The 288,358-nt window shown below is 42.4% G+C and overlaps 3 protein-coding genes and 1 long non-coding RNA gene across 5 annotated transcripts; 1 reads left to right on the top strand and 3 right to left on the bottom strand.

The window, feature by feature from the left end:
- Nucleotides 1–588: 588 nt before the first annotated feature.
- On the bottom strand, nt 589–21,233 carry LOC145345504 (uncharacterized). Its single transcript, XR_013887076.1, has 3 exons — nt 21,121–21,233; nt 2,382–3,038; nt 589–738 (listed from the first exon to the last, which is right to left on the bottom strand). It is a non-coding gene; the product is annotated as an uncharacterized LOC145345504 (long non-coding RNA).
- Nucleotides 21,234–25,535: 4,302 nt separating this feature from the next.
- scara3 (scavenger receptor class A, member 3) lies at nt 25,536–75,755 on the bottom strand. Of its 2 annotated transcripts, none has more exons than XM_080192626.1 (7): nt 75,619–75,755; nt 75,315–75,412; nt 53,687–53,743; nt 47,242–47,391; nt 45,370–45,468; nt 38,198–39,244; nt 25,536–32,934 (listed from the first exon to the last, which is right to left on the bottom strand). In XM_080192626.1, the coding sequence occupies exons 2-7, from the start codon at nt 75,319–75,321 to the stop codon at nt 32,522–32,524; spliced, it is 1,773 nt and encodes a 590-aa protein (XP_080048752.1). In that variant the 5' UTR covers nt 75,322–75,412; nt 75,619–75,755; the 3' UTR covers nt 25,536–32,521. The 2 variants fall into 2 exon arrangements, with proteins under 2 accessions (XP_080048752.1, XP_080048753.1); XM_080192627.1 differs by having other exon boundaries at nt 75,615–75,755.
- Nucleotides 75,756–76,425: 670 nt separating this feature from the next.
- clu (clusterin) lies at nt 76,426–124,749 on the top strand. The gene is made up of 9 exons (XM_080192628.1): nt 76,426–76,639; nt 94,099–94,218; nt 96,117–96,265; nt 102,050–102,214; nt 107,438–107,825; nt 110,315–110,443; nt 114,536–114,756; nt 121,823–122,037; nt 124,552–124,749. The coding sequence occupies exons 2-9, from the start codon at nt 94,131–94,133 to the stop codon at nt 124,559–124,561; spliced, it is 1,365 nt and encodes a 454-aa protein (XP_080048754.1). The 5' UTR covers nt 76,426–76,639; nt 94,099–94,130; the 3' UTR covers nt 124,562–124,749.
- A 14,208-nt stretch (nt 124,750–138,957) lies between these two features.
- On the bottom strand, nt 138,958–163,519 carry slc35f6 (solute carrier family 35 member F6). Its single transcript, XM_080192630.1, has 6 exons — nt 163,365–163,519; nt 148,311–148,383; nt 146,979–147,150; nt 145,542–145,757; nt 144,538–144,648; nt 138,958–140,206 (listed from the first exon to the last, which is right to left on the bottom strand). Exons 1-6 carry the CDS (start codon nt 163,439–163,441, stop codon nt 139,734–139,736), a joined length of 1,122 nt encoding a protein of 373 aa, XP_080048756.1. The 5' UTR covers nt 163,442–163,519; the 3' UTR covers nt 138,958–139,733.
- Nucleotides 163,520–288,358: the final 124,839 nt, after the last annotated feature.

The raw sequence follows: 288,358 nt of genomic DNA on the forward strand, positions 1-288,358 counted from the left end.
AGAAGTGGAAAATTCATTTCTAGAGGTTTTGCAAAATTCAGAATGTACATTTGACCCAATTTACATTGGCAAAATTGGTGTTTTCCAGGCTAGAATCAGACACACCCATTTGCTTTGGTTCAAAGCTGAACTCACAGCAAGAATGATTGAGAGTAGTTTCAGAATATTTATTATAGTTAAGCTTCAATAGTTACACCTGGAGCACATTGCTTCGCCTTGTATTTTATTTTAATCTATATTTATGTCTCTTTTAGAAAATTGGACTAACAGTCAGCCCCTTTTAGGAAGTAGGAATTATTTTAAAAATTGCCATTTTTCAGAAGACTTCATCTAACCAAGATTTCTGAAGTCAAAAGTGCCTTTCATTCTGTTCTTATTATCCCCAAATATTTGTATTTTGGGTTAATATTTCAGACAGTATCAAGAGCTTTTCATAGCTTTTCTATAGACATTTGAGATAATGACAAAGATGCTCTGCATAGCAATGTGCAGTATCTCACAAGTAACAGTGTCTGATATTTTATTTAATTAAGGATATTTTTGCCGATTAGCCATATTTTACAGGTCTTGGTGTGATCTTACCTACTTTGGACATCATCAAGTTTCTTTTGATCTGTGAGTAGATGTCTGCTTTTTGTTTCAGTATAGGATGGACTTGTGGATCCTGGGAGACATTGCAAGCCCTGTGATGTGTGATACATTTACCAACAGAGACTGATGATTTCCAGGAAGCCAGGTCTGTAATAGAAAATATGTTTGTACTTAAGGGATAATTCTCCAACTCTTCCCAAAGTGGATAGAAAATTGTGCACAGAAAATGGCTGTATTTCCAATATACAGTGCCAGCAGGAGAGGATCCCTGGCAGCAGCACCCAATAGAAAAATTACCCTTTGACGAAAATATTTCCTTCTAATTGTTTATGCTGGACACTTACCAATAAATTGTTGATGTAAGTTTTGATAGCAAAGTGGATGAATATGTTGTGTAACATTGAACTACACAAGAAATTTTGAGCTGAAGTAATGAAAGTGGTAGAATTTGCCGCACCACCCATAAGCTATGGGGAGCTAAGATTGATGTGGAGATGCCAGCGTTGGACTGGGGTAAAACAGAAAGAAATCCCACAATATCAGTTTAAAGTCCAACAAGTTTATTTATAGCAAACGCCCCTAGCTTTCGGAACAGGCTGTCCCTTCATCAGGTGGCCACCTGACGAAGGGACAGCCTGTTCCGAAAGCTAGGGGTGCTTGGGGTGAGTTTCCTCCGGATTCTCCAGTTTCCTTCCACAATCCAAAGATATGCAGGTTAGGTGGATTGGCTTTGCTAATTTGCCCCTTAGTGTCCCAAGATGTGTAGGTTAAGGGGATAAATACATGGGGTTATGGGAAAGGACCGGGGTGGGATCCTCTGTCAGAGTCGATGCAGATTCAATGAGCCAGAAGGCCTCCTTCAGCACTGTAGGGATTCAGTGAAAGCGTGCCACTTCCCTCGATATCCCTACTCCAGCAGATCCATCAGTGGCCACTGCTCCCGGTGATGCTGCTGTGCTGGAGAGCTGCTGGCTATCTGATTGGTTGGAAGCTCTCAGAGGCAGAGTTGCCTCCCAGATAGGAGAAGCCACAACCTGGTGGCCTATTGGTTGTAAAAATCAGGCCATGGCTCCAGCTATGTAGAGGCAGGCTCATCCCGGACTTTCTTGTCTGGGACGTGGGCCACCACCTCCTTAAAAAATTCCAGACATCTTGCTAAATAAAACATCATCAAAAAATGAAGAGAAAAGTCAGGAAGCCTTTTTTTACAAAGAGTGTTGAAGTGATCTATCAGAAACAATGATGGAATATGTAGTCAAAGGGACGAGAACAGGGCAAGATAATAGAATTAAGTGGATAACATTTTCAGGGAGCTGGAACAAGGATGATAGATCACTAAGTTTATTCGTGTGCTGTTGCATCCGATGGTCCGGAAATTACTGAGGGTCCTGCTCTGCTGATATATATCCAAATCATTAACTTGCATGACAATAGAGAATCTTTGGTTATTAATAAGCTTGAATTGATGCCCAGGGCTTTATAATTTTTTTTCAAATTTACCTTTATTAATCAGTTTTGAACGAAAGGGTAATAGTTTGAAATGGCTTCACAGACTAAATATTTCTCGTAACTTTGAAGGTAATTCTCAGCTAAAAGGAATTCCTCTTCTCAGCAATCAAACAGTCTAAAAATTATTTTATCCTTTAGAGCCAATGTCCAGCAAATTGTCATCTTACAGTGTAACCAGAATGAGAACAGTGCAACTTGGTAAATGCATTAAAAATGTTAATCATTTCCATCAGCCTAGCTGTAAGCAACTTAACCATATCTCTACCCATTATTTACTTTACCTTTGAGGTTTGATTTTCTTTTGAGTTTTTCATCTTCACCCTCTGACAAACCGTCCTCCACCCTTGGAATGACCCAAGGTCCAGCAGAGTCTTCCTTTTCCACTGGGCATGAACATGAAGTTAGCATGAGGCAGAGGTGACTATGGCTGGTGAGCTTTCTATTCCTAGGCCTCAAGCCTAAGACATCCTTAGAAATAGACAGTTCATCTTGAGAATCTCCATTATCATTCAAAAGAACACTCATACTTAATCTTTGAGTATTCATGATGTGAAATACATTCCAAAATGTATCATTTAAAAGGCACAAAACTTCCTTCTATCTGGTAGGTTTGAAAGTGCTAGTGAAGTGTTTTTTTGTCAGCGCTGACCTTTAACCTTCCTTGGGTCGTTATGCTTCAAAATAATTTTCTTCACAAATTTCTTGTTAAAGAACATGTTATGAATGCAGATATCAGCCCGAAGAACTTATGCAATGCACACTAATCTTGCTTTACAACAAAGTAAACTTTTGATCTGTCCTTGGAACATGTAACATATCCAATATAAATTCTTCTGTTACACGGCATTTGTACTTCCCAGGTTACAGCAAAAGACGTTCTGTTCAGCAGTTAAACCTCCTCCATCAGTAAGCTAAAGCTGCTGATACATTTCCAGAATCTGCAAAAACAAATCAATTGTGATATTCAGTTGTTTTATTGTTAAATACTACACTCACAAATTGCTTTACTTGACAACAGCAAGAACCTCACCCCAACAGTTGATGAAGGAACTGAGAAAGTGACAGGAATTATCAATGTTTTCCAAACTAAGTTTGCAAAGTTCCCTATTAAGACATATGTGTGACCTCCACGTGATTGCATAGTTCTCTGTGTCATCCGTAATGCTTGACCTGCCTCCAATCCTATTGAAAATCTAGATATATAGGAATGAAATGGTTGTCTGTCTGTTTGCTTCTAGCAACCTCCCTCAAGGTCTTTATGACAATCTTACCTATTGCTGATAGCATGATATCTTGGGCCAAGCATCATGTCATAGGGGAGTTGACATCTAACCACCCCGCCAGGAAGCTTTGGTCTCCTAGCAGGGGCTCCTGCTGCTCTGCCTCCATTTGTTGATACTATGGGTAGAATTTTATGAGAATGATTCTAATGTCCAGCTGGTGTGAAAATGGGAGAGCTCCTGATCCATTTTTTGGGTGAGTTTTCACTTCCAATTTTATGGACTTAGACACTGAAAGTATGGGCTAGACCATTTCTAACTGCTGTGGGCAGTCGGCTGGGCTTCATTTGCCGGCCATCCTGAAGAGGGAGCTACTGAGCATATGCAGATCCCTGTGCCTGCACACGCTCAAAAACAACTGCAGATGGAACTATTGTGCATGTGCAGACCTCTGACTCTGCACATGCACAATTCCAACAGCAGGGGTCTGACTGAGAGGGAGAGAGCTCTCAGGCCCCTGCTGTTGCAGGCAGCCTCACAAACTCTCCACTCCCAGCATCGCATCAATGCATGGCCAATTGTGAGCCCTACATCACCTCAAAATATCACTCCTACTGCCCCACCGCTGCCCCCTGCCGACCAGACTGGTCACACTGCTTCACCCCCACTAATTGCAATGCAGAGCAGTAGTGGCCACCCCCTCCCTCTATTCAATCACCTGTAGAGTGCGCAGCGGCCCCCTCCCTCCTCAATCAGGCTGCCCCTTCAGGCCCTGTCCCCTTCAGGTTCCATCCCTTCAGGCCTCAACCCTATAAGCCCTGCCCCTATCAGAACCACCCCCATGGGCCCCACCCCGACAGGCCCTGATCCCCCATGGGCCCTGTCCCCAGTACTGCTCAGCAAGAAGTGTCAAGGTACATGGTGGGCAATACCGAAGTGACCACCAGCAGTGACACGACACCAGGGTGGCACTGCCAGGCTGGCACTCCCCAAGGAGCATCCCCCTTGCCCTCGACTTCCCCAGGGGGCCTTAATGGCCTCCAGTTCCACTGGCGAGGCCAGCATGATTGTTCCCCATTCATGGGAGCAGATGTTTTCCTCACATCTGCTGACGAGGATTTAAAGGCAATTGAGCCCGGACGATTGAGCACCAGGCTTGCTAAAGACATGCAAATCAATACTAAAATACATTAACATAATTTGATGGGAATGAGCGAGAGCGTGGCCTTGCCGGAAATCCGGCTCCTGTAACATCGCGAGAGCTGACAAATCAGGCGTGATCCTGATTTCTCAGATCTCACGCGATTTTACCAGCTCACTCATCAATGGGTGGGATGAGCCGATAAAATTCCTTCCTATAACTCAGATAACCAACGTTAACCAGCTATGCAAAGAAAGAATGCGACAACTGTCATAAATCCCCAATTTCCATATTTCACTTGCTTTTGCCTCATATTTTGTTTGTTAAAGAGACATGGGAGACAAGCAGGAGGATGGATTTGAGACAGGGAGAGATCAGCCATGATCTGACTGAATGGCGGAGCAGGCTCAAAGGACTGAATTGCTGACTTCTGCTCCTAATTCCTAAGTTCTTATGCTCCTATGCTTCAGGTAAGTTATGTTCCAACACGCTGCACATTATTACTTGGGAAGGGAAAGCGACGGGTGCATGCAAAAGGTTTGACAGAAAGCGATACGCAGCAATTAGAGAAAGAGAAGTTGAAGAGGCTATACTGAGAAGGCAAGACATTGACAGAGATCAGTAAAATCCAAGAAGAACCAATTCTGCAATTAAAAGGCCAAGACTCTTGAAGAAAGATATCATCTATGATCCTCAACATAATTATAAGCCAAGAATATGATACTGGCACTAGATCAGAGATATGTGAATAATGTAGTGTAAAAAATGGTAAATATGCCACCTTCAATGTGTTGTGCAAATGATAAAGTAAGCCACAGCTGACCCACTCCCCATAGATGCTTCCTATGAGGTAGGTTCTTCCTATGAGAACAACAACAAAATCAAAACACTTCTAGAAAAACATCAGAAATCATTACAGCCTGACACGAGTGCCAGGAAGTCTCTTTATTTTGGCTCAAGAAGGATAAACTTCTAATGTGGTCCACATTTGTTTCAACAAACATTGAAAAGGCAGGCAGTGAGACTGAAATGTGAGGAGTGATACTACAGATGCTGCCTTGACACTGATAATGAAACATCCAGTGCACTAATAAATTGAAAAACAGCTGTTGATGTAGATTTTGATCTTGTGCATGCCGCTAAGGATGTAGAGAATGATTAATCAGAATCATATAGTCAAAACTGGAAATCTAATTAAACTAGAGTCAAATTAAATAACGCAAATGAAGATGTATTCTTTGTCATAGAGGTTTACAGCCTGAAACAGGCCCTTCGGCCTATGCTGTCCTTTTTTTTAAAACACGTAGCTAATCCCAATTGCCCGCATTTGGCCCATATCCCTCTTACCCATCTTATCCATGGAACTGTCTAAAAGCTTTTAAAAAGACAAAATTGTATCCACCTCTGCTACTACCTCTGGCAGCTTGTTCCAGACATTCATCACCCTCTGCGTGAAAAAATTGCCCCTTTGGACACTTTTTATTTCTCCTCTCTCACCTTAAACCTATGCCCTCTAATTTTAGACTCCTCTACCTTTGGGGAAAGATATTAGCTATCTAGATGATCTGTGCCCCTCATTATTTTATAGACCTCTATAAGATCACCCCTCATCCTTCTACACTCCAGAAAGAAAAGTCCCAGTCTATCCAACCTCTCCTTATAACTCAAACCATCAAGTCTGGGTAACATCCTGGTAAATCTTTTCTGCACTCTTTCTAGTTTAATAACATCCTTTCCATAAGGCTATACACAGCATTCCAAGTGTGACCTTACCAATGTCTTGTACAACTTTAACAAGACGTCCCAACTCGTGTATTCAATGTTCTGACTGATGAAACTAAGCATGCCGAAAGCCTTCTTCACCACTCTGTCCACCCATGACTCCACTTTCAAAGAGCTATGAACATATACCCCTAGATCTCTTTGTTTTGTAACTCTCCCTAACACCCTACCATTAGCTATCAAAGAAATACTTTTTGTCAAATTGTGTTTTTGAGTATAATAATTCTGTATGAATTTAGGTGGTTTTATATTTGTGGGACTAAAATTGTTAATTCAAATAATTATGTGAAAGAAGATAATTAGGTGAATTAAGAACAAGAATGTAAGAACTTGGAGCAGGAGTAGGCAATTCAGCCCCTTGAGCTTGCTCTGCCATTCAATACAATTGTAGGTGATCTCATCTCAGCCTCAACTCCACTTTCCTGCCCACGCTTGATAGGCCTTCGACCCATTACTAATTAAAAATCTGTCTATCTCTTCCTTCAATTTACTCAATGTCCCGACATCCACCACACTCTGGGATAATGAATTCCACAGATTCACAACCTTTTATTTTCTCCTCTCTTTTTAAATTCTGCTGCTCCTTATCCTGAAACTATGTGCTCATGTTATAGATTGCCCTGCAAGAGGAAGTATTCACTCTGCATCTTCTTTGTCAATCCCCTTTATCATCTTATAGACTTCAATTAGATCCCTTTGCATTCTTCTAAATTTTAAGAGACAAAGGCTGAAACTGCTCAATCTCTTTCTTCATAAGACAAACCCTGCATCTCTGGAATCAGAGATTCACCACTGGTGAACCTTCTCCGAACTGTCTCTAATTTTGCAGACCTTGCAAAAATAAGGTGACGTGGCAGGGTGGCATAGTGGTTAGCAATGCTGTCTCACAGCACCAGGGACTCAGGTTCTTACCGCTTCGAGTCACTGTTTGTATGGAGTTTGCACATTTTCCCCGTGTCTGCTTGGGTTTCCTCCAGGTGCTCTGGTTTCCTCCCACAATCCAAAGATGTGCGGGTTAGCTTGATTGATCAATGCTAAATTAACCTCAGTGTCTGGGGGATTAGCAGGGTAAGTATGAAGGCCTATGGAAATAGGGCCTGGGTGAAACTGTGGTTGGTGCAGACTTCACAGATCAAATGGCCTCCTTCTGCTCTGTAGGGATTCTATGATTCTCTGTGGAGTTCTAACAGTCTCTTGGCCGAGGCTCCCATCATCCCCCTAATTATTAAAGAACATATAGCCAAACTCAATCCTAACCTCTGTTGATTTCCCAGAGTATCCACTTTCCAGTAGGAATCATTGGACACCAACAACCAGGAAAATTGGGAAATTATTATTAATGTTTATTAACCTAACCCTGCTGCTACCCTAATTAAGGTCATGGAACGCTATAAAAACTTAGGTTCATTCTGGTCTTTATTAAGCCATGTTACATTAGACATTGTATTTTTGAACTAAGCCATTGGAAGAGCCTGCCTCAAGATATACAGTGACTATAAACTTCACTTAATGTTTTTCAAAGTACTGGAACTGTCTTGATTTACATTCTATCAATTGCTATTAAATTTACTGTTGCCAATAGGTTGAATGTGTGTCAGCACAAGACATCCAAGTAAGCTTGAGTTACTTTGACGGGTTTTGTACCAGAATTAATCAGAACTTGTTGTTCAAGGGTACAGTGTAAAGGTTCAAAATTAAGTTGTCCTATGAAGTTCTACATGCACCAACCTCTCTGTGGATCATCTTGTTGTGGAGAGGTTTGTGCACTCTGGTAATCACTTGAGCGGTGCCCTTGGGAAATCCTTGTTCCCAGTACAGCTACTCCTGGTGACAAGATTAGGCCATGATGTCAGAAAAAATGGAGTCTGAATAATGTTCATTTGGCAGATCAGGTGAAGGAAGACTGTGCACCTCACTGGCTGGGAAGGTGGAAGAAGGCTGAAGTAGCAAGGCAGTCCATGTCATTGTGGTCTGGCATGTCATCAAAATCTGACCACCAACCTGACAATGACAGCTCCCCAATGTCCCCACATTAAGCAAAATCTCAGAAAGGTTCCTACCAGGATCCATTTGCCAAGTCCTGTGATGATGGAGAATTGGTAACGGGAACAAGGCTTGAGCCTAGGAATCCCTAGTCAAGAACATACATGCAAGCAGCAAGTGCATGAAGGTCATTGGACTCCCATGTTGGAACAGAGGTGTATTTGGACAGCACTATCTGTAACTGCACAGTCATCTACAGGATATCTTCTGCTTACCCCAAGTATGGAGAGCGTGTGAAAGGTTGCCCTAAAAATGAATCGTTCCACGTTTAACGCAAAAATACCTGTCTGGTTTAATTCTCACAAACTGTATAGTCTAATAAATACTGAATTAACAATAAAGCACCCTTTTAAAAATTAAAAATCACTGCTATAACCAAAAGGGAAGTGGGAAATGAGGAAAGCCAGTCTATACTCCATCAATTAGGTGTAATATTCTTCTATTAAATATTTAATGCCAGATTTGACTGTGAATACATGTCTGGAGGGGAATTACTGGGAAAAACGGAGCAGGAAAAGCCAAAGTCAATGGTATCCTTTTGCTAACAACGTGTATCCAACATGGCCTCAATAGGCAGCACAGTGGCACACAACGCCAGTGACCTGCATTCGATTCCTGGCTTGGGTCACTTCCTTGAGGAGTTTGCAAATTCTCTCTATGTCTATGTGGGTTTCCTCCGGATGCTCCGCTTCCTCCCCACAGTCCAAAGATGTGCGGATTAGGTGGATTGGCCGTGCTAAATTGCCCCTTAGTGTCAGGGAGACTAGCTAATGAAAATGCATGGAGTTATGGGGATAGGCCCTAGGTGGGATTACGATTGGTGTAGACTCGACGGGCCAAATGGCCTCCTTCTGCGTTGCAGGATGCTATGATAATAACAAACACCTTCCTCTGCCAGAAGGAGAAATACAAAACCACATAGAGGGATCCTAGGTTGAAGGGAGGGAGGAACCCAGGAAAATTACAGTCATTATCTTTGAATATTTTTAAGAGCTGGAAAGATTCTTGGTAAGCAATGGGGGATAAGTAGTAGGGATAGGTGGGATGCAGATTCAAGGTTACATCAGTCATGAGCAGACTCAAAGGCTGAATGACCTACTCCTGCTCCTTGTTCATATGTTCATATTCTGAGTGCTCAAGGAAGACACCCAAAGACAAGAAGCCTAAAATAAAGGACATGTGGTGGAAAGAAACAGTCCAACAATATGCAGGCCATAATGGTATACTAAGTCTCTTTGAAATCACCAGGGCCATCTTTTAGCCAAAGTCAAATGGACAAAATCCCCTTCACACACAGGATTAAATTTGTCTTCTTAAGGATGGCAATACCATCCATCTAACTTGGAAAAAAACTCCTCAACTGTGAATCCGCAGTGACAACTGATCTCTCCAGGCTTTTCCCCAATACTCTGTTGAACCTGTTGATAAATCATCATCGATGGGAAAGTTGCAACAAGCAATAAAATGGATGGTATTCTAGCTGAGGTCCTCAAAACTGATGTGGATGTGCCGGCGTTGGACTGGGGTAAACACAGTAAAAAGTCTGACAACACCAGGTTTAAGTCCAACCGATTTATTTGATAGTAAACTCACTAGCTTTCGGGTTAGCCCCTTTGTCAGGTGAATGGAGAGTTCTGGCCTCAGACAGAGCATATAAAGCACAGACAGTTTACAGATTACTGATTAGAATGCGAATCTTTACACCTAACCTGCTGTTCAAGTGGCTGACAATGATCCACTCACATTGTCAGCCACTTTAAGACTTGAACAGCAGGTTAGGTGTAAGGATTCACATTCTAATCAGTAATCTGTAAACTGTCTGTGCTTTATATGCTCTGTCTGAGGCCAGAACTCTCCATTCACCTGACGAAGGGACTAACCCGAAAGCTAGTGAGTTTACTATCAAATAAATCGGTTGGACTTAAACCTGGTGTTGTCAGACTTTTTACTGTCCTCAAAACTAGCAGACCTTTGCTCAGATCTATGGATTTGGCAGGGTAAAGAATTCTCCCCAAGTTTAGGAATGTAACAATTATATCTATCCTGAAGAAGGGAGATCAATCATTCTGTGGAAATTTCCCTTTTGTCCAGAGAAGGTAAAATCTTGACACACATTCTCCTGAATCACCTACTTCCTGTGGCTGGAAGTTAGAGCCTCATTCAAAGAACATTACCTCCAACAATGCAGCACATTCTCAATATTGAAATGAAGGCCTGAGCATCATTTTAACCTACACTTTTCTGATTCAAAGAGGACGATGCTATCAACTGAGTTGACAACTGAAATCAAAGATATAGTATAGAAATATCCTTTGCCAACCAGTGTTTTCCAATCCCCTATGAGAAACATCTGTTTCATTGATAATATTTTCCACTAATTTTGATCAACTATTCCTAGCTGCAAAATTAATTGGAAAGTTCTCACGCCAGGATAAAAATTTATGTGGGTCCTTCTTCAAGCCATGAATCAATGCACCACTGGCAACACTACAGTTCTTTTGTTTCATCATGGTTCAATCTTTCCTCTTATTGGAAAAGAAAATGGCCTTCTGCAATTAATTTTGTTTCATAGAATCATAGAAATCCTATAGTGCAGAATGTGGCCATTTAGCCCATCGAGCCTGCGCCGACAACAATCCCACCCAGGCTCTATCCATGTTACCTCCCTCTGTATTTACCCTGATACTAAGGGTCAACTTAGCATGGCCAATCAACCTAGCCTGCACATCGTTGGACTGTGGGAGGAAACCAGAGCACCCAGAGGAAACCCATGTAGACACAAGGAGAATGTGCAAACTCCACACAGTCACCCGAGGCCAGAATTGAACCTGGGTTCCTGATGCTATAAGGCAGCAGTGCTAACCACTGTGCTACTGTGCCGCTCCCTCTTAAAGATTCTGCATCAATACAAGTTACTGTTATGAGGTTACTAAATTAATTGATTGGATATTACTACGCATTCATGAGAATTGTGCACTTTGATTCATTAGCCTTTTGTTACCATGTCTAGAACAAAGAACAGTACAGCAGAGGAACAGGCCTTTTGATCCATCAAGCCTGCGTTGGCACATGACATCTTTCTAAACTAAAGACCATTTGCCTCTGCGTGGTCCATATGCCCCTATGGCCAGCCTATTCATGTATATGTCAAGATGCTTCTTAAATGTTACTATTGTACCTCCTTCTACCACCTCTTCCGACAACACACTCCAGACAATTACCAACCTCTGTGTAAAAGACCTACCTCTCACATCTCCTTTCACCTTAAACCTATGTCCCCTAGTAATTGACATTTCTACCCTGGGAAAAAAACTCCAGTTATCACTCGATGAGGGAGTCAGTTTTTGACGGGTGCTGCACTCATTTATCTGTCCTATCACAAGTGAACCTAGTAAGTGTAACAGTCAGCTGGTGCTTAAGATGAAGCTGGAATTTTCCACATTCAAAATTGAGTTAATTCTCAAAGTATTAAGTCCATAATAATTATAAATTTTAGAAAACATTTACTTTCAATCCTAGGAACCAGTAACAAGCAGCTCCTTGGTTGATAAACATAATTCCAAAGTAAATACCAGAACAGTCATTCTTTCTGGTGCAATAAACGCCATGGACTGCCAGCGTGGAAATTCAAAGAGAGTATCTGTTCATGAGGTTACATAATCTCATTACAGTTCTGCCTGGCTGTTCCAACTTGATCTTATATAAGTCACCTGAGAATTAGGTGGTTTTACAGATGTTCAGTTGATGCAGTTTTTTTGACACCGCTGAACACTGATAATTTTAAATTAAAGCATTGCATTTAAGAACTAATGGGTATTAAATTCTAACTTGGGACAAACAGCTGTTTCACTATTTTCAGCAAAGCTAGCTCATATTTGCTTATGAAATGTTAGGAAGGGGATGGGCCTCCTATGCTAGCCAAAGTTCCGGAAATGAAATAAAAAATATTTGATGAAGGATCACCCGGACTCGAAACATTGGCTCTATTCTCTCTCCACAGATGCTCTCAGATCTGCTGAGGTTTTCCAGCATTTGCTGCTTTTGTTTCAGATTCAAGAATCTTCTATTTAAAAAAAAATTGATATCAAATTTTTTTTCCCGTTTTCTAAACTTTCCACAGTTACTTTTGTCCATGGAAAAGTGAAATAAAGAACTTGTATTCATATAACACCTTACAACATTTCTCTGCATTGTCTTATAGTGAGGAAAGCTATTGGCAGCCAGGTTGCAACATATTGCTTAGTGTCATTCCATGAAATACTCAAGTCAGAAATCAGTGCAAGTGTCAAATCCTGTTAAACTTCATGGGGAAATGGTAACTTTTATTTTTGATGTTATTGTGGAATAAACATTACTGATTCACTCGCCTATTATACATCCCCCATTTTAATTTCCAGTGATGTTATCTGAGAAGTGATGTTTAATGAGTGACCGAATTAACATTGCTCTATGAGCAAGTCAAAAATACGCCTAATCAGCGTCAGTTGCCGCCTCTTTAATGGATAGCCTTCGTATCCAAGTAGACAGCAATTCAATTATGCTGGTGTCATAGAGTCATAGAGGTTTACAGCATGGAAACAGGCTCTTTGGCCCAACTTGCCCATGCTGCCCTTTTTCTTAAACTCCTAAGCTAATCCCAATTGCCCATATTTGGCCCATATCCCTCCATACCCATCGTACCCAAGTAACTATCTAAATGCTTTTTAAAAGACAAAATTGTACCCGCCTCTATTACTACCTCTGGCAGCTTGTTCCAGACACTATTACCCTCTGCTCGAAAAAATTGCCCCTCTGGACACTTTTGTATCTCTCTCCTCTCACCTTAAACTTATGCCCTCTAGTTTTAGACTCCCCTATTTTGGGAAAAGATATTGACTATCTAGCTGATCTGTGTCCCTCATTATTTTATAGACCTCTATAAGATCACCCCTCAGCCTCCTATGCTTCAGAGAAAAAAGTCCCAGTCTATCCAGCCTCTCTTTATAACTCAATCCATCAAGTCCCGGTAGCATCCAAGTAAATCTTTCCTGCATTCTTTCTATGATAGGGTGACCAGAATTGCACACAGTATTCAAAGTGCGGCCTTACCAATTCTTGTACAACCTCAACAAGATGTCCCTACACCTGTATTCAGTGTTCTGACCGATGAAACCAAGCATGCCAAATGCCTTCTTCACAACTCTGTCCACTTGTGATTCCACTTTCAAGGAGCTATGAACATGTACCCTGGGATCTCTTTGTTCTGTAACTCTCCCCAACGCCCTACCATTAATTGAGTAAGTCCTGCCCTGGTTCAATGGTGGGGCAAAAAGTTATGGAAACTGCAAGTGTCTGAGGATATAAGTGTCAAGGCCACTCCCAGGGTGCTGAACAAGCACGTGCAGAGTCCGCAGGTGGTTGTAAACAATGTACAGATTAATGAAATTTTACAAATTAATTGACAAATACCCCTGGTTCGCTCATGGGCTGCTTTGTGGCTTTATGCATGAAGCCAATTGTCCCTTGCTCTTCAAGGAATCCCATGATGGCCCTTACTCTCTTGGCCTGGCTGTCCCCATCAATGCTGAACTTGTTCAAATTGTCCACTCTCCTGAACATTGCATCAGTGAGAAGCCTGATGCAATGATGGGATGCTGATTGTGGTATGTTGGAGAGATCTGCTGATTCTTACATGGATCACAAGGCAAAACCACAGGTATCAGATGGCCACCCACACAGTTTGACCTTACTTATCCTACATGAATGTTGCAGATAGATATAGCTGCTTCCCTAGAATGACACAGCTTCCTAAGACAATGGTGCTTTGACCATGTGCCCCGCTTGCCTTCATACTCTTGCAGTTCGATGCGATGACATCGGGCACTAGAAACAATGTCACAATGCCCACTGTTATGGAGGAGTGATATGGTTTGCCACTTGAATGGCAAACATAAAATTCTGTTTTATGTTTATTGTATGCTATGAAAGCAATACCTGACAATGCATCGTAATTATAATATAATTACAATAAATGATGAATATAAAATGAGGCTTCAGATCATTCTCATGAAAAAAAATTTCCCCAGTATTCCAGATGTACTGAAATTGTATGCCTGAGCCATGAAATCTGCCTCCGTAGCGCCCATACACTCAGTGCTACTAAAATGGTATCCACGTGCTCTTACTTTCAAAAAGGCATGTTCTGGTTATTAGCTTGATGATGATATTAGTGAAGAGTTAGGACAGTGCAGGAAGTGTACAGAATATGAAACCATGATGCCAATCAGTATCTAACATTGATTTGGCATCAGTCTTGCCATTTTCCATTTTGCTACTCCTGCTAATGCCCTCTCTTAAATACGTACAATCTTTAAACATTCAGTAGCAGGAAAGATATCTTCAGCACCAATGTCAGTTAAAGAGATTGTCAACAATTTTCAGGTTAATTGCTAGTTAATCTTTCCTGGTTCTGTTTGGTATGTGGAAGTGCTGGGCAGTGAGATTGTTAAACTTAGCGAAGTCTGCAGGGAACGGTGCTGCATGCAGTGAAGGCCTTAGTTGTGACTGCAGTGATTCTATCAAACCACTTTCACCCAGTTATGATTTCCCCTTCGGTTGCAGCCTGAGCAGAGACGGAGCAGAAGCAACAAAGAAGACAAGCTGCTCTCAGAAGGTGGAGGAGCGGAGAAAGCTCTAAGTGAGAATTCTTATCTGCCTAAGGTCTTCCCAAATGTCCAGTTAAGCTTTATGAAGATAGCGCTCACAGAATTCTGCTATCTCTTGCAACCAGACTGGCGTCATAGAATCATAGAATCCCTACAATGAAGAAGGAGGCCATTTGGCCCATCGAATCTGCACTGACAACAATCCCACCTACACCCTATCCCTATAACTCCACATATTCACCCCGTTAATCCCTCTAACCACACATCCCAGGACACTAAGGGGCAATTTAGCATGACCAATGCACTTAATCCACACAGCGTTGGCCTGTGGGAGGAAACCGGAGCTCCGGAGGAAACCCACACAGATGGGGGAAGAATGTGCAAATTCCACACAGACAGTGACCCAAGCCGGGAATTGAAACCAGGTCCCTGGTGCTGTGACGCACCAGTGCTAACCACTGTGCCATCCTTAGAACAAAATGTGGATGGCATTGCCAATGGCTGTGAAAGTGACTGTGGTCCTCTGTTGTGCTGTGCTCCTTCCACTCTGGGCTAGGTGCCAGATCTAACATATCCCAATTTATTGTCCATTGATGCAGGGAGAAGACAGATGTTGTTTATGTCAAGAAAGGAGATTTCAATGTGCTCTCTCTGAAAAGAACAGTAGGCACTGTGGGCATGTGGCTTTGCCAAGGTAACAGGCTACCTCATGGCGTGGGGTGATATCAGCTGCTCTGGCATTGCAAGTGTCACATCTCAATGCTGGGACGTACTGCAACAGGTAAAGATTACCACTCATCGAATGTGCATCTGGTGCACAACCACGTTCAACCCTTCATGCTGCTGAATATTCCTTATCCTGTCAGCTGTCATGATACATTCATTAAGCACCAGTCCACTGTTGACTCCGACTTTCAGTGATAAGAGCATTGGTGTAGTTGCAGAGATGGGAACACAGATGCTGTCATCCTGAGAGAAGACTGCAGATTCCTGTTGCACAGAACCATGGCCATTCCCCTGTGATGACACAACAGCAATCCTAGTCATTTGCTGGGGTAAGGATTGTTGAAGTGCTATGAGATCCTTTTCATTCCTTTGAGCTCTGGTACCTGCAACAATGATTGCAACAGTGTAAGGATGTATGGCACCTGGCTGAGATTTCATAAACTCAGCCTGAACTCCCAGTGCAGTACTCTGACACTCCGTGTAAATATAATGCCCTCCCCAAAAGCACATTTGGAGATGTGGAGGGCATTTAATTGGATGGGAGGATGGTGAGTTCAAACCCCATTGCCATCCCATCTCTGCCAAAATTAAGTATGGGGCAGAAAGGGTCATGAACGGCCTTCCCAAGCTACCACTAATTGAGGTCCTTAAATGGGCAATTATGCCCAGCAACAAAGAAGAAACGTAAACAATCATTCTCAGGAAGGGGAATTTCCGTCTCTATTTGTTTTGTTGCCAAACTCTGTAGTTCTCTTGGTGATTGTATCCAAGATACACGTTGTGTCCCTTCCCTCCCTGATACTCTGCCTTGAACAATCTCTGACTCAACCATTGTGAGTTACATTACACTAGATTCATTTCACAGTCTAAAGCCCTCAGGTAATGAAACTACAAAGGATAGATGAAAATGGTCCCAACAGTTGGCCAAGGATGATAGGAAGGAATGTTAAAGTGTGCTCAAAAATGTTACTGGAGTTCATTATGCTGACATTTGTAAAGATATTAATAAAATATCCTAGCTTTGGAAAGCTAGACAAAAATGCCAAAATCAAATCGGTGCAAGTCAAGATGAAAATGAACACATAATAATTTTTTGCACAATCATTTACCACTAAAGCTACCTTGATCAAAATTTCAAAGAGCAAAGTTCTTTCTCCGAGCATCATATATATTTTCTGTTCATTATGTTCAAGCGTTATTAATCAAAGAAAAGATGCTGATATATTTCCTAGTGAAGTGATAAAATAAAGTGAGTGCTGAGCCCTTTAAAGATATTTTAAAAATTCCCTTTAAAGCATGTAGAGCAACAATATGTGTTTTTGGTATCAGTGGGTTAAACATACTAACTACAATTTGTTTTAATTTTTCTTGGGATGTAATTAGTGATGACAAGGCCAGCATTTATCTTCCATCTCGTGTTGTCCTCAAGAAGGTAGCATTGAGCTGTCCTCCTGAACCACCACAATCCTTATGATGTAAGTACATTTAAAGTTCTATTAGGAAGGAAATTCCAGGATTTTAGTCCAGTGACAGTGAAGAAACAGTAATATAGTTCCAAGTCAGGAGGGTGAGTGACTTGCAGGGAAGTTGCAGGTGGGTGTTATTCCCATGCACCTGCTGTCCATGTCCTTTCTGGTGGTAGAAGTCAAGGAACATGTTATTGAAGGAAGCTCGACAAGTTCCTGCAGACCATTTTGCATATGGTAGACATTATTGCTATTGTGCATCAGTGGGTCAATGGTGGAGGGGACAAATGTTTCTAGAGCTCCTTGACACCACACTCGGTCAAATATTCCCTTGGTGTCAAGGGCATTCACCCTCACTTCACTTCTTGCATTGAACTCTTTGGCCTATATTTGGATCAAGATTGTAATGAGGTCTAGAACTGAGTGGTCTTGGCGGAACCCAAATTGAGCATCAGTGGTCTCCCCGTCCCAATGCCAGGTCTCTCGAACAGGCACAGTGTGACTTTGAAGGGGAAGCCCCCTGCAAGGTGAAAAGCAGCCCTCCAGGTTTATTTGTCATGCAACTGCCTATGACTGAATGGCAGCAGTAGTGGCACAAGGCCAATAATAAGGTCCACTCACAGGGATCAATTGCCAGGGGAGGGGAGAAGGTCAAATATGTGCCTTACTGCCATTGATTCAATTGAGGTCAAGGCTCACCCATCGTCCTTCTGGTGGATATTAAATACCCTCTCTGTTTCCAAACACTCCACCACAGATGGCAGAAGTTTTCACCTTTTCACTCTGTCTTTTTCTCCACCGATATTGCCTGAGCTGCTGAGTACCTTCAGCATTTTCTGTTTTTGTTTCAGATTTCCAGCATTAGCGGTATTCTGCTTTTGTAATTTGATGCTCTGTTTAGGTTTAATAACCTACTAATATCTACATTAACCACAACTTTCTACATTATAAAAATGTAGCTTTGCTCTCCTCAAGAATAAAATAAATTCTGATTCACAGCCTACCCTCATAATCTAGCATTCTGAATGAAAGCCTTAAAAATTTGACAGAATAATGGTGAAATATTTATCCCAATGAAATGTATAGCAGTTTCACAAGCTGTGCGTGGGTAAAAAATAATGTCTCAGAAGCAAAATTGTTGCACTTTTGTTGTGCTTTGAATAATGCATAGAGTTAACTACTTTGTGAATTTGCAAAGATCTTGCAACACCATAACAATTCAAATCTTTAAAGTGGCAATCTATTCCCTTTGAAATAAAGGCCAACATTCCATTTATCTTTCCAATTACCTGCTGAACTTGCCAGCTATGCTAGCTTTTGATTTATACAATGGGAACCTTCAAATCCCTCTGTGCTGCAGTTTTCTACAATCTTTCTCCACTGAAATAATTTCAGCTGCTTTATTCTTTCCATCAAAGCATAACTTCACACTGTCCTATGTTATATTCCACCTGTCCCAAATGCACGCTATGGCCAGAATTTTACCGTACCGTCCGCCATGGGAATCAGAGCGGGCAAGGGGTGGACCATGGAAAGGTCTATTGACCTTGGGCGGGATTTTACAGTTTCAGGATGAGCCAGGACATAAACTCCTGCCCCATGAATTTTACTTTAGGAAAGATATGGAGAGAATACAAAAAAATTCCATCCATTCTGGATCTGAATGGAATTAATAGCTGGACCTTTCCATTGAGTTCCAGTGTATTTCAGCTCTTGCAGAAATTTCAGGCTTCACAATGATCTGATTGCTGACTTTTGCCTCTGCCGACTCACAAATACCGTTCCCAATTTTATGACTGCAGGTACTTTTTAGTCATCATAAATGTAATATTAACTTGGACCAAGTGGCTCTTTCTCACTGTTCGGTGAAGATAAAAGGAGGAACATTTCTTGAAATGCCTTCCTGGCAGTTAGGTTGTGATCACTCTCACTGGTGGCACCAGTACCTATACTGCAGGAATTTGTGGAAACATAAGAAGACAAGCAGTTTGAAAGTGAATGAGACCAATGCGTTTTGATTTGCCAATTCTGCTCTTTCTTCAGGAGTCCGGGCTGCCTCCCTGTATCATTTGTCCAGCTGTCAGGTGCATATTAGATAGGGAAAGCTTTCTATTGTAGTTGGTTGTGAAACTTGCTGAGCATCATCACAGGCAAGGGAATTTTTTTTAAAGTTCCTGCAAATACTCAAAATAGGAAACAAGACCAAAACTGCTGTAAACACAAAGCAGGTCTATCAGCATTCGAGAAGAGGAAAGGACAGGTTACCATTCTGAGTGGAGAAACCTTGTCAGGACGTAAATGTAAACTTCTCATGGTTTCTGCAATTTCACAACCTTTCTTTTATGACTGATATACTTGTGATTGAGGATCTTTGCTGGAATGCTATAAAAATGCAATTGATTTTAATGCCAGCAACATGCTTGGCTACCCAACTGATAGTAGTTGAATCCAGTGTTGAAAACAATGCAAAGTTGTAAAGTGTTCCACAACATCAAAAAGACCGTAGTAGTGCTACGCTGTTACTATGAAGACGAAGGAACATGATGGTCATTCAATTTCACTTTGGTGGTGGGGGGGAATCGTCTATACATACTAATTCAGGAGAGAATTAATAGTCACATGGGCATACTAAAGGACATTTTGGTTTGTATATATCAGGTTGGACATTTCACTCACCTGCCATTGTACCCACCAGTACCATACCCATTTATCACCTTACCACCCTACCTAGTCACTCATTCCTCTAGGCACCCAATCATACATCCATTAAAATTCATATGATTTACTATAAGGAAATTTGTGCCTTAAAAAGAAATGTGTGTTGTCATTTCTTTCCCCCTCATGCTACAGTGCTGTGATGGAGCTCTCCAGTGAGCATTGTGCTCTACACTTCTGGAGAGGTTGGGCTTGTAAGATCCGGGGATCCAGGGTAGGCAATAGCATAGTGCTATTGTCAGTGAACTAATAATCCAGAGAGCTGTGTAATGCTTTGGGGATCCAGATTTGAATTTCACCACGGCTGATGGTGAAATTTGAATTCATAAAAAAATCAGTAAAATAATGACCATGACAACATTAATTCTGTTGTTAAAAGCCTATCTGGTTCACTAATGTCATTTAGAGAAGGAAACCTGCTGTCCTTACCTGGTCTGACCTACGTGCGACTCCACATCCACAGCAGTGTGGTAGACATTTTGGAAATGGATCATTCACTTCAAGGGCAATTCGGGATGGATAATAAATGCTGTCCTAGCCAATAAAGCTCACATCCCATGGATGGATTGAAAAAAACCGACAAGGAACACAGAGCAGCATCCAATCTGACAATGACTGATGCTTTGGGGAATGTGGATAGAAATCACAGTCCCCATCTACTTCTAAGCACGGTATATATCACTTATCTACGATGTTAATATTAAAATTAGGTAGATTAATTTGAAAGTATGTTTTCAGTTCTTTACTGCATTATTAAGGACCACCACAAACATCTAATATAATTTTTGCTTCTGCTAGCAATCCTAACCATAGCAACTGTATTCATGCCAGCCCAAAACATTTGAATCAGTGTGATTTTGTCTGCAGAATATTTTATGTAAATTTATTTTCACTTACTGAAGAGTATCTAACAGGAAAGTATCAAACAAAGGTTAAGAGTGTCGAAAATTTCAACAATTTCTGCTTCTTGTTTTTCAGTAATATATTTTCAGCAATATATCTGAAGATACATGTTCATAATAAACTATGGTTAATGGACCTGTCGTTAAAAATGATGCTAATTCTTCTAGTTAAAAATCGCTGCTTTTCATTTCATATGTAGTTGTGGCATTCAATGAATCACCAAAACTGAGTTGGGTTTAAATCAGAATGACCACATTGACTGTGTAGGGAAATAAACGGTTTGCCAAAAAATCCAATAGCAATAAACTGATAGCTTAGATTTTCAGTCTTCATTCACAAAGTTAGAAAGTGCTGTAAAAAGGCAGTTCTTTTCTACTTACATTGTCCATCTTGAATTAATTGTTTTATCCAAAGTCAAATTGGCAGACTTATTAAACTGAAAATTTGAAAAAGCATCAAACACAGTTTGAACTCAAACCTTCTCCACTTGCAGCTTCGCCAAGCAAGACTGTAACGCACAGGGTAGATGATTAACAACCACTGTCATGGCGTTCCAGTGGTTTATTCATTAAGTTTCACAGCCGCTGCAAAGCTGTAACAGGCTACAGTGTGATTTATTGGCACAGTGATTAAACATTTATTTTCTCAAAGAGGCAGACTGAAAGGAACACCATTTAGTAAGTTAGCAGTTGTCTTCTGAGGGCATTGCTGGAGAGCAAAAAGAAATATGGAGCATGGTGCCATGGAAACGATTTGTTTACTGTTGCAGGTTTTGATAAAAATGAGAGTATCAACAACAGCAAAGTGAATTTGTCAATGACTGCTTTCTATTATATTACATCAAGATTTATTGCCTCTATAATCATTTCCAAGAAGAAATACACCAAATAATTTTTTGAAGTTATTACTTCTAGAAAGTATGTATTTTAATAAATATTGACAAGTTAGACTATTCAGGACAGTCTAACCTTTTCAGTTTATATCATTCTTTAGTAAATTGGAGTGCCTCCTGTATTGAAGCTATGACTTGCCGAAATCGGAACAGTAGCTTAATGGTAAAATCACTGGGCTAGGGATTCAGAGGACCAGAGTGGGGTCATAGGTTCAAATCACACCACCAGTGTAAAAGCAAAACACGGCGGATGTGGGAAATCTGAAATAAAAACAGATAGTGCTTGAAACACTCGGTACATGTAGTGAGAGTTAATGGGCTGTATTTATAATTAATAACATCTGGAAATAAGTCTCAGTGATAGTGATCATTGTCAACTGTTGTAAAAACCCATCCGGCTCACTAATTATCAAAATCTGCCATCCTTACCCGGCCTGGCATACATGTGACTCAAGCACTGTGGTTAACCCTCAACTGCCCTCTGAAATGACCTAGCAAGCCATTCAGTTCAAGGGAAATCAAAGATGGGCAACAAATGCTGGCCTTGCCAGTGACGCCCACATTCCATGAAAGAATAAAAAGAAACAATGATAGGATATTACTCAACCTGTGTTAACTTAAATAAAACTGTTCCCTACAGCTATAAATTATGTCCTGTGTCATGACAGTGGCAACACTGTTGAGTTGGATGTGCTGTAGCTCTAAAAACTGACCACATTTCATTATGCCAAATTATTTTGTATAATCGTGCCACAGCAGTGCTTTAATGTATGGCATATTGTTAAAACACGGGGTCAAGAGGAAGTTTATCTCACAAACATTTGGTAATGTTCCTCATCACAAAACTGCTACAAGAAAAAACATGACTTCAGCAACATCAGATAACAGAACATTTCCAGTGCAAGACTGAAGGCCATACTGTAAACATTCAGAAAGAAATGTTATGCTATTGAATATCAACAGGAAATGATTTGATTCTTTCTTGTAGGAGATGGCATTCAATGCCTGCCACTTGTAAATGCTACCAGTCACTTATAAGTTAAAGCCTCAATGTTCGCTGGTGCAAAAGCAAAATACTGTGAATGTTGGAAATCTGAAATAAAGATGGATAATGCTTGAAAAACTCAGCAAATGCAGAGAGAAATTAATGGGCTGTATTTAATATTTCCAATGCATGTCACAGCCACTGGCTGCAAAACCAGTGGAAAACCCTTAACCACTTTGGTGGGAATAAGCCCTATCGAACTAAATGCCTGCTAGGCACTTAATTGGCCAACCAACCAGGAGTGATGACAATGGTGCTCCAGGGACTGTTATAGGGATCCCTGAACTCAGGAGCAAGATGGAGAACGTGAGGGGGAAGTTGTGAGGGGCAAGAGGGTCATTTGTGAGGGTAGGAAGTTTCCTATCCCTAACTAAGCCAAGACAGTGGTGGTGGGCCTTTCTCCTGAACTGCTGCAGCCCCTGAGGTGTTGGTGTTATTGCAATATGTTGGACACAGAATTCCACGATAATCCAGCAATTATGGAGGGACACACACACAAGTCAGGATGGTATATGATTTGGAGATTGTGGTGTTCCTATGATATTTCTGCTCTTTTTTATGTGGTAGGGAAGAGAGCTGCTATTGTCAAGTTACAACAGGTCATCTTAATGACTGCACATACCACAACCACAGTTCAACAGAAATGAAGCGGAATGATCTTGAATCCATTGGCAGGGGTACTAAGTAAGTGGATTGCTCTGATCTCTCAAGTGTTGTTTTGCTTGCATGCTGCCAAAGAAAAGAGAATATTCTAGCATGCTTCTAACTTAGGTCCTTTAATTAATGAAGAGGCTGCAGGGAGAAGTGAGACACTCATTGCAAAGGAGTCTGTTCTGTTAGCCAGACTTTGGGTATAGAAATCATAGGAAGTTTACAGCACCAAAAAAGGCCACTTGGCTCATCATGTCTGCGCCAGCCAAAAAATAAGCCACCCAGACTCATTCTACTTTCCAGCATTTGTTCCAGGTAACGCAACCTGAGGTACAAACCTTTTAATCGAATTGAGGGTCTCTGTCTCTACTACTCTTTCAGGCAGTGTGTTTCAAAACTCAACAATCTTCTGGGTGAAAATACTTTTCCTCATTCCCCCTTTAATCTACCAATCACTTTAAAGTTATGCCCACCAATCAGTGATCTCTCTGCGAAGGTAAATAGACCCTGCTCATTCACTCTACCCAGGCCTCATTTAGCCAATGTGGAAATCTGGCTTGGACTGCATGTTTATTACAAGGATTTTAAATGAGGATTTACACAGTGGATTATGTCAGGAAAACCTTACTTTGGAAATATGACAGGGAGAATTTCATTGACGAAGGTAGTGAATATCTGAATGAAGAAATTTCTTCTCATCTCAGTCCTAAATTCCATATTCTGAAACTGTGACCCCCTTGTTCTAGACCCTCCAGCCAGGAGGAATATCATCCCTTCATCCATATGTGCAGCACTGTCAGAATTTTATATGGTTCAATGAGATTGCTTCTCATTTTTCTAACACCAGTCAATACAGGCCCAGTCCACCCAATTTCTTCTCAGATAGTGATCCTGCCATCCCAGGAATCAGCGAGGATTGCAGCAAAATTTCTTCTCAATGGTCGTGTGTCCAATTTTGCCTCTGACTAAGAGTTTGGCATGTCCTTCACATATTTTAGATCTCAGTGACAGCATAACTGTGCACACTTGGCCTAAATTTTAAGCGGGGACATAAATAGGTTGGCCGAAATTCTCCGGCTGTTCACACTGGCAGGGGCTTCCCGCTGGTGTGGGGTGATGTCAATGGGGATTCCCACTGACAGTGGCAGGAACAGAGAATTCCGTCACAAGCAAACAATGTGCCACCTCCCACCGGCGAGAAATATGTGGCTGGGAGGCTGAAGAATTTCGCCATTGTGTGGAGCAGGAACAAGAAGCAAACATGTCCATGACAGAGTGGGCCATTTTAACTCTCTGTTCCCAATCCAACCCTGGAGCAGAGTCTGAAGATGGCAAAAACAACATGGAGATTGGTGAGAGAGGAGGATGATTGGGCAGTTGGGGTTGCCATGATGATGAAGCAATGAACACTTTTGAAAAGCCACAAGAGGTACAGAAGCTGTGTCATTTTTTTCAAGAAGGCTACAAGTCAGGACGAGTAGTGGGAAAGTAGGAATAGGAAGACAGAATAATAGTAAATGATCAGAGTCAGAGCTGAAGAAGGAAAGGAGAGAGCATATTTTAGCGTGAAGCTTCGGTAAGCTTAGATGGTACAGAAGAGAATGAAGATTTTAAAAGAGAGGCAAGAAATAGAGCTAAAAGAATAAATTAACGCTAAATTCAGAGCTTTTTTCTGACACTACATCTTTTCTTCACCATAATTTTACTGAAGTTAACAAAATATTTTAATTTTTAATTATTAGTGCCACAGGTAACACTGCAGTTAAATTACTGTGAAAATCCCCTCGTCATCACAATCTGACATCTGTTTGGGTACACTGAGGAAGAATTTAGCATGACCAATGCACCTAGCCAGCATGTCTTTCGGACTGTGGGAGGAAACTGGAGCACCTTGAGGAAACCCAGGCAGACATGTGGAGATGTCCACACAGTCATCCAAGCCAGAATTGAACTTGGGTCCCTGGCACTGTGAAGCAGTGGTGCTAACTACTGCGCTACCATGTAAAACCTTTAAAATTATTTTCAGTAATTTCCTTTAAATTGAACCAGATAAAGTTTAAAGATTTCTTTTGGGTTTAGTATAATGTAATATTCCTACTTGATATTACTTAGCACCAGGGGAAAGCTTTCCTCTGATTTATTATCCTCTAGTTTGATGAAACACTGGACAATTATATAGAATTGTATATCATATTTATTAAGCCAGGACCTCAAATGCTGGACTATAATTAAAAGTTACAATGCTTACACATAAATTGGATGACTTTTATGATAGCATGCAAACCAGCTGCAGTTTTAACATAAGTAACAAAAAAATTCAGGAAACCAGTTCATTTTCCCCATTTATAAGAGAACAATACTTCTTTGAAGATATTATGATATGTGCATATTAAAATAGTTTAAACCTTACAACTGTTTTTACTGTACTACAGATTTTACTGAAAGAAGTAAAACGTACTTAGTACAGATGCTGCATAAAGTCTTTAAAAGTTGTTTTTGGTAGAGATCATTTCAATACAGAATACAATACATTAAGAGTATTTTAATGCAAACAAATGACTGACACCACGAGCAAACAATAATGCATTTTACGTTTGACATGAAATGTACCTTTGTGGTGAAACAACTAGTTCTGAGCTTACAATTTCACATGTATCCTACAGTTGCAATTCTAACCTTAATTCAAATGTAATTTTCAGATTATTGCACAATTGTGAAAAATGAGCATTACAGAAATTGGGCTGGATTTTCAGCAAGTCAGGATGACTTGAAGCCCTCTAAAAACGGTGGCTGAGACCCGATTCAATCATTCTTGACCCCATTCCCAGTGTTTCCAGTTTTTGGAAGTGTCTTTTAAGGATGTGGGCTGTTTCACGTCAAAAGCCTTCACACCCGACCCGGCCAGCTTCATTGCAAGCATAGGCATGTCCTAATTCTCAGCAAGTTTAATAGAGTCAGCCAGCTTTTCAATGAGTAGTGATATACAGCAGCTCTAGTGTTCCATACCATAGTCTGTATTAGGGGGCCTTTTAAAACGGAAGTTCAAAATGTCCTCCTCATGGCTCCCATGTCATGATATGTCTCCCAAAAAATCCCTATGGCCCCTCATACCATGCTGTTATACTTCCAGGCCCATTGACCCACTCTACACTGTACAGGACCAAAGAATCAGCAATAAGTTATATAGAAAATGCTTAAAAATTCACATGTATAACTTTCCACTATGTGAAAAACCCTTTTATTACAGGGCAATAAAAAGTGTCAATCAAAGAACAAAGAATAAAGAAAATTACAGCACAGGAACAGGCCCTTCGGCTCTTCAAGCCTGCACTGACCATGCTGCCCAATTTAACTAAAACCCCTTATCCTTCCAGGGACCATATCCCTCTATTCCCATCTTATTCATGTATTTGTCAAGACCCCTTTGAAAGTCATGAGTGTATCCACTTCCACTACCTCTCCCGGCAACGAGTTCCATGCATCCACTACCCTCTGCAAAAAATCTACCTCGTACATCTCCTTTAAACCTTGCCCCTCGCACCTTAAACCTATGCGCCCTCGTGATTTTCTCTTCCACCCTGGGAAAAAGCTTCTGACTATCCACTCTCTCCACGCCCCTGATAATCTTGTAGATTTCTATCAGATTGCCCCTCAACCACCGTTGTTCCACTGAGAACAAATTAGGTTTCTCTAACCTTTCCTCAGGGCTAATACCCACCATACCAGGCAACATCCTGATAAATCTTTTCTGTAACCTCTTCAAAGCTCCACATCTTTCTGGTAGTGTGATGACCAGAATTGAACACCATATTCAAAGTGCAATTTCACTAAGGTTCTCTTAACTCAGTGCCCTGCCGATGAAGGCAAGCATGATGTATGCCTTCTTGACTATCTTCTCCATCTGCATTGCCACTTTCAGTGACCTGTATACCTGTATACCCAGATCCCTTTGCCTATCAATACTCTTAAGGGTTCTGCCATTTACTGTATATTTCCTATCTGAATTAGACCTTCCAAAAAGCATTACCACACATTTGTCTGAATGAAACTCCATCTGCCATCTCTCCACCCAAGTCTCCAACTGATCTATATCCTGCTTATCCTCTGATGGTCCTCATCACTATCCGCAAATCCACCAACCTTTGTGTCATCCACAAACTTACCAATCAAACCAGTTACATTTTCCTCCAAATCATTTATATATATTACAAACAGCAAAAGTCCCAGCACTGATCCCCGAGGAACACCACTTGTCACAGCCCTCCATTCAGAACCGTACCCTTCCACTGCTATCTTGTTTTCTATGACTGGGCCAGTTTTGTATCCACCTTACCAGTTCACCTCTGATCCCATGCAACTTCATCCAAGCACTTTAAAGTTTCTATAGTAAGAATAAAAGCACTTGAAACATCTTCATTGTATGTAAATAAACACTATGAAAGTAACACAAAGAGCAGAGAGCCAGAACCATCAATAAAGCAATGTTTTCTCTGCAGGTTGATGTTTCAGGATACTAATAGGTGTCTGGTTTCTCAGCCAAGAATACATAATGAGACTTGGTTGAGATTTGCTGAAAGACCTGAGACCTGGGAAAAAGTAAAAAGTTTTAACATGCTGGAAAGCTATGAATGAATTACTGTTATTTTAAATGTTTAATTACACATCTTATTGTCATCGTGGGGCTCACTAGTTCTATATAGTCTCAAGTATGTCAAAGGCATATACATCCCACAGCTTGGGATGAAGACAAAAGGGCAATGGATGGATGGAGTGCCATCACTTGGTTTGGGAGGAGGTCAATGGGAGGATGGAGAGGCATAGCGTGGCTACCAGGAGCATGATGAGCCATTAAGGTTGTTTAGGAAGCATACCTTGTCATTTGGGGGCAGCATGGTGGCACAGTGGTTAGCACTGCTACCTCACAGTGCCAGGAACCCAGGTTCGATTCCTGGCTTGGGTCATTGTCTGTTTGGAGTTTCACCCTGTGTCTGTATGGGTTTCCTCGGGGTGCTCTAGTTTCCTCCCACAGTCCAAAGATGTGCTGGTTAGGTGTACTGGTCATGCTAAATTTCCCCTTAGTGTCACGGGGACTAGCTAGGGTAAATGCATAGGGTTATGGGGATAGAGCCTGGGTGGGATTGTGGTTGGTGCAGACTCAATGGGCTGAATGGCCTCCTTCTGCACTGTAGGATTCTATGATCCTATGAGATGGCATGATCGGGTCATAGAAAATGAGTGGGGAGAGGGTGTGAGGATCAGAGGGTCTTTCTGTGTTTATCATAACTAGGCCAAAATCCCACAGCAATGCCTTCTAAACAGTCTGCCTCAGCACCCATAAGCCCATGTGACTACACACACATACACACACACACACACACACACACACACACACACACACGGAATTTTCCCATCTCCCGCTGTCTACATTGGGGAAGAAAGTTCAGGGCATTTACTTTGTTCTTTTCAAAAGCAAAATTACAATTTAATAAGGCATGCAAAGTATGGATAACATTTCACCTATTCTTTAATCCTTACTAATTCTGAAATAGATCAATAATAACCCCTGAAATATTGTGAGTGTGAACTAAAGAGATTTAAATGTAATATCTCCAAATTTGCAGATGATACAAAGCTAGGTGGGAGGGTGGGTTATGAGAAGAATAGAATAATGCTTCAGTGTGATTTTGACAAGCTGAGCAAATAGATAAATGTAGGATAATGTGAATAAAACTGACATTTTCCAGTTTGGTAGCAAAAACAGGAAGACAGATTATTATCTGAATGGTTACAGATTGAAAGAGACCATGATGTCCTTCTACGCCAGTCACTGAAAGTAAGTAAAGAAGTCTAATGGTATGTTTGGCCTTCATAGCGAGAGGATTTGAATAAGGAGCAGGGATGTCTTGCTGCAATTATACAAGACCTTGGTGAGACCACACCTGGAATATTGTGTGCACTTTTGGTATCCTTATCTGAGGAGGGATGTTCTTGCTCTTTCAGGGAGTGCAGCAAACCTGGAGGTGGATAAATACTCAATAGATCAAGGAATAGAGAGCAATGGGGAAGTGGCACAGAAAAGAGGCTGAGGCTGGCAAAGATTAGTCTTGATCATGTTGAATGGTGGGGCAAGCTTGAAGGGCCTGTTGGCCTCCTGCTTCATAGAAATCATAGAAACCCTACAGTACAGGAAGAGGCCATTTGGCCCATTGAGTCTGCACCGACCACAATCCCACTGAGGCCCTACCCCCAAATCCCTACATATTTTACCCACTAATCCCTCTAACCTACACATTTCAGGTTACTAAGGGGCAATTTTAGCATGGCCAATCATTCTAAACAGCACATATTTGGACTGTGGGAGGAAACCAGAGCACCCAGAGGAAATCCACACAGACACGAGCAGAATGTGCAAACTCCACAAAGACAGTGACCCAAGCCAGGAATCGAACCCAGATCCCTGGAGCTGTGAAGTAGCAGTGCTAACCACTGTTCCACCCATTTGCTTCTATTTCTTGTGTTTACCAGACTGATTGCTTGGATGGTGGGACAGGCATATGAGGAGAGATTGAGTTGGTTAGGATTATATTCGCTGGAGTTTAGAAGAATGAGTGGGGTGGGTGGGAGTGGGGGTTCTCATAGACTGAGATCAGGAGAAATTTCTTCACCCAAAGAGTGGTGAGCTTATGGAATTTGCTACAACAGATAGAAGTTAAAGCCAAAACATTGAGTGTTTTCAAGGAGTTAGATATAGTTCTTGGGGCTAAAAGGGATCAAAATATATCCACCTTCCCATATTATTTTGAGAACAAGTTGCTGAGTTGGAAGATCAGCCGTGATTATAATGAACGGTGGAGCAGGCTCAAGGAGCCAGATGGCCTATTACTACGCCTATTTTCGATGTTTCTAAGTATCTACTGTTGTTTGCTGCAGGGATGCTGTCTGGGGTTTTCACCATTGTGATCATGGCACTAGAATGACTTCTACAGATTCAAGATAAAAGAAAGTTTGTTGACCCTTTGGGATGTGTAAATTCTGATAAGCCTGCTCAGTTGGGCATTCTAATGAGAGTATGTCTGTGAAGTAAATAGCACCTTACATAGCTGTTGAGTTCTGCCCACTCGGACCCATTTCAGGATGGACAGACCACTCAGCAGCAAACTGTGACAAAGCTGTGAAGAACACCAGCAGGTTTCATTGACTTTGGCCGATATTCACAAAGCTTTCCGTAATTAATGACTGGATTCTTTTTCAGCAGAAACTTCAGAACAACCCATTCACCCAAAAAGTGTAGAAGAGCTCACCTTAATAAATTTGCAAACACTTTGTAAGCGAGAAGAAGGATAACGAGTCAAAAATAGCTGAAAAGTGGTTAAAAAGTAAAAGTTACAGACGTTTTGGCAAGAAGCAAGCTATTTGTGGTTTTACCTCAAAGTTTAAAATCTTGCACAATGGTCAATGTTTATAGTTGAATAAACCAGCGAATAATGACCTTTAAATTATGCAACCTTGACCACATTGACAAAGATGTATTATTCCATAGATATGCAGATAAGCTTGATTGTCCATGCTAAATTGCCCCATAGTGTCAGGGGGAGTAGAAGGGTAAATACATGGGGTTAAGAGGATAGGGCCTGGGTGGGATTGTGGTCAGTGCAGACTTGATGAGCTGAATGGCCTTCTTCCGCACTGTAGGAATTCTATGATTCTATGATTAGGGAATTAGTTCATTGGTAAAGTTTCTCGAAACAGCAATGTGGTTACAACATGTCACAAGACCATAAGACATAGGAGCAGAATTAAGCCACTCGGCCCATCAAGTCTGCTCCACCATTCAATCATGGCTGATATTTTTCTCATCCCTGCCTTTTCCTCATAACCCCTGATCCCTTTATTAATCAAGAACCTATCTATTTCTGTTTTAAACACACTCAATGACCTGGCTTCCACAGCCTTCTGCGGCAGTGTTCCACAGATTCACCGCTCTCTGGCTGAAGAAATTCCTCCTCATCTCTGTTTTAAAGGATCATCGCTTTAGCCTGAGATTGTGCCCTCTGGTTCTAGTTTTCCTGCTAGTAGGAACATCCTCTTCATGTCCACTCTATCCAGGTCTCGCAATATCCTGTAAGTTTCAAGATTTTCATGACTCCTTGCATATCTCCATTGTTGCTGCAGCCTTATACACATTGGTTCATTTTTCTTTAATGTCCTTGAGATACCTATGTCTGACCCAAAATTGGGTCTCGACCATATTAATTTGGGTGAAGAGCGGTACCTTTATCTTTCCACAGGGAATTCATTGTTTGAAGAAACCAATGCTTGGCAATTAACCTCTCTGCTGTGAACCACTACAGGTCTGCAGTGCAGACAATCAGAATATATGGAGTTCGGAAGCTTTCCTCCTGGTATCGAAGTTCAAATTTTTTTTTAAAGTTTTGTTTAAAGCTTGCCTTTCACTGTCAGTGAACCAGCATCCAGTTAAGAATCCTGAGTGGAACAGGTCCAGTTTTTATGCCCTTTAAATGGCAAATTCAGCAACGGGGATTGGTGGGAGGTGGGGGGGGGGATCTGAAACAGACATTAAGCCCTTCATTTTTATTGTACCTGTTTTAGGTTGCCCGCTCTATGGATGCCTGAAAAATCCCAATATCAGGTCAAAAACATCTTTCAGGCACCCTCTGTGTGCCGGGAGTCAAAATTGAAATTGACCCTCATAGCACCCATTTTACGACACCCTCCTTCTGAAGGCAGTGACTCATGTAGGGTGGAACTGGATGGATCTCACACCTCTCAGAAAGCTCAGTTGTATTGATTTTCTTCATGTCATATCTCATATTTGAATAATTAGAACAAGATAGTTAAAACTATACACTGGGATGAGGAGACAGTTTGATGTGATCCTGATCTAGGTCAAAATGAAGAAACAGTTAGCGCTTTACTGGTGATCACTTTGTGGGCCAATTTTCATCAATGCGTACTTAAACTTGGCGGCAACTCATCACATGTGACCATGGAATCGACATTATATCAGTCTCACTTAATTTGTTTCATGATTCCCTCAGAAAATTAAACACAAATTGCTTGTGATTAAACACAAAAAAGGCTGATTTTCTTTGTGATACAGGATGAGGAATAATTATGTAATAAACAAACGGGAAGTTTTAAGCAGCTGAAAAGAAAACTAAAGTGCTTGCTTTCATGGACCTGGTGGTCCTCGAGATCCTGGGGGCCCTGATTTTCCTCTCTCTCCCTTTGGTCCTCGTGGGCCTGGAATTCCAGGATCTCCTTTCATTCCTGATTGTCCTTTGGGCCCAGGTGGTCCTGGATTTCCTTGTGGTCCTTGTGATCCTCTATCTCCTTTAGAGCCAGCTTCGCCTCGCAAACCAGGCCTCCCTGCATTACCTTTGTTTCCTTTAGGACCAGGCCCCCCACCTGGACCTTTTGAACCTCTTTCTCCACGAACTCCAGGAGATCCACTCAAACCTTGTGCGCCAGGTTTTCCTACAAGTCCTGGTTCACCTGTGTCACCTTTTGGTCCAACAGGTCCAGCAAGTCCTTTTATCCCTGCCTCTCCTTTGTTTCCTTTTGGTCCTGGCGGACCTGGTAAACCTATGGTAAAAGATTATGAATCAATTTTGGTAAATTAGATCACAAAGGTTAATAATTTTGATGAAGATGACTTCTTGCATATCTCCATTGTTGCTGGAGCTTTATGCAGATCAGTTCAAATTTAGGTCAGAATGTACAGTACTACATTGAATTGTAACATTATGCTGCTCTGTTGTTCATGCTTTAGTATGTCAATAATAGTAACACTCTGACAGATATCTGGTCTTGTAAAACGACCATCTATTCCAAAACTCGGTTGCTCAGCTAGACTTGGAAAATAACGATAGTGATTAATTAAGGCCTTGGAATAATGAATGCAGTTTTGGTCTCCCTATTTAAGGAAGGATGTCCTTTCTACAGAAGGAGTGCAGCAAAGGTTTAACAGGCTGATTCCTGGGATGACAGGACTGTAGTATGAGAAGAGACTAAACCGGAATATAATTCATTGGAGTTTAGAAGAGTGAGACGGTATCTTATAGAAAGTTATGAAATTCTAACAAAATTAGACAGGGTGGATTCAGAAAGAATATTCCAGAGGGTGGGGGTGGAGGCGGTCCAGAACCAGGGGTCATAATTGGATGATAAGGGGTAAACCATTTAGGACTGGGGTGAGGAAAAATTTCTTCACCTAGACAGTGGTGAATCTGTAGAATTTACTACCACAGAAAGTAGTTGAAGTCAAAATGTATTGTGATTTTGAGAAGGAATTAGATGTAGCTTTTGGGCTAAGGTCAAGAGATGGGGGGGGGAAGCGGGATCAGGTTATTGAACCTGGTGATCAGCCATGATCATAATAAATGGAGGAGAAGGCTTGAAGGGCCGAATTGCCTACTCCTGCTTCTATTTTCCATTTTTGTTTCTTTGTATGAGCTGCCACGTCAGAAGTTATTGTGGAAAATAAAAGTTCATGATGTAAGGGTAACATATTTGCATGGATTGGAGATTGGCTAGCTAACAGGAAACGCATCCTGATTGACAGGATGTGACAAGTGGTGTGCCACAAAGATCAGTGCTGCAGCCTCAACTGTTTACAATTTATGTAAATGATTTGGATGAAGAGACTGAAGGTTGTGGTGCCAAAGTTGCTGATGGCGCAAAGATAGGTAGGAAAGTAAATTGTGAAAAGGATGTAAGGAGGCTACAAAGGGACAGATAGATTAAGTGAGTGGGCAAAAATTTACCAAATGGGTTATAATGTGGGAAAATGTGAAATTGTCCATTTTGGCCGAAGGAATAAAAAGGAACCATATTATCTAAATGGTGAGAGGCTGCAGAGCTCTGAGGTTCAGAGGGATATGGGTGTCCTAGTGCATGAATCACAAAAGGCATATATACAGATACAACAAGTAATTAGGAAAGCTAATAGAATGTCATCATTTTATTGTGAGGGGAATTGATTCCAAAAGTTAGAGTTACGGTTATGTTTCAGTTGTACAGGGCATTGGTGAGACCACATCTGAAGCATTGTGTACTGTACTGGCCTCCTTATTTAAGGAAGTATATTAATGCTTTAGAAACAGTTCAGAGAAGGTTCTCAGGAAAGATTGGAGAGGTCAGGTTTGTATCCAGTAGCATTTAGAAGGGTAAGAAGCAACTTGATTGAAACCTTCATGATCCTGAGGGGCATTGAATTAGTGGGTGTGGTCAGGATGTTTCTTCTTGTCAGAGAATCTTGGTCGAGGGGTCACTGTTTAAGAATAAGGGACCATTCATTTAAGACAGAGATGTGGAAAACTTCTTTCACTCAGAGAATTATGAGTGTCTCGATCACTTTTCCTCTGAAGGCAATGAAGGCAGAATCTATTTTTAAGGCAGAATTAGATAGATTTTTGATTAACAAGGAGTGAAAGGTTATCAGGGGTAGGAAGTAATGTGGGGTTGAAGTTATAGATCAACCATGATCTTATTGAATGGCAAAGCATGCTTGAGGGTCATGCTCCTGCTCCTAATTCATATTGTTGTCTGTTCACGCCTTGCCAAAATCCCTCCCAACCCACCATCGGCATCATCATCAACCCCTGTGAGTGCTCAAGATGCTTGCATGTGTGATCTTACTCTGATGCTGATTATATCAGCTCAGCAATGCCTGTTTCTCTGCATTTACACGACTGTGGCAAATACAAGAGTTTTGCTGCTGATGTGGTTGGATAACAGTCTAAACCATTCTAACAATACTGGATTCAGCTCAACAACACTGAAAATGGTAGCTATTTAATCTGCTACTTACTTCCAACTAAAGAGCCATTATTTGACTTTGTTTCAAAGCGTGATATAGATTATGGTTCCCTTCTGAAACTTTGGAAATCAAGTTTAGAGTGGCCTTGTGCTTAGATAGTATCTTGGACTCTTATCAGACAACTTGTTTACAAATAGGAATCTGTTATTTGCATCTTAGAAATTTCTGCTGACACTACTTCATATTTCCTTCACTTGCTTTGTTTGTTCTTCATTTACAGACTTCCAACAGATTGATTGAAAAGAAAAGATGAATGTTATAATCAATCTAGGTATTCAATAGGGAGTTACCCGAAAGCGGAGGACATGCAGAGTTAATGAGCAGAAGGTGGAGGAATGGTACTAGGTTAATTGCTCATTGGGAGAGCTGGTGCTTAAAAATGGTCTCCCTCTCAGCTGTAATCATTCTATAATTCAGTGAATTCTAAATACATGCTGTCAATATTGCAGAAGCATTTTGTCCAACCTACGTAAATGGATGCACATGTTAAGAGGATGGCCTTGGAAGTCTGTATTTGGGAAGTTAATATTCAAACAATTTCTTGCTTATGTAAGCTATTATTTTCATAGTTATGATAAGTGAGAAACTGAATTACATTGGAATCACCTTATATGCACCACGTAGGGATGGAGATAAGAAAGCTGATGTAAACACATTTGATAAAGGCAGAAATGACAATCCATTAATGAATGAGATACAAATCAGCACTTTATGAGTATGTTCTTTCCTGTACTATACATTTCCACAGCAACTCATTACATTATGGATAGTAAATGTTAAAGACAGATACACAGTAGAGAAGTGAATATAAATAGGAGTGCTGTCAGTTGAAGCAAGCGCTGGAGAAATCAGGTTGGTAAAGACTTGTTTTAGCACTGCAATCAAATTAAACTTAATGTCGTCAAACAGTATTGCAATACCTGCTAAACATGAACTTTAAACTTGGCATTTAAAGTTAAGGAGTGCATGAGTAATATTTCAGAAATACTCCAGTGATACATTTGATTATTTATAAACCAAAATGGGGAAAGGGGAGATATGGGCAAACTACCTCTTGTACGGGGACCAAGCTCACATCTCTCTTTCATTCTCTTCTTCCTCGTCCAAACAGTGCAAAAATAAGATACAACAACAAACATTTATATAGCACTATTAATCTAATGAGATATCAAATGACACTTCACATGGGTGCCTTAAATGAGAGAGAGAGAAACAGGGGTGTAGACAGGCGGAACAGTTTCAGAAAGGAAGTCCAAAGCTTTGAGCCTAAGCAACTGCTAATGGCTGTCCGATTAAAATCTGGGATGTACGAGAGGCCAAACTATCTAGAATTTTTATTACCAAAAAATTTTGGGGCAAAAAAAGGGCAGCTTTCTTCCAAAAATTCAAATACAAAAGATTCACAAGCCCAACAGTCAAGTCTACTTTCACATAGGCTGGAATTTTCCAGTCTTTCGAGCTGGCGCCATCTTCTAGTCTCAACAAAGGCAAAACCTGCACACATTTCCTGGTGGTGAGGGTATATACAACAGGAAACCTTACTGATGGTGACAGGATCAGAAAATCCCACCACTGGTCCATTGTGGGCTGCCCCCGTGAAGCACATGACAGGCTGCGTGGAAAACACTGCCCATAATTTCTGAATCTGCATTGATTCATACTAAAAGTTGTATTTCAGACAGATCTTTGGTCTCTCTGGGAATCAAAAAATAAGTGTAGAAGGGAGGCAAGTTGGAAAATTTGGAATCCTTGGAAGTGAATAAGTCACCAGGCTCAAATGGATTGTTCTCTAGGATGTTGAAAGAGGCCAAGAGGAAATAACAGATGCTCTTACGACTGTTTTCCAATCTTCACTAGTCACAGCGGATGTGCCGAAGGACTGGAGGAATGGAAATATGGTTCCGTTGTTTAAAAATGGTACAAAGGAAATGCCAAGTAATTACAGGCCAGTTAGTCTACTTCAGTGTTGGACAAATTGTTAGAATCAATCCTGAGAGATCAGATAAACTGTCATTTAGAAAGCCATGGACTAGTCAGGGAAAGTCAACTTTGTTAAGGGAAGGTCATGCCTTACAAATTTGATTGAATTCTTTGAGGAGATGACAAGGAGGACCAATGAGGGTAATGCAGCAGATGCTATCTACATAAATTTTAGTAAGGCATTTGACAAGATCATACATGGAAGACTGGTCAAAAAAGTAAAAGCCCATGGGATAAAGGTGGCAAATTGGATCCAAAGTTGGCTTAGTAACAGGAAACAAAGGCTTGTAAATGGAAAGCTGTTTCAAGTGGTGTTCCGCAGGGTCTGTGTTGGGACCCCTACTGTTTGTTTTCTATATTAACAATTTGGATTTGAACATGGGGGTATGATTAGGAAATTTACAGTCATCACAAAAACTGGCCATGCAATGGATTGTATAGAGGATAGCTGTAAACGCCAAAATGATACTGATGGGTTGGTAAAGTGGGTAGGAAAGTAGCAGACGGAGTTCAACTCTGATAAGTGTGAGGTAATGCATTTAAGGAGGTCAAACTGTAAAAGGGAATACACAATAAATGGGAATATATTGAGTGGGGTAGATGAAGTGACAGATCCTGTTGTGCAAGTGCACAGGTCCCTAACGGTAGCAGTATAGGTAGATAAGGTTGCGTATAACTTTCTGAGATTCATGCATGAGGACATCTAAATCCCTCTGCACCAAAGCTGTTGACTGGATAGCACATTTCATGAGAGAAAATCAGGAACTCATTCCTGAAAAATGATTTCCTTCTTGTTATCAGAGCCTATAATATTAGAGTGAAGCTATCACATAACTTGTATGAGAGCATTTAAGGTCTGTCTTCAAAGCTATCACAATCACTGCAAAATTGAGCAGATATCTAATGAGTGCAACTGCCACTCTATTTCCTGACCCTTTCACCCATTCTACAATGGCAACACCAGCTGCAGCAATTACAAAATATAATCCAGTGATCACAATGCATTATTCTGATGGTTCAAAAATAAGGGAAATAAAAGTCACTCACCTCTTACAATTGTGACATTTTTGATTGCTTCTCCATGTTGTGCATCAACAATTTTCATTTCTTCCATTACAAGAGCAAGTTTGCTTATTTCCCCATTTAGTGTTGCACTTAAGAGATTATACCGCTGCCTTAACGTATCAGTAGTGCTCTGAATAATGATCAGAGAATTATTGAGATGGTAAATTTCTTCTGAATGTGCTCCAAGCCCGCTTGAACAAGATGTCCTCACGTCGCTGATATATTTGATCATACTGTGCACATGGTTATTTGTGGCATTAATGTTGGCCAGTATGGTGTTAATTTCAGTTTCATGAGAAACCATTCGCCCCATGATAGTTTCGAACCTTTCAGCTGTCCTATTTTCATAATATTTTGCGTGATAAAGGAAGTCCTGGATATTTTCCTCATGGTCATCAAGGAAGGAGGATATATTCTCAAACTGCTCATGCACCACAAGTAGTTGCAAGCTTAAGTCGTGCATGACCTCAGCGTTCTGAGAGACTCTCTGGAGGGCAGTGGTCAGAGTATTCTGAATACTTTTCACCACGTCATTCATCTTGCTCACTGAAGCCTTTAAAACCCCAAATACTTTTGTGGAGTTCTGCCAATCAGTCACTATCTTCTGTAATATTAAGGTTTCCTCATCAGCTTTTCTTTGAATTTCTTCAAGCCACAAAGTGTTCTGACTGGTGGTGAAGTTTACATGTTGGACACTAATCCTGATCTTGTACTGGTCCTGGGTCAGTCTCCTCATAAACTCATCGAGTTCTTTTACAAGCACTTGCAAGCCATTTACTTGCACGGAAACACTTTCCACTGTTTGATTGATCTGTTCAATGGCTGTTGAATAATGGGTGATCTCCTTGTTGATTCTTCTGTTGTCAGATGAAAGAGTTAGGTGATTTTGGACAGTCTCATCCAGAACAGGCTCTTGTGCCAGAAGTAGCTGTTGAATCTGTTCAAACTCTTTCTGCAAGTCAATGATCTCTTGCGTAAATTGGGAAACCTCGTGGCAAGAAGAACAATTTTTGCTGATGGATTTTTGATCTGTGGGAGTGGAAGGGATGAGAATTTTAAAAGTTGTTAGTTTTCACTTATGTTTCCTACATTAAATTTGGCACTCTGGTTACCTACTTCTTGCAATACCTACAATTCATATGATTACTTGCGTCCTTATAGAAGAGTGAAAGTGAAGTCAAAGTCTTCTAAGTGCATAAAGGACTCTTATGATAAAATCAATTTAAGATTTAAAAAATGGCACTTCCGAGGTCTTGAAAATTGGTGGTAAGTACAAAAATAAAGATCAAGAGGAATAGTCAGAAATGCCAAAGCTAAACTAGCACCACATGCAGAGCTGGAATGAAAACCTAATCAGTTTTCTGTTCCCAAATATTGTATACCTATTCACATTTGAAGAGATATCACTGATGCACTTGCTTCATAAGAGTCTCATAGGGTTGGCTATCTATGAGTCAGGAACATCCTTGGAATTGCTCTGCTACTATGTGTAAGTGTGGCAGCAGCCTTTTTTATGTGTATAGAAAGTGGTTTCCACCAACCTTCTGGCAGTTACAGCAGCACAGCAATGGCTTTGAGCAACATTCCTGGTGATGATTATCTATAATTCAATTCTTCCATACTTGCTATCGGGTCTCCTTCCAATGAAGTGAAACTTTAAAAAATAAACCCCCCTTCCTTAGATCGGAGCTTTTAGTGAGATATGGTTCTAAAGGCATGAGCTATGCTGTGTTCTTTCTTCATGACCGGACAAGTCTGACAGTCATGATGTGGGTATGCCGGCATTGGACTGGCATAAACACAGTAAAAAGTCTGACAACACCAGGTTTTAGTCCAACCGATTTATTTGATAATATACTCGCAAGCTTTCGGGTTAGCCCCTTCGTCAGGTGAATGGAGAGTTCTGGCCTCAGACAGAGCATATAAAGCACAGACAGCTCTGTCTGAGGCCAGAACTCTCCATTCACCTGACGAAGGGGCTAACCCAAAAGCTTGCGAGTATATTATCAAATAAATAGGTTGGACTAAAACCTGGTGTTGTCAGACTTTTTACCAAGTCTGACAGCCCATTTGATAATGGAGAAGACACCTGCACTCACCAACATCCATACAGATAGTCACAGATGTCACTGAACTGTAGAAAGAGAGACAAAGTGCTCGACACTTTTTTCCACATTTGACCAGTGTTCCAATACCACCCCCAGCCCCGTCTCTTGTTGATTTAACTGACGCAGCACAGAAACAAGTATGTTTGAGATATATACCAAAAGGTATCAAAATCAATTAATGTAGTTGCTTTCTTGCAAAATGAAAGCTCACAGTGGGGGATATAGATTACTGTAAATCAGAAACAACTCATTAGGCCTCATTTTACCATCGCATTGTGTCATTTTCAGGCCTGAAAACTTGGTAAAGTTGGGTATGAAGTGAGCAGCATGGTCCGTGCTTGCCTCCACGCTGGTTCCCCGTTTACCGAGGTCCAAAAATGGCTGCGCTCGGGACCGCGCTTGGAATGGGTGCGACAGCAATTTAAATGTATTTGCATGCATTTAAATTGACTTAATGGGCTGCATGCCCAAACTTACCAGCACTTCCCCCTTTACCATTGCATTCGCTCATCCAGAATCAGCATGAAACCGACATGCTCCATTTAATCTGATTTGGGGGCTCCATCAGTAAGGATTAGTGGGGAGGTAAGTGCCTATTGTCTGCTGGCTCTCTGCTTGATATCAGTGGGGATGGGGGGGGGGGCACTGCCACTTTGCCTGTGATTAGGGGGGGAGACGGAGGGTCTGCTGCTATTCCACCTGAGATCAGTGCGGGGGAAGGGAGGTCTGCTGCCACTTTGCCTGTGATCGGTGGTGGGGAAGGGTGGGGGGGGGGGGTTCCACAGCCACTCTGCCTGTGATCAGTGGTGGTGGGGGGGAGCCATAATTGGTCTGGGTGGTGCGGCTCGGCGGGGTAGAATAAGGGGGTCAGTAATGTTGTGGGGATGCGGCATTGTCTGTGGGGGGCAGGGGGAGGCATTATCCGGGCTAGGAGGGATGTGGCAGGGGAGCATTATTCTATCATTTTTTTCTGTGCGTGCACAGTTTGAGGCTCCAATCGGAGCTGCAGTCTTTCAGGCGCGTTAAGTCCCACCCACAAGCTTATGCAATGCGATTCGGAATCGCTGATATTTTTGCAGGCACAGAGCATATGTGAGCACCTGAGAACGGGTCTAAAAGTCGAATCTGAAACACTCCCAGTTTCAAGTCCGCCCAGCACTTAGAATCAAAATGGTAAAATAGGGCCCATTGTTTCATTTTACTAATTAGTTAAAGTGTACATGTGCGGACGGTTTCTTTCATCCCCAAGTGCAATAATTTGGAGAAGGTGGTGAGCCAGTCCAAAAGGCATTGACATTCATCGAAAAATATGCTGTGCACAGTCACCATTGCTTGAACTGGTACTCCCATAGGACAGGATCTCCTTTCCCATAGTGAAAATCATCTCATTCTTGTTCAAAGCATCAGCCCTTGCCCTAAGACTAACCACAAAAATGCTTTGCATTTATAAAATATTTTCCAAGACAGCCAGTTAACCAATGCACTTAGCAGCCAATGATGTATTTCTGAAGTGCAGTTGCTATAATAGTATCAGAAACACAGCAACCAATTTGTGGACAGCGAGCTCCCACAAAAAAACAAAGTGATAATGACCAGGTAATTTGTTTCAGTGAATCTGATTGCAGGGAAATATTGGCCAGGAATAACTTCTCTCGTCTTCTTCAAAAGGGTTGTCACTGGTGTACGGGCATTGTAATGTGCACATCAGAGGAAGGGTAACATTTGAAGGAAGGTGAGTGATTGCCATCCTGAGAGTAGGCACCTACTACCAAATATTGACTCACGGGCTTCCACTGTCACTTAACTCTCACTTGAGCATTGATTGTCTGTGAGTGAGACTTCTATCTGCCCTTGAAAGGAAGTCCCACCCATGAGAGTTCTTTGGCAACAGCTCTTCAATCCAACTAAGCAATTCGCTGCATTGGTCAGAAGTGGTAGAGAAGCGCTGTGCCTGGGGCTAGGTGCCATGGCCTTTGAAAAGGTAAGTCCCAGCAGTTTTGGGGGCAGGACGGTAGGGCAAACCTGGGGATGTTGGTTGGGGTGGGGGAGGGAGGAAGAGGGAGATAATTGCGGCTTTGGGGGTTAGGCTAGGGAGGGAGTGGGTCTCAGAGCTACAATTTCCCAGGTGGGAGGATGCCCCAACTCTGAGGGGGCCTTCAGAGTAAGATGCCCCATTCTTTCCAGGTTGGATGGAGGAAAGTGTACAAATATCACTTTTCCACCCTTACCCACATCTGCTCCTGCCAGCTTAAAAATTGAGGTTGGGTAAGGTGAGGTCCTTCAAGGCCTTTAATAGGTAATGGGTCAGTTTCCTGCCCAAGGCTCTGCCCACCCAAGCGTGTTGTTGCTTCTGGATTTGGGCAGGTAGGTTCCATTCAATTTTACTCTCCCTCCCCTCAGCTCAGAACCTACTTTGGGGAGGGAACATAAAATTTTGCCCCAAATGTGAGATCCACTATTTTTTTTCATTGGGCATTAAGTACTTACCTAGGTATAGTCCATAGAGAAAGATTAAAAGCAGGACTGATTGGAGCTTTCCAGATTTGCTGGCCATTTAAGTAAATTATGTTGACAATGGTGTGCAAGTGAATCTGAGTATTAAAACTCAGCTGCTCTTCTTGGCTCAACTAAACGTGTATTCAGGAAGATTGATGGGTGTTAGAACTGTAAACATGCATATACTGATGTGAGACAACTAAGTTGGTTTCATTCCTCTTCTTAAGAGTGAACTGAAGAACATTTTCATTTGCCTATGAACTTGGTAGCAGTGGTTTTATAACCTGGCAGCAGTACTTGCAGCAGTTTGTATGCCGAACCTTTTGACAGAGGTTCTGTGGATTGCATTTTTAAAAGAAAGAGATTTATGATTGATGTGAGCTGTATCATTTCAGATGGTATTTGCAAATGGCTTACTTCTTTTATGTACAAAGTTACAGTCCTGAGAAATGTCCTTGGATATTTCTACTCTGTGACAATCACTTTAGCATAATTCTCTTTCATTAGAAAAAAGTAAAATCAGTCAATAAAAGCATAAAAATTCTGCAAATGCTGAAAATCTGAAATAAAAACAGAAAATAAAACAGCCCATTGAATCATAGAATCTACATTGCAGAAGGAGCTCATCGAGCTTGCATCTACAACAATCCCACCAAGGTCCTGTCCTATACCTGTAATCTCCCTAACACTAAGGGGCAATTTATCATGGCCAATCAACCTAACCCTTGTCCCAAAGGACATGGTGGGTATGCACTTCTAGTGGCCAAAAAGGTGCCCGCCACTGGAAGGCAACCTCTACAACTCCCCATCACCCTGGGTCTCTGTTTCCTGCCAAGTTGTGTGCTCTCTTCCTGTGCAAGTAGAGAAAACTGAGAAGTGTGAGAGGTTATAATTGCTTGCATGGAGACGAGGGAGGCACAATGGAGGAGGGTGACTGTGGGGTGTGAGAGAGCAATCAGCTGAGAGTGAGTGTGGGTGTTGACTGCTCAGAAAGGGATGTGCGGTTTAAAGTTTAGAAGTTTATATTTTATTAGTCACAAGTAGGCTTACATTCACATTGCAATGAAGTTACTGTGAAAATCCCCTAGTCACCACATTCCAGCGCCTGTTCGGGTACACTGAAGGAGAATTTAGCATGGCCAACGCACCTAACTCCCGGAAACCAGAGCACCCGGAGGAAACCCACACAGACACGGGGAGAATGTGCAAATTCCACACAGACAGTGACCCAAGCTGGGAATCGAACGTGGGTTCTTGATGCTGTGAGCCCACAGTGCTAGCCACTGTACCATGTACCTGGAGAGAAAATGATTTGTACTGCTGCAAAGGATGTTTACACGAGCCTTGCTGGGCAGGAGAATACTGGGAAAATCATAGTGTTATACTATTCCCCTATCACGACTTCCTGAGGTTCCAGGCTCTCTTACTGCACTGTGTCTGTTGAAAGGGGCACATTTCTGCTGGTGACTTCCTCAGCCAAACAGCTTCCTTCTGCACTGTAGGAATTCTATGCTTCTATGAGAAATCTGGCCGTACCAGGGTCTCCTCGCCGTTCCTGTTATTGCAATCTGAAAAATCCAAATGCATTGAGCATTTCTCACGCATGCCAGGGTCCCTTTAAATAAAAATCCTTCCAATCACAGAATGGATATCCTACCCTCCCTCTCTAACTGGCCTACAAGCCTGAAGTTGGATGACCATTACTTTGCCCTAGTGCACGACCACTGCCAGGTGTACCATTCAGAGAGTTGGGTTCCAATTCCAACATTGAAGCTGCCACGCCAGCAAGGATTAAAGTAAAATGGTTCTGCCCAATATTTCAGGTGGATGACTGAATGGTGGATACACTATTTAGAAGTGTAATAAGTTTCAAACAAGCAGAAAGGGATAGGGAGGAAAGGAGGAAAGACCAGTTGGAAAGGTTTGTGATTGGGTGGAAGACAGGAGAAATTAAATGGCAAAAGCTTTGATGGTGCAAAGCAAAAATAACTGAGTATAGTTGCTACTTCCTGGTATTTCAGTTCTCCCTCACAATTCAGTTGGCATTTTGATTGCAGATAATCATTTCTTGAAAATCACCAATCCTAGTTAAGCTTAAGAGTTAATATGTGAAGGTGTAGCAGCCATCAGGTTGCTCTCAGCCTCCTGGCTCCAACTTTTCTTCTTGTTATCTTAGTCTGGCACAATGGTAATTCTAATATGACTACAGGTCCTCTTTATCCCGTTGTATCTGCAGCTGTGATTTCTGGCAGATTTGTTGTTCCATATCCCTCTGGGCTTTCATTGCTGATCTGTCAGACAGTGAAACATTCACCAACCTGACATTCAGCAATTTTTCTTGTTTTCCAGTAAGAGAAGGGATGAGAATGTTAGCAGGAAGTATAGTTCTTCCAGCATCTGCTCAATAGGTGAAATCATGCTTGGAATTATTTAATTAACTCAACAGTTTTGTCTTTGTTTTCCTTTGGGACATGTCCAGTGACAACTCCTATGGTGACATGCTGGAAATCAGGAGCAATCCTGCTACACAATAAAAACAGCATTACTCACCGAGTTCTTTAATGTTCATCTGAACCGAGCTAATCTTTGTCTCATAAAACGAATGGGCCACATTGATATCTTCAGCTATGGAGTCAACCTTTCTGAATACTGCAATAATGCAAGATTTAATTTCCAGTCAATCAATCAAACACAAAATGAAAAACTCAATATTTCTTTGGTTAATACTGCTTTGTGGGCAATTTTGTTTACAGCTGAATCATGTTAGATCAAACAAGAAGATATTCCAGTCCTCTTCTCTGTAGATGAAGGAGCCATGGCCATACCATTTGATTAGGTTCAAAATAACATGACGTTATCTGCAGAAAATGGTCTCACTTTCCCCAGGCTGGACAAGGGAAATGATCAGAGAATTGTACAGTGTAACAACCAGAATGTGGTTCCTCTTTTTGGCTTTCATATGGTTCAATAAGTTTTAAACAGATTCGCACATCTCTAGAATAGCTAACTATTTAAAATGGAAGTAAGTAACTACCCAAGGACTAAGACATATTTCAAAATTTAAAATGTTACTTAATGGAATATTGATGTTGTATTGTTACACACCTGGTTAATTAGCCAAATGAATGTTAATTTCTTTATAATTCCTCATGGGATACAAACATCACTGGCTAGGCCCGCATTTATTTTTCATCCTTAATTGCCCTTGATGGTGGTGGTGGTGACTTGTCTTTTTGAAGGCCTGGGCCAGGGTTTTATGGTCCCTGCCCACCTAACAAGTAATTACGGGCCCGCCAAAGTAAACAGCAATTTAAATGGCCTGCCTTATCTTCTGAGGGAAGACATGTCATAACAGGGCTGTAGGATTCTGGTCCTGCAGCCTATATGCTATAGATACATGCATAATACTGTTAGGAATTTTGATCCAGGAACAGTGAAGGAATGATGATATAGTTCCAAGCCAGGTTGGTGTGTGACTTGATGGGGAATAAACAGAATATTTGGCTTTCATTTGTCACTGTGAATGGTGTGACTGCAAATTCCACACTTCAGAATCTCAATTTCATACATGTTTTTTCTCAAAACTTCTCACATCGACTTAGAAGCAGCCAAATGCAAGTGTGATGGAAGTTGTACTCTTGGTTCAAGCCATAATGGTTACAGATCAAGCTCAGGTTGCCAGTGTAAAGTTTGTTTTTAGCAAATTTAACCTTTCTGGTAAAAATGCTTCATGCTTTAAACGGGAGTTAGAATTATAATTTTCCACTCTGACTTCTCAGTCCACCATTTCCTGCATGAATCTGGACTGCGGATGATATACGAAAACAAAAGAATATAATGTACAAGAAAAATTGTGGAACTTGTGTCGACCATTTATTAAACCACAATTGGGCTATTGTTTGCAGTTCTGGTTTCCACATTATAAACAGACTGGCAGAAATGGAGAAGGTACAAAAAGGAGTTATTGGAATAGTACCAAGACTAAGATATTATATCTAGCAAAAAAGTTACACATATCTAGAAAGGAGGAACAGAGGGATAATCTGATAGAATTTTGAAAGAGTTCGATAAGTTAGAGAGAACAGGTTTCCACTTGTGGGTAAGGTCGTAACAATAAGCTGTAAATAAAAGGCAGTCATTAATAAATCCAATACAGAATATGTTTTTTTTACCCAGAGAATAGTTGGAATATGAAATTTGCTGCCACAGGAAGTAATTGAGGTAAACAGCATAGACACATTCAAGGGGAAGCTATAAACACACGAAACAAAAATAGGATATATTGATGAAATGAAATGGAGAGGGGTAGGGGGCTTTTCTGGAGCATTAATACTGGTATGAACCTCTCGACTGAATGTCCAGCTTCTATGATGTAAATATTTTGTTAACTTCATATCTGATTATATAACAGAACCATCTTACCTACAGATGCCAGCACAGCAACAGCAATGATGAGACAACTAAAGAATATATACAGCACTTTCACAGCCAGACTCAATGACCATGCAGTTTGGCATCTACAACAGCCAGGCCTTGAAGTCCTCTCTGCTTCATTTGAAAACAAAATTATGTCTGCAAGTTAAAGGAAAAAGATTTCTAAGTGTTACTAAAATTCCATAATTGCATTTCTTGTAAGTGTTTCATAAAATTTTGTTTAAAATAGTAATTATGCTTGTCTACTGATTAAAACATGAATAAACAATTATACTTTTATTGTAATTTGAAGAATTTTTACTTGAAACGTGGCTTTCCAAATCCTTGTTTTATTGGGGAAGAGGTGCAGAAGCCAAAAATTTCCCGGGAATTGATCACCTACATCCTAGGTTCTAAAGGGATTCACTGGTTGCAATTTTCCAAAATTACCTGGATTCGACAATAGTTTCAGTAAGTTGGAAGTTAGTAAATATAACCATGTATTCAAGAAGGGAGGGAGGGAAAACAGTTAACGACAGACTGATGGCAGTCACTGGGAACCTGCTGCCTTCTCCCCTGATGAAAATGGCAGACGGCATTTTGGCTAAGCCAGAGATCCTTTCGATCTTAACAAAAATTCACAGGTTAAGTGAATGGCAACAAGGTGACAGATGAAGTATAAAATGGGGATGTGTGAGGTTATTCACTTCTGGTAGTGAGAATAGAAAACAGATTTTTTTTGAAGTCATGAAACTTTTATATGTTGATTTTCAGACATTCTAATTTCAATTGACATTCCTAAAGATTTGCACGTATGTGTATTAGAATGCAGGTCCGGCAGTTAATTAGGAATAAAAATGGTATGTTGGCCTTTATTGCAAACTGATTGGAGTACAATAATAAGAAAGTCTTGTTACAATTGTACAGGGCTTTGACAAGACCACATCTGCAAAACTATGCGCAATTTTTGACTCCATACCTAAGGTTATACTTGCATTGGAAGCTGTACAGGAAAAGTTCTCTAGATTGGTTTCAGGAATGAGAGGGTTGTCCAATAATGAGAGACTGAATCGATTGGGATTATGTTTTCGTGTTTAGAAAAATGCAAGGTGATCTCATTGAACATACAAGATTCTGAAGGGGCTTGAAAAGTTAGCCATTGAGAGGTTATTTCCCCTGACTGGGGAATCTAGAACATAAGGGCACAACTTCAGTATAAGGAGTTACAAGCACTTATGACTGAGATGAGAAGAAATTTCATCCTTACGGAGAGTTGTGAATCTTTGGAATTGCCCATCCCAAAGGATCGTGGTTCAAGACTGAGACCGGTAGATTTTTGATCTTTATGGGAACAAAGGGATAAGAGAAGAGGACATAAAAGTAGAATTGAGGTAGATCAGCCAGGAACATATTGAATTATGGAGCAGGTTCAAGGGGCCAAATGGTTCATTTCTAATCCTATTTCTTATGTTATTGCGGCGGAAATGTGCATTGAGTTAATGTTCTCTATTGCACTGACATAAAATAGTTTGAATTTAATAATTGTTAGTATATATTGATGTTGGTAGTTCAACTGGCCATTTTGTCTCCATCCATATACATACCTTTGTCAGCATGACCTTATCATTCAAGCCGTACTCCCCCTGCAGCGAGGTCAGAGAATCTGACAGCCAATCAAATCTCTGTTCATTGCAGCAGGATGATAAATTCCGCTGGCATGAATGGTTTGTTAAAACTTGTCCAATACTGCAAATAATGTTGAAATGCCATGAACCATCTATCTAAATACAATAGCGAGACCATGGAAAGAATATTGATGCTTATATTATGCACCAACTATTCTTTCTGGAAGTGTGGTGTGCACAGATTTCCAGAAGGCATTTGAAAAGCAGCCACATAATGTGTTACTGCACAAAATACAAGCTCATGGTATAGAAGGTAACAACTTAGCATGGATAGAGGATTAGTTAGCTAACAGGAAACTGAGAGTATGAATGAATAATTTTCTGGTTGGCAAGGTGTACTGAGTGAAGTGCTACAGGGATCATTGCTGGGGCCTCAACTATATTAATGACTTGGATTGAATGCATGCTTACTAAATTTGCTGATGACATAATGATAGGTAGAAAAGATGATAAGGTAGATGATAAGTTGTGAAGAGAACATAAGGACTCTGCAAAGGGATGTGTATAGGTTAATCGAATATGCTAAATTTTGGCAGATTTATTATTATGAGGGAAAATGAATTTGTTAAAGTCATTGAATATTTTTAAGGCTGCATTAGATAGATTCTTGATTGACAAGGATCTCAAAGAGTGTAGGAGTTAGGAATGAATGTGAAAGTGGGACAATGTTCAGATCAGCCATGATCTTACTGAATGGTAGAGCAGATCTGAGGGGCTGAATGACCTATGCCTACTGCTCATTCATAATTGATATTACAACTGCAATGTCTTTTACCTTGCTGTGCTGGGTTTTAACACTGGCGGCACGACGGCACAGTGGTTAGCACTGCTGCCTCACAGCCCCAGGGACCTGGGTTCAATTCTGGCCTCAGGTCACTGTTTGTGTGGAGTTTGCACTTTCTCCTCATGTCTGCGTGAGTTTCCTCCAGTTTCTTCCCACAATCCAAAGATGTGCGGGTTAGGTTGAATGCCCATGCTAAATTGACCCTGGCGTCAGGGGGATTAGCAGGATGAATGTGTGGGGTTACGGGAATAGGGCTTGGATGGGATTGTGGTTGGTACAGACTCGATGGGCCAAATGGCCTCCTTCTGCACTGTAGGGATTCTATGATTGGCTTCAAGACACTAATGTCAGATGTACCAGACATAGATTTCAAGCCTTCACGCTGCTTCTAATGCTACAAACTCAATCACAGAACCGGCAGCCCCAGAGCTCCAGGAGCCCTGCTACAAGTGGTAAGCACTGCTGAGGCAGACTGTTGATTGCAAGAGCACTTTAACCTGGAGGTATCCTTACCGGCCTGTGGAGAAGGGTTGCAATGAAGGTTGCAAAAGCTAGTAGAGACATCAGGAAGTTGGGGAAACTTCTCCAAAGAATCAGATGCAGCCATAATTACAGCCTTGCATTCTTGCACTGTATTGTTGATGCATGGAGCCTTTGGCTCCAAAGACACCCTGACCTGCTGTTGAAAGATCATCTCTAATGAACTGCTGGTGGGAATGTTAGAGTGACAGTGTAAAATTGGCCCTAATTGGGCCTTAACCACTGGAATTAGCTGGCTGCCTTTCAAGGAGGGAGATGGCACGATTCTATGCATCCATTAAGGGAGGGATTTGTAATTAAAGGCACTGTGATAGGGGTTATAAAGTTTCATCAACAAATAAATTTTTGAGGTTACATCAACTGTAGAAATGGATGGCAACAGATTTGAGCTTTCTAGGAAGACGCAGACACCTGAATAAATGAAGTGTTAAAAGAATGGGTCTGAGTGAGCAGATATGGGGGAGGGATTATCGCCCTGCTCCATCAGCCCCCGCCACCCCCCATACCGTCTTCAGTGAGGGTGACTTCCCCTGTGAGTCAGAGGACTTCAAAGGGGTCTTCTGACACCTGCAACTTCTGAGAGAGAAAAACAGGAATCCCTTCTGCACAGTGGAGTGATGTTGTGATTTGGAAGTCTTCTCACCGTTCAAGGAACGTGGCAATTAAATTGGCTAGTCTATTTCAAAGTTTTCACAATACACAGACAAGAATGAAAATTTTGATCAGATAGTTGCCTGAAATCACCATGCCAAGACTGATCTTCAGGGTTCCCATGGCCAGATGGAGCAGTCCAGCCAAGAGACCCCCATCCTGGGGGAGAGTCCCGAGGACAACGCCTTGCCCCAAATCTGAGCCCCCAATCCCCAGGTCCCTTGCGAACCTCCACCTCTCTGCATCCTGGCAGCAACAGAGAGACACCTGCACAGAACACTTATCTCCTTGATCCCCTGCAGAGTACATGTGCCAGATCAGAGTGTCACTGCCACAGTGCCAATGCCAGGGTACCGGGGGTGGTGCCAGGCAGGACCTGGGGAGGAGGGTGGTCTGAAGATCCCTTAATGAAGTCTTTGTCTGGTGCTGGGGGTGGGGGGTGCACAAGTCAGCCTCACGTCAGTGTGATGTGGTGGGAAGTAGGGGGGTGGCCCATTCTCCTGGTGGTGGGGATGAGGGTCTCCCTCTGTGCTGTGGGGTTTGGGGTCGGTCAGCAGGGAGGGGGTGGGGTCACCTTTTCTGTTGTTGGGGGAAAAGGGGCCTACTTCCAAACATTGAGATCAGGCCACTTTTAAAAATTGTACTTCGGTCTGAGTAACCCCGGGCTAGCTGTTGTGTTTCCCACCATGCATAAATTTGCATCGACCAGGCGGGTGAATCCCACCTAACAAGCCATGTTAACACCATTGGGAAATACTCCGGTTTTCTCACTGGCCTGGGCACTTTGAGCCAATGTGGCTGAATTGTGGCTTATTTAGAAAAGAAAATACTCCGCTTAAAGCTTCTTCTGCTTTGAGGATAGTGCTACAAATTATTTTTGTCAGATGAAAACACGGCTAGATTAGAAAGAACAGCTGTTTTTAATCATGTTCAATTGAACCCAGGCATTGAAGTATTCCTGAATATGGTAATTACTTTTTTGCATAAAGCAGCTTAACTTTGTACAGCTGATGTTAACTTGCAGAATAACACAACCTTGCAATAAAGGTCAATTTTGTTTTTAATGCAACAACCATAGTTTAAATGTTTTCTATGAGGCAGATGTGTCTGGAAAATAAATTTTTGTAGCTTGGCAAGAACGATGACTTTGACCCATTTCAGGTGCTGGTGTTTTGTAGACACATGTTATCTCAGCCAGTTTACTGTTGTTGTTGGAACTAGGAACAGACTACTGTAAATTATGTCTTCCATGGTCTCACAGGTCAATAAAAGCTCTTTGAAAACTGTTCTAAAAAACACCAGCTTGCATCACAATTTCATCAATATAAGGGCTATTTCTTGCTTACCATTTCCCAGTGACGGACATTATTTTCAATGTGAATTGACAGATGGGGCTGGATTTTGCTGCAGATTCTGGGATTCGGACATTGGGACCAAATGGGAGTCCTGAACCCACGTGTCCAGGCAGCAAGACCAGGGGTGCAACCTTCTGGGAGGCTGCCTCAGCATCTCCTGTCCAATTAAGGACAGAGGATGGGTTTCTCTATAGTTCCAAAGGGAGTGGATTTTTAAAATTACTTTATTAACATCGAACCAACATGTATTGCCCATCCCTAATTGCCCATGAATTGAGTGACTTGCTGGGCCATTTCAGAGAAAATTTCTATGGATCTGGATCACATGTAGGCCAAACCGTGAAAGGCCAACAGAAGGAACAATTGATTTATGATCATCTTTAGTCTTTTAATTTCAAATTTGAATTGAATTTCAATTTTACTATCTGCCATGGTGTGATTCAAACCCGAGTCCCCAGAACATTGTCCTGGGTATCTCGAGTGCTAGTCCAAGGGCAATATGACTATGCTACTGCCTCCCGCTACTGCTAAGGCAGATCATGTACCAGGTTGTCTCAACATGGCGGCAGTTTTACTGAACAGCAGAGATGACCAGAGCCACTGGGGCCATGAGGATGGAGTGGAAACCCCTCCACAGGACTGGATGCTGCCCTGTTTGCAGTCTTTCATCACTGTGGTCCCAGATCCACAGCAATATCGTTGCCCTGCAACTACCTTCTGAAGTGCTCTAACAAGCCACAGAGTTGTAGGTGGGTCAGCATCAACTGCTCAAGCAGATTTAGAGACAGGCAATAAATTCAAATCTTTCCAGCAATCCTTATATCCCAAGAATGAATATGAAAAGAACTGCCTTAAATTACAGTTAATGTAAGAAAGGAGGCGTTAGACTAGCCATTGTTAAATCTACAGCTAGTTTGAGGGGTGCGTGTGGTGGCACGTCTAAACTTACATTGTTGGTTTGCTGCCTGACAGATTCAGTGGGATTTTTGCTGAGAGGGGATATAGGTTTTAGGAATGGTGTGAAGGAAGATAATTAATTATAGAGGGATCTGGTACCTGTAAAACCCTGCTCCAGAGCAGCAATGCTCCATATGTTTCTTCTTCTTTGGGCGTTGGGTCGTCCTCTCAGAGAGGTAGAGACTGTTGCAATTTCAACATCTCATCAGGCAGTCGCCAGTCACCTCACTGGCATCTATATAGGTGATAACTGCCTGTGACATGTATCTAAATTATTATTTCTCTGTGGTTTGGTACAGGGTCAATGGCGGGACATAATAACAGATGGAAGTGAAGCCTAGCTCTTTAAACTGGTAAAGTGAAATTCAGAGGCCAGTGATTTAATTCAATCATACTACTTAAAGAAAACTTAAAATATGGGTGATATAGTATACTTCTACGAAATAAACAAAAAATGATATAAAAAACAACTTATTACAAACCACTTTGTTCACATCTGAAGGAATGCATCTCCTCTTCTTCTCCAGAGAAGTTGTCGTCTAAAATGCAAACATATCTATTTAATTACAGATTTAAAACAAAACATTGCAGACATTGGCAATCTGAAATAAGACAGCAAATTCTGGAAATACTCAGCAGATCTGTCAGTGGAGACAGAAACAGAGCTCACCCAATCTCGCCCATATCAGCCCCGCTGCCAGCAAGAAAAGAGAATTTGGCATTCAGCCAAAGTTCCAGTCACCACAGCGGCACTGGAAAATCCCAGCACTGGGCAAGGTCAGCGAACTTTCATCAGAACTCTTGAGTTTTTTTATTTCTGTTTTCATTTCAGCTTTCTGACATCCACAGGATTTTGCATTTATAATTAGCATGTAACAGGTTTAAAGCAAGTACTACAACAGGGAAAGGTGGGACAGGGTGAACAAAAGGGAAGGTCTGTGGTGGGGGAAAGACAGGAGACATTAAATGACAAGAGGGATAATGGTGCAAGGCAAAAAGGGAGTGGTAATGGGACCAAGTAAAAAAAAACAAAAGATGTGACCCGGTGGCACAGTGCTCCACAGCACCAGAGACCCAGGTTCAATTGCAGCCTTGCATTACTGTATGTGCGGAGTCTGCACGTTCTCCCTGTGTCTGCTTGGATTTCCTCCGAGTGCTCTGGTTTCCTCCCACAGTCCAAAGATGTGAGGGTTAGGTTGATTGGCCATGATAAATTGCCTCTTAGTGTCAGGGGGACTGGCAGGATAAATACATGGGGTTGCAGGGATAAGGCCTGTGTGGGATTGTGGTCAGTGCAGGCTCGATGGGCCGAATGCTATGATAGGGGATGCGACGGGATACTATGATTCTTCTGTGACTCTAGACAAGCTGTAATTGGGAAAAGCAAAATCATTGCCAGCATCAGAGAGCCACAAATAAAACACACAATAAAACAGGCCAGGTGCAATAATCTGAAATTGTCAATTAGGCCATTTAAATGTAACTGAGTTGCCAATAAAAGAGCAAATTACTGTAGTTTCTGTAATTCTGAAATATAAACAGGAAATGCTAGAAAAACTCAGCAAGTTTGGTAGTATCTCTGGAGAGAGAAACAGAGTTAATGGGCGGGATTCTCCGGCCGCATTCCAAGATTGAAATTCCTGTCCCAGCTCGACAGACCTTTAAAATGGTCCATCGAAGTTTCTGTCTCGCTCGCCGCGATTCTCGTGGTGGGCAAGCCGGAAGAATTCCGGCCAATGTTTCAGGTCTGTGGCCTTTTATCAGAACTGGGAAATGTTAGAAATATAATAGATTTTGAGCAAATGAAATGGGTGGGATGGAAAGAAGAACCAAAAGGAAGATCTGTTATAGGCTGAAGGACAGGAGGCATTAAATAATTAAGAATTTCATCGTGTGAAACCAGAGTGAGTGGGAATGGGACAAGAAAAAACATGGCTCGAGAAGGTGCTTATAGGAGAGTAGTCACTGTCTGAACACTAAGTAGATGAAATAAAAGATAAATGACGGGAAAAAAAACACAGCTAAGAAGCATGAAACAGAATGGAGATTATGATGTAAAATTGTTCAGTTCAGGAAGCTGCAGAGTGCCAAGCCAAAAGATGAGGTGCTGTTCCTGGATCTTGCATTAAGCTTCATTGGAAAGCTGTGGCAGGCCGAGGACAGAAAGGTCAGAATGAGAGGCAAGATGGAAAACTCATAGAACAGACAACTAAAAGACTGGGGTTATGCTTATAGATTGCATGATGATCATCTGCAAAGTAGTCACCCATTCTGTGTTTGGTCCCTCCATCGTTCAGGAGATCACACTGTGAGCAGCAAATACAATGGGCAGAATTTTACTGGCACGTCCACCCGGGGTTTGTATGATTCTACCCAAGGCCAATGGAGAATGTCATTCTGCGAGTCTCGCCCACCCCCGGAATCGGGGAGGGCGTGCCGGTGAAATTGTGGCCAGTATTTCAAACTGAAGAAGTACAAATAAATCACAATTTTACCTGGAAGAAGTGTTGTGGCCTTGGGCTGTAAAAAGGAAGAAGTAAAAGGGAGGAATTACATTTCCTGTGCTTGCATGGAAACGTGTCATGAAAAGAGAGAGGCCGTGACAGCGGAGCGGACCATTATGTCATGGAGGAAACTGTCTCTTAGGAATGTTGAAAGGTGAAGGGAGGGGAAGACTTTTTAAAAGTATGTGTTTAAAAATACTAGGCCAGTATTTATTGCCCATCCCTAAATGCCCTTCAGAAGGGAGTAGTGATCTGCCTCTTGAACCACTGCAGTCCATGTGGTGTAGTTACACAGTGCTGTTAGGGGGGAGTTCCAAGATTTTGAGCAAGCAACAGTGAAGGAATGGTGACATCATTCCAAAATCAGGATGGTGAATGTTCAGAGGGGAACTTGCAGGTGGGGTGGTGTTCCCATGCATCTGCTGCCTTTATCCTTTTTTGATGGTAGCAGGTTTTGGAAGAGTTTGCGGAATCTTGGTGAATTGCTGCAGTGCAATGACTAAATGTACACACTGCTGCCACTGTGCATTGGTGGTGAAGGGAGTGAATTTTTGTGGATGGGGTGCCAATCAAGCAGACTGTTTTGTGCTGCATAGTGTCAAGCTTCTTGGGTGTTGTTGGAACTGCATTAATCCAGGCAAGTGAAGAGCATTCCATCACACTCCTGACTTGTGTCTTGTTTATGGTGGACAGGCTTTGGGGAGTGAAGAGATGAATTATGTGCCACAGGATTCATAGGGAGGGATTTTCTGGCCTCGCTTACTCTAAGGCCAAAAACTTCAGCCTGCAGTCAATGGTCCTTTGCATGGCCCGTGTCCTGCCTGCTAAGATTCCTGCGATGGGCGGGACGGGGAAATTCCATCCCTAGTCTCTGACCTGTTCTTATAGCTATAGTGGCACGTAGCTAGACCTGTTCAGTTTCTGGTCAGTGGTAATCCCCAGGTTTAAATGGTGGGGGATTCAGTGATGGTAATCTCATTGAGTGTCAAGATATGTTTGGTGGTGGCATCACATCGGACGTGGCAGAAATGTTGAGTATAATCCACTGATGTGGATTATGGTGGAGTAAAGGAGAGGCACTAGGGCCATTATATAATGCTTCTGGGAGAGTGGGAAAGGAATGAGAGCAGGAGTGCTTGAAATAGAATGGGTCATGGTTAAGGGCTCAATAGGCCACAGATATGGGAGAATTTTCGACTGAGAAAATGGGAAATCCTAGCAGAAGTGCTAAAATGGAAGGTGTCATCATATGAACAAGAAACTTTGCGAATGAAATAGAGTCCTTAAAGGAAGTGGGCGTGAGGAAATGTGGTTCAGATAGTTGTGGGAGTCAGTGAGCTTATAGTCGAATGTGGTTGATAGCCTCTTGCCAGAAGTGGAGTCAATGAAATCAAATAAGGGCAGGGAAGGAAAGAGCCTAAGCTGAACAATGTGCAGGTTAGAGAAGGGTGAAAATCTAAAGCAAAGTGAATGAAATTTTCCAATTCAGAGCAAGTATAGAAAATGTGCCAATATAACCTTTGAGATACTGGAGAAAGAGGTGAGGGAAGAGACCTGAGTAGGACTGGAACAAAGAATTTTCCACATTCCTTACAAAAGGCAGGCATAGTGAGGGCCCATACAGATTGCAGAGTAACACCCTTTAGTTGGAGGAAGTAAATAGAGCTGAAGGAGAAGTTTGTTCAATGTGAGAACATGTTCAGCCAAGGGGAGGAGGGTGCTGGTGAATGGAGAGTGGTTGGGCTTCTGGTGGGAACATAAGTCTGACCTTAAAATAATTAACTCTGCTCTGAGTGTTAAATTGTTGCCAGTCATCCACATCATGACTGTGCACCCACCAATGTTTAGCTTGGGGCGCGTGCATCGCATGGCGCCCCATAAAATCCAACTCCTAGTATCTAGGTGCAGAATACAACTGTCTACCATTGGAGTAGCTGAGCCCAGTGGCCAGGGCCTTTCGGTTGCTTTCTTAAAACAGCAATTTGATCATCTCCAGCCTGATCTCTCCTCTAGCATGTTTCTATAGAAGAAAAGGGATGTACTTACACATAAGGACAGCCACATGTCCTTTTGTGATTATCAAAATCATAGTAGGGTTGGGATGTATCAAAATTGAAGACTTGCTGATAAAAAAACAGGAAATTAGGATGGAGGGGCCTGGAACCCCGACTTCTAATCTAAATGACTGTTCCTTGCTTGCACTTATTGTTGGAGCAGACAGTTCAATCTGCCTCATGCAACAGACAGAATTGGACCACATTAATATACATGGAGGTATTGGAGTAGAAATTCCTGTGCTAAACCATACACTAACTTTTCACACTTTAATTTCCGCCTCCCTGCTTGAGTCTGTAATGCAGCATAATAATGAAGATTCTGTATTCAATGCTTCAAACTGATGACATCCTTTCCCGCAGCCAATGAGAGAGCCAATGAATCGGAACAGCTGACACAGAGTTCCGCGATGCAGCAACTGAAGAGGAAAGAGTTAAATTGGACTCCTCCGGAAAGCCGCTGCCCTCGACTCAACATCTATGTCCAAGCCATCAGGAGATGCGTTAATGTCAAATTCATCAGCTGCACTTACAAGGCAGCCCTGAACGTCACCCAAGCACAACACAACACCACCCGCGCTCTCAAGACCAACTACAACATTGTCATCAAACCAGCAAACAAAGGAGGGACGACTGTCATAATGAACAGAACAGATTACTGCAAAGAAATGTACCAACAACTGAACAACAAGGAACATTACAAATAGTTACCTGCCGATCCGACCAAAGAACACACCTGTCAGCTCAACAGACTGATGAAGGACCTTCAGAGCACCCTCCGTGCTCTCATCTCACGTACTCCCCACATTGGAGATCTCTACTGCCTCCTGAAGATACACAATGCCAACACACCTGGCCATCCCATCGTATCAGGCAATGGGACCCTACCAAGAACCTCTCCAGCTATGTTGAGGGCCTCCTGAAACCCAGTGTACAAAGAACCCCCAGCTTTTGTCATGACACTATGGACTTCCAACAGAAATTCAGCACACATGGAGCAGTTGAACCAGGAGCACTCCACGTCACAATGGATGTTTCGGCACTCTACACCAACATTCCCCATGATGACAGCATTGCTGCAACTGTGTCATTATTCAAAATCGACAACTGCCAATCTCCAGGTACAATTTTACAACTCATCCGCTTCATTCTCGATCATAACGACTTCACCTTCAACAACCAGTTCTTCATCTAGACACATGGAACAGCCATGGGGACCAAATTTGCACCTCAATATGCCAATATCTTCATGCACAGGTTCGAACAAGATCTCCTCAGTGCACAGGACCTTCAATCGATACTATACACTAGATACATCAATGACATTTTCTTCCTTTGGACTCATGGCGAACAATCACTGAAACAACAATATGATGATGTCAACAAGTTCCATTCTACCATCAGACTCACCATCGGCTACTTTCCGGAATCGGTTGCATTCTTGGATGCACGCGTCTCCATCCAGGATGGTGATCTCAGCACCTCACTGTAACGCAAGCCCACGGATAACCTCACGATGCTCCACTTCTCCAGCTTCCACCCTAAACACATTAAAGAAGCCATCCCCTACGGACAAGCTCTCCATATACATAGAATCTGATCAGATGAGGAGGATCACAACAGATATTTCCAGGTGGAATTTAACCCGGACAAATGTAAGGTGATGTGATTTGGAAGGTCTATTGCAGAAGGAAAGTATACAGTAAATGGTAGAGGCTTTAGGAATATTAGCATACAGAGGGATTTCTAGGTTTATAGATCTACAGTTTCCTGACGACAGCAACTCAGGTGGACAAGGTGGTCAAGAAGGCATATGGCATGCTGCCTTCATCAGTCAGTGCATTAAATATAGGAAATGGAAAATCATGTTGCAGTTCTATAAGTTGCATTTGGAGTATTCTGGTCGCCACACTACTCGAAGGATGTTGATGCATTGGAAAGGCTGCAGAAGAGATTTACCAGGATGTTGCCTGCTGTGGAGGATATGGATTATGAAGAAAGGTTGAACAAACTTGGACTGATTTCATTGGAACATTGGAGAATGAGGGGGGATCTGATAAACGTTTATAAGATTATGACAGGCTTGGATAGCGTGGATAGTAAGGCTTTTTCCCAGGGTCAAAGGGTCAATTGCTCAGGAGTATAGGTTGAAAGTGAGAGGGGGGAAGTTTAAAAGAGATGAGGCAAGTTTTTTCACACAGAGTAATGAATGCCTGAAATGTGCTGCTGGAGGAGGTGATGGAAGCAGAATCTATAACAACATTTAAGAGGCATCTGGATAGATACATAAATAGGCAGGGAATAGAGGGATATGGGCCACATAGAAGAAAGAAAATATTAGATTAGAGAGGATCTGTGTGGGCACAGACTTGGTGGGCCGAAGGGCCTGTTCCTGTGCTGAACTGTTCTTTGTTATTTCACAATATATAAGAACTGCAGCACTTTCCCTGAAAACATTTAGGGGGCAGGCCAGTTCGAGAATGTTTGACTGTAAAGTTTCCTCATTTTTAAATCAATTAGCACCTAACTGTGGTTACTAACAAGGCCAAGGATAAGGCCTTTACACTGATATGTTGTTCACTGGTTTAATCAACAAACTTATTCCTGATCCCCACAGACATTGGACGCTACGTTACTGACGTCCTGACCCCACACCCTATACCCCGCCACTCCAGGCCCACTTGTACTTGGCCCCCATCATTCCATGGCCACCACTGGTTGTCTGACACGATCCCCTCTCCTTCTCCCTCCCCTGGCCCCAATGATCATAGTGACACAAATTCACCTCCCCTCCACCCCATCAGCACACCAGCAAGTGCTTATTTGCCTTCCCCCTCAATGCTAAGAAGCAAACTGTATGGAACTTGCTGGAACACTCTGCCAAACTGCCTGCAACTGGTCTGCTCTAAAGAGGGACGGCTCCATTAAAAACTCAAGAACGGACAGGCAAGGCAGGCAGTGCAGGAAGCAACGGCACTGAGAAAAGTAACTCCCAGGTGTTCTGAATGTGACCTGGTCGGGTTGCTAGAGGCTGTGGAGGCAAGATGGGATGCTGTCTTTCTCCCTCAGCAGGGCATCGTCCCAGGAGAACTGACGGAGGAACAGCCTAGGAAGCAGTGGCCTCATCTGTGAGTGACGTGGCACTGGCCAGGAGAACCGGCCAGCAGAGCACAAGAAAATAAATGACCTCATCCGGGCAGCAAGGGTGAGTATCTTCCCACAAATCACCCCCAGATCCTCCCATCCCCAGCACCCTGCATTCTTCCAGCCCCTGATGCCCAAGCACCTCCCTCCTCCCCGACCACCCCATGGGTATCACAGCACTTGCCCTCTGAGGACCACCCCCTGGTACCCTGCAGGAGTCAGATTTTTCATGGCTCCTTCTGTCTCGATGTGGGTATGCCGGCGTTGGACTGGCGTAAACACAGTAAAAAGTCTGACAACTTGTCAGACTTTTTACTGTCCTTCTGTCTCCACAGGAGAAGAATGCCCATAACCACTGGAAGAGGGTGAAGACAAGGGGTGGGGAGCCTAACCTCCGAATCCTCACCCCCTTTGAAGAGCAGGCACTGAGCTTGCAGGAGAAGAGGACATCTGGACCATCAGTGACAGCATGGTCGGGCTGGAGTTCAGAAGCACCTGTCAATCCTCCACTCAATGGAGAAATGTCAAGTAAGTTGCCTGCATCCCAGATTCCTCCCCCGCCCTTGCACTTAACCTTGTCTCCTGTGTTACAGAAAGGGACTCTGACGCGCCCGGTCCATCCGGCATTTCAGCCCCCACTGCTGCTGCCACCCATCCTGCTCCTGACAGCTCGGAAGACTCCTTGGAGGAAGCGGATGAAGGCACCTCCGAGGGTGGCACCAGTTTCCAACCTGCAAATCATCATCATCCCAGAGGCTCTTATATCAGTGGGTCAAGTTAATGGCGCATATCCGGGTCACAATCTGATGCGCATGACGTATCTGCTGATGTACATTGGATGGAGGATGGAACATCTGAGGCCTTTGGCGAGTGGGGGCCTGCTGGAGTCCAGAACCTCTGGGCCTCTGAGATCACTTCTCCTTCAGCTGCTGGAGATGCAGCAACTGAGTCAGGGAATGCAGGAGGGGCTAACAGCAACATAAGACCGATTGTGAGGCTGTTGGGAAGAGTCCCAAAGATTTCAGTAGACCACCTATTGCCTGCCTTGCGTGCTTCTCAGGCCAACACTGCAAGGGTGGCATCTGCAGTGGAAAGCCTGGAGCAGGGGATCCTCACCATGAGTAGCAGGCTCCAATTGATGGCCGATTCACAGTAGGCCACAGCTGAGGAACGGAACAGGATTCTCAAGATACTGCGGCCTGTGGCTGAGAGGCTCGAGACCTTGCAGGAGACCCAGCGGGACAGCGCTGAAACACAGCGGACTATGGCAACAGCCTTTGAGAATGTGGCCCAATCACAGAGGGCCATGGCTATGGAACTGCAGAGCATGGCCCAGTTTCAGAGGACACTTGCTGCTGCCATTAACAGGTGGCCCCCAACTCAGAGCGCCATCGCAGAGGGTTCGACCACCATGCCCAAAGCGCAGGTGGTCCTCCTGGACTGGCAGGGTCAGGTGGTCCCAGAGCTTCTGGAGTTCACTGCAGAAGCACCACTGTCCCAATAAGTGACCCAAGGGCTCACAGGAACTTCAAGGGAGGAGGAAGGGCTCAAGACCTCACTACGCAAGAGACAGCAGCTGTGACGACACCTTCTGACTCCCCCTTTCTGACACTGGGGCATCTTGGGGCAGTGGGAATGAAGAGGGTGTCATGGAAACATCCCAGACACCTGGAAGCCAGCCAGGGCCCTCAAGGTCCTGGGCCTCCAGAGGACGTTCGCCAAGAGCATCACAGGCCACGGAGTGCGGTAGACAGCACCTCCACCTCCGATGTACATCCTAGGGAGACAGAGAGACATCATGGTAGGCCATGTAAAGTTAGGAAGTTGTAGCGCTACTAAGAGAAGGGCAGCACTAGGCAGACAGAATAGTTATGCACTTTAAAGTCTCATGTTCACATGTTTGCATGTTATTACTTATTGTTAAGACACTTTTATTGGCATCAATAAATGTCACTAATTTGTCTCAGATTTGTCCCCAACAGGAACATCGTTACTCCGGAGGGAACCTGTATGTTGATGTCAATTGGGAAAGCCCCCCAATGCTCTGTCGCTGAGAAAATGAAAGCACTCGAAGGAATCACTGGCTATGATGGGCTTCTTTCATTGGCAGCAGCTTACATCACCTGCCACTGCATCCCCCCAACCCACTGGAGGTTCCCTCCCCTCCCCCACCCCACATCCCCCTGCATGGCAGTTTAGTGATCCCTTACCTACTACCTAGACGTGGACTCAGGTGTCAGTGTGCACAGGGAGCTCAGGTAGGAGTCAGGCTAGTTTGCGCCAGGGCATCATCACAATTGCGCACAGCCAGTCGTCATCACCCTTCTGCCTCCCTCATAAACTCACTAATACAGCGTACCCAGGCCCCCCACTCTGGTGTTACAATGTTACAGAAGATTATTGGATTTTGTGGAGTGGAGGGGGGGGGAGGAATGGAACCAACGTGGGCAACACAGGCTCCAGGTAGCCAAACATGATCAGGGCCTCCCTTGCTGCCCTCGCATGCCTGATCCTCGCTGCCGCCAGCCCTCCAACGCCTTTCCTCCTGGCTGCCTCCTCTCCAGTGACATCTGGCTAGTCAGTCTCCACATCCTCCTCCTCAAGAAGGTCTCCTTGCTGCTGCGCCAGGTTGTGAAGGGCACACCATACCACCACAACGCGGAATGGTATCAATGGCTATATTGGAGGGCCCTTCCAAAGCGGTCCAGGCACCTGAACTGCATTTTGAGAAGCCTTATGCACTGCTCCACTACTGAGCGGTGGCAACGTGGGCCTCATTATAATCGGGTCCCTCCCTCAGTCTCAGACCTCCACACAGGCGTCATCAGCCAAGTCTGAAGCAGGTACCCCATGTGCCCCACAAGCTATTGCTGCACCAGGGCTCCTGCTTAAAGACCTCCAGGACATCCAATCCCCTCAAGGTGAAGCTGTCATGTATGTTGCCGGGGTGTCTGGCGCAGACGAGTCTAATGTTCAGCTGATGGTCACACATCAAATGCACGTTTATTTAATTGAATGATTTTCTGGAAGGTGGAAGTGGCAGGTGAGGAACTGCTCAGGCAACTGATCAGTTGCTCAGACTATTGGAATGTGATCAGCACCATGGAAACAAAGGTTGGGTCTGGTCTCCTGACATCCACCCATTGTTCTCCTTTTATGATGTATGATGGAAATGGTTACCTCTGAAGTGCAGGCACATGAAGTGGATGCCTGGCAAATACATCATTGTAACTACATTTTCTGGCCATTTATCCGCTATTTATCTTAATCTGAATCATGTAGTTTGGCCAGAACCCTAAAAGAAATCTCCACCCTCCCCACTTTGTACAATGCAATTTTACTGCCAGCAACAATCAAATATAGTGAAGAAAAGCACTGGAAGGGATTACTCAGCAAGGCTAACATGAGTCAGGATTTTATAGAAATTATAGAAAAAAATGCATAAATGGGAAGAAGTACAGATTGGCTCCAATTGTTATGCTGAACTAGGCCTCATGATGTTAAGGGCAGTGACAGGAGATTGACATTTGCCTGCCAAATTCCCACATAAGGTTCAAGTTAAAACATGGTTATTGCAAAACGTAGTGCATGGACAATAGAGCTTTAATTATGTATGTATCAACAACCAGAGAGACACTGGAAAAATCACTTAAAATTGGTCCTGAAAGGATGATTGCTTGAATGAATCAGCTATTGAGATCAGCTCAATGCTTCACAATTTGAAATTTCCTTATGTAAGCTTTTCATCCATCATCTTGTAAAAACACTTCTTTGTTAAACGTAAACAAGTCTACCAGTAAAAATGTCAGGGTTTACTTGTTATGCTGTTCCAAGATGAACCCCTAGCTGGCACTAGGTTTATGCCAGCTGAATGAGGCCCTTAAGTGGTCACTTCAGAGCCTCAATTAGTAAGGGCCATAAAGGCCTTTCTGCCAAGGACTTAATTGGGTTGGAGATGGGAAGGTGTTGAGGTTCTCATTTGTCACTCTCCTGCCCAATTGAATGCTCTTAAGGGAGGGCACAAGATTCTGCCTAAGAGGTGTGATGCCATGTAATTGTCTCTCATGTTTATGTAGAATTGAAGCTTTGAATCTGTTCCTCTGCCATGAGGAGGTGCCAGGATCTCACTTGCACCTGCCTATACTGAAATGATTAAGATAAGGATGAGCCTGAGACACCATACATATAGATCCACATCATTACAGGGTGCAGCTTACAGCTCCACATGACTGCAGGGTACAGCTTATAGATCCATAATCACTATAGGGTGCAGCTTATAGATCCACATCACTACTGGGTGCAGCTTATAGATCCACATCAGTATGAGGTGCAGCTTATACATTCACATCACTATGAGGTGAAGCTTATAGATCCACATCAGTAAGAGGTGCAGCTTATCACAGCTCTCCCAAGAGTGACACTTGCACAGTCAAAGATTTTGCCCTGGACTAAAAGTTAGCGAGTAATATTCCGCTAGGCTGCAGACTAGATTGGAATTGTCAATTACTTTAAGTAAAATTGGAAATACAGTATGACTATAACTTTCACAAAGTTAGAAAACATCAAGGTTAAGGGTGTAATTTTTGAACAGCACTGACAAACCTCACCGACCACCAGCACATCTGGGAAAGTGGCAGGCTCCTTGCCATTAGTACATACTTGGAAAATTCAGATCATGCATTTTTCTCATTTTCCTATTATCCACATAAAATGATCACTCTATACAATTCTCAGCATTTACAGCTGCCACATTGCTGTTAAAATAGTGCACTGGCTAGTTAAACATTGCACGTACATTTCAATCAAAATATCTAAGAACAAGAAACAAAGAGCAGTATAGCACAGGAACAGGCCCTGCAGCCCACAAGTCTGTGCTAACACAGATGCCTTTCCAATCTAATATTTTCTTGCCTTTACATGGTCCATAATCCCTCTATTCCCTGCCATTCATGTATCTATCCAGATGCCTCTTGAACGTTATTATAGAATCTGCTTCCGCCAACTCCTCCAGCAGCACGTTCCAGGCATTCACCACCCTCTGTGTAAAAAACTTGCTCCTCACATCTCTTTTAAACTTTCCCCTATCACTTTCAACTTATGTCCCCAAATAATTGACCCTTCGACCCTGGATAGAGTGGATAGTCAGAGTCCTGGGAAAAAGACTCTGATTATCCACTCTATCCAAGCTTGTCATAATCTTATAAACCTCTATTAGGTCCTCCCTCATCCTCCGACGCTCCAATGACAGCAATCCAAGTTTGTTCAACCATTCTTCATAGGCCATATCCTCCAAGCCAGGCAACATCCTGGTAAATCTCCTCTGCATCCTTCCAATGCATTAATATCCTTCCAGTAATGTGGTGACCAGAATTGTACACAATACTCCAAATGGTGTTTTGAGACTTCTTACTGTGTCCATCCCAGTCCAATGCCAAGATCTCCACATCATGGCTACCATCTCCACTGCAAACCGCTAGCTCAAAGTGGAGAGAATCTCCAACAAGATCACACATATCAACACAGACATCAAGTTTCTGTAAAGATGCAAGAAAATTTTGTCTTTACCTATATACGCTGTGTTTGTGAACTAACCTATACTCACCTTATGAAGGAGCAGCATGCTGAAAGCTCGTGATTACAAATAAACCTGCTGGACTTTAACCTGGTGTTGTGAGACTTCTTACTGTACCCAACCCAGTCCAACGCTGGTATCTTCTATGCCCAAGCCAGTTTTGTATCAATCTTACCAGCTCACCTTGGATCCCATACAGAACATAGAACATAGGACCCTATAGTGCAGAAACAGGCCCTTCGGCCCACTGAGTCTGCATTGACCACAATCCCACCCAGGCCCTATCCCCATATCCCTACGCATTTACCCACTAATCCCTCTAACCTACACATCCCAGGACACTAAGGGGCAATTTTAGCATGGCCAATCAACCTAACCCGCACATCTTTGGACTGTGAGACGAAACCGGAGTACCCGGAGGAAACCCACACAGACACGAGGAGAATGTGCAAACTCCACACAGACAGTGACCCGAGCCGGGAATCAAACTCAGATCCCTGGAGCTGTGAAGCAGCAGCGCTAACCACTGTGGTAGCGTGCCGAATTCACCTTCTGCATCAGCTACCATGAGGAATCTTACTGAAGGCTTTACTAAAGCCCATGTATACAACATCCACTGCCCTACCCTGGTCAATTTTTCTTGTCACTTCCTCAAAGAGCTCAATCAAGTTTGTGAGACGCAACTTCCCCCTCACAAAACCATTGCTAAGAAGCCTACTCTCTTCCAAATGTGAGTACATCCTGTCCCTAAGAGTCTTCTCCAATAATTTCCCCATCACTGATGTAAGGCTCACAGGCCTGTAATTTCCTGGACTGTCCCTTCTGCCCTTCTTAAATAGAGGGACAATTTTAGCTATTCTTCAATCCTTTGGTGCCTCATTCATGACTAAAGAAAATTCAAAGATTTTGGTCAAGGCCTCAGTAATTTCTTCCCTTGCTTCTCTCAGTATTCTTGGACAGACCATATCTGGCCTTGGAGACTTGATGTGGGTATGCCGGCGTTGGACTGGCGTAAACACAGTAAAAAGTCTGACAACACCAGGTTTTAGTCCAACCTATTTATTTGATAATATTCTCACTAGCTTTCGAGGGGACAGCCTCTTCGTCAGGTGAATGGAGAGTCCATTCACCTGACGAAGAGGCTGTCCCCTCGAAAGCTAGTGAGAATATTATCAAATAAATAGGTTGGACTAAAACCTGGTGTTGTCAGACTTTTTACTTGGAGACTTGTCCACTTTAATGTTTTTCAAAATCTCCAATACCTCCTTCCTTTTTATTTCAACATGTCCTAGAATATCAACGTCTCCTTTTGACATTCACCATGCACCACATCCTTCTTTGTGCATACTGATGCAAAGTACTTGTTAAGGACCTCACCCACCTCATCTGGCTCCAAACACAAATTCTCTCCACTGTCATTGAGTGGATCTACCCTTTTCTTAGCTATCCTCTTTTTCCTTATATACCCATAAAAAGCCTTGGGATTCTCCTTAATCATGCCTGCACTCTTTTTTGCACTCTTAAATTTCCATTTAAGTTCTTTCCTGCTATCTTTGCATTCCTCAAGAGCCTTATCCATTTTCAACTTCCCAAAATTTACGTATGCCTACTTTTTCTTTTTCACTAAGCTCACAATCTCTCCTGTCATCCAGGGTTCCCGAATCTTGCCATCAATGTGTTGTAGAATTGTAAAATGATTCACAGTCACGATATAAACAACATTAATTTGAAATCTGGATTGCATTTCCAACTCCAAGAAAAGTCCCCTCTGAACCAGATATCTGGTGCTCATACCAGCTGTGCTTTAAAATGATTGCTAAGTGGAACTTGCTCCAATTTTTTCCTCCTTACTTCATTCCTGTCCTTTCCCCTACTGAAGGCAGTATTCATGTTAAAACATGGAGGGATAATCTTTTGTTCCCAAGCTTCCAGCTTGGACCTATGCTTGCAGGAATGTGATTAAGAAAACTGAAGTTGTTGCTACTTTCCCAACTTTGATTCATGCTCCCTTTGAGTGCATGTTCCCTGCTGCGAACATGAGAAAAGGGTGGGGTAGGATATTCAGCTGCACCAAGGTTGAGAGTGATAAATGGGTGGGAGCAGAGAACAAAGAAAAATTACAGCACAGGAACAGGCCCTTCAGCCCTCCAAGCCCGCATCAACTTTGCTGCCTGACCTCCTACCTTCCAGGGACCATATCCCTCTATTCCCATCCTATTCATCCCTCTATTCCCATCCTATTCATCCCTCTATTCCAATCCTATTCATGTACTTGTCAAGATGCCCCTTGAAAGCTACTACTGTATCCGCTTCCACTAACTTCCCGGCAGCGAGTTCGGGGTACCCACCACCCTCTGTGCAAAAAATCTGCCTCGTACATTTTCTTTAAACCTTGCCCCTTGCACCTTAAACCTATGCCACCTAGTAATTGACTCTTCCACAATGGGAAAAAGCTTCTGACTATCCACTCTGTCCATGCCTCTCGTAATCTTGTCGACTTCTATGAGGTCTCCCCTCAACCTCTGTCATTCCAGGGAGAACAAACTAAGTTTCTCCAATCTCTCCACATAGCTAATGATCTCCATACCAGGCAACATCCTGGTAAATCATTTCTGTGCCCTCTCCAAAGCCTTCAAATCTTTCTGGTAGTGTGGCAACCAGAATTGAACACTATATTCCAAGTGCGGCCGAACTAAGGTTCTATAAAGCTGCAACATAACTTGCCAATTTTTAAACTGAATGCTACTGCCGATGAAGGCAAGCATGCCGTATGCCTTCTTGACTACCTTCTCCACCTGCGTTGCCACTTTCAGCGACCTGTGTACCTGTACATTCAGATCCCTTTGCCTACCAATACTCTTAAGGGTTCTGCCATTTACTGTATATTTCCTATCTGTATTAAACCTTCCAAAATGCATTACCTCACATTTGTCCGGATTAAACTCCATCTGCCATCTCTCTGCCCAGGTCTCCAACTGATCTACATCCTGCTGTATCCTCTGATGGTCCTCTCGCTATCTGCAAATCCACCAATCTTTGTGTCAACCACAAACTTACGAATCATTTATATATATTACAAACAGCAAAGGTCCCAGCACTGATCCCTGAGGAACGTCACTTGTCACAGCCCTCCATTCAGAAATGGACCCTTCCACTGCTATCCTCTGTTTTCTATGACCAAGTCAGTTTTGTATCCACCTTGCCAGCTCACCTCTGATTCCATGCAACTTCATCTTCTGCACCAGTCTGTTATGAGGAACCTTGTTGTGGGTATGGCGGCGTTGGACTGGCGTAAACACAGTAAAAAGTCTGACAACACCAGGTTTTAGTCCAACCTATTTATTTGATAATATACTCACAAGCTTTCGGGGTTAGCCCCTTCGTCAGGTGAATGGAGAGTTCAGACTCTCCATTCACCTGACGAAGGGGCTAACCCCGAAAGCTTGTGAGTATATTATCAAATAAATAGGTTGGACTAAAACCTGGTGTTGTCAGACTTTTTAATGAGGAACCTTGTCAAAGGCTTTACTGAAGTCCATGTAGACAACATCCACTACCCTACCCTCATCAATTATCTTCATCACTTCCTCGAAAAACTCAATCAAGTTAGTGAGACACGACCTCCCCTTCACAGAACCATGTTGCCTCTCACTGATACGTCCACTTAATTCCAAGTGGGAATAAATCCTGTCTCAAAGAATCCTCTCCAATAATTTCCGTACCACTGATGTAAGGCTCACCAGCTTGTAATTACCTGGATCATTCTTGCTACCCTTCTTAAATAAAGGAAGAACATTGGTTATTCTCCAATCCTCTGGGACCTCTCCGGGCAGTGGGACATTGTGCAATAACCTCTCTGGCTATGTCGAGGCATCTTGAAACCAATTGTACAAATAATCTCCAGCTTTTGTCGTGACACTATGAACTTCCTACAGAAACTCAGCACACATGGAGCAGTTGAACCAGGAGCACTCCTCGTCACAATGGACGTCTTGGCACTCTACACCAGCATCCCCCCAATGATGGCATTGCTGCAACTGTCTCAGTCCTCTACGCTGACAACTGTCAATCTCCAGATGCAATTTTACAACTCATCTGCTTCATCCTGGACCACAATGTCTTCACCTTCAACAACCAGTTCTTCATCCAGACACACGGAACAGCCATGGGGACCAAATTCGCACTCAAAATGCCAACATCTTCATGTATAGGTTTGAACAAGACCTCTTCACTGCACAGGACTAAAGCTATACACTAGATACATCGATGACATTTTCTTCCTTTGGGCTCATGGCGAACAATCACTGAAACAACTATATGATGACATTGACAAGTTCCATCCCACCATCAGACTCACCATGGACTACTCTCCGGAATCGGTTGCATTCTTGGACACACGCATCCCCGTCAAGGATGGTCACCTCAGCACTTCACTGTACCACAAGCCCATGGATAACCTCACGAAGCTCCACCCCTCCAGCTTCCACCCCAAACATCTCATGTGAGAACATCATCCACCAGGTACACAGTACATACACTTGCAACTCGGCCAACATTGTCTACCTGATATTCTGCAGGAAAGGATGTCCTAAGGCATGGTACATTGGAGGGACCATGCAGACGCTACGACAATGGATGAATGAACACTGTTCGACAATCACTTCCTCTTCCTGTTGGGGAACACTTCAGCAGTCACGGGCATTCGGCCTCTGATCTTTGGGTAAGCGTTCTCTGAGGCGGCCTACATGACACATGATAACGCAGGATCACTGAGCAGAGACTGATAGCCAAGTTCTGCATACATGAGGAAGGCCTCAACCAGGATCTTGGGTTCATGTCACGCTATCTCCTATGGACAAGCCCTCTGTACACACAGGATCTACTCAGATGAGGAGGGTCGCAACAGACGCTAAAGATGCCCTCATAAGAACAAGATATGGCGATCAACTCATTGATCGACAGTTCCGACACATTACAGCAGAAAAATGCACCAACCTCCTAGAAGACAAACACAGGACATAGTGGACAGAGCACCCTTTGTCGTCCAGTACTTCCCCAGAACAGAGAAGCTACGACATCTTCTCCAGAGCCTTCAGATTGTCACTGATGAAGACGAACATCTTGCCAAGGCCATTGCCACACATCCACTTCTTGCCTTCAAACAGCTACGTAACCTCAAACACACCATTGTCCGCAGCAAACTATCCAGTCTTCAGGAGAACAGTGACCACGACACCACATAACCCTGCCACAGAAACCTCTGCAAGACATGCCGGATCATTGACACGGATGTCATCATCTCACATGAGAACATCATCCATCGGGTACACGGTACATACACTTGCAACTCGGCCAACATTGTCTACCTGATACACTGCAGGAAAGGATGTCCTGAGGCATGGCACATGCAGACGCTACGACAACAGATGAATGAACACAGCTCAACAATCACCAGGCAAGACTATTCCCTTCCTGTTGGCGAACACTTCAGCAGTCACGGGCATTCGGCCTCTGATCTTCAGGAAGGCATTCTCCAAGGCGGCCTTCATGACACACGATAATGCAGAATTGCTGAGCAAAGACTGATAGCCAAGTTCCGCTCACATGAGTACGGCCTCAGTAGGGATCTTGGGCTCATGTCACACTATCTGTTATCCCCACAACTTGCCTGGGCTTGCAAAATCTCACTAACTGTCCTGGCTGGAGACAATACACATCTCTTTAAACTGTGCTTAACCCTCTCTCCATTCACATTGTTTGCACTTTTAAGACTTGATTGCCTGTGGAAACTCACATTCCAACCATTATTTTGTAAATTCAGTTTGTGTCTTTAGATGCTCTGTTTGTGAACAGAATTTCCACTCACCTGATGAAGGAGCAGCGCTTTGAAAGTTTGTGGCTTGTGCTACCAAACAAACCTGTTGGACTTTAACCTAGTGTTATGAGACTTCTTACTGTGTTGACCTCCCCTGTAGCCAGTGAAGATACAAAGATTTCTCTCAAGGCCCCAGCAATTTCCTCCCTTGCCTCTCTCAGTATTCTGGGGTATATCCCTTCAGGCCCTGGGTACTTGTCTAACTTAATGTTTCTTAAGATCCACAATACCTCCTCTTTTTTGATCTCAACATGACTCAAACCATCTACACACCCATTCCCAGACTCATCATCCAACAAGTCCTTCTCTTTGGTGAATACTGATACAAAGTACTCATTTAATACCTCGCCTATTTTCTCTGGCTCCACGTATCACTCCCTTGCCCTTGAGTGGACCAACCCTCTCCCTGGCTACCCTCTTGCTCCTTATATATGTATAAAAAGCCTTGGGATTTTCCTTAATCCTGCTGGCCAATGGTTTTTTGTGAACAATTTTAGCCCTCTTACTCCTTGCTTAAGTTTCTTTCTACATTCCTTGTAACCCACACTTGCTTTGTGTGTTCTCAGCCTCCTATCTTTGATAAGTGCTTACTTTTTCTCTTTGACTAGTCTCACAGTATCTCTCGTTAAACAAGGTTCCCAAAACTTGCCATACTTATCCTTCATCCTTATAGGAATACGCTGTAATAGAATGAGCCCAAAAATATCAACAACAATCAGCCTGCTGACCATTTCCTGGCATCAAACATTGTCTGTGATAGGTTCGAGGCCACCAGGTCTGCTTTTCTCTACGAGTTTTTTTAATTCATTCTTTCCGATGAGGGCTTCCCTGGCAAGGCTGGCATTTATTGCCCAACTTGAACTGTACTTGAAAACATGGTAGTGAGCTGCCTCCTTGATCCGCTGCAGTCAATGTGGTGTGAGTACACTCTCAGTGCTGTTAGACAGGGAGTTTCAGGAGTTTGATGCAGTGATAGTGAAGGAACTGTGAGCAATATATTTCAAAATCAGCATGGTGAGTGACCTGGAAGAGAACTTGCAAGTGGATGTGTTCCCATGCATCTGCTGTCCTTGTCCTTTTAGATGGTAGAGGTTGTGGGTTGGAAAGTGCTGTCGAAGTAACATTTGTGGGCAGCAAGGAGTCTTGTTTGGAGCCCTGTTAATTGTTGGTAATAGAGACCAACTGGGATTTTGCAATCAGCCTCCTGTTTCCTGATACAACTTGGGTGGTTCAATTGACATGAGGGGTGGGGGTGGGGGGAGTGGTGTTACATGCAATGAGGAGGAACCTGGTGGGCCAGAGCCCTAGGTAAGTACAGGCCATCTCTGACTGCGCGAGTGTGGGTGAAAAGAAGACTACTTCCCTATGGAGGAATTTCCACCACACCCCCTCCCACACAGCCCTGCCCCCAACCTTACCACTACTGTGGTGGTACAGCACGGCTGCTTTTTCTATTCTGAATTAAATTTTGCAAAAAGTTGTTGAGTGGGCATCTTCACATTGAAGTATCCTCTTATTTACTTATCCTTTACAGCAGCTGACAGCTCCTCCAAAGCTGGAGGGCCTCTGTTTGCCTCTCCAGCTTCATAAGCCTGTCTGCCACCCTTAATTGGACAGCGAGCCTGTTTTCATACCAATTAATGGCCATCACAGTTAAAATTCCAACAAGCAACTGTCTTACTAGATTCAGGACTCAGAAATAGCCCCAGCTCCAATTTCTCTGCCTCAAAGCAGAAGTTCAGATGGAGAATACAGAATTATGCTAATACTGTCAGATTTATGTTTCCCATTGTAGTATATTGCAAAATCTGGGTGTTTTGTTACATTGCATTCACTGCTGTCCTCTTTGTTGGGGAGGTGCAATAACAGTTATTTGAATGATGGCTACCTGCAGTTGACCAAATGTTAGTCTTACTCATGCCATACACAACATACAAAAATGTAGACAGAGTATTGGTAAAGGCTATTTGACCAAAGGAGCATCACAACCAAGGTCATTTCTGTCCTCACCAATATCACAGACACGCTGTTTCTGGCAGGGGCCCTGTGATTGCTTGAGCTCCTGATTTCAACCATCCTAATGCAGGCAACACTTGAAGCTTTAATTGTTCTTCACAATCCAATTGTAAGTCAAAGACTCTACAATGGTTTGTTATCTCAATTGCCCCATCAGCTTTGTAACCTCTCATGAAGCTGGGCTTATCTTTTTGGAACACAGAAGCAAGAATAATAATTCAGCCCCTCAAGGTGTGATTTTACTCCCTGCTTCTAGTTTATGTAATCTCTCCCCATGATTGTAATTCTTGAAGCCCTAGTAACACTAGGGTGAACCTTTGCTGCACTCTTTCCAAAACTAATATATCTTTTCTAAGGTGGATTGCCCATAACCGTTCTATCCCTCTTGTTATTAAATGCTAACATTCCATGAATCTTTTAGATTATTTATGAAAGGAGTGTTTCTTTGTTGTTAAAATGAGATGTTTATTTGATTAACACAATGATCCTTGAGGAAAATGTTCTCTCCTCAATGCTATGCACAAATATATAAGCACAATGTTTTTCTACACATACAAACTGACCAAAAATTACTACATGCCAACAAATATGTTTCGCAATATCCATGGGCTAAAGTAGAAATTGTTCCTCAAAATTATTAAAAAGTTCCTACAGCTCCAATGATGACAGAATATGTATCAAGCAAGTTTATACCAATAATAACTTTCTCAAGATCGCAAATGCTGGATTAGTCATTGTAAAACTGCTGTGCTTTACTTGCTAAAGACCGCACACATAGACACACTACATATACATATATATTTACAGACATACATATTTTATGATAAGCTGCTCACATTAAACAAACTTATCAAGAGGGTATCAGAAATGGAAAAGGGGGCAACAAAACAAAGCTAAACGAATAGATTTGCTAATAAAATGAAACGGAGATAGGAAGGTACTAACCTTTCATGTTCTGCAATTATATTCTATCTGAAGTAAACGCCTGCTGCATCTCTGCATCAAAAAAAACTTCCTTGGAAAGTTAAGCAGACAAGAACTTCCTGTAACACAGTAAAGGTTTAGGATAACATTGCAATGAGCATACAGGCACACACAGATGCAGACATTTCAATCTGTTGCTTAAAAAAAACTGACTTTAGTCTGTTACTATAGATTTAAACGTGCATCTTTTATTTGTATATATTTTAAAAGCTTAAAGCCGATTTTGAGTTTTTTTTGAAAGCGCGGCATGATTACAGTTACCTACTTGTTTTCAGCTAAGTTTCCTTCATGAAAACATGTCTGGGAAACGCAGACTGCAACTAAAAACTTCTCCTAATCTTCCTTGTTCTGGAGCCTGAATAAACATCCTCACAGAGAGAGAGAGAAAAAAAGGCAGGACTTCTTTTTGCCGGGGCGACATGTTTCACGTTTGGAGAACCGTGACCTTGGCTCATTTTACTCAAAACATTTTCAGAGACACAGCGACCATGTTGTCAGTCTGCAAGGTAACCAGTTTTGGGCCATGCTAATTGTTACCAAATGTCTTGGAAATGAGAGAAAAGTTCACTTCACATTACAAACTGTGCTGATGGGAGCTCTAAAGTATGAAGACGTTAGCAGTACTGTTTGCCTTTAACCTCATTGGAAAGAAAAGTATAAGATTAAACAAAAGTGGGACATAAAAGAGCACCACACTGACAGAAACATGTGTGAAAACATTTCCAAATCATGAAATTACAAAATCCATAGCCAAAAAATAAACAAAAAAAACAACAAATCACTTTGAATTATTACTTTCCCAATGAATGAATTGAATATAACGCTTCTCAATATTCCCAGCAAGAAAATGATTTTGGCCAGGATGTGCAATTGCAGCAACGATTGAATCTCAGTTCCCTGATGTTTTCGAGTCACGTAAACACACTAACTCGCCAAAAGTGACAGCTAGAAACTGACAGCCCTGCTTGTTCGTGGATGGTTCTCCCACCCGCCTCGGTCGCAGCAGCGGCTTGTAGCCGGTGTCGTGTTGCCCACTGCTGGATCCGTGCAGCATTTGCACCGGTCGCTCGGATTCCAGTCATTCGTGGGTTGCTTTTTAAAAAAAAACACTTCGGGAGAAGACAGTCCTTGCAGAATTTTCCAGAACGTCCCAGAAAGCTATTCAACATTGCGTATTGGTGACTCAACAGAAATGTAAATGTAACCTTGAGTGCCAGGATAAAAAGGGTCCAGGACTGCTGCGCGAAGCGGAGATCAGCAAGGGCAGGGACAGACTTCTCTGCAAGGTATGGGTACCAGAGAGGGTTTGTTTATACAATTACTAATGGTTTGGGAGGGGGGCCGCTCCTGGTGCTTTGTCTGAAAGGGGAAATAGCTTACTTTAAACAGCAGTCGGTGTTTTGTGATGGTTAAATAATACGATTTGAAGACACTTTGATGTGAAATATTGAATGTAAGGTATGAACGATCAAGAATGTAGATTTAGTCGGTGGTAACACAGAATTATCACCGGCAGCATATGAAAGCGAAATTGTAAATTGCAGCAATTGACCTTTAAAAAAAAGCGATTATTGGCCCATGCTGAAACATATTGTGGATGATAAATGTGCTGATTTTAATCGCTTTTAACATATTATTTGAACAATTTAATGCAAACGACCGCCCCTCCCCCGTCCCCTTCAGAAGTCTTGTCACAGAGCGAGAGCCGCATTAAACGTTTTCTAACCTAAAGTTTAGAGTGTAATAGTGCGTTGACAAATCTGACATGAGGTTTGTGCTTCAAAGTAGTTTGAAAGTTATTGTGGGCTCTCCGTCCTTATTATTTCAGATAAAACTGTAACAGACAAAGTGAAAGACTGTAAACAAAATTGTAAATGATGTGCCGGTTAAGTTGATTGGCCACCCTAAATTGAATCAGCAGTGTCAGTGGGATTAACAGGATAAATATATGGGGTTGTGGGGGTAGGGCCCGGATGGGATTGTGGTCGGTGCAGTCTCGATGGGCCGAATGGCCTCTCCTTGCACTGTAGGGATTCTGATACTGTAATTAGCCAGGGAGAGTTTTGCTTTTGTGGTCGAAAAGAATTTCTCACCAGTGTTGTTAATTAATGTTTACTATTGAGGACATCATTGTGCAGTCCATGCATCTTGTGTTTGGGAAGTCCTGTCGGTGGGTATAGGCCTTAGGCACATATGTTTTTTTAACATGGCAGGAACATTGTTGTTGTCCTCCAAAAGCTAATTACAACTTGTAGATTTATCATTTTGATTCTAGAATATGATCAAAACCTGTTTACCAAATGACTCAGGCAAACCACACAATCTGCCCTCCCAAAACTACTTGTTAGATACAACTTTGAAGATTTATCAGGACCAGGATAGCTGAACTGATTTATATAAAGGTGTAATAAGCATGCTGCCAGATCAGAGAGGTGGAAGGAAGAGTGGTCAAAGACAGTTAAGATCTCGTGGGACAGTTCCATAGTTTAAGCTTTTTAAACTGCTGAACATCTGCATCAGATGGCGCACATGTTGAATGTGGAGAAGTTTCGAGCAGAGGCGAGCATTGTAGCTTTTTCTTTTCCACTCTTACCATGGAGAAAACATTGTGAAAAGGCACAAGTGTAGTTTGATGGTGTTAGGGGGAGAGGGGGTGATGTGGTAAGTGAGGAAGGGGGAGAGCTGTGTGAGGGGTGGTTGTCGCTCTTTGATCCTCTATTAACCAAGAAGCAACAACCCTCCCCAGCCTCCCCCATCCTTCATCATTGCCAATACTTGGGAAGAGGAGGAAAACAAAAAGAAAATTATAGCGTTAAATAAATAAACAGGGTGTTCTTAGGTTTTTAAGCTGTTTCTTAAAATATGGTTATTTTTGCAATATGACAAAAACATGTTAATAGCACCACGTCTCTTTCTAGAGGCTGGAATTCTTTGCATGCTATCATTCTAGATGGTCAAGGTTATTGCTTTAGATGTTGGCTGACAGCCAAGCTGCAGTTATTTGCACCCAGCCTACTGCAGTCTGACTGCATCTCACAGGGAGGGCTTTGGTAAGATGGACTCGTTTTCATGTTTGCCGCTGCAACTGATCAGAAGCAAGGTGGGACACTGGTGTAATATAAAAGCAAATTACTGCTGGTACTGGATTCTGAGGCGAACACAGAAAATGCTGGAAAATCTCAGCAGGTCTGACAGCATCTGTGGAGAGAGAACAGAGCTAATGTTTCAAGCCTAGATGGTTCTTCGTCAGAGCTGGTGTAGCTGTATAGTTTGATAGTTTTTTAAATTAAAAATCCTCTGTTTTAACTTTCATAGAATCCCTACAGTGCAGAAGGAGGCCAATGGGCCCATCAAATCTGGACTGACAAAATCCCACCCTAGTCCTGCCATGTAACCCTATGTATTTACCCTGCTAGGGAACAACTTAACATGGCCAATCAACCTAACCCACACATCTTTGGAGTGTGGGAGGAAACTGGAGCACCCGGAGGAAACCCATGCAGACACATGGAGAATGTGCAAACTCCACACCGACAGTCACCTAAGACCAGAATTGAACCCTGGCCCTCGGTGATTTGACGCAGCAGTGCTAACCACTGTGCCACCATGCCACCCTGCAACTTTAATTCTAAAATTTATAAATTATGATTTTTTTTAACTAAAACAATTGCCTATTACCTGTGATGGTACTAAGCACAAACTGGGATCACCCTAGGTGTTTGGATACCTGTCAATAAGGGCAACGACTTTCTCCATGCTAAAATTGACATTTAAAATATCTGCACATTATTCAGGCATTAGAGGACTAAAATGAAAATATAAACAAAAAATGTTGGAAATTCTCAGGAGTTATGGCAGCATCTGTGGAGAGAGATACAGAATTAGCCGCCAGAATTCTACCGCTTCGCCCATCACAGAATTGGAGTGGGCAAGGGGCAGACAAGGGAAATGTCCATTCACCTCAGGTGGAAATTTCCAGTCTCACTCAAGTCAGGCTGTAAAATCCCAACCAGCATTTCAGGTTTGTCACTTTTCATCAAAGCAGAATTTAGTTTTAAATTTGAAGCCCGTGTTAGCGTTATTTAAGTATTTCAAGCATTTTCTGTTTTTATTTCAGATTAGTGTCCATAGTATTTTGCTTGTGTAAAATATTAGTAATCCTGACATATAACTGTTTTTAGGTGTAAATGATTCTATTTCAAAAGCAAAGATTGTACAATACAATGGATCTGTTATAGGTAGCTAACTGGGAAGCAACTCTTGTTGTATTTCATGCATCTTACATTGAATCATCAAAATCAGCTACATCTGGAATGCAGTGAAGATTTGCTCTCTGAAATAGGACTTACAGCTGTGTTGATTAAGTCTGTGGCTCCAATTGGTGACCAAGGTTAATTATATTGCACATTGGGGTGGGGGTTAGAGTGTGGATTCCGTATGTCTCTTCCACAGAGACATATACTTCATTTCAGCCAGATCATACAAGAGAGCTGCGAAGTGAAAGGAAAATGTTATATAGTGTCTTCCACAATGTCAACACATTACCAAGTACTTTACAGTCAATTATTTTTTCAAGTGTAATTACTGTTGTGTTGTTGGAACTGTGATAATGACCTTGCACACGAGGTCTCACACACAGTAATGTGATAATCACCCGATCATTGTTTCTTTTGGTTGGGGAATTATCACTGACCTGGACACGAAAGAGAAATCCTCTGTACTTCAAAAAGTTCCATGGGTTCATTTACAAGCACCCATAGCTGGTGCTCAGTTTAACATTTCATCTGAAAGGTAGCACCTCAAATGGTGTAGCACATAGTCAGAACAACACAAGAATATCAGCTTACAATATATGCACAGATTTCTGTTTTGGGCCTTGAATCCACAACCTTCAGTTTTAGGGTAAGTAAGTGTTAGCAATGAGCCACATATGACACAATGTAGGTTCATTGTTTCATTCATTTAAGGGACAGAATACAGATGTGTGTCACAAGAACAACTCCAGCCAATAAATTGCAGTTACATTGCAAGAGTTTCATGAAAAAGGCTGATAGTGTGGGGAGATGGTGGTACCAGTAGTGTTGGGGCCAGGATAATGCTCTGGGAGCAATGGGTTCAAATTTCACCATGGCAGCTGTTGGAATTTAAATTCAATCAAGCTAAAAGTTTGGTCTTAGTGCTGGTGACCATAAAACATCATTAATTGTTGCAAAAATCCATCTAGTTCACTAATATACTTAAGGGAAGAAAAAAATCTGCCCTCCTTACCTGTCACTCCAGACCAGTAACAATGTGGTTGACTCTTAACTACCCTCTGTTATGATCCCAGCTGATGTTACTACTGGACAAGTCAGATCCCAGTATGTGACCTGGCTTGATAGATCCTAATTTTTATTTTTTGCTTAGAAATGTGGAGAGCAGTTACAGACCCCACTTGGAGTACTGTGCACAGTTCTGGTCGCCTCACTACAGGAAGGACGTGGAAGCTATCGAGAGGGTGCAGAGGAGATTTACAAGGATGTTGCCTGGATTGGGAGGCATGCCTTATGAAGATAGGTTGAGGGAGCTCAGTCTCTTCTCCCTGGAGAGACGATGGTTGAGAGACGACCTGATAGAGGTTTATAAAATGTTGAGAGGAATAGATAGGGTGGATTCTCGGAGGCTATTTCGCAGGGCTGAAATGGTCGCTATGAGAGGACACAGGTTTAAGGTGCTGGGAAGCAAGTAAAAGGAGATGTTAGGCGTAAGTTTTTCACTCAGAGGGTGGTGAATGAGTGGAAACAGCTGCCGTCGGTGGTGGTAGAGGCGAACTAGCTGGGGTCTTTTAAAAGACTTCTGGATGAGTATATGGGATCTAATGGGATTGGGAGTTACAGATAGTTCTATGGCTTGGTAGGTATAGATGTGATCGGCGCAACTTGTGGGCCGAAGGGCCTGTTTGTGCTGTAGTGTTCTATGTTCTATGTCCTATGAACAGAATCACTGGAGTGTGCTGATGGACTTTTAATAAAAGACTAAACATCTATTAAACAATGACGTATATCACGTTATTCCTTCACCCCAACTGTACACTTGCAAATCTATAGAGATTTGTAAGATAACACAAGTTACAAACTCTATCTTATACTGTAATTTTCACAGTAGGTACAATCCATGTAAATAGGTGAGCTGTGGTTGGACTTGCAGCACTCAGAAACCAAGTGACAGATGCTATCCCAAGCAACTCCTATGTATATCTCTTCAACTCCCTCAGAAGCTTATCACACCATGAGTCAACTGGTCACACAAAATTCTGTCTTTCTACTGAGGATTACCAATCTCAGTGCATGAAAAGCTCCGGTTAGAATCTTCTCCCGACTGACGCTTTCTGTCAGCATCTTCCACAAGGATCCACCTCCAGGGCTTCGATTTCACCTCCATTGTTCCTTTTCCTTGGATTGCCATGTGCATTCAAGCTTTGCCTTCCACACAGACTCAGAAACTCAGCCATACAAACCCAGTCCATGCCCCTCATATATTGCTGCTTCACTGATTCATAGTAAGAAGTCACCCATCTTTGGCTGTCTCATTAGATCTTCAAATTTCTCGCAAGTCACTTTTCCTCAATTTTGCTCCCCACAACTTTCTCTCTTTATCTTGGAACCTTTTACTCTGCTTCTATAGGACCTTGTTCAGACTCTTGGCTTTGTTCCTTGACTTAAGGCATTCTTTTTGTTCTATTCCCTGGTTTCTGGGACTTCCTTCTGTTTATTTGAAAAGTCTGCTTCCTGTAGTTTCCCCTCATGTGTCCAGTTCCTGCTGGCACATGCTTCTAACTGGACTAAAAATGCTTTCTCTTTCTCCACGTAGTGTGGGCCAGCCAGTTTTTTTCTACTTTTTCAAAATTTCCCTAAGCTACTGACCCCTTTTGACGACTAACACAGCTCCCCACTTCAAGAGTCATAAAACTTCATTAAAATGTAGGTACGCAAACAAACCCACAGCTTCAGAGAACTCTAAACCAAAACTTTCTCGACTCACAAATGCAGAAATATAAACTAAACTTAAACTTCAAACTGAAACTTAGGAATTAAAACCCGCAAGTGCAACTTCCTTAACTATTTGTATTTCCTGAACACCTCTGAAATGGTACAGCAAGCCACTCAGTTCACAGACAATTAAGGATGACTAGTACCGCCCATCTCCCAGAAAAATATTTAAAATCTTCTGAGAAATATAACTTCTTTCCCTCATGGGGTGCTCAAATAATTTTAAAATGTGCAATTAAAGATGTACATAAATTACTGCTGTGTGTTTCCAATGCACATTTAACTCTCTAGACATATACAGCTTTGAAACATTATTATCTGGTGCTTTATTTGATACGTGCATGCATGATACTGACGCCAGTTGCAAATTTAAAACTAAATTTTGTGTTCCTCAACATTGATGTTATTCATAACAAGGATCAGACAAAGTAGATTAACTTAAAAATCACTAAAGGCCAGATTGTAATGACTTCCATGGAATCCTTCTGTTAAACCTGGTATTAAAGTTAAAGATAAAGTTTATTTATTAGTCACAAATAAGGCTTACAGTAACTCTGCAGTGAAGTTACTGTGAAATTCCCTTAGTCTCTATAGTCCGGCACTTGGTTGGTCAATGCAATGAATTGGTATTAGATGGCAAATGTGTATAACACATTTTTTCTGTTAATATAGTCATAAATACATTGAGAATAGAATAAGATTCACATTAAAATAAATTTGGCAGCTTGGCTATTAATGATGGCAAGAATAATTTTCTGCACTAATATAAAATATAATTAACTTCTGCTAGTGAAATAATTCATTGCATTTTGCAGCAAGACAGGCATTCCTATATCAGCTTAAAACTAGCTCTAGGCAAAGATCTATTGGATTAAGCACCAGAAATTTAAAGCAATGCCAAGTAAACCACAGAATGATAGGGGAAGCTTCCTTTCACCTGACAGGCTGTTGTGGCTGTATCCCTTTGCATTTGTCAGAGATTAAGAGATAGCAAAAGATGTATTGGCACTTTGGCTCCAGCACAATATTATCAAAAATCCAGATGGCAAAAGAATAGTTAACTGTTGACTTATAAAAATGATTGAATGTCAGGCGTCAGAATGGAATATAGTTTCCTGAGGTAAATGATAGCAGGGACTGAACCACAGAAATGAAGTTATATGGATCATAAAACTTGGAAATAGAAGAGACAACTCACATGGCTTTGATACTGCAACTTGTTGGCTGTACAGCGAAGCCAGGACTGTAGCTTTGAGATGATTTTTTATGATTTTTTTTTAGGTTATTTTTAAACACAACACTGGTATCATCACATTTCCAGGAACAATTTCAGGAAGTGGCTTTAGCAATGTCACAGTGCAGAAGAGGCCCTTTGGCCCATCGAGTCTGCATTGATGCATGAGATGCCCTGACCTGCCCACCTAATCCCACTTGCCAGTACTTGGCCTATGGCCTTGAGTGTAGTGGCGTGCCAAGTACTCATTCAGATACTTTTTAAAGGACGTGAGGCATCCCGCATTCACCAAGTTCCCAGGTAGTGCATTCCGGACCATCACCACTCTCTGGGTAAAAAGGTTTTTCTCAATTTTAACTTGTGTTTCCTCTTAACTGACCCTTCAACTAAGGGGATTGGCTGTTCCCTATTCACCCTGTCCACGCACCTCATAATCTTGAACATCCGAAACAGATTGCCTCTCAGTCTTCTCTGCTCCAGGGAAAACAACCCAAGACTATCTAACCTCTCTTCAAAAACTTAAATGTTCCATCCCAGGCAACATCCTGTTGAATCTCCTCTGACCCATTCCAGTGCGATCACATCCCTCCTATAATGTGGTGACCAGAACTGCACACAGTACTCCAGCTGTGGCCTAATCAAAGTTCTATACAACTCCAACATGACTTCTGTTTTTGTAATCTGTACCCCGAATGATAAAGGTGAATGTGCCATATGCCATCCATGCCATACATCAGCCGTCTTAGCTTTCATATTCTGAGGTTAGTATTCTTACCAGTAACATGAGTGTTGTAGGTCGTTTGAATAAAATTCATTATTTTTCTTTCTCTCCTTCTAGGGCAATTTACATTTCATGTTTTTGTAAGAAATTTGCAATCCAAATCTATAAAGTGACTCCAGGCATTGGAAGATGCGTGTGGGTCGCAGGCTGATTTGAAGTCATGCCATTTTAGTAATTGAGTCACTCAACACAGCTGGCTTGTAGCATCACGGGAGATCAGAGGATCCCCAGCTGGCAGGAAAATTGACATCTTCAAAAGAAAAATGTATTTTAGATTCCATTTTAACCCCACAAGAACTTAAATTTTGAATTAATAAAGATAATTCTCCTTAGATTCTGTTGCCTCTTTAAATAATCAACTAACTCTCATAGAACATAGAACATAACAGTGCAGTACAGGCCCTTCGGCCCTCGATGTTGCGCTGACCAGTGTAACCAATCTAATGACCCACTAACCTAAACTATTCCAATGTTATCCATATGCCTATCCAATGACCATTTGAATGCCCTTAAAGTTGGCGAGTCCACACTGCTGCAGGCAGGGCATTCCACGCCCTTACTACCCTCTGAGTAAAGAACCAACCTCTGACATCTGTCCTATAATTATCACCCCTCAATTTAAAGCTATGTCCCCTCGTGTTAGCCATCACCATCCGAGGAAAAAGGCTCTCACTGTTCATCTTATCTAATCCTCTGATCATCTTGTATGCCTCAATTAGGTCACCTCTTAACCTTCTTTCTAACGAAAACAACCTCAAGTCCCTCAGCCTTTCCTCATGAAGAAACAAAGCTGAGGGAGACCATTCATTCTGCCCAGCTCACCTGCCCATACAGATCTAGGGTTCCCTGAACTGCAGGTTTTAATTGTGACTTGAATAGTTCAGAGTTTTTATTATGAGATTCCCAAAGGGTTTCCTGTACTGGAAATTTGAACATTTTTTGTGAATATTTTTCAGCTGATAAACAAAAAGCACTGCAGGCCTGTCCCAAATAATTTGACTGTACAATAATCACTACCGAAGTTCCATTCAGCGCAAAATAAGGTTGGACAGCCTTATGCTGTATTTAAGACACAGCATCATTTATCATGCACAAGCCTTTCCCTTTCACCGCCCTATCCTGGAACAGAAATCTACTTTCATTAAATGTGTAAGCAGAATTCATTTATTTGATAGTTGAGATTGTAACAGAGACCGTTCAGAATTGGATCACTCATGTGCATTGTACCCTTTCAACCCCAGATAGATGCAAAGTGGGCAAATGGCTCTTTGTTCGTCTCACCTTGGCTTGCCCCCTACTTCACTGGCACCTTCTCTTTTGAGCAACTCATCTTATTCAATCTCACTCTCTTCTCCTTTGAAATCTTCATTATCTACCACCTACCATGGCATGTTCTCATCCTTGGCCACTTCAGCCTCCATCTCAGCTCACCTTGCCCCTACTCTTTCTGGGTTCTCTCCACTTCTGTCCTCCAAACTTCACATAAATTCACTGCCAGCCCCTCAATCAGAAACGAGTCACTTTGCATGATTTCTCTATTGCCATAGTTGATCATTATCTTGTATCCCTCACCACTCAATACCCCTTAATTCCGCCAAATCCATTGCCTTTTTTTCACCTCTTGGGGAAAAATATTCATCCTTCAGACACTTTCAAACACCTCACAATCTAGCCTTTGATCCTTTGTTTCCCATGATGCTTCTTCTGTTGTCGATTTACTCCATAACAGTCTCACCTCCACTTTTGTTCCCCTTTGCACCCAGCGAAGCCTTTGTTCTTCCAGCACCCTAATGGTGCTGGCCACCATCTTTGCTCCATTCAGTCTAACATTGGCCAATATCAATTTATATAGTGCACAATTGGTTTAGTCATTCATTACCAAATCTAGCATGAACACTTCATGCAATATTGGATGCTGCTGAACCTAGCTAGGTCTGCTCACTACTCCAGGATCATCCTGGAATGCAAATATTTTAAAGGGGATGGAAGAACAAAGAGATCTGGGAAGTTCTGCAGTCTTTCACGGTGTTAGGACAAGCTGATAAAGCTGTTTTAAAAAGTTGAAAGTCTCAAGTACAAAAACAAGGGCCGGAAATTTACTACTGTTCACGCTGGCAGGAGTTTCCCATCCCACTGCAGTGAACAAAGATTGGGCTGGGCACTAAATTCTCCAACCTCACTGGGAGCATAGTGCGAATGCTGGGTAAGATCATGCCCAAGGAAGTTATAGTAATATTGATAAAGCATTGATTTGACCTCAACTGGAGTATCATGGCCATATCTGGGCAACACACTTTAGGATAGATATTTAGATCCTGGAAAGGGGGAAGAGCGAATTTACTGGAAGGATACAGGGTTGAGAACTTCAGTTAAGTGGAAAGTCTAGAGAAGCTGGAGTTGTTTTACTTGGAGCAGAAAATATTAAGGGAGGTTTAATAGTGGTGTTTGAAAAGATGATTTTTGACTTAGTTAATAGGGCATACTGTTTCCACTGGCAGGGAGGCCAGTAACCAGAAGATACAAATTACAGGTGATTCGCAAAGGACCAGAGGGGAGACCCCTTCTTGTGTAATGCATTGCCTGAGGGGGTATTGGAAGCAGATTCATTAGTAACTTTCTTAAAGGAATATATGTGAAAAGTAAACATTTGCAGAGCTATGGAGAAATGGCAAGGAAGTGGGACTAATAGGCTCACTCTACAAAAGAAATGACACAGGCAGAATGGACTGAATGGTCCCTTCTCCACTTTTAGCCATCTCTTTACATCCTTCTCCAACTCCTTCTACTCTGAGCTTCAACAAAAAGCATAGGAGTGCAGTGTCTTTTATCTCCGACAATCAGACAGTCTTTCAGCTGCCGCAGCCATAACTTTCCCTTTCCCATGCTTCCCAAGTCAAGATTCCTCCCTGTCCTAGTTCTAAGCTCACATCTTTTTCTAGTTTCCTTCCTATCTTCCCAACAAGCCCTCTGTAATCTCATCTCATCCATCAAATGCACCTCTTGCTCTCTTAATGCTATTCCCATCAAATGGTGGCCAACGTCTATCACTGGCACCATATCACCTTGTAAACTCTTCCCTATCCTCAAAAACTATCCATCTCTCTTTCAAATCTGGCATCATCAACCTCTTCCTCAAAAATCCCACTCTTTTCCCTTCAGTCATTGTGCAATAGTTGGCAATGTCCAATCTCCATTTTCTCTTCAAAGTACTTGACTATATTGTCACATTCCATGTAAAAGATGCCCATTTCTCCTGCATGTAGATGTTTGAATGTCTTCAGTTACATTTCTGTCCCTGAAACAGTCCTGAAATAGCTCTAATCAAAGTAATAAATGATATTCTGCATGACTATCATGCATAATCACTGCTTATTCTTCTCAACCACCCTAATTTTCCCAATATTCTTCCACTATTTCTCCTCCATTGTCCAGCTGAGTGGATCCGCTCACTTTGTTCCACTGTTACATATCCAGTTGTAACCAGAAAATATCATAAAATTGTTTATTTTCTCATTCTCATATATCCCTGAACTCAAAAGAATTCAACATTCTCTCTCTCCTATTTCATACCTACATACTACTCCTCAGCAATATAACCCAAAGACATGGTATTAGGTTCCACGTGTACAATGATGACAACTAGCTCTACCTCACCACTATCTCGCTTGACTTCTCCACTGTCTCCCTTTAACATCGAGAGAGAGGAGGTACTAGCAGGTTTAGCAGCCTTAAAGATAGATAAATCCGGAGGCCTGAATGAGATGTATCCCCAAGCTGTTAAGGGAGGAGATATTAGGGACTCTGGCAGTAATTTTTCAAATCCTCTCGGGACAGAATTCATCCACACCTTAACTTACGTGGATTAATCAGGGATAGTCAGCATAGATTTGTTAAGGGAAGGTCATGTTCAACAAATTTAATTGAATTTTTTGAGGAAATAACCAGGAATGGTGAGAAGAGTAATGTACTTGATATGGTCTATATGGATTTTAGCAATGTTTTTGAAGAGGTTCCTCATGACAGATTGGTCAAGAAAGTAAGGGTCTATGGGATCAAAGGCAAATTAGCACATTGGATCCAAGATTGACTGGGAGACAGGAAACAGAGCATGTTGGTAGAGGGTTAGAGGGACTGGAAGTTTGTTTCTAGTGGGGTTCTGCAGGGCTCAGTGCTGGGCCCTTGATTTTTGTGTGTACCTTAATGATTTTGACTTAAATGTAAGGGGCATGATCAAGATGATTGCACATGACATGAAAATTGCTAGGATGATAAATAGTGAGGAAGATTGTCATGCTGTGGAACAATGGACTTGTCAAGTAAGCAGAGCAGTGGCAAATAGAATTCAAACCATAGAAGTATGAGGTAATACACTTGGGGAAGGCTAACAAGGAAAAGGATTAGGGCAGGTAGATGAGGTGATTAAGAAGGCATATTAGATACTTGGCTTTATTAATCAAGACATAAAATACAAGAGCAGGGAGGTTGTGCTGGAACTGTATAAAATGCTGATTAGGCTACAGCTGGAGTACTGTGTGCAATTCTGGCCACCATATTTTGGGAAGGATGTGATTGCATTGGAGAGGGTGCAGAGGGAATTCGTCAGGATGCTGCCTGGGCTGGAAGCTCTGAGCCACAAGGAAAGATTGGATAGGCAGGGCTGCTTTCCTCAGAGCAGCAAAGCTTGAGAGGAATCTGATACAGGTGTATGAGGGGCACAGTTAGGGTGGATAGGAGGGTACTTTTTCCATTAGTAAAAGGGTCAATAGCCAGGGGGCATAGATTTAAAGTAAGAGAGAGAAGGTTAAAAGAGGAGCTGCAGAGAAACATTTTCACCCAGAGGGTTATGGGACTCTGGAACCTACTGTCTGAAAGGTGGGGGGGAGGGAGGGGGGGCGGTGGTGGTTGAGTCAGAAACTCTGGTAACATTTAAGAAGTATTTAGATATTTGCTTGTATTGTCATAACCTCCAGGGCTGTGGGTCAAGTGCTGGAAAATGAGATTAGTGCAGTCAGACCTTTGACTGGTGTGGACATGATAGGTCAAATGGTTTGTTTTCTTATTTTATTTTCTCATTGATTCACAGATATTTACAGCACAGAAGGAGGCTATGCGGTCCAGGCAGTCCACATTGGTGTTTATAATCCACATAAACCATAGTCTTAATTCCATGTATTGACACTGTTCTCTATTCCTTTTGAGCGTTTTATCATTTTAACGCATTTAACTCCACTGGGCTATTAAACATAAAATGACAAAACATACAATGCTTCATTGGACCTGTTTCAATGTATGCAGAGCTCTACAGAAACTGTTAAACTATGTTTGGGTTTGTTCCACTATACAGAGCATTAGTTTTCTTGATTCTGTTACATATATGAATAACATGGGTACTTTTTGTCCTTATCTGTTCAGCACATTCAGTTTGCCTGTTTGCAAAAATAGAACTGTCCATTTTATTCGTAAACAGGAGGAAAAACAGGGAATTTTCAAAATGATTTGCAGACCTGTCACTGGAATGTATTAAATATTTACAAATTGTTGTAACTGGCCTTGAGAGTCCTGGCACAGTTGCTCAAGGGAAGTTCTAGAAAGAAACTGGTGAACACATGTTGGTTATAGTTCTCCCATTTTTATCTGTCAGAATGTTTTGAAACTATGTGAACATACTGCAGAGTCCATTATAATTCACGCAACTCCCAGTCCACTACAGTTAGAAAAGCCTTTCTTTATGTTGTCTGTTGATGAGATCATTTGTAGACAAAGAGTCAACTTCCACATACCCAGATCTACCTCTGGACCATCTCTCACTCCCTCTATCCGTGCATCTCTGACAGGACATAACGGCCCTGATTTTTACCAGCACAGCTGCCAGAGGCTCATAAGATCGTGCCAGAGGCCAATGTTCTGCGAGCCTCTCCAGCCCCGATTTTGGGGTGACTGCCGTTAAAATCAGGAACAACATTGGTGGAGTTGTGGACAGTGCGGAAGGATGTTGCAGGTTACAGAGGGACATAGATAAGCTGCAGAGCTGGGCTGAGAGGTGCCAAATGGAGTTTAATGCAGGAAAGTGTGAGGTGATTCACTTTGGAAGGAGTAACAGGAATACAGAGTACTGGGCTAATGATAAGTTACTTGGTAAGGTGGATGAGCAGAGAGATCTCGGTATCCATGTGCATGGATCCTTAAAATTTGGCACCCAGGTTGATAGGGTTGTTAAAAAGGTGTATGGTGTGTTAGTTTTTATTGGCAGAGGGTTTGAGTTTCAGAGCCATGAGGTCATGTTGCAGCTGCACTTGGAATATTGCATACAGGAAGGATGTGGAAGCATTGGAAAGAGTGCGGAGGAGATTTACTAGAATGTTGCCTGATATGGTGGGCAGGTCTTATGAGGAAAGGCTGAGGGACTTGAGACTGTTTTCGTTAGAGAGAAGAAGGTTAAGAAGTGACTTAATAGAAGCATATTAGATAGGGTGGACAGTGTGAGCCTTTTTCCGTGGATGGAGATGGTTAGTACGAGGGGACATAGCTTTAAATTGGAGGGTGATAGATATAGGACAGATGTCAAAGGTAGGTTCTTTACTCAGAGTAGTAATGACATGGAATGCCCTGCCTGCAACAGTAGTGGACTTGCCAACATTAAGGTCATTTTAAATGGTCATTGGGTAAATAAATGGATGATATTGGAATAGTGTAGGTGAGATGGGGTTTAGATTGGGTTTCACAAGTCTGCGCAACATCGAGGGCCAAAGGGCCTGTATTGTGCTGTAATGTTCTATGTTTTATTTCTTTTGAACCTTAACCTCATCAATGCTTTTGCAACCAACAGACTCAACTACTTGGATAGTTTCCTCACTGGCCACCACTATATCACCTCATAAACTAGTTCGTCCTCACCCACGCCTGCCTGTGCTCTCACCCACGCAAGTCCCGTTCACTCTTGACCCCTGTGCTTGCTGACCAGGTCACCCAAAGTCTTGATTTTCCAATTCTCAGCCTTGTGTTCAAACTGCTCTGTAGCCTTCCATCTCTACTTCTCTGGGAGTTCCTCCAGCCCCACAACCCTCTGAGACTTTTGCAAGCCTCCAATTGTGTCTTGTTCTGAATCCTTCACTTCTTTCACTCAATGTTTGGCGATCGCACCTGCTATCTAGGACCTTAACCTCACCACCTTTTAAACCCCTCCTTTAAACCTGCCTCTGTAACCAAGCTTATAGTCATCCATCCTAATATCGTGTTTGGCTTGGTGTCAGTTTTTTGACTAATTATGGTGCTGTGAAACATCTTAGAATGCAGTGTTATATAAATGGAAATTTCTGTTAATGACTCAAAATGCTACTGGCACTGTGTGAAGCAGGACCAGGGCTTTCACTTCCTTTCCCACAGAATAGAAACAGGAGAACATCCTGCCAAATGCAACTGCACTTGCATTTCCCAAGGAGAGTAGGTCATTGATATGGTCCTCTCACCATCAGGTTGCTGCTCTTGTCCTGCCAGCCTATGTGCTTTTAGCTTCTCAGGTTCCCTAGCTGCATCTTCCAGGGTGCGTGTAGCTGCATCACTGGTGCTTGTGAATATATGCACACGATCCTGCGACTGACCCTGTTGTGGTACTTTTCTAGGTTAAAAATGACAAAGAAAAGAACATTAGAGTCCCTCATAGTGATGTTTATATGTGTAATATTTTGTGTCATTATGTGTATGCCTAAAGCACACAGTGAGTGAGCAGGAAGCAAGACAGGAGAGCAGGATGAGCATGAGAGCAAGATAAGCTTGGAAGAGGCCATGCCACTTCCTGTTATTGTGTGGAAATGTCAATGGCTCGCAACTTCAGAGCTCTCCTCCAGTTCAGGTCTGCTCAATCATATTATGCACAATCTTGCATAATAATTCGAGGAGTAGTCTTGTCATGTTATGATTCAAGAGTCAATATACCATAATAGATACATACTTGCTCTGTGTGTATAATTGCCAAAAGGCTCTAGATTGAATCTTCCATGCCTGCAACTTGTTTTCCCTTACTATAAGTGTCAAGTAAACTGTGGCATTGAAGTAAGTCGTCGCACTTCCTATCTTTGGTCACCCTGAGTACACCCTGCTGAAATGGTTAGCAAAGTCTGTGACCAGCTGGATCCATGGTAGCAGACAACCCGTCTCCTGATGCAGAACTTGAAACATGCATTGGGAAAGCAGCTCCCATCCTTGGCCAACTCATGAAACATGCATAGAATTACATCAAGCTGACTCCTAAGAGTAAAATGCTGATTTATCAGGCTTGTGTTCTCAGTACCCTGCGTGGCTGTGAAGCATTGATGACTTGCAGCTGTCAAGAAAGGAAGCTGTTTTTGGTGCATTCTGGGCATCTTTAGAAAGGACAAAATTATAAATGTGGCTGTCTCCTCGAAGGGAAATCTCCAAAGTATGTTGACACTCATCAAGTAAAGGCGACTTTGCTGGCTTGGGCACATTAACAGGACAGACAATGGACAAGGATTTCTGTGTGGCGAGATAGCCATAGCTAGACGACTAGTAAGATACCTGAAGCCCATCTTAAAGGATGCTTGACATGAAGAACCTAAACAGCAAATGACAGAAGGAAATGGCATCATCACCTATGGACTGGCATGTGCCTTCATGATGATTAGTGGCCAGAGCAGTTTGGCAACAGTCACCAATACTGAAAAGAGGAATCCATAACAAGCACTTCATATGCAGCAGTTGTGGCAGAGCCTGCCTCTCATGGATTTGTCTCTTTGCCTATCTGCAAAAGTGCACCATGTGAAGAAACCTCATCCTTAATGGATTTGACTTGCTGCAAATCCATCACCTTATGAAGATGGAAGAATACCAGTGATGTGTGCACAATTGGGCATTCCCTGTTTCATCTATCTCTGTGTTATTAAGTCTTGTCAGTAGTATAGCAATGTTGTAGAATATTTTGGAGACACCATAGACAGGGCTGATGAGAAAACCTTTCCCGACATTGCTGAGGAAGCAGAGCCAAGTGAACAGTTGTTCATTTCTCCTCATTCTTCACTCTTAGTTTGCTGACTGTCCAAATGTAAGCTTGGAATAAAGGCTTATAAATGACTCAGACTGAGAACTGGATTTCTGTTAGCATTTACATTTGCAAAACAGGATCAGAGCTCAGAAATCAATCAAGCTGCAAATCAAAATATCAAAATATTAACAAAACTCAAGGCTCATGTTCCAGGATGTGATCACATCCTGGAACAAAGAATCAAAATCACAAAGCAGATCATTAACTCTGCCAAGTTACTAGACATTGAATAGGTGGAGCACTATTGAGCAAATGCCCACGCTTTCCTCACCAGGGAAGAATACAGAATAAACAAAAGGTACCAGATTTCCAGCCTACCACCAGAACAAGCTCTGACAGATTCCTTCCATCCCTAGGGCATAGAATTGACTGTTTTCAATTCATAACGTGCAATTATTAAACTGCCTGTAGACTCGAATACAAATGTGAATCAGCTTCTTGTCTGCTCTGCCATCACTCAGGTGTTAAGATTTAATAACGCAAAATGGTTGTTTGTGTACATACTTGTCAGTATTTTAAGTGACAAGCCACTGACGTATGCAAAATTATATCTATTGTGCTGTCTTGGAAACAAGTTCAATTTGGTCTCATCATGTTTCCTGAACTTTCCATTGTAATGCAGTCATTATTTGTGTCTCTTCCAGATTGAGAATTTTCAAGCCCCATTGAGAGAGAAATGAAAAACATTATGTTCGCTGTGTGGCTCATTCTCGCGCTTGCCGTGAGTGAAAGCTTGCAACAGGTTCCACCAGAGAAACTGAGAAGTGAGTGACATTCCAAATTGCTGAAGGATCTCTAAAGTAAAATACTTCTATTCATTACTTCAGTGTTTACTAGTGTAATAAAATGTTATTGCCTCCAGTTATGGATCCGTTGGTGCTGCAATAGCAAGTTTCCATTAGCAGATGCTGTATAACCCAACCTTCAGTTTTTTAGTCTTCAGTTACAATTAAGATAAAATTTTAAAATTGGTAGTTGAGTCAGCAGCAGAATGATATTGTCAATCATGCATTTAATATGTAGAAAAGGTAAAGAATTTTTAGAGTTTTATTCCTTGAAGATATAGGACAAGTTTGTGGCTATGGTGAATTCTTTCAACAGAACACTTACAGAGCACATCAAAGTGTATATTGTAAGAGTGTGTATTGTGAGAGCAAGGTAAGGATTTCAATTTCCAAGTATTGTCAACATCTCCTTGTATTATTAACAAAATACTTCTGAATAGTTCTATTTGTGGGTATATGGTTTTCTTTCTTCTCCTTATTGTGAGTAGCCAGTGTGCATTCAGCAGCCAAGGTTTTCTGCACTCGCTTCTCCATTTAGTGAGCAGAACTGAGGTAGGTGGGGGACACAAAATTGGACAGACTCACACTGCTGTTCCTGCTCATTTTCACATCAAGTGAATTTCCTGCCAAAAGTAACCGGTAATGTACAATATGTCCTTTCATACATTGGCGGACATATCAGCACTAACCAACTGACGGGAATACATCACCTGATGAATTTGTGAAAGAAAATGTGTGTTTTAATCAGGATAACAGTCAGATGCTAGATATTAAAACAGTCAATGTTTAACCAAAATAGTGGCATAATCCTGTAACTTTATAAATCACGTAGAAATATTGTGCACAGTTCTGATTGTCACGGTATACAGAGGGTGCTGTTGAAGGGATAGACCCTGAAGAGAGGATCCAGCGTAATTGCAGGGATGGAGGGCTTGGAGAAACTCCTTCTGGAGAAGAGAGGGGTCATGTGATCACTGATTCTAAAGGGATTAGGTAATGTAAACCATGACTAGTTATTTCACCGCAACCAGAACAGGTGAAGCAAAGAATCTTTACTTGTCAAATCTGCAGAAACATCAGTGAGTAAGTGGTAAATGTAAGGAACTAGCACCCTCAGGAGACAGTTGGGTGTTGATATATTCAAATTGATAGATCCTTTTCAGAAATTAATATTTTAGAATGGAGTAAGCAAGTAAATTGAGATCTGATATATGTGAAGCATATTATACAAGAACTAGTGACTGTGGACATACTGGGATTTTCTCAGTCACACGTTGGTGTCTGTTGTGACTAATATAAATCAATTGTTATAATCAGTCTATCATGATTCCATTATCATTGCATCAGGCAATAATCAGACTAGTAGAAGATGATAGTAGATTATTTGTTCACCTAGTAATTCCTCATATTTACTACAAAATCTGAGTTTAACTGGTGTCTCTGAGTAAAGATTACACAGCTAAACAGACCAGGAAGGAAGGTCCTAGTTTTGAGCTGGATTTATTTAAGAATTATTTATTGTGGTGTTGTTATAATTTAACTCCAGACTAGTCAGCCAAATAAATGTTTCTACTCTTTAACTGTTAACCAGAAATGTTCATCGATGGATAATTTGTGATGTCAGGATTGGTATAATAGTAATAGCTTTCCTGTTGAACAGTTGACTGGCACAGACTAAACAGGTCCATGCATCAAGCATAGCCATTTAGAAGTAGGCACTCGTGAGAATTGATATATATGGTAGTGACTCATTATATTTCAAGAAGGAAGGGTAAGAGAGAAAAATGAGTACACTGGGGAGGGGGAAGCAAGGCAGCTTGTTGCAATAAGGGGAGACCTATATAATTTTGAGCTAATGCTGAATTGTATTTTTACAGAGATGTCAATGGATGGACAGAAATATATAAATAAACAAATCGAAAATGCTATCAATGGAGCAAAGCTGATGAAATCTATTGCTGATAAAAGTGATCAACAACACCAGGACTATCTACGGCTTTTGGAACAAACCAGCAAGCAAAAGGAGGTATTGCGCAATGTTCTCCTGGTTTCTGTGGTTGTATTACTTTTACAATGGCTCCAATTTTAACTCAACCTCCCCCATGGGAATGGGTGAGTTTGGGTTGGACTCCTGTTGTACACGCCATCAAATTCAATGGAATGTAAAACCAGGCAGGTTAGGATAAGATCAAGGTTCAAGTTCAGTCTAATCTCAGTGAAAAATGTTGTACATATGCACAAATATGAACATGGATCATTGAATGTAAGCGTGAAAGCATTTCTGTGAATTATAAACATGAAGTTCCTGTTTGTCCATTCTCATGGCAACAGAAGAAACCTTGGAAATATGGCATTATTATCATATCCTCTTTTTTTCCAGGGATTTCAGTAGCCCTGCTGTCCACCAACTCCAGCTTCTTGTGCAATCCAATATATTTAAGCTGGCCATACCAGACATTCCTTCACCTGCCAAGATGCAAAACTGTGGAGTTCCTCCCTAATGTTCTCCAACTCTTTACCTCTCTTTTCCCTTTTAGACATTCCTTGGAATTTCTTTTTTTACCAAGCATTTTGTAACCTGAACTAAAATTGTTTAAGCAGCTCAGTGTCACATTTTGTGTAATAACATTTTCGTGAAGCAAGTGGAACATCCTACAATGTGAAAAGCCCTACAAAAATGCAAGTTGTTGTTTCCATGGCTTGTCAGTCAAACTTACGGTGGATAGGTTGATGAATTCCTGTGAGAAATCACCCCCTTTGGGTTTTGAGAACAGGGATATTGTGATAGAAACAGGAAATGTTGGAAATACTCAGTAGGGCTGGCACCATCAGTGGGGAAAGACTGAAATGTTGTGGCGGTTCTCACAAAAGCGCTGAATTGGTGGGGAAAACTGTTCTAGTTCATTTTTTTTTCAATGCATCTTCACACTTGAATCTCTGCACTCTGTGCACTGCAGAGATCACAATCGTGAATCTCATTAAAAATCCCAGGGGTTGTGGGGGAGGTGGGGGGGGGATGCTATTTGTGCCAGCGTTTGACAGTTCTGGAACTCTGCACATGTGCAGTGGTCCCGATCTGTCAAACTCCCCGTTTGCTGGCCAGCCCGGGACCCCCACAGTGCTGCCCCTCCACTCCTCCCCCCTCACTGCCCAATCACAGGCCCCACAATTCCTGGGCCAGCCCTGACCTCTCCCCTCCCCCTCCCCGCCACCCCCCTGTGGCCTGCCCCAGTCGCTGGCCTCCCTCCAGCCCACACCAATTCCCATGCAGAGTGGCAATGGGCTCCTACCCCCACCAATCACCCCTAGGCCCTGATCCCTTGGCACTGTCTGGAGCCCTGTGAGCAGTGCCAAAGTGTCCCCTGGGTGTGGGCACTTTGCCTCTTGGGCAGTGCCAGGTACACAGGCTGGCACTGCCAGGGTGCCCATGACCAGGGGGGCACAACTCCACCCTCCTCCCTGACCCCCTAGTAGGCCCCAATTGCTCCCCCTACATTTCGGCAGGGTCTCCTGCTAGTCCCCCAGCTGTGGGGAGCTACTCTAAACCCCTGGCGGGGTGGGAGATTCTATCAGGACCAGCAAGTTCCTGATAATGACATGCAAAACATGTTTAAACTACATTTTAAAAAATTCAGATGACTTACCTGTCTTCCCACCGGTTTCCAGCGTAGTCTGGACTCTGACTGTTCACCAGCTCTGGGAGATGTGTTCCTGGTGTGTGCGCAAATCCCAGAAAATGCCCGAAACAGCAATTCTCCCAGAAAAATTGCGGGTTGCGATGAGAGAATCGAGCACATTATTTCTGTTTCTCCACATGTGTAACCTGCCAGACCTGCTGAGCATTTCCAGAGGTTTCTTTAATTTCAGGTTTCCAGCATGAGTAGTTTTATTTTGCCTTTTTGCAAATAAGTAAATGCACTCAACCCTATCCAGTCTTTTGCTGCTGATTTCACTATCCATTTGTTTCTTAACATCTGAAATGGTGCACTCTTCAGGGTTCAGATTGAGAGACCACGCAATGGCTGAATGATTCTAAACCAGGCGCTCAAAACTGTGGGTCGCAACCCCCTCTTGGGTCATGGGTCGTGAGCTATGAGGCAACAATGGAGGCGAGGGAATGGATCTTGAGATTTGACAGTCCTGGGATTAGCTGCCCTTTGAATGTACGCAGTTTTTCAAATGGGCTCATAAAATAATCAAACAGACTCTGAGACCTGATCAGTGACAACAACAGAGCCTGCAAAATGGTAGATGATTTTGATATTTTTTGTTCCTGTATCTCTGCTGTTTTAACCACCAAGCAGCTCAACAGCTCTCTCCACCACACCCTACAATTTTTGTTCTAGGTTTGAAACAAGTGTGAAGCACAAAAATAGGTCACAACAGAAAAGATTTGGAAAGCACTGTTCTAAACCTTTCAGTGAAATAAAGATCACCTTAACCTAACCTTTCTAATGGAAGTTATTTTATAACTAGCATTAACTCATTTATTTAAGTAATGTTACAGTAACAAGTCTCACAACACCAGGTTAAAGTCCAACAGGTTTATTTGGTAGCACAAGCTTTCAGAGCACTCCTCCTTCATCAGGTGAGTGAAGAATTGGGTTCACAAACAGGGCATATATAAACACAGACTCAAATACAAGATAATGGCTGGAATGCAAAACTTAATAGGTAATCAAGATTTTACAGGTGCAGACTTCTGACTGTGCCTTCTCCAGTCCAATACCAGCATCTCCATATTTAAGAATTATTATATTAACATTACTTAAATCTATATTCTTGTTTCTTCCAGTTCCTTAAAAAATACGGCAGATGACAAATTTATGTTCAGCAGTAGTGTGAATTGGGTTTATAGTGAATTGATAACTTACTTTATATCCAGATTCAATGGAAAAGAAGTTTGGGTAGCATGTAAAATGAGTTGTTGATTCATGATCACCTGTTTTACACTAGCAGCTGTTACCATGGAGCCCAATAGCTTTTTAAATGAGATGAATGACCATGAGACGTAGAAGCAGAAGTCGGCCATTCAGCTTATGGAATCTGCTCCATCATTCAGTGGGATCATGACAGAATCTGATATGATAATCCTCAACTCCACTTCTGCCTTATCCCATAACTCTTTATTCCCTTATTGATCAAAAATCTGGTTTTCTTAGCAAGCTATAAAAATAACAGAATAAAACGTTATGTTTTAAGACTTTTACTGTGACAATTAAAATTAACCTAGATCCAACATTACTAAACTGAACTGTAACACCAAACTAAAGAAAAGGAGCTTTCAGGTTAACTGACTAATGCAATCAAGATACAGCTTACAACCCTCTTCACTATGTACCTCACTTCTGGCATTACAGAAACAAGCCCAAAATTACTCCTGGTTCTCCAATATGTTTCTTCCTGGCATGCTAGATAGAAACTTTTAGTGTCCTTTGAAAGTCATTCCACTCAGCATGAGCCTTCCAGATCCATGCTTCACCAATAAGGCTCACCGGGGCGATACCATGCTCCTTAAATCTCCAAGGTCCCATCTGGTTCTGTCCATTTCCTTTTCGAACAGAAAACCAACTGTGATAAGCATCCTTTTTGGCTGTTAACAAAAAATAGTCCTTCTCCACTTCTCACAACAGTGGCTGCTTTGATGAATCATAGAATCCCTAGAGTGCAGAAGGAGGCCATTTGGTCAATTGAGTCTGTGCTGATCACAATCCCACCCAGGCCCTATTCTTGTAAGCCCACATAGTTGCCCTACTAATCCCCCTGACACCACGGTCAATTTAGCGTGGCCAATCAACCTAACCCGCACATCTTTGGACCATGGAAGGAAACCAGAGCACCTGAAGGAAACCCACACAGCACATAAGAAATAGGAGCAGGAGTAGGCCATCTAGCCCTTCGAGCCTGCCCCGCCATTCAGTAAGATCATGGCTGATCTGTCGTGGCTCAGTTCCACATTCCCGCCCTCTCCCCATAACCCTTAATCCCCTTGCCTATCAAAAACCTATCAACCCGCCTCTTAAAAATATTTAGCGAGGCAGCCTCCACCACTTCAACGGGCAGAGAATTCCAGAGATCCACCACCCTTTGAGTGAAGAAGTTCCTCCTCAACTCCATTCTAAACTGCCCCCCCTTTATCTTGAGGCTATGCCCTCTAGTCCTAGACGTGGGGTGAACGTGCAAGCTCCACACAGACAGTGACTTAACAGTGTCTGCTTTCTCTCTGTCTCTAGAGAGTCTTTTTTTTTTACTTACAATGTAAGAGTATCCTCAAGTTGAGATGCTTCTAGAATTCTCAATTTTACCTTAATTTAAAGGCAGCATTTTAGAATATTACCATCTTGTAAAGTTCAGCATTCGGAACAGGGCAAAGGCTCATTTCATCCTCAGAGTTGCTTTCTGTCTTCTGAAATCTAATCAACAATGATCATCTCTTTGCTGAAGAGCTAAGATGGAGCCATTAAATCAATGACCATTCTTGGCCTCACAAACTGCATGTCCTCTGTTATTAAAGTGACCCTAGGCAGCTGAAATTCCTCCTTCATATGAAGTATTTCTACTCAGTGATTTTAAGGGGGTAATTTATATTTTGGACATGTCCAGTGAGGCACATAATGGCAGCTGATCCAAAGCTCATGATTTTCCATCCATACTTTTATGTTGTTTCCATATTAGAAACAGCACCTTTAGCTCATTATTTCATCCCTGCAGTGGATAAGGGAAAAATCTTTTGTCTGACCAGCAGTCCCTTTCTTACCTTCACATTTCCATCATCCTGTTTGGCTGGGGAGGCAATGGCCTAATGGTATTATTGCCAGACTATCAAACCAGAAACTCAGCTAATGCTTTGGGGACCCGAGTTCAAATCCTGCCACGGCAGATGGTGAAATTTGAATTCAATAAAAAATATCTGGAATTAAGGATCTACTGATGACTATGAACCCATTGTCGATTGTCAGAAAAACCCATCTGGTTCACTAATGCCCTTTAGGAAGGAAATCTGCTGTCCTTACCTACATGCGACTCCCGAGCCACAGCAATGTGGTTGACTCTCAACTGCTCTCCAAGGACAACTAGGGATGAGCAATAAATGCTGGCCAGCCAGTGACGCACATGTCCCATGAATGATTTAAAAAAAAACCTCTGGATTATCAATTTTTCCTATTTATCAATATCATTAGAGTGAAAGCAAAATACTGCAGATGCTGGAAATCTGAAATAAAAAAAGAAAACATTGGAAAAGCTGTGCAAGACTGGCAACGTCTGTGGAGGAAGAAACAAAGTTAATTGTTCGAGACTGTGTGACTTCTTCAGAGCTCTGAAAGAAAGGAAATATCATCTCAACCTATTTCCTTGGGAAAATGAAAACACAGTATAGTAGCCTATAAATGAGTACAGTCCTACTTTGAAAAGGCAGTAAAATGAATCAAGTGGCAATTGAAACACTGGTACATTGATAGTAAATGGATAGTTACCTTAGGCTGGGGCTAATGCACATTGTGTGTTGAAAGGAAGAAATTTAATCTGCAGCTAATTTGTGTAATGTGAAGTGAAAGAACTTGATCCTTACACTGAAGTCAAATGTACAAAATCACCTGCTACTAACATCCCTCACATGGACAAAAGCGTGAAACTAAATTGGTACAACAATGAGTGCTGGAAATCTGAAGTAAAGACAGAAAATGCTCCAAGTGCTCAGCAGGGCAGGCAGCATCTGTAGAAAATAATGAGAGAATTATACTTGGACTTAATCTTATATGCACTGTGCAATGTCAAAACTGCTAAATGATTGTTTTCAAATGTTAACCAGGAAGCTCTGGTAGCTGCTAAAGATGCTCAGAAAAAGATGACTGATGCTGAGCAATGTCAGTCAAAGGAGGCCCTTTGGGAAGAGTGCAAGCCATGCTTGAAGCAAACGTGCACACGATTCTACTCAAGAGTTTGCAGAAGAGGTTTTGGTGTGGTTGAAAAAGACGTAAGTACTGTAATACTCTAAGAGATCTGTAAGATTATTGTTGCTTATCAAATGTTTATTGATAACATTCTTGTTAAATGGCTTGGGACATTTTGCTCGGTAAGAGGTACTTTAAGGTGCAAGTTGTTGTTTGGAAGAAACCAAATTTAATCAGAGTTGTGAGTCTCTGATTTTTTTTTAATTGACTTTTTCTACTGCAGACTGCCTGTCTACATAAAATCTACTTAGATACTGAGGGTAACAGCGTATACCAATAACAATGCATCCATATCTGAAAAGGACTCATGAACTGGGTCTCTTTTCTTGCAAAAAAATAAGGCTGATGGGTGATCTTTAAAATTATTAGAAGTTTTGAAAGCATGGTTTTAAAGAGAATGTTTCCGGTTGTGGGGAAGGGCATAACTAGAGGTCATCAATATAAGACAATCAACAAGAAATCCAACAGGGCATTTGGAAGAAACTTTTTTTTATCAAAAGAGGTAAGAATGTGGAACTCACTACCACAGGGAGTGGCTGAAGCAAATAGATTAGGTGCACTTCAGGGGAAGCTGGACAAACATATAATGGAGATGGAATGGAGGGTTACAAAGGTAGATTTAGATGAGGAATGATGGGAGGATGTTCAATTATGGAGCATAAGTGAACTGATTAGGTGCCACAGCCTGTTTCTGTGCCCTAGGTTCTACACAATCCTATGTAATGCAACAAAGTTTAGAAAATGCTCAACTAAATAAAATTGATTAAAGATTAAAAATGCCAAGCACGAAACAAATATTGCTTGGTGATGCACAGTAATGAATGAATTAACCCACCTCTGGCAGAATCAGACAGATGAAGTGTCAAATTGTAAATTGAGAAAGTAGAATTCACATTATTTTTAGAATTTATTTGTATTTTCTGTCCTGGGCTGTTGGCATTCTCAACATGGGCAAGACAAGTGTTGACACAAGCAGCAGGAAATTGAAGTTTGTGGTAGGCTGCTTTGGTTTGCAGCAATGTTGCTGGCCCACTGAGAACAGGACATTTTTACTGTTGATGGGAGATCACCAGCCAAAAGCCCTCAACATCCTGTTAAATCAATAATAAAAAGACCTACTCTAAAGTTCCCAAGTAAATACCAAGGGCTGCATTTTCCCTGCAACATGATGGCTTGGGAGCCCTTTAAAAATGGCATCCAGGACTCAGTTCTGGCATCACTGACCCCATTCTCAAGGTTCCCAATTTTCAGGAGTTACTTTTAAGGGTGTGGCTTGTTTTGGTCAATAGCCCCTAACCCTGCTCTTCCAACCCGGCTGTCCCTAGTCCCCCGTAATTTTCATGGATTCAAGTGAGCTTTTCAATAAGTCATGATTCACGGCCTCTGAGGTGTCATGGACTATACACTGTATGAGGAGACCTTTCACAAGATAAGTGCAAAGGATCCTCCTCATGCTGCACCCACCACCCCCTCAAACCCCTATGCCTCTTGGGACCAGACATCAACATGGTAAAATCCTTTATAATGAGGAAGTTATAATTTTGTAATTTGAAAACCCACTTCCAATTCCAATCCCAAATCAGTTCCAAAGATGTAATAAGTGTGCTGAAAAGGACCAGCACATCTACTCAATGTCAGGAATACCCTCTTTAATTTAAACAGATGGCTTCACCAGTCTTGTAGAGAACAGGCCATAGGAATAATGGCCAATCTTGCTGACCTCAGACTTCAAACGAAAATGCACAGTTCCTTACTTTTCTCACTAAATCCTGCCCAACTCACTCCCAATTGCCAAAGACCAATATTTCACACTAATGTCTTGAAGTTATGTATGCTCCAACAAATTGCAAAGGTCTTCCAATATGTTGGTGAGTACGCTGGTGCTGTGGTTGGTGAGTACACCAGTACAGAGGTCATGAATTGATAACCAACCACGGCAAACTGCAAGATCGAATTGTTGTTAAATTGTGTATGGCCATGACAAACCTAACAACAGGCTATTGTTAAAAATCCAATTGCTTCACTAATGTGTTTCAGAGAAGGAAATTTCACCCACTATCCAGTCTGAGCTGTTTGTGACTCCAGTCCAACATTTGACTTCTGTTACCTTCTGTGATAGCATAGCGTTAGATTTCACTTACCCAACTCTGCCTTTCTTCATCACTGCCTCTCTTGACTCCTCCAAAATTGATAAAATACCAGACTGCATATCTGTAAATTATCAGATTACTTATCTGACTTCTAGTACTGGATGAGCAGAAATTTGCTCCAATTAAATATTGGGAAAGCATTTACCATTGTTTTGATCCCTGCTCCATTCCCTGATGATCAACTGTTATCCCTTTCACTAGCAGCAGTCTGAAATTAAACCAAGCTGTTTGCAATCTTGATGTCACATTTGATCCTAAGTTGAGCTTCCGACCTCGATCACTACAACTAAGCTATCATTACTTTCACCTCTCTTACATCATTCCTGTCTCTGCTCACATTCTGCTGCAATCCTCATTCATGTCTTTGTTATTTCTAAACTTGACTATTCCTGCTGGGTCTCCCACATTCTACCCTTTGGAAATTTGAGGTCATCCAAAACTCTGCTATCCTTATCTTAACTCGCAGCAAGCTCTGAGCCCCACCAGCCTACACTAGATCTTGGTCAAGAAACATCACAATCCCTCTCTGGCCTTGCCCCTATCTCTGTATTCTCCTTGAGCCCCACAGTCCTCCAAGATATCTGCTCCCCTCTAATTCTGGCCTCTTGTGCATTCCCACATATAATTTCTTCATTGGTGGCCATGTCTTCAGTTGCCTAGGCCTCAAGTTCTGGAATTCCCTCCCTTTGTCTCTTCACCTTCCAACCTTGCTCTCTCCTTCATGTGTCTGTGTCATATTTTGCCCTTGTGAATTGGACGTTGAGTCAAGATGGTTGAAAAGAATTACCCCTGTCAGGTGACCAATGTTTCAGGGATCGGCAAAGAAAATGCTTCAAAGACATTCAGAAACCACCTTTTGAAACATGTATTGGCATTAAGGGCTAGGAGAAATTTGCTACCAATTGTTCAACGTAATGGAAACTCATCCATAAAGGTTTGAGACAAATGCCTTAATGTTGAGGCAGAGCAGTGGCAGGGAAGGAAAGAAAAGGAAACAAATCCTGCACTTCAGATCCCATTGCCTCATGGGACATCCTGCCTCATGTGCCCAGAACCTGCCTATTCAGTCTATGAATATATGGCAGAACCTTGTGACCCTGAGTGGACGACATTCTGAAAACGAGGGACTGCTGTGAAGCATCTCAAGGTGCCTCATTGTGTTAATGGTGCGATATAAATAGAAATGTTTTGCTGTTGTTATAATTGAGAAGCTACTCAGGTATAAACAGTCACAGTAAAGTAAAAGATAAAAGGGGCGATCTTACCAAAAAATCTAAGTGCCGAATGAGCATGACAAAGAATGAGCTGGCCAATTTGTAAGGAACGCACTGTAGATTAGCCAAGGAACAACATGACAAAGTCACACTCACCGAATCATACTTATCAGACATCATAGTCTGGGGCATGTCCTGATCCATCAGCGCTAAAGACCCACCAGAGTCTGGAGAAAAGATAATACATATTCAGGTGAAAATGTCCTCGGAACTTCTCACCCGTTTTTCCAGCAAGGTAAAGGGAGGCTTCAATGGCTTCCGGTCTCACCGGCAAGGTCCCTGTTGGTGGGAACCATCTATCATCCTTGCTGGTGAGGATCTCGACCAGTGAAGTGGGAAAGGTAAGTGAGTCAGAAAGGTAAGTGCTACAGCTGTATAGGGCATTGGTGAGGCCGCAGCTGGAGTACTGTGTGCAGTTTTGGTCGCCGCACTTACGCAAGGATATTTTGGCCTTGGAGGGAGTGCAGAGGAGGTTTACTAGGCTGATACCGGAGTTGAGGGGGTTGAGCTATGAGGAGAGGCTGAATAAACTAGGCTTGTACTCGTTAGCGTTTAGAAGAATGAGGGGAGATCTCATTGAGACGTATAAGATGATGAATGGGATGGATAGGATAGAGGTGGAGAGACTCTTCCCACTCAGAAAGGACAGTAGGACTAGGGGGCACAGCCTCAAGATAAAGGGGGGGGGGCGGTTTAGAACGGAGTTGAGGAGGAACTTCTTCACTCAAAGGGTGGTGAATCGCTGGAATTCTCTGCCCGTTGAAGTGGTGGAGGCTGCCTCGCTAAATATATTTAAGACGCAGGTTGATGGGTTTTTGATAGAGGGGATTAAGGGTTATGGGGAGAGGGCGGGAATGTGGAACTGAGCCACGACAGATCAGCCATGATCTTATTGAATGGCGGAGCAGGCTCGAAGGGCTAGATGGCCTACTCCTGCTCCTATTTCTTATGTTCTTATGAGTCCGGACTATTGTTTCCCAGGCTATTTAAATCAGCTTCGTGCCTGGGAAGGGCACAAGGCTGATTTCAGCGGCAGAACACAGCCGGCAATATCCCGAGAGGCGAGAAATTGGGCGCGAACCACCATGCTGCTCGACCAGCGCAGCAAGGCGGATAAATCCCACCCTTAACTTTTGGGATATGTCTTTGTCCCTGCTCCTCTTATTCCCCACAGTTTATGCCCACCTGCCTTCCTTCACATGTGAGCCTAACTATAGGATTTCAGCAAGCAAATTTGACTGAAGAGAATGTGACAGCCATCCCTGATCCTGGCCTCATCTAATATTCACTTACACAAACACAACAGTGATCAGTAGCAAGAACTGTGGCTAATTTTCTTTCTTATTACTAAATATAGTTTCTGGTCAAAATGATTCAGTCCCAAACAACTCTTTCTGTTGAACTATCAGGACCTTGTTTGTCTGTATCTAGTTAAGACTGATGCAATTGCAAGGTCTGTGAGTATGATAACAATGTGAGTAAATTATACAATATGTATCTTCTGTAAATAAGAATTTTCTGACATTCAGAATCATTTATTTTCAGAAGAACATAAATTAGTAGAATCTCATCCATAAATAATGACAACAATTGTTACTACACATGTGCACAATTGTTTTGGTTGTAAGACATCCATGGGCTTGCTGAAAACAGGTAACAGTGCCAAAATCACTGAATATAATTCTCATGTTTTCATTTAGCAAGCCAGCTTATTTGAAATAAGAGGCAGGTTGTGAATCAATACTAAAGTTTTGCTGTAAATCTTTCATAACGTTTTTCACCATCGAACCTTGGAATCTAAACCACCTATTTTTTTCAACAGGTAGAAAGGTTCTTTAATGATACTCCACTGTTTTCTGTATGGCTCAATGGGAATAAGTTCAACTCACTGCTTGAAAAGAACACAGAGCAGGGTGCACAGTTCGAATCTGTTGAACGACAGTATGAAGACATCGATGAAATGTTCAAAGAAAGTATGAAAGCCTTTGATGGAACAGATAGACTGATTGATCGTCCCTTCGGCAACTTTGGAATTTTCCCGAAGCCATTTTCTTTGTTTCCAGATTCATCCTTTTCCCCTTTTAAACCTTCCATGTTCGACAGTCATGGGATGCTTTCCTCTTTCTTCACGATGACTCAGCGGATGTTTGAGAGACTCCACAAACTTATGCATGATGCTGAAATAGATAGGGGAATGCATCATGAGATAGGTAAGATCTCGAGGGGCTAGATGGCCTACTTCTGCTCCTATTTCTTATGTTCTTATGTAGGTAAGAAGGTATAAGGGTGTGGGTGTGGGAATGACCTGTTAAGCACTCAGTTTCAGTTTCAGAATGATACCTTGCAACTCCCTCCAGCAAATACTTAGCTACCTGTCAACTTAATTAAATCTGACCTTTCCACGGAGTTAGAAAATAAGACTGTGCCTAATCCATGCAGTCATTGACATGTCCTTAACCTGTTGAGTAGGGCTGAATTTCCTGGATTTGTCTGAGCTTGTTAAATATCAGAAAATGGTCCTCTTGGAGTATCTGCATGTAAAGGAACCCTTAAATGGTTATTCTGTTTTCTACAGAACCCTGAGTGAGCCTCAGAAGTGGGAACTCCTAGTGTAAGGAATCTCCAACTCTTTCCATCTTCTGTTTTGTAAGGGTCAGGCAGAAGTTTCGCCCCATTTCAAATTGATCAAAAATTACCTACATTGAAATGTTAATGTACTGTAATAAGGAATTTTGCTGAGGTGTCATCAAAATTCAGAGGTGAATGTGACCAACTAGAGCTTGGTGCGTCGCTAAAGTACAAAAGCACATGAAAGATCAGTCAGACCATCTTTACATTTGATGACTTGGTCCTCTTATGCTGCAGGTAAGTTTTAGTTCTTTCATGGGATGTGCTAGCCAGGCCAGCATTTATTCTCCATCCCTAATTGTCCTTGAGAAGGTGTTGTTGACTGCTTTCTTGAACTCCTGCAGTACATGTGCTATAGGTACACTCAGAGCACTGTTGGTAAGGGAGTTCTCGGATTTTGACCCAGTGACAGTGAAGGAACAACAATAATTTTCCAAGTCAGTGTGGTGTGCGACTTGGAGGAGGACTTTAAGGTGGTGGTATTCTCATCTATCTGCTGCCCTTGTCATTCTGGGCAGTAGAAGTTGTGGATTTGAAAGCTATTATTGAACGAGACTAGGTAAGTTTCAGCAGTGCATCTTGTATATGGTACACATTGCTGCCACGTTGTGTGAGTGGTGGAGAGAATGAATGTTTAAGATGGCGGATGAGTTGGTCGATCAAGCAGGCTGCTTTGTCCTGGATGGCATAGAGCTTCTTGACTGTGGTTGCAGCTGTACTCATCCAGGAAGGCGGCGAGTACTCCATCACACTCCTGACTTGTGCCTTGTGGGTGGTGGACGGGCTTTGAGGAGTCAGGAGATGAGTTACTTACTGCAGAATTCCCAGGCTCTGCCCCCCCCCCCCCCCCCCCCCAGGTTGTTGATGGGGGGTGGGGGGTATTCAGTGATGGTGATGCCATTGAATGTCATGGGAAGATGATTAGATTCTCTGTTGTTGGAGATGGTCATTTGCCTGGCACTTGTGTGACACGAATGTTACTTGCCATTTATCAGTCCATCCACCACCTTAAAGATTCACTCCCTCCACCACTGATTGTACAGTGGCAGCAGTGGATACCATCTACAAGATGCACTGCAGCAACTCACTAAGGATCCTTCAACAGCACCTTCCAAACTTATGACCTCTCCCAATTAGATAGACATGAGCAGCAGGGGCCTGAGAATACCACCACCTGCAAGTTCCACTCCTGGATGTACAGCATCCTGATTTGGAACTATTTTCCATTCCTTCACTGCTTCAATTCCCTGTCACTCCCTTCCTAACCACACTGTGGTATATCTACAATGCATGGATTGCAGTGATTCAAGAAGGCAATAGTTGGGAATAGGTCTAGCCAGTAACACCAATATCCCATGAACAAATCTTTTAAAAAAGAAGGGAACATACTCCTTAGAAAATAAACATCTAAAAAATGTAATGCAGGTAATTGAGAAAAGCAAACAAAATACTGGGTTAATTTCTACAGGAATGGAATAAATTTGTGTGGAATCTTAACTAGATGACACTTTTTGTAGTCCTATGAAGAGTTGGGAACCATATAATAAAAAAGATTTTGAGGCACTGGAGAAGGTGAAAAAGAGATTAAAATTATACCGGAACTGAGAGTTGATTGTACCTTTCGGGACAGACTGAAATAGGCTGTTTTCTCTGGAAAGAAATTTGAAGAGTGACCTGACAGAGGTCTTCAAGGTTTGTAAAGGACTGATAGGGTAGGCATAGAAAAGATGTTTCCACTTGCATGTGCCACCATAACTAGGCACCATAGATGTAAATCCAAAAGGGAATTCAAAAGAAGTGTTTTTTCACCCAGAAAGTTGTTTGAATGTTGAATTTCCTACCACGAGGAGTAGTTATGTCGAATTCAAAGGAAAGTTAGATAAGCACATGAGGAGGAAGGATGTGTTGATGGGGTTAGGTAAAGGATAGCAGGAAAACATCAGCATCGACCTCTTGGGCTGAATGACATGTTTCTGTGCTGTATACACATTTAATAACTCAGATGATTTGAACTTATTCCCATGCAACTCTCTTTTGTTTTTTATTAAAGGTTTGATTCCATTTTTAACAGGTGGACAAAACATGACAAATTCAACAGACGGACAGGATCAACTCATCTGCCGAGAAATACGTCGGAATTCCTCCGGGTGCATGAAACTTTCAGACAAGTGTGAGAAATGCAAGGAGCTTATGTCCTTGGGTAAATTGAAGCATTCCAGTGATTAGATTGTGAAAGAAGATTAGAAAAGAAACTAAGAAAAGTCAATTTTTCTACAAAAAAGACCTGTATTTATTTGTGGAAGTTGACGAGACAATTTATTTCTTTTGTCACCTTTAAAAAATTTTCAAGAATTTAAAAACATTTTTCTGTGAGCTACAAACACTGCTTTGTATTAGTCAGTGAGCAATTTAAATTCACATTGAACCACAAGTAAAGTCCTTCTGGGCTTCAGACAATGCATTTTGGGAGGAATGCAAGGAAATACACAATGAATGGTAGGATGCTAAGAAGTAAAAACCAAAGGGACCTTGGGTGCATGTCCAAAGGTGTCTGAAGGCAGTAGGACAGGTAGACACGGTGGTTAAGAAGAAATTTGGGATTCTTGCCATGAGTGGCCTTGGCATATATAAGAGCAGGGAGGTTATAATAGAGCAGTATAAAATGCTCATTAGGCCACAGTTTGAGTAGCGTGTGCAGTTGTGGTTATCATACTATAGGAAAGATGTGATTGCACTAAAAAGGGTGTAGTGGAGATTCACCAGGATGTTTGTTTGCATAGTGCATCTTCACACCCAAATTGTCTCTTACCCTTTGGAAAATAGTAGTGGAAGGATTTCTGAGCTGATTATCAGCCCAATGAACTATGTTCATTTCTCTTGCCATGGCCAACGAGTCCTTGTGTTGGTCCAGAACCCGAGGCTTCTGGCCCAGCAGTAGGGGCGCTACCATGGCGCCACAGGGTCCATCCACCAGGATGTTGCCTGGGATGAAGTGTTTAAGCTATGAAGAGAGGCTGGTTGGTTTGAGGATGTTTTCCTTCGAGTAAAGAAGGCTGAGGGAGAACCTGATTGAGGGGTAGTTAGGAAGAAACATTTCCCCTTCGTAAAGGGGTCAGTAACCAGAGGGCATCGATTTAAGGTAAGAGACAGAAAACTTAGACAGGATTTGCGCAAAAACCTTTTCACCAAGATCTTGGTGGGAGGCTGGAATTCATTCCTGAAATGGTTATAGAGGTTGGAACCCTCACAACCTTTAAGAAGCATTTAGTTGAGCACTTGAAGCACCATAGCATAAACAGCTACAGACCAGGTGCTGGGAAATGGGATTAGAATAGATAAGTGCATGATGGCTGGCACAGACACAGTGGGCTGAAGGACCTCTTTCTGAGCTGTAAAACTCTATGGCCGGAATTTTACTGCCCCTCCGCCACGGGAATTGGAATGGATGAGGGGCGGACAGTGGGAAGGTCAGTTGACTTCGGGCAGTATTTTATGGTTTTGGGATGAGAGACACCATAAAATCCTGCCTTATGACTCTGACTATTTCAATTCTGAAAATCTGTGGCATTCGCTCATAACTCTGGTGAGAGACTAAGGGAATCCCTGTGACACTTAACAACCATGGTCTATTGGATCTAGCCTCGATGAAAATATTTACAGCGTGCTTAATTTATATTTTGGTACATCTTTGCTGCCAATTATTTTCCAAGGAAGTTATAAAGTAACAACATTCAGCTGTTAGCCAGCAGTCAAAGCCTACTAGGACACACTGAAATGCTCCTTCCTGTTTCACACAGGTGATTAAGCAAACATATGTTTCTTTAGGCATTATCTTTGGCTTAGTGACACATTCCTGACTCAGAGTCATGAATACAAACCCCATTCTGGAGACTTTAGTGTGTTAGCCAGGCTGATACATGATCGCAGTATAGAATTTTTCAATGAGATGTTAAGTGAAGGTCTCACTGCTCTTTCAGGTCAGTGTAAAAGACCCCATGGCACTTTTTGAAGACAGCCAAGGGCATTTTCTTCATAGAATCATAGAACCCCTACTGTGCAGAAGAAGGCCTTTTGGCTCATTGAGTTTGCACCAACTCTCTGACAGAGCATCTCACTCAGGCCCTATTCTTGTAACACCATATAATTACCTTGCGAATCCCCCTAACCTACACACCTTGGGATACTAAGGGGCAATTTAGCATGGCCAATCCACCTAACCTGCACACCTTTGGTCTGTGGGAGGAGACCGGAGGACCCGGAGAGAACCCACACAGACATGAGGAGAACGTGCAACATTACACAATCACCCAGGTGCTTACACACAATTGAACCCGAGTCCCTGGTGCTATGAGGCAACAGCACTAACCAGTGTGCCATGCCAAGGCATGTGCGTTTATTGGCCACTATTTACCCGTCATAACTTTCAATATCTTGTAAACAAATTATTTAGTCATTATTTATTGCTATATCAATGCAAGTCCTTTCCTTTCTCATTAAAATGTATGTTGTAATACCTTAAATTAAATTCTTGTGCAATAATGAGGAATTGCCAGGGTGGTGGCCTTTGCTGCACAAAATAGGTGGAGATGCAAGGAAAAAAAATTGCTCTGACCAAAATTGTATGTCTGCTAAATTATTACCAGCTCTCCTTGTCTATTTATGTCCATGTAATAGCTGCTGATTGCATTTCATCCAATTAAGCACATCCATACATTTTAAGTAGTGGGAGGAAAGAAATTCACTTTAGAATTGAAGATCCTTGATAAATATCAAAATCATAAAAATAACAAAAAGCTATATTTCAAATCTTTCATGTATCTGAGTCAGAAGCCTGAATGCGATGTGATGTGGAGTGATAATTACATAGAACATCATGGACCTTTTCTTTCTCAGCCCAGGAGTCCATGCCTTACAACAAATCTCTAAACTCTGCTCTCAGGAGGAATTATTTCTAGAGCAGTAGCTGCGAACCACAAAGCATTAGTATCCTACAGCCAGCCATTTATTATTTTGATATTTATTTATGGACCTGTTTTGTGGTAATACAATAGGAAAAAAAATTGGATGACGCCTGATGTTAAATGCCACAATTTTCCTGCACTATATTGTTTTAGATGAAAGTGCAGGGAAATGAGATTGAACTGCATGAGCATAACCTGCAGTTTCTGTGAGGCATGAGTATGATTATGTCAGGCTGTTCCCTGACTCGTCTGTGGGACAGCTCTCCCAATTTTGGCACAAGGCCCCAGATGTTAGTAAGGAGGATTTTGCTGATCCTGGTGCCTAGGTCAATAAGCATACCAGGAATTGTACCACCATTTGGGCCTTCCACGCAGTGGGCGATTTGCCACCATATCATCAAGGCATTTTCCGGGATTCCTTGTCTCTTACGTTACGGATTGTGATGGTGTCCTAGAGATGTCATCTTTGAGAGTTTAGTATCACAGAACTGCGACTAACCTACCTGCTCAGATGCATGTAAATAGTTTAATGATATAGTTCGAAGAAGAGCAGGGGAGCTCAGCCAATAGCCCATCCAGCATTTATCCATCAACTCGTATGAATTAGCTGCACCATCTTCTCATTGCAATTTGTGAGAATTCATTGTGTCCATTTGCACCCTGGAACCTGGATATTTACATATATCAAAATTTTTAAACTATTATCCTTGCATATATATGGATGAACTTGGAAGTAATGTGTTAGAACATAAATAAAGAAAACTTAAACGTTTAAAGTATAAAGAAGCTGTTGAAGTGAATAGCATTATTGTATTTAATGTAGATAAGTATGAGATAGAGAAGAGGATAAAGAGTTCTGCTGTCAGAGTTAGGTGTTGCAATGGTTAAGAAAAAAGCAAGTTAGATCAAAATGAATGCATTGAAACTAGAAAAAGCAATGTAAATGGGTAGAAAATAAGTTATTATAAAAGAAAATTCTGGCCTGAACTGTGATTTTCCTTGCTTTAACTGAACAAATCACTTTTTTAAAACTGCAGGAGCAATTCTGACCCATCCTATTGTAAAACAGTGTAATCGGAAAGTAGGCAAATATTTAGCAATTTCTTTGAAAGATAATTCAAGCCATAGAATCACGAGATTTGGAACAACAAAAGTTGCTTATTATAGAGGGGGGCCTTATCGTCAGACATTTACCCAGACAGTTTCCAAAGTGGATATTAACATAGTAGAATTGTGAACAGTCACCCATCTATTAATAATAAGCCACATGACGTTATTTTAATGATTAGGAATTTTCTATGACTCATTTGTTTTTCTTCTCTTCATTTCAGAGTGTTTTGATGTGAATCACAAACCTTTACGAAAGGCGTTTGAAGAGGCTTTGTCAATGGCAGAGCATTTTACAAAGAAATACGATAATCTAATGAAAGAGTTTCAGCATAAGATGGAAAACAGCACCAGGGAGTTAGAGACGCTGAACAAACAGTTTGGATGGGTGTCTAAATTGGCAAATTACACACAGAGCCCCGATGGATCGTTTCACGTTAAAGCTGTGAGTTTGTAGGGCAGATACATATAACAGGGATATTCAACCTTTCAAAACTCAAAGACCAAAAAAAAGTTGTATTATCGACAAAGAACAAAATGCTTGAAACATCAGTATAATTTTTCTGATCCCTAAAAGCAAAAACAAAACAGGGGCTGAGGAATCAAATAGTGTGACTAAGAGCCAAAAAAGAAAACTTCTGTCCAAGGCCCAGTCAGCTTCATCTGCTTCATTAATGACTTATCCTCCATTATAAGGTCAAAGATGGGATGTCAACTGATGATTGCACAGTGTCTAGTACCGTTTATAATTTATCAGATAATGAAGTCTTCTTTATTTGCATGTAGCAAGACCTGGACAAAATTAAGGCTTGGGCTGATAAGTGGGAAGTAACATTCAGGCTATACATGTACTAACAGTGACCAACTCCAACAAGAGGAAGTCTAACCACCTCCCCCAGTTTTCAACAACATTACCATTGTTGAATGTCGCCTTATCAATATTCTGAAGGAATGATCATTGAGTGAAAACTTAAGTGAACCAACCACAAATATTATGATTACAAGAGCAGGTATTCCAGATGTTCTATAAAAAAACCACTTGGTGTGTGACAGACAAGGCACAAGACAGGTATTCGACAGAATACTCTTCAACTTGGCATGAATGAGTGCAATTCTAAATATATTTGAACATGAGAAATAGGAACATGACTAGGCCATTTTGCCTATCAAGTCTGCTCCACTATTCAATAAGATCATGGATGATCATCTACTTTAATACCACCTTCCCACACTATTCCCATTTATCTCAGCTACTTGTTTTAGAGGTATCCGAAATTCACTCCAACCACCACCAGTGCTTAATGGCAGTAGTATGTACCATCTGCGTTGCAGCATGCCACCAAGGCTGTTTTGACAATGTCCCCCAAACTTGTGAATTTAAAAAAGGATAGCAAATGTTTGAGAATGCCACCACCCTTAAGTTGTCATTCAAGTCACACATCATGCTTGCTTAGCCCAACACCACTTCCTCAGAGCTAAGTAGGCATTTTGGAAAATTGGGGGAGAAATGACGCTGTTATTCTGCCATCTGCAGATACTATTTGCAGAATTTTGAAGACTTTTCATTGTTGCAAGAAATAATGTAGTGTGTGGGAGCTTCATTGTAATCTGCAACAGCCCACCCTCTCAGAAATCACTTGATACAAGTCTACACTTTCACAATGGCACAGATTATAACTCTAATGACAATAGGAAAAGTTTAGATAGCAGCCATTAATTAAGAGGTAAATGGTCTTTCCCTCATTCATTTCATCACATCCAGGAGGGTCTGAACGTTGAAATGGAATATTAATTATAACTTCGTTGTAATGCCCTGATTCTCCACTTGAAAACTCTTTGCAGAGACACAGGGAGCAAACATTACAACTACCTATCAGTCAACTCACTGTGCCAAATACTCTCCTAATTTTTCACTCCACCAGTCTGTTGTTCTTGCTTTTTAACAACTGCAATCATACTTCCCTAGCCTTCACCAGTGTGTTATGTCTGTGTTACATGAGAGTTGTAATACTGAACATGAATAGATATTTAATTAAGGTATTTAAACAAATTGCTAGGCACAAAAGCCATTAATTTTGGCTTCACTTACCTGCCCATGTTCTATATCCTTTAATTCCATTATATAGCAAAATTGATAAATCTTAATTTAGATGTTTTCAGTTGACCTAGTGGCAACACCCTTTTGGAGTAAATGTTCCAGAATTTCAGTACTGTTTGAGTGAAGAAGTGTTTACTTCACTTAGATCTAATATTGAGGTTATGTTCCCTTGTTCTGCACTCCCTCTATTAGAGAGTAGTTAGAAGTCACAAAAGGTTGGTATACTGGCGCCGCAGGTAATTAAGAAGACAAATAGAACTTTGGCCTTCATTGCTAGAAGGATGGAGTTTAAAAACAGGGAGGTTATGTTGCAGTTGTTTGAGGTGCTGGTGAGGCCATACCTGGAGTACTGTGTCAAAGGCCTTTGACAAGGTGCTGCATAGGAGACTGTTAAATAAGTTAAGAGTTCATGGTATTAAGGTCCTGGTATGGATAGCGGATTGGCTGACTGGCGGAAGGCAGTGAGTGGGGATAAAGGCGTCTTTTTCAGGATGGCAGCTGGTGTGCCTCAGGGGTCAGTGCTGTGACCACAACTTTTCACAATATACATTAACGATTTGGAAGAAGGAACTGAAGGTACTGTTGCTAAGTTGGCAGATGATACAAAGATATGCAGAGGGACAGATAGTATTGAGGAAGCGGGGGGCTGCAGAGGACTTGGATAGGTTAGGAGGTGGGGAAAGAAGTGGCAGATGGAATACAATTTGGAAAAGTTGAGGTAATGCACTTTGGAAGGAGAAATGGAGGCATAGACTGTTTTCTAAATGGGAAAATGCTTAGGAAATCAGAAAGGGATTTGGGAGTCCTTGTTCAAGACTCTCTTAAGGTTAATGTGCAGGTTCAGTTGGCAGTAGGAAGGCAAATGCAATATTAGCATTCACGTCGAGAGGGCTAGAATACAAGAGCAGGGATGTACTTCTGAGGCTGTGTAAGGCTCTGGTCAGACCCCATTTTCAGTATTGTGAGCAGTTTTGGGCCTCATACCTACAAAAGGATGTGCTGGCCTTCGAAAGGGTCCAGAGGAGGTTCACAAGAATGATCCCTGGAATGAAGAGCTTGTTGTGTGAGGAATGGCTGAGGAGTCTGGGTCTGTACTCATTGGAGTTTGGAAGGATGAGGGGAGGATCTTATTTAAATTTACAGGATACAGTGATGCCTGGATAGAGTGGAAGTGGAGAGGATGTTTCCACTAGTAGGAAAAACGAGAGCCAGAAGGTACAACTTCAGACTAAAGGGGTGATCCTTTAAAACAAGGATGAGAGAAATTTCTTTGGCCAGCGAGTGGTGAATCTGTGGAACGCTTTGCTGCAGAGGGCTGTGGAGGCCAGGTCATTGAGTGTCTTTAAGGCAGAGATAGATCCTTGATTAGTAAGGGGATCAGGGGTTATGGGGAAAAGGCAGGAGAATGGGGATGAGAAAAATATCAGCCATGATTGAATGGTGGAGCAGACTCGATGGGCTGAGTGGCCTAATTCTGCTCCTGTGTCTTATTGTTATATGGTCTTATGGTGTACAGTTTTGGCCTGCTTACTTGAGAAAGGAAATACCCATGCTGAGACCTTAGACAACATAGACCACTTTCCATATCTTGGGAGCCAACTGTCACATGGGCAGACAGTGAGATTTAACAATGCCTTCAGTGAACCCATGTAGCCTTTGGTTACTTGAGAGAAAGAGTGTTTGAAGACGTGTACCTCAGACCTGGAGCAAAGCTCATGGTTTACAGTGCACCAGTAATATTCACCCTTCTAATTGGCTCAGAGATGTGGATTATTTACAGTAGGCACCTCAAAACCCTGGAGAAGTACCACCAGCACTGCCCCTGCAAGATCATGTGCACCAATGTTTGTGTTCTTGCTGAGGCCAACATTCCCAGCATTGAAGTCCTGACCATGTTTATAAAATCATAGAAATCTACAGTGCAGAAGGAGGCCATTTGGCCCATCGAGTCTGCACCCACCACAATCCCACCCAGGCCCCATCCTCATAACCCCATGCATTTACCCTAGCTAATCCCCCTGACACTAAGGGACAATTTAGCATGGCCAATCCACCTAACCCACACATCTTTGGACTGTGGGAGGAAACTGGAGCACCCAGAGGAAACCCACGCAGACACGGAAAGAACGCGCAAACTCTACACAGACAGTGACCCAGGCTGTAAATTGAACCTGGGTCTGGGCACTGATCAGCACCACTAGGCAGGTCACGTTGCCCGCATTCCTGATACAAGACTCGCAAAACAAGCACTGTATTCAGGGCTTTGATATAGCAGGCGAGCCCCAGGCAGGCAGAAGACATGCATCAATGACACCCTCAAAGCTTCCTTGAAAAAGTGTAGCATCCCTACTGACACCTGGAAATTCCCTGGTCCAAGACCATCTGAAATAGAGAAAAATCTCTGGGAAGGAGCTGAACACCTTGACTTTCATTGCCAAGAACCAGCTGAAGTCACATGTCGAATTGACGGGAACGTGTGGCAACCCAGGCAGCCTACCCCAGCTGCTCCTCTAACCACTGTCTGCCCCATTTCTGACAAAGACTAGGTTGCACATTGAGTCCTCAATCCCTGAGAACTCATGTTTAGTATGGAAGCAAGTCATCCTTGACTCCGAGGGATTGCCCAAGAAGAAGAGAAGCTACTCTTGTCCTAGGTAGTAGAGGTCACAGGTTCGGAAGGTACTGCCTCAGATGAGATGTTGCAGGGTGTCTTGTATATGGTACACATTGCTGCCACTGTGCATCAGTGGAGGGAGTGAAGGTTGAAGGTGGTGGATAGGGTGCTAGTCAAATGGGCTGCTTTGTCTTAGATGGTGTTGTTGAGTGTTGAGTACTATTGGAGCTGCACTTATCCAGGCAAATGGAGAATATTCCATTGTACTCCTGACTTGTGCCTCATAGATAAAGGATAGGCTTTGAGGAGTCAGGAGGTGAGTTATTGACCACAGAAAAGAACCTTGAGCTTTTCAGGACCTTTGTTTTTATTGACGTTTTTATTAAAATATATTCTGAGGTTTGTTTTCAAAGGAAAGAAAGCATTTAACAAAGTTTTGAAATTGGGACAGATAAACAGATTAATAACAACTTTGTGATTTTAATTTCACTAATCTCAGTTTTTTTTCTGAATTCTGCTGGAGGCATTGACGAACATAGGAGTTACTTTCCACATCACAGGCAGTTGTAGCCCTCTGCTACTTCATTCAAGTGATCATTCTGTGAAAATTCAGTTAAAGCCCACTTTATGAAGGGTGGCATCACAGGCAAAGGTCACCCACAAATGTATATTAACCAGCAGAGATCACTGAACAGCAAACAGCAGTGCCAGTCTTGGTTGACTTTGCACGTCCTAACTCCAGGTGTACAGAGATTTGATTTATGATTGTCACGTATATTAGCACACAGTGAAATATATTGTCTTGTACGCGCTATACAGACAGAACATATCATTCATAGAGAAGGAAAGGCAAGAGTGTAGGATGTAGTGTTACAGTCATAGCTGGGGTGTAGAAAAAGATCAACTTAATGCAAGGTAGGTCCATTCAAAAGTCTGACAGCAGCAGTTCTTGAGTCGGTTGGTCTGTGACCTCAGACTTTTGTATCTTTTTCCTGATAGAAGAAGGCGGAAGAGAGACTGTCCGGGATGCGTGGAGTCCTTAATTATGCTGGCTGCTTTGCTGAGGCAGCAGGAAGTGTAGACAGATTCAGTGGATGGGAGGCTGGTTTGCGTGATGGATTGGGCTACATTCATAACCTCTCTTAGTTTCTTGTGGTCTTGGGCAGAGCAGGAGCTACACCAAGCTGTGATGCATTCAGAAAGAATGCTTTCTATGTTGCATTTGTAAAGGTTGGTGGGAGTCGTAGTTGACATGCCAAATTTCCTTAGTCTTCTGAGAAAGTAGAGGCGTTGGTGGACTTTAACTATAGTGCTGGCATGGGGGGTTGTTAGGATAGGTTGTTGGTGATCTGGACACCTAAAAACTTGAAGCCCTCGATCCTTTCTACTTCATTCCCATTGATGTAGACAGGAGCATGTTCTCCTCAATGCTTCTTGAAGTCGATGACAATCTCCTTCGTTTTGTTGACATTGAGGGAGAGATGATTCTCGCCACACCAGTTCATCAATTCTCTATTTCATTCCTGTACTTGTCTCGTCATTGATTGAAGTCCGACCCACTATGGTGGTGTCGTCAACTAACTTGAAAATCGAGTGGGAGTGAAATTAGGCCACACATTCATAGGTGTATAAGGAGCATAGTAAAGAGCTGAGAACACAGCCTTGGGGGGCTCCAGTGTTGAGGGTGATGGTGGAGGAGATGTTGATGCCTATCCTTACTGATTGTGGTCTGTTTGTTAGGAAGTTCAGGATCCAGTCACAGAGGGAGGAGCAAAGATCAAATGCTCTGATAGAAATCATTTCATTTAGAATTTCGTTATCATACCAGATGGTGCATTAGTTCATTGATTCATTGGAGTAGGTGGTCACTGATTTTAAAACAATCCCTTTTGTGTTTTATGTCAATGTTTGTGCCATGCATTACAACCCAGTCTAGTCACAAAGGAAATTCCTGTATGTTAACATGGTTTGCAGGCTGAGAATTGATTTGCATCTCAATAAAATTCATGCACAATAATGTTGAAGAACCAAATGATCTAGAATTATTTGCTAATGAGCATGGATGCAACAAATTGTCCTTACCTCCTTTCTTGCCTATATTATCCATGTTTATTGCTGCATTCATTTATTCTTAACTCCAAGTTAAAGCCTTCATTTGGATGAAGGCTGCCACTTTGGAAAAAGAGAAGTGGCTGATGAGTTCTGGGGCAGGATTTTACCTCAGTGTTGGGAAAGAGGTCATGACTGTTACTGGCTCCCGAACCCACAGCCAAGGGGAAAGCAGTCACTTATTGTATTTTTTACACAACAGCATGCCCTTAATTGGCTGCCCTGTTAAAAATGGTAAGCAGGCAATTGGAGCCTGAGAGATCACCGGGTTGCAATAGATAACAACTGTTTTAAATCTTGCAGGCAAAAACTGCCACTGTACAAGGCCACATCCATGCAGGGAGAACCTTGTCAAGCCCTGCCCTGCTGGAATCCACCTCCAGGCACCTAAATTGGTCCTTGCTTTCTGTGGGAACCTAGAGGTCCCCCCCAATCTCACTTTGGCACCCCCCCCACCCCGAGACATTTTAATTCCTTCATACTGAACTAAGGAAATGTATGTAAGATATGTGTAAAGCAATAAGCAGAAATCAATGGAAGAATTAAGTAAGATGAAAAATTATACTAATTAAGATGGGCTGAACTAGCCTTTCCTGGTTGTGATTGTTTCAGGCAGAAGACTGCATTTCTGTTCTGTTGGCTCAAAAACAACTGAATTGACTTATATCATTTATCCCCACATCTCTCCAGATAATGTCCAGATCTGCAAACGACGGCCCATCCAAAGACTCGGCTACAACAGTTACAGTCCAGATCTTTGATTCGCCTCCCTTGACCTTCATGGTTCCAGGACAGAAAAACTGGGAGGATGCTGAGTTCTCAGAAATGCTGGCACAGCAAGCACTGAAGCACTACAATGAGAACAGAATGTTGCAAGGCCTGCCAGACCGTAAGCCGGAAACCATGTGAGTATCACTTATGTATATTGGGGGAAAGATATTTTAATGGAGGAGTGCTTCAGTATCGCTGCACCTTACATTGCATCTCTCTGTTGTCCACTGACAGACTATGACTCAAACCCCTGGTTTCATTCCTGGAAGTTTTTGTTAAAAATCTCAGCCATGCCACTGTAAGCTGATGCAAAGGGCAGGTTGGGAAAATCAATCATGCTTCAGTCACACACTGAAAGTTCTTGGTTGCAGATTTGGTGAAAACCCAGTAGAAGTTCATGCTGGCCAGCAGAAGTAAAATGCAAAAAAAAAACTTTCTACCTTTTTATTCACCTGGAAAACTAATAGAACACTATCTCTCATATTGCCCTGCTTGGGAATGGGAGCTGACCTGACAGTCCTGCAACTGACCTGCACTAAATGTATTTTTTAACTTAAATTTTTTGTTCCATTGTTAAAGTTGTAAAGCTGGAGCTCAGAGTGAACCAGGCAGACCTAAGTCCACTCCTTGCATGCTCTAAAAATCAAATTCAAATTTAATGCACAGTGGCACACTGATTAGCATTGCTACCTCACAGCTCCAGGGACCAGGTTCAATTTCGACTTTGGATGACTGTGTGGAGTTTGCACTTTCTGCTCGTGTCCTTGAGTTTCCTCCCACACAAAGATGCACAGGTTAGGTGGATTGACCATGCTAAATTGCCCCATAGTGTCCAAAAATGTGTAGGTTAAGCAGATTAGCCATGGCAAATGTGTGGGGTTATAGGAATAGTGCAGTGGAGATGGCTTGGGTAAAATGCTGTGTTGGTGCAGACCTGATGGGCTGAATTGTCTCTTTTGCACTGCAGGGATTGTATGAATCCAATTCATGGTTCCCACAAGAGAGACAATCATGATCCAATCTGATAAGATAAGACATTGCACCCCATCTAGCACTTAATCTGATGATTGATCTTAGCCAAAAGGCCAAGTAAATTGCTTAATGTAATCATTAGGTAGATTGTGGAGTAATGTTCCACTCACTGTCTGCAAACACGAAGACAATGTGATTCTTCTCCTACATCTGGTTTTTCATGAACTAGATCATCATGGATACCTGGTGAGAGAGTTACTGATTCAAAACAAACCAGTAAAAGTTACGTATTTCAGTCTACACTAATACATAATTTATAACTGTTTGCTAAGGCCTGTTGTTTCATCAGCTTTGTTGCAGACAACTTTCATTGGCGGACTGGTCCTCAGAGCGACCAGCAGATACAATTTTTTAAAATAAGTTTCATGTCTACTGACTAACCAAAGTCCTCCGCAACTCAATCTCCAACCGAATGCATAAATGCAACTGTATAGCTGAAACTTAAATCTCCACACATGAATGAAATGTGTGACCAGCTCGCCTGTTCAAGACGAGCAGAAACCATTTATTTCAATACATGGTTTGGAGTCTGATGCTGGCTATTGGATTTCCAATGGCATTTTCATTACCAATTGGCTAAACCAATTCTGAGGGTGGGGCCTCATGATTAGGCTTCATTGTAACAAAGATGAATTGCTCAGACATCTTTTTGATCTTTCAGAGTGTGCACTACTGCATATATGCTCTCACCATTGGTAATCATAGATGCTGAGCAAACTATCCTGCAATTCTTAAAGGTGCAGGAGGTTCAAAAGGGGATAATTTCACATTTAAAAATGACTTTTATGGGATCAGAAGGTGTGTTAATGATTCCTCTGACCACTTAAGATTGATCCTGTGATGTCTGACTTCCATTCTCATTGCCCTGGATGCCACCTGCCCCCTTCCTTTTTGTCACTGCCTTCACCTATTCAGAGGGACTGATGGATTTTGATCCATCCCCAACCATAAAGATGCTCATAACGTTTGAGCAATTTACCTCTGCTATTATGAAACCAAATCAAGAGACCCAACCCTCAGAATATCAAATGGGGAACAAGCTTTGCCCTGCCCAATCCCAACTGATTAGTTCAATCATCCAAAACGTATGAGCCTTTTTTTTCATTGATGGCTCCAATTTTATTTTTTTCTTCAACTATATCCTCATCCTTTCTGAAAGCAACTTTGTTTTACAGCACATACTGCTAAGCTGCTAACATAATTACGTGACCCAAATCAGAATTTGCAATTAATGCATTGTAATCCCTCCAAACACAAGTACATATCTTCCAGAAATACATTGCCACAGGCATGCACACTTTCCAGAAGCCCAGTGGCCATTGTAATTGAGTGCTACTCAGTGTCGACGATAATGCTTAACTATTACTTGAACTGCTGTGACGTTCATCTGTACATCTTTGTTATATATCTTTACAAAAGCCTTACCCTTTGTGTGGTGTGTTCAGCTGGTGATTAAAACGTGACTATGTTATTTTCTCTTCTGAAATTGGCAGAACATTTAGTTCTGTTGGATGTGACTACTTAAAGTTTACTGGAAGTTTGAATATTTATTTTCATATGTTTACATATTAACATTACTGAAGATTTGTCAATTATTTTTCATTATTCTATTACAGAGAAGCATAAAGGGGGAAAGTTCTCGCTTTACCTGCTTTGAAGACTACTTCCATAAACCTTACTTGTCAAAGCAAATAGGTTTACAGCACAAAGCTACTGAAAATCTCTCTGCACTAACGTGTTGCTGGCAGACTACACTATGCTAAAACTCCTAAACATGAACTACTAAATAAATGCTATTGTGTGCAAAACAAAAACCGAAAAGATTTGTGGCTTTCATTGACTTTCAATCATAGCTCCTTTCACTCAGGGCTCAAAGATACGTATAGATGTTGCTAACTTCACACATTCTTAGCACATTTCAGCCGTGCTGATCTGTAGAGAAAGAAATGCATCACTGAGATGTGCCATAGTTTCTTTAGAAATATTCTGCAGGGGTACCCATAAAGGATGGAAGGGAAGGGGTAGGATTGCAACACCAACTCTTTCATAACTGTTTGTTTGGGGGAGTAGACTACTTTTCATTTTATTGACCTAACTAAATTAGGGGGGAAAAAAGCGAATGAGGAAAAGGTAGGGGAGGTAGCTCAGAGAAAGAGGTTTCTTCTATAACCTAGGGAGATGCTACTGATGCTCAAGTGCCTAGTTTCTGTTCCTTGGATCCAAAAATTGCTAAATCTGAAAATTAGATTTTTTATTAATTCTAATATTTTTATCCCTTAAAGATGTAATAAGTTATCATCCAAATAAATTGTAGTAGTTTTGCCAAATTATTCTATTTCTCCTGTACACGTGCCCCGTAGGAGTGAAACCAAGCAATGATAGTCCCATCTACAAGGACAACAGAGGTGAGGTGTAGGTGGAAGATGGTGTGGTCAGTCAGGTCAAAGATAGCAGAATAGTGCTACTGGTGACTTTGAACAAGTTGCAGTTCCATGGCAGGAGTGAAAACTGGGGCGATCTGTGAGATTCAAACATGTAGTTGTAGGTAAGATGGGCATAAATTCTGAGAGGAGACAACACCTTCAAGGACTTTGAAGAGGAAGGGTGGGTTGGAGATGGGGCAGCAATTTGCAAAGACCAGAACGGTTCAAGGATGGAGTGAGGTGAGGTACAGTACCCAAGGAGAAGAAACTGCTTACAATATAATCTAGCATTAGGAGCAGTGAATAAAATTGAATGAGAATGGAGTCAAGCGAGCAGGGGCTGGCTGTCACGGATACTCACATAACCTATGATGATTATGGATTTGTTAGATAACCCAGTATTTGACTTCAATCAGAACAGACCAGGTGCTTCATTGGAGCTGTGGTTCCTTTCCAGTATGATGACACAAAAAATATAAAAATCCTGGAGTTACATTTGTACATCAATCTGTATATTCTGGGGCAGCACAGTGGTTAGCATTGCTGCCTCACAGTGCCAGGGACTCAGGTTCGATTCCCAGCTTGGGTCACTGTCTGTGTGGAGTTTGCATATTCTACCCATGTCTGTGTAGGTTTTCTCTGGGTTCTCCAGTTTCCTTCCACAGTCTGAAAGATGTGCTGGTTAGGTGTATTGACCCAAACAGGCACCAAAGTGTAGCAACCAGGGGAATTTCACAGTAACTTCATTGCAGTGTTAATGTGAGCCTTACTTGTGAGTAATAAATAAACTTTATTTGCTCAAACCAAGACAGAGAATCACAATTAATCAACATCATTTAGCACCATATTTATTTCAAAGTGTTGGATCCTGTATCATAAATCATTAAATAGTGCATCAGTTGGGGGAAAAAAGCAGATTTATAAATGGAACAAAACATAGTAAAAGCTGGGGATTTGTAAGACATAAAAATCACAAACAGGAACAGATTTTTTCTTTGCTCAATTTCACAATGGTGGCAGCTCAGCTATCCTGTAGCCCAAACGACTAATTTGAAATGGGCCTCTTTAATGCAGGACAGCCACATTAGCATTGAATATGTAACATGATCTCGTCAGAACAGTCCTGCGGGGTGCAACAAGCAGCCACTTGGAATCAACTGGATTCTTGCATGATGCACATGTTTAACTAACTAATCAGATACCTACAATCGTAAAGTCAATGGGTACTTATCAAGTCACCTGATAAATTGTGTGATGTAATGGTGGTCTGCAATATCCAAATGTTAAGTATCAACAATTCTGGAATCACTGAAGTTAGCAGAAGGGAAATGTTTTGGAAATTCTGTAAGTTTGTCATTTTCATTTGACCGCTTTGAAAATAAGCTAAAAGATACAACAGACACAATCCTTGGAAAAAATGAAATAAGCACTTTAAAATTGAAAACCGCAAAACTATAAAATTCAGGTAATTAAAAGGTGAGCTTCCTTCAAGTCAGCCTATTTTAGTAATTAGAATTTGCACATTAATTTCACTTGCGGTTGCTTTGAGCTGTTTAGCTAGATTATTGAAATGACCCAGAAAGGCTGATTTTCACAGTCAAGAAGCTATAGGACAAAGCAGTACTCACAGGGAAAATCAGCTGGGGAGTCATTGGCCTGTGGATTTTCCACTCTGTACAGGATACAGACCCTGAATTTCCCAGCTACATCATTCTTATACTTAGCAACTTACTTCAAAATTAATGCTGATCTTGAATTGACACCTTTCCAATTGCAGACTGGAAACATGTTTTCCAGTGATTGTTGGAGGAAAGTCTAGAAATTGACAGATGTAAACTAAACATCCTGGGGGGATACTTTCACCCCCACTGTAAATAACACAATTAGAAAAATCATAAAAGAAAAGCTGCCTTCCCATCGTGAAGCTCACCTCAATTTTTCTACTCCGGTACAGCTCAATATGCTTGCAGTAAAATGATCCACCCACCCACCTAAACTTGTTTTTTTTAAAAACACCTGTTCTTGGGAGAAGTTTGCAAACTTAGTTAAATCAAAAGCTAAAAAGTGAAATTAGTCTTTAAGGTGACTGAGGAATCTTCTTTTGCGACTTGTTGTCAAAGCCATTGCGTGTTGCATACTCCTTGGGTAAAATAATTTCTGCGTCCTACACCATAAACCATATTAAACAGTCTGACCATAGGTTTCCTAGCTAATGCAAGATGTGTTTATTTTTACTTCATTTGTGGGATGTGGCTGTTTTAATGCCCATTCCTACTTGCCCTTCAAATAGTGGTGATGAGCTGTCTTCATGAGCCACCTTGTGGTGAAGGTCTGTTGGGTAGGGAGCCTTGTACTGTAGAACTGGCCACACTTCTAGATATGAGGTTACAGATTGCGGCTGAGTAGAATTCTGTTGTTGCCAATAGCACACAGCATCTCATAGATGTCCATTTTTGAACTGCTAGATCTGTTCTAAATTTATCCCTTTGAGCACAGTGATAGTGCCATACAATACAATGATGGTATCCTCAGTGTGAAGATGGGACTTTATCACTGCCCATACTGCAATGAACAAATGCATCTGCATCAGGCACATAGTGAGGATGGGATCCAGTAGATTCTTCCCTCTTCTTGGTTTAGTCACTATCTACCACAGATCCAGTTTGACTTATATAGAAAATAGGAGCTGGAACAGGCCATTTGGTCCCTCGAGCCCACTCCATCATTTAATACAATTGTGCTGATCCTCCATCTCAAAACCATACTCATGCGCTCTCCCCATACCCCTTGACACCTTTTAGAGTCTAGAAACCTATTTTCTTCTTGATTATTAATTGACTTGGCATCCACAGCCTCATGTTGTAGAGAACTCCATAAGTTCACCACACAATGAGTGAAGAGATTTCACCACCCTTTCTCCTCCCCTCCCCTCCCCTCAGTCCTAAATTACCAATCCTGAGACTCTGACCCTTTGCATCCCACCCTGTTCTGGACAACACACTCCCCTCAGCCAGAGGAAGCAACATCTAGTCTGTTCAGCCCTGTCAGAATGTTATACATTTCAATTAGATAGAGTCACAGAGGTTTACAGCATGAAAACAGGCCCTTCGGTCTATGCCACCTTTTTTTTTAAACCCTAAGCTGGTCCCAATTGCCTGCATTTGGCTCATATCCCTCTATACCCAACTTACCCATGTAACTGTCTAAACCCTTTTTAAAAGACTAAATTGTGCCCGTCTCTACCATCACCTCTGGCAGCTTGTTCCACACACTCACTATCCTCTGAAAAAATTGCCCCTCTGGACCCTTTTGTATCTCTTTTGTAAACCTATGCCCTCTAGCTTTAGGCTCCCCTAACTCTGGGAAAAGATATCTAGCTGATCTATGCCCCTCATTATTTATAGATCTCTATAAGATCACCCCTCAGCCTCCTATGCTGCAGAGAAAAAAGTCCCAGTCTATCCAGCCTCTCCCTTTAACTCAAACCATCAAGTCTGGGTAGCATCCGAGTAAATCTCTTCTGCACACTTTCTAGTTTAGTAATATCCTTTCTATAATAGGGTGACCAAAACTGTACACAGTATTTCAAGCCTTACCAATGTCTTGTACAACTTCAACAAGACTTCCCAACTCCTGTATTCAATGTTCTGACCAATGAAATCAAGTACGTGAATACCTTCTTCATCGCTATGTGCACCTGTGACTCCACTTTCAAAGAGCTATAAACATGTACCCTTGGATCTCTTTGTTCTGTAACTCTCCCCCAGTGTCCTACCATTAACTGAGTAAGTCTGGCCCAGGTTCAATCTATCAAAATAGATACCTCACACTTGTCTAAATTAAACTCCATCTGCCATTCATCAGCCCACTTGTCCAATTGATCAAGATCCCATTGCAATCGGAGATAACCTTCTTCACTGTCCACTCTGCCACCAATCTTAATGTCATCTGAATGAGATTCTCTCACATTCTTCCAAATTGCAGCACATTCTCAGTAGACCTGATCTCTCCTCACATGAAAATCCTGTCTATGTCCTTATAAAATGTCCTTCAAGACTTGCCATCAGTAGTGCTACAATCCACTCTTTGTAACGTATATTGACATTCCCCACCAGGCTACATTTTCTGCTATTGCTAACCTTCTTCCAAGCAGTGTTCCATGTGGAGAAGACCTGATTCATCAACTGAGGGCAGAGCTGGAGGCAAGGGTTAGTCAGTGGAAGATTTCCTTGCCTAGGCTTACCCTGATGCTGTGAAATTTCATCAGTTAGAATATGGGGTCTGTTGGGTAATGTTGACCACGAAGTGGAGATGCCGGTGTTGGACTGGGGTAAAAACAGAAAGAAATCTCACAACATCAGCTTAAAAGTCCAAAAAGTTTATTTGTAGCAAACACCACAAGCTTTCAAAACAGGCTATCCCTTTGTCAGGTAGGTGGGAGTTCTGATCACAAACAGGGCACTAAGACACAAACTCAATTCACATGAATAATGATTGGAATGAGAGTCACTGGCACAGGATGAGGATATGGGCAGCACTCCTGCTCCTGACAGCTCTTTCCCATAGCTAAAGCTCAGCCGTTTAAATGACCTCTAATTGTAATTCACAGATGATTAAGGAGTGAACATTTTCCCTGCTGCGTGAGAGACAGAGCTCACATTTTACTCTACAGACTAAAAAGCCAAAATTTGTGTAAAACCAGCAGACTTTATCAAATGCAAAATCTTTCAATAGCTGGGCACTAAGCCCTGAATTCTGTACCAACTGCAATTATTTTGCTTCAGTCCAGCTTCTAGACTAAACCTTACCAGCTCCATGCTCCATAGGACTTTAACATTTAGGACTGAAAGGATCAGTCCTTCTTTGTACATACATTGTTTTTGTTTCAAATTGTGAATACACCTGTGGGTTAAATTATGATGTGAAGATGCCAGCATTGGACTGGGGTAAACACAGTAAGAAGTCTCTCAACACCAGGTTAAAGTTCAACAGGTTTATTTGGTAGCAAAAGCCACGAGCTTTGGGAGCGCTGCTCCTTCATCAGGTAAGTGGGAGTTCCGTTCACAAACAGGGCATATACAGACACAAACTCAATTCACAAAATAATGGTTGGAATGCGAGTCTCCACAGGCAATCAAGTCTTAAAGATACAGACAAATGTGAGTGGAGAAAGGGTTAAGCATAGGTTAGAGATATGTATTGTCTCCAGCCGGGACAGTTAGCGAGATTTTGCAAGCCCAGGCAAGTTGTGGGGGGTTACAGATAATGTGACATTAACCCAAGATCCTGGTTGAGGCAGTCCTCATGTGAGCAGAACTTGACTATCAGTTTCTACTCAGCGACTGCATTGTTGTGTGTTATGAAGGCCATCTTGGAGAACACTTACTCGAAAACCAGAGGCCGAATGCCTGTGACTGCTGAAGTGTTCCCCAACTGGAAGGGAACAGTCTTGCCTGGTGATTGTCAAGCGATGTTCATTCATCCATTGTTGTAGCGTCTGCATGGTCTCTCCAATGTACCTTGCCTCGGGGCATCCTTTCCTGCAGCGTATCAGGTAGACAATGTTGGCTGAGTTGCAAGAGTATGTGCTGTGTACCTGATGGATGGTGTTCTCACGTGAGGTGATGGCATCCGTGTCGATGATCTGGCACGTCTTACAGAGGTTGCTGTAGCAGGGTTGTGTAGTGTTGTGGTCACTGTTCTCCTGAAGGCTGGAGGTAGTTTGCTGTGAACAAACAATCTGTTTGAGGTTGCACAGTTGTTTGAAGGCAAGTAGTGGGGGTGTGGGATGGCCTTGGTGAGATGTTCATCTTTATTGATGATGCTGAAGGCTCTGGAGAAGATGTCGTAGCTTCTCTGCTCCAGGGAAGTACTGAATGACGTATCAGGCAATGGGACTCTATGCGAGAATCTCTCCAGCTACGTTGAGGGCATCCTGAAACCCATCGTACAAAAAACCCCCAGCTTCTGTCATGACACGACAGACTTCTTACAGAAACTCAGCACCCATGGAGTAGTTGAACCTGGAATACTCCTCATCACAATGGATGTCTCGGCACTCTGTATAGCTACGGACAAGCCCTCCACGTACACGGGATCTGCTCAGATGAGAAGGATCATAACAGACACCTACAGATGCTGAAATACACCCTCGTAAGAACAGGATATGATGCTCGACTCATTGATTGACAGTTCTGAAGCGCCACAGTGAAAAACTGTACAGCTCTCCTCAGAAGACAAACATGGGACACAGTGGACAGAGTACCAGACGAAATCAAAGTTCAACCTGAGGGCTCAATTTCTGCCCCACCACCAAAATGGACCCCATCAGTCTCGCAGCAGGCACAGAGGAATTCATCAGGCGAATGAGGCTTCGGGAGTTTTTCCACAAACACCAAGAGGCCAACAGCAAACCTAATGAGGCAGCCAATGAACTGGAACAACCAACAGAGAGATCCATGGTGCAGCAACTGAAAAGGAAAGAGTCAAATTGGAATCTTCTGGAAGGACACTGCCCTCAACAGAGAAGCTATGACATCCTCCCTGGCATCTTCAACATATCATCAATGAAGACAAACATTGCGCAAAGGCCATCCCCACACCCTCACTACTTGCCTTCAAACAACCGTGCAATCTCAAACAGACCATTGTACACAGTAAACTACCCAGCCTTCAGGAGAATAGTGACCACGACACCACATAACCCTGCCATAGCAATCCCTGTGATACGTGTGGGACTATCGACATGGATGCCTTCATCTCACATGAGGACACCATCCACCAGATACACAGTACATACTCTTGTGACTCGAACAACGTTGTCTACCTGACAGGCTGCAGGAAAGGATATCTCAAGGCATGATACATTGGGGAGACCATGCAAATGTGACAACAACAAACGAATGGACAGTCACCAGGCAGGAGCGTTCCCTTCCTGTTGGGGAACACTTCGGCGGTTATGGGCATTCAGCCTCTGATTTTTTGGTAAGCGTTCTCCAAGGCAGTCTTCAAGACACATGACAATGCAGAATCACTGAGCAGAAACTGATAGCCAAGTTCCGCACACGAGGACTGTCTCAACCGGGATCTTGGGCCTGTGTCACACTATCTGCAATCCCCATGACTTGCCTGAGCTTGCAAAATCTCACTCACTGTCCTGGCTTGAGACAATTCACACCTCTTTAACTGTGCTTAACCTTCTCTTGCATTGTCTGCAACTGTAAATTCTTGATTACCTGTTAACCAAGGTTCCAATCATTATCGTGTAATTGAGTTTGTGTCTATATGTGCCATTTGTGAAACCTGAAGAAGGAGCAGCGCTCCAAAAACTCATGCTCTCAAATAAACCTGTTGGACACTAACCTGGTGTTGAGACTACTTACTGTACCTACCCCAGTCCAATGTCAGCAAATCCACATCATATCAAAGCAGTTGGTGCAACTGAATGGCTGGTTTTCTAGGTCATTTCACAGGACAATTAAGAGTCAAAGCACATATGGTCCACAATCACATATAGGCCAGACCAGGTCAGAACTTTCCTTCCCTAAAGAGCATTAATGAAAAAGGTAGGTTTTTTTTTTCAAACAACAATCCAGCAATTATTTGATCACTGTTACCAAAGTAGCTTTTCATTCCAGGCTTATTTAATTGATTGAATTGAAATTCCCCAGCTGCCAAGATGGGATTTGAACTTGTATTTCCTGGTCATTAGTCTAGGTCTCTTGATTATTCATCCCATAACTACTCTGTTCCTGTTCTCAATATTGCTGCATTCAGTCCCAAATGAATACAATATTGTGAATTTGCTACCAATGCAACACTCAGAAGAATTCAGAGCTGTGAACTCATCTTGGTTAAGTGGAGGGTATGTTGGGTGGGTTAGGTTGCCCTCCTGTGAGATGACCCCTTTTGAAGATTTCTGGACTGCCCCCCTTCTTGAGGCTTGGCTCCCCTGGGGATGTAGTATCCTGTTGTCTGGGAGACCTCAGCAGCTCTGGGTGCTTCAGTTCAGCATTTCTTCAGTTGGAGATTACGCTGTTGGAGGAGTAGATTGTCCTCTTCAAGTAGTCTTATACGGAGACTTCCAGTCTGTCCCGTTTTGAGGTTTAAGCTCCCTAAGCAACAGTATCCTGTTTCTTGAGGTTGTGTTGTTCTGTTCTGTTCCTGGTATCCTTCTTGTGAAAATATGCACTTGCCACTCAAGTGGATAGAGCTATAAAGAAGGCTTATAGTATGTTAGTGATTATTAACAGGGTGTTTGAGTTTAAGAGTCATGGGGTTGTGCTGCAACTATACAGGACATTGAGACCATATTTGGAATATTGTGTGCAGTTCTGGTCATCTCACTATAAGGATGTGGAAGCATTGGTGAGAGTGCAGAGAAGATTTACCAGGATGCTGCCTGGTTTGGAGGGCAGGTCTTATGAGGAAAGGCTGAGGGAGCTAGGACTTTTCTCTTTAGAATGGAGGAGGATGACTTAATAGAAGTTAAAATGATGATGAGGGGGCTAGATGGTGTGGACATGCAGAGACTATTTCCTCAGGTGGATGTAGCTGTTACTAGGGGGCATAACTATAAGGTTCACAGTGGGAGATAAGAGAAAACTCACACACAAAAAGAGAACATGAAACTCCACATCGTGACTCAAGCTGTTATGAGGCAGCAGTGCTAATGCCAGTGTTTTTAATTATAATTAGCCCCAGCAGGTTTCTCTTATCTTGTTGGGAAGGAGAGTTTTAGCTCAGATATTGATTGATATCTTGATTCTTAGCAGTAGAATGCCCTTGGTGGAAAATGAGTTTGAGTTTAAGTGATGAGGAGCTTGATGAGAGAGTGTTTTGTTGCAAGCCTAGTCTTGGGTACAAGGCTTTAACTTACTGGTTCCTGTTGGAGTGTACATTACCATGCCTTGTACCAATGGTGGTAGCTGGATTTCCACCCCTGCGTCATTCATTGCATCCCAGTACTTCCTGAGCAGAGATAGGGCCTGTGTGGTTGCATATTAATCCAAAGGCCATGAGCTCATGGTTTTATCCTGAGACTTCCCCCCCACTCTCTGGTACCTTTGCTTCATCTATACAAGATGCCACCTATCATTGCAATATTTCATCATTTGAACCATTTATACTAATACTTGGTCTCTTGTTTGCAGAATACTAGATTTTGGGATAGAGAGAAAACACTTTAATATTAAAAATCAGACTGGCTTCAACTAGGCCAAACATAGCAGTTACCTGAAGCAGTACTACAACATTTTACCTCAAAGTCCAACATCCAGGAAGGGTAGGGAGAACACCCCAATTTGGGCTTCCCCTACACCTTGCACCCCCCCCACCCCACTCGAGGGGAAAAAGTGTAAAATGTTATTTTCCCTAACCATATCCAGCAATCTGAAAGATTGAGAGCAGGTGGGATAAGGTTCTTAATTGGGTGGGCAGGGTCACTTATGAAATTCCATCTATGAGAGTTCCTGGAGGAACCCCATTCAGTCAAGTTTGAGCTCCTATCTACTCCACAATTCGCCTTGGTAGGGGTAAAAAAGTAAAGTTCTGCTCCATTTTACACTTCCTGTTTGGTTTGCAACTCCCACTAACTAGTGGGAGCATCTAACCATCTTATTTTTGAATACAATCAGGTTTCTTTTCTAAATGCCAAGGAATACAGACCCAATATTGTCTCAGCCAACCTTCATCCTGGGCATTAGCCTCCTTTGGTGTTAAGGTAGCATTTGAGGTCAGGGGGGCCAAAATGATAGAATTTCTGGAAGCATCGTGAATGTGTTCATTGCAATAAAAACCTCCCTTTTTAAAGCTAACCCATTTGCAATAAAGACCAAAATGCCATTTTTCTTAACTACTTGCTTGACCTGCTTGCTAGCTTTGAGATTCATACACTGGAACATCTAGATTCCTCTGTACATCTCAACTGCAGTCTCTTTCCATTATCTAATGATCTACCTGGATTCCTCCTACCAAAATGCATGACCTCACACTTCCCCATGTGGCTTTTGTCCAGTCATAGTCTATATCCCACTGCAGAATCAAAAGTTCCCTCATCACAACATGCCCTTCCATCCATCTGTGGATCAATGGCAAATTTGGAAACCTTTCATGAATGTAAATAGTAAACAATTTTAGGCTGAGAACTGATCCTTGTGGCATTCCATTTGTTACATCTTTAAAAAAAACTTATTCCAACTCTACTACATCCACTGGTTCCCCTCTATCTACTCTGTTCCATCCTCAAAAATGGAAGCAAATTTGTCAAACATGATTTACCTTTCATAAAAATCTTGAATAGCCTGGATTTTCAGCTTTCATAAAATGATTAGCTATTTCCTCTTGACATCTTGCCAAGTCAATACTAGACATTACCTGGTTCCCTGCCTTTTTGAACAAGGGAGTCACTGGCCAGTATCCTTCCAGAATTTAGCAAGTTACAAAAATTTCAACCAATATCTTTGTAGCCATTTCCATTAAGTGGCTAGCTTGCAGTTCACCTGGTCCTGGCAACTTGTAATTTTAAAAAAAAGGGGCTAAAGGCAGACAAGTAAGAGTGTTTAAGAAATTAAGTTCCATCATGTTGTTTGAAAAATCAGTCTGATATCTTCCAAAGACTAGTGTAGTTTAATTAGATGTTTAATTCCCCAGCCTCATTCAGTTGAGGTTCCATAGTTACTTCAGCTGCTGGTTTTAATATACAAAAACTTTATACTGCATACAAGTACTCAAAATTAATTTTCTCCCATCTTATAGCTCTTCAATCTTTTGCTGCTGGATCCTAGAGACTATCCCATGCCACTTATACATTATCTTTGACCTCCTTTAAAGGATAGATTTTGCTTCTGGTGGTATCCCTGTGATTGGCATAAACTCCTGCTGTTTGAATATTGCACCTGCTCAGACTGACCTGCATCTTTCTTTCTTGGCTCACCTTAGACAATACTTCCCTCATTATTATAACTGCCATTAAGTTGAAGACACACTGGTTATGGTCTTACATTCACTCAAACCATCTGGAATATTACAGTCACTACCACCCTAAGGGATCCTGTGGTTAAGGATCCCCTAATCTTTCACAGGGCAGTACAGCACAAGGCCCTTCAGCCCACAAGTTGCACCAATCACATCTATACCTACCAAGCCATAGAACTATTTAACTCCCAATCCCATTAGATCCCATATACTCATCCAGAAGTCTTTTAAAAGACCTCAGCGAGCTTGCCTCTACCACCACTGACAGCAGCTGATTCCACTCACTCACCATCCTGGAGATGAAAAACTTTCCCCTAACATCCTCTGTACTTGCTTCGCAGCACATTAAACCTGTGTCCTCTTGTAGTCACCATTTCAGCCCTGGGAAAGAGCATCTGAGAATCCACCCTATCTATACCTCTCAACATTTTATAATGTTGATCAGGTCACCTCTCAACCTTCATCTCTCTAGGGAGGAGACCAACTCCCTCAACCTATCTTCATAAGGTATGCCTCCCAATCCAGGCAACATTCTTGTAAATCTCCTCTGCACCCTCAATAGCTTCCACATCCTTCCTGTAGTGAGGTGACCAGAACTGCACACAGTACTCCAAGTGGGGTCTAACAAGGGTCCTATAAAGTTGCAGCATTACTTCCTGACTCCTAAACTCAATCCCTCAATGAAGGCCAGTACACCATACGCCTTCTTGACCACATCCTCCACCTGCGAGGCTGATTTAAGAGTCCTATGGACCTGTACCCCATGGGTTTTTCATGACAAAACCCAATCTAAGAATAACCTGCTGCCAAGTCCGAAGCAAGGCAACCCATGATGTGCTCCACAAATTCTCTGCTACCCTTGCTCATTTGGTTTGTTCAATCAATATGCAGGTTAAAATCTCATGATAATTGCAGTTCCCTTCAAATTGGTCCTTGATATTTCCCCATTCAAGCTGTTTTCTTGATAGACCCCCAAAATGTGACCTATAGACTGCTCCCACTCTTGCCTTTCTCCCCTTGCTAGTCACAATTTCAACTCACTGATTCTACATCATCACTATCTACTGCCTTTATCATGGCTCAATTGCTCTGAAACTTTCCTCAATTAACAATGCTCAACAGCCTTTCCCCTTTAGCCTGTTCTTTTGGAGCACTGCTCAAGCAGCCAGGTTTTTGTAATAACTAATACATACTTGTATGTTGCAATCTGCTATCAACTCATCTATATTGTTGCAAATGCTTTGTGCAAAGAACATTTAGCAATTGCTACCTGTTGTATATTTTTAATGCCCCCCCCCCCCCGCCCCCACTATTCTGTCCCACTGCTTCTTTATACCAGAGGTTTTAAAAACTTTTTCATTACTTTATACAACAGGCATGACAATGGTCTTATTTTTGTGTGCAATTAAACATACCCAGTTTTAAAAAGTGGAGGAAAGACAATATATATTGTCTAGTTTGGCTTCCAACATGGTTTTAGGGGCTTTAGTAAAAGTCAGGCAATACTGCTGCAATGAAAGTGTTGAATAAATTGACAAATGCAGAAAGTCTTGACCAACTACCAAAAGTAACCAAGTCTTGCAAACAAATTAGGCTGTGCTTAGCCACAACTTGCATTTGTCCCTGCATAGTGCAAAGTCATGTGCAAAAAAAACCCAGCAACTGGAGAAACTGCTGCTCACTTAAAAAGCTACAAAACCCAGTGTGGTGGGAAGTTTCCTCCTTAATCTGGCTTCAGGATATGAACACAGTAAAAAGTCTGACAACACCAGGTTTTAGTCCAACCTATTTATTTGATAATATACTCAAGCTTTTGGGGTTAGCCCCTTCGTCAGGTGAATGGAGAGTTCTGGCCTCAGACAGAGCATATAAAGCACAGACAGTTTAGAGAACTAAACTGTCTGTGCTTTATATGCTCTGAGGCCAGAACTCTCCATTCACCTGATGAAGGGGCTAACCCCAAAAGCTTGTGAGTATGTTATCAAATAAATAGGTTGGACTAAAACCTGGTGTTGTCAGACTTTTTACTGTGTTTACGCCAGCATACCCACTTCAGGATATGAAGCAGAGTAAGCCAGCCTCCTTACAACTAGAATGTTGAAGTTCAATCTTTAGCAAATTCCCAGGTCCATTGATCCTAGAAGCAAACAAGTGGAAAACATTGGTAATGTGGTGCTAAATTGACCTAGCTGAAAGGAGGCAGGGAACTAAAATGTCAAGCTGCTGTATCCTCAGACAGTATACAAATCAATTCCTGGGGAAAAAAAATCTCATTCTAGTGGGCACATTAAAACAAACCTTTCACTTAAATCATATAATTATGTACTTTGCCACCAGAAGGTGCAGACACAATTTTACAGTAGATTGGAGGAAGTGGACTGGGAATGAATTGGGAACCAGAGTACAGCCACTTCAAACCTCGGTAAAATAAAAAAGGATTTGTTAAATTTCTGCTGAAGGTGCAAGATACATGGCATCTTCAATGAAAAATCCAGCTGGTTTTAAAACTGACAATTGATCAATTGTATGTTCAGGGCACAGATATTACAATACCACAATGAGATCATACTGCAGTCACACATTTGCCTATAGTGTTAACAAGAAAGACACAGTCATGCCACATGGTTTGTATAGAAGCAATGAATTTAATATATACATAATTTTATAACTTAAAAATAATTTCCTTGGAATGTACAAAGATTGCCTTGAGTGTTGGCAGTTTTACACCAAATTGGTTCATGCAATTCAAGGGTGCTCAAAAGCAGAATTTATCCATAAAATTACCCCCACTTTACAGGATACTGTGTTTAGGAGGTCCGTGCAAGAGTTTACATATGGCAAAAAGAATCATTGGCATCTAGTTTCTACTTTTTAGATTCCTGAATGATGGTTGCAACTGCAGAAGCCCAGTGTGACTGTTTAGATACGTGATTGAAAGGGGACAGGTAGGCACCACCAGTTTACTTACTTATTACTTTAGCAGTCTGTGTAGTACTGGGGGCTTCAGAAAAACTGGGAAATGTATGAGCGCCAGCTGCAAATAAGAATTTTGGGGTTTCCAAGAGCACAGGGGAATGATAACAGAAAACACTAATCATTTCCCTTCCATTCCCAATCTTTAGGTCTCCTGCTAAAGCCAGTTATGGTAGCTGCAAGTCACTCTGGCCTTATATGCCCCCTCATCACAGTACAAGTAGCATTATGCAAAACTGTAAGCCAGAAGGACTGACCGGCACAGCACTCATCCATGGCACCAGTAGGAAGGTAACAGTCCAGAAGCAGCACCATTAAATTACAAACACCAAGTGGATTCATCAATTGGCAAAAAAATCTAAAAAAAGTGAAACTAAATTATTTCCATTAAAAAAGAAACCTTCCTAAATCAGTGAGGCATTTATTCATTATGGGCTAACATTTATGGAGTCTTTGTTTTCAGTCAATAATCGTTCCCTTTCAAAATTTTCCTCCATTCGCTCCTTGCACCAGGGAAGCTTTGCTAGCAATGGTTTATGAAACCCATTGTAGAGTGCAGCACCTAACAGCAGGATGAAAAAACCAAGGATTTGGAGACCATGGAACTGTTCCCAACCCACCGAGAGGCTCACTATCCAGATGATGATGGTCCGCAGACTGTCCAGAACCATCCTTGTAGTTGCACTGATTTCCTTTGTAACACTAATACCAGCAAAGTTGAAGAATGCAATACTCAAGATGTTCCCCAAGAGGGCTAGAAAGATTAATGGCTTTATCCCTATTTGACAGAAGGCATCAAGTGCATCTTCAAGGACACCTCTAGGATTGCCACCAAACTGGCCTACAGGGATATAGTACATTGGAATCAACAGCAAAGTTAGGATGATGAATCCAAACATTCCTAAAGAGAAAACAAGTGACAAATTAGAAAAATAAGATTTTCATTGAGCAGATTTTAAGTATTACAGATCAAATATAGGAACAGTTTACAAGGTACATGGTAGACAAGAGGACTTCTCTGCCAAACAGACATTGCTCAAGACTGATATACACACTATAAATTTTGCTCATTCCCCAGACCATTTTTGCTACTATCAATCCAACAGCACTATCATGTGCTGTTTGCCAAAATCCTGAAGTGGAAAATCGTCAGTTCCATAACACTTAGCAGTAGAATACCATTTTGACCAAATATCTGCCCCTTAAAATGGGTAAACATGGTAGCCAATATACAGCAGCAAGATGAATTATTAGCCAAGTGCATTTGAAGAAAACACGAGTTCACTATCAACTGTCTAGTGGATGAACCCACCTGCATTCCTAGAAGAACTAAAATTGGTATTTGTTATTGAAAAGTCAGAAGTCCTGAAAGAGGATAAAACAAGGCTCAAAAGCAGACTTGCAGATAAGGAGGGTGGTGGAGAGTCAGTGATGTTACAAACAGCAGCACTGATGAATTTTTATATGAACAGAATGTGTGTTGGTCCCTAGGCCAACATTTGTTGTCCTTCCCTAATTGAGCTACCTCCTTGAAACAGTTCAGTCAATGTAGTATAGATTCACATATTGTGAAGGAACAGGGATTATAATTCCAAGTCAGTGTGGTGGCCTACTTTTGCACCAAGTCCTATGGTGGTACCATGCATCTGCCTTTGTCCTTCTTGGTGGTTGCATTCATAACCTTGGAAAGGTGTTATTGAAGGAGGCTTGATGAGTTGCAGTACATCTTGTAGATGGCACACTGTGCATCAATGCCAAAGGAAGTGGATGTTTCAAGATGGATGGGGGTGCTAGTCAAACAGGCTACTTTGTCCTGGATAGTGTTGTTGGAGCCACATCATCCATCAAACTCCTGACCTGTGCCTTGTAGGCCAGCCTTAAAAGGAAGCCAGGAAGGGGTTATTCACCTCAGCTGTGTTGTAGCCAATATTTATGTGGCTGGTCTAGTTCAGTTTGCACTTTAACCTAGGGAAGTGGATCAAATGCAAGAGCCAAGAATCTGCAACTTATCAAACCCTGTAAGTAAACTGTTTCAGACACATTAGGACATTAGGTGTGTTGCAGCAGCATGTGACTGTTTCTGGACAACTACATCTGCAACTTAAGGTGGTGGGAGTCAGTTGCAAACATTGTGTTGCATCAGTGAGGGGGAAGCACCATTTCAGGAAGCACACACAGCCCTTAGGTTTAGTAGATATAGTTGGTGAGGGCCAGGAGGGTGCACCTGCAAAGTCAGACTTTGGAGGAGCCTCAGCCCTCATCTTTATCCTAGAGGTACTGATTAGCTACCTCTGGATGAGAATCCTGGATTGAAAAGTATCTGAGCCAATTTCGCCAGGCTTGAGTGCTAATTCAGAAATTAGGGACAGAGTGGTTCAAAGATTAGCGTAGGGATTTTGATTCATGCAGCACAAGCTGTTCTGTTCATAGACTCCACTGGGCTGGGATAAACATTTTGGAAATTGCACAACATTGGGAATGTTGAGAGCGCTTCATGTTTGTGGTTGGGCTGGGAGGTGCAGTGTTGAGGTGAGACAAGTTGAAGACAATACAGCAGTGTAGTGGTGATGTAGGTAAAGGTGAGCACGGTGAAAGTGAAAAATTAAAGCCAATCTGAATGCACAAAACATTTGTAGCAAGACAGAAGAGTAGATCAAATTAATTTATATCAGCCAGTAAGATGACAAGTTTGGGAATTCACTTCAGGGTAAAGATGGCTTAGAAGATCAGGCAGTGGTAGTATGGATGGAAATTTGGAACAAGACAGCTGAACATCCTTGGCTCCTTAATGTTGCCTTTGGCCTATTTGATTTGTCTTTCTGGTATTACATTGCCTAAAGGCAGTCTTGAACATGTTTTCAAATCAGCTTTCTAGAACATTGAAACCAAATAGGGGTAAAGATATTTAGAGATAGTATTGTGTAGTGGGGAAAGAGCCAACTAGTAGCCTCTTAGCAAAAGATCTTCTCCAGTGATACACAAAACAAATTCGAGATCAATACTTTAACTCAGTAAAAACCTCAAATGTAAGCAAAGCCAATTTCATTAGGTAGAGGGGAAAACTTGGCAAGGTTGGGACAGCACAGTAGTTAGCACTGCTGCTTCAGTACCAGAGACCCAGGTGCTGCTGCCTGTGTGGAGTTCATATGTTCTCCCCATGTCTGCATGGGTTTCTTTCCACATTCTGAAAGATGCATTGACCTAAACAAGTACTAGAATGTGGCTACTAGGGGAATTTCACAACTTCATTGCAGTGTTAATGTAAACCTTGTGACAAATAAACTTTGATTTACATTGGTAATGAGATAAAAAGTCCTACAGTCAATAAGCTGTGGGAAACTCAAAAATAATTCAATGTTCAAAAACAAACTGATTCTTCTGTGATTCAAAAGGAAGTTGAAGATTAGAATAAAAAGGGGTTATGCAAGAGGAATATAGTAAACCACTGAATTAGAGTTTTTAAACTAAAGTGTGACCACAGAGTTGGTGAAGTGTGTGTTATAAGTAAGGCTTACATTAACACTGCAATGAAGTTACCTATGAAATTCCCCTAGTTGCCAGTTTGGTGCCTGTTTGAGTCAATGTACCTAACAAGCACATCTTTCAGATTGTGGGAGGAAACCAGAGCATTGAGGAAATCCACAGACACAGAACATGCAAACACTACAGACAGTGACCCAAGCTAGGAATTGAACCCAAGTCCCTGGAGCTGTGAGGCAGCAGTGCTAACTATTGTACCATCCCAGGATAAAAGGGAGTAAACGAGCCAGGAATAAAAAAAGTATGCATACACAATGCAATGATTATATTGCATGGTCACCTTCTGCCACTATTGTTAATTAGTAGGGATAGAAATGGCAGCAAAATGCAGTAAATATCCAAATTTTAAGTTCAGATTCAACATGAGGATTATTCTCAAAAAAATTGCATAAAAACTGGAGTGAAGGAGTTTCAAAATGCAGAATGCACAAGCATAAATCCTGTTAAAATTAGTGAGTGGGGCCTATTCCACGTCAGAGGCCAGCAGCATTTTGCTGAGTGCCAGCCTCTCACCATAGCCTGATTGCTGGTCCCACAAATATGCCCAAGCCACCCCAATCTGACAACTAGCCTTGATCACTTGCCTCCCTGTCACTCAGCCCACCTGCTGAATGGCATTAGGATCCCCCCCCCCCAACCCCCTAGTGGGCCCCCTGAGAATTGGCATGACCCCTCTGGCAGTGCCAGGGATCCAGACTGGCAAGAGGAAAGCAGCTTGCAGTCCTGGGCCCACTACTGCTATTCAAATAGCATTTAAGTGAGTAGCTGCATACATTATGTAGCCCCATGCCGATTTCTGGTGCCGAGCTGACGGTGCCAGAAGTGCATGGAAGCTGTGGTGTCCTGCAGGAAGCCTGTGAAATGGCCTCCACTTGTCTCTGGCCTGCTGTGCTACAAAAGTGGTGCAGCAGGATGAGAATCCACCACCACCGCCGCCCCCCCCCCCCACACATGATTCGACTGTGGCCACGTTCTAACAAATAAAACATCAGCTTTACAAGCTAAAAACCCACCAGGTACAACAGCAGGTACTGTGGAGATGGCAGTGCTTGATGCCAATGCTAGGTCAATGAATTGCAATTATCCCCATAACTAAACTTCACTCACCAACTGTGGTGCACAAATGAATTTAAAAGGAAGCTGCCTTTACTGAAATGCAAATGCCTCTGGTGCAATCTCAATTTTCTTCTTAAAATAAACTTAAAGGAAGATCCAGACAGAAATTCCTCAATCCCACACCTGTGGGTTTCTCACTAGTGAGAAGTGATGATAATGGGAATTCCCATAGACAGCAGTGGAACCAGAGAATCTTGCTGCTAGTAAACAATGTGCCACCTCCTGCCAGCACAAAAACATGTGGCTGGGAGGATGGAGAACTTCATTCTTGGATTTACTTTAGTGAAAGGAACAATGTATCGATCCCTGAATAATAGCTATGATTGACAGTTTGGTCTGGAGACCATAAATAAGCAATAAAACAAACATCTGATCTACAATTATTGCACTCCTAACATATTCCCAGCCATTTATCATACAAATCCCAAATAAAGCCAGATGGTTTTCTCCTCCTCCTCCTCTCCCCCTACCCCCCCATTACAAATATGCCAAAGTGTTCACAAACATGGACATTCTCCCTTTCAGACTATGATTTGAGAACATTTTAGGGTTTTCATGACCAGCACAAACACATACCTTCTGTACCCACAGCTTGAAGTGGATGTACATCATGCTTGTAAACAAACTTTTCTTCTAGCACCATCTGAATAGCCACAATGATTTGTGCAATGATGATTAGGAGATCTCCTAGGATTAAAAGGAGGGTTTTTTTTGTTTAAATAAACAAAAAGGAACTAAAACGCATAATTGTTGCTGCAAAATTCCAATCTGGAGTGAAGATTTGTGTTTTGAGCCAAAAATGGAGACACAGACTGGGATCTTCTAGCTGTTCACATCTAACTGCCACTGAAAGCGAGGATGGGGAAACTGTTCACTGCAGGCTGAGAGAATCCCACTGGTGTGAATGGCCAGAATATTCAACCTGTTGCCCAAAGCAGAATTGGTAAATTAAGTGGTCCAGTTCAATGATTAAAAGGTTGGTGCTTTGAACAAGCAATATTTGAAACTGTTGGAGATTGGGAGTGATAATGGATTGTTTCCATTCAGTAGCAAATTTCAACAAGGCCAGACCAGTCTGAAGTTCAACAAATTGACTTAAATTTTGGGCACAGACCATCTTGCAGTCACTTCCTGAGCCCCCCACCCCCAAACTTTTTAAGAGCACTAAGTGAACTGTATGATACTCAATAAGGGGGTTCACTCCAGTCAAACTTATGGACCAAGACAGATAATCTAGAACAATGCTTACAAAATAAACAGATTATAATCAACAATATGCAATTCCGGGGAAGAAACAACTGTGCAGTTCAGTTGACACAGTTAAGGCAGTGTTAGATTAAACTTTTACTAGAATACAAGTAGCCTACAATCACATCAGATCCACAAATGTGCTTTCTGGCAATGGAGGCAGCTTGTAATTGGCCACCAGCAGGATCTTCTGGTCCCACAGACAGCCACACAATGTTTTGCATGGTTCACCCATCCAAGGATCCCAAACCTTCAGCAGGACCAGAAGATATTACCAGGGTGAAGGATCAGAAAATCCTGCCCCCACCAAAAGGTGCACTAAACCCAATTACCTGTTATAACCTGGGATAGCTTGTGCCCTTCATTGTTATTTCCACTGAGAAAGTCAGCCAGTCCCACTACTACAAGGCCACAGATGGTGAGAAAAATCCCAACCCACTGGCTTGTCATCAAACGACGGCCTAAGAAGGCAACGGAGAGCAAGCCGGTGAAGATGATAACAGCTCCACGTAGCATCTGGAAGCTGGATGCACTTGTCAAGTTTAAAGCTGTAAGATAAAACAAAATCATGTACAGAAACATGCATTGCGATGTATGGGCCTGACTGATCCAGGCTAGATTTATCAAAAAGATGCACTGACAGACCTATAAAACGCCCGCACTATTCCCAATAAGTCAGCATCCAAAATAAAAAATGAATACAACATTGAATGAACCTCCTTAGAACACAAGCATCTCAAAAAAAGACAGCCTGTCTATCCACAGAGCAGGGTGGATGGATATTTTCCCATTATACTAAGCAACCAATGATTGACTTATGAAATGCAAATTATTAACTTGCTCTTACTGATTGTCCACTAAGAAGATTTTTTTTGGTCATAGGAGCAGAGTAGCATGGATTCAGAAGCAACATGCTCAGTTAACCCAAACCACTATCTGCATATTGCCTTCAGTTACCATCCAGTGTCATGGCATATGGATTGATTAGATGATCATTGGTGACCTCCCCCTGCTGGCTGCAAAAACAACTGGCAAGTTGATACTAGGCAACCTGAATGCAGAAAACATTTTTAAAATGACATTCTAGAAATTAGTGTGCCAAAGTTCAACAGAACTAATTCCCTGATTGACCCCTGAGATTAAATTTTTCCTGATGATCAAAAAAGTGAATTCGAAAGCTTGTAATACCAAATACTCAAGTATTTCATATTGTTGTCGATCTTCAATCCCTTGTCATTTTATTACAATGCCAATTCTGAAAATTGATAGCTATTTTGGATGCACGTCTTGAAATGTAAACATTTGCTTCACAGTTTAATTCTTACTGTTTTGTTTCCCTGGTGATTCATTGGACATATGTGCTGTTAGTCTGTCATATGGATCAATTCTTGATCTGTGTATTTAGTCAAGCTAAATTGGAGCAGCAGACAATAGCTAATAACAGTAAACAAACTGCTATTTAAAAAACAAATTGTACAAATGCTGGAAGTGGTTGGCCAATATGACAAGTCAGGTGTAATGGCTCAAAAACAGCACACTTGCTGCAAGTGATCCACAACAATGCACAGTAACATTTATTTCAATTGAGTGATTCCAAATCACAAAAGGCAGCATGATTTAAGATTACAGAAAAATCAAATGCTGCTGACCAGATTTTGGTTCATGTTCTCAATTATTAAGAGGCATGGACAACAGTACTGCCAAAAAAATCCACACACATTTTGGCTTATATTGGTTCCTATCAAATACAAGCAATCAGCAATTCTTACCAATGTACATAATGCTGGTGGCTGTCATGTCACACAGTGCAGGTGGTAGGAAAAGGAATGAGTTGAACTTTCTCACAGGAGCCATCTGGGGTTCTGTTCTTTGTCGATCGTAACATAAAATGATGTAGAACACAGCTAAACAGGAGACTTCCCCAAGGAACATGCCCGCAGCCTGCAAGAGACAGAACACAGCCCAGTGAGAAAGCATTAGATGGTCTATATTTTTCTCAGCTCAGCAAAACTGGCTTTCATGCTTCTTCCATTTATTTCAGATCTCCTTCAGTTGCAAGAATGGAAGCTAGAGGTACTAAAAATCTGGCACAACCCTGCCTTGTGCCTAGTTGACAATAGGAAGACAATCTGATCCATCATTAGCCCAAACTCAAGCACCGAATCAAAACCAATTTTTAATCCATTTGTGGGATATGGGCATTGATGGCTGGCCACTTTTCTGTTGCCCATACCTTGTTGCCAAGGGCAGTTGAGTCAACCACATTGCTATGGCTCTGGAGTCATATGTAGGCTAGATTTCTTCCCCTAAAGGAAGGTGAGCCAGATGTTGTTTGGGGGGGGGGGGGGGGGGGGGGTGGCGGGCAGGAATAAAATACAAGTGACAATGAACTCAACTTCCACCATCTGCTGTGGTGGGATCTGAACCCAAGTCCTCAGAACATTAGCTGTGTTTCTGGATTAACAGTCTTGTGATAATACCATTAGGCAACTGCCTCCCCTAGGAGGGTACAGTGGGAGTGCTGCACTGTTACAAGTTACGGAAAGAAGGCAGCTGATGTTCAGCCTCTCTGCAAGGCTGAACTATCCCTGCCCCAACTCTTCTTTTGAAGTGTTCCAACATCAACTAGAAGATACTTTTCCCAAGCTGTTTACAGATTGGGCACGAATAAGGCAGCAACTGAAAGCTTGGTTAAAAGTGACAGAGGAAGACAGTGATGCTTTTTAAGAGCAACAGGCGATGGGCTTAGGTAGGGAGGGAAGGACTATCAGGCCAAGAGAGAGGGCAAGAAAAGCTGTTTGTAGGATAGTGGGGACAGAAAGCCACTTAAGACAACATGGTTTTAAAGATTTTCAGCTGTGCCCACCCCAAAATTGGAAAATCCTGCCCAAAGTCAATGGATCTTTGCATGGTATATGCCCTGCCCACTATAATTTCCATGGTGGGCAGGATGGGAAAATTCCACATTATTCCTACTGAAATAATTTGTTCTCCTTGCCCAACTACCATTTATTGTTTTTGCAGATTCAGAGTTGGATAGTGAGTGTCTTCTGAGATAGTTTAGTACAGCATTGCTGGTCATTATTTAAATGTATACTTACCTGAAGGAAAGGATGATTGAATAAGTGTTTCTGTGATCCATTGCAACCTTCAGCACTGAATCCATCTGCCCACCTGTGAAAATTAAAGAAAACTGTTCACAGCTATCAATTTTAAAAATGCAATTGTGCACACCAGCAAGGGAGCTAGGCAACTTTCATCATCATCATCCAGGTTACTGGAGATGTAGGAGGTTCAGCTAGAGAACCCAAATTAGAACAATATTCACAAGAGTTCATCTAGTCAGCTGATAACAGAAGCAGAAAAACAGGTTATTCTTCCTGAGAAATGGAAAGCATGGCAGTTTTACAAAATTCTTTCTGGTTGCATCACAGCTTGCTATGGCTCCTGTTCTGCCTAAGGCTGCGAGAAACTATAGAAGGTCGTGAATTTAGTCCAATCCATCACACAAACCAGCCTCCAATCCAGTGGCTGCCTACACTTCCTGCTGCCTTGGCAAAGCATAATTAAGGACCCCATGCACCCCAGGCACACACTTCCACCAGGAAAAGAAAGTGAAAAAACCTTAAGTCACGTACCAACCGATTCAAGAACAGCTGGGTAGCCTTGTTACCAAGCTTGATGCACAACTTCAGGAGGACTGACAAGGCAACAGAATATACAATGCATGGTCAGGCCCCAGGGAATACAAAGCATCAGTTCTGATGGAGCTGTACAAGACACTGGTTAGGCTATAACTAGAGTAGTGTGTGTAGTTCTGGTTACTATACTGTAGGAAGTGGTTGTGCAGAGATTTACCAGGATTTTACCTAGGCTAGAGCATTTCAGCTATGAAAAGAGACTGGATAGGCTGGGGTTGTTTTCCTAAGAGCAGACAGGGTCCAGAGGGAACTTTATTGAAGTGGATAAAATTATGAAGGTAGGAGGAATCTTTCCCTTTAGCAGAGTGGAAAATAGCCAGGTGACAGATCGAAGGCAGGTTTATAGGAAGAGACGAGGAAAATCTTTTCACCTGGAGGGTGGTAGGAATCTAGAACTTGCTGCCTGAAAGTGTGGTAGAGGCATGAACCATCAGCATTTAAAATGCATTTGAAATGTCATGGTTCATATGGGCAAAGTGCTGGCAAATGGGATTAGAAGAGATAGGTGCTTGATGGCTGATGCGAACATGGGCTGTAAGACCTCCTTGCTGTAAAACTACAACTCACAGTTGACTGTTGGTGGGAAGCAAAGAAACATCTTCCAACTAAGTATGGAATTCAGGAGCAGGAATTCTAGCTCCTGATTTCTCAACAAGAGATGAGACTGTCCTGAAACACAGTTGGAACCTTGAAGAAAAGTTATGCATCTCAATAAGCATGCCATTTCTATACAAGCTAAAACCTTCAACACAAATGAGGATTTATACTTGGGAAAATAGAGTTTGCTTATCCTGGTCTTGCTAATGTTATGCAGCAAGTTTACTGTACAAGTGTTGCCAGAATAGTGCAGTTTACTGACAGTCACTTGGTAAAGCAGAACTGAGTATTACTTAAAAGGACCATCTTACATTAAGATTGATGCAAGAATGCAAAATTTCAAAGTTAGCAACAATTTACACTCCACAAGAAAAGGGAGCAATTGGTTGGCATTGCCTTGGAGACCAAAATCAGTAATTCTTCCCCAGGCTTTTAATGCAAAAAAGGCCTGGTTATGTTTTTTGCCTGTGTGGCAGACATCTCTGGGTATGTGTAGCTTGCAAATACAGGTGAGCCACAATGCAAGCCCAAAGCATCTTGAACTGGTTGTTGTAATTCTTAAAAGCACTTGGAATGTTTTTTGCAAGTTTGGCTTTGGATATTGGGAACAGCCAAAGGGATGTGCTGGTTGATACTGTGAGCAATAGGTAAAGATGCTGTTAACACATCTGTACAGCATAGAGAAATAGCTTAAAGTTAAATAGATTGGATATAGTCAGGCACATTGATAACCCACTTTATGGAAACAACTGAGTTTAGTCACAAACATAGGACATAAGGTTCGATGCTGCTAACACAGCAATAATTAGGGATAATAAAAAGACTGCCAGTAGAGATAACATCATAGATGTGATGTGCAGTGAAGCATACACTACATCCTGCAGGAATGTAAGAGGCCCACGTTATAAAAAGCAAATGGTCTGCAAGATGTGTTGTTTCTACAACTAAGCATAAAAGGGGAAAAGGTCACTGAGATGGTTGGGACAGCAGTGATTAAGTTGGCAAAGGATTGATTACTGCCAATCTGAACTGGACATGTAACAGTGTTGCATAAGATGGATGAGTTTGCTAATGCACTCGTGATAACAGGAGACATTGTTAGATGGGGAATAGAGAGGATGACACCGAGCCAATAGGGGAATGACAACACAGATGGGACAGGGACCACCAATTAGGGGAGAACAACATATTGCAAAGCCATTACAATGCTTGTAAAGTATAAAATGTACTGCAAATCTATGCAAGGTGTGCCTATTTCGCTAGACACCCGGTCTTGCAAGAACGTCAAATAAAATCTTGCTCCTTCAGAACTTGACTAAATTGTTTAATTGTGAGCTGTGTTTCTTAGAATACAATAGTCCCAACAGGTGGCAGATTATATCTCTGGCATGGCAGTGACACTACATACTAGTGGTGAAAAACAGCTAGCTTTACTTGTTGCTCAAATGTGATAACTTGTAGTAGGTAGATAATAGGAGAGAATCACAAAAAAAGGGTCTTTAAAAAGATGAATTTGAGTTCAGGTTGGAGTGCATTAAGGTGGGTAAGAAAATTCTTGCACATAGCTGCAAATTTGTAATCAAAATGATGCAAGGGGGTCATTTCTTTGGCCATGTGCTTCTTGTGGAAAAAATAAATAAATTAGCAGGAGTTGGGATTAGAAGGAATCTCATGGCAACATCTTTTGGGTATACACGAGTGTCTATAAGTTCAAACAAATTCAGAAAGTGGCAGTGCATCCAGTTGCCATGGTGTTTCTGCGAGTGGCACATCACTGAACAGACTCACGTTTCAACAAGAGATTATTCTTTAATTAAAATAACCAATTCAAGATCAGTTAGGCAATGTAGCTCAATGGCCAGCAAACTACATATATTCATATGCAGGGACATGTCCAAATGCTATCTGAATTAAAAACCTGGAGAACAGTAGTTTCCTAGCGTCTTCATGGCAACACCTTGAAGGGTGTTGTGTTCATCAGGATGGATGCAAGAATACATGAAAAGCTTCATCACAGACCTCTTTTCAGGGATACTTCTCTGAAATTGAAAAGGAATGTTCTTATTCCCACCCCAGAAATAATATTTAAGTGCCTTAATTGGATGCCTTTTCTTGGCTTTATTGTCACATGTATATAGAGAAAAGTATCCTTTCTTGCATACTATACAGACAAAAACATACTGGTCATAAAGGAAATGAGAGTGCAGAATGTAGTGTTATAGTCATAGCCAAGGCACAGAGAAAGATCAACTTTATGCAAGTTAATTAAGCCATTCACAGCAGGGAAGCTGCACAACCTCAGGACTATTCTCTACCCTCCCCCCTCTCCAAACAAAACAGACAAGTTGCACTTTTGTCAGTTTATAGACACAAGCGCAACTCCAAAAGTAGGGGAGGGGGAAAACAGCTACTTTGCTACTAGCAGGGTAAAGCAGATAACTGTTCATTTCTCCAGTCAGTGGAAATCTCCAGAATTATAAAGTTACAAAGCACATGACAAATGAAAACATTGAGCTAGAATTTCTAAGCACACGAAAAGGGAAGAATACTGCAAGGAAAAAAATAGTAGCCATTTGAACAAACCACAATTGCTCTGCTATGGAAACAGCAAGGGACAATTGTTAAACAAGAATTTTAATGAGATGTTAAGTACGGTAGCAATACACTGGTACCTTGTGGGGAAAAGCCCCACCAAGTTTACACAAATGAATTCTTATGTATTTTGCCATGAGCCAAGGATTTGAATTTGGGTGTCTAGTCCTGTGGTTTAAACTGGCTTTTCTAGTTAAAAAGCACAAAATATTTTACTAGCTACTAACCAAACAACAAAATGCATGCATCCTACACACTGCAGTCATAAAACAAGACTAGCAACTATCATCGTTCACTCTACAAATCACTTTGTCAGCAATTCTGCAGGTAAAGGAATAACATGATGCTCCATAAAACCTCATGCTTACTTGACTGTTTTGATTTAGATGTGCCTGAACATTTTAGATGCATCAGCAAGTCATATTTCTTTGAGTTTCACGATTTAGTGGTTCAAAAAGGGACTGGTGTGGGATTGTAACAAAGATATTTTTTTCTATTCAAATGCATCCAACTACCATATTAAACCTAACCCAAGAGTCAATCCAAAGAGCTAAGGGTAACAACGTCCTACTCCATTCATCAGCTACTAGAATCCACATGCCACTAGACTATTGGAGAATTGAATATCCTAGATTAAGATTTAGCCTTCAAAAAGCAACAAGTTTCTCGACTTCAAATAACGAGATGCTATTTACTTTCTCCAAAATGACTTGTGCATAACCCACAACACTTGAATCAAGTTAGGTTTAAAGGATTTCGGAGTAAAGAAGTGTGAAAGCAGCTATTTCAAAGCTTCAGTTCAAGACATATCATTGGTGTGAATTGGAGAAACAAAAATCAGGGTTGTACAAGATGCCAGATAGAGGAATGCAATGCCAAGGCTGGAGGTGAATCAGAATCCCTACAGTGCAGGTGGCTGCCATTTGAATCTGCACTGAATCCCACCCAGACCCTATCCCCTTAACCATACACATAACCCTGCTAATCCCCCAACACCAAGGGCAATTTAGCATAGCCAATCCACTTAACCTGCACAACTTGGGAGTTTGTAAGACCCTCTCCTCCCCACACCACTGTTGCGATGAGAGGATCAGCCCTCAAAACTACAAGAGGGCAATAGACAAGATATCTTCAAGTGCACTACAGCAGATAAAGATTAAACCATTTGCTTAAATGGAACTACATTTAGTGAATGTCCCATCCTCCACCACCCATGAGAAATTGAATACAAATCCCAATCATCTTGCATTAAAAATATTTGTTGATCATTTACTATGCTTAGATGCACAAGACACATTTTGGGCCAGGACCTTGGACCTCACTACACTGCAGTTTTGCCTATGTTTTGTAGCACATGGAAGTCCCAGGCCTACCCTACACATCCCATTCCTGATGGGAAATCATTTTCCTCTATTGTGAATTCCCATGAGGCATAACTATATCATGACCAGCTCCAAGTTTCGCATCTCAGGATTATAGTGCAGAGACAATTGATGCTACAATTTCTGGGTAATTTTTGTTTTTAAAAACACTACTAACATGAAAAAGGTAGCATGCATGGCCTAAATGGCTGCAAGCCCATTTCATCTGGGCTTCAAGTGTCCAAAGCACAAGCAAATCCAGATTTACATTTCCTTGTACATTTATCCCTCTAGTGTCTGGAACCCACTTGGGTGTGCTTCAACTCAAGGGGACTCACCAAGACAGAATACTGTTTCAGCTCCAGAAGAGTAAACTGCTACATCCAAGTCTGGCAAAGGCTCTTACTAGTCCTATTTTAAGGAAATTCTAGCTCATTCATGACAGATGAGTCAAATGCTTGCCAAGCAGCTGAGTTGCTTGTTTCAATTGTCATGAACACTAATTCAGTCTATTGTGTATTCTGCAGAGACAGGTCACTGGTGGTCATCATGGACAATAAAAGCAGAAAGCATGAAAAATAAAACCAAGATGCAGCCAACTGTTAGTTCAGCTATTCATAGTTCCACACATGCCCCTTGCCAAGGTGCAGTGTTACTTTTAACACTGTGGGAAGTCAAGACTAATTCATTACATTGTATTAGACTATGGATTTTTAATCCCAGCTTTTGCAGAAGCAATTCAATAGTTGTTTACTTTTCAGAAATTTTTTTGGTTACAGCTATAGAATTGCCATGTTATTTCTTCCCCACCCCCAAACAGATGTTGAAAATGCTCACTCCATTTCATTCCCACTGAATTCAGAGTGAAGCAAAGAATACTACAGCAAGGAACAGGCGCTCCAAGCCTGCACCGATCATGATGCCTGCCTAAACTAAAATTGTAGTCCATATCCTTCCATTCCCATCCTATTCATGTATAGGTCCAGTTGCCCCTTAAATGCTGTTATCATATCTACTCCTACCACCTCCCCAGGCAACATGTTCCTGACATTCACCACCCTCTGTAGAGAAGCAGATCTGCAATTACTGACTCAAGTTCTCTAAAAATCAAGTACAAGTGTCATCAGTGGCTTCTCTAAAAACATCAAGTACAAGTGTCATCAGTTTGAAGTGGAATTGGTTAATGTAGAAAACACAACTTTGGGGAAGTAAAAAAGTAAAGTCGTCCACTAAAAAAAAAGCATGAAAAGTTCCTACAAACCAGAGATGTCAAATACCAATATTTGTGGCTGCAGTAATCTATTTACTGTCAAGCACCCAGTGGATGTTGCATCTTAAGTTTAATAGCATTAAGATTCAAAAACAAAATCAGCTCCTACAGCAGAATTAATTTTAATTAGGGATATCAGAATAGCAATTGGGGCACAGATAACCAATTGGTATCCAGTAGGAGTCTTGCACTCTAAATACCCATTTGGTGGGAAACATTTTCTACAGCCACGTAGTGTGATGAGACTTGATTATTTAAAACTCTTGTTTGGAGAATAATGATCCTCCTCCTCGTACCATTCTCCAAGAGGTGTTGGTGACCCACGAATTGGATCAGTCCTGAATCATGGTAAATATTGCAGTGGCTGTTGCCTTCTGAAAGATGTAGCGCACTCCCACACAAGCACTCATAGCATTTGAAATCTGGTCATTATATTGCACTCAAATGGTTTAACATTAGTACAAGAAAGACAATATTTCTCTGCTAGCAGAAACATGTTTGAAACTGTGCTGAACTGTTAAAATAGCAATTGATTTGCATTCACCACAACTGTTACAGTGAAGAGGTAGGTCATTTGGCCCAACATATCTGCACTGGCTCCCCAAATGAGCATGTGTGTCTAGGGACAACTGAAAAAATAACTGCAGCCAGAGCCCCCACAACTTCCACTGACTTCCTTCATTCTTGGATGCATCCCATCTGTTGCACTTCCTCTCTATATAGTGAGAGTTTTTGCCTCTTCCGCTATAGCCTGGGCAGAACCTCGCACCTGTCTTTACCAAGGTGCTGAGGATTCATGTAATGCCACAATGTCCCTTTTTACTATATATTCAAAAGAACATTGATAGAGAAGTCTATTTTTAAACTTGCTGCAGGGTTCAACAATTCTAGTATTAAAAGCATGCAAGCGAGTTGACAACAGAATACAAATCAAAAGAATGCACAAGACATGGGCTTATCATGATTAAAGTACACCAAAATGCAATGGTGGATCAGAAATTACTTACAGATAACATGGTGGACATTTGAGATTCCAGAAGCAATTTCTATTACTAGGTTTTATTGCATGTATAAAAAGCAAAACCTGACCTACAGCCACATAAGGCAATGTTAGGATAGATGGTCAAAGCTGTGTCAAATAGCGAGATCAAGGAGTAGAGGGAATTTCAGAATATAGCCTTACACCTTCCTAAAAAGGCACTGCCAATGGTGGCAAAATACCCAAGGCCTAAATTTGTGCAGATGAGAGTTGTGGGATTGAGAAACAAGAAAGGAGGTTGCAAGGCCATCCATGAAGGATTAATCAATGACAAAGGATTTGATAAGTATAATGTGACAGGACTGTTAGATTGATGATTCAAGGCAACAAAAAACGTTTCAGCAGGTGAGCCAAGGGGCAGAGTCAGAGTCAGGTCATGTTACTGAGATGGAAAAAGGCAAGTCTTTATGACAGCTGGTATGGGTTGAAACCTCAAGTCAAATAACAGCCAAGGTCACAAACACCCTGCCTCAAGCCAGTTATCAGAGCAAGGGATGGAGTTGGTGAGTAGGGAGTTTTTTTAACAACAGGGCCTGGCTCTCCCCTACCTTCCTCAATTATAGAAAATTGAGGTGTCATTTTCAGATTATATTGTTAGGGGGCCATATGTAGATAAGTCAGGTAGCCTCCCTCAGGTCAGAGGGTGGACTTAGGCAAGTGCAGTTCCACCCAGCTGAATGGCAGCAGAGAGACATTGGAAAGGGATGGTGTAGTCAACCCAATTGACATGGGCAGCCCATTCAATCCTTGGAGCTGGCTCCACCATTTAATATGGCCATGGCTAGACACTTCAATGCTTTTCACACCCACTATCCCCATAACCCCTTTATCTTGCTTCAAACATACAGAATGCCTGAGCTTCCACAGCTCTCTGGGGTACAGAATTAGAAAGATTCATAACCCTTGGTGTAAAGGCTGCTTATAAAGTTACAAGCCAAGAGGAACCATGCCAGTGCCTTGCTGCTTGCCAAAGCTATTTAGGTGAACGGAAACAGTCTAATCCTGGAAGAGTGAATGAAGTTAATGACAACCATGCAGGGTGAGAAATGAAGATCTGGAATTCAAAAAATGAAACCAGAATGCTAACTAAATGCATCTACCTGTTTACAAAGGAAGTTTTTGATTAAAACAGATGGTATTCAATGAAGTTGCCTCAAGGATTCAATCAAAGTTCTCTTCTATTCATGAGGGGGTAGCAGTCAAAGTAAATTTTCCACATGTTTTAGACAAGGTTATGAAAGACAGTAAATGCAAGCTCTCTTTCAGAGCAAGTACTGGAGAAAAAGGGAAATAGATTGTTAATAAATCTGAATTGGCTGGGGAAATAGGTGCAAGATTAGCAAAAATGCAGACAAAGCTGCAGATTATGAATATAGAAATAAGGGCAGGGCAGAATGTATAAATGAAGGATTAGTGGTAGGGAAGGAGGGACAATCCACAAGTGGCTAAAGAATCAGACATGATGGCTGGTATTTTACCAGTCCAGGAATCAGAGTAGGTGAGGGGCAGAACATGGAAAGATCTGTTGATCTTGGTGGGATTTTACAGTTTTGGGATGAGCAAAGCCATAAAACCCCACTGCTCTTGGGGTTTGAATCAGGAGTTTTAATTAGAATTGTCCCATTTTAACAAAGAAATTGTGATACAGGAAATAGGTGAAAAAGGTGCTGAGAAGGAATCAATGAGCTGCCAGAATAGACCAGATATGTTGGGTTTGTTCTCTGGGAGGTCAGATCCCAGGCGTTTTACATTACAAATGCATTTTATGCTTGGAGGTGGAGGAGATGAATCAATGGCTATCTGAAAAAGTTAAATGACAATATTAAATATTTGTTAATAACACAAGATCTGATGCCTATGTCAGAAGATATGATTTAGCAGCAAGTATTCTCACTTCTTAACACTTGGGCATGAAGTCAAATGATGGTGATCATTTGTAGTCCCATAGATTGGTGTAAAAACACAGTGCAATGCCAAATGTCAGGATACAGCATTCTCTGGAACAAATCTAAAACACCTGATTTGAGTATGCTTAACAAAGAAAACATTAATTTTGGACTAAAATTCCTACAGATCATTCTATTATAAAACATGTAGAACTCAGATCAGCTCTAGACACCTGATTTGCATTTGCAAGATTTGAATGTGCAGCAGCTATTATGGATTGGTTAAAGCACATACATCAATTGCAAATTTATACTACTGCTTTCAAAAATGGTTTTATAACTAGTTCTCAGATGAAAGGTGATAGTGTAATCAACTTGGAACAGTGGTTATTTCCAGTTGCTGGCAGGGTCAGGACAGATGTAGGCACAATGTGAAAGTCAAATTGCAGAAGTGCTGGATCCTGCCACCTTCAGAGCATAACAAGGCAGTGTGCAAGAAACAGGGAAGCCACTGGCCTCCAATTAACAGTTCACCAAACTCCTTGGTAAGCCCATTAGCAGGTCAGGGAGAGACAGAATGCAACTTCTCAAAGCTGAAGACACCAAATGTGCACAGCTGTCAAGTTCAAAGTGAACAGAAGATTAAAAACCAAGGGATCATCTTGTTCCATATGGTGCTCTATTTGGTCATTTGCACTTGGTGACATTCTCTCTCTCCCCCAAGGTACTGTCCCATCATAGCTGCCAGCTTCTCTTCCTGCTTAGGCTCTGGACGCATCTCCCACCTCATGGCACAACTAATTGGGTCAGAGGCCATTTTACAATTAGTGCCAAGTGACAGCTGTGGCATAGGGCCAGGACCCAGAGGTTTTCAGCAGTCAGGTTCCCTGCCCAGATTATAAAATTCAGCTATTAACCCTTTCTTCCTCAGGCTGCCAGGTCTACCTCTCCTCTCCACCAGAATCTTCAGTATTTTGTTACTCAAGCCACCTTACCCAAACTTAAAGGAGAAGAACTCAGGTGGTGTTAGAATTCAAAATATATAAAAACTAGCACAAGAGCATTTTATCCAAATGCTCATTGCATTCAAAATCAGGTAAAGTGAGTTGACAGCACACATCATGAGTGATTAGGATTTAGTGGCGTTAGAGACATGGTTGCAGGATGGTCATGACTGGAATTAAATATCCAGCAGGTATCAGATTATTTCGAAAGACAAAGGAAGGCAAGGGAGCTGATATTTAAGAATCATCTCAGAGTGGTAGTGAGAGATGATATAGGTTCTATGGAGGAAAAAGTGTTGAATCCATTTGGGTGGAAATTAGAAATAGCAGGCAGCCAAATAAGTCAGTGGGGTGAGCAATAAACAAGGAAATAACTGATGCATGTAACAGTGGTATGACAATTGTCTTGGGGGACTTCAATCTGTCAATTGATTGGTTAAGGCAGCCTTGAGAAGGAGTTCATAAAATGCATCCGTGAACAGTAATGGAACCTACGAGGGAGCAAGCTATCCCAGATCTGGTCCTGTGTAATGAAACACGATTAGAGTTGGGGATCCTTTCAGATTACAGTATGGTTGAATTTAATACAGATGGAGCAAGAAGGTAAAATCCAATACCACTGACTTGTGCTTAAAAGTAGACTACAAAGGTCTGAGGGAAGAGTTGACTAAGGTAGACTGGAAGCAAAAAACTTAAGCAGGGCAATTGAGGAACAGAAGAGGACTTTCAAAGCCATCTTTCAGTGCTTAGCAAAAGGTATATCCCAGTGATAAGGGCAGGCTGATCAGCCATGGATATCTATGGAGGGTATCAAGTTGATAAGAAAATGCATACAAAGTGGCAAAAATTAATGGGAAACTAGAGGATTGGGAAAGCTTTAAAGGTCAGAAAAGAGCTACAAAGATAAATTAGCTCAATGTAAAAACAGATATCAGAAGTTTCTACAAATATACAACATGGTTAAGGTAAACATTGGTTCTAGAGGATAGGGGGATTTAATAATAGGAAGTGAGGAAATGGCTGAGGCACTGAACAGGTGCTGTGTGTTGGTCTTCAGTGAAAGACTGACACGCCAAAAATTGACAAGGTGGTTAGGGTTAGGTGAGAACCTAGAAACAATCACTAAAGGAGTAGTGTTAGGTGAGCTAGTGGGCTAAATGGAATGCATCTCAGAGATACCAAGAGTTAGTGGGGGAAAAGTAGCAAATGTACTTGTGGTCATATACCAAAAATCTGGTGAACTCTGGGGTTATTTAAAACACTGACATCCCATTTGCTGTTTTCCAAAAAGGAATAGACAAAAGCTGGGCAACTACAGACTGATTAGCTTAACATCTGTAGTGGGGAAAATGCTTGAATCTATCGAGGAAGAAATAGAGACATCTGGATGGATAGAAATCATCCCACTGGGAAGACAGAATGGGTTCATGAAAGGCAGGTCATGTTTAACATAGGAGAACTTTGTAATTTGAGAAAAAAGTGGACCTGTATGTGGATTTCCAGAAAGCAAAGTACCGCACAAAAAAGACTGCTATGCAAGATAAAGGTGCACGGCATTACAGATAATTATTAAGGATTGGTTAACTAAACTGAAAGATGTGGGGATAAATGGGTGTTTATCCAATTGGTGATCAGTGACTAAGTGTGCTTCAGGGATCACTGTTGGGACTGTATTGGTTTATAATTTACATTGAGGATTTGGAGTTGTGGACCAAGTGTATGTGCCAAAGTTCAATGGTGACAAAGATGAATGGGAGAGCAAGGTGTGCAGAGGGATGAGATGTCAGTGAGTGGGCAATTTCAGTCAATTGAAATTTCTGCTTCTATAACCTTTTTAAAGCGAGGGCCCAAAACTGTATACATCACGCAACTTCAAAGCCCTCTACAGCTGATTTTTCTATTCAATTCCCAATACAACAAACAGCAACATTTCATTTCCTTCCTTAAATCACTTACCAGGACATCCAGATTTAAAATCTGGCTTTTCTACTCTTCCAGCCAAAGTTCACATTTTCCCCCCACATTCTATTCACCCGTTCTGCAAGGGTTTTAGATATGTCCTCTTGGTAATGTACTTGCCAACCTTTATCTCAAGTTTAGCTATTGTACATTTGATCCCTTCATGTCATTCCTTTGGATAAATAGTTAAGGCACAAGAACCAATCCATGTTTTACTCCATTAGTGCCTGTTCGGGTACATGGAAGGAGCATTTGGCACGGCCAATGCTCCTAACCAGCGTACCTTTTGTACCGTGGGAGAGAATCCAAGCAGACACAGGACGAGAACGTGCAAACTCCACAGTCACCCAAGCCAAGAATCAAATCTAGGTTCCTGGCACCGTCAGGCAGCAATGCTAACATTGTGCCACCCACCCTATCAGGGTCAAGTCAGGCAGCTACAAGCCCCCAAATGTTTTTGAAATGAATAGAAAGACTGAACTTCTAACTGCAAAGATGTATTCAGCCTCCACTAATACAAAGACAGAAAACAGACAAGGAAGATAACACCTGTGGTTCTAGGAACAATAAAGGAGTTAGCAGCAACCCTGGAATCTACCAGATTTGTGTAAAAGTTACAAGGCAACAGTGGAAGAATCTATGGGCTTGGTTGACCAATGAGTTCCTAATTCTGCTAAAAGGTAGAATGCTATTGGTTGAAATGTATTAATGTAATGGACCATCCAGTTTGGACAACAGGTGGGGTAGGAAGATCAAATCTTCAGATACATATATCCATTATGTCCATGTGATTAGAATTAGGTTAGAATCCTCTGACCATCTCTCCCATTTACGTCAGTCAAATAAAGAATGTCTTCCACAAATTCTTATTAGCTAGGTTCAGCTGCATACAAGACTCTCCAATGGGATGCCCTGAGGAATTCCCCTTACAGGTTGCTTGACAAGGACAGTCATGGGAGGTGCTAAGCTTGCAGGAAAGAAATACTGTTTGTTTCATTTTGAAGTTGCTGCTTGGATTGCAAGAAAGCAGCAGCACTACTCTCACTTCAGGATGGTAATTAAGTCCCTACAAGTACACCTGTATTTTACTAAACCAAATTAAAAAGACAGGGCAAGTCTCTTGTAGACACTATTATTCAAAATGGATCTGTGATAGGTTAGCAGTTAATTGGATCATGTTTATATATTGTTCAATTGTTAAAAATTAAGCTAAACTGTTTCACTATAACAAGTTTGCTACAACACTTCCTAGTATCAGTAGAATTGTGTAATATCTTATCCTTAAATGCCAAAAGTCAAAAAAAACTTTCCCATTCAATAAAACCACATTGACTCTGCCCATTTCCAACATCCTTAAGTTCCAATATTTCCTCCATGCCAGATGTTAAAAATCAGTGTTCTACTTCCTTAATCCCTTCTCTTTTGAGGAGCTGTTACATTGTAATTTCAATCCACTTGGACCTTCCAAAAGGTTACAACTAATGCATCCACCATCTTGGCATTGTCTCAAAAATGGATAGTTAACAATCAAGAAGATAGCCGACTGGTTAGTGGCATCAAAACTAGGGATCAATTGATTGGAAATGGCTAAATTAGACTTGCTAAAGGCCATTACCCTGTACCAGCAACAGCTGACTCCCCAGGCACAAGCTCTAGAAGATGCAAACTAACTATTTGGATTGACAGTCACAGACCAAAGGTGTTCTGATACAATGTTGCAAATTATAGAACGTGCAGGGGGCCATTCAGCTCAAGTTAACACCAACTCATACCCAGGTTTATGCTGTAACCCCACATTTACTCTGCCAATCCTCCTAATCTACATATTTTAGGAGAACCTAGGACAGAAAAAGTGGTCTAGGAGTCTCAGTCAAGCCAATACAAAACAAAAACATTAATATAAAAGTTGAATGAGAGACACCTGCACTACTACCTACACTTCAAATATTTCCACCACAACCATCAGGACAGGGGCAAACTTTCATTTTAGACATCCAGAAATGTTGCAGAGAGCCCATGTACCATATTATGGTATGGTCATCGTAACTAAAGCACAAATAAGCTGGAAACTGCATTGATTTAATTGCTATGCTTTTGCAATGCACAGCTGAAATTTCCTCATTCTTCAACCCAGAAGGAAACAATCTTTCCAAAAAGTCAATACATAAAAAAAATGGCATTTATCATCAGTAACATTCACATGGCAAACACTTAAAGATGAACCACCATATCTTGAGCACTGGGTCTCGTAGCACATGACATAATAACAGGAGTATTATGTTGCAGTTTACAGCTGACCCCCATGCTTCCTGTTGGTGTAGAGTACAATTGCAGTGCTGCCTACTGGGATTTGCAGTCCTTCAGCATGACCCGCATATGGAGATTTAGGATAGAATTTGTCGGATCCGGGGTACTGCACTTAAAAAGAAAATCACCAGCTTTATTTAACGCTCAACTCAACGTAGCCCATCTCACCAACGTCTGAAACTCATTTCCACTGCTATCGAGCCTTGAATAGGATCGCACACCAGCGAGATTAGAACTACTGCACTTGGGCGGATTACAAAAAAAAATTAGAAAATCTACAAGCAATCCCCGGGTGCGAATTATAAATCCTGGACAAGGAGGGATAATCTGTTTAAGGAAAGAGAGAGAGAGAGAGACATATCCCAACTGCAAGGCTGAAAGCTCCCAGCGCAGCACCGGCTGCTGTGTGTATGTATGAAACAAAGTGTTTGTTACTTACTTGGCCGACAGTGTGTTAATAGACCCTGTCACCAGCATTAGCGCCGCCAGGCAAAACTGATACTTCGTCCACGCCATGTCCAATTCCCAACACCGCGCCTCTGTGTTTGCGGCTTTTTACAGGGAAACAGCCCTTCCCTTGTGATACAGGAACAAGAAATCACATGCTTCAGTCAGCTGAGAGCTTGACACCAGTTTGTGAGCTGTGCACTTTTTGACCACCAGGGCAGATTTTAATTCCAGTGGGAGTCACTTATTTGGGGGCGGGGCGGCGTCCAGAATCATTTTTAAACCACTTAAAACATATCTGCACGAGTACATAGGTGCGGCAGGCCGTCTAATTTTAATAATTGATCTCACTCTTAACATTATTTTGACTGTGTATATATTTGAGAGGAAATAAGTTTCCCAGATCAAAGGCAGAGTGCGACTAACTGGTCAGCTTATGCGAAAAGTTAGCACAAGCATGGTGGGCCGACTGGCTTCCTGTTCTGCATCAATCTATGGTTTCGATTCGAATGTTAACAACTGCTGAGACAATGAAATGAATTGCATTGTATGTTCTAAATTCTTAAGTAGGGGACAATCTTGGAACTTTGATGTTGTGGCCATTTCAGAGACATGGATAGAGCAGGGACAGGAATGGTTGTTGCAGGTTCTGGGGTTCAAATGCTTCAGTCGGAGTAGAGAAGGAGGTAGAAGGGGGGGAGGGGTAGCATTATTAGTCAAGGATTGTATCACGGTGTCAGAGAGGAAGTTTGATGAGGACTTGTCTGTAGAGGTAGTATGGGCTGAGATTAGAAATAGGAGAGGTCACACTGTTGGGAGTCTTTTATAGACCTCCTAAAAGTTCTAGAGAGGTTGAGGAAAGGATTGCGGAGATGATCCTGGATAGGAGTGAAAGTAATAGGGTAATTGTTATGGGGGACTTTAACTTTACTAATATTGATTGGAATAGCTATAGCTCTAGCTCATTAGAGGGGTCAGTTTTTGCACAAAGCGTGCAGGAAGGTTTTTTGACTCAGTATGTAGATAGGCCAACTAGAGGTGAGGCTATATTGGATTTGGTGCTGGGAAATGAGCCAGACCAGGTGTTAGAATTGGAAATTGGTGTGCATTTTGGTGATAGTGACCACAATTCGGTTACGTTCACCTTAGTGATGGAAAGGGATAGGCATGAACCTCGGGTCAGTAGTTTTAGCTGGGGGAGGGTAATTATGAGGCTATTAGGAGAGAATTAGGAAGCATAGGTTGGACTAGGAGACTACAGGGTCTGGGAACGTCCGAAATGTGGAGTTTTTTCAAGGAGCAGCTACTGCGAGTCCTTGATATGTATGTCCCTGTCAGGCAAGGGGGAAATGGTCGAGCTAGGGAACCGTGGTGCACCAAAAAAGTTGATTCGCTGGTTAAAAGGAAAAAGGAGGCTTATGACAGGATGAGACTTGAGGGCTCAGGTAGTGCACTAGAAAGCTTTAGATTGGCTAGGAGGGAGTTAAAGAGTGAGTTAAGAAGGGCTAAAAGAGGACCTGAGAAGACTTTGGCTGATAGGATTAAGGAGAATCCTAAGGCGTTCTATAGATATGTTAAGAACAGAAGATTGGTTAGGCAAGATTAGGGCCAGTTAGAGACAGCAGTAGGAGGTTATGTCTGGAGCCGGAAGAGATTGGAGAGGCGTTGAACCAATATTTCTCTTCGGTATTCACGCAGGGGGACATAAATGTAGCTGTGGAGAACACTGGGTTGCAGGGTTGTAAACTGGACAGTATTACAGTTGATAGGGAGGATGTGCTAGATATTCTTGAGGGTTTGAAAATAGATAAGTCCCCTGGGCCGGACGGGATTTACCCTAGGATTCTCTGGGAGGCAAGAGAGGCGATTGCAGAGCCTCTGGCTCTGATCTTCAGGTCGTCGTTGGCCACAGGTATAGTGCCAGAAGATTGGAGGATAGTGAATATTGTCCCATTGTTTAAGAAGGGGAACAGAGACTTCCCCGGGAATTATAGACCGGTGAGTCTTACTTCTGTTGTGGGCAAGGTTTTAGAAAAAAATTATTAGGGATAGGATATATAGTTATTTAGAGAGTAATGAATTGATTGGAGATAGTCAGCATGGTTTTGTGGAGGGTAGGTCGTGCCTTACTAACCTTATTGAGTTTTTTGAGAAAGTGACCAAAGAGGTGGATGGGGGTAAGGCAGTTGACGTGGTATATATGGACTTTAGTAAGGCGTTTGATAAGGTTCACCATGGATGGCTTCTGCAGAAAATGCAGATGTATGGGATTGAGGGTGATTTAGGTAATTGGATCAGGAATTGGCTAGCAGATAGGAGACAGAGGGTGGTGGTTGATGGTAAATATTCGTCATGGAGTTCAGTTACTAGCGGTGTGCCTCAGGGATCTGTTTTGGGGCCACTGCTGTTTGTAATTTTTATAAATGATCTGGATGAGGGTATAGTTGGGTGGATTAGTAAATTTGCTGATGACACCAAAGTCGGAGGTGCGGTAGATAGTGAGGAAGGGTGTCATAGTTTACAGAGAGACTTGGACAAGTTGCAGAGCTGGGCCGAGAGGTGGCGGATGGAGTTTAATGCGGAAAAGTGTGAGGTAATTCGCTTTGGCAGGAATAACAGATGTGTAGAGTATAGGGCTAATGGTAGGACTCTGAATAGTGTGGATGAACAGAGGGATCTAGGTGTATGTGTACATTGATCCCTGAAAGTTGAGAATCAAGTAGATAAGGTTGTTAGGAAGGCATACGGTGTCTTGGCGTTTATTGGCAGGGGGATTGAATTTAGGAGCCGCAGCATCATGTTGCAACTGTACAAAACTCTGGTGCGTCCGCACTTGGAGTATTGTGTGCAGTTCTGGTCCCCACATTATAGGAAGGATATGGAGGCTTTGGAGAGGGTGCAGAGGAGGTTTATGAGGATGTTGCCTGGTATGGAGGGGAGGTCCTATGAGGAGAGACTGAGGGATTTGAGGTTGTTTTCGTTAGAAAGAAGGTGGCTAAGGGTGGACCTTATTGAAACATATAAGATGATTAGAGGTTTAGATAGGGTGGACAGTGATAGCCTTTTTCCTTGGATGGAGAAAGCTAGCACGAGGGGGCATAGCTTTAAATTAAGGGGTGGCAGTTATAGGACGGATGTCAGAGGTAGGTTCTTTACCCAGAGGGTGGTGAGGGATTGGAATGCCCTGCCTGCTGCAGTTGTAAATGCGCCTAGTTTGGGGGCGTTTAAGAGATCCGTGGATAGGTTTATGGATGGAAAGGGATTGGTTTAGGTTAGAAGGTCATTGCTTTTTAATTGGTCGGCGCAACATCGTGGGCCGAAGGGCCTGTTCTGCACTGTAATGTTCTATGTTCTAATCTGATAAAATCGGATCTGAAATTACTCATAGCGCCTCAGACTGTACAGATAGAAAGCTTCGATACATAATGTTCAAAGCAGATCAGGACAACCCACAATTTAAACCAAATTTTAACCTTTACATTGATGAGCAGTAATTATATTGTCGCAGTTACATTATTTCACCAATGAATGATTAAACACAAGGCTTTCATTCAATCTGTGGCTCTTAAAAAATACTTGGATTCTGGAAGCCAGAGAGAAGTTACAATTCCCAAACCACTTGGACACCATTGTTCACATTTGCATTTTTCTTTCCATTTTCCAATTCTAACAAGTGCATTTCATTTGTATTAGCATTTCACTATAACAAAGACAATGGAATGCTTTGTGTGCTATGACTGAAACACGAGGTAGTCTTTAAAGCCATTTCCCACAGTGAGTTTTGAGGTGGCGAGAGCATTTAACCAGCATGGATGGGACAGACGGGGACACTGCCACCTTCCTGCCTCCACTTGGGTTATGTCTCTGCTGGCCCGCCATGTAGTGACGCTCTTAATTGGGCAATTAATCCCAGTTTAAGGGGCTCATTCCACCACTACTGATTGTACATTGTCATGCACAACAAACCAACCTGAGCAGGTTGTTTGTGGTCTCCTTTGGTGGGGACAGTGGAGGCTGGTTTAAAAGCACTCAGTGCTTGATATCAGGACCCAACATTGGGAAGGAGAGCCCCACTCAGAGGCAAGCCCTTGCCCTTTCTACCAATCCTCCAAAACCCATCCCCCACCTCACGAACCCTCTCCCACCATCACCTACCTCTGGCCTGGCTCGCTCTGCAATCCTGGGCCTCCAGTGAATGTAGTTCCCACAGTAGCCATCAGCTCCCCAGCATTGTTGAGAAAAAATAGCTCCTGGTCTCTGCCATTGTCTGTCCAGAGTTTTTGGGTTTGGAGGGTTTTATCAAAGGAGCCATGGTGAGCTGCTGCAGAGAAATCTTGTAGCTGCTAGACACTGCATTCATGGTCAGTGGATAATGGAGAAAATGAATATTTAAAGTGATGTATCGGGTGCCAATAACCTGCTTTGTTCTGAATGGTGCCGAGGGTCTTGAGTGTTAGTGGAGCTACTCTCCTCCTGGCAAATGGGGCGGGGGGGGGGTATTCTGTCATATACCAACTTATGCCTTGTTGATTATCATCAGACTTTGAGGAGTCAGGAGTTGAATCACTCACCAAAGAATCTGCCCTACTTATCTGACTGGTCTAGTTAACTTTTAGATCAATAAAGATGCCCAGGATGTTGATGGTGGGGAACTCAGTTACGGTAATGCCATTGATTGCTAAAGAAAGAAGATTAGACTCTCTCTTAATGGAAATAATTGTTACCTGACACCTGCAAAGTCTGAATGTTGTCACCTATTGTTGCATGCAGGCATGATTGTTTTAGGATCTGAGTCATTGCAAGTGAAACTGGTTGGGCCTACCCTGAAGAACTCCGGTCTTGGGGCTGAGATGATTGGCCTCCAACAATCACAACCATCTTCTGTTGCACTTGGTATGACTACAACCATGAAAAAGTCAACCCTCCCCCATTCCCATCTGTTTTATGAGTGTTCCTTGGTGCCACATTTGGCCAAATATTGCCTTTTATCAAGAATTCAGCTGTTATGTCCATGTTTGGACCAAGGCTGTAATGAGGTTTGGAGCCAAATGGTCCTGACAGAATTCAAACTGAGCATCAATGAACAGTTTGTTGCTGAGTAAATATCACTTGATACCATCTTCGACAACACCTTCCATCACCAATTGATCAACAATTGGTTGGATTGGCCTTGCCTTTTGTATGCAGGATACAAAGAACAAAAACAGCCCGGGAAACAGGCCCTTTGGCCCAATGAGCCCGCACTGCCATTTTAACATTACCAGTCCCCCCTCCACCCATGACCCTTATCTATGATTATGGCATTCCACATTGAGGGAAACTAATTTAGGGACAATTTATTACCTCCAATCAGCCTAACAACACATCTTTGGGGTGTGGGAGGAAACCGGAGCACCCGGAGAAAACCCATGCAAGCACTGGGAGAATGCACACATTCCCACAGACACCGGCCCAAATCCATGTGTCTGCACAGCAACAGTGATAGTCACTGAGCTGTTGTGTTGCCCAGTTTCTGGTCCAGTTTACGCGCACACTAATGACATGAAGCACTAGGCTACTCTTGAACATCTGAGAGCAGCCCCAGTACGACCCATTGCGTGTATACCCCTCATTGGACAACAAGGCGGACTGACTTAAAACCTGTGAATTAAAAGAGAAAAACATTAGTATCATTCCACATCCTTATACATTACCAGGGACGTCCCAATGCTAATGAACCTTATTTAAAACGATCTCCTATATCCTCCCATCTCCAACCCAGTCATGTGCCTGTCTAAGTAACTCTTAAACAAGTCCAGCATGCCTGCCTCCACCACCTTGCTTGGCAGAGCATTCTATACCCCCACTACCCTCTGTACCTCCCTCTAATATCCGTGTTATACCTCTCCCCCCTCACCCTTAGCTCATGGCCCCTCGTACTGTGTGTCTCTAACATAGGAAATAGCTTACCATCTGGATAATTTTTTTCATGGAATGTGGATTTTACTGGCAAGGCCAGTGATTGGTTACACATCCCCAATTGCCCCTGAATTCAGTGGTTTGTTTATTAGGAAATTTCAAAGAGCAGTTAAGAGTTTACTGTTTTACTATGGACCTGGAGTCCTGAAAGGACAATAGTAAACCAATGGGTTTTTATGATAATCAGTGATGGCCTAACTTTATATTCCAAGTTTATTAATTGAATTTAAGCAGCTGCTGTGGTAGGATTTGAACCCATGTCCGCAAAACAACAGCGTCACCATTTTGCCACAATCTCCCCAAACCATGCTGTAGCTGTACTGGAACAGCTTGGCTCAGGGTAGACAATTCTGTAGCATTACAACTGGGATGTTGCTGGAGTCTATTGTCTTTGCTGTATTCAATGTTTTCAGCCATGTACTGACAGTATAGCGTGAATCATATTGTTTTTTGCACTCACATACTGGGTCCCCCATTACTGAGGATTGGGATATCCTTGCAGCCCCCTCCTCCTTTTTTCATTGTCCATCACTATTCATGACTGGGTGTGGCAAGACTGAAGAGCTTTAACCTGGTCTGTTGGTTGTGGGATCACTTAGCACTATCTATACTATTCTTCTTCTGCTGTTTAGCACGCGGATAATCATGTATTTCACCTACAACACAGGACTACATGTATGCTAAACAGCAGAAGAAGCATGCTGTACACAGTTGGCATGCTCTTTTAGACTGCTCATTGAACCACATTGAAACCCCACTGGATGAGGAGTGGAGGGATAGGTGCATGAGGTTGCAGATTGTGGTGGAATACAATTCTGCTGCTGTCAGCAGCCCATGGCATTTCAAGGATCCTCAATTTTGTGTTTGATTTGTTCTGAATCTATCCCATTTGGCACAGTGATTGTGCCACACAGCATGACAGATTGAATATAGTACTTTCTATTCACAAAAAAACAATGCAGTGCTCATCCTTGCTCTCAAGGACAGATAAATTTAAGACAGGGAAATTGTTGAGAATGAGTTCAGGAATTTTTTTTTCCCTTGTGTTCGAGTCCTCACTGCCTGCTCACTGCCTGATTTGGGCAGCTTGGTCAGTATTGGTGCTACTGAGCTATTCTCAGGATTGGGCATCTAATTTTATTCGAATTTGTCTTTGTCCATCGGAAAATAGTAATACAAAAAAAATTTTTGAAGCGTGATGCAGCAGAGAAATAAGTTTGTGCTTGTAGCAAGAGTTCATTTTCCCAAAACAGTACTGCAAAGTTTATTGAATTTGTTCTCAATATGCTGCAAGTTGTGTTTAAATGCACCAAGTAAAATCAGATCAAAGAATCTCAGAGGAATTGTCCAGGTATGTATCATCTTTTTCTGATATGAACTAACTTAAGATGCTACTCAGCCATTTCTGCAATGATGGAAAATGACTTCTGGAACTCTTCTTTTTGCAAGCTGGAAATGAAGAAATTTGCCAGAGCAGGCCACACTCTATTTAACAATACTATTAGCCAGAAAATAAATCTGAAAATCAGCATTCAGTCGGAGGAATTAGTGGCACAGCCTCACTGGGTCAGGCTGCTGACTCCAGTTTACAGCTCCTGAATTTCCCAGAGCTATGTCCAGGCCCAGCAGGCCCAGAATTCCCATTCCAATGAGGCAGAAGAGAATTTCCCATCTTTAAGCTTCATTCTGCATTGGATCTGCTCACTGGGCATACTGAACCTGGCTCCATGGGCTGCCCCAGTATCCTCAACTGATGGAGGTGTAGGAGCAAGCCGAAGACCAGAAGGGGAAATTTTCATTTAAATTTTACTCTGCTTCATCCCAGGAGAAATTATACTCTCTTGAACTTGCTAGAAGACCATGGTGCCAGCGGTCTGGTGTGCTGTTGCAAGCTGGGATTTCCTGTACACCAATTATGCACATAGCTCAGTCAAAAGGCCTGAGCCTTAAGTTCCCCAAGTTCATGAAAGTGGACTAGAAGAGAAAAATTATGGGCAGGTGACTTCTCTTGGGTGTGATGTCCTTCAGATACATTGAGTTAGAATCCTGGAATAAATAGAGTTCGAATCCCACAGAAGGCCATTCAGCCCATTGAGTCTGCATCAACCACAATGCCACCCAGGCCCTATTCCCGTAACTCCACATATTTACCTTGCTAATTCCCTGACACTAGGATCAATTTAGTATGGCCAATCAACCTAACTTACATACCTTTAGACTGTGGGAGGAAACCCGAGTACCTGGATGAAACCTACACAGACACGGGGAGAATTTGCAAACTCCACAGACAGTGACCTAAGGCTGGAATTTAACCTGGAACTCTGGCGCTGTGAGGAGGCAGAGCTAACCACTGTGCCATCATGCTGCCCCTGCATTGGTCAACAACGCTTGTCATACAAAGAGGAAAACCTACTCGACATTCTTTACTTGACCACTGTGATATCTTGGTAAGTCAAAAAGACTTGTACATACGAGTTCTATTACCGAATGGAACTGGTTTATTCATAAACATATACAAGAGGATACCATGACACTCCTTCCTCCTTAGTGAAAACATCACATAATGTTCAAATTCTCTACAACTTCTATACATTTCTTGTTTTTCTTTTTTTTTACAAATCAAATTAATCATCTCTTTTCTATTTCAAAGAGGCTGCCATCTTGCTTGACCCAAACCTTTGAAACTTGGGGATGGACTGTGACCAATCTGGGTCTGAGTCTGAGTAGAGGTTTTGTCCAACAAAGACTGATTTTTCTTTTGATCTTCAGTTGAAGTGTCCACTTTATTAGACGTGTCTGTCTGACTCTGATTCAGATCTGAGCTGGTTTCAGACAAAAGCCTTGTGTGGAGTACCTATTGGTAATCTACTCATATCCCATTCATCAAACTCATTTGATTTTCCCCAACTTCCTTCTACTTTGCGTACCTCTGAAGGTAAAACATGATCCATATGTACAAACACGAACGTTCCCACCACCAAACATCTCGACCAAGTATATGTGAGGACCACATCATTAAATGACTCTCCCTGATAACAACTTCAGCCACTTATAAGATGAGCTTTCAGCTGAAGTTCAAACTTCTTGCACTCAGTCTACCTCTGTCATGACTCTTTTTCTGCCTGGATTGTTTCTCTTTAACTGACTGTGTTAAATATGGCTTAACAATGGAAACCTTATTCTCGGTTGTCATCTAAGAAACAATTCAGCTGGTGTTTTGCCAATAGCAATGTGAGGTATGTTGCAAATAAACAAAAATCAGAAACGGTATCAGGCTGAGGGGAGACCTGATGGATGTCGGCAAAATTATGGGAGACATAGATAGGGTGGATAGTCAAAAATTTTTTCCCAGAGTGGAAGTATCAATTACAAGGGGGCACAGGTCCTAGGTGAGGGGGAACTTTTAAGGGAGATGTGCAGGGCAAGTTTTTCATGTAGAGAGTTGTGGGTGCCTGGAACGTGCTGCCAGAAGAAGTGGTGGAAGCAGGCACATTTGCAATATTTAAGAAGCATCTGAATGGTACATGAATAGGGTGGGAATAGTGGGATAGGGACCGAGCAAGGGCAGAAGGTTTTTTGTTACTTCAGTTAGGGCATCATGATCGGCACAGGCTTGGAGAGCCAAAGGCCCTGTTCCAATGCTATACTTTTCTTTGCTCTTTATTCTTTGTTTTACATCAGAACATAAGAACATAAGAAATAGGAGCAGGAGTAGGCCATCTAGCCCTTCGAGCCTGCCCCACCATTCAATAAGATCATGGCTGATCTGTCGCGGCTCAGTTCCACATTCCCGCCCTCTCCCCATAACCCTTAATCCCCTCTGTTATCAAAAACCCATCAACCCGCGTCTTAAAAATATTTAGCGAGGCAGCCTCCACCACTTCAACAGGCAGAGAATTCCAGAGATTCACCACCCTTTGAGTGAAGAAGTTCCTCCTCAACTCTGTTCTAAACCACCCCCCCTTTATCTTGAGGCTGTGCCCCCTAGTCCTACTGTCTTTTTTGAGCGGGAAGAGTCTCTCCACCTCTATCCTATCCATCCCATTCATCATCTTATATGTCTCAATGAGATCTCCCCTCATTCTTCTAAACTCTAACGAGTACAAGCCTAGTTTATTCAGCCTCTCCTCATAGCTCAACCCCCTCAACTCCGGTATCAGCCTAGTAAGCCTCCTCTGCACTCCCTCCAAGGCCAAAATATCTTTGCGCAGGTGCGGCGCCCAAAACTGCACACAGTACTCCAGCTGCGGCCTCACCAATGCCCTATACAGCTGCAGCAAGACCTCCCTACTTTTATATTCAATCCCCCTCGCTATGAAGGCCAGCATCCCATTCGCCTTCCTGACCACCTGCTGCACCTGCAAGCTGGGTTTTTGCGACTCATGCACAAGGACCCCGAGGTCCCTCTGCACCATCGCCTGCTGCAGTTTTTCGCCCCGTAAGTAATAGTCCTTCCTACCATTATTCCTACCAAAGTGGACCACCTCACACTTGCCAACATTAAATTCCATTTGCCATTTCCTGGCCCATTCGCCCAGCCTATCTAGATCCTTCTGCAGACTCTCCACACCCTCCGCACAATTTGCCGTTCCCCCAATCTTGGTGTCATCAGCAAATTTCGACACCCTACACTCGGTTCCCTCCTCTAGATCATCTATATAAATGGTAAAAAGCTGAGGCCCCAGCACCGACCCCTGGGGCACTCCACTAGTCACCATCCGCCAATCCGAATAGCACCCATTGACCCCCGCTCTCTGCCTCCTATTTGACAACCAATCCTCTATCCACGCTAACACCCTTTAAATCATCTGTTTGTGATTCAATGACAACTGACACTTCTTCCAATTTATATCTAGCATTTTCTTAACCAGGGCATGATTAACAATTTGCATTGTGCTCTCCATTGCTCCATTTGAAGCAGGGTGATACAATGGAACTCTTGTTTGTTTTACCCCATTCATTGTCCTGAGTCTTACAAACTTTTCTGAACAAAACTGAGGTCTGTTGTCATGCACAATTTCCTCTGGTAACCCAAGTGCAGCAAAAAAATTACACAAGTATCTTGAGTTTTGCTAGCTGTTTGATTCATTTGCAAACCCCTCACTGACATTGAATGGCTTTCTATCACAACAAATAGCTGCTGCCCTTCAAATTGTACAAAATCTCCATGCAGCCTCTCCCAAATTCTATGTTTGCAAACATATCGATGGTGGCTTCTTTTCTGCAGTTTAGCATGCTCAACACTATTTCAGTGAGTCTTCTATATCCTGATCTAACACTGGTTACCAAAGATAGCTTGCCACTAGACTCTTTGTCAAGTTCATTCCTAAGTGTTGATCATGAGAATCACACAGCGACTGCAATCTGTATTTTACAGGAATTACCACCATGTCTCCTCTCATTACACAACTTTATCAATGCACAACACATTCTTATGCATAAATAATGGTCTGATTCATAATCCAGTATCTATGTTGCTCACCTATTTTCAATATATCCATATACCCTTGCCAATACGTGGCCCCTTTGTTGTTCTACCAATGACATTTACTATGACTCGCAACTCATATCCATGTGAAAGGAAGACGACACCCTCCCTGTTGGGGGATAGTAATAGGCATTGCATTGGAATGACAATGATCTTCTGATCATCTATATTTGATGCTGTACTGATAAGCAGACAAAATCAAAGATCATCTCTGCATTTGGGCTGCAGCTAAGATGGGAACTGGACACTTTGGATTCAAATCAGCTGTCAGTGGCTTAGAATCAGATTTGATGGTGAAACTATGACTATAGAAGTACTCGTGGAACTTTCTTACCTCAAAAATCAAAAACAATGCTTTACATTCTATCTCAACATGAATCCTCCCTCAGTGTACACGAAAAGGTGCCAGAGTGTGGCAAGTCAGATTCTTTTTCCCATGGTGGAAGAGTCAATTACTAGGGGGCATAGGTTTAAGGATTGAGGGCAAGGTTTAAAGGAGATGTACAAGGCAAGTATTTTATACAGAGGGTGGTGGGTGCCTCGAACGAGCTGTGGGGGCGGGAGGTAGATACAATAGTGACTTTTAAGGGGCATGTGGACAAATACATGAATAGGATGGGAACAGAAGGATATGGCTCCCAGAAGGGTAGGGGATTTTAACTTCAGACGGGCAGCATAGTCAATGCAGGCTTGGAGAGTTGAGGGGCCTGTTCCTGTGCTGTAATTTTCTTTGTTCTTTGACTGGGGGATTTTTCACAGTAACTTCATTGCAGTGTTAATGTAAGCCTATTTGTCACACTAATAAATAAAAGCCTTGTGAATTTCCACTAGATGTCATTGTGCTTCAGATTGCATGGATCTCACTAATCGCTCATTGACCAGTTGCTGTTACTTCCATTTCCCGCGGCAAACCTTTTCTCTGTTTCTTTAGGCATGCCTTGGCAAAATGACCCTTCTGCTTTCTCTGCAGCTTGTTTCCTTCAGCAGGTGATTGGCAGTTGTTACCTCTGACTTCTCTTGAGTCACCTTCCGTCATGTCAACAGAAAATGCTGTTTGGTAAGCTGTGTTGAAAGTAAACTTTGGCAATGTCAGCAACTTACTGTAAATGTATTCATGTAATAGTCCACATACAAGTCTGTCCTGCAATGCTCTCATGAATTTCTCCAAAATTACAATGAATGGACAGCTTTTTCAAAATCGTAGTAAAGTCTCCAGTGTCCTCCCGGGGTAAATGATTCCTGCTTCCAAGATGATAGCTTTCTGCAATCTCCAATTGCTTGTGATTGTTGTGCTGCTGAAGCTTATACAAAATACCTCAACAGTTTAACATAGCAGCTGAGAGCAAATTCTGAAGCATTTCTTATAATTCTGGGTCAGCTTCTATCAAATTATCACCTTTTTCTTTTCCCCAACAGCTATATTATCAGGGTCTTTGAGGACATTATTAGTAGTGAAAAACATCTCCATACACTCCATGTATACACAAAAAAACTCTGAGCAATGGCCACATTTTCCCTTGCCCAATAATCTCTGTAGGTGCAACCATCTTCAAAGGTTAGTCCACCCACATGTACAAATAATTTTTTTTTCCAAGACTGGATTTTTGAATCGATTTCTCAGCAAAAAAAAGCCACCCAGTTCTTCTTCTGGTTTGCTGGAAACTTTGCGAACCAAAATTTGTTCAGTGTGGGAAATCCCCAATTCCACCCTTGTTGCTGACCATGACACCTTGGCATACACATACACTTGTGCATACACATGGAGTACTAGCCCCCAACTAGATTATTCTGGTTTTGATTTATATACTAACAGACATAAGTGACCACAAGAGAGCGCTATCAAAATCCACAGGCATTGTATAAATTTTGTTTAGACATTCCCACTTCATTCAGTGTAACTATTTGTTTTCAAATGTCATAGGCCTTCAGATAAAAAACAGATGGAATTATGGAATACAATCACTCGATCTCTGGTACAAGTCTTGTAATCCTAAATAATTAAAATGGAATTTAACTTAATTAGTAGCCTTGTGAGCTGGTTTTGATTTGTTGGCTTTTGCTATATTTCTAGGTTACCATTTTGTGTAAGGGATGCCAAGGCCCATAGTAGAAACCCAACTATTACCCTAGCAGAGAGGAATTAATTCAGTACAAATTTGAATTTAAACCTGGGATCTTTGACTTTACGTGGAAAAGTACATAAACTAAATAGTGCCTTTATCCAGTAGTCCTCAGGAGAGCTTTGTGAAAATTTACAATGTATGAATTACAAATGAAGTTTACTATTATGTATGTAAAGCACATCAGCTGGATTTCAGCTGAAGCCGTGGCCTTGGCCACCGGTTAAAAAGTCAGGGGTGACCCACTTCTGCGGGCCCAGAAAGCTGGTCCCAGCAATGCCACCAGGAGCTGTGGCTGCTGCTAAGGTGCAGTCAACACTATATTCTGCACCCTAAGCCCTTATCCTTTCCTTCTCCTCCATGTACTCTATAAATGGTATGTTTTGTCTGTATGGCTCGCAAGACACGATATTTTTCACTGTATCCCAATATATGTGGCAATAATAAGTCAATTGATCAACCATGACAGGGAGTGTCGCTGGAGACTGGACTTGAATGTGTGTGGGGCCGTCTCTTCCCACATTATAGGAAGGATGTGGAGGCTTTGGAGAGGGTGCAGAGGAGGTTTACCAGGATGTTGCCTGGTATGGAGGGGAGGTCCTATGAGGAGAGATTGAGGGATTTGGGGTTGTTTTCGTTAGAAAGAAGGTGGCTAAGAGGGGATCTTATTGAAACATATAAGATGATTAGAGGTTTAGATAGGGTGGACAGTGATAGCCTTTTTCCTCGGATGGAGAAAGCTAGCACGAGGGGGCATGGCTTTAAATTAAGGGGGGGTAGTTATAGGACGGATGTCAGGGGTAGGTTCTTTACCCAGAGGGTGGTGAGGGATTGGAATGCCCTGCCTGCTGCAGTTGTAAATGCGCCTAGTTTGGGGGCGTTTAAGAGATCCGTGGATAGGTTTATGGATGGAAAGGGATTGGTTTAGGTTAGAGGGTCATTGTTTTTTAACTGGTCGGCGCAACATCGTGGGCCGAAGGGCCTGTTCTGCGCTGTAATGTTCTATGTTCTATGTTCTTCTGGAACCGGTGAAGCACTGCATTCCCGCAATTGGATGTGAGGGTTCAAGCAGAAATGGTCCTTTCTGCTGGCCAAGACCATCCATTATGCCCAAAAAGGCAAAACAAAATTTACCTTGCTTCACTTTATTGTAGCGTTGGGTTTTTATCTTCAAATTAACCGTTCGGTGAATCATTTTGGATAGGTAGCAATGCAGAACTTCTAATGCAGCCAGAGGGCAGTGTAGTAAATTATTTGACTTTCTTTCTGTCAGCTGAAATTTGCCTTCACTCCAAGCTGATTGATTTATACCATGAATTCCTGTTTACTAGCACTTTACCCTCCAGAACATAAGTTGAAATAAATGAGGATTTAGTTAACTTACGATCTAATGTTTTATTTTCAATTGAGCACAAGAGAAAAATGGGCCCTGAGGATACAATTAAACTGCATATGAAATAAACGAAATTTGATAGCCCTGGCAGCATGTTTTCCAGGGCTACATTTCTACTGGCATTGACTCTTGCTTAGATACAGTTCCACAGGCACCAGCTGTTCCCAAATGAGCATCCTCTACACAACAGGCCAGGTAATGGGCATGTGATGACGTCTTGTGATAAAATATCATGTGACCATGTCATATAATTGAACCTCCAGAAATATGTCCAACCAGAGTCGACAATCCTGGGTGACAACTTGAGATCTTCATCAAACCTGGAGCATGATCACTGGCTTTGCTCCTGTGCCAGAACGATGTCACATTTCAGATAGGAATAGAATTAAGATGCCAGCTGCCAGCAGTATTTCTATGGTACGTGTTTTCATTTTCCATGACAACTCAGAAATGAAGGATCCAATCTTTACCATATTTACCCAGTTCAATGTTCACTGCAGTCTGGACTCTGATGCTGGAAATTAGATCTGTCAGGCTTTATTTCAACCTCTGACAGACTTAATTGCAACAGCATCTGTTGACTTAATAATAATTATTCGCAAATGACCTGGAATAATAAGTGACTTAGTCAATGGCCCATATACAAGGGCTGCAGCCATAGGGCTTTATATTCAATGATGAAGTTGGACAAGGTTTTATAACCTCAAAATAAAAGAAATGCTTTGGAATTGAAGCTGGTTTGAACAAGACCAGGAAGCCCTGAGAAGAGCTTGCACTGGCACATTCTTTGCACTCAGCCGATCAATTTCTCAAGGTAAGAATTAGACCCCTTACTAGCATATACAAGGAATGTAATGCCAGAGTCCATTGAATATCAGCCTAAACAAATTAAAATGTTATTTTTGCTGCACTTTCAGTGAAGTTACAATGGCAGAGCAGAAGTATTTCTGGGCAAATTGTCAGCCCTTGGGTGTGAAATTCAGATCCTTAGTACCATCAGTGGCATGCACAGTGTTCCATTCACTTATGATGCTGGGAAGTATGTCCACACGGGCAATCCTTCATGCACCAAGTTGGACAATGTGATGGCTAAATCCCAAATTGGACCATACAGGATTATTGCATGTATTGGCTTGTCATTCACCAAGGAGCAAGTATCAGCCACAGAGGCACACAAGACTGAGGCTATTTTAATGGCCTGGCACCCAGCTAGCAGGTAAAGTTATAATGTATATAATTGCAGCCTCTGAAAGGACAGTTGAATGTTTTGGGAGGTGTCTGTGTGTTCCTGGATTTGGCAGGGCATGTTGCTCCAAGCTCACAGGATAGGCAGTTGACTTAGTGACCTGTTTACACAAAGGTTGAGTCAGCTATAGGGCTGCAGTTGCAGTCCCTCAGGGTATGCAATATGGCAGATAAATGGAGTAAAAGGTTCAGAGAGGACAGAATTTGTGTGTCACCCTCTGCAAAGATGGGGCTGAACTCGTCCATGCTCCCCCATCAGTGCTCTCAAGCTGAAACATTGGGCTGGATTTTACATGCCCCCATCAGTTATGGTTTCGGTGGTGGAGATCGTCAAATAGCATGGGTGTCAACCCCACAACCTTACCAACCATCCTGAAGCTCACCTCCAAAATATGAGGAAAGCAGGCACCAAAATTGGCAGCCCCACTCCCATATTTAAATAAATAATCAAGCATCAATTGAGCTTGTTAACAAGCCAATTGACTCTGACAATACGCTGCTTACTCCATAACACGATTGGCGTGGGCAGTCGGGCAGGATTGGTCAGGTGGCATTTTTGAAAAACTTATTAGAAAGACAAAGATAGGTACTATCTTCAGGGCTGCCCTTTGCACTTTGTGGGGATGTGGACAGGGAAAGAACAGCTGCAACAATAATTTAACAACAATAATGGCAATCGTGGCTTTAAAATGGCTATTCTGACTGAGAGCTAAGCATGCTGGGAATTTTGGCCAATTTATAGATTAAAACAAGATGCAGATTGTAAAGAGGCTCTGGTCTGGGAGCTGTCATCTGAAGCTTCCTGTGTTGGTCAGATCAGGGAAGTTGTTTGCATTAACTGAGACATTGTGGCTCCGATTTTTATGGCTGCTATGTGTGGGACATGTAAATGAGCTAAGCATCATGGCATCATTCAAAAGTAGGTTCACTGGATGTTTGAGCCATGTGATTGATTCCTGGTTACACAGTTGGCTGGATGACAGAAAATCTTCTGGAAGCAAGTGGAGAATTGTAGATAAAAGACCCGTGTGTCTTTTGTTTGGCCGTGATAATCCGGAAGAGAACAACTATCGCAACAAAGCTTGTACCCTGAAGAATGCTTCAGGAAGAAGAAAATTGATTCTACATCGAGGATATTCCTTGGCCAACGTTTTCCTAACTCGGTAGTATCTATTTACAGTTAAATAGTTAAAGCTGATATTCAGTTAAAATTAAAGTGCAGTTTAAGAGTTAAAGTTCAGTTGAAAGTTGATGTTCAGTTAGAGTTAAAATACAGTAAAGAGTGAATGAGTTGCAACTGTTTATGTTTGAGTTGGTACTAGGAGTGTTAAATAAAGAAATGATTGCTTTCCTGTCCTTGTTTGTCTCATTAAACTGGAATGCTTGGAAGGTGTTTAAATTAAAGCTGTATTACAGGACAAACCCTCTGATGTAGTGCCAATCCCCTGTTCCCTTTCCTCTACACGCTTGCTCTATATGGTGAGGTGGTGGAAATCTCACTGGACTAATAATCTAGAGGCTGAGACTAATACACTGGGGATATGGGTTCAAATCCCACTGTAGCAACTGGTGGAAATTGAATTCAGTTCATAAATTTGGTATATTATCTCAGTGATAGTGACCATGATAACTATCATCAATTGTTGTAAAAACCCATCTGGTTTACTAATGTCCTTTTGGGAAGGAAATCTGCTAACCTTACCTAGTCTGACCTACATGTGACTCCAAACCCACAGCAATTTTGTTTACAAACCACCCAGTTCAAGGGCAATTAGGAATGGACAGCAAATGCCAACCTTGCCAGCAACATCCCATGAAAGAATATACATAAACCCCCCGACCCTTCCCTAAACTGCCTGAACCATTCCAGCCTAGGAACCCACGCTTTCTGGGATCCATGGGCCTTCTCTTTTAATTCATTTACAGGATGTGGGCATCATAGAATCAAGGGATAGTACCGTGCAGAAGAAACCCTTTGGCCCACTGTGTTTGTACTGACTGACCTCCCACTTAATCCCATTTACTAGGACTTGGCCCATTGCCATGAATGTTATGAAGTGCCAAGTGCTAGGCCAGCATTTATTGTCCATCCCTTGCTTGCACTCCTACTGTGCCCACTAAAAGCGGTTTTGGTGCTGCTGAGAATTTGATGACTCTGCTGCCAGACTATTTTGTCAACACATAGTTAATTATGGCTGCAGGGCAGGCTGACTGATCTTCAACAATGTGGCTCCACATCATTCATTTTGCTTTTGCTGGAGGGTAGAGGTGATCACACACACACACACACAGACACACACACACACCCCCTTCCCTACATAATCCTGCCCATTCACTCCATGACTGCTACCAATTTCCAACAATTTCCAACATTGTTTTGTTTTAATGTCTGATTTCCAGCATCTGCAGTATTTTGTTTTTTCTTATCAGTGTTCTCCTGTGTGCCAGCCCATCAAAACCCTTATCTAAATATTCTACAGCAGAACGAGCCTGTAACCTCACCCTCCAGTGAGCTGGCAAACAAATCATCCATTTCCTCCTGCTGTGACTGCAGCCCACTCATACATGATGACTCACTATGTGCACAGTTCCTGACTCTACTAGCCTTAAAGTTACATGCAGTGCCAGTATCCGAGCTGGTGGTTGCAAGTGTCAGGTCAAGCGATGGCATCTCATTACCCATGAGCTGTTTGTCTCTGTCTTTCTCCTGGGGGTTGCTGTGGTTGAGAAGGTGCCAGTTCTTTGGCGCCTGAAAGCAGAAGCATGATTGGAACATATGAGAGTAAGATGGACATTGGATGTGGATAGTGAGTGCTAGGGGCTACTATTATTCAACTTTGCCATCTGCATCACCCAGACAGAGTGCAACACATTCAGTGACATTCTTCTCTCTCTCTTGCAGGACAAGGTGGCATAGAGTAGAAAAAAGCAGAGACGAACCAATGGGTTAACTCTTGCATCGCCAGGACTCTATGAAGGAGATAGTTCGCTGCATCATGGGAATGACTGGGTCGGATGATGGAATGTTATTGTTTTCAGCCTCTTCACAATTCCCATATCACCCTTATCCAGCTATGAGCAGGCTGCTAATGGTATGACCATGGACCCTTTCCTCAGTTCAGGCATCCCTTCTGATTTTCTGCTTTCAGAGTAAGATGGACATTGGATGTGGATAGTGAGTGCTAGGGGTTGCTGCTGGTTGAGTGATGAAGGTGTGGTGAATTGAGCAGCATAGGAGGCTGGTGATGTGGGTTGGAGATGTGGAGATACATTCACTGACCTTGACCACCTGCATTGGGTCAGGCATTTTGTGACATTGTTGCCAGGTCCTTGAAACCAGATGCCAGAAATTGACTCCTTTGTCAATGTTCCCATCTGAGGGTGCTCTGGAGGGGTTTCTTTCCCATGTGCTACCATGGTGACTCTTCACCTGTCTACTTGCATCCCCAAGCTTCTAGCATCACATCCATGACTGGGTGTTACATTTTCCTTGTTTATAATTGAAACAATAGTATTCAGCAGCATCCTTGTAATTCAATGCAGCTTCACTTTAAGAGGGACAGATTGCCTTTAAGAACAGAAGACTGGCTGCTGCTCGGCACATTGAGTGCTGAGACAGCCAGCCGCATAGATGATCTTTAACCCAAACTACAATCAGTTAAATAGCAGCAGCAAATTGTGGTTTTCTGTATCTTCAACTTAATGGGAGGGAGCAGGTTACAAATTATTGCCCATGTGCCCAAAATATGGCATAGTCCAATTTCTAGCCTTTTTGTCATTGTATGTCATAAGGTTTATATTTAGGGACATTTTGAAGCTGACAGCTTTTTTTCGCTTTTCCCAAGGTTGGTAAGTACAAATCAGTGTCATGGGAGGCCTCCGGCACACACATGTCATATTAATTTGTAACGGAACAGGATATGCCAAGACACAAATGCAAGTCTCTGTTCAGCCACATTTCAAGATAAATAGTTAGCTTAGTTCTTGATGCGAGCACAACATTCAGAACAGGACAATTGCAAAATTAGATATTCTGCAGTGACAAATTCCAATTAAGTTTAAAATGAATCCTGCTCCAGTGATCTACATTTATGGTGACAGTTTGTTTACTTTGTGGCTAAATTTATACCACTTGTCTGGTCAGAGACTAGTAAAATGAAGATGTTTTTTGTCTGATTAAACATGCTTTGGACTCTATCAGCAATACTTCCACATCACACAATGAAGAAAAAGTAAACAAAACCAGAGTAATATGGTCACACTACTTCACAATACACAACCATACTTCAGAACTTGTACTCTATACAGGGTAAGCCCCATAAAGTCAAATGACAAAAAAAAACCATGCCAAGCAAAATAATTTCACCCAGAAACATTATCATAACTCAATCAATACACAACATTCAGAGACACATTAAACAGATCCTACAAGTATGATACTAATATTAATGTTAACATGAAGATTGCAAACTCTAAACAAAAATTAAAAGGAAAAGTGGAACATATATATTAGTAAATGTAGAAGTGCCAATGTGAAAATGGGTAATGGAAAGTACAAAATCTTTTTTGTTTTATTATTTTTCTTAAAAGTTTCAGTATGTGTTCATCCAAGAATATTTGAATGCACCATGATTAATGCTTTAGTATGCTGACCTGATCTTTGGTGTCAATTGTATTCATCATTTCTTGCTGCACTTACTGGGACAGTAAGTACTGTCATCAGTAGACACATGTATTCTGGAATCATAGAACCTTCATGTCCATGCCAGCTCTTTGTAACAGCAACTTAGCTAGTCCCACTCTTCCATCTCTTTGTCACAGCACTGCAATTTTTTTCCTCAGAAAATTATCCAACTCCCTTTTGAAAACCATAATTGAATCTGCCACCTCCACTCCCCCAGGCGGTATATTCCAGATCCTAATCACTTGCTGCATGAAAAAAATCTCTCTTCAGGTCACCTTTGGTTCTTGTATCAATCTGTACTTGCATTCTAACATTTTTTGATTCATGTACAGATCCCTCTGTATCTCAGAGTTTTGTAATCTCTCTTCATTTAAAGACTGTGCTACTTTTCTATTCTTTCTGCAAAATGGACATTTTCTCACATTCTACCCCCTCTGTCATTTTTTCTCACTCACTCAGCAATATCTATATCTGTCTTCAATCTCCATATCCTCTACCTATCTTTGTGTCATCTGCAAATTTAGATACCATACCTTCAGTCCCCTCAGCTAAGTCATTGATGTAAATTGTAAGAAGTTGAGGCCCCAGCACAGATCCCTAAGAGACTTGAGTCATCATAGTCTGCCAATCGGAAAAAGGCCCATTTATGCACACTCTGTTTTTTGCCAGCCAGCCAATCTTCTATCCAGGCTAATATGCAAACCCTGTATCATGTGCTATGATTTTCCACAATAATCTTTGACGTGGCACCTTATCAAATGCCTCCAGGAAATCTAAGTACGGTATGTCTACAGGGTCCTCTTTATCCATAACGCAAGTTACTCCTTCAAAGAACTCGAAAAAATTCATTAAATGCAAATTATTTTCACAAAACCATACTGACTCTTCCTGAATACCTTCAGTTTTTCTAAGTACCCAGTTATAACCTCCCTAATGATTGATTCTAACACCTTTCCCACCACATACATTAAACTAACTAACATATAGGTTCCTGTTTTCTTCTTTCCTCACTTCTTAAATAAAGGGGTTAGATTTGTTACTTTAAAGTCTGCTGGAGGCTTTCCAGAATCTAGCAAATTTTGGAATATTAATACCAACATCTCTACTATTTCATAAGCTGCCTCCTTTAAGACCACAACCAGATCAGCCATGGCAGAGCAGGCTCAAAAAGTGAAATGGTCTCCTCCTAAGTCCTATGTTCTCATCATAGCACTTCCCTTATTCTATCCAACGCTGTCAAAACTCTGAATGCAGGGTTTTCATTGTAACTATATCTTCTTATCCCTGATATCCCATCATTTTCCATGGCTATAATTTCCTATCTAATTCCAAAAGTTACATACAACTGTTACCTAACCAATGCCTTATACACCTTTACTATTATCTTGTTGTTTCTGAATTCAGTGTGGTCGGTCAGAAACCTGTCCCATTTATTGCCACGGTATTTGTTAGTGAAAGTCTTGAAGTATTGCTAAAGGAAGGATTACCAAATTTTCAAATATCTCCATCTATGGAATAGGGCAGAAAATTAGGTAGAAAGCAGTTCCGCTACATTTCTGTCCCTGAGCAATCATTCTACAAGAAAGTGATAGAAATTCTAACCTGGTGAACAACTTAGGCACTTTTAACTTGTTATAGGGCTAACTGACCACATCACCATTCTTCCCGCCACCTCTTCTGCTATGTAAAGGCCAGGACAACATGTAGCGGCACGTGCCAATTCTATCAAGAATGTTATAGTAGCATTAGGGAACTAAGGGTTTGGTAAGGGTGTGGAATTGAAGGAAATCACTATTAACAAGAAAATGGTGCTAGGGAAATTAATGAGATTAAGCACTAACAAAACACCAGGACCTGATAGTTTACATCCCTGGAATATTGAAGGAAGTAGCCCTGGAAATGTTTGATGCATTCATGGTCAAATTCCAAAATCCTATAGACTCTGGAGCAGTACCTACAGATTGGAGGGTGGCAAATGTAACTCCACTATTTAAAAAGGATGGGAGACAAAAAAGGCAGAATTTTAGACCAGTCAGCCTGATATTGATCGTGGGGAAAATGCTAAAGTCTGTTAATAAAGCCGTGAGAACAAAATATTTGGAAAGAATTAACGGGCTTGCACATAGCCAGCATGGATTTACGAAAGGCAAATCATGCTTAACGAATCTATCGGATTTAGACAAGATAAGTGAGTGGACAAAAAACATGGCAGATGCAGTATAATGTGGTTAAAAGTGAATTTATATGTTTTGGTGTGAAAAGCAGAAAGAGTATTATTTAAATGGTGATATATTGGCAAGTGTGGTTTAGCAATGGAATTGAGTGTCCTTGTCACAGCCTTGGCATACATGGAACCAAATATTTGCATAGAGTCATTTTCTCCACCAATCCTTACCAGTAATCACTGATGAGATTGTGAAAATTGTTAGTGCATGTAAGCATTCACAAGTGAATGAGAGAATTGAAAGTAGTCATGGATAAGGACAAGAGTGGCCCTTGGCTGAGGGTGCTTAATTGGATGAGACGCAATTACATCCAAATTAGATAATAGCTGGGTAATGTGGATTGGGAGCAGCTATTTGAGGTCAAATCCATGTCTGGCATGTGGGAGGCTTTTAAAGGCCAACTGATTGAAGTGCAGGACAGGCATGTCCCGCAAAAATGAAGGATAGAAATGGCAGGATTCAGGAACCATGGATGACAAGGGAAATTGTAAGCTCAGTCAAAAGGAAAAAGAAAGCATAGGATAGGTCTAGGCATCTAAAAACTGACAAAGCCCTTGAGGAGTTAATGGTAGGGCACTGGGGACAGTTCATAGCTCCTTGCAAGTGGAGTCACAGGTGGACAGGGTGGTGAAGAAGGCATTCAGCATGCTTGGTTTCAGCGGTTAGAACATTGAATACAAGAATTGGAATGTCTTGTTGAAGTTGTACAAGACATTGGTAAGGCCACACTTGGAATACTGTGTGCAATTCTGGTGACCCTCTTATAGAAAGAATATAATTAAATTAGAAAGAATACAAAAAAGATTTACTAGGATGTAACCAGGACTTGATGAATCCAGTTATAAAGAGAGGTTGGATAAACTGGGACTTTCTTCTCTGGAGCGTAGGAGGCTGAGGGGTGATCTTATAGAGGTCTATAAAATAATGAGGGGCATATATCAGATAGATAGTCATTATCTTTTACCAAAGGTAGGGGAGTCTAAAACTAGAGGGCATATGTTTAAGGTGAGAGGGGAGAGATACAAAAGTGTCCAGGGGGGCAATTTTTTCACACAGAGAGTGGTGAGTGTCTGGAACAGGCTGCCAGAGGTAGTAGCAGAGGCGGGTACAATTTTTGTCTTTTAAGAAGCATTTAGATAGCTACATGGGTACGATGGGTACGATGGGTATAGAGGGATATGGGCCAAATGCGAGCAATTGGGATTAGCCCAGGGATTTTAAAAAAAGGGCGATATGGACAAGTTGGGCCAAAGGGCCTGTTTCCATGCTGTAAACCTCTATGACTCTATGGGGTGTTCAGTGAAAGTAGGAAGGAACTTAAACACAGAATTAAGAGGGCTAAAAGGGGCAATGAATTGCCTTTAGCAAACAGGGTCAAGGAGAATCCCAAGGCTTTTTATGCATTCATTAAGAGCAAGATGATAGCAAGATAAAGAAGAGTAGATCCACTCAAGAACAATGGAGGGAAGTTATGTGTGGAGCCACAGCAAGTTGGTGAGATCCTTAATGAGTTCTTTATGTCGGTATTCGCCAAGGAAAAGAGCATGTCGGATGTTGAGATCAGGAATAGGCATGTGAACTCTCTAGAGAATGTCAATATATCAAAGGACGATGTATTGCACATCCTAAATTGTATTAAGGTAAACAAGTCCCCAGGGCTGGTTAGGATCTATCCCAGGTTATTGTGGGAGGCAAGGGGAGAAATAGGTGGGGTCTTAACAGATATCTTTACATCCTGTTTGACTGCAGGTGAGGCTCCAGAGGACTGGAGAATAGCCAATGTTGCTCATTTGTATATGGAAGGAAGAGGGATAATCCAGAAAACTATAGGCCGCTGAGCCTGACATCAGTAATGGGGAAGCTTTTGGAGAAGATACTGAGGAACAGGATATATGCACATTCAGAAGAAAATGGACGAGTTAGTGATAGGCAGTATGGTTTTGTATGGACAGGGAAGGTCATGTCTTACCAACTTGATTGAGTTTTTTAAAGAGGTGACAAAGACAATTGATGATGAAATGGATACAAAAACTAAAATCACATGGGATTTGGGGTGGGCTGGCTACATGGACACAGAACAGGCTTGGTTATAGGAGATCCTATAACTTGTCTATAGGAGACAGAGATAGTGGTGGAAAGGTGATTTTCAGAATGGAGATCTGTAGCTAGTGGTGTTCCACAGGGATCAGTGCTGGGACCCCTGTTGTTTGTAGTATACATAAATGATCTGGAGGAAAATATGGGTGGTCTGATTAGTAAATTGGCAGATGACATGAAGATTGGTGGAGTTGCTTATAGTGCCAGGGATTGTCAAAGGATGCAACAAGATATAGATAGATTGGAGACTTGGGCACAGAAATGGCAGATAGAGTTTAATCTGGACAAATGTGAGGTGATGCATTTTTGAGGATCAAATTTAGGTGTGAATTATACTGTAAATGGCAGAACACTTAGAAACACTAACATACAGAGGGAACTGGGCATGCAGGTCCACAATTCCCTAAAAGTGGCAACACAGGTGGTCAAGATGATTAAGAAGGCATATGGCATGCTTGCCTTCATTGGCTGGGGCATTGAGTACAAGAGTTGGGAACTCATGTTGCAGCTATATGAAACCTTGGTTAGGCTGCAATTGAAGTATTGTGTACTGTTCTGGTCACCAAATGGAAGCTTTGGAGAGAGTGCAAAGAAGGTTCACAAGGATGCTGCCTTGTCTTGGTGGTGTTGACTATGAGGAGAGGTTGAATAAACTAGGCTTGTTTTGCTGGAAAGATCGAGGCTGAGGAGAGACCTAATGGAGGTCGACAAAATTACGAGAGACATAGGCAGAGTGGGTAATCAAAGACTTTTTCCCAAAGTGGAAGTGTTAACTACAAGAGGGGCACAGGTTCAAGGTGAGAGGAGGAAAGTTTAAGGGAGATGTGCAGGGTAAATTTTTCACACAGAGATGGGTGGAAGCAGGCACATTAACCACATTTAAGAGGCATCTGGATGGGTACATGAATAGGGAGGAAATAGAGGGATACAGACCTAGAAAGGCTAGAAGGTTTTTTTCAGTTTAGTTAGGACTTCATGATCAGCATGGGCTTGGAGGGCTGAAGGGTATGGTCCTGTGTTGTACTTTTCTTTGTTCTTAATCTGAATGGCTCATGATTCTTTTCATCTCACATTTCTATTAATAAAATTACATGGAGGGGAGGTGGGTGAAGGGATGGTTCCAGCTTTCCCACACATGATGGAAGAAGTCCAGAGGTGGAGACCAATTCTCTGCACTTCTGTTTACCAAAATGACTCTGCAACAACCAGGAAGACCTGGTTTCAAATAGAGAATCCAGTGAGCATGGCAGGAGACCATCCTCTGCTATGCAATGTTGCTCAGCATGCATCTCACCACTGCTATTCTTAACTTACTCTTTCATGGGATGTGGCTGCCCCAGGTGTATTGTTTACCATTACCTGATCTACTTTGCACTTTTCAGCTTCCACACTCCTGAGTTCCTGAAATTCAGTTGGAGTTGAGGCAGTCAATGATTTAAGTAGCCAACTGCTTCCATAAAGGGAGATGTGCGGGATAAGTTTTTCACATAGAGGGGTGTGGAAAGTGTCTTGTTCAGAAGTGGGGTTTACAATTTTCAGCCAGTTGTGATGTTATTGCCACAATGGGTAGACCCTCCATCATGATAGAGCTCTGGGCCTTGGTTGTAGTAGCCAATGCAGCTCAAAAAGGACATGAAGGTTTATGTGCAATCTAGAAAGAATACCAGAGACTTTCCTGAGTGCAGTTGAGAATCCCATGAAATAATTCTACTGCAGTCTCTTTCCCTACTATTATAGAGTCATAGAGGTTTACCGCATGGAAACAGGCCCTTCAGCCCAACTTGTCCATGCTGCCCATTTTTTTTTAAAACCCCTAAGCTAATCCCAATTGCCCACATTTGGTTCATATCCCTCTATACCCATCATACCCATGTAACTATCTAAATGCATTTTAAAAGACAAAATTGTACCCGCCTCTACTACTACCTCTGACAGCTTGTTCCAGACACCACCCTCTGTGTGAAAAAATTGCCCCTCTGAACACTTCTGTATCTCTCCCCTCTCACCCTGAACATATGCCCTCTAGTTTTAGATTCCCCTAAGGGAAAAGATATTGACTATCTAGCTGATGTTTGCCCCTCATTATTTTATAGACCTCTATAAGATCAAAGAAAGTACCAGTCTATCCAGCCTCTCCTTGTAACTCAATCCATCAAGTCCTGGTATTGGTGGAAAGGAATGAATCTAAGAATGAATGTATCAAGTGCTCTTCAATTTGGCAAAATATCCCTTAAACAGGCATAGAGCCATTGATATGTTCATGAGACCCATGTTGCTTTCAGGCAGTTACATGGGGTACCAAATGTTGTTCAATCTAATATAGCAACCAGCACGCCTCAGAGTTAGGGTGGACAGAGGAAACCATGTCCAACATTCGTTGGACCAAGATGATAGATTTAAACAAGTAAGATGAATTTACCTCCATAAGTTAATAGTTAATCAAAGCCCCAAGATTTTGCTCTGTGAGTCCATTCTTACAAAATGGCCACTCACAATTCTAATTTTAATTCTAAAAGTGGGCTGGATTTGAAGTTGTGGAGGTGGTTGGGTGGAAAGCAAGGAGGCGATTCTCTCTTCGCAACCCACAACTTTTCTGGTGGATCAAGTCTGAAGATGCGCATGTTGGCCATTTTGCTGGTTCCCTGCGAGCGTTTATGACCCGTACGCATCTCCAAGCCAGAGATGAGGCCAGTGATGTCTGTGGGGGGGTTTTGGGGGCCAGCAATGACCCCCCCCCCCCCCAACCTCTATAAGGAAGCCAATTAACAGTCTGGTGACTGTAAAATTGGCTTGGGAGTTCCCAGTCAGGTCAGTGTGGCTCATCCTCAACTTTTTAGCTTAGCGGCAGACAAGGACATTATATACCCATAAAATTCCAGCAATAAGTTTAAGTAGTGATCATCATAGCTGTTTTATGGACTTTCCATATTTGCCTTTATTATCTTTAAATATCCAGTGAAATAAAACAATACTATCTGTTTTTCCCCCCTGGGTACAGATTCCTGCTCCTTTCCAAACTTGCTTTTCTCGACAACTTGATCAGAAAAGCTTGTGATTTTTATGGTCTAATTCTCACAAAACCTTTTCATATATGATTGATTATGGCAAGAATTAATATGATACAAGAAGTGTTATTTTGAACAAGTCCTAGAAAAGATGCAACCGCAACAGTAGGAATTTGTTTTTATCCCATCTTCCGTCTATCTGAAAATTGCCTTGGATAACTGTTTCCTAATGCATGCATGAAAACAAGAGATACAAATTATACATTCTATAGTTAAAGTGTTGGGCAGGATTTTCCCTGCACGTTTCTGTTGTAATATGCCTTTAAGGGATATCAACTAGAAGGGAAATATGTCATGTGATTCAGTCCTAAGTTCATTTTTGAATAGAGTAGGGCACATACACATAGCTCTAATCCGTGCCTGGTGGACACCAAGGGGACTGTGTGTGTTATCAATCTCTTCAATCACATTTATTTGACTGTGTTTCGTTTCCTTTGAGATTCAGTTTGCTTTGATCATTTATCACTTTAAGGAGCTGCATTTTAACTTCTCCCTCAGTTTGTTGATTTAGTTTATTTGGTTAACCGAAAGAAGCACTGCTCTGATGTCTTCAGCATTATACCACTGTGTAACTGTTCACACATGCCTAGTCTTAATAAATGAACCCACAATGTGTTTACTCAATCATTTATGAGTGATTGATGCCTTGTGTCTTATAAAACAAATAAACTCAAGGACTTATATCATTATAAGAACATGACAGCTTCTGAAACTTTCCCTTGAGGCTCAGATGGAGATGAGGAGCCTGCACTGCGTGGGAAACAGTCTTTGGTTCTTTCCCCACAGCAGCCACATAGTGGTCAGAGTATGGGCTTATTATCCAATGAAAGAGATGGGGCTGGGGTTTGCGGAGGGGGGAGGTTGGTGGGTGGCATTTGAAGCTGGTTGACCAATCATAAGTCTTTCAGCTTCCATGCAACAGCAAGATACAATGGAAGATAAGTGAGAGGGAGGGCATTTCAAAATGGAAGCATCCCTTTTTAAAAAAATAGTTTTTGCAGCAGGCAACTACTGTTAGGAGGATTGGGGCCGATGACACAGATACACAGTGGCCTGCAGCTGCTTCTGCACCCAGGCAGGCAGGAAGGGCTCTATGCCTGCCTGAAGTACAGTCTGCTGCCAGGGGGCTGCTCCATGATGTTGAAGAGGCTCACGTTTCCTGGGAACCTGGAGGCCTCAGTTACTTGGATCCACCACCCACTACAGGTGGGCAAGTATTCTACCACCACTACCCCCATCCCAATGCCAAAGAATGGCCGAGGAGCAGGTCGGAGCTGGGGCACAGGTATGCAGGGTGGCAATGCCTCTGCCCACTTCTGATCATGGCCTCCATCCTATTGGCACCTAAAGGTTAAGCCCACTGTATTCGCTGAAACTGCACACTGCCAAATCAAATCCTGAAGCGTGCTGGGAGAGAACAACGTTTCAATACTTCTGGCGACAATACTAATTTGCAATCTATTTAAGTTGCTGCATGTCAGAGACAAAACACAAAGCAATGATAGAATAGTGCTAATGTTTCTGGACTAATAATTCAGAGGCCTGGTTAGTACGCTGGAGACACAAGTTCAAATCCTACCATGGCAGCTGGGGAGCTTAAATTCAATTAATTAATAAATCTGGAATGAAACATCAGTCTGATTATTAATAATCATGAAACTATTGGATTGTCACACAAACCTAACTGGTTCACTAATGTCCTTTTGTGGGGGGGTAAATCATAGAATTGTGGAAACTCTACAATGCAGAACGAGGCCATTCGGCTCATCGAGTCTGCAACGACAATAATCCCACCTCAGGCCCTAGCCCACAACCACACACATTTGCCCATGTGCCATCATAATATGGTCTGGCCTATATGCAACTCAAGACCCACTCCAATCTTGTTGACTCTTAACTATTTTTGGAAATGGTCTAGCAAGCCACTCTGATGGCAATTAGGGAGGATGCTCACATCCCAAATTTTAAAAGTGGCCATGGTCCCTATCGAAATACCAGTTAGGAGCAGATGGTAATTCAAGGGTGCACATCACTTTACGAATATGGTTTGCTACTGTTCTGCTTTCTATTTGTCAGTTTCTGAAGATAACTTAACAAGGATTGAATGCAGCTGGAAATTGGAGAAACAGTGTAGGAATGACACCGAAACCTCTTTTGCAATGCAATTGCCTCTATTCTCGAAGACAGGTAGTTACCACAATGTAAGAATTATACTATTCTCCATTACTTGCATCAGTACTTTACTCACTGCAATAGTCTGCTTGTACTGGCACATCCAGATAGTTTGCTGCTGAGCAAAAAACAAATCTATTTTGTACTGCTTGCTACAAAAAAAATTCTTTCAATTATTTATGATCTAATTTGACCATGAACTTTAAACCTCATACCCTCTCTATCATCAAAGCTGCCTTCCTCCATTTCTATAACATTGTCCATCTCTACCCTGCCTCAGCATATTTGCTGCTGAAGCCCTCATCCAAACCTTAGTTATTTCTAGATTAGACCATTCCAATGTTGTCTTGGCTGGCCATCCATCTTCAACTCTATAAAGGCCAGCTCCTCCAACCCTCAGCAGTTTGTATCCTAACTCAAGCCATATTCAGTTCATGGGTTATCCCATTGACCTACATTGACAAGTGTCCTGGAAATGCTGTTTTCAGTAAGAGTGATCACCTGAAGCCTAAGTTCAATGCACTTTGTGTGCATCCTGCATATTGTCATCATGTTTTGGTTTGTCAATCACCTCATCTATATGTTTCTGATGAGATACCGAGTGGTCATTTCTATTGCTTGAAGGCATCTGTTGCAAATGATCTTCTTAAGTGTTCCAGTGATTGAGTTAACAATTGGGGTGGTACTTAAGACCTGTAAATTTCATTGACCTGTTTTTGTATTTATATCTTTCCTTGTGGAGCTCTTCAGTGCTTTATGTTTTAGGCTGGTCTAGCAGATCTTTCTGGAACACTTCCATGGGGGTGGATGCAATCACCAATTCAACAATTCTATCCGTACTTACTCTTTTTCTTGCATCTGCTGACAAAGTGTTTATGGATTCTGTAGGCTGTTGATGAAATGAAATTAACTCTGGTCAGCGAATGCGGAAGTTTAACCTGATTCTGAACTGCTCTTCCAGTGTAGTCCATGGGAGTGATTTTTCCAGCCCGCTGCCCTGCTTGAGCAGTACAGTGGGCCGGGAGACATGAACTGGGTGGCCGGGCCTCTGCGCGTCTCATAGCTTAAGTTTTTCAGCTATCAATCAGCGTGGCGGCAATTTACATACTTTACCATAGTTTACCATTTCATTAGTGGGTTTGTGACTGAAATCTCCCCCTCCCCCGCCAGCATCTCACCCCTCACCACCGCACTCCAACGCCGCAATGGGTCTTGGCATCTCAGGGGAGGAGACGGCAGCCGCTCTCAGTGGAAGTCAAGGTTACAGCAATGTTTAACTTCAATGCCATTGGATCGTTCCAGGCACCCAGTATCTGTAGCCTCTGTGCACAGATGCCTTGTACCCCCGGGCAGGCCAGTACATCAACTTTGATGATGGCCAGGTGCAGAAGGCAACCTGGGCTGCAGGGCTTCACTCCGATAGCTGAAATACCCCAAGTGCAGGGGCTGTGGATGGGATACACAATGCCCTGCAAAGTCCATGAGATGAGGGGCAACCTTTTTTCAACAGGAAAGGCTTCCACTTGCTAAACGTGCAGAGTTTCTGTGATCACAGATTGATCATCATGCTGGTGTGTGCATGGCACCCAGGGAGTGTCCATGACAGCTATGTTCGGAGGCACTTGGACATCCCTGGGCTATTTGGAGACCAGTGCAGGCTGCCAGGATGGCTCGAGGGGGACACGGGCTACCGGCTGAGGTCATGACTGATGACACCGGTGCAGAGGCCCAGGACAGAGATGGAGACCAGTTATAAAGAGGTCCACTTTGCCATTGGTCTAGTGTTGAGCAGGGTGTAGGCCTGCTGAAAATGCGGTCCTGCTGCCTGGACCACTCTGGGGGTGCCCTCCAATATAGACCTGTGTGGGCCTCCTGCATCATCATGTGTGCTGCATTCTGAATATTTTATCACAGCAGCAGGGAGACCACCTAGAGGAGAAGGAGAAGGAGAATTGACAAGGCCAGGATGTGGAGGAGTGCTGGACTAAGAGCTGGAGGAAGACAGTGATGGAGAGGGAGCGGCAGGGGAGGGCAGCAAGGGATTCTTTAATTGCAGTATGTTCCACCTAGTTGCTGCCATGCAACCACCCTCCCACCCCAGGAAACACTGCAGCTGCCCTTCCCTCAATGCCAAGCTGCCTCCTCAACCCTCGTGACTACCTGTGTGTCTATAACTGCAGCTTATATACAGTTCTGTTTTTTTAAGGGAGTCCAGGTGAAATGAGTTTGGACCACTCATGGGCCCATTTGTTAAATTTCATTGTGAATAATGTCATAGAGGCAATGGCGGAGGCTACCTTGCTAAATATTTTTAAGACGCGGGTTGATGGGTTTTTGATAAGAGAGGAGATTAAGGGTTATGGGGAGAGGGCAGGAATGTGGAACTGAGTCACGACAGATCAGCCATGATCTTATTGAATGGCGGGGCAGGCTCGAAGGGCTAGTTGGCCTACTCCTGCTCCTATTTCTTATGTTCTTATGTTCTTAATGGTCATAAAGGTTAACTGCATGGAAACAGGCCCTTTGGCCCAACTTGTCCATGCCACCCTTTTTTAACCACTAAGCTAATCCCAATTGCCCACATTTGCCCCATATCCTATTATACGCAGCTTACCCATGTAACTGTCTAAATGCTTTTTAAAAGACGAATGGAGACAACCTGCCTCCATTATTACCACTGGCAGCTTGTTCCAGACACTCACCACTCTGGACACTCCTCTGGACCCTTTTGTATCTCTCCCCTCTCACCTTAAACTTGTGCCCTCTAGTTTTAGACTCCCCTACCTTTGGGAAAAGATATTGACTATCCAGCTGATCTGTGCCCCTCATTATTTTATAGACCTCTATAAGATCACGCCTAAGCCTCCTAAGCTCCAAGGAAAAATGTCCCAGTCTATCCAGCTTCTCCTCATAACTCAAACCATCAAGTCCCAATGGCATTCAAGGAAATCTTTTCTGCACTCTCTCTACTTCAATAATATCCTTTCTATAATAGGGTGAGCAGAACTGTACACAATATTCCAAGTGTGGCCTTACCGATTCTTGTACAACTTCAACAAGACATCCCAACTTCTGTATTCAGTGATCTGACCAATGAAACCAAGTATCCTGAATGCCTTCTTCACCACTCTGTACACCTGGGCCTCCACTTTCAAGGAGCTATGAACCTGTGGGGGAGGGAGTTAGGGGAGCAGAATGGGGAGGCCAGCAATGTCCAGGTCAGTGGGGGACGAGGAGGCCAGCGATGTCCGTTTGGGGCGAGAAAGGCCAGCGATGGGACCAGCAATTTGCGTGGGGGAGTTAGAGTCCAGCAATGTCCTTGTGGAGGGGTTGAGATGCCAGCAATGAGGCCAGCAATGTCCCCGGGGAGTGAGAGGCCCACGATTTCAATGCTGGGAGGATTTGTTCAGCAATCTCCCAGAGATTGGCGCCTCCACGGTGGCCCACTCAGCGCGCTGATTTTAGCCTCTTCAGCGGGAGTAGCCCATCACTTTTCAACATGATTCACGCTCGAGCATTCTGCAGTGCACAGAGTATGGGAGATTCATTGTGAAAATCTCGCTGAAAACACCAGCCGGATTTACACCAGTTTTCACAAAATTTGGCCCTGAAATTTTTTTTTTGGGAGAATCCCAGCCAACGTGTCTTGGGAATCCTTTGGCACTTCTGCTGTTATTCCTAATGTGTTCAGACTGTGTCGCCAGATGAATATTTAAGGTTTGCTTGTATGGTTCAGACACATCTGAATCAGGCAACCATAGTTCAGCATGTTGTTTAAATAGCATTCTGCTGCTCTCAATTTGGATAGTAGGTCAGCTGCAGCCCAATTCAAACCGGGGAATTTTGTGGACATTGTGACATTATCCCTTTGAAAGTCCTCCTCGTTTTATTCAATATATTAATCTGCAACCCCTGAAACAACCTATTGGAATCACAACCTTCATCAGCCTGATTTTTATGACAGCTTTGTTTTCTTTTGATTCAGCTTTGCCTCGCCATCGGTCTGGCTGACATCCTGGTCATTCACCTTTCCCGACCTGGTGAACCGACCTGCTCCTCTCAATGCGCTGTAACACACACAGAGACTGACAGGTATGCACTGCAATCTCACAAAGCAGATCCCTCTGCTCACCAGCTCTATTTCAGACCTGTGTCTTAAAACTTTTCTGTGTAGTCATCAAGCTACAATTTTAACATTCTCTGATGCTGTAGCTTTGTTGTGGTCTGACCATAAACATGAAGATCACCTCATGCCATGCAGCACTACCGAAGGCTGTTCACTTTGTTAAGGAACAAAGAAATATGCAGCGCAGGAACAGGCCCATTAAGCTCATGCCGCTCATGATGCTCTAACTAAAAAAAAATCTTCTGCCCTTACTTGGTCCATATTCTTCTATCCCCTCCCTATTCATGCACCCATCCTGATGCCTCTTAAATGATGCAAGTGTGCCTGCTTCCACCACCTGCTCTGGCAGCGTGTCCTTTGCATGAAAAACTTTATCCGCGCATCTCCCTTAATCTTTCTCCCTCTCACCTTGAACCTGTGCCATCTTGTAATTGATGCTTCCACCCTGGGAAAAAGCCTTTGGCTATCCATTCTGTCTATGCCTCTCATAATTTTGTAGACCTCTAACAGGTCTCCCCTCAGCCCCCGTCTTTCCAGTGAAAACAATTCTAGATCATTCACTCGTTCCACGTAGTCAACATCTTCACGACCAACATCCTGGTGAATCGTCTTTGCACTCTGTCCAAAGCTTCCACATCCTTCTGTTAGTGTGGTGACCAAAACTGCACGCAATGCTCCATATGTGGGCTAACCAAGGTTTTATGTAGCTGCAACATGATTTCCCAACTCTTGTACTTAATGTCCCAGCTAATGAAGGCAAGCATGCCATATGCCTTCTTAATCACCTTGGCACCTGTGTTGCCATTTTTAGGGAACTGTGGACCTACACGCTCAGATCCCTCTGTATGTTAATGTTCCTATGGATTTTACCATTTACAGTATAATTCACACCTACATTTGATCCTCCAAAATGCATCACCTCACATTTGTCCAGATTAAACTCCATCTGCCATTTCTGTGCCCAAACCTTCAATCTATCTATATCCTGCCATATCCTCTGACAATCCCTGGCACAACAGCTACTCCACCAATCTTCATGTCATTTGTAAGCTTACTAATCAGATCACCCACATTTCCTCCAGATCATTCATATATACTACGAACAACAGAGATCCTAGCACTGATCCCCTTGGAACATCATTAGCTACAGGTCTCCATTCTACAAAACACCCTTCCACTGCTACTGTCTGTCTTCTATGACCAAGCCAGTTCTGTATCCATCTATGAGGTGGAGGTGTCAGCGTTGGATTGGGGTGGGCACAGTAAGAAGTCACATACCACCAGGTTAAGGTCCAACAGGTTTATCTGCAATCATGATCTTTCGGAGCGCTGCTCCTTCATCAGTTGAATGGTGAGGTAGGTTTCATAATATGCACGATCTTCTTGGAGATCCTCTCCACTTTGACCTGACAGTTTGCTGGTACTTTGAAACCCACCTCTCCGCTCACCTGATAAAGGAGCAGTGCACCAAAAGCTTGTGATTCCAAATAAACCTATTGGACTTTAACCTGGTTTTGTGAGACTTCTTACCATATCCATCTAGCCAGCCCACCCCAAATCCCATGTGACTTTTGTTTTTGTACCAGTCTTCCATGTGGGACCTTGTCAAACGCTTTACTAAAGTCCATATATTGTACTCTTGATAGCACTCTGAACAACATGTTTACCAAAATTTTCTGGCCATTCCTGTTGGCGTGATCTTACAGTCCTGCTGACAACAAATCTCTGCTTTCCCGGAATCCAAGGGCGCAAACAATAGGAAAACCTTTGACAGTGGCAGGACTAGAAGATCCCACTGCCAGCCAATGGCAGGCCACCCCCTCAAAACATGCCATGGGGTATGGGGAGGAGGGGGGTGGAATCCCATCTATTGTGTCTTAAGAATCATATAAAAGCCATCAGTAGGAATTGGGAAAACATGTGTGTTCATGCATTAAGACTATATGTATGAGAACAGGTAAATACAGGTACAAAGCATGAAGCCATCAGCAGAGAGCTGTGTGTGCTGTGTTCTGCTTACAGGCTAAAGTCAAACCAAGCCTGGATAACATGATACACTTCCCTTCTAGCGATGGCATGTCTGCTATCTGTTAAAGGCTGCTAACTGTTATGTCTGTTATCCCTTAACAGCACACACTATTGGCGCTTTCAGCTATGTAGTCCCTAAATTCTGGAATCTCATCTCTCATATTTTTGGCTTATGGCCTCTCTCACCTCCTTTAAGATGCTCCTTAAAACCTGCCTCTTTGACTAAGTTTTAAGTTACATGTTCTGTTATCACAGTATATGGATCAGTGTCAGGTTATGCCTGATAAAAAAATCACTTGTGAAGTACCTTAGGATGTTTTACTATGTTTAAAGTGCAAGTTGCTGTCATTGTTGATCTCTTTTATAGAGGAAAAGGGATATGCTAGCTGACAATAAATTTCAAGCTTAGCTACTAATTTGACTTTAGTGCAAAACGCAAACTTTTAAAGAAGCAAGATAAATCCACAGGTAAAATAAACATGGCATTTAGCTTACGTGGCTACTTCCATCCTTTTCACGAAATCCAAGATAGAAAGTCTTTTGTTCCTTTTATTAACGTAAGTACCCAGCTTTGTATTAACAGGCTTCTGTTTTACTGCAGTGACCTGGAAACATGGTGGATCCAAGTGAACTGAAGCATTACCCAGCAGCTGCTACATGAATTTTCAGCCTGGGAGACCGCTGTGCGAAAGGTTGTCAATCAAGACAGATTTCAAATACACAGTGGCTGTCTCTGAGACACCTGATTCAGGCAGACTCTCACTCATACAACACAATGAAAATCTGTTACTCAAGGCAAAAGTCTTGTGAGCATAACAGCCATTGATGGGGCAGCCAATCCCCAGTTAATCATTCCCAGCAATTAGATGGAATTTTCATTTATTTGTTTTCACAATGTGAGTGCTGCTGGAAAAGCTCCGTATTTTATTCAGCTGAGGCTGAGGGAAGAGCTAATTATGAGAAGCATAGATAGGTTTGTCAGTCAGAATCTTTTTCCCAGAGTTCAAATGTCTAATACTAGGGTGCATGAACATAACGTGAGAACGGGAAAATTCAAAGAAGATGTAAGGGGCAAGTCTTTTACACAGAGAGTGGTAGGTGTCTGCAATGCCCTGCCAAGGGTAGTCGTGGAGGCAGATAGGGGCGTTTAAGCGACTTTTAGATAAGCAAATGAATATGCAAGGAATGGAGGAATATGGACAAAGGGCAGGCAGAGGGATTAGTTTAATTTGGTATCATGTTCAGCACAACATCATGGGCTGAAGGGCCTGTTCCTGTGCCGTACTGTTCTATGTTCTAACTGATATCTGGCTGATATCTAAAAAGGCAATGATGGTAGGCCTTCTTTGACTTGGAGCCATTGCAGACCTTGTGCTGATAGTGTTTGGTCAGGAATTCTAGGATGCAAACCTATTGATAATGAAGTAATGGTGATATATATTAAAGTCAGCATTCATTCCCCCACACCTCCACCAACCCATGCAACTTTTATCAACAAGGGAGACAGGAGCATTGCTTCTCTCGTCATGTTCCTGGCATGACTTTCTGCTCTCTGTGTTACTCAATAGTTGATAGACATTACAAATAACTAGGTAACCATTATGCATCCAGTGTTAAAAAAACTCCAAAATAACATCAACATTGTCACCTAAAAGATTCAAAACTTGGTGGGATCATAGTTCAACTATTAGAGTGACAATTAAAAATGTTCACAGCTAAGGGAGAATACTTACTGCCACTCAACATATAATTTCCCCATTCCATTTGCTAATCGGAGAGAGAAGATAGACAAATTATACTCAAATGATCACTCAACAGAGAGCAGTTTATTGTGCTACTTTGAAAAGGCAAGACAGACAAAGAAACAGTAATACAATGACAGAAAAGACAGCTAAGTGAGAAACCATATCCTTCCACTTACTGTGCCTGACACCACAGGAAATCAACTAGGACAATATAAATATAGCTTATATAGGAGCTCTTATATTGTAAAAACAGGAATTCATTCCATGGTAGTCAGACAGTGGTGTGATTATGGAGCACAGGAGCAGGCAAGCATACCTAAGTTAGGAGGCAAATGCCTGTTTAGGTCCCCTCAGCTAAGTTGAACATCACACAGCAGGGCACCAGGTGGCCTCATCTCTTTAAATTCTTCTGCAGCCACTACTAAATATTTCTAACTCAAAAAATATATTCAACATAAATATATTTTAGATGATCCAGTGAAACAAGTGGCCTGAAATTTAAGTCAATTAAATGGGTGCGCTGTCTGTGAAGATGCGATAGGCACCAGCCACCGGGGCAGAAGATGTTAACAAGGTTTAAGGTTCAATATCTGGCTGATCTTGAGCTTCCCTGTGGGGACTGTCGCTTTGTGCGCTGCACTTGTCAGCTACCTGAGAAGCAGGCTTGAACTCACTTCTAGACCGACATGCTTGAAAGCAAACAAAGGGTAACTTAGAAAAAATCGTATTTCGTTATTAAATTATTGAATTGTCTGCCACAAACTTGTGTTGACACAGTCCTTAAACATCTTGACTAAGGGAATTGATAGCTGCTTGAAAATAAAACACATTCAAGTTAGGAGAACACTTGACTCTAAAACTTCCAATCTTCAGTTGGTTATACCCCAGAGGCAATCCCAAGAAAACCTTAGGGACTCCTTGGGTGTCCTGATGTGCTGCCTGGGAAGTTTTGGTTTCCTATAGTGTAAGGATTTGGCACATATAGGTTTAATATAGGACTGAGTACAGTACCACACAGTGATGAAAGAGAACACATGACCAACACCTAAGGTCAGTCTGTGCGGACAGAGCTGTGTGCATAAGCAAGCAGGGCGATAGCTCCTAGTTTGAACTCTACTGTATATATGTACATAGTTCCTATAGTTAATAAATACATACAATTATCCTATTAGACTAGGAAGATTTCACTAAGACTGACCAAATGGTATCTAACCCCTGAAAAACTCCCCATGGGCAATTACCCTGCATCTGGAATCACCTGAAAAAGTCTCTGGGTGAGATTTCCTGGCCACGCTTGCCCCAGTGCTGAAGAATCCCAGCCAAGGTCAACCAATCTTTTCATGGTGTGCGTCCCACCCGCTGTGATTCCCATGCAGGCGGAATGGGAAAATTCCGCTCTCTAACTCTGAGTTAGATCTGGAGATTTTGGATGGTTACCACTCACTTACTGAATATTATCCAGGAAAATTTAGAAGTGTTAAAATCAGTTTTAGCTCCTTGTTAACTGTACTACTGAGTCCACAACTCCCCACTGGATCCCCTGACTCCATGCCCTTCCCCAACTCTCTCAATTCTCCCTAACGCCCTGACACTCTGAGACAACCCTGACTATGTCCCCGACCACCTGATTACACTCCACACCTGGCTACTCCCTGACCCCCAATTAACCCCGCCCCACCTTGACACAATTACCCTCCTGACCCAATTATCCCACCCATCCACTCTGACCCCCAAGACTTTGACCCACCCTACCTCCTCACCTACTTATTTGTCACCCTCTCCAATGTTCTCCAAAATTCATTAGTAATCAACTATTAATAAGCATCATGGGCAGAATTTTCCTGCTGTTCACACCAGCAGGATTCTGTGGTCTCACTATGGTGAACAGAGCTTTGACTAAGCACCAAATTCTCCATCCTCATTTGCAGTGGCGGCTAAGCGTGACTGGGCAGAAAATTCCAGCCCATTTCTTTGACAAAACAACAGGAAATTGACGCAGATTCTCCGGTCTTATCCTCGAATGGGCCTGTTGCAAGTGAGAATGAAAAAATTTTGGTGTTCCAGCCAAAACTACACTCACTGTCAGTGGCCCTGGAACATCTCCATCAGAAGATTTTGGCCAGCGTTTCTGGTGATATTTGCCTACTGAAAAAAAAGTCATTTGATAAACGGCTGCACAATAGACTTGGGGATGATGGGACTGTTGTGATGGCAGTGGATGGAGAATTAGAAATCATGGGCTGCATTTTCAACTTTGAAGTAGGTAGCAGGAGTCTGGAAAATTCCTGGCGTGGCTCTCTTGCTCTGGGGTAAGTGCCTGCATGGATGGGATTTTCAGTCGGTGGGGAGCGGGTGCTGGTTGCAGCTTGGCCCCGAATCTTGATGCAGTTTGGAGGTAGCCACAGGAATACCAGGTGTGGAGGTAGGCTGTTTAAAAGGCTTACCTCTGCACAGTAGGGCTTCACCCTAGTTAAAAAAAAAGGCTCTGGCGTCCTCACCCCTCACATCCCCTCAAACCCCACACATGTCAAAGTGGAGCTACTTTCTGTTAAGGACTTGTCACTCCTTTGGATCGTAGGTGATCACGTCTGTACAGCTTTCTGTCAGTTCTGGTATGCACTTCAACACACTCTATTGGTGATTTGAAGGCTTATGACAGCAACATAGAGAGGAATATGCAAAGACTGTCAATGCCAATCTTTGACCCCACTGTGATCTTAAAAGGTGCTGAAGTTGCACAGTTATAGCTCACCTTTCCCACCATGTTGTCATGGAAAGAAGAGATCATGTTTAACCGCTTCAGCAGACAACCAATTTTCCTCAGCAGCTTAAATAAACTGCCTTTACTCACATGGATGAATGCTTTGGTGAGATCAATGAAGGTAATATATAGTGGTCTCCTTCGTTCAAAGCATTTCCCTTACAGCTGAGAGACTGAGAAGATTATGTCAATTGTAAATCTTCTAGTTTTGAAGCCACACTGGGATTCAGAGTAGATTCGTTCAACCATTCTGACAAGGGTAACATGGGAAGCGCTTTTCCCATAATTCTCAGTGGGCTGATATCTTGATAGTTGTTTCAATCGCTGTGGTCGTCCTTGTTCTGAACAGGGTCACATTTTTTACATCACGTATGTCCTGGGGCACTGCCCCCATCATGGTAAGATACTGAACCCACACTTGGAACAGCTCAGCAAATCTATGGACCTGCTGCCCATGAGCAAAACTCTAGGTGCCAATGCTGTACCACCTGAATCCATCACCAAATGTAAAGAGAAAATATTATGCACAAAGCTGTGGTATGAAACTGCAAACAAGTTAATTACAGCTATCAAACTGAATGCTGCCGTTTTTCAGGAAGTAGTTTATTCGATGAGTTTTATTGAACTTTCTTCCAATGTGGTACAGATATAGTGAGAATAATAAATTGCGACATTGTATGTTTGACTAATGAACAATATTGCTCTGTTGTGCATTTTTATAACAGCAGGAAAACCATAAAATCAAATTTCAGCTGACAGGAGATCTACCTCATAACAAGGGAAAGGACCTTAAGGCAAGCGCTGTTGAAAGATGAGTCACTGCATATTCTTTAGAGGCAGAAAATTGCAAATGCTGTCAAGGATTGTTAAGAGGTTTTTAAATATAGTTGAAGCAAGGATAGCCCTTGAGAGTTATAACAACTGTAATTGAAAAGGCAATTTGCCCCCCTTTCAAAGAGATTGAATTTCATTTTGACTTTTTTATGTCGGCAATCAAATATTCCAAATGCTTCTACATTTTAAAGTGGAGAAACATAAAAAAGCGATTGGGCCTGAATTTCCTCGGACATTCTCCTGCCGTGGCACTTTGGAAACTCTGTTGATACATGAAAATGGGATTTGCACTACATTTTCTGTTCTGGGTGGCATGGTGGTTAGCATTGCTGCCTCACAGATCTAGAGACCTGGGTTTGATTCCCAGCTTGGGTCACTGTCTGTGTGGAGTCTGCACGTTCTCCCAGTGTCTGCATGGGTTTCCTCCGGGTGCTCTGCTTTCCTCCCACGGTCTGAAAGACATGCTGGCTATGTGCATTGGCCATGCTAACTTCTGCATCAGTGTACCTGAACAGGTGCCAGAGTGTGGTGAATGGAGGATTTTCACAGTAATTTCATTACAGTATGAGTGTAAACCTACTTGTGACACTAATAAAAAAAATTCAATGAAATTAAAATAGTGCAGTAGCAAAAGTCTGCAGAAATTTAAGTTCCTTAACTTAATTTTACAATAACTCACAAGACAAAGTAATATTAAGAGTTTAAAGCACAAAATAAAAACTAATTCCCTTATAATTCTCCTTTAGTGCTGCAAAATTATCCCTTTACCATATGTTGTTCTGAAACACTATTAACGTAACAATATTATTCTGTGGTGTTGATATCACAATTACTTCTAATTGTCTTCACTCTGTTGTAATTTTAGCTCTCTCACCTGTTACTGGCTTTGTTTTTCATTTTTCCTGAAACCATATAGCATATGGCTTGTGTAACCTGCTAGCCAAAAAAAAAATTGAACTGGGGAAATGTACAGCTAGAAATTAATCTGCCAAGATCTCTGTGTCTGGAGACTGCAGTATGCAGCATGTCCTAAACCATTCAGACTGATGTGGATAAGATACAAAATCGATCTACTTGCTACATTTTCATAATTTCAGCATCATTAACTTCACCTCAAGCACTGGTGCTCTGTTCTCAATACCACCAGAGATTGCTGCACAGAGCAGAGGATGCCAGCAGCATTGTTTGCCAATCATATAGATATGCTGTTGGGTATTTCTTAAGGGAAGGTTGCCTCTTAAAGGGAAGGTAGGAGAAAATATTGCTGCAATTGAAAACCAAACAGCAGGACACAAGGAAGGATCCAGATTGATGGAAGTAACATTGGAGGCAACATAGAGCTGGGGGGAGGAGGGGAATCAGGAAACACTCAAGGACCAACCTCAGAAGATAGTGGGAGCAGATGATTGGGAAAGTCAACTGTTGAATTTTGGACCTTAGGGCCTGACAGCAGTGTCATGTAAAGCCTAATCTTACATAGGTAATCAAGGTCAGTGAATGCATCTTGATTTGACATCTTCAAACCAGAGTTCCAACCTCTCATTCTCATCCATTGACCACATCACCATCAATCACCCAACAATACTCCCTGGCACTCAGGGCTGAAGCCTAATATCTAGTTGTTCCACCTCACCCTCATAGATCTACTAATGCTGCCAGCCTCACACCCACCTCTCATTGTATCTTCTTACCTCCAACTATTTGGCTTTGGCAGGCAGGTCACCCAAACACAGTGCTATACAACTACTGACATCTGTCCCCACTCTTGCAGGGTAAAGTCTCCACAGTTAGGAGAGCAGAGCAGACCAAGTAGGGGACAAAGATGCCTGCATCTTCTGAGGCCCACAGAGGAGTTGGTTGTCTCTATCATAGGGCTGGTTGCAACATTCTACAGAACACTGAGGATGACAGCATCTTCAAGCCTTATGCTCCCTCTCACCCTACCAGCTCACCCTCATCCTGCTATCCAGCATGATGAGTAAGATAACCTTGATCTCCCTTTGCTGCAGTTTTGAATTGATATTTTAGTCTAAATATTAAAAAAGGAGTGGGAATATTGGGAGACACAGCAGGAGAATTTTGCCATGTGGAGATCCTTGTGAATTTAATATCAGGTTCTTCTGTAAATACAATTTCTGAAAGTCTCCACTAGGCAGGTGAAATTGGTGGAGGGAGGTCCCAGCCCTGGACCTGTGGGAAAGGTCCCCAGCAGTGTCTGGAAGATGGGCATCTATAGGTCATGGCTAAGGTAGTTAATATGATCAGGGAGAGCCCAAGGCTGGAGGGGCCCAAGCACTCCTTGGATCGAGGGATTGGAGCAGTGGAGTGTATCTATGACTCCTGGTCTGAAGGGGTTCTAACTCTCCAACATACCATACTGGGTAGTGGGGGGCAGGCTAAAATCAAGGTCCAAAACTCACCCATTGAAAACTAGTACCAGAGTTAAAATTGAGGCCAAATACCTATGTCAGCTGAAACAATAAGAAATAGGAGAAGAAATTGAAGAAATGAATATTTTCATTTGAAGTCACATTTTGTTGGAGATTATAAGGGGTAATGTTTTGACTTGCTACTTGAACTGGGCAGCCTTGCCCACTGCAGAGCACATATTAGGAAGGGGTGTGCAGTACTTGATTTTCTGATCACATTGGCCTCTTGGTGGCTAAGCCTTACCGACAGGAATGCAAAGTCAGAAGATTACCCCTTATGCATTTTCAGTGCAGAAACAGAATATTTTATGTTAACATGAAGCACCACAAATGTCATAAATCTCCTACAGCTCTTATTTATGCAATGCATTCACTTTAGAAAAAACAGGCAAAAAAGAAAAAGATATAGTTTTAATCAAGGTCCTGCCATCTTGCTGAATTGTTAAAGCAATAAACATTTACTGTCTGAAAAGCAAAAAAAAAGCTGAATTATTAAACAGAGTCTGCAGTCTATAAAGCAGGCAATTTAATCAGGTATGTGACAGTAATATATTGCGGTATATAAAATTTATGGGTGCTGGGAATTCCCAGGCTCAATTAAAGTAACCATTAAACCATGACAGATTTAAATGATTTTATTTGTGGTTGCTGTTAAAGGATATAGTGCTAAAAATAGCTGGCTGTTTTATACCTTGTTAACTTCATTTATATTTGTGAACAGTTTGACGAGCCAGACCTAAAGAGTGACAGGAACCAGGACTGCAACTTGGGGAGAGAAGTTAATGTGGTGCAGTGGCAGGCTGGTCTCATGGACATGAGGGGTTGGTGGTGAGTTGACGCTGCAGATGATTGCAGTGGGGACCAGTGTTCCTGGCAGTCAGTTAAGCTCATCAGAAGGGAGTTGGGGGAGTGGGGTGGGAGTGGGGAGGGTTGTTGGGACAATGAGGCCAGTCGTGATTGCAGTTGATGGTAAAGGGAAGAGAACCGTGGCATTCCTTTCCTCCTAGTCAACAAGGAAACACGGCTTGATCTACTTTTTGGTGCTTGCCTAAATGGTGCCAGGTTTTCTGGGTGAAGAGACAATTGTGCAATATCTCCTATTCTGCAAGTCTTCATCTGACCCCATGGGCGCATGGTGGCGCAGTGGTTAGCACTACTGCCTTACAGTGCCAGGGACCCGGGTTCAATTCCTGCCTCAGGTGACTGTGTAGAGTTTGCACATTCTGCCCATGTCTATGTGGGTTTCCTTTGGGTTCTCCAGTTTCCTCCCACAGTCCAAAGATGTGTGGATTAGCTTGATTGGTTATGCTGAATTGACTCAACTGTTAGGGGGATTAGCAGGATTAAAATATGGGGTAATGGGAATAGGGTCTGGGTGGGATTATTGTTGGTGCAGGCTCTATGGACCAAATGTCCTTCTCCTGCACTGTGGGGATTCTATGACCTATGATTCAAACTTTTACAGTTCATTGAAGCTGTCATGTGTCCAATTTGAGTACATTTTTCAGCTGCTCATCAGTGACCTTGGGGCACGACTGCGGAGTGGACATTGTGAGCACCACACATCCCATTCTCATCAAAATGGAGGATTCAAATTGACCTGTTGTCACCATTGCAGTTAGGAAATGAGACCACTGCTGTACCAGCAACTTCTTATTCTCTCATTTTGTTGTCACCCCCTCAGTGAATTTCTCAGCTGGGTCACAATGCCCCTCATATGATTTGCAAACAGGAATGCACTGATAAATAAAGAAAGTTTTTTTTAATTAATTCATGGGACATGGGTGTCTGCTCAAGGCAGTTGAGAGTCAACACTTTGCTGTGGCTCTGGAGTCGCATGTAGGCCAGACCAGGGAAGGACAGCGGATTTCCTTCCCTAAAGGGTATTACTGAACCAAATGGCTTTTCTGACAATCGACAAAGGTTTCATGGTCGTTAGTAATTCCAGATACTTTTTATTAGACTCAAATTCCACCATCTGCCATGGCAGAATTTGAACCCAGGTCCCCAGAACATTAGCTGAGGTTCGGGATTAATAGTCTATCGATAATACCATTGTTTCCCATGGATAAGTCACATTTTTCCTTCAATGATCACCGCTGTTAAGTTATATCTTTTTGATGTGTTTCATTAATTTGTTTTGAGCTAGTGTACTGACCAAGGTGAACAATGATACATGTATCACAGTATCTGACACTTAGGTCAGAATGGCACAGATCAAAAACAAAGCTTGCAATCAGCTGCTTTGTCAATGACCTTCCTTTCATCATAAGATCAGAATGGAAAGTTCACTGATGGTTGCACAATGTTCAGCATCATTTACAACTCCTTAGCTACTGAAGCAGTCAGTGCCCATATGCAGCAAAACCAAGGCTACAATTGGGTTTGGGCTGCTAAGTGGCAAATAACATTGCTGCCATACAAGTGCCTGGGAATGACCATCCCCAACAAGCGAGAACCTAGCTATCTTCCCTTGACATGCAATGGCATTACTGTTGCTAAATTCCCCATTATCAACATTCTGGGAGTTATCCTTGACCAGAAAACTGACTGAGACAAGCAATATAAATACTGTGGCTACAAAAGCAGGTCAGTTGAGGTGTGGAATTCTGCAAAGAGTAACTCACTTCCTGACTCCCCACATGGTCCACCATGTGCAAGATCAGGACAGTGATGGAATACTAGCCATTTGCCCGGATGAGCGCAGCGCTAACAAAGTTCAAGAAGCTCAACACAATCCAAGACAAAGCAACCCCTTGATTTGTATCCTATGTATCTCCTTAAATATTCACTTCCTCTATCACTAACACAAGTGGCATCTAACAGATACCCTGCAGCAACTCACCAAACTTTCTTCAACAACATCTTCAAAACCCATGATCTCTACCACCTAGAAGGAAAATGCAGCAAATTCATGGGAACATCCCCACCTGCAAGTTCCACTCCTAATCCCACACCATCCTGCAGTGGAACTACACTGCTGTTCTTTCACTGCTGCTGGGTCAAAATCTTTAAACTCCCATCCTAACAGCACTGAGGGTGTACCTGCACCACATGGAATGCAGCAGTTCAAGAAGTCAGCACACACCACCACCTTTTCAAGGTACTTCATGATGGGCAACAAATGCTGGCCTAGCCAGCAATGTTATCATCCCATGAAAGAATTTAAAAATTCCCTCCAGGAAAGACAATCCCTAAATGTTCCAAAATGACCTTCCTGTTTCCCACACCTTAGTATTTGGCACTGTGAATTGTGTTAATTAGTATTAAATACCAGATTATTTTTGTCTTGTGGGTTTCTGTATAATGTGAACTGACTTGAAATGGTTGCAAAAAACCAGCAGAGAAAGGAGTGCTTTATCACAAATTAGAAGTTCACCTCAAATCACAATTTGTAGATTCAACAATGATAAAAAAAACACCATAATATGAATTTATGGTTAATGTATATAAACCATATGATTAATTTAAAAGAATTCCGAGCAATCAAATGTTGTTCACTAATCAACATAGCATTATAAAATTAGTCTTTGTCAAGGCATGCAATTTGATCCAGGATTTTCAGGTTTTCCCATTCAAATCACACATCCTCCCGACTTCCTCAATGCCTTTGTTTCAATGTTTATTTCTGTTAAAACCTTTATTAGTAAAGAAAGCAAGTTGAAATGTTTGTTTCCTTTTCTATTCTTTTAGGTGATTTGTTGATATATTGGATTCGAAGGGACAGAGCAATTCTCTGAGGGTTGAGTTTAATTCATTCCTGATGGGAATGAAAGTCTTATCCTTCAAATGTTGTAAATAATTGGTGACCATGACATGTTATCAATTTGTAATCTCTGAGCTTATACTGTTTGCACCCCATTAATGTCAAGGAGAGAAAATTAACCCCAGCTTTTGATTTACATTCGTGCAGATGCTTGGAGTAAAATATAGAAGACAATTTGTTTGCGAAACCATTTAGACCTCTTTAATAATGTCTCAAAATAACACTGATTCAAATGATTTAATAAATTCAACATACTATGAAGATACTTTACATATTATATACTTTTGTAATTATGATTATTAATAATTCAATTAAATGTTTAATTAGCACAGATGATTGGATCCACAAATGTGTTAATGGAGTTGGTCATCACTTCAATGCTAGAAAGGGTGAGCTTCAAGTTCTGCACAAAGTCAAGAGCCAAGTTAGTGCCTGACTCCTCTGCATTCCTCAACATTGGTCCGGACATTGAACTAGGCGCCACAGTAGCACAGTGGTAAGTACTGCTGCCACACAGTGCCAGAGACCCTTGGTTCAATTCCTGGCTAGGGTCACTGTCTGTGTGGAGTTTGCACATTCTCCCCGTGTCTGCGTGGGCTTCCTCTGGATGCTCTGGTTTCCTCCCGCAGTCCAAAGATGTGCAGATTAGGTGAACAGGGACTGGAGTGTGGTGACTGAGGGGTTGGACTATGAAGAGAGACTAAATAGACTGGGTCTGTACTCGTTGGAGTTTAGAAGGATGAGGGGGGATCTTATAGAGACGTATAAGATAATGAAGGGGATGGATAGGGTAGAGGTAGAGAGATTCTTCCCGCTTAGAAAGGATAGCAGGACTAGAGGGCACAGCCTCAAGATAAGGGGGGGCAGTTTAGATCAGAGTTGAGGAGGAACTTCTTCGCTCAAAGGGTGGTGAATCTCTGGAATTCTCTGCCCGTTGAAGTGGTGGAGGCTACCTCACTAAATACATTTAAGTCACGGGTAGATAGGTTTTTGATAGACAAGGGAATTAAGGGTTATGGGGAGAAAGCGGGAAAGTGGAAATGATCCACTTCAGATCAGCCATGATCTTATTGAATGGTGGGGCAGGCTCAAGGGGCTAGATGGCCTACTCCTGCTCCTATTTCTTATGTCCTTATGACGGGGGGACTTTCATAGTAACTTCATTGCAGTGTGAACGTAAGTCTACTTGCGACTAATAAATAAACTTTACTTACTGATCTAGGTTTTCTGGCTAGCTATTCCAGGGTGAAAGGATGGTTCATTGGATATCTCAGTGGAACTGAAGTGGTGGATGAGTCCTGGTGCAGGGGACACAGATGAAGACCTCAATGAGACAGCATGTGGAAACATGGTGAATGGACATACGCACAATGTTGCTGGATGCATTGGTTGACCCACCAGACAGTTTTCTATCACTGTCACGGAGCACAGAGGAGTCTAGCTCTCACTCTGCAGTCTCTGCTCTGTCTCCCTGCCATTTGGACTGGTCAACATTTTAATTAACTGAAAGCAGGGTACTTAGCAGTGTAAGGAATGCCACTACGGAGCCCAACTTGTTATTTCACACTTCATTATGAGTGGGCATTACAGCTGTGTAAGGACCTGTGTTATTCAGTTTTGGGATCTTGGCATCCCGTCAGCCATTTGGATGATGCAACGTAAGAATAGTATTAGGTCAAGTGTTCAGGCTTAGGGTGGGACTATGTGCACCCAAATAAATGCCATATGGGCTGTGCAGTGGCCTCCCACCAGCTGAGGCTGACCCTGAGGAATCAAAATGAGGGTTTATACAAATGAATTTCATTACCATAGATATTAAAATAAAATATGCTGGGAAACCACTTTGGATCACTTGGAATTTGATAGAAAAAGACCAATGGAAACTTTATAGAATGGTGCTAATGTTTACATTAATACATTTAAAGAGAAATTAGAATGATTTTAGAAGTAATGCACTTGACTGAAGAGATTTTGAGGTGGGGGGAGGGGGGTGAATTTCCCATTTGATCTTCCACTGGTGCAGATCAGGAAACCCGCTGGAGGCTGGTGGGAAACTGATTTGCGTCCTGCTAATGGGATGCAAATGAAACCCAACACCGATTCACCGGGTGATTGGAATTCCTGTTAGTTGCAGTTGGGGCCCGTGAATTCCCCCCCCCAACATTTCAAAATGGCGACCACCCACAGTGGTGTTTCACTTTAATGCTCAGCGTATATGTTGACCCCTGTTTTTGGGAGGATTTTTCGAGACTTCCAGGGATTTACAATACATGTCTGCTGACATCTATTGTAAATCCTTTCCAATGGCTTTCTTCCACTTCTATTCTTGTCCAAAAAATTATTTTGGGAGTAAAATTTAAAGTAAAGAGATCGGGGGTAGAGGGAGAAAGACGGTATTGTGGACAAACAGCAGGTTTTTTAGTTCCCTTTGATTTTGCGTTTACTTTTTGTATTGATTTACAGGATGTGGGTTTTGCTCGCTGGCCCATCCCTAACTGCCTCCAGTTCAAAGGGCATTTGAGGATCAACCACATTGCTGTGGGTCCAGAGTCCCATGTAGACCCATACCAGGTAAGGATGGCAGATTTTGTTCCCTGAAGGACATTATGGAGTCATAGAGGTTTACAGCATGGAAACAGGCCCTTCAGCCCAACTTATCCATACTGCCCTTTTTTTAAAAACCCCTAAGCTAGTCCCAACTGCCCGCATTTGGCCCATGTTCCTCTATACCCATCTTACCCATGTAACTGTCAAAACACTTTTTAAAAGACAAAATTGTACCCACCTCTATACTACCTCTGGCAGCTAGTTCCAGACACTTATCACCCTCTGTATGAAAAAATTGCCCCATTAGTTTCTGCTATTGAAATGTTTGTCAACTTGCAAATTTTTTTGCTCGTCCTTATGCATGCTTTCCTTTCTTATAAAAATGATTTGATGTGTAGAAAATGTTAGGAGTTCAGGTAACCCTGAAGAGCCTGACCAGACCTTGAGTTTGCTTTCATAAAAACCACTGGAGGAGGATGGCAGAGTTAGGTGGAGGGTAGTGGGAGGGAGGTGGGGGAGGGAGGTGGGATGGTGGGGAAGTGGTTGGAGTTGATGGAAGTTGGCGCTGAATGAAGGAATACAGTTTAATTATTGTTGGATTATCGGTATCTGCCCAGTGCAGAGTCTCTCTTTCGATTAATATCCTTTAGCGGAGGCTGAGTTTGCAACTTCCTGCTTAGAGGACAGTTTTGTTTCTCATTTAAATCTTTACACGTAAGCAGCCCTGAAACCAAAAATTGCAATATCTACATTGTTAATATAAAGTGTGAACAATATCTCCACCAATCCTTGTGGGATGCCACTTCTAACCTTCTGCTGCTCTGAATAATTATTCTTTATAGCTGCTCTCTGCTTCCTGTTTTCCAGCCACTTAGCTTTCCAGTATATTACTTGTCCCCTGATGTCTGACCTTATTCTTTAGTCTTTTTTGTGCTACCTTATTTTGTTAATCTATATATACTTCATCTACTGGATTAGGCTTCTCTCCTCTCTCTGATAACACTTCAAAAAAAAACGAGTGACATTTGTGAAATGAAACTTTCCATTTCAAAATCCATGTTTACTCTTCTTTATTGTATTTTTAGTTTCTAGGTGTTTTTCCAATTTTCCTTTAGAAAAGATTCTATTATTCCTCCTACGATTGAAGTGAAGCTGATTGGTCCCATGGTTCCCTGGGAATGTTCTATCTCCTTTCTGAAATGTAAGTATAATGTTAGCTAACCGCTGTCCTCTGCATTGCACATTTTTTGAATGAATTATTTACTAGTGCAATAATACTTCTGCTATCTCTTCCCTGCATTCTTTAAAAATATATGGATGCTATCCATCCAGGCCAAAGATTTTATCCTCTCTGAGTTTGATTTGTTTGTTTAATATCTTTTCTCTTTCTATTTTAAATGCAGTCATATCATTTCTAATTTCATATTTGACATCATGTCCATCTGATGCACCCCTAGTAAATGCTGAAGCAAAATAATATTTAATATTTTGCAATTCCGCTACATGTGATTTTTATCCCGTTTGTCATGTTCCTGCCTGCTTTCTTGTTCTTTATTTATGGGCCTGTAGAATATTTAATAATTTTGTTTTACGCTCCTTAATTCTCCTTCTTGTCTTTCTTTTAACTTCTCTTCTAGTCTCCCTGCATTTACTTTGTTCTCACTATTCTTGGCTGCCTTGTATTCAATGAATATCCCTTTCCCTCCCCTTAATATTTCACTTGTATCTTCATGGAATCTCATTGCTGTTTTAGTTTGTTCATGTTTTTTTCAACAGAGTCAATTGGCCTCTATTGAATAATTTTTAGCTGATTCCCATATTTGACAGCCCTGTTTGCCAATTTTGATGTCCATTTTATTTTCCGAGTTCTATTCTCAGCCCGTTAAAATAAGCTTTTCTGTAAACTATTGCCCTGGCTTTTGGTGTGCTAATGTCTTTCTTAATTATTATCCTAAATCATGTTATATTCTGGTCACTTGTGGGTTCCTGAATCACCGACAGCAATGCTCTTTTATTCACTAGTTTAGCAGCTACTTCAACACTTGTGTTCTGCCCACGCTCACTTCCTTGCTCCCACAACATAACCTTTTTGTTTGTTTTTATTCAAATTCAATCAAATCAAGTCCAATTCAGAGTCTCAACAAGTGAGACATTCCCAATCCAAGCTGACAAGACAGGGCTCTCACCTCCTGCATTGGCCTTTATCTACATGATCCAAGCTGATTGGAGTAGACATAGATCCTCCTTCAAGGTTTGATCTCATTTACATCTTAGCCAAAAGGCCGAGATGCCGCTTTTAAAAATTACTTCAAATGAAGCTAAAATGTAACCTAATAACTTCAACCAAGCACAACATGTCTTGAATCTATTTGAATCTATTTGAATCTGTCATTAAGGAGGAAATTGCGAGGCATCTTGAAGGGAATTGCTTGATAGAGCAGACGCAGCATGGTTTCATTAAAGGGAAGTTGTGTCTGACAAATTTACTGGAGTTCTATGAGGATGTGTCTAGGGCGGTGGATAGAGGAGAGCCGGTGGATGTGGTCTTTCTAGATTTTCAGAAGGCGTTTGACAAAGTGCCTCACAAGAGGTTATTGCAGAAGGTCGAGGGACATGGAGTTGGGGGTAGGGTGTTAGCGTGGATAGAGGATTGGTTGTCAAATAGGAGGCAGAGAGTGGGGGTCAACGGGTGCTATTCGGATTGGAGGATGGTGACTAGTGGAGTGCCCCAGGGGTCGGTGCTGGGGCCTCAGCTTTTTACCATTTATATAGATGATCTGGAGGAGGGAACCGAGTGTAGAGTGTCGAAATTTGCTGATGACACCAAGATTGGGGGAACGGCAAATTGTGCGGAGGGTGTGGAGAGTTTGCAGAAGGATCTAGATAGGCTGGGCGAATGGGCCAGGAAATGGCAAATGGAATTTAATGTTGGCAAGTGTGAGGTGGTCCACTTTGGTAGGAATAATGGTAGGAAGGACTATTACTTACATGGCGAAAAACTGCAGCAGGCGACGGTGCAGAGGGACCTCGGGGTCCTTGTGCATGAGTCGCAAAAACCCAGCTTGCAGGTGCAGCAGGTGGTCAGGAAGGCGAATGGGATGCTGGCCTTCATAGCGAAGGGGATTGAATATAAAAGTAGGGAGGTCTTGCTGCAGCTGTATAGGGCATTGGTGAGGCCGCAACTGGAGTACTGTGTGCATTTTTGGGCGCCGCACCTGCGCAAAGATATTTTGGCCTTGGAGGGAGTGCAGAGGAGGTTTACTAGGCTGATACCGGAGTTGAGGGGGTTGAGCTATGAGGAGAGGCTGAATAAACTGGGCTTGTACTCATTAGAGTTTAGAAGAATGAGAGGAGATCTCATTGAGACGTATAAGATGATGAATGGGATGGATAGGATAGAGGTGGAAAGACTCTTCCCGCTCAAAAAAGACAATAGGACTAGGGGGCACAGCCTCAAGATAAAAGGGGGGCGGTTTAGAACGGAGTTGAGGAGGAACTTCTTCACTCAAAGGGTGGTGAATCTCTGGAATTCTCTGCCCGTTGAAGTGGTGGAGGCTGCCTCGCTAAATATTTTTAAGACGCGGGTTGATGGGTTTTTGATAGGAGAGGGGATTAAGGGTTATGGGGAGAGGGCGGGAAAGTGGAACTGAGCAGCGACAGATCAGCCATGATCTTATTGAATGGCGGGGCAGGCTCGAAGGGCTGGATGGCCTACTCCTGCTCCTATTTCTTATGTTCTTATGTTCTTACGTCAATACTACACTTGATCTTAGCCAAAAGGGCACAACCTCTTATTTAGCTACGTCCTCATGTTCTCACGTGACCACTCGGTCTACAGTCACTATTGAGTGGATATTCCTCTATATTTACTTCTCCTGATTTGCTCTGGTTCATTTCCAAATAACAAATCCAGTTGCAAATTTTGTCTCGTTGGCCTTCATATATAGTGGATTGGAAAGTAATCTTGTGCACATTACACAGGCTCCATCCCCTATCTCTGTTTGCCTCATGCAGCAAATTAAATGCAGGGCAGCTGAAACTCTCCCATGAAGATTATTCTGTCTTTTTTACTTATTTCCCTAATTTGTTGGCTTATTTCTTTCACCTGCAACTAGTAACCAGTCAAGAGGCAGCACCTTTTTGATAGAAGCTTTTTTTTCATCTCTGTCCCTATCCACATGAATTCTGGTTTTGTCTTACTGATGGCAGCTTTCATTTTTTTCTATTGCTTTTATGTTGGGCAGGATTTTCTGGCCACACAGATCCAAAACCAGAAATTCCCATCCATGCTCAACAGACCTTTAAATGGTCCGTCGAAATTTCTGCCTCACCCACCTGTGGCACCTGTGGCAATTTCCACGGCAAGAGAATTTCAACCATAATCTCTCATCATAACTTCTCAAGTTTTCCTTTAACCCTCTCCATCTTTTGTTAATTATGTTATTTCCTGCAATGTCTTACATTCACAGTCTTAATTTTTCTGTGATGAAAACAGAAAACGCTGGAAAAACCCAGGAGGTCTGGCAGCATCTGTGAAGAGGGGAACAAGAGTTAACTTTAAGTCCGCATGATTCTTCTTCAGAGCTGACTAATTCTCTGTAGCCTTGTCTCAGTAATCCCTACTATATCTAATTCTTTGCAATGTATTTATTAGTGCCTCAGGTATCTCTGATTTATAATGGACACTGCTGTACAAACAGTTTAACTCAATCTTAATTGCAGTTTGTCTCACTTCATTTTAGCAATCTTTTAACACTCTTGTTTCTATAGCACTATTCCCTAGCAATTTAGATCCTCCCTTAGATTAGCTCGGTCCCTGTTATTCTTTCTTGTTTTGTTTTTATTTAAGCTTCTTTCAATTCTTGTAAATCTCTTCCTGCATTCTATCATTTTGACACATCTGCATGAAGATGTAATGTTCTTCACAAACTTATTTGTACTTTAAGTGATTAAATTTGTGGTTGAGATTTGTAAAAGCTGTTCAGCCTGCAGGAGGAGTTGGGTTTGAGATGGTGGGAGGCGGGGGGTGGGGGGATGATTATTTGAGTGGTACTTTCTAAATATACTAGATATCTTCCTAAAATTCCAGTACAGTGGTTAGCACTGCTGCTTCACAGTGCCACAGACCCGGGTTCAATTCCAGCCTTGTGTCTGTATAAGAGTTTGCACCTTGTCCATATGGGTTTCCTCCAGGTGCTCCTCTTTCTCCCACAGTCTGAAGGTGTGCAGGTGAGGTGAATTGGCTTTGCCAAATTGCCCCTTAGTATCCAAAGATGTGTAGGTTAGGGGGTGTGGGGAGGGGGTGGGGGGGATGCGTTGGGGGGGGTGGGGGGAGGTGGTTAGCAATGGTAAATGTGCAGGCTAATGGGGATTGCGCAGGGCTGGGCCTGGGCTAGATGCTCTTTCAGACAGTGGACACTAATTCAATGGATCAAACGGCCTCCTTCTGGACTATAGGGATCCGATAAAACATACAAAATCACTGGCCTGTAATAAAAGGCAACACTTACAAAGCCATGAAATATCTAGCAAGAGAGCAAAATGTTATAACATTGATTGAAAACGTGGAACAGTCACACTTCAAAGTTGTATTTTGCGTTGTTGCCAAAGGGTGAAATTTGATGTTTCAGTAAATTGACTGTGAGATGTAGAGTGGAATTTTCCAAACAAAAATGACTAAGTGTCAGTTACTGAGTGAAAATCAGTGCGTTTCGCTCCAGAGGTGCAGCCAGATTTGTGTGTGTGGGGGTGGTTGGAGGGGGAGGGGGGGGGGAGGCGGTGGGGGAGAATTCTGCCAGCCTGGGAAACATCAGCTGAGGCCATTTCACAAGTTTCCCATCATGGAATGGTGGGAGCACCATTATGTTACTGGTGGGAGTGAGGACAATCAAGTGGGGGAAGAGGGGTATGGGGAGAGGGGGCGACAACTGAGCTATTCCTGCCCACCGAAAACATGGTGGAAAAACCCCTCATAGTTTCTAATCTGCTCTATCACAGAAACACTGTCTTTAATTCATCAAGCAACCACTTGTCAATGATCTGAGGGACTCTGATTGTTTATTTATCTTGCGATTCTTAAACGTGTTTGGCCAGGAAATAAACTTGCTGCAGTCTGTGCTGCTAATGATCTTAAAGACATCTATAGCATTCAATAGTGATGGAGTTATTGAAGAAAATTTAAAATAGATGTATAATGTCTGGTATCATATTTTGAACAAAGAATTAAACGTCCCCTCGGATAATTGTAACTTATGGTGGATTTTGATAGGACAGTATAAAGTTATCATGAAACTGTCTGCCAAAGAACAGAAAGGTATAAATATCATATTAAAGAATGATTTAGGACGAAGCAGCTTGGTCAATTGTTGAGGAGTACGCCTGGCACTCACAGTGACTGTTCACTGGATGATTGTCTGCTTCACACCTTGTAAAGTATTTGGATGTATTGCTAAAGGTTGTATTTTACTGTTAACTGGCAGTTCTACCAAACCCAGTAAAAACTAGAGACAGGTTTCCTCCCACATCCGCAGCATGTTTTCCGGTCATACGTGTAACTCGCCATTAGCTGACAGTAGGATCTCCTGGTTCCACTGATGCCTACCATATTTTTCATGGCTTGAGCATCTCTCCACTAGGAAGCTTGCCACAGAGGATCATCTTTGGCAGGACCAGAAGATCCCGTGAATGTGAAGGGCCAAAATATTCTGCCTAAAATTTACTTCTGCCTTTGAGTTTTGTTTCGTTATTTCTCATAATTCATTTTTCTGGACAATAGGGAAAACTATCTCTATAAAAGGATAGAAGGTTACATCTTACCCCTCCTATTTTATCCAATTCCGGTTCAGCGACATCATTTTAGGCTCTTCCTCTCTCAGTCCTGGTAAATGAAGAGGGACAACGTTTTTTCCCAACCAACATTTTAACCACATTTTTATTCATACAATCCACCTATCTATATGTCAATTCACACATGGTTCGGACATTAAACCAAAGATTATTAACCTGGAGGTCTTGTTTTTCAATTTAATTTCTAATTTTTGATATACCTTTCGTAGGGTTTCCTACCCATTTCTATCCAAGATGTTTCATCTAACACAGATCATGACTACTAGATTTACCCACCTCCCCTTTTAAAATTCCACTTTTCTCAAAGTATCTATGACACTAGTACAAGGTAGGCAGCCCATCCTTTGAGACTCCTATTTATTGCTGTTGAAGACGCTATCTATCTGTTCCACTAATTATGGAATACCTAACTACTGCCATGTTTCAATTCTGTCCCCCCGCCATCCCACTTTGACAGCCTCCTGAGGTTTGCTGCAGGGGTCAGTACTGTCGCTGTTGTCTCCTTGTCCTTACGGATAGTGAATACATTGTACTTGTTGGACCAATGTCGATATGGCTCCCTGAGTATCACACCCTCCATTTCCTGAAGCAGTGCTTCTCTCTGTGGTGTGACTATGTTCTGGATAAAACCATCCAAAAATTCCTCACCCTGCCCTCTTTGTTTCAGATTCTAATTCACTCTCCAGCTCAATAATTTGAGGAAGAGGCATTACCTACAGAAATGCAAATCTGAGACAGTCTCACTCTCCAAAGATTTCCACATGCTACAGACCCCATATGTAGAATAATCTGTCTTCTCTCACTTTTTTCTTTCATTTACTTGTTCATTGATTGACAGCCTTTGTTACAAAGAACAAAATTACTTACTTTTTATTCACAGAATTCATTCACCTTGAGAGGACTTCATACGTGTTCACCATGAAAATGTATTTTCCCTTGTGTGACCCTTTTAGTCCAGTTTACCCATTTCCCTCATGTACTATGCAATACTATGTAATATTTCATTCTTATTCATTCCAGCATGTAGTCAGGAAGATGTATGCCCTGGAAGAAATTAAATTCTAAGTTGATTGAATTGATTCAGCACGAATTGCTTATCAATTTATATCCTGCTTCATTTTTTGTTTTTTTCGTTAGTTTCTTCCAAAATGAATCAGCTTCCCAGTTACAAAGTGAAAATATTAAAGTTGCAGCAATGGGGGAGGATGCTGGAAAGTGCAATAAGTCATTTTCACAAGTATTCTTTCCACAAATGTTCTCCTCTGTTCCCGAATGTAATGACTTACTTGGGATGGGCAATAAATGCTGGCCAGCCAGCATCGCCCATGTCCCACAAATGAAGAAGAAAAAATAATCTCCCAAATGACAGTGCCCCTTAATATCTTAACCAAATGTTCCTCCCTCGTGCATGAGCTTTAACAGTAATGTTTGACAAGCTTTAACTTAACACAAACCTGTTTAAATCAAAGGAATGATTTCTTTGGGATTTTCCACCCAGTGTGTTTTCGGATGCCTGTGCTGGCTCACAATTGGCTGGAATGTAATTTCCAGTGTTCACACCCTCTGTTGTCGGTGGGGGGGTCACCATCAACATGATCAGAAGATCCTGTTAGCGGGACCGGCTGGAACTTTTCAGCCTTTGAGTCACTGAAGAATTATTGATTGTCAATCCTTCTGTGGTATCCGCTGACCTACTGTCAGAATGATTATAACCTGAGAGACACTGAGAACTTCAACAATTACCCTATATGTTCATTATATTTTAATTCTTGGTAGCCAATATTATCTCTATTATTGTGGTTTTATCTTGGGATTTTTTAGCTTCTTACTCTGGAAGAAATCTTGCTGAAGGCAATGGTCTTTTGTTAAAAACATATTTATCCACATACTAATTATTTACAAAGGTTGAGTAAGAACAATTTGTAGTTGGAGCTTGTCGCTAAGATGTTTCACAATCATATTCTCTCAGTGAGTGACATCATTATGAGACATCGCTCCTTATGCACATCTTCAGTAGCTCTCATTAGAGTTTACATTAACCAGAGCAATTATGCCTTCCAACTTCCTGCATTGCAGGAGCTGTGTAGACCAATTATTTTATATTCACCTCCTTGTCAGGAGAAACTGAAGTCAAGTGTAGCATCACTACTGTTACCATGGCAGAAATTGGTTAAATTTGCATAGACCACAGATCAAAACCACAGTTTTTGTTATCTCTATGTCTAAATGTCACAGAACACATTCCTCTATTAAGCAAAGAAGGGCTATAATTGAAGTTTAATAATATGTTATGACCATGAACATAGAACAGTACAGCACAGGAACAGGCCCTTCGGGGCAACGATGTTATGCCAAACATGCGCCAAATTAAACTAATCCCTTCTGCCTGTCCTTGGTCCATATCCCTCTATTCCATGCATATTCATGTGCTTATTTAAAAGCCTCTTAGATGCTCCTAACACATCTGTCTCCACCACCGGCCCCGGCAGAGCGTTTCAGATACCTACCACTCTCTGTGTAAAAAAAATGCCCCGCCACATCTCCTTTGAACTTTCCCCTTCTCACCTTAAGTGCATGCCCCCTAATATTAGACATTTCAACTCTGGCAAAAAAAATGTTGTTTAATAGTTTTAAAGTTCAGCCTGTCAAGCAGAGCATGGGACTTTTAAGGTTCAGTTCTTTACTTAACAATTTATTAGATTGTAAATCAAAAGCACCTTACCAGCATGTTGGATGTTTGACTCTTCAAACAATATGACTGGGGAGTTTACCTAACACTGAAGTACACATGCTCCACTGAGATTGGTGAGCACAAGTTAGACATATGCAGACCAAGTTGGCAAAATGTACATTGTATTAGCCAGAACATCAGAGCATTCATGTGTTATGATCACAGAAGGTGTTATCTGCTGAGCGAATCAGATCCCAGGATCAAACTGTCTTACTGATCATAACATCTTAGATTGTATTTTGAAAACGAGGAGGGAAAGCTACTAATCCCAGAAGAATGAACCCCAATAGCATCTTTAAGATTTTAAAAATGAAAAGATACAATAACAAGAAAAAGTTTAAGCACATAAGATTAATATTACACAGTCTTACAAAAGAGCCCCCAAAAAATCAATTTGGTGGGAACACACAAGTAAACTGCCTTCTTAGCAAAAACTCCCTAATGTTATTTAACTATAAATATTATCCAAGACAATAACAGCTGTTACTTTAGTAAAGGAGTATCACATGACCTCTCAAAACTCCTCCATTCTGTTGTGGAAATCAAAGGAAGTTCAGAAACAAGCTGCTTTCTGATGACCAAGACATTTCTGGCTTGACTAGATGGTTGTTCCAAATTTCACACCTTCTCCCAGCACAGGCTGGTCTCAGGGCATCTCCCCGATACAGCCATCACAACTCAGCTCAGCATCTTCCCTTAAATAAACTTTTCCCCATTCATCTTGGATTCTATTATCCTCGGTAGCTCTTTGAACTCAACTTCTAAAATATGAAAATCTTTCAAGCTCTCCTATTGTCTCAACTTTTGGTCAAGTAAAAATTTAACCTTCCCCTATTTGCTTATGAAACCTTTGCAACTTGTAACAGTCCCTTACGCTTCCCATTGTAATTTAACAGTGGAAATGCCAAATCTTGATTTACCTCCCAATGCAAATTTTTAAAAAACCCAGTCTTGTAAATCTAACTTCACCATAGCTTCTTACTACAAATTCATGCATTTAGCACATTTACCCTTTAATCTCTCACAGCTGCACTGGATGGAATTTTATGACTGTGTTGCGCCTGACTTACACCGGGAAAAAAACGTCATAAAATCAGGCGTAAAGTGATTAGTGCAATTGGCACCAATTTTTGCAACCGGCATGATTTTACGACCCCAGGATTTCCGGTGAGAGGCTGGTTAATTTATTTAAATTTATTAAAATGCTTATTTCAGTGTGATTAGTGAGCCCAATTGTCTGGTTCAATTGCCTTTTCAGCTTCATCGGGAGAGGTTGTCTCCAGTGAGGAAAACACCTGCTCCCCATGAACTGGGGACAGTTTTGTTGGCCTCACAGGTGGATCCAGAGGCCATTAAGATCCCCGGGGGTTGGGGGGGAGCTGGTGGGGCCGAGGCAAGGCAGGGGTTGCCCCTTGGGCCATCCTATCGTCTTGGCACTGCCAGCCTGGCACCTATGCAATGCCTACTTGGCAGTGCCAGCTGGTGGAGCCAGTGGAGGCCAGTGTCAGAGGTAGAAACAGTGGGGGCATGGCCAGTGAGGAAGGGCATGCTTGCTGCCACACTGCATGGATCAGTGCGGGAGCGAAGGTGGGGGGGAGGGGCACCGCCACTCTGCAGTGATTGATGGGGGAGGAAGTGGAGCCCGTTGCCACTCTGCAGCAATAGGTGAAGGAGGACAACGGGACTGCAATTGGAGGGGGAGGGCAGCCAAGATACAATCAGTGAGGGGGAGAGGATCTGCGATCGGTCTGGGCGGCAGGGGGAGCAGCAGGGGCTGCTGAAGGCCCCCCGATTGTGGGGGAGGAGCGAGGTGCTTGAGACAGCCTGCAGTATCAGGAAGCTGACAGTGCTGTTTGTCTCTCAGAGCTCTGCTACTGTTAATGTACATATGCAGCATCAGAGGCCTGAAATACTTCCCTTTACAGGCTGTTAGGCGCATTAAGCCCCGGCCACAGGTTCTGCATCTAGCAGTAGATTCGCTCAAAATTTTACAGCCAGAGTGCAAGGTGGGGCCTGAGAGCCCAAACAATGGATCTGGAACTCTTCCAGTTCCACACCCGCCTACACTTAGGGCCCGATTTTACCATTTTCATTCTAAGTGCTGAATCTGAGCACAATTCAGATCTGACTTGGAAATCTGTTCTCAGGCACCCCTATATCCACTTAGCCTGAAAAAAAAAATCGTGAGTCTGAACTGCGCTGTGGGCAGAGCTTGTCGCGCCTGGATCGCTGCTGGTCCAATCGGAGTTTTGAACTGTGCGTGCATAGTGAAAGAAAAGTTTGAAAAACGCATCCCTGTCGCCTCGCTCCTGGGCTGCAAAAAGTGGATAAAGCGGCCCAGGAGTGAAAAGCGGGAGCGATGGCCCCCACAGATATTGCCCTACCCCCACAACTTACCTGTCCCTCTTATCCACCCCCTCCGCTATCCCGACCCATTGCAATTCCCTGCACCCTTTTCCCCCACTGATCACCTGACGAAGGGACTAACCCGAAAGCTTGCGAGTATATTATCAAATAAATAGGTTGGACTAAAACCTGGTGTTGTCAGACTTTTCACTGTGTGCACCCGCAGAGTGGCAGTGGAACTCCCCGCCCCCCGTCGCCCTCACCCCACCAGAGATCCATCTGGCCTCTTCCGTCCCGATAGCAGTCATGATGTGGAGATGCCTGCGTTGGACTGGGGTAAACACAGTAAGAAGTCTGATAACACCAGCTTTAAGTCTTACATCTCTTAAACCTGGTGTTGTCAGGCTTCTTACTGTTCTCCTCCCTCCCACCAGAGAATGATCAGTCAAAGAACAAAGATCAAAGAACAACGCATCACGGGAAACAGGCCCTTCGGCCCAACGAGTCTTCCCTCCTCTCTTCCCCCCAACCCCCCAGAGAGCGATCTGGCCTCCTTCTGCCCCACCCTTAGCAGAACAATCTGACCTGCTTCTGCCCCCCGCAACCCTCCACACCAGACAGCAATCTGGCCTTTCTCCTCCCCCCACCAGAGAATGATAGGCCCCCCTCCCCACCTCTCCCCAACCAGAGATACATCTGACCAGCCACCTCTTCCCTTCCCCCCCTCACCACAGAATGATCTGGAGTGCCTCCCCCCACCCCCACCTCTGATCTGAGTTAGAGAGCCATTGGAAGCTCTGAACTTACCTCTTCAAAAACTGGTGCACCCAAAATAGATCTTTGCCGAGCATCTCTGCTTCGCATCAAATCTGGACCCATGAATGCGATGGTAAAGGGGGAAATGCCGGTAAAGTTGGGCAGGCAGTTCATTAATTCAATTTAAATGCATGCAAATGCATTTAAATCACCATTGTGCCCTTTTCGGGCATGATTCGGATCGCGACCATTTTCGGGCCTTGATAAAGTGGCCATCTGCACGGGTGCGGATTGTGTTAATGGCCTCACGCCCGACTTTACCAAGTTTGCAATGGCAAAATTGGGCCTTTAGACAAAACGTTGTAAAATAACACCCACTTTTTCTATTAACCTATCCAGTTTAATGAATCATCGATATACATTTTTTTTTCAGTATCCTGCAATATTCTCAAAACATTTAATAAGAAGTGATATGTCAGTGCCCCATCCACCATGGGCATCCACCCAGATGCACTAGAAGGAACCAATGAGGTGGTTCACATCATTTTAACACTTTGGGGCTTCCACAGCTCTGATACCAACATCGTTAGGGGGCTCCGATTCTGGCCAGAATCCATCTAGTTAGAATTAAGGGAAACAAATCTGCTGGTGGTTCTTTATTATCTGTTACCAAAAAAACAGGAAGGAAATAGAGGATCAAATTTGCATGTAAATTGCAGAAGGATGCAAGAACTTTAGGCAAACGATAACGGAGACCTTCAATTATCCTAATATATATGGGAAAATATATGGCATTAAACAGAAGAGAGGGCAAAGAATTCCTGAAATATGCAAAGTGAACTTTGTTGATCAGTATGTTTCCAGGAAGGAAACAGTACTGGATCTAATTCTGAGGAATGAAATGGGACAAGAGGGTATGGTTCAGTGATGGGGTGGTGTGATTAGCATTTGGGAAGCAGTGATCACAATATCATTAGGGTTTGAGTAACAAAGAAAAGGGATGAGGAAAAATCAAGTGTAAAAATAATCAGCCAGAAAAAGGCTAATTTCAGTGACTTGCAAAATGATCTGGTTCTGGAGATTGGTATCAGATTGGCCGGATAAATGTGCCACAGGAACATTATAAGAGGGGATAGTTCAAGTACAGACTAGAAACGATACCACAAGGGATTAAGGAAGTACATCAAAAACTTGATGGCCAACATTGCAGACATTAAAATGAAATGTAAAAGGAGTCTTATGATAAATGTCAGATTCATAATTGACAAGAGAACCAAGCTGAATACAAAAAGTACATATAAGAGGGGCAAAAAGGGTGTACGAGAATAGATTAGCCAGTATCATAAAGTAGACCACAAAAATCTTTTACAAACAGAAGGCAAAAGTATGTAGTCAATTAATGGCTAAAAATAAGATCTTATGGAGAAATATAAGGCAAGGCTGAGGTGCTAAATGAATCCTTCGAATCAGTCTTAGTAAATGAGGGGTTGCTGCCAATGTCACAGGAAAGGAGGAGGTATGACAGAAATTAGATAGGATAAAATTAGATGGATTAGATGCATCCTAAATTGCTGCTGCCAAAAGTAATGAAAACCATGCTGGCATAAGAAATGCTACAGAGAAGATGTGCAGTGGTGCTTCGCAACACTTCTGTTGCCTTGAATACCCTAGAGGGACTGTTGCAATACTCAACAAGTTTCATCGTAGTCCGCTACATGCTGCACAACTTCACCATCATGACAAAACAGCCCTCACAGTCAGCTGTAAGGGACCAACTGAGCAGGAAGAGGAGCAGGAGAAAGAGGGAGGGGAGGAGGACAAAGGGGATGCAACAGTTACAGGGTCATTGACCTGAACCATTGGAGGGGATTTTCCATCCCCGTCTCTGACAGGCAGCAATTGCAAAGGGGGTGGAGAATTGAGCGGGAGTCCCAAAACAATTTTTATGTTGGTAGGATTTCTCCAGTCGATTCTCCCTGCCCCCTCACCAACTGCATCTTCATGGCAGGAACTCTATTAACATACATTTAAATCTCATTAGAGGTCTCCCTGCTGTAACAACCTCTACGTAGAAAAGTCCCTCCCTGGCTACATGACATCACAACAATGCAGTTTACAACAACTTTTTAAAAATGAAGAACTAGCAAACAAAACACATCCGTTCAGAACCCACCCTGACAGTATGATGTCAATGGAGCTGCCTCTTCAATTTTTTTTTGACAATGGGTGGTTTTATTCCAACATTAAAACCAATGTTTATCTTCGCAGCTGCACTGCTAAATTTTCTGACCAGATTCTCTGGCACTCAGGACACAGAGTATCTGGCATAACGGTTTGCACCATTGTGCTGACCTGATGGAGCTGGCACAGCTGGCTCCACAGAGATCAGGGCACCATCTTTAAAGAGTGCCCCAATCTGCACAAAAATTAAACTTCAGTCACCTCCCCCACCACAAACATCGGGGCATTCTTCCCCTTTCACAAGCATTGGCGCATGCTCCTACACCCCACCCTACACATAAGGGGAATCCCCCCACTGGGGATCACCAGAGGGCCCTTTATGTTTGCACTGCTTGGGGCAGTGTCAAGGTGCCAGGGGGCAATGCCAAGGTGTTGCCGGGGAATGTCCCTCAAATCCAGGGGACTGTGCGTCCCTGGTGGTTATTATGACTGGTTCTCATTATTGAAACACATTAGTGATTTTCACTGGTGTATTGTTACGCCAGCTGGGTGGGATGATGCGGAGAGAGCAGAAGTAGAGGTGTCAAACCTGCCAGTTACATTATAATGTATGCAAATCAGGCTCGCACCTTTCCTGGGTGTGAACCTCTTCGTGTCATGAGGTGAAGAAGATCCCAAAATGAAATCTTGCCAATGCAAATCCTCTTTTTGGCCTCTTGTGGCCATTGTGGGATTTGTGCCCACGGCTAGCCTGGCCGCAAAATCGTCGCTTATTGTGTCTAAAATTATGGTAGATAAAGCTGCCCAACTTTTCCCACCTGAGTTGTCAAAGGAGATGTACAAGGCAAGTTTTTTACACAGAGGGCGGTGGGTGCCTGGAACTCGCTGTCGAGGGAAGTAGTGGAAGCAGATAGGCTGGTGACTTCTAAGAGGCATCTTAGCAAATACATGAATAGGATGGGAATAGAGGAATATGGTCCCCAGAAGGGTAGGGGGTTTCAGTTCAGTCAGGGACACAGTTGGTGCAGGCATGGAGGGCTGGAGGGCCTGTTCCTGTGCTGTAATTTTCTTTGTTCTTTGTCACTTAGTTAAAGGATTGGAAAATTTCTATTTCTTTCCACAGATTTCTGATTGATTGGCTGAGTCATTTCAGCATTTTCTTTTTCTTTACAACTCGCACAGCCGCTTTATAGTCAATCTGTCACTGATTGACTCATCTGATTTCAATCCTTGTAAACTCACCCCCAATTTCCCATTCACCAACTTTACATTCCCTCTGCTATGAAGCATTACAATGTCCATTCTCACAAAGGCATCAAAAGATAAACATTCCAAACCAAACTTATAAATCAAGTGTAAACTTGACTAGCTGTGGGTCCTGAAGATCCAGGTCCAAACTGCACCAATTTGGTATGAGTGGTTAGCAGGGTGGGCTGGCAAGATGACAGGCAAAAGCAAGGCCACTGATGGAGTGGCAGTGTTGGCAGCAATGTTCACACTGTCACTATTTCCTGGAGCGGCCCTTCAGCTGTCCTCATAATCCATTGAAGGAAACACTGCTGGAATACTGCAATACCATACTCACCCACTTCGAACACCAGTCTCCGCAGCTATCTGACATTGCATGATTACAAGCTGAGCTTGCAAAATATCAGTCTTAGACTATGTGGCAGCAAGTTGAGTTCAGTCCACTCACATAGTGGAGGCTTCTGCAGCGGAAGCTGAGACCTCAGCCATCAGTTGCTGCATTATGGCTGGATCTGCTGGTGCTGTCCTGGAATTTGTCAGATGAGGAGGATCGTGACACCTCCAGACCCTGAAAGATGCCCTCATAAGAACAGGATATGGTGCTCAACTCATAGATCAACAGTTCCGATGCGCCACAGCGAAAAACCGCACCGATCTCCTCAGAAGGCAAACACGGGACACAGTGGACAGAGTACCCTTTGTCGTCCAGTACTTCCCCGGAGCGGAGAAGCTACGATGTCTTCTCCGGAGTCTTCAACATATCATTGATGAAGACGAACATCTTGCCAGGGCTATCCCCACACCCCCACTTCTTGCCTTCAGACAACCACACAACCTCAAACAGACCATTGTTCGCAGCAAACTACCCAGCCTTCAGGAGAACAGTGACCACAATTCCACACAACCCTGCCACAGCAACTTCTGCAAGACATGCCGGATCATCGACATGGATACCATCATCACACGTGAGAATACCATCCACCAGGTACATGGTAAATACTCTTGCAACTCGGCCAACATTGTCTACCTGATACGTTGCAAGAAAGGATGTCCCGAAGCATGGTACATTGGGGAGACCATGCAGACGCTATGACAACGGATGATTGAACATCGCTTGACAATCACCAGGCAAGACTGTTCCCTTCCTGTTGGCGAACACTTCAGTGGTCATGGGCATTCAGCCTCTGACCTTCGGGTAAGCATTCTCCAAGGCAGCCTTCACGACACACGACAGCGCAGAGTTGCTGAGCAGAGACTGATAGCCAAGTTCCGCACGCGTGAGGACAGTCTCAACAGGGATCTTGGGTTCATGTCGCACTATCTGTAACCCCCGTGACTTGCCTGGGTTTGCAAAACCTCACTTACTGTACTGTCTGGAGACAATACACATCTCTTTAACCTGTGATCAGTGCTCCTTCCACACACATTGTCAGCCACTTCAGGTCTTGAACAGCAGGTTAGGTGTAAGGATTCGCATTCTAATCAGTAATCTCTAAACTGTCTGTGCTTTATATGCTCTGTCTGAGGCCAGAACTCTCCATTCACCTGATGAAGGGGCTAACCCCGAAAGCTTGTGAGTCTATTATCAAATAAATCGGTTGGACTAAAACCTGGTGTTGTCAGACTTTTTACTGTGTTTACGCCAGTCCAACGCCGGCATACCCACATCTGGAATTTGTCACCACTGGACTCCTTCATATGTTCTGTTAGCGACAGGAGGTATCCACGCAGATCTGTCAAAGCACCAAGCGTCTCGATGTGCATTCTCATCAGTGTTCACCTATATCTTACCCCATCAAATTTGTCCTTTGACCCACTAATGAGTTGGTACATGTGATATCCTGTTCCCCTGGCCTGCCTACTGCCCATTCATGTTTGTTGACACATTAAATACAGATCACCACTCCTTAAGGCACATGCAGAGTCAATATCTAAGCTAGTGGTCAGATCAAGTACTGTTGATTTGCTCTCTTTCTTCCTCTTGGAGCTGCTATGTCTGACAAGTTGGCAGTTCTTGGCTATCTGAAAAATAAATCTGAAGTGAAGTGTTGGGATGAGGAAGATGGGTTGCAGCGTAAAGTAAGAATCCATGGTCATATCATTTGCAGCTCTCACATCATCAGCAGACAGCAGGATGAGGGTGAGGTAGGAGTTGAAGCGGGGCATAAGGCAGTAACATACTTCATCCTTAATGGTCACAGCAACACTCGATACTTTGGGTCTGTGGCAGCCAACCCATGATGTGGAGCAGCATCTTGTCATTAGACTCAGATGAAGGTGTGCTTGGCACTTACCAGTTCTCTGCTGCTTCCTTATCAGTGATGTTAGTGATTGTTCAGAACTGTATTTGGATAACTGAGTGGTTGGGGAAAGTGGAGGTAGCAAGTATGGGTTTGAGGCTGGCATTATTGAGAGTGAGCTGGATGTGAGACATGAGTCGTGAATGCTAGGGAGTGCTAATGTGTGGGTGGTGAGGAATTAGTGTTGTGAGCAGTGCGAGAGGTTGTGGTTGTGGCTGGACAGAAGACATCATGAAATTATGCATTCATTGTACTTTATCGCCTGTGTGAAGTCATATAATCCCTCCCAAGTCTCCAGCTGTAGACTCTGGGAGTTGACCATCTATTTCCACTGGAGGGCATTCCTTAAAGTTTCCTCATTCCCCATAGAAGCATGAAATCTGTCCTCCTAACAGTCCTGAAGATTAAAACCTCCAGCACAGTGTCAGGAGCCCCAGAGCCCTCTCTTTGCCCTGATATTCCATGTTCTCCAATTGCAGCATTTGGCTGTCAGCAGCAGCTGCCTGTGATTCAGAGCAGCTTCCCTTTAAGACTGTCTTTAACAGCTGCAAGTGAGCTGCAACATGTGCCAATCCCACCTGCTATACACCTCCTGTTGTACCACCAGCCAGCCTGCTGGCAGCATTGTCTGTGCTGGATAACATTGTGGAAATGAGGAGACAGCATGATGTTTGTGTTTTGCCTGCCTCAACGTGTATGGGCATGGGTAGACTGCGAATCACAACCGCCTTGACAGGAAACAGGTAGAAACTAATTTCTAGACAGCTTTAGTCGATCCTCGAAACCTCAACTGCATCATTTATTTTGAATGCTGTAATATTATCTTTAGTCAATCCTGTTATTAGGATTTAATTAGATTTTAACACCTAAGCAACATTTTGAACATTTTTATCATCAAATTGAGGAAAAATCCAGAGGAGAAAATGATTTTCTAATTTCTTTTAATCGAGGTTAAACAAACCTAGATGTCTATTTTATTTTGATACTGCAAGAAGGAGCTCTAAGCCATAATGGCAGAAATGTCAGTTGGAATAAGCGTCAAACTTGAGGGAAAAGCAAGCAGAAAGTTCAGCAATTGATTTTCTCCAAGGAACCATTAAGGGCATCTGTGACTTTTGTGAAGGAACTTTACTCCAAGGAGAATTGAGATGAAAGTCACTGTTCAGTTATTGTGTGTGGGTGAATGTGTAACTCAGCTATTTCTGAAAGGAAAATATGGAACTTAAGGCCAGTTGGCCTGACATCTGTAGCAGGGATATGCGGGTAGAATCTATTATCTGGGATGTGGTGACAGGGAACTATGCTTGGACTGAGTCAGCATGGATTTTGGAAGGGAAATCTTAATTGACAACTATCAGGGTACCAAAAGGTGCCTGAATATTGTGTATTTAGAATTTCAAAAATCATTTGATAAGATGAAGCCTCACATGATTGGGGGTGAGGAACGAGGAATGGACAGAAAGCAGAGAAAAGGAATTAATGGGTAACTTTTGTGTTGACAGCTATAAGTACCAGAGCACTGTTGGATAAAAATGTAGGCCTCAGCTGTTTGCAATCTGGATCAATAACTCAAGTGACGAGTCAAAGGCCGGGATTTTCCAAACCTTCCCGCCAGTTGGAACTTCTGGTCCCACCAAAGGTGACGTCCTGTGGTGGCATGGCTAGTGAGCAATGCAAATGACCATTGACTTCCCGGTCCCGTGGAGGCCAATGGCAAGCCAACCTGGTGTTGTCAGACTTCTTACTGTGTTTACGCCAGTCCAATGCCGGCATACCCACATCAAGCCATTCTTCCACAGGAATACACACGGTGGTGGGGTGTGAAAGCAAACAGGATGGAGGATACAAAGAGTTTGCAAAGAGATAAGGACAAGTTAAGTGACTGGGCAGGAACACGGTAGGTAGAATTAAATGTGCAGAAATGTGAAATTATGGAACAATGATAAATTATATAGTCAGTTGAGAATTGTGTTGAAATTTATATCATCCCACGTGGCCCAATTTCAGGACCATTTTGCTTATGATCAAATATTTCAAAGCCTATGTTACCTGAACCATTTACAACTCATCTGGAATGCTAGTTGAACCCCATTCCAGTATCCACACCCAATCTTTGGGAATCTGGAGCATGCCCAGGTAGGCCTAATAGGGCTTGCATTTGTTGAGCTTTATGAAGGCTCCGAGATTACCCAAAGAAGATGAACATTCTCAGAGTAATCGATACACCTTCAGCCTTTCTCAGGCTTTACTATCTGTCAGTAGGAGTGTCAGCAGGGTACTCCATTCTCCCCAGAGTGGGTGTTTATTACACATCTACAGGTGGGGGCTGTCAAACATGATAAAGATTTAGAAAGGGGGTTAATCCTGGGGACCAGGAGTTATCACACTCAACAGTGGAGTGGGGCTCCAGAAATTCCAGCTCCGGAGCAAAGACCATGGTTGGAATTCTCTGGTCTCATACTCTGGCCTCACCACCGCTACCAGCAAGAATGGAGAATTCGACATTCAGCCAACTCACCATTCACAGCAGCGGGGCCAAAGAATCCCAGCCATGGACGAGGTTGGAGAATTCCAACCTATGTTTATGTAAATCATGGAAAGTCCACATTTCCTGGGAAGATGTTATTCAGTCATTGTGTATTCCAGTATAGAAATTATAATTTTGGTATTTCAGTGAAATGAGCATTAATATGTTAAAACATAAAATGGTTACTTGCTATGCAATACCTTCATTATCCTTCAGCAGAGTCCATGCTTTTCAAGGGTAAATCCAGATTACCAGGAGCAAGAATCACAAGAACACACAATAGCCGGAATTTTACTGCAGAACGGCATTCTCCATTGGCCTTGGGCAAAATCTTGTGAGCTTTGGGCAAGTGAGGCAGTAAAATTCCAGCAAATATCTTGTGGACATTTTTGGTATTAATAATAAGAAATTTTCCAGTGCATGATCTTCTATTAGGGGTGCCTAAAATGGTTGCATCAAATTCGTGGGTTCAAAGTCTGGGTCATGTGAAGACAGGCGTTAACACATTTATTTTTGTCCATCCAAAGATTTCTACTAAAGATGATATTGCACTTTCTACATTAACCTTTTACAGAGATTTTATCTCAAAACAGCAGAAAGCAATTGACATTAAAAAATGTTGAATGCAAATAATTCAATAAAATATATTCCAGTTCGTCCCTAAGGGATGAAGATGGCAGCAATGTGGAAGCAATCTTATGCAATATGCAGAAAATAATTTATTAAAATATACCCTAAAAAGAGAACAATTTTTCCTTCTTTCTCATTCATATCCTTCGGCATTTCGCAGAGCAAATTATAGGAAAAAATTTTATAAAGTGACGTTTGTGGCATTTACAACTCTGAGGCTGAATATCAAGATTTCAACCCAGTATGCCAATGCACCTCACAGCTGTGTCTATCTATTATAAGTGAAGGATGTAAAAGACTTCAGGATGCATTGATTGCCATGTCCAGATTTCCAGTATGTGTTCCTGGCACACACAAAGCAAATTCCTGTAAAATTTGTTTATATAGCATTGATGTTGCCGGGAGGTGATCATTTGGCTCATTGTGACCGTGTCTTTGGTAGAGTTATACTGATGGAGTTAGATGAAAAGAGATGGAAGGAATCTCCCATTGAATATAAACACCACTGTGGACAAGTTAGGTGACCTGTCTCAGCACAGTAAATACAGTGTCATTCTTTGTCATGTTACTTAAATCTAATTGAAGTGAAAACGCGACCCAATCATTTTTTGCTACAAACAAAACTGGTCAAAACATAACAGGAGATTTTCCAGCCCCATGGTGGGAATGGCGACAGGTGTGGAGAATCAAGATGGAGTCCCAAAACAGCTTTCTCACCGGTGGATTTGCACTGCCCAATTGTCTGTTGGGGAGGTGCCTGGAGGGAGTGAAGGGAAGATCGGGGGGAGGTGGTGTTCACTGTGTCCATGTTGGGGTGAGGGAGCTGGTTCCCTGTGTCTGTGGGGGGGGTGAGGGAAGACCCCTGTTTCTATTGGGTGGTGTCTCATACGTCAGTGGGGGGGAGGTGTGAGGTCCCCCATGTGCATGGAGGGGTTTCCATCTCCGTGGAGCAGGGGTGGCTCCCCTGGGGAGAGGGGAAGCAGGGACATATGCATGGGGTTTGGCCATAATCTTAGTTTTTCTTCTTTTCTTCAGATCGGGCGCCCTTTAAAAAAGGAGCCTCAATCTCTTGAAGGCTGACGTAGCCAGCAGTCCAGCTCACTCAGAGTCCACCCCGCCAGCATGATGTGGTGGTACTCGCCACCTGCATTTTTATTAATTAAGTTTAAAAAGTTATGGTGGGAAAGCCAGCAGTGAGGCCACCAGGCAGCACACCACTTCTCCCACCTGAGTGGACACTTAGTTAAAAAAATGAGGAATGTCTGCCCATATTGTCTGTGTCTTTTTTAAAATTAAATCTGAGCAGCTTCGTGCATCCAAGTGGGAAATGATGAAGTCATGCTGAAGGGAAGCAGGCTGGTCGGACATGAACTCAATGGGTGAAGATACATTTTCCAGCTGGTGAGCTTCTTCCCACCAGTGCGGAATATGGAAATTGTAGTTAGAAAATGGATGTAGAAAACCTCAATGGGATCATTGCCAGACTTGCAATTATCTGGCATTCCCTGGAAATTGGAATTAAACACTGTGGTACAAAAGATGTAACTTCCCAAAATCATGCTCCCAGCAGGAAGTCTCATTGGCTCGGTGTGTGTATCAGGAATTTCAGTTCCCATACTCCCCACAGTTCTCCACCCATTTATGGATATGTGATTCCCTAGTATGCTATTCAACATGATGGCACTGTGGTTAGCACTGCCACCTCACAGCACCAGGGACCCGGTTCAATTCCAGACTCGGATGACTGCGGAATTTGCACGTTCTCCCCTTGTCTGCGTGGATTTCCTCCGGGTGCTCCAGTTTCCTCCCACATTCCAGAGATGTGCATCTTGGGTGGAGGACCATGTTAAACTTTCATGTACTGTCAGGGGAGTTAGCAGAATAAATACATGGGGTTATGAGGATAGGGGCTGGGTGGGATTGTTGTTGGTGAAGGCTAGATTTGCCGAATGGCTGCCTTCTGCACCATAGAGGTTCTCTGATTCTCAAGGATGAATTATCCTTCTAGCAGTGCAAATACATAAAGTCAGCCCAAGGATATTTGAGTTTAATTTAAAATCCATTCAAATGTACTGAAGTTTACTTTTCTACTAGTTATGGGTAGGAACTTGCTGGACCATGATTGATAGAATTTTTAAAGTGCAGATGAGTTTTGTTTAGTTTTAAAGTAACTTATGTTATGCACCACAGAAGAAGTTTGACAACTTTCCTAAACCAATCATGTGCTATTTACTCCCACTGACATTTCCTTGCAACCTCTATGTGTGTGATGCTTCTTCATGCACCACCTGCATTGTACTAGAGGAATCAAAAGTGCAAGTTGGATCTGATGGAGGGCAGTAGAAGCCAACACATGGCTCTTAAACCTATAGACCATTAGACCACAGAACGTACAAGCAGAAATAGGCCATTTGGCCCATCACATGTGCTCCATCATTCAGTGAGATCATGATTGATCTGAAATGATAACCCTCAGTTCCACTTTCCCACCTTATCCCCATAGCCCTTGATTCATTTGCTGATTAAAAATCAGTCTATCTTAGCCTTAAGCATACCTAACAACCCAGTCTCTACAGCTCTTTGCAGTAAACCTACGAGCTCAGATCCTCTGCTATAAAACAAAAAATATTGGTCAGCATCACGTTCCCATAGAGGTTATTGTTATTTCTCTTCCCATATCTCTTGGTGCATAAGGCAAGCCTTCCTTTGATTCCATACTGAGTTTTACCTGGAACAGGTCACTAGACTGTCACCTGTGGCTGATAACTTGAAAAGCACCACTCCACACAAAGCAAGGGTGACCAGGAGTCTCTTCCGCTCTTACTGCCTGCCATTGGCACGTTGGAAGAATTTGTAGGTCGATATTTGATACTGTTGCCGCATCATGAATTCATCTTCCCTGGCCATCAAATCCTGATGGAATCGAACCTGTAGCTTCTGGCTCAGAGCTAGGGGAAACTCTGCACCACAAGACCTCCTCTCACATAGAGGCATTGATGACTATTTCAGATGATCTGACACAGATTGCTGGCATCACAATGGGGTCCAATGAAGTCCTTACTGTCAGTAGCCTAGATGCACTGTTACCTGGAATAGGTGGTGATACCACAAGTATCAACATCTGTTCTCCCAACAGAGAGATCTCCACACCAGTTAGCCCATCACATGTAAATGCTTTGATTACTGATTTTGAGAATTTGGGTAAATGTTTGGAGAAATTGATGGAAAGATTCTTCTGAAAACTTCGTAACAAATATAACTAAGGATCATTTCTTAGATTGCAGGAACTGATTAAGCTCTCCAGATCTGCCCTCCTGTTTTTCAGTGGCATCCAGATTGAGGGTCCAGCACAAGTTATGTGGACAGATATCACCTTTATGGTGCCATTGACTCTTCTTGTGATAGTTCATGTGATCTTTCTAGCCATCCCTTGCCACCCCACCCATCAAAGACGTGTACAAATATAGGACTGCCTCCTTCTCCCCACAGTCTGCTATGAGGAGTCCTATCGAGCTACAGTGCTTAGAGTTTACATGGCCATACGGCAGCGAGTCCGTACTGTCAAGCCAGATCATTATGTCAGCCAAAATTTCATGTTCAATTAGTGTATGAGTGCAAGTACAGGTTTCTGCATGTCAATGTCTAGTGTTCAGGCAGGCACCATGATTCAATCACCCTTCAAAATCTAATGCCCCTGCACTGGCTGGCTTCATAGGGACCTGGGATATCTGATACTATCATGGTTTTAAACATAATTGAGAATGACTAAGTGGGGAAACACTACAACAAGGCCTGTGCTCAAATGGAATTGAAATTAACTAGCTTCCTGGCACATACTGAAGAGAACGTTCAGATGCCTCAGTAGTTCCACGGACTTCCACTGGTCCAACCCCACTATTATTGCATACATTGTAGAGACCAACTGCGCCCTCATAATTGTCACCCACTGGAAAGGTAACTTAAATTCCTGAGGAGACAGGAAAGTCAGAAGCTGTAGTTGGCTGAGAAAGAAAAACTCAGACATGAGAGGACGCAGCAGGGTCAGAAAGAGCCTGTGGGAGAGAGTTATGAGACGACTGCAGCAGAACGACTTTCAGTAGTGTCTGATCATATTATAGCTGCAAAGCTTCTATAATAACCAGGGAGCCCTAAATAATTTAAATTTACATCCCTCAGAATGCTACATTCATATTAAAAGCAAAAGTCCACAAACTGATTTTTAAGCTTCGCAGTAATTCCTTTTCCCCTGGACGTCATAACAATGATTATATAAAGATTCCTTAACTTAATAGCTGAGAAGTCAGTTAGGATCACCATTGTGCAGTTTCCCTAGTTTTGTTTTAAAACCTTTTCTTCATTCTTAGTCTAATGTTTCTCCTACGTTTCACCTTAAGGCTTGGGACATGAGCTACATGTGGCTGTTGTAAAAGACTGTAGGTTGGAATTTTAAAGCCTCGCCCATCCTGAAACCATAAAATCCGATCCAAGGTCAACGGACTTTCCCATGTTTCACCCCTCGCCCGCTCCGATTCCCCAGGAGAATCTACTGGGACAGAGATGCTGCTGATTCCTGGGGTGAACCTACAAGAGATTCATCCTCTGGACTCACAGACTCTACAGTCTCAGCCTGATGACATTTTCCTCCTGTGAAGGCATTAGAAAGGAAAGGAAACAACTCTTTGTTTTTGAAAAATGCAGAATCCTGGACACACCTGCATTTCCACTAGACTCCAGAATATTGGATTCCAATGAATAGACAGAAAACAAAACTTGAGAAATTGATAATAATTTCTTGATCCATGAGATAGGAGTGATACCTTAGATGTCTTGGAATTGGCCCAGAATTTGCTGCGAAGATGAGACTGGCAATAGGTTAGACGATCATCCTTCCCAACGCTCCGGTGCTGAACTTACACCAACATTTGCTGGAAAACACATTGGAAGAAACACAACAACTCAAAAACAGCTTGGCCAATGGATAGATCTGCAGCAAAGAATTACGCAACCGCTTCAGAATTTTCACAGCTGACAAGCAGAAATGTAGATATTAATCACAGGGCTGCCTGAAATCACCATGCCCAAGCCCACCCAACCCCCAGGACGCTGAAGGGACCCTTCCTCTGCAAACTCGCAGTTGCAGAGGGGCAAATAGCCACTGGACCTAACTTCTTTACCTCCCCTTAGGGCTTGCCAAGCCAGGACTTCAGTGTCAGTGTGCTAAGAATCAGTGTATCATTGGCATTGCCTGAACGGGAGCCCTGAGTGGGTAGAAGGGCCGGGTGGAGGGTCTGAGGGAGGAAGGGGCCTGAGTGCTGATTACGGTGGGGGGCTGAGGAGGAGAGGGCTGGGGGCTGTGGGGGTGTTATGTCAAGACACCTATATGCCTGCGTGGTGTGTGGGCAGGGGTTGACCTGTGATTTTAGTGTTCGGGGGGGAGGATGCCCCTCTGCAGTGGGGTTGGTAGTGCCCCACTGGACCCTTGGGGTCATGCATGCCATGTCCCCCCTTATGTTTAGCAACATCAAAGTCTGCCCAGTGCCGCTCCTGTTTATTTTGCGGGGGGGGGGGTGGTGGTGGTGTTGGGGGGCAGCTGCATGGAAGAGGGCTGGCGAACAGGCTGTGAAACCTGCCAATTGTATTGTAATTAGTGGATTTGGATAATTATCAGGTTGCAACCTGTAATGAGAATCTGACTGGGGCTCCAGCGCTGGTCAGCCGAATCCTGATTGTAATGACACACTACAGGAATCCTCCTTTTTGACCCCATTCAGTGGGACACTGGGACTCCCGCCGGCCATCTGAAGAGATTGGTGAATCCCCTCCATTGTTTTAATTGCTCTTAATGTGGCTTTGAGGGATGATTCTGGCAAGTAGATGCCATAATGATATGCTAATATATGTTAATATCATTCATGACATGCAGTGGTGGGAAACACAGCCTGCTATTGATGTGTGGAGCACATAATCACTTACCTGGTTTATGTTGATGAAATTCCCACTTTGGGCTGACTCATCAGATTTAATTTTTGGGCCCACCATGATTCCCACACAGATCAGGAGTGGAGGAGAATCCTGTTCATTGCCTCTGCTGCTTCATTTAAATCAATGAAACATAGCTATGTAAATCAATACAACTGACAAATCACTAAATATTGAATAAAGATTAAATAACAAGATGGTAATGTGATAACTTCAGCAAACTTCCAAAGGAGTATCTCAGCGTATACAGTTGGCACTAGCCATGAGACAGTGTTCCAATGGGACAGTTCATTCAATATGTTGCCTTTTCAGAGTGTTGTGTAGTTGGGGCCTCAGCTGGAAATTGACCCAGGCCACGCTCTGTATTGATCAGTGGGAGAAATGGGATGGATCGGAGCTGAGGTAGTAACACACACTGACTCTCTGATCTTTACCATCTGTTTAAATCAGATTTATCTAAGCAGCTATTTACTACTACGGGCAGGTTTCCAAAGCGAATTGTGTTGTTGAGGTGGATGTAAAATTGGGAAGCCCAGAGGGTATTGAAGATTTTGTTACAAAAACAGAAAATGATACAAGATGCCCACAGGTGCTGCCAGCTCCAACTGAGCACATTCCATACTTTCTGTTTTAATTTCAGACTTCCAGCACGCACACAGTTTTGCATTTGAGATTTTGTCATACCTGCCATTTCGGAAAGAAGTTGATTTTTTAAAAAACAGTCATTTCAATTCAACAGGCTTGCAAAGTGAGGACTTATCATTTGGATCAGTTCATTCTAATATTGATTTATTTACCTAATCAATGTACTGAATTTCAAAGCAAAATAATTGGCGCGGTCTTACCACCTATTCATGCCACACTCCTGTTGCAGCAAAGACGGAAAATTTGGCAACAAGCTAAATCTCTGTTCACTGCAGCAGGATGGGAAAATCCCACTGCCACGATGAGTTGGAAAATTCCAGCCATGATTTTTCTTACTCCTGCAAATAAAGAAGTCTTCTGAGCTCGCTTTTCTGCCATTCTATAGTGGTATGATTCATAATAATTCCAAGCCCTCAGCATTCTGAAAATACAGGCCAATGTCTATATTTGAGAAAAGGGCAAGCTAGAAAGTTTTAAGTTTGAAATTATACATTTAATTATGATAGCTGATTGTTAATAATCTTTAGTTTCAACTTAATATGAAAATAGTTAGTGAATGGAGCAATTATTTTGATATATAGAGGCATTATAGTTTTTAAAGAATGCAGGAGTCGAAGAGGGTTAGTAATTATACAGTTCATGCCCATGCGTGCATGTATAGTCAGAATGTCACATCACTCACAACCGCACAGCAGTCTGTGTATCAAAGCAACAATGTATCTCATGGAGAGCTCTGGAAAAATACAGTCAAGGTCAGCTCCAGTATTTTTGTCTAAAAGTGTGATAATTTCAAACTTCCGAAACCTGAAGACATAACAGGAGTTCTTATGAAAAGTAGGATGCGTGTAAGCGTAGGCAAGATAACTGTGGGAATCCATGGGCCTGTGGTGCATGTTAATTGAAAATCTATCTTCAGAAATCGAGGCAGAGACATCCAGGAAGGGAAGGGAAGAGTTAGAGATGGGCCAGGTGAAGGAGAGAGAGGGGCAAAAATTGGAAATGATTAAACTTCAGTGAAGGTAAGAAAGTGACACTGATAGTCATCAATGTACAGGAAAAAGAGATGAGGGAGGGGACATTCCTCATTTCCAATAAAAGTTCAGACAGAGCAAGGACCCACTGGGTACATCTTGTAATTAGAGGAAGTGAGTGGGGTTGAAGGAAATGTTCTTCAATATGAGAAAAGGTCCAGTTAGTTGGTGGTGAGTGGTGGTGCTTGAGACGCTTCAAGGAAGAAGTGGGAAGCTTGTGGGAGGTGGAGATACAGAAGGATTGGATGTCCATTGTGAAGAGGAGACAATTAAGTTCAGGAAACTGGAAACTACTGAAGTGACATAGGGATCAAAATCATCATGGATGTAGATGTGAAGAGACTGGTTAAGGGGAGAAAAAAGAATTGAGATAAAAGCAAATATGTACAATAGGGTAGGAATAGGCTGAACCAATTAGCTATAATATCTGAGCTCCCCAGTGCTGGATTTGAGGGATACAAGAAAGATGTATGGGTGCGTCCTTCCCAGAACTTCCGATGTAAACTTTTGCCAATTTCCCCTAGATAATTGCGCTGCCCTGAAGAAGGATGTCCTTGCTATAGAGAGGGTACAGTGAAGGTTGACTAGGCTGATTCCTGGTGTGACAGGACTGTCAAATGAGGAGAGACTAAATTGATTAGGATTATATTCACTGGAGCTTAGAAGAGTGAGAGGGGATCGCATAGAAACTTATAAAATTCTAACAGGGTTAGACATGGTAGGTTCAGAAAGAATGTTCCCAATGGTTGGAGATTCCAGAGCTAGAGGTCATAGTTTGAGTGTAATGGGTAAACCTTTTAAAACTGAGGCGAGGAGAAAGTTCTCCACCCAGAGAGTGATGAATGAGTGAAATTCACTACCACAGAATGTAGTTGAGGCCAAAATGTTGTCTGATTTCAAGAAGAAATTAGAGTGTAAGGGATCAAGGGATCAAGGGATATGGGGGGAAGGGGAGATCGGGACATTGAATTTGATGATCAAAATCATGATCAAAATCAATGGCACAGCAGGCTTGGAGGGCCAAATGGCCTACGCTTGCTTCTAGTTTCTATGTTTCTATATGTGAAATATCCAAAAAGAATTTAATTTGCTAACTTCAGATTGTTCTGCCATGCTTATGCTAATTGCTACTCAGAAAAAGTTAGAAGAAATAAAAGTTAAAGGAATAAACCTCTTCCAACTTCTGCATAACTATTTTAAGCACCCTAATTGATCCCCACACAGAAATTACCCCACATCCTTAAATCCCTAAGGATTGATTGATTGCTTTTATTGATTGCTTTTATCAATGTGTTGTGTAATTGGGTAATGCAATATTGGCCATATTTCAGGAGTGGGAAGAGGAGGAAAATTGTTCTTGTTTAAAGCTTTGGGAAGAATATCCCCTTGCAGCCTTAACAGCTCTTCATAGTTCTGTGTTAATATGAAGCATGCTAACTTGGAAATATAGCATTGTAAATACCGTTGTGATAACTAACTATGCATAATAAAGTGTGATTCATAATACCCTGAGTTTTTAGTGTTTTTTGCATTGTATATCTTCCCAGTAATGGATCTTATAATCCTCTTTGATCCAGAGTGCAATTTTCTCGGTCTAACGCCTAGCAAGTGATAGCGACACTTAGGGGGTGATTCTCCCAGCCAACTGTGCTGCTCTCACATTGCAAAGGCTGAGAGACATCAGCGGAGACCCCAGCCTGATGGGTGCCAAGGCCTTCGCATGTCTCCAGCTCCAGTTAGTTTGGAGTAATCAAGTTTCCGGCATGGAGCTGATTTAAATAGAACATAGAACATAGAACATAGAACACTACAGCACAAACAGGCCCTTCGGCCCACAAGTTGCGCCGACCACATCACCTACCAACCTACAGACCTATCTATAACCCTCAATCTCATTAAACCCCATATACTCATCCAGAAGTCTTTTAAAAGACCCCAGCGAGTTCGCCTCCACCACCACTGACGGCAGCCGATTCCATTCACTCACCACCCTCTGAGTGAAAAACTTACCCCTAACATCACTTCTGAACCTCCCTCCCCGCACCTTAAATCTGTGTCCTCTCGTAGCGACCATTTCAAACCGGGGAAATAGCCTCTGAGAGTCCACCCTATCTATCCCTCTCAACATTTTGTAAACTTCTATCAGGTCGCCTCTCAACCTTCGTCTCTCCAGGGAAAAGAGTCCCAGCTCCCTCAACCTAACTTCATAAGGCATGCCTCCCAGTCCAGGCAACATCCTTGTAAATCTCCTCTGCACCCTTTCAATAGCTTCTACATCTTTCCTATATTTAAGTTGGCATTTCCATTTCATTAGCAAGACCGTGACTAATTCTCCGGGACCTCTAGCATCTCCCCTCCACCGGCATGGTTTACTCCAGCATGGTTTACTCCTGATTCCATCAATGGGGAATAGCTGGTCTGACCCCACTGGAGGGAACAGAGGCCATGGAGCCCTCCCAAGATGTCAGGAGTAAGGGGACTGTCCCCTGTGCAGTGCAAGCCTGGCAGTGCCAGCCTGGTCCCCGGCACTGCCCAAGAGAAAAACTGGCACATGCTACCGAGCATCGGGCAGGGCCAAGGGGGTGGGGCAGAGAGGTTGCTGGTGCCTACTGGGGGGCAATCAGTAGGGGTGGGACGTTCCACTGGCACCCTGCATAAGGATTGGTGGCAGAGGGAGGGAAGGGGGTCACAAGTGTAGTGTTGTGGGGTCACGAGGCTGGTCAGTGATCAAGCTGGCCAGCAACTGGGAGGCTGGCAATGTGGGGTCACTGTGCATGCACCAATCTCGGTACTAACAGATCGGTGCATGCGCAGTGGCCCACACATTGCAATGTTGCCTCTCTTCAGCAGGGATTTTTCAGTGTGAATTATGCTAGTGCATTCTGCAGTGCTCAGACTGTGGGAGATTCATTTTGAAAATCCCGCTAAAAAAATCAATGGTGGCTACTCCAGTTTCCACACAAATTTGGCACTTGGAATTTTTTGAGAGAATTGCACCCCCCACCCCATCTCTAAAGATCAGTTAAGGATTAGTTAAGGATCAGTTAAACATCCTCTGAGGACGGGTTAGCGGAATGAACCACACGTTAACGAGTGATTCCTTTCTTTTTGACAGGTTACAGCAAATTGCAACTCAGGCTCAGAACCAACCAAAAGATCACTTTGAGTGAGGGAGAAAAAAGAGATGTACGGCTGTGGGTGAAAAAAAAGAGAAATGTTGTAAGATTACATCAAAACTAAAGAGAGAAAGAAATTGAGATAGCATTAAAATAGCAATTCTAATCTTGCAGTCTTTGAATGTGGGAGCAGTTCCAGCTCCCAAGGTTGGATCATCAGAAAACCCTGGCAGTACATTACTAAATTTTGCATCCAAAACATTGGAAAATAATTTACTCGCTTCAGCATTCAAAGAACAAGAATCATTAAAAAAAGATAATCTTAAATGGGTATACAGCCAACTGTAATAAAAACAAGAAATTAGTCTATTTACATCTAAAGTTCTGTACCGAGCTGAGTTCCAAGAAGTTCCTTGCATTGTAAAATCTACCACCTAAGTTTATCTCTCAGTTTCCTCAAGATAGGGTCAATTTTTTGATTGTAAGAAGAACACAGGAAGAATGTGTCAAATGGAGTGTAAATGTTTGGGACGATTTTACAAAACCCACAGTGCTAACGTGCAGGTCTGGCAGTAGCTGTTGATATAGATGTTTCACGTCTCCCCACAGTTTGTTTCTCACAGCCAGGGGAGGCACACCGTTCGCCAGAAGCAGAATCTTCTGTTCTCGCCGTTGTCAATGAGTTTTTCCATTGACTCCAGCCCACGTTGCTGGGAAACCCGCAGTGGGGTTGCAGCATTGGCAAGACCAGAAGATCCTGCCAGCGTGAACAGCTGGAAAGTTCTGGTCTAAATCTCTGCACAGATGCTGCCTGCCCTGCTGAATATTTCCAGCGTTTTCCATATTTATTTCCAGCACCTGCAGCACTTTGCTTTTGACCTAACACATACTCCAGCTGAGTGCATTTCAGGAACTAAGGATGTGCAGTTCCTTCTATTCAAAATGGCCAGGCCTCATTTTCATATGGGTGTAGGCTGCATCAGGCTATTGGGCGCATAGATGGAGCTCACCTGCCTTATTGGGCATTTTCTTTCCATGGACAGCCCACTGAGCAACAGTTGTACTCCCAACGTGAACCACCACTTATTCAAGTATGCAATCAGGCCTTTATGTGCTTCTGACACAATGAACTGTAATACTAGCAGGTCGGCATTCAGCACTACAGACGCAACAGTGTCTGAACAGCAATGATCCATGTGTCATAGGATTCCTGGTCACTAAAATATGTTTTCACAAATATGGAGCCTGAAGGCATAACAATAAAGCACAATGTAGTTTTTCAGAAAAACACCAGCAGAAGGAATATTCCATTCATCATCTTCCCTGCATGCATTATACATTTGCATAGTTGCACAGCTGAGTGCAAGTTCACTCTATATTATCAAGATCAAAATGAATTTTTTCATACTACATGACATAATATTGGTTTACGCATTAAATAGGATTTTTCATAACCCTCTACATTTCATTTCACAACTGTAATGCAAAACAACTTATGTCCAGTTTATGCTTTGATTCCCATTGAAAGGATCTTGTGATTTCAAAGGTTATAATTCAGGATTATCCCAGTTCATTTAACTGTTGGCAGCTTTGAATCAGCTGTGGGATTTGTGCGCTGCTTCTTTTAAAATTTCTTTTCACAGAGCCGCAGGGGATCCACATTAAGCCGTTTAACTGCATCTGATGAAAATCTCATGCCCTACTGTCCAAAGAAAATCTTGTGTCAGGAGGTGAGAATGTTTAATTTTGAATTACTAAATTAGTAAAAATGTGGCTTGTGTGATCATATTTTATCAATTTGCAGATTTGGCATGAATGAATTCCCAGTTTATCTGCTGTACCATGTTTCTTAAAATGTCATGAAATCAGATTAATTACAATGAGGGGGATGGAGAAATTATTACAAAACATCGTTACTTTTACTTTGCTTTTAGCACAATGTTATTTTTCAAAGCTATATGCAATTTTGTATATAATAGGTTTACTCATCTTGTAGCTATGCAATATATATAAATCCTATGTTACACATTGCTAATGCCAAGATAGCAGATATAATTTTAAAGCATTAGGGTGGGTGAGGTATAAAACTAAAAATATGGTAATTTGTTCCCCCAGCCCACCAGCTACTGGCTTCAAAGGTGGCAAACTGGGGGGACTGAAGTACAACCAAATTACTTTCAGGAAGCAGGTCACTCACTGAAGTATTTTAAGCTTGCTTCATCCTAAAAACAAACTTAACTTTTAAATTCAATTTCTTTAGTTGGGATATTCCGGACCTCAGGAAACTTGTCAGCAGAAAGGAGGTGTGAAGGCAAGATTGGTCAGGTACTTGTGGGCCATGAAGACCAGGAATCTGCCCCCTGCCATCCCACTAAGCCTACCTACATTTGACTGGATTCCCATGGTCAGTGAACTAACTCCCATGCCATGTTGGAACTCCTGCTTCCTATCATGATAGAATCATAGAATACCTAAGGTGCAGAAGTAAGTCATTTGGCCCCTCGAGCCTGCACCAACAACTATCCCACCCAGGACCTATGCTCGTAACCCTTTTTATTTATCCTACTAATCCCCCAACACACAAAGTAGCAATTTAGCATGGCCAATCAACCTAACCCCCACATTTTTGGGTGCCTAGCTCATTCCACCTCCGCTAATGTGCTGGTCTTACCTCTGCTCTGCTTCCTGCCTGCCTTCCCCAAACTGCTGGTCAAAATATTGAGTTGATAAAATTTAAATCACGCCACCCACCCCCCCGCCCCACACAACCGCCCCCGTGAGGGGTGGGCATGAGTTTCCTGGCTGCAGTTCTCCACATTCTCTTGCAGCTTTGCAGTTGTCATCAGTGCCAATGGAATCATAGAATCATAGAATCATGGAAGAGGCCTTTTGGCCCATCGAGTCTGTACTGACACACTAGGAACATCTGAATTCCCACCTAATCCCATCTACCAGCACTTGGCCCATTAGCTTGAATGTTATGATGTGCCAAGAACTAATTGAGGTTTTACAGGAAATGAGGCAACACACCTTTACCACCCTCTCAGACAGCACATGCCAGACCATTACCACCCTCTGGGTAAAAAAGGTTTTTCCTCATATTCCCCAAAACCTCCTGCCCCTCACCTTGAAACTATGTCCCCTTGTGGCAGACCCTTCAACTAAGGGGAACAGCTGGTACTTATCCGCTCTGTCTATGCCCCTCATCATCTTGTACACCTTGATCAAGCCACCCCTCAGTCTTTTCTGCTCCAACGAAAGAAACCCAAGCATACCTATCCAATCTCTCTTCATAATTTAAATTTTCCAACCCAGGTAGCGTTCTGGTGAATCCCCTCTGCACTCCCCCATTGCAATCACATCCTTCCAAAAGGTGACCAGAACTGCACACAGTACTCTAGCTGTGGCTTCACCGAAGTTCTATACAGCTCCAACATGACTTCTCTGCTTTGTAATCTATGCCTCAACAGATAAAGCCAAGTGTCCTAGATGCCTTTTTCACCATTATCCTAAGATGCCCTTCTGCTTTCAGAGATCTGTGGACAACACGTCACAATCCCTTTGTTCCACAGAACTTCCTAGTGTCATACCATTCATTGAGTACTTCCTTGTCAAACTACTCTTTCCAAAGTGTATCACCTCACACATTTCAGGGTTAAATTCCATCTACCACTTATCTGCCCAATTGACCATTTTGTCCATATCTTCTTGCAGCCCAAGACACTCTGCCTCACTCTTAACCATCCGGCCAAACTTTGTGTCATCTGGCATTGTGGCACAGTGGATTGCACTGCTGCCTCACAGCGCCAGAGACCTGGGTTCAATTCCTGGCCTGAATCATTGCCTGTGTGGAGTTTGCATGTTCTTCCCATGTTTGCATGGGTTTTCTCGGGTGCTCTGGTTTCCTCCCATAGTCTGAAATGTGTTGGTTAGGTGCATTGACCTGAATGGGCACTGGAGTGTGGGGACTAGGGGAATTTCACAGTAACTTCACTGCAGTGTTAATGTAAGCCTTACTTGGTGACTAATAAATAAACTTTTACTTTGAAGTTTAATAATCCTATCCTCCACATTGTCATCAATGTTGTTTATAGAAATGATGAATAATGGGGGACCCAAGGCAGATCCTTGTGGTACACCATTGGACGTTGACTTTCAGTCATGAAAGCATCACCCCCAGCCTCTTACAACTGAGCCCATTTTGAATCCACTTTATCAAATTACCCTGTATCCCTTGTGCATTTACCTTCTTTACAAGTCTCCCAAGTGGCACTTTTTAACATTTTAATAGGGTCGATTTTAATGTTTAGCACAAATGAGTGCCTGCTGATCCCTGTTGTTGCTACCATATGACCTGAACCATTTTCAGGCCTGGGTCTTGTTTGCACTGGTCCAGTGTGGTGTGTCTGATAAACCAGCACTCTGGTTTATCCAGCACTCTGATGGAGCTTGCAGGCTGGAGAGAGTAGAAACTAACCCACTCCTATGCAAATCAAAGTAACAATCAATGTCTGGATGGCAGAAGCCTTACTAGGGCTGAAAGAGGGGAAAAGTGCTTTTTTGAAGAATCAGAAAGAATATTTCTTCTCCCTTGGCCTCACAAATTGAAGAGTGTAAATGATTTTGTGTTTTTTTTTTAAGGAGTGGTCCAGTGGCTCATATTTAAGGCCCTCTATTTGGCCATTTTACATCAATACAAATGGATGGAGCATGTGTCCTTCCAATTACATCTCACCTTTCTAATCAGATTCCACTCAGCATCATGGGATGCTAACTTGCATATTAAACCTGGCCTCTTCCTGCTCTTGAAAAAGGCTAACACTCTGAATGTCCATAATGGCCCTGCCAAACTAGTGCCAGAGTAAATAGGGCACAAAGTGAAACAACTCTAATTTTAGGCAGCTGCTATCCTGTTTATGGCTGGCAGCCAAAGTTAAAATCAGACCAATGTTTCATTCTCCTGCAGTATCTGTTCTCTCATGCCCATTTAATGGATTTCATTATTATGATGAACAATAATACACAGCATGTTTCTGATTGATGTTGGTGTAGCACAATCTATTTTGTGAAGGCAATTAACATTCTCAAAGTTTAAATTAATCCATTTATTAACTCCACAAAAGGCAAGGACAGCTCAGTGCAATGAATCCGTATGTCTTATCTTCCATTTCTTCTGCGGGTGAATAATCCTCCACACACGTTATTTGCTTCTAATCACTTTCCAAAAATACAAGATGAGTCAGAATGAAATAGAAAAAATAGTTTGGCTTGAAATGTTTCACGGTGTTTAAAATGTTAAAAGGATTCTACGTAGTAGATACAGAGGAAATGTGTCCTTAGCTGGGAGACTGAAGTACAAGGTGACATAATATTAGAAATGGAACTAGGCCAGTCAGGGATGAAATCTGGGAGCATTATTCACACAAGGGCAGGATCTTTTTTTTTATTTGTTCATACAATGAGGCATCGTTGGGAAGGCAAGCATTTATTGCTCTTCCAAAATTCCAGTTGATAAAATGGTGATGAACTGTGGTCCATGTGGTGTAGGTGTACCCACAGAACTGGAGGAGAGGGAGTCCTAGGATTTTGACTCAGTGATGATGAAGGAATGGCGATAACTTTCCAAGTCAGGATGGTGCTTGATTTGGAGGGGAAATTGCAGATGGTCGTGTTTCCCACAGACTCCCGGATGCTGGGTTAGTTGAAATATTCAAGGGTGAAATTGATAGATTATTTTTTCTTTGGTAGGGATATCAAGGGATACAGAACAAAGCAGGTAAATGGAATTGGAGTGCAGATCCGGCAGGGTCTCGCTGAATGGTGAGTGGTTTAAGATGCTAAATAGCCAGTCTAGTTCCTGATGTTCCTAAATAAAAGTTCTTCACTAAATATTGCTACATAAACAGAAATAGTAGGAATTGAAGGCAAACATTTAGAATTTTTTTTTATTCATTCATGGGATTCATGGGACATGGGCGTCGCTGCCTGGTCAAACTTATTGCCCATCCCGAGTTGCCCTTGAGAAGGTGGTGATGAGCTGCCTTCTTGAAATGTTGCAGTCCACATGCTGTGGGTAGACCCATAATGCCTTTAGGGACGGAATTCCAGGATTATAATCCAGTGAGTGGGAGGGAAAGTTAAGATATTTCCAAGTCAGGATGGTGAGTGGCTTGGAGGGAAACTTGTAGACGGTGGCGTTCCCATGTATCTGCTGCCTTTGTCCTTCTAAACAGAATTGGTTGTATCTTTGACAGATGCTGTCTCAGGATCTTTAGTGAATTTCTGCAGTGCATCTTGTAGATAGTACACACAGCTGCTACTGAGCATTGGTGGTGGAGGGTTTGGATGTGCATTCTGTCTTGTATGGCGTCAAGCTTCTTGAGTGTTGTTGGAGCTGCACCCATCCTGGCAAGTGGGGAGTATTTCAGCACATTCCTGACTTGTGCCTTGTAGATGGTGGATAGGCTTTGGGGAGTCAGGAGGTGAGTTACTAGCTGCACATTTCCTAGCTTCTGGCCTGCTCTTGTTGCCACTGTGTTTATGTGGCAAGTCCAAGTTGAGTTTCTGGTCAATGGTAACCCCAAGCATATGGGAGATTCAGTAATGGTAACACCATTGAATGTCAAGGCATGGTGGTTAGAACGTCTCTTATTAGTGATGGTCATTGCCTACCAATTGTGTGGTGTGAATGTTACTTGCCACATGTCAGCCCAAGCCTGGATATTGAAGTTGGGCAGCTTTGGGGAAGCAATGACAAGGTGTAGAATTACTGAGAGGAGTATTTCAGCATCTGCACTTTAAACCCAAATTTTCTAATTTACAGGAGTGATTAATTTGCAAGAAGCCTGTTAAAGGAGCCAAATTACTTAATTGAGTAGAATATTGGTTGTTGAAATTGAAACTGATAATTAGAAGAACAATAATTGGGAAATAAATGGGTGTCTTAAGAGAGCTTTTATCCTTTGTTCCAAGATATAATGAAGAGGAAATGGAGGCAGAGATCCATTGTGTCAAGTTTCCACTCTCATTTCTTGCCCTGAAATTTGCTGGGCTTACTCAAATTCATACACTAGGCTTGTAACTGGAGTATCTACACATCCAGTGTAAGCATGTTAATTAGCCGAAAGGAAGTGTTCCTTGAGTCCTCACACACTTCCCTCTTTGAACATTGGTCACTTAAAGGAAGAGTATCCCAGGAAATCTGACAGTGGGGATTGCAGACTGGAGCGTAAGCTAACGCACTGAAGACAGGAGGCATGTCTAGATAGGGCTTTGACAATTATGGGCAATTCCCCTCACAGAAGATGGGCATTTTCATAATGCCACACTTATCAGATGCTCATTGGGAACCCAGAAGTGAAAATTAGACACCCATCATTCTGTGATGCTCATGAACTTTCTTAGGGTAAAATTGAAAGAGTTCTAAAGACGTTATTAGCCTCACCATGTGGCAAGGCCTATTTGTGTCAATTGTCAGTTTTTGATGCCAATAATTAAAATTCTGAGACCATGTTTGCACATTTGCAATAAGGGTCAGATCCTTCCTCTAATTGCCATTTCCACACTACTTGCTGGAATTCTGTTGTGATTGACAGGTGCAGTTTGTTGTGGGTGGAAATTCTAGCATATATAATTCCTTCAATTATGGTATAAATATTGGCAGATAGAAGGTCAATAATAGCTATCCTCTTGACTCAGTGATGGGGCTCCCGCAGTCTCAGTTGGACCTCTGATTTCCGATTGGTTCCAGTGCAAGTCCCGTTATTAGAATCTTAGAGGATAGCTTTATTCTCGAGAATGAAAAAGCCAGCAACAGCATCTAACAGAGGAAAAAGTGAGTGTAATAATGCACTTTTAGAGACTTCATTAATAAACAAAAACATATTTATTTGCAGTGATCTTGAAGCGCTGCATGTTTGTAGCTAATTCCAAATACCCTTTTATTCATTCATGGGAGTTGCTGGCTGGCCAGCATTTATTGTCCATCCCTAGTTGCTCGAGGGCAGTTAAGAGTCAACCACATTGCTGTGGATCTGGAGTCACATGCAGGCCAAACCAAGTAAGGACAGCAGATCTTCTTCCCGAAAGGATATTAGTGAACCAGATGGTATTTCTGACAATTGACAATGGTTTCATGGCCATCAGTAGATTCTTAATTCCAGGTAGCTTTTATTGAATTCAAATTCCACTAACTGTCATGGCGGAATTTAAACCCAGGTCCCCAGAACATTAACTGAGTTTCTGGATTAGCAATCTAGCAATAATACCCCTAGGCCATCGCCTTTCCTAAGAAGATGAACTCCTCCCCTGGGATGATTTCCCACAGATCATCCAGGCCCAGTGTCTCTTATTCTTATACCTTGCAATTAAAGGGACAATCATCATGGCACAGAAGAGTCAAAATCAAATGCAGCACTCAGCAAAGTGTAATGACTGGAGAAAGAGAGGGAGGGATGAGTGGAGCAAATGCCTAGAGCACCATTTGAGAGGAGTTGCAGGGTGGGGAGCAGGTGGTGGTGTACAAAGAACAAAGGAAAGTACAGCACAGGAACAGACCCTTTGGCCCTCCAATCCTGTGCTGATCGTGTTGTCTTAACTAAACTAAAAAAAAATTTCCTTGTCCTTCTTGGTCCTTATTCCTCTATTCTCACCATACTCATGTATCCACCCAGGTGCCTTTTAAATGTTGCTAATGTGCCAGCTTCAACTATCTCCTCTGGCAGTGCATACCACACACCCACCAATTTCTGTACAGAAAACTTCTCCCACCCATCTCCCTTAAACTTTTCTCCTCTCACCTTGAACTTATGCCCCCTTGTAAGTGACACACTCTTGGAAAAAGCCTTTGGCTATCCACCCTGTCTATGCCTCTCATAATTTTGTAGACCTCTATCAGGTCTCCCTTCAGCCTCCATCTTTACAGTGAAAATGATCCAGTTTATTCAACCTCTCCTCATAGTCAACGCCCTCAAGACCAACCAACATCTTGGTAAACTTTCTTTGCACTCTCTTTAAAGCTTCCACATCCTACTGGTAGTGCGGTGACCAGAACAGCATGCAATACTACAAATGCAGTGTAACTGATATTTGATGTAGCTGCAACATGATTTCCCAACTCTTGTATTCAATGCCCTGGCTGATGAAGGCAAGCATGCCATATGCCTTCTTAATCATCTTGGCCACCTGTATTGCCACTTCTAGGGAACTGTTGATCCCTCTGTATGTTAATGTTCCTAAGGGCTCTGCCATTTACAGTATATTTCGCACCTAAATTTGATCCTCTGAAATGCATCACCTCGCATTTATCTGGATTAAACTCCATCTGCCATTTCTATGCCCAAGTCTTCAATCTATCTACATCTTGTTGTATCCTCTGACAACCCCTGGCACGATGAGCAATTCTACCAATCTGTATGTCATCCACAGACGTACTAATCAGATCACCCACATTTTTCTCCAGGTCATTTGTATATATAATAAACAACAGAGGTCCCAGCATTGATCCCAGTGTGAGTGAGACAAGGCCTACAATAGAACTTGGTTCAACTGGAGGTGAGAGTGAGAGAAAGAGAGAAGCAATGCCTTTGGGGGAAAGAATGATGCATTGACAAAATGAATCTTCTGCTTTCAACAATTTTATCCCCTTTCAAAATTTCATGATGTAAAAGTAAAAAAAGATAGGCTGTATCTACTCCTTAAAGCCATTCCCCATTACAAACCCATTTCCCCATTACAAACCCATTCCCTATTACAAATCTATCCCCCATTACAAATTCATTTCCCACCCCACAATGACTGTGATTTTCTTTTCATGCTTATGAAGTGGGCATTGCAGGCTAGGCCAGCATTTATTGTCCATCCCTATTGCAATTGAGAAGGTGAAGGTGAGTCAACTTCTTTAATTGTTGCATTCCATCTGGTGCAGGGATATATACGTTGTTGGTCAAAAAGGAGTTCCATGATTTTGACCCAATGATTGTGAATTGAGAGTGGGGATGGTGGGAGTTTGTGGGGGGATGGAGGAGGATGAAGGGGGTTTGGGGCACCTTGGTAGTTCTGGCCCTAGAAAACCCAGCTGTGGACTGCAATATATGATGGTGTGCCAGTCAGACCCAGCTTGCTGCATGGCCTAACAAGTATATTGAATGAGAGTGTGATGAGGAGCAGATGTGCCATCATCTTGAGAGAGTGCACCTAACAGCTGAGAGAAATGTGCCTGTGGAATTAAGCTGGCTGCCATTTGTCCAGTATATGGGAACTCCATATTTCCATACGTATTCCCATAGCAGGGCAATTTTTTTCATCTTTTTTCCTTCATGCAAGCTTCTGCTATTCATTATTTGTGGGCTCTTCATCCAAATTGAATCTCTGCAAATAACATAAACCAGAAATTTAGCAGATTTTGATTGAGGAGCCTGGTATAATCTGACCATCTGCTCTGTCATATTCACTGAATGTCAGTTCATTTGATTAATTTATCTCTTCAGGAAGCATCCTCACCGTATCCAAAGTAACAGCTGACCTGGGCACCTCAATGCAACGCTTCTCCTAGATTCCTCATCCCCACCAAGCCCCCTTTTTTATCTGCTTAGAGAAATACCTGCACATGGCATGTAACTACACGTGCAGGACAGAGAGAAGAGGAAGGTTGACTCATTATGAGGAGTGTAAAATTGTTACTTTGGAGACAAGAGAATGAAAGTTGAAGCACTGAACAGCTTTGTAAATTCTTTAGTTCCTCACTCACTCAATCGCTCAATCACTCACTGACTCAATTGTTCACTCACTCACTCACTCCCACTCAGACACATGTTGCAGCATAACAAACTGAACGTGTTGCCAATGTTGGTATTCACCACCATTACTCCTTTAAAGCTAACAGCAGCCTCTGAAGTCCACACAGTTAAACACGATATTCTAGAAGTTTCTGTCGGTGATTCCATGTACGTCCAGATGGTGAGCTGCTAAAGTTTCCACAGATGGCAATCAGTTAGAAATCACTGAACTTCCTCTTTATCTTGAAATATCACTAGTGAAATTATGCCATGTTAATGAGATGTAACTGGGATTTTAATGGCATATTAACTCATAACTACTGCTAAAGTACCTCTTTGGCCCTGAAAAATGACTTTTATATTGATATAATTTCCTTTTTTTCCCCACTGTTATTAAAACACCAATGTTTTTCTTAATATAATTTTAAAATATTTGTTTATCATATTGCAGCTTCCAAAGGCATGTCCCAATCTTTACACAGAACATAGAATAGTGCAGCACAGGAGCAGGTCCTTCAGCCCGTGATGTTGTGCCAAACAAGATGCCAAGTTAAACTAATCCCTTCTGCCTGCCCTTGGCCAATATGTGAGGATGCAGCATTGGACTGGGGTAAACACAGTAAGAAGCCTCACAACACCTGAACAGATAAATCTCACTAACTGTCCTGTCTGGAGACATTACACATCTCTTTAACCTGTGCTTAACCCTCTATCCACTCACATTGTCTGTACCTTTAAGACTTGACTACCTGTAAAGGATCGCATTCCGACCATTATTTTGTAAATTGTGTTTGTGCCTTTATATGCCCTGTTTGTGAACTGAAATCCCACTCACCTGAAGAAGGAGCAGTGAACGCTCCGAAAGCTAGTGGCTTTTGCTACCAAATAAACCTGTTGGAGTTTAACCTGGTGTTGTGAGACTTCTTACTTGGCCAATATCCCATGTATATTCATATGCTCAGCTAAAAGCCTCTTAAACATCCCTTTATTTTCACAGAGTCTTTATTTTGTTCTCTGTAAAATTAATAAAATCTGAAGGATAATTAGCAGATTTGACTTCCTGGTTTGCTATGTTAACTTTTCATTGTGACTGACTGCTTACTCTACAGGAAACCTGGCCATTGCTGGATAGCTGGAGATCCCCATGACTTTGCACCAGATTTACGTTCACATTGGGAAAGATGAAATCCACACGGGAAGCATTCTGCAAGTTCAGCAGAGAGCTATGCTTCTTCACCTGGGTGAATTTTTTGTCAAGTTAAGTTTTGATGTAAGTTTATTTCAGATGGATGATGCACTCCATGGAATGCATCATGTGACTCAAGCTGCAATGAGACCATATAACTGTGACTGGTCCTGGCCGCAGCCGTGTTTCGCTATGGATCTGGAGCTCCATACAGACCACTTTCCACATCAGTCATGTTCACATCAGAGGCTTGGTTTCGGAAAAGGAAACTCAACACTTTCGAGAAGGATCCAGGGCAAGAATTCATTTATTCAACGCATCTGAATTTGAAGGAAAGCTTGTTTCACTACCACTTGGCTGCCTCATGATCAACTCTTAACATCTCTTAACTGGTCATTTCCAGGGAAATACATCCGGTACATTATCCTCTGATACTTTTCGAAAAGCTTTTGAAGCTATTCCCTCCACCCTCTAAACCTGGACATCAGTTTGTCAATGCTCCAGACAGAATGCATCTTGTGTACATCAACTTTATCCAGTGACAGAATCACTGACTTTAATTTTTGATGCTGTTTGATTATTTCTTCATCATTCTTCAATTTATTACCAGTATAATGCCATCCTAGTTTTCTTACTGATATAATTCTACGTAACATGGGTCCATTCGTGTGTGTATTTTGATTTATGTGCTGGACCTGAGGCCCTTATCTATATTTTCCCCCATTTATTTATTTATTTATTTATTTATTTTCTCTTCACCCATCATAGACCCATCTCTCTTGGCCTTTGATTACTTTCATCTTGGATACTCTGCCTTCCAAAATCCATACGCCATCGCTCAACTTTCCTAACCTTCTTCAGTTCCAGGCTTGGTTCCCTCTTGGATAAGCCAATAACTCCCATCTGTGTCTCAATAAGCCTACTTATGACACTAATAAATAAATTTCAAAACCTTAAACTTTGAAATGGGGAATTGAAATAGTTCAACATTAATAGCTTTGTAGTAGGCAAATGTGGTTATGAGAATTAACAACTTGAAAAGAATATTTATTGAAGACCTATCTCAGCATGCTGGTGTAGAAAAGCAACAATCACACATTTAATGACCTTCAAGGGACAGGTAGGTAAAAATGTGAAGAGCACAGAATTGAGTCAGTGAGATAAAGGAGATATCTGCATGTGTATAATTCTGCGTCTTAGAATTTTATAGTGGAGGGGCAATAGCTAAATGATATAAATATGTTATTGGTGTAATGATTTTAACGAGTTTCATGAGGTGGACCTGTTGGAATATGAGCCCCCTGATTGAAGCAGTTAATGCAGTCCAATCCGGGAGCCCTGCAGAGGTATATAATGTGGAGTGTCTGGGTTACCAGCACTCAGGATCTATACTCTGTACGAGGGTGGCATGGTGGCACAGTGGTTAGCACTGCTAACTCACAGTGCCAGGAACCCAGGTTCGATTCCTGGCTTGGGTCACTGTCTGTGTGGAACAAAGAACAAAGAACAACCCAGCACGGGAAACAGGCCCTTCGGCCCAACGAGCCCCCGCCGCCGCATCACCCTACACCTATTCTACCCTGCGTGTCTACGAATGGAACCCCTAACTTAGCCAGATTCAGGGGAGAATAGTGTCAATTTGGTAAAACCAATCAGCCTAAGAGCACATCTTTGGGGTGTGGGAGGAAACCGGAGCGCCCGGAGGAAACCCACGCAACCACAGGGAGAATGCACAAACTCCCACAGACACAGGCCCAAATTCATGTATCTGCACAGCTAGCAGTGCTAGTCACCGAGCTGTTGCGGCGCCTGTCTACCGGTCCAGGATCAAGCACACACACCGACACGAAGTACTAGGCCACTCCCGGAACTTCCAAGAGCAGCCCACGCACGACCCACCGTGTGCATGCCCCTCGTTTGACACGAGGTGGGCCTCCACCTGCGGAATAAAAAGACAAAAACGTTAATCTTACAAGTCTGCTTTTCCAGTGTCCCCCGAGGTTCTAACCTTATTTAATAGCCCCGACCATAACCCTTCATCCTTGTTTCACTCATGTGTCTATCTAACTGAACCTTAAACGAGTCCAATGTTCCTGCCTCCACCACCCTACTCGGTAGCGCGTTCCATACCCCCACAACTCTCTGCGTAAAGAACCTTCCTCTCACTTCCAAATTATACCTCTCCCCCCTCACCCTTAAATCATGACCTCTCGTATTTGTACCCAGTCTAGGGAGCAGTCTCTCACTATTAACTCTATCTATTCCCTTCAGTATCTTATATACCTCTATCATGTCCCCCCTCAATCTCCGTCTTTCCAAGGAGAATAGTCCCAGTTTCTCCAACCTTTCCTCGTAACCCAGCCCCTCCATGCCAGGCAACATCCTGGAGTTTGCACACTCTCCCTGTGTCTGCTTGGATTTCCTTCGGGTGCTCTGGTTTCCTTCCACAGTCCAAAGAAGTGCACATTAGGTGAATTGGCCATGCCCAATTCTCCCTCAGTGTACCTGAATAGGTGCCAGAGTGTGGCGATTAGGGGACTTTTCACAATAACTTCATTGCGGTGTTAATGTAAGATGACTTGTGACTAATAAATAAACTTTAACTTTTGAAATACCTGTCTCAGTATTACTAGTACATTAATAGTATTTCTAACTTATTGTAAATAAATCAAAGTTTGGTGAAGGGATTGATGGGATTATTTCAATGAAGTCAGAAAGCCACCCTGTAGGAACAGATTGTGTCTCACAAGCATGTTGTGAATAAAAGTCCCTGTTAGTGCAACGTCAGGGGGCGAATTTTAGCCCCCGCTCTCTGTTTTCGGGAATGGCGGTGCGTGATCAACATCCAGAGAGATTTGGAAAATGCAATTTGTATCAGCCAGTTTCCGAGTTTGATCTTAGATTTGATTTGATTTATTATTGTTGAAGTATACAGTGAAAAGTATTGTTTCTTATGTGCTGTACAGACAAAACATCCTGTTCATAGAGAAGGAAACAAGAGAGTGCAGAATGTGGTGTTACGGTCATAGCTAGGGCATAGAGAAAGATCAGCTTACTGCAAAGTAGGTCCACTCAAAAGTCTGGTGGTAGCAGGGAAGAAGCTATTCTTGAGTCGGTTGGTACATGATCTCAGACTTTTCTAACTTTTTTCTGACAGAAGAAGGTGAAAGAGAGAATGTCCAAGGTGCGTGGGGTCCTTGATTACGCTGGCTGCTTTTCCAAGGCAGCAGGAAGTGTAAACAGTGTCAATGGATGGGAGGCTGGTTTGTGTGATGGACTGGGCTTCGTCACGATCCTTTGTTGTTTCTTGCAGTCTTGGACAGGGCAGGAACCATACCAAGTTGTGATACAACTAGAAAGAATGCTTTCTATGGTGCACCTGTAAAAATTGGTGAGAATGGTAGCTGACATGCCAAATTTCCTTAGTCCCTAGCTGGAGAGTGGTGTGAAACAGGAAACTTATTTTCAGACATTAGCATATCATAATCAAGCACTCTCCTTGGACATCCCCCCTCACCGGATATTCAGCTAGCGCTGGTGTGACTAACACTATGTAAGTGTGAACCTGATGTCTTCTCTTCTGAGGGAGATTTTGGATGTGAGTGGTCAGGCAGCCGGCACCCTCCGCGGTGTGCGCTGCTCAGGGGTCACTGGAGAGGACTCGGGGAGGGACATAGATAAGTTCAATTTAGGGCCGAGGGTGGGGGTCTCAGAATTGCCATTTCGGGGAGAGGAATCGGTGGGGGGGGGTCACTTGGAGGCCTTACCTTCCCTTGCTTTAAAGTTGAGACTCATGGGATTGAAGGTAACTTATTAAGCCTGGTTAGGAAATTGGTTGAGTTGTAATAAGCAGGGTAGTGAAAATGGACCTGCACTCTAATTGGTAGAATGTGACCAATAGTTCCAGCATAGATCTGATATAAAATATTTGTCATTCATTAGATTTTCAATCGCTCAAATGATGGGGTAGAAAGCCATATTTCTAAATTTGCTGATGGCACAAAGACTAGTACTCAATGTACATGAAAGCATAAAATTAGAGATATTCACAGAATGACCAAAACTCCAGCAAGTGCATTTCTATATAATAAACTTGAGGCCATTCACTTTGTAAAAAAAAACAAAATGTTAAATGGTAGAAAACTACAAATATTGGAGGGCCAACGAGACCACTCTGATCATTAAAATGTCATGAACAGGTTCAGAAAGCAAGGTTAATGAAATGCAGGTCTTTATATCTAGGAGATTACAATACTATGGAGTAGACGTCATGTTGGGGGATACAGAGTCCTGATTAGACCTACACACACTGAGAGGCAACACACCTGAGGAAGGATATATTAGACTTGGAATGAATGCAGTACACAACAATGGGATATATTTAAAATAGTGTTAGAGTGCAGAGAAAAAATATTCCATTGAAAAGAAAAGAACAAGTTAAATACCAGTGAGACTGCATGGATGAATAAAGACATAGAAGAACAATTGATAATTAGGAAAGAGGCTTACATTAAATATGTAGACAGCAGGGGAGTGAATGATAAGAGAGAATACAAAGTGATTAGGAGAGAAGCCAGAAAAAACAATGATGAGTTCAAAGAGGAACTACAAAATGAAATGGTCAAAAAACATAAAACAAAACAATAGACGGAATAATACGGAGTTGCAGGGTGTGGGGGGGGAGGCAGAGGAGGTGGCAAATATCACACCATTCCCCCAGAAACCATACGAATGTAGAGCTGACATGCTCCATGCTGACTGATCCCACATCACAGAGCAGATTAGCGAGGATGAGTGGAACTTCTGCCACTCATTGGAGAGGAAGTTCCACACTCTGGATTTGCTGATTGGTTGGTAGCTCCCTCAGTCTCAATAGCACCAAGAGATGTCAATGGTCACTGCCAGTACTGCAGGAGGAAATGAAGATCAAGGCCCATGGATCCTTCAGAACAGGTAATCCTGAGTCTTGGGTTGGGAAGGTTTGTTAGATTAGGATGAGGGTTGGAAAGGGGAATGGGTGGGCCCACTAGAGAGAACTGGTAGTGAGGAAGAGTAATTTGACCTAAGAAAGGTCTGTCCCATAAATGGCAGCTCCCAAAGTGGGACCTACTCCCCTTTCTTCCCACTCTTTAAAATTTAAGTTTAAAAATCAATTTTCCCACTCCTGCCTGGCCATTCACACCAAATAGCGCAGGTAACATATAATTAGGGTCAATTGGCTTTAAAACAAGATTAATTGAACCCTATGTATTCATTTAAATGTGGCACTAGGATTGACAATTTCAGTACCCACCCACCTCCACTTTATCACAGGGAGAGCCCAGGGGTGGGAAGGTGGGTGGTGAGATGGGTGCTCAACACATTTTATTGTGGCTACACAGGAAATATGCTCATTGGGGTATGTAAAACTGAGTTGATTAAAACATCTTATAGGCATACCAATAAAAAAAGGTTGTGTTAAGGACAACAGATGCATGGGAATGCTTCACCTTCAAGATCCCCTTCAAGTCACACACCATCCTGACTTGGAGCTCCCTTTCTAAAGCACTGTTTGTGCACCTACATCAAATTGACTACTGCAGTTCAAGAATACAGCTCACCACCATCTTATCAAGGGTAGTTAGGGACAGGCAATAAATGCTGACCTATCCAGCAACACGTACACCCCATGAAAGATTATATTTGGCTTGAAGGGCTGAATGGCCTACTCTTGCTCCTATTTTCTATGTAGGTTTCTATGTATTAAAAGAAGGGATAAGTAGGATAATACAACAGATAACAACAAAGAAAAGACAGAAATAGTAAATAATTATTTCACTTTGGTATTTATCAGGAAGATAGAATGGATTGACATCACACTGAACAAGTTAAGCAATAAGATAGAAAATAAAAATAGTAGATGTACTGAGTAAACTAATCAAATCAAAGGACGCAATCTTACGGCCTTTCACTCCAAGCTTCCACCGCAGAGAGGTCGGAGAATTTGACGTCTCTATTCACTGCAGTGAGATGGGAAAATCCTGCCAGCGTGAACGGCCGTAACGTTCCAGCCAAAGACAAAACACTTGGTCCAGAAGGATTGCGTCTTCTATTTTAATATGTCTAAGGAAGAGGTAGCAGAAGCAATACTACATATATTAATAACTTATTAGAAAAGGTGAAGGGTGGAATTCTTCAAAAAAATTCTAAGTGTCAAATTCGTATAAAAACTGGAGTAAATCCTGCTGGTTTTTTTCAGAGGAATTTTTAAAATGAATCTCCCACACCCTGTGCACCACAGAGTGCACTAGCGTGAATTTCATTAAAATTCGATCCCCCCCTCTTCCCCCCGCCCCCCGCCGTAGTCCCAAACTCCCGATTCCCCACCCCCTGGAGATGATGTTGCCGGAAATCCATCAGCTTGAGACTGTGGAGACCATGGTGACCAGAGCAGAGAGCTATACAGCCTCTGCTTGAGTCTCCTGGCCTGCTTTGCTGCTTTAGCAGTGCAGCAGGCTGGGAAAACTGCACCCTGTAGTGCTGGAAGACTGACATAGATTATGTAAGTTCTATATCCAACAAAATGGGACGGAACGTGACCAAGGAATTATAGACTGTTCAACATGACATGGTTGATAGGCAATACAATAGAATCTCTACCAAAGGAGAGAATAAAAGAACATCTAGAAACTAAAAATATAATAATGAATAGTCAGCATGGGTTTCAAAAGGGAAAATTTTGCTCGACCAAACGTACTGAATTTTTTGAGGAAGTAAGTAAGAACTGCTCATTCACCAGTTTAGGGAAAACATAGCTCATTTATTTCAGATGAAACTATATCGAGGCTTGCAGCTTCATGGTTGCAATGAGCTCCAGAGATTACTTTGAGAACAGAAGCCCTCACTTACCAGGGTGATCCTCACCCTGCTCCCCAAATGTTCCTAGGGTCATGTGACCCTCACTCTGCAAATTAATTCTTAAAGGGACAATCACCGCACTCCTCCCCCTCTAAGTCATTTCATACAAATGTCAATACTTGATTTACACAACCCAAAATAATAAAGGATAATAGAAGCTTGGAACTTTATTCCACAAGTGGCAACGTGGTTGACTCTCAACTGCCCTTGGGCAACTAGGGAGGGCAGTAAATGCTGGCCGTCTGGTGGTGCCCATTTTTCCCCTTTCCTGTGCTCCTATTTCTTATGTGTGGGATTTTCCAGCCCCTTTTGCCAAAGTTGACCCTCACTGTGGGTTCTCCAGTGGCAGGATGGGCAAGTCATCCACATTGCCACTGACTGGAAGATCCTGCCGCTGGTCAATGGCGCACCATTTCCACCATGGGAAATTCAACCACTGGAGAGGGTCTGGAAAATTCTGGCGTACGTTTCTCTGTTCTTGTAAAGCATGCTTTCAGAAGGAAACACGTGCAATGTGGCATCTTTCAATCTGGAATGTCCAAAAATATATTGCAGGAACAGGATGAAGAAAGGGATTCTGTTCTTGTCTGAATCCTGGAAGGAGGTTTAACACACAACTAAAATCATGCTCAGCCTCTTGACAATTCTCTTACTTTGTTGTTAAAATCAGGCATAATTTGTGTACAAATCTAAAGTAGGATCATTGTTCACGGAAGCACAAGCTTCATGAATACAGAATGATCACTGGAGCAGAAAATAAGGTGGGAAGAAGAAGGCCTGTCGGCCCTTTTGAACTACTCTTTGCTGAGTAAGTCATCTATGGTGTTGTCTTCCCACGCAATTTCTCAGTTTCGCAGCAGCCTTTCATGGTGCCAAGTGCCAGACTTAGAACAAGGAGTGTTAAACAAAAGATATATCAGTCGAGTAAATATTAGTGCCAGTTTCTTTGAATAAATTTACATTTACATTAGAGAACCATTCCAACTGCTAACTGCTCTTTAAAACTATGATTCTGCATGCAGCATGTAACATTGCCATTCAAGACATTTCTATAACAAATAGATTCAATGTAAGTATATTGCTCCCCTGGAATATGGGGTGGATTTACCGTTTGGGTCACAGTGGGATCATTCCCAGGCCATGACACCCTACAACATGTATGACAGGACTTGTGGCAGTACAGCGTAGGGGGCTGGCACATATAGGATTAACGTGGGACTGAGTACAAAACTGCCTACACAGTGATATAAAAGAACACATGGCTTGCACCTATCAGTCTAGTGTTGGACAGAGCTGTGTGTACAAACAAGCATGGAGACAGTTCCTAGTTTGAGTCCTTTACTGTATATATGTAAATAGTTCTTGTAGTTAATAAATACACATGGTTAACCTACTTACAACTATGAAGACTTCAATATGATCTACCAAACAGTATTCAACACCCTACAAAATCTTATGCTATGCAGTTGATTAACGATAGACTTGCAAGGGAACTAACCTATTCTGCTTCGTATGCAAGAAGCTTGTCTGGGGGCACCATCTTTAAGGGGCATCTACAACATTCACTCTGACCCTACACTTCAGTAACACCTCCCCAGAGGTATTCCTCAGGCAGTGAATGAACAGAGACAGAGGACAACGCAACAAGGCTGGCCAGCGTCACAGAAATGGCTGGCTGGAGGTAGCTGTGGAGATTAGCTTCTGTGGAGTTTTCTTTTATTCATTAGTGGGTTGTGAGCCTTGTTGGTTGGCCAGCATTTATCGCCCATCTGTGGTTGCCCTTGTTTAAATGGGCAGTTAAGAGTCAACCACATTGTTGTGGCTCTGGAGTCACATGTAGGCCAGACCAGATTTTGTTCTAAAGGACCTTAGTGAACTAGACTGGTTTTTTCCAATAATCGACAATGATTTCATAAACCCCCCGCCCCATCTTCGCCGATATCTCCCTCTCTCCTTGCCCCCAGTCATTGCCAGCATTCCTCCCCCTTTCAATGCCTGCTCTGTCGCCCCAGCCCCCAGCTACACATACATGGTTGCCGCACCATGAGGCTCCCACTAGGGTCCACCTCTGACACTGCTCCCTGACACAGGTTGGCACTTCCAGGTTGGCAGTATGCCAACCTGGAAGTGACAGCCTGTGCCGGGGGCATTGCCGGGGCAGTGCCCAGGTATGTCCTTCTCCCCCAGTGGATATACTCATCTTTGCGGCTCTGGAGAGATCCCACTGACAGGTTGTAAACCTCATTGACATGATGGGTGAGGGGAGGATGGGAAATGTGCCGGGGTGCCTGATAATTATATTAAAATTAATACAAATACATTAAAATTAGTTTCTCGCCCTTTGAGGGTGTGAACCTCAAGATGTCACGTGAGGTGGGGAAAACCAAGGAAGGCAATCTCTGGAGAAATCCCAGTCCTCTCACAATTTCAGCCCATGTCACCGTCCTCTTTGACTGCAAACATGAGCTGAAAGTTGTCCCATGGTCTATATATCCTGTGTGCTGAATAGCACAGTCTCTGAGTCTCTGATTACTTTCCTTCCCCTTTGCACTATGCCAGTATGAGAGGCTGCATTACATCATGGCACTGGTGCTGCTCCTCTGCCCGCTACTGTCTCTTCCCAAGGGGCTGCTGAACGTCATCGCCCTCTTATTCTCCTCCTGACTCAAGGTGGTGACCTCTGAATACGTTCCACCCGTTTGGCCTCCACTGGATTCCGACCCGTTTGAGTAGCACTTGTTCACAGCAGACCTCGATCCTGCGAGAACACCTTCCACTTAATAGCCTCAGCAGCAAACCTTGCACATATGGCATGACCTTGAAACTACATTCCCTTCCAATGGCAGCCCTGAGCCTTGCTCCTTGGAAAGTCTGCACGACTGGATGCCTGTCAGTTAATGAGTTCCCACTGTGCTCTCACCTTCTTGGAGCTGACAAGCTGCTGAAGCTCCACGGGACCAGTACACCCTCAGTAAAATTCAATTTGCAGCTCCGAATCTCAGTTAATAACCTTCTTAAGAAGTCTGAAATGGATGCCTGCCCTCATTTTCATGCTAGCCCTGAAGGAATTTCCAGGTAGAGGGAAGACTCAAGGTGTCTTCCTGACATGTATTCCTCTTATTTTCCACAATCCCACTTCACTTCCAAACATTTTAGTACATTTTCCAGGACATTTGAGCCCATTGTGTTTGAATTAGAAGTGAGTGTAGTTGCTCTAAATACAAATAGATTCAATGATTGAAGTTAATGGGTAGATGTGTAGAATTTGACTTGATCATTATTGGTTTAACATTGTTGTGTCAAGCTGATGCATAGGCTACGTATGCATCTTGGAGCAGTAATTGTATTATTGTGCTTTTTTAATTTTGCCCACATTCCTAAAACCACTTGTGGGAGTGAATAAGTGTTATGCACATTAACTCAATGACTTAATACAATGCGCTTGTATTAAGTAGCAATGAACTAGATTTGCAAAAAATTATTTATTATTAAGCTCACTTTCTAAAAGTCAGGACTGTTCTGATGAAAGGTCATAGACCTGAAACATTGTGCTTGATTTTAGTTCCCCCCCAACACTCTCACCAGAGCTGCAAGTGGAGATGGATGGATGCTAACAATAGTGGAATCAGCTGGTACATTGGTTCCCTGGCTCCATCCAGCCTCTGGGCCATTTTCATGGAGGTGGGATGGGGATGGCAGGACCTGCTCATAAAGGACTATTTAAGGCCAATGAAAGGATGCCAAGTCGGATTCCTGTCACCTGTCGACAGGTGACAGGATTCAATTTAGCTGCCTAATTGTTCCCTCCCGTCTGCAAGCCAAGGGGTTAGCACTCCAGGTAGGCTTAGAGGCCCTCCTTGTCTGCTTCCCTACCTTCCTCTTTGCAGCAGCTGCTGTAGGCCACCAAGTAGAGAAGGATTGGTGGTTTTTTTTAAAATTTAAACATCTAACAAGCAGGATGCAAGGATGACAAAGATGTTGTAGAACAAGAGGCAACAAGAGCTTTAATGTGATAATGGTGAAAAATCAAAGCATTAGTCTAGAGTAGGTATTAATTGCAGAATAAAGGTCAGCTCTGACTGAAGACCAAACTGTGGAAACATGATGCACACTCGAACTTGGGGGAAAATAAATCAAAATGAAGGACATTTATTGAATTCAATGTTGAGTCCAGAAGGCTATAAAGTGCTCCACAGGAACATAAGAGCAGGAGTAGCCATTTGGCCCATCAAGCCTGCTCCGCCATTCAATACAATCATGGCTGATCATCTACTTCAATGTTTTTTTCTTCACATGATCCCCATATTCCTTTGTGTCACTGGCATTTAGAACTCCATCAATTTCTGCTTTGAACATACTCACTGTCCTCTGGGGTAGAAAGTTCCAAAAATTCACAACCTTCTGAGAGAAAAAAACTCTCCACACCTTGGCCCTAAATGACTTTGCTCTTATTTTGAAATTGTGTCCCCAGTTCTAGACTACCCAACCAGGGGAAACATCATTGCTGCAGTTACCATGTCTATCCTATTAATTATTTTGTAAATCACAATGAGAATATGTGTTGTCCCTCCAGCTTGCATTAGGTTTCAATGGAGCATCACAGTAGCCTGAGAACAGAAATGTGAGCACGTGAGCAGATGGTGAATCGATATGGCAAGCGACCAAACAGTTGGGGTCATGCTTGTGGACTGAGCAGAGGTGTTCTGCAAAGCAGTCAGCCAATGTGTGTTTGGTCTCTCCAATTTAGGGGAGAATGCATTGTGAGCAGTGAATGCAATAGATCAAATGGAAAGATGCACTAGTAAATCACTGCTTCACCTGAAAAGTGTGTTTGGGAGCCTTAGACAGCGAGAAGAGAGGAGGTAAAGAACATGGGCAGTTGCTACACATCCTAGAAAAGTGCTGTGGGAAAGGGATGAGGTGTTGGGAGTCATACAGGAGTGAACCAGGATGACGGAAAGGAAAGCTCCCGTTAAAATGCTGATAAGGGTGGGGAGGAGAAGATGTGGTTTGTGGAAGCATTGTGCTGGAGGTAGCAGAAATGATAGAAGAATATGGTGATGGGTGGAATTTGAGGATGCAGGAAACCCTATCACGATTTTGGGAGGGAGGGGAAGGAATGAGTACAGAATGTGGGAAATACGTCAGACATGTTAGAGAGCCCTGTCAATCATAGTCGGTCAGATGAGGGGGCTTTCCTCAGTTGAGGAGAAAGAAAAATGTGTTGAAGACGCCATTGTGGAAGGTAGCATCATCAGAACAACTGCAACGGAGATGGTGAAATTGGGAGAATAGAATGGAGTCCTCACAGGAAGCAGGGTGTGAGGAAATGTGACACAGTGGGAAAGGCTGCTTGGGTAATGTGCGGGAAAAGCTGACCATTGCATTAACATATTATTTCTGATTTTCCAAATCAAATAGCATGAACAAGCATGATCACTACACACGTGAGGTGATTGTAACTGTAGTATTTTAAGGCAAACTTTAAATATGTAATTTGATGGAGCACAACAGAGAGGATTTATAGAATAGAGTCCAGATGTTCAAAGCTTGCACTATGTTTTCATGGTCCCTCCATGGGTATGTCATTTCAGGATTTCCTCTTACACAATTGTATTTTCATTCTGGGCTTTCTTTATTTTTATTCATTTAAGGAATGTAGGCATCACTGGCTAAGTCAGCGTTATTGTCCATCCCTAGTTGCCCTTGAGAAGGTGTTGGTGAGCAGCTACAGTCCCTGTGGTGTAGGTACACTCATAGTGCAGTTAAGAAGAGAATTCCAGGATTTTGACCCAGCAACTGTGAAGGAAAAGCAATACATTTCAAAGAGAGGTCGTGCCTTCAGCTGCCAAAGCCAATCTAAAGCTTTCCACTTCTCATTCCACCTTTAAGGTACTTACTCATTGGTCAAGCATTTCGTCTCCTGCCCTAATATCTCTTTATGTGACTCAGTATCCAACTGTGCTTTTCAACAATCCTGTGATAAACTTTGGGATCATATTAAAGGCACTATGTAAGTGCAAGTTACTGAGAGAAATTTTCCCATTTTGGAGATTAGGGATGACATGGTGGCACAGTGATTAGCATTGCTGCCTCTTAGCACCTGGGGCACAGATTTGATCCCTGGCTTGGGTCTGAATCTGCACATTCTCCCCATGTCTGCACAGGTTTCCTCCAGGTGCTTCATCGCAGTGTTAATATAAGCCTACTTGTGATACTCATAAATAAATAAACCCGCTGGTGAGTGGGCTGCTAGAATTAACAAAATGAAGCTCACCAGGCATGCACAGTGGGAAACAGACTGTTCTAATTATCCACTAGTGTTTAATTTGGAGGGCGATTGCAATTCCAACGAGTTGGCCTTTTAATAAACATTCATGAGATGCAAATGTGTGCAAATATTGTTCCCCACATGGGTCAGCAGGAAACTTTAACCTGCCATCAAAGTTCGAAGACCAAAATTCCATTGATATCTTGTCAGGGGAAAACTGATTATTTCCATCATGCCAAATTTTGTGGCCAACCCGCCACGAAGCAGAAAATTTGGCCCATTGTTGTTGTGTTGCTCATATTAATTATTGCTGACAACAATCCTCAACACAGGAAAACGTATGAAAGAAATCCCTCACATTGGAAATAGCAAACATTGGCCCTGATTTTACCAGTCGTCCGTCCCGAAATCAGGGCAAGCGAGGCTCGCAGAACATTGTCCTTGGCTGCGATCTTACGAGCCTCAGGCGGGTGTGCTGGTAAAATTCCGGCTGTTGTCTTTGTAGGAGAAATACATAGCGATTTCTGATCAGCACAACATTAAACAGGATGATTAAATCTGGTAAGTTTTTGTCTAGTCATAATTAAACAATTTTACTCTTTGTTATTATTTGGTTTGACTTATTATTGTCACATGTATTAATATACAGTGAACAGTATTCTTTTTTGCCTGCTATACAGACAAAGCCCCCCTTGATGTAAACAGGGTCGTGCCTTCCACTATGTTTCCTGAAGTCGATGACAATCTCCTTTGTTTTGTTGACATTGAGGGAGAGATTATTGTCGTCGCACCAATTCACCAGATTCTCCAACTCTTTCCTGTACTGTGTCTCGTCATTGTTTGAGATTCAACCCACTATGATGGTCTCCTCAGCAAACTTGAAAATGGAATTGGAGGGGAATTTGGCCACACAGTCATAGGTGTATAAGGAGTATAGCAAGGGGCTGAGGACAAAGCTTTGTATGGCACCAGTATTGAGGATGATCATGGCGAGGTGTTGCTGCCTAACCTTACTGTTTGCAGTCTGTGGGTTAGGAACTTCAGGGTCCAGTCACAGAGGAAGGAGCTGAGACCCAGCCCACAGAGTTTGGAGATGTGTTTCATAGGAATAAAAGTGTTGAAGGCTGAGTAGTCGATAAATAGGAGCCTGACATAGGTGTGTTTGTTATCTGGGTTCCAAGGAGATGATGTCTGCTGTGGATCTGTTGCAGCGGTGGGTAAACTGTAGTGGATCCAGGCAATCTGGGAGGCCAGAATTCATTTGTGCCATGACTAACCTTACAAAGCTCTTCAGAATGATGGATGTCAGAGCCACCAGATGATAGACAATAAGGCACGATGCCTGGATTTTCTTTGGTACCAGGATGATGGTCGTCCTCTTGAAGCAGATAGAGAGCTCGGAATGTTGTAAAGAGAAGTTGAAGCTGCCTGCCAGCTGTTTCGCACAGGATCTGAGTGCTCATGCGGAAACCCCATCTGGGCCAGTCACTTTCTGTGGATTGACCTCTGAGAAAGCTGCTCTGACATCTGCAATGGTGACCTCGGAAACAGGTTAGCCTGTGGCTTCTGGAGCTGACCTCTTGCTCAAAACGAGCATAGAATACATTGAGCTCATCCGGAAAGAGTGCATTGGTGCGGGCGATTTTACGTGCCTTCATCTTATTGCCTGCCGTGTCTTGCAGACCTTGCCATAGTTGGTGGGATCCATGTGGCTAGCCTGAGACTCTAACTTGATCCAGTATCGTCTTTCTTTTGGCATCTTTGATGGGTCTCCTTAGATCATATCTGGCTTTCTTGAATAGTCATGATGTGGATACGCCAGCGTTGGACTGGGGTAAACACAGTAAAAAATCTGACAACACCAGGCTTAAGACCCTACCCTACGTTGTCTACCTGATATGTTGCAAGAAAGGATGTCCCGAAGCATGGTACATTGGGGAGACCATGCAGACGCTACGACAACGGATGAATGAACATCGCTCGACGATCACCAGACAAGACTGTTCCCTTCCTGTTGGTGAACACGTCAGTGGTCACGGGCATTCAGCCTCTGACCTTCGGGTAAGCATTCTCCAAGACAGCCTTCACGACACACGACAGCGCAGAGTCGCTGAGCAGAGACTGATAGCCAAGTTCCGCACACATGAGGACGGTCTCAACAGGGATCTTGGGTTCGTGTCGCACTATCTGTAACCCCCGTGACTTGCCTGGGTTTGCAAAACCTCACTTACTGTACTGTCTGGAGACAATACACATCTCTTTAACCTGTGATCAGTGCTCCTTCCACTCACATTGTTGGCCACTTTAAGACTTGAACAGCAGGTTAGGTGTAAAGATTCGCATTCTAATCAGTAATCTGTAAACTGTCTGTGCTTTATATGTTCTGTCCGAGGCCAGAACTCTCCATTCACCTGAAGAAGAGCTTAACTTCGAAATCTTGTGAGTTTACTATCAAATAAATCGGTTGGACTTAAACCTGGTGTTGTCAGACTTTTTACTGTAATTTCTTGAATAGGTCAGGATCGCCTGACTTGAACGCCTCAGACCTGGACTTCTTTGCAGTGGATATCGCTGTTCATCCATGGTTTCCAGTTGGGAAACACGCGGGTTTGCTTCTTTGGCACACAGTCTTCTATACACTTACTAATTAAGATTATTTACTCCGGATGATCCAGGTGTCAGTTTGTCTGGATGTTAATCTGGCCTTTGTCAGCAGCTGCCTTATACAGATAACACCAGTTCTTTCACGAAAAACATTGTAACCTCATTGATCAGTAATAACTCTACCATGTCTTTTCATTGCCTGTGCCAAGCCTAATGTTTACTGAGCTCCAACAATTATAGCCCTGGCTTTATAAGGCACTTGCTCTATTCACTTTGCTTCTGAAAAGTGCCATCACTGGGGTCAAATGCTGATCATATGAATATCAATAGCTACATATGTATGCATCTTAGTTATATCCAGTATGGCAGGCTTTACTGAAATTGATTTGAAGTAAAATCAGATCATACTGGAATTATACCATTTCAATTAGAACTCCCAAAAGGATATGTATCTTAACTTGTCTTCTCAAATGGGCAGGTTGCCAATAGCACTCTAAAGTTGCCTTCAGCAAAAGTGCAAGAAGAAAGGAACATGTCAGGGAGCCAACTGATGCATTTTTTTGTCTTTTTCCCACCAAGCCACATCCCCCTCTTGAAACCCAACTCCATAATGCTGGGAAAATTCCTCTCCCCACATGATGGCGTCTTCATAAATCATTTCCAACTGAGGCTTATTTAGTTCTGCCTACATTTTTAATTAATGTGCTGTCAATATTATATTTATTTAAAAATAATAATTTTTGTCAATGAATTTTAGGGGAGATGTTCCAATTTAGTGCCCCTAACATGTGCCTGGTGCATTGAAACAGAACATCTCTCTACATGTAGCTTTCTGCTCTGATCTGCTCTGCTCATTTCCGCATTCCCATCACAAGATAGTTCTGGTCAAGCATACTGCAAACATTCTCAGCACCATCCTATTGTTGTCTTCCCTTGGTCAACCCAGATATAACTGTCTGACATAATTCGCCAAGTGTTTCCCAGCCCAATCCATCCCAAGTCATTCCTAAGCTGACCTACTCCAAGTCTCCTTGGCCCAATGCACTTGATCCATTAAGGAAAAACAGAAAATGTTGGAGACATTCGGCAGATCAGATAACATTAGAGAGAGAGGGAGGTGGACGATGGTTTTGGATCCATGGTCTTTTGTCAAATCAGAAGACATCACAGATGAACAGTTGAATCCTTTCTTGTCCAGCACAAAACATAATTGGCAATTGACTTGAATTAAATCCACAGAACAAATTTGTAACAGGCACGTAAGGGCTGATCTTACTGATGTGTACTACCGGTCAAAACAAGACTCCCCACACATTAATGTAGTTGGCTTTTATAATGTTAAATTTAACCTCCACATTTGCTAGATTCAAAAAAATTGACTTTTTGAATGTAATACTTACCCTCCTATATGCATATGAGACATGAACTTTCTACTACAGAAATATTAAGCGGTTGGGCATGTTGTACATGAGATGCATTTGGACCATAATAGGCATCACATGGAAGGGACAAAGTAACCAACATTTCAGTACATCAAACAGCAGAAATTGAAACGCTTATCGAGAGAGCCCAGTTCAGATAGAGTGGACATGTGGTACATATCACTACATTAAATCTCTAGGCTGTCATGTATTCACAACTTACACTTGGACGCCACCTATCAAGTCGGTCAAGATAAAGGTTCAAAGATTCCACGTGAATCTCAGGAAATGTGTCCACCAAAGACTAAGAAAACCACTAGAAAGAACCACCTGGGGAGCAATCCCAAGTAGTGGCACTGATTCCTTCAAACAGTAGTCAAGCATGATACACCCAGAATACTGAGAGAGGCGAGGGAGGAAATTGCTAGGGCCTTGAGAGAAATCTTTGTATCCTCACTGGATACAAGGGAGGTCCCAGAGGATTGGAGAATAGCCAATGTTGTTCCTTTGTTTAAGAAGGATAGCAAGAATAATCCAGGTAACTACAGGCCACCTGATATCAGTGGTAGGGAAATTATTGGAGAGGATTCTTCGAGACAGGATTTACTCCCACTTGGAAATAAGTGGACACGTTAGCGAGAGGAAACATAGCTTTGTGAAGGGGATGTTGTGTCTCACTAACTTGATCGAGTTTATCGAGGAGGTGACGAAGATGATTGATGAGGATAGGGCAGTGGATGTTATCTACATGGACTTCAGTAAAGCCTTTGACAAAGTCCCTCATGGCAGACTGGTGCAGAAGGTGAAGTCACTTGGTGAGCTAGCAAGGTGGATACAGAACTGGCTTAATCATGGAATCGATAGTAGTCATGATGTGGGTATGCCGGCGTTGGGTATACCTGGTGTTGTCAGACTTTTTACTGTTAATCATGGAAGACAGAGGGTAGCAGTGGCAGGGTGCATTTCTGAATGGAGGGTTGTGACAAGTGGCATTCCTCAAGGGTATGTGCTGGAACCTTTGCTGTTTTAATATGTATAAATGATTTGGAGGAAAATGTAACTGGTTTGATTACGGGTGACACAAATGTTGGTGAATTTGCGGATAGCGATGAGGACCATCAGAGGATACAGCAAGACAAAGATCGATTGGAGACTTGGGTGGAGAGATGGCAAATGGAGTTTAATCAGACAAATGTGAGGTAATGCATTTAGGAAGGTCTAAGGTCAGATAGGAAATACATAGTAAATGGCAGAACCCTTAAGATAGGCGGAGGGATCTGGGTGTACAGGTACATAGGTCATTGAAAGTGGCAATGCAGGTGGAGAAGGTAGTCAAGAAGGCATACGGCATGCTTGCTTTCATCAGCCGGGGGTCTGAGTTTAAAAATTGGCAAGTCATATTGCAGATTGATAGAACCTTAGTTAGGCTGCACTTGGAATATAGTGTTTAATTCTGATCACAACACTACCAGAAGGATGTAGAGGCTTTGGAGAGGGTACAGAAAAGATTTACTAGGATGTTGCCTGGTATGGGGAGAGGTTGGAGAAACTTGGTTTGTTCTCACTGGAATGACGGGGCTTGAAGGGCGACTTGATAAAAGTCTACAAGACTATGAGGGGCATGGACAGAGTGGATAGTCAGAAACTTTTTCCCAGGGTGGAAGAGTCAATTACTAGGGGACATAAGTGTAAGATGCAAGGGGCAAGGTTTGAAGGAGATGTATGAGGCAAGTTTTTTACACAGAGGATGGTGGGTGCCTGGAGCTTGCTGCTGGGAGAGGCAGTGGAAGCAGATACGATAGTGACATTTAAAGAGCGTCTTGACAAATACATGAATAGGATGGGAATAGAGGGATAAGATCCCCGGAAGGGTAGGGGGTTTTAGTTCAGTTGGGCAGCCTGGTCAGTGCAGGCTTGGAGGGCCGGAGGGCCTATTCCTGTGCTGTAATTTTCTTTGTTCTTTGCTCTTTGTTCTTTGTTTAAAGGTTAGAGAAACTGGGCAATCCCAGTAAGATTAGACAATTTGTCCCGGAAAGCCTTGCAGGCCTATGTTTAGTTGCCACTGCCAGTTAGAACACAGAACAAATGAGTCAATGGACACAAGAAACAGCCATCTTCAATAACAAAGGGAAACCAATGAGTGTTTGTCAAATGAATGTTTAATGTACATATCTGAATCTGATTTACGCTACAGGAGTTCAGCCATTAATTTGAAAATGTCCTGTTGGGACATAAGAAAAACCGGGAAAAAAATGTGTTTTAAGATATCAAAGGGCATCCAGCACTGATGGGATGAAAATACAGCCGCTGTCTTTGAAGCCAGAGTGTTTTGTACAGCAGACATAATTTGTTAACAGATGGCTAGAGGTTTTAGGAGATGACACAATTTTTCCCTTTCATTTACTGTACCAGACTTCTTCTGAATTCAATCAGTGCCACTGAATTTTCCATTAAGGACATCTGCTGGGATCTAAGATTTTTCTGTCTTAATTTTAAAAATACAAAGTCAAGGCAAGGAGAGGGAAAAGTACTTTGTACATTTTTGAAGATTGCATTGCTGATTCATCCAAAGCAGTTCATATGGCTCAGAAGTGAAAGAATGGTTCTAAATTTGATGCCACTGAATTGTTCATTAAAATATATTTAAGTTTTGCTTTAGATTGGCTGTTATAATTTAGTAATGTTGTTATCAGACTGAATTTTACTGGGTGCTGGGTGGCAGGAAAGAAATGGGGATGGGGTGGTGGAGGGTTGGGAGACTACTAAAACAGAGGGAATCTATCTCGGGATGGCTCTCTGATGCATGGATATTAACCAGAGACAGGCAGCCTGGCTGCACACACACTATAAGTAGGAGGCCAGCCTATTTAAAGGCCTTTTTATGGGATAGCTGGTATTTTGTCAAGGCTGGAGCAACTTCATGGACGTAGCCACCCTGTGGCAGCCCAGTGGGCCATTGGAGCCAGAGGCTCCATGGTCAAAAAGAGGGCTGTGATGAGGGAGGGCCCCACCAGCAATTTCAATAGGCTAGTTGTGAGGGTTTCCCTCTGTCCCACAGCTCCTATTGCCCTCAACTCCCTAAATTTTAATTTCAAGTACTTGTCCCAAGCTGCCTGCATCCTGAAGCATCATTGATGCCTTCTGTCTGCCTCAGCAGTGTTCACTTTTCCTCAAGGTGCTGCTGAGGCTGGACCATAGTCAATTAGGAGGGCACTGTTCTGAAAATTGGGCCTTCTACCTTGGACTCTAGACATAGTTCTTGATTAGTAGGCAGACGGCAGACATAACATGGTATCTGCTTGACGCTTGTTTATCAATTCTACAATGAAGCAGAATAGGCACGTTGCACCTAGGCATGGTGTTCTAACCTGTTTGTCTTGACAGCCTAACACAGGACTGAATGAAGTCAGTGATATATCATCATCTACATCATGCATTAGCATATCCCATTTGTTAACTCTTTAGACTACATTTCCTTCAAGTATATTTTCCCATTTTCAACAACGATATGAAATTAAGCCTTTAACTATTTGTGTTGCATTTCTGTAGCTCTATTTCTACGACAACAGACGTTACTTGACTGCAACTTCTATTCATTTCCCCTCCCAAGTCACGGTCCTTGGGGATTCAATCTCCCTCAGTATTCTTGGCCCTTGGAGATGTCTTGGAGACCTGGAAGTTTTCTTCTGCATCTGACAGGGCATCATCATCCGTAGAATAGCAAAGCATTTTAGCAGCATTGCTGGGAAGCAGGGTGCAGCGTACAGGATAACTGAACTGCAAGAACAGTGAAGGCATTTCAATGAAAGACTAATAGAGAAGACAGAAGAACATCGACTTTGCAACCTCTGGGACCAGAAAAGAAGAACTTGGGACTCACTGAGGAACTTCTTGCTCCCTCAAAGTACTGGGAAGACCTTCAGAAAAAGAATGATCTTCTACTCTGTGGCTGTAATGGCTATAATATTCACTGCTTTATCGAAGACTGAAAAGGCATTGAATTTTAAAAATTTCAATGAACTTAGAGGATGAAAAGAAAGAAACAAAAAAAATTCCTGTAAAATTGTCAGTAAAGGTGGTAGCTATGATATGGAGTTGCTGGCATTGGACTAGGGTGGGCACAGTAAGAAAGAGAAGTGTGGTTCTCTTACCATAGCCTACAGAAGGTAAACAGTCTTCCCAAAATATCACATGAGGATGGCCTCAACCGGGATCTTGGATTCATGTCACACTATGTGTGACCACCACCCCCTCCCCCCCACCCCCCCCCCCCCAACCCCCCAACATTTGCCATCCTCATGTGTGCAGAAATTGGCCATCAGTTTCTGCTCGGCAATTCTGCGTTGTTGTCTGAGAACATTTACCCAAAAATCAGAGGCTGAATGCTCTTAATGCTGATAGCCAAGTTCTGCACACATGAGGACAGCCTCAACTGGAATTTTGGGTTCATGTCACAATATCTGTAACCTCCACCATTTTGGCCTGGGCTTGCAAAATCCTACTAACCCAGGGAAGCATGGTGGCACATAGCATTACTGTCTCACAGCACCAGGGGCCTGGATTCAATTCCAGGCTTGGGTCACTGTCAGTGTGGAGTCTGCACATTCTCCCCATGTCTGTGTGGGTTTCCTCCCACAGTCCGAAAGACATGCTGGTTAGGTGCATTGACCTGAACAGGTGACAGAATGTGGCGACTAGGGGAATTTCACAGAAACTTCATTGCAGTGTTAATGTAAGCCTTACTTGTGACTACTAAATAAACTTTAAAAAGACTTCAAACAGTCCTGACTTGAAACAATTCACACCTCTTTAACTTATGATTAGCCCTCTCTCCACTCGTACTGTTTGAATCTGTTAAGACTTGATTACCTGAAAAAACTCACATTCCGAGCATGATCTTGTAATTGAGTCTGCGTCTATATATGCCCTGTTTGTGAACCCAACTCACCACTCACCTGATGAAGGAGCAGTGCTCCAAAAGTTTGTGCTATCAAATAAACCTGTTGGACCTTAACCTGGTGTTGTGAGATTCTTATCATTAGTAAAGGAAGAGATAATTTCCCAGTGATATTTTGGGAAGACTGTCTACTTTCTGTAAGCTATGGTAAGAGAACCACATTTCTCTCTGTATGAGGCTGCTCTACTATGGACAATTGGAAGAATTGCTGAGGACATGGAGACAAAACAGTCTCATCTTCTGTGATGTGATGGATTTCCTGCAGACAGTTAACCAGGAGACAAGATTGACGCATGGGATTCTGTAGCTTCAGAAGCACTAAAGATTCTATCACAACTTCTGTGCTGACATTCAGCTTTGGAGGGAGAATTTCATCTGGGACTGAAGTATGGGCATCGATTGGCTTTCACCAACCAGCTTTTTAACAGTGTGATCTTCTACATACACTGACGTGGACTCTAGCAAGGCATCCTCTCTAGGAGATTCTTCAGAGACCACAAGAGGTAAACTAAGTAAGTTCAGAGGAACAAAGATCTGAATGCTACTCAATCACTAGAAACACAGCGTACACTTCTAAAAAGGCAACAGAGATTTCACATGGTGCATTTACTGGGGCATACAAGATTATGAGGGACATGGCCAGAGTGGGTAAAAAGCAGCTGGTCATCATAGTTTAAGGGCCAGTCAAGAGGGGACATAGGTTCGTGGTGACGAGCAGGATGTTTAGGGTGGCTGCGAGGAAAAACTTTTTTACCTAGAAGATGGTGACGGTCTGGAATGTGGAGCTTGGGAAGGTGATAGAGGCAAGTTGCCTCACATCCTTTAAAATGAATCTGGATGAATACTTGGTACATCATAATATTTATGGCAGTGGGCCAAGTGCTGGCAGATGTGATTAGGTGGGAGATTAGGTTTTTCTAATGTGTTGGTGCAGACTCGATGGGCTGGAGGGCCTCTTCTTTGCTGTATAATTTTGATTCTATCAACTGGAAAGACACACATCCTCCACCTCCAACAGCTCACTGGGCACTGCAAGGCTTTCTTCCTCATCACTTTCTTCTAGGAAGAGCCAATTCAGGTCCAGCACATATTCAGTAACAATGGTCACCGTTTGCTGGAGTGCCTTCTGTATCCATGACTTCTGGCCTTACTTCATGAAAAACTGTGAGATTCATAACTTCCTCATCTGCCTTGGGACTAGTAGATAGCACTTCTGTGAAAAAAAAAACTTGCTGCTGATAAACTTCCTCAGCTTCTGAAAGCTGAAGTTCCACTGCTTCCAAATGGAAGGTTTGTTGCATGAAAGGCAGTCATCGGGATTTTCTGGCCCGGGTGTAGCAGGACCCGCCGTGGTGACAGTGGCGAGACTGATAAACTTCCATTGACTTTGGCAAGACTATAAGATCATACGAACTGGTGAAGCTGAAAAATCCCGATCGGTGAGTCATTCAAATGATTGGCATCATCTTTTTTTTTCTAGGATTCCTAGAAGTATGCTAACATTGCCACTCTTTAATTGTAAAGAACACAGAGGGAATGAACAATCTGTCATTCCCTTGTCACTAAGAGAAGCAATAATCCTGTCTTTAATAACAAGGTTTATGTCAACTGGAACTTTTAATTTGATGTCTGATGGATGAAGGGTGACGGGCTGAAGCCAGTTGAGATCATCTGCTAATGATAACAGCAACTCCAGTATCAATTCTAAAGGTGGTATTGAAATCTTGAACTTGCACTGTAGTTGACCACTCGACTGGACTGAGACTATCAAACTTCCCCGGAAAAGCTTTCATTTTGTTTTTCTTTTGACTTTCCTTCCCTTCGATGGATTTTTAAAAAATTTGTAGCTGGCCAGCATTTAATGCCCATCTCTAGTCATCCTTGAACTGAGTAGCTTGCTGGGCCATTTCAAAGGGCGGTTAAGAATCAACCACATTGTTGTGGCTCTGGAGTCACATGTAGGCCAAACCAGGTGAGGACAGCAGATTTCCTTCTCTAAAGGACATTAATGAACAAGATGGGTTTTTCCAACAATCGGCAATGGTTTCATGGTCATCAGTATATTCTTAATTCCAGATTTTTTTTGTTGAATTCAAATTCCACAATTTGCTGTGGTGGAATTTGAAACATTAGCTGAGTTCCTGGATTAATAGTCTAGTTATAATACCACATGGACATCATCTCACTAATAATGGAATGTGTTTCATAAATACTTCCTGGTCCTCTACGTCAAATGAAATTGTTAACTTGCAGAAATGCATGGAAATGTCCAGTTTTGCTGCACTCCGAACATGTTGCACCCCCTACTGGGCAGTCCTGGTTCTATGCTGGGTTTTTATGCCACAAATTTTGCAGTCGAGTATCCCGCATTTGGGGACATCGCAGAGTCAGCACACCTGAAGTGCAATGGGTTAGCCTCATCCTGGGTGAAATATCTGCTTGATCATATGTGAATAAAGTACTGCTCCTGCGGCTACATTGTACAGATCAAGTCCTGGAGTCCTTCAACTGCCAGCCTGAGTGAAGCCAGCTGGATTTACACCCCCCCACTATTCCCTCGCCCATTGGGTGAGCCTCCATTTGCTTAATAGGAGAGCTTGCACTCTACAAGATATATTAATAATCCGCTGCGGCCATCATAAGATCCCTCCCCCTCGAGTCCATTTCTTCCCCAGTATTCCTGCCATGGGAAGACATTTTCCATCGTTCAGTGGTTGGCCTGGGGTCAGTTGGAGGCAGGTCTGGATCAGGGAATATGAAATGGATTGCGGATCTTTGCTTGCAAAGGGAATGCCATAAAGTTACTGATGCCGGTTCTTCCTGAGGTCTTGCTTCAGTTGGAGCACCAGTCCCTTCTGCTTCCATCTTAGAATTTGTGTCATCATCATCCAGAGGGACAGGTAGGGTCAACTTCTGAACATGGCTTAACTGTGGCAGTGGTTGTCCGCATAGCTGGCAAAGGGGCCTGCAGCGCCATGAGTTCCTGGGATGATCCAAGTGCTTCCTCACAGCTTTGCCCTGCACTTGGATCTTGTAAGACACGGGCCTTGTTTTTTCCCATTATGATTCCAGGGACCCAACTGAGACTGTTCCCAAAGTCCCTTGAGTGGACTGGGTCACCAATTTTGAATGTTCTTTCTGTCCTTCCAGAATCATTGTTCTTCTTTTGGTTTTCTTGTTGAGACTACACCTTCCCCACAGCTTTGGGAACGACAGGCTTAATCTTGTCCAAAGTCTCTGTTCCATTCACAGTTCTGCTGGAATGATTCCTGTTGCTGTGCGAGAGTACTCCAATAGTAGAATAAAAATCATGCCAGTTTGGTCTCGATGGATGTTGCAAGTTGCGTTTTCATGCTGAGTTTAAAAGTCGGCACCATTCATCATTGAGCCAACATATTTGATGATGGGTGATAGGGTGCTGTCCTAATGTGTTTGATTCCATTGGAAAGCATGGAGCTCTGAAACTCAGTGCTAGTAAAGGCAGTGTCATTGTCAAAAACCAGGACTTCAGGTATCCCATGTGTGCAGAAACTTTATTGTAGTTTCTCAATGGTTGCATGGCAACTGCTCGAGCTTATGTGATGTATCTCCAACCATTTGGAAAGCATGATTAAGAACACGGAACCCATAACAATCTGAGTGAAGTCCACATACATTCACACCCAGGGCCACTCCCATGGAAGTAGGGAGGTTGAGGAGGAGAAGTTTTTGATTCTCCTGGCATGACTCACACTGTCTGACCAAGTTGGTAATGTCTGCATCAAGACTGAGCCATCATATGTAGTTCTAGCATTTTCATCTTTGAAATCCCAGGGTGGCTATGTTATAATTCCATAAGTATGAAATGTCACCCTGGGCGAGGGACAACTACACGGGAACCCCAGTGGATAATGCAAGTCTCAATACTGAGCTCATCTTTCTTCAGCAAGCAGTATTTCATTTCAGCTGAGAACTGTTCTCTGAACTCCCCAGTGAAATATTATGGGTGGGATCTTTCCACTTGCTATGGTGGTTGAGTAGCGTAGTGTTGCATGAAATATGAGCGAGAGGCGAAAAATCGGTTCGGACCCGATTTCTTGCCTCTCACGATATTGCCAGCCCCGGTCTGCCACCATGATGAGCCTTGCGATCGGGGAGACTAATTATGCCGGCAGCATTAGAGTTAAACAAACCCACAACCAAAGGATCAGATCTACGCTCTGCAGTTCTGTGACATACAACTGTGAATAGTAGCAGGCAATTAAACCAGAGGAGAAATGTGATATCTCCATCCTCAATGATGGGGAAGCCCAGTGCATCAATGCAAAAGATAAGGCTGAAATATTTTCAACCATCCTTAGTCAGAAGCGCTGAGTGAATAATCTAACTTACCCTGCTCCTAAACTCCACAACATCACAGAAGGCTGTCTTCAGCCAACTTGATTCACTCCACTTGCTATCAAGAAAAGATTGAAGGCATTGGATACTGCACAGGCTTCAGACACTGACAAAATTCTAACAGTAGTACTGAAGACTTGTGCTCAGAGCCAGCCAAGCTGTTCCAATAGTTACATGACAGGCACCAACATTGCTCAGGTATGACTGGTCCACAAAAAGTAGGAAAGGTCCAACTCGGTCAATTACAGTCCCATCAGTCTACTCTCAACCATCAATAAAGTGATGGGGAAGTTGTTGATAGTGTTATCAAGCACTATCAACAATAACTTGCTCATTGGCATTCAGTTTGGGTTCTTCCAGGGGCATTCGACTCTTGACCTCCTTACAACTTTCACCCAAACATGGATAAAATAATTCAAGATGTGAGGTGAGAGTGACTGTTTTTGACACCAAGGCTATCATTTGACCAAGTGTAACATCAAGGAGCCCTAGTATAGTTGGGAATCATAGGGAAAACTGTCCACTGTCCATGGGGAAAAATGCTTATCATTTGAATGACTCACCAGCTCTATCCACCAGTGTGACATTTTGGTCTCCACTGGTTGGAGTCATACCTAACACAAAGGAAGATAGGTATGGGTATTGGAGGCCTATTATCCCAGTGCCAGGACATAATTGCAGGAGTTCCTCAGGATAGTGCCCAGGTTCAATCATTTTCAGATGTTTCATCAATAAAAGGCTGGATGGAAGGACAGAGCTGGCATAGGATGAATGAGGATGTATGAGGTGGCAAGGATGGGGCATGGTGAGTGTTTAGAAGGGGAAGAGAATATGACGGATGAGGACTGGAGGGGCTTTGCATTTTTTCTTAATTGAGAACTAGTCCAAAGGTGGGCCTTTTTACCAGCCCACCTCCACAGCCGGCAAGCCTTGTGGCTGCCTCCATACTTCTTCCAGGATCAGGCAGCCCAACTTCAACCTGCAACTGGTTCCATTTACAAGCACATTCCCCTGAGGCAGGCAAGCTGAGCCGGGAATTTTCCCTTACCTGTCTCAAGGATAAAAGCCAGCCTGTGAATAGTTTGACTATTAAACAGTATATCTAACATGAACAGAAAATTGGCAGAACTGTACAAATAAGATCAGTGCAACTGATGTCTGGTCCAAAGGAGACCTCCAGTAGAGCTGATTAAATTACATTTACAGAATCTAATTAACAGGAGTGAACTCAAATTTGAACCAAATTACCATGGGGAACCATGTCTGCATTAATAAAGTCTATGATGGATTCCCCCATCTAACACCACAAATAATATCCCGACTATAATAATAGACATATTAATGGCCAATTACTAAAAAAGTCTGCCACTGAATGAAGTTTCTTGCCTGTGGCCATTGGAAGTGATCTAGCTACATTGGGGACCAAAACATAAGCATAATCCTTTCCATTGCCAGAGTTTCCCTGAGGAGGTGCAGCTATGTCAGTGGTGTTGGTGTTTACTTTTTCTTCCATATGTTATGCACTGATGCATGGTCACCAATGCATCTTTTTATATTACATGTACCAGCTCCAAGGGGAAATCCAGCAAATGCTTGACAAGGCACCCGAGAAGACATCAGCCTGTCACAAAAGAGACAATGGAAATAACTGCGCCATAGCTTCAGAGTTAAAATGTACAGCAGCATCATAATAAAAAATGTCAAAAGTAGATGCATTATTTATTGTGAACAATACTTTCTTTTCTTGGAGGTTTTGATAGCTTCCCAAAACATTTTTGCCTTTGGCGCTTATTTTAGTACATTTTTCCATTATTTTGGATTGCACTTTTATTTTGCATAATTGTAACTACATTGTGATGTGAATTTAATTTTATGATGTCTATAAAAACACACTGTACCACAAATGAAATACATGCCCCTAATGGCGACATGATTTTAACTAATGAAAAGCTGATCCATTCAGAACAGAATGGACTGCCAGCTCACCAGCCAAAAGGCAGCTGGTGAAACCCAGAGAGCCAATAACAGCAAGTAGAGCAGCCATTTACTGGAAACCACCCAGCAGACAACCACTATCAATAATCACCATCAAACAGTCATCAGTAGAGTCATAGAGACAAAGAGGTTTACAGCATGGAAACAGACCCTTCAGCCCAACTTGTCCATGTGGCCCATTTTTTTAACCCCTAAGCTAGTCCCAATTGCTTGCATTTGGCCCATATTCCTCTATACCCATCTTACCCATATAACTGTCTAAATGCTTTTTAAAAGACAAAATTATACTCGCCTCTACTACTACCTCTGGCAGTTTATTTCAGACACTCACCACCCTCTGTGTGAAAAAATTGCCCCTCTGGACCCTTTTGTGTCTCTCCCCTCGCACCTTAAATCTATGTCCTCTAGTTTTAGATTCCCCTATCTTTGGGAAAAAATATTAACTACCTAGTTGATCTAGGCCCCTCATTATTTAATAGATCGCAAAAAGATTACCCCTGAGCCTCCTCCGCTCCAAAGAAATAAGTCCCAGTCGATCCAGCCTCTCCTTATAACTCAAACCATCAAGTCCCAGTAGTATCGTAGCAAATCTTTTCTGCACTCTTTCCAGTTTAATAATATCCTTTCTATAATAGAGTGACCGGAACTGTACACAATACTCCAAGTGTGGCCTTATCAATGTCTTGTACAATTTCAACAAGACATCCCAACTCCTGTATTCAATGTTCTGACTAACTATGCTGAATACCTTCTTCAATACTCTATCCACTTGTGACTCCACTTTCAAGGAAATATGAACCTGTACCCCTAGATCGCTTTTTTCTATAACTCTCCCCAACACCCTACCATTAACTGAGAAAGTCCTGCCCTGGTTTGATCTACCAAAATGCATCACCTTGCATTTATCTAAATTAAACTCCATCTGCCATTCATCAGCCCACTGGCCTAATTGTCAAGATCCTGTTGCAATCCTAGATAACCTTCTTCATTGTCCACTATACCAATCTTGATATCATCTGCAAACTTACTAACCATGCCTACTAAGTTCTCATCCAAATCATTAGTATAAATGACAGATAACAGTGGACTCAGCACCGATCCCTGAGGCATACTGCTGGTCACAGGATTCCAGTTTGAAAAACAACCTTCTACAACCAGCCTTTGTCTTCTGTCATCAAACTAATTTTGTATCCATTTGGCCACCTCATTCTAGATCCCATGAGATTTAACCTTATGCAACAACTATCATGTGGTATCTTGTCAAAGGCCTTGCTAAAGTCCATGTAGACAATATCAACTGCACTGCCCTCATCTACCATCTTGGTTATCCCTTCAAAAAACTCAATCAAATTTATGAGACATGATTTTCCACTCACAAAGTCATGCTGACTGTCCCTAATCAGTCCTTGTGTCTCTAAATGCCTGTAGATCTTGTCTCTCAAAAAACCTTCTAACTACTTACAATTCCAGATGTGAAGCTCAGC

Source organism: Carcharhinus amblyrhynchos, chromosome 7 (genome assembly GCF_965287045.1).
Source record: "Carcharhinus amblyrhynchos chromosome 7, sCarAmb.v2.hapA, whole genome shotgun sequence".
NCBI lineage: Eukaryota > Metazoa > Chordata > Chondrichthyes > Carcharhiniformes > Carcharhinidae > Carcharhinus > Carcharhinus amblyrhynchos.

Excerpts from the sequence above, each read along its gene's own strand:
- slc35f6 (XM_080192630.1), bottom strand. The coding sequence starts at position 163,441 with ATGGCGTGGACGAAGTATCAGTTTTGCCTGGCGGCGCTAATGCTGGTG. Across the intron at positions 147,151-148,310 it reads TCAATCATCCTTTCCTTCAG|GCTGCGGGCATGTTCCTTGG; the intron begins GTAAGTATACAT and ends TGTCTCTTGCAG. Across the intron at positions 140,207-144,537 it reads TCAAGCTGTGGGTACAGAAG|GAATGTTTGGATTCATCATC; the intron begins GTATGTGTTTGT and ends TTTTCTCTTTAG.
- clu (XM_080192628.1), top strand. The coding sequence starts at position 94,131 with ATGAAAAACATTATGTTCGCTGTGTGGCTCATTCTCGCGCTTGCCGTG. Across the intron at positions 102,215-107,437 it reads TTGGTGTGGTTGAAAAAGAC|GTAGAAAGGTTCTTTAATGA; the intron begins GTAAGTACTGTA and ends TTTTTTCAACAG. Across the intron at positions 110,444-114,535 it reads CAAGGAGCTTATGTCCTTGG|AGTGTTTTGATGTGAATCAC; the intron begins GTAAATTGAAGC and ends TCTTCATTTCAG.
- scara3 (XM_080192626.1), bottom strand. Across the intron at positions 47,392-53,686 it reads CTTCAGATGTGAACAAAGTG|ACATAATTTTGTTTTCAAAT; the intron begins GTTTGTAATAAG and ends TTTAACTTGCAG. Across the intron at positions 32,935-38,197 it reads AAATGTCACAATTGTAAGAG|GTTTACCAGGTCCGCCAGGA; the intron begins GTGAGTGACTTT and ends CTTTTACCATAG.